Genomic DNA, 247947 nt, shown 5'->3' with positions numbered 1-247947 from the left:
CGAGTTTAGTATTAGATTCGAAAAAAAAATAGTCAGAGATTGCTTGGAAACTCCTTTTTTGCTAATAGATTCGAAAAAACATCGTTGGAGATTGCTTGGGTTGCTTGGGGAATGTTTTCAATCGAGTTTAGTATTAGATTCGAAAAAAAAATAGTCAGAGATTGCTTGGAAACTCCTTTTTTGCTAATAGATTCGAAAAAACATCGTTGGAGATTGCTTGGGTTGCTTGGGGAATGTTTTCAATCTATTTTAGTATTAGATTCGAAAAAAAATAGTCAGAGATTGCTTGGAAAATCCTTTTTTGCTAATAGATTCGAGAAAACAACGTTGGAGATTGCTTGGGTTGCTTGGGGAATGTTTTCAATCGATTTTAGTATTAGATTCGAAAAAAAAATAGTCAGAGATTGCTTGGAAAGTCCTTTTTTGCTAATAGATTCGAAAAAACATCGTTGGAGATTGCTTGGGTTGCTTGGGGAATGTTTTCAATCGATTTTAGTATTAGATTCGAAAAATAAATAGTCAGAGATTGCTTGGAAAGTCCTTTTTTGCTAATAGATTCGAAAAAACATCGTTGGAGATTGCTTGGGTTGCTTGGGGAATGTTTTCAATCTATTTTAGTAGTAGATTCGAAAAAAAAATAGTCAGAGATTGCTTGGAAAGTCCTTTTTTGCTAATAGATTCGAAAAAACATCGTTGGAGATTGCTTGGGTTGCTTGGGGAATGTTTTCAATCGAGTTTAGTAGTAGATTCGAAAAAAAAATAGTCAGAGATTGCTTGAAAAGTCCTTTTTTGCTAATAGATTCGAAAAAACATCGTTGGAGATTGCTTGGGTTGCTTGGGGAATGTTTTCAATCGAGTTTAGTAGTAGATTCGAAAAAAAAATAGTCAGAGATTGCTTGGAAAGTCCTTTTTTGCTAATAGATTCGGAAAAACATCGTTGGAGATTGCTTGGGTTGCTTGGGGAATGTTTTCAATCGAGTTTAGTAGTAGATTCGAAAAAAAAAATAGTCAGAGATTGCTTGGAAAGTCCTTTTTTGCTAATAGATTCGAAAAAACATCGTTGGAGATTGCTTGGGTTGCTTGGGGAATGTTTTCAATCGAGTTTAGTATTAGATTCGGAAAAAAAATAGTCAGAGATTGCTTGGAAAGTCCTTTTTTGCTAATAGATTCGAAAAAACATCATTGGAGATTGGTTGGGTTGCTTGGGGAATGTTTTAAATCGAATTTAGTATTAGATTCGGAAAAAAAATAGTCAGAGATTGCTTGGAAACTCCTTTTTTGCTAATAGATTCGAAAAAACATCGTTGGAGATTGCTTGGGTTGCTTGGGGAATGTTTTCAATCGAGTTTAGTATTAGATTCGAAAAAAAAATAGTCAGAGATTGCTTGGAAAGTCCTTTTTTGCTAATAGATTCGAAAAAACATCGTTGGAGATTGCTTGGGTTGCTTGGGGAATATTTTGAATCGAGTTTAGTATTAGATTCGAAAAAAAAATAGTCAGAGATTGCTTGGAAAATCCTTTTTTGCTAATAGATTCGAAAAAACATCGTTGGAGATTGCTTGGGTTGCTTGGGGAATGTTTTCAATCGAGTTTAGTAGTAGATTCGAAAAAAAAATAGTCAGAGATTGCTTGGAAAGTCCTTTTTTGCTAATAGATTCGAAAAAACATCGTTGGAGATTGCTTGGGTCGCTTGGGGAATGTTTTCAATCGAATTTAGTATTAGATTCGAAAAAAAAATAGTCAGAGATTGCTTGGAAAGTCCTTTTTTGCTAATAGATTCGAAAAAACATCGTTGGAGATTGCTTGGGTTGCTTGGGGAATGTTTTGAATCGAGTTTAGTAGTAGATTCGAAAAAAAAATAGTCAGAGATTGCTTGGAAAGTCTTTTTTGGTAATAGATTCGAAAAAACATCGTTGGAGATTGCTTGGGTTGCTTGGGGAATGTTTTCAATCGAGTTTAGTATTAGATTCGAAAAAAAAATAGTCAGAGATTGCTTGGAAAATCCTTTTTTGCTAATAGATTCGAGAAAACATCGTTGGAGATTGCTTGGGTTGCTTGGGGAATGTTTTCAATCGATTTTAGTATTAGATTCGAAAAAAAAATAGTCAGAGATTGCTTGGAAAGTCCTTTTTTGCTAATAGATTCGAAAAAACATCGTTGGAGATTGCTTGGGTTGCTTGGGGAATGTTTTCAATCGATTTTAGTATTAGATTCGAAAAAAAAATAGTCAGAGATTGCTTGGAAAGTCCTTTTTTGCTAATAGATTCGAAAAAACATCGTTGGAGATTGCTTGGGTTGCTTGGGGAATGTTTTCAATCTATTTTAGTAGTAGATTCGAAAAAAAAATAGTCAGAGATTGCTTGGAAAGTCCTTTTTTGCTAATAGATTCGAAAAAACATCGTTGGAGATTGCTTGGGTTGCTTGGGGAATGTTTTCAATCGAGTTTAGTAGTAGATTCGAAAAAAAAATAGTCAGAGATTGCTTGGAAAGTCCTTTTTTGCTAATAGATTCGGAAAAACATCGTTGGAGATTGCTTGGGTTGCTTGGGGAATGTTTTCAATCGAGTTTAGTAGTAGATTCGAAAAGAAAAATAGTCAGAGATTGCTTGGAAAGTCCTTCTTTGCTAATAGATTCGAAAAAACATCGTTGGAGATTGCTTGGGTTGCTTGGGGAATGTTTTCAATCGAGTTTAGTATTAGATTCGGAAAAAAAATAGTCAGAGATTGCTTGGAAAGTCCTTTTTTGCTAATAGATTCGAAAAAACATCATTGGAGATTGGTTGGGTTGCTTGGGGAATGTTTTAAATCGAATTTAGTATTAGATTCGGAAAAAAAATAGTCAGAGATTGCTTGGAAACTCCTTTTTTGCTAATAGATTCGAAAAAACATCGTTGGAGATTGCTTGGGTTGCTTGGGGAATGTTTTCAATCGAGTTTAGTAGTAGATTCGAAAAAAAAATAGTCAGAGATTGCTTGGAAAGTCCTTTTTTGCTAATAGATTCGAAAAAACATCGTTGGAGATTGCTTGGGTTGCTTGGGGAATATTTTGAATCGAGTTTAGTATTAGATTCGAAAAAAAAATAGTCAGAGATTGCTTGGAAAATCCTTTTTTGCTAATAGATTCGAAAAAACATCGTTGGAGATTGCTTGGGTTGCTTGGGGAATGTTTTCAATCGAGTTTAGTAGTAGATTCGAAAAAAAAATAGTCAGAGATTGCTTGGAAAGTCCTTTTTTGCTAATAGATTCGAAAAAACATCGTTGGAGATTGCTTGGGTCGCTTGGGGAATGTTTTCAATCGAATTTAGTATTAGATTCGAAAAAAAATAGTCAGAGATTGCTTGGAAAGTCCTTTTTTGCTAATAGATTCGAAAAAACATCGTTGGAGATTGCTTGGGTTGCTTGGGGAATGTTTTGAATCGAGTTTAGTAGTAGATTCGAAAAAAAAATAGTCAGAGATTGCTTGGAAAGTCTTTTTTGGTAATAGATTCGAAAAAACATCGTTGGAGATTGCTTGGGTTGCTTGGGGAATGTTTTCAATCGAGTTTAGTAGTAGATTCGAAAAAAAAATAGTCAGAGATTGCTTGGAAAGTCCTTTTTTGCTAATAGATTCGAAAAAACATCGTTGGAGATTGCTTGGGTTGCTTGGGGAATGTTTTGAATCGAGTTTAGTAGTAGATTCGAAAAAAAAAATAGTCAGAGATTGCTTGGAAAGTCTTTTTTGGTAATAGATTCGAAAAAACATCGTTGGAGATTGCTTGGGTTGCTTGGGGAATGTTTTGAATCGAGTTTAGTAGTAGATTCGAAAAAAAAATAGTCAGAGATTGCTTGGAAAGTCCTTTTTTGCTAATAGATTCGAAAAAACATCGTTGGAGATTGCTTGGGTTGCTTGGGGAATGTTTTGAAACGAGTTTAGTAGTAGATTCGAAAAAAAAATAGTCAGAGATTGCTTGGAAAGTCTTTTTTGGTAATAGATTCGAAAAAACATCGTTGGAGATTGCTTGGGTTGCTTGGGGAATGTTTTGAATCGAGTTTAGTAGTAGATTCGAAAAAAAAATAGTCAGAGATTGCTTGGAAAGTCCTTTTTTGCTAATAGATTCGAAAAAACATCGTTGGAGATTGCTTGGGTTGCTTGGGGAATGTTTTGAATCGAGTTTAGTAGTAGATTCGAAAAAAAAATAGTCAGAGATTGCTTGGAAAGTCCTTTTTTGCTAATAGATTCGAAAAAACATCGTTGGAGATTGCTTGGGTTGCTTGGGGAATGTTTTGAATCGAGTTTAGTAGTAGATTCGAAAAAAAAAATAGTCAGAGATTGCTTGGAAAATCCTTTTTTGCTAATAGATTCGAGAAAACATCGTTGGAGATTGCTTGGGTTGCTTGGGGAATGTTTTCAATCGAGTTTAGTAGTAGATTCGAAAAAAAAATAGTCAGAGATTGCTTGGAAAGTCCTTTTTTGCTAATAGATTCGAAAAAACATCGTTGGAGATTGCTTGGGTTGCTTGGGGAATGTTTTCAATCGAGTTTAGTAGTAGATTCGAAAAAAAAAATAGTCAGAGATTGCTTGGAAAGTCCTTTTTTGCTAATAGATTCGAAAAAACATCGTTGGAGATTGCTTGGGTTGCTTGGGGAATGTTTTCAATCGAGTTTAGTAGTAGATTCGAAAAAAAAAATAGTCAGAGATTGCTTGGAAAATCCTTTTTTGCTAATAGATTCGAGAAAACATCGTTGGAGATTGCTTGGGTTGCTTGGGGAATGTTTTCAATCGAGTTTAGTAGTAGATTCGAAAAAAAAATAGTCAGAGATTGCTTGGAAAGTCCTTTTTTGCTAATAGATTCGAAAAAACATCGTTGGAGATTGCTTGGGTTGCTTGGGGAATGTTTTCAATCGAGTTTAGTAGTAGATTCGAAAAAAAAAATAGTCAGAGATTGCTTGGAAAGTCCTTTTTTGCTAATAGATTCGAAAAAACATCGTTGGAGATTGCTTGGGTTGCTTGGGGAATGTTTTCAATCGAGTTTAGTAGTAGATTCGAAAAAAAAAATAGTCAGAGATTGCTTGGAAAGTCCTTTTTTGCTAATAGATTCGAAAAAACATCGTTGGAGATTGCTTGGGTTGCTTGGGGAATGTTTTCAATCGAGTTTAGTAGTAGATTCGAAAAAAAAAATAGTCAGAGATTGCTTGGAAAATCCTTTTTTGCTAATAGATTCGAGAAAACATCGTTGGAGATTGCTTGGGTTGCTTGGGGAATGTTTTCAATCGAGTTTAGTAGTAGATTCGAAAAAAAAATAGTCAGAGATTGCTTGGAAAGTCCTTTTTTGCTAATAGATTCGAAAAAACATCGTTGGAGATTGCTTGGGTTGCTTGGGGAATGTTTTCAATCGAGTTTAGTAGTAGATTCGAAAAAAAAATAGTCAGAGATTGCTTGGAAAGTCCTTTTTTGCTAATAGATTCGAAAAAACATCGTTGGAGATTGCTTGGGTCGCTTGGGGAATGTTTTCAATCGAATTTAGTATTAGATTCGAAAAAAAATAGTCAGAGATTGCTTGGAAAGTCCTTTTTTGCTAATAGATTCGAAAAAACATCGTTGGAGATTGCTTGGGTTGCTTGGGGAATGTTTTGAATCGAGTTTAGTAGTAGATTCGAAAAAAAAATAGTCAGAGATTGCTTGGAAAGTCTTTTTTGGTAATAGATTCGAAAAAACATCGTTGGAGATTGCTTGGGTTGCTTGGGGAATGTTTTCAATCGAGTTTAGTAGTAGATTCGAAAAAAAAATAGTCAGAGATTGCTTGGAAAGTCCTTTTTTGCTAATAGATTCGAAAAAACATCGTTGGAGATTGCTTGGGTTGCTTGGGGAATGTTTTGAATCGAGTTTAGTAGTAGATTCGAAAAAAAAAATAGTCAGAGATTGCTTGGAAAGTCTTTTTTGGTAATAGATTCGAAAAAACATCGTTGGAGATTGCTTGGGTTGCTTGGGGAATGTTTTGAATCGAGTTTAGTAGTAGATTCGAAAAAAAAATAGTCAGAGATTGCTTGGAAAGTCCTTTTTTGCTAATAGATTCGAAAAAACATCGTTGGAGATTGCTTGGGTTGCTTGGGGAATGTTTTGAAACGAGTTTAGTAGTAGATTCGAAAAAAAAATAGTCAGAGATTGCTTGGAAAGTCTTTTTTGGTAATAGATTCGAAAAAACATCGTTGGAGATTGCTTGGGTTGCTTGGGGAATGTTTTGAATCGAGTTTAGTAGTAGATTCGAAAAAAAAATAGTCAGAGATTGCTTGGAAAGTCCTTTTTTGCTAATAGATTCGAAAAAACATCGTTGGAGATTGCTTGGGTTGCTTGGGGAATGTTTTGAATCGAGTTTAGTAGTAGATTCGAAAAAAAAATAGTCAGAGATTGCTTGGAAAGTCCTTTTTTGCTAATAGATTCGAAAAAACATCGTTGGAGATTGCTTGGGTTGCTTGGGGAATGTTTTGAATCGAGTTTAGTAGTAGATTCGAAAAAAAAAATAGTCAGAGATTGCTTGGAAAATCCTTTTTTGCTAATAGATTCGAGAAAACATCGTTGGAGATTGCTTGGGTTGCTTGGGGAATGTTTTCAATCGAGTTTAGTAGTAGATTCGAAAAAAAAATAGTCAGAGATTGCTTGGAAAGTCCTTTTTTGCTAATAGATTCGAAAAAACATCGTTGGAGATTGCTTGGGTTGCTTGGGGAATGTTTTCAATCGAGTTTAGTAGTAGATTCGAAAAAAAAAATAGTCAGAGATTGCTTGGAAAGTCCTTTTTTGCTAATAGATTCGAAAAAACATCGTTGGAGATTGCTTGGGGAATCACTCGGTTTTCTCCAACCATTATATATCCCAGACCTCGTCCCAATAGGTTTTTTTCTGTTCTCCCGTATCAAGAGATAATTGAAATAACAATATTCCTGACACGTGGTTCAAAACCAGACGTTGCCACATGCCACACGGCCAAATTAACAGTGAACTTCATCTCACGATTTGGGCCACCTAGATCGTTCGATTTAACACCTTTGGATTATTTTTTTCAAGGTTATGTTAAGACTAATGTCTACAGGGATAAACCATCACCGATTGACGGTTTGGAAACTAATATTGAAGCATTTAATCGTGAAATATTGGCCGATATGTTAAAAAAAATTGTGCTAAAATTAGGGGCGTTTTAAGCCGATCCGCGGTCAATATTTGCATGAAATAATCTTCAAAAATTAAATTATACTGTTTATACTATCGATTCTAATAAAAATTTCGTCAATTTTTTTCAAAATAAAATCACGTCAATTGTAAGAATTGACATATTACTTTTCACGTACACCCTGTATTACTAGATTATAAACAAACAAAAAATTGAACTGAATATTAATTTTAATTTAACCTAAATACAAATTAACGTTATTGATACTAAAAATATGATGATAAAATGAAACTAAAAGAAAAAATTATAATTAAATAATTTTTGTTTTCGAAATGATTAAAATTTGTTGATTTAATTTACGGGAAAAATAGTTTATAGGTCATAGTATTATCACTAATGGCCTAGAGGAATTTTTAACTAGAGGGAGGTTATTTCTGAAGGTTATTAAAATGATATAAAATCGAGTGGTAAATATAAATGATATCAAGTTGTAACTGATTCATCATGAAGACGATTTTGGTATTGACTGTGTTGATAGCCGTTGCTCTGGTGAGTTTCCATTTAATTAATCAAACAATATGCGTTTTATTTCAGAAATATTTCAAAATAAGTGTTAAATTTTTGTTATTTCATGAAGTTTTTAATTAATTCGATCGTTTTCTTGTATTTTATAATCAACAAAATCGTTGTACGGAGGGTCAATAGAAGCTTAACCTCAAATTTGTGTCCCGTGTCAACCGGCCGCCATCTTAGAAAAAGGGGTACAAACAACTTTTTGCGACATCTCGAAAACTATACGTTTTACAAAAAATTCGTTGAAACATAATTTGTTGGAAATTATTTTTTCTACAAATATGTTCATATAAGTTTTTGCTCTAAATTTACTAATAAAGAAGTTATAAGTAGAAAAGTGAAAAAATTTTTATAAAAATTTTCTTTTTTGCTCCATAACTTTTTTTATATGCATTGTACAAAAAAATCATACAGACATAATTTGTTGAAAATCATTTTTTCTACAAGTTTGTTTATATAACTTTTTGCTCTAAATTCACAAATAAAGAAGTTATAAGTAAAAAAGTGAAAAAATTTTTATTAAAATTTTCTTTTTTGCTCCATAACTTTTTTTATATGCATTGTACAAAAAAATCGTAGAGACATAATTTGTTGAAAATCATTTTTTCTACAAATTTGTTTATATAACTTTTTGCTCTAAATTCACAAATAAAGAAGTTATAAGTAAAAAAGTGAAAAAATTTTTATAAAAATTTTCTTTTTTGCTTTATAACTTTTTTTTAATGCATTTTATAAAAAAATTACCTCAGACCAATCTTGTAGATGATCTTTTGAGGAAAATTTTTCTCTATAATTTTTTTAATTTCATTAATTTAAAACGCTGATACAGCGCTCTAAAGTTAACCGGATTCGTCAACGCTCATGAAAATCCGGTCAAAAAACGAAATTTAAACCTTATTTTCGATTTTTTTATCGTAAATAAATTTTTATAAAAAATTTTGTTAAATTCGTATAATGCAGAAAATTAATTTCACGAGATCGGGAGATAAAAACGAGCTGTATCTCGTGCTAGAGACAGCGATGATAAATTAAATTACTTATAACTTCTTTATTTTCAAATTTAGAGCAAAAAGTCATATAAACATATTTATAGAAAAAATAATTTGCAACAAATTATGTCTCTACGAATTTTTCGTAAAACGCATAGTTTTCGAGATATCGCGAAAAAGTTGTTTGTACCCCTTTTTCTAAGATGGCGGCCGGTTGACACGGGACACAAATTTGAGGTTAAGCTTCTATTGACCCTCCACACTTGTTGGGTATCATGTGAAATTTCAATGGATTAAAAACAATGATTTTATTAATAATAAAATACAAGAAAACGAGTGAAATTAAGTAACCTAGTTAACTTTGGAACGCCGTAACAGCGTTTCAAATGAATAAAATCGAAAAAGTTATAGAGAAAAATTTTCCTCAAAAGATCATCTACAAGATTGGTCTGAGGTAATTTTTTTATAAAATGCATTAAAAAAAAGTTATAAAGCAAAAAAGAAAATTTTTATAAAAATTTTTTCACTTTTCTACTTATAACTTCTTTATTTGTAAATTTAGAGCAAAAAGTTATATAAACAAATTTGTAGAAAAAATAATTTCCAACAAATTATGTTTTAACGAATTTTTCGTAAAATGCATAGTTTCCGAGATATCGCGAAAAAATAGTTTTTCCAAGATGGCGGTCGGGGGAGACGGTTGGCAACTCGAGTTTAGGTTAGGTTATGTTAAAAATTTCGTGGTTTTTCGATTACCAAAACTAAAGGAATGGTGCAAACTCGAATTAAACGCATGTATGATCAAATTTGTGCTTTTAAACAACGTCCAGATTGAAACTGGAACCGTTGGTGATTTTTATATTGAATACACTATACCAACGCCCAAAATCACACTATTTGACGCACGTTTCGTTTACCAAATTATCGTCTTCAGAGACTGAAAGTAAACTGAGTCTCTGAAGACGATAATTCGGTAAATAAGCGTCTTACAATGTAATTTTTGAGTGCTGGTGTATAACAGTGTGTTCATCAAGCTATTATGGTCCAATTTTTTCAGGCTGGTCCGCGCTTGGACGAAATTAGAGCAGCTGTGAAGGCTTGCGGCGCCGAATACGAAGGACCAAACAATTTGAGAACTTTAATTATGAAAGAAGACGCCGACAAAGTGAAATTGGGCGAAAAAATATTTTGCATCAACAAAAAAATCGGCATCCAAAAGGAAAACGGCGATATCGATGAAGAGGTGTTCCTGAGAGACTCGCAGTCCATCGAAGATGAAAATAAAAGGAATAAATTGAAGGAGTGCATGAAAAGAAACGGCGCTACGCCAGAAGAAGCCGCTTTTAATTATTTGAAATGTTGCGAAACTACTTTAGAATCACTCAAACATTAAATGTTCAATAAAAGAAAGCGAGAATGATAATGAGTGTTTATTAGTCCACCCTGTATATAATAGAGATGAATTAATGATTGTAAATTTGACATTTATGACATAAAAATTGAATATAATTAATCGTTTTTGTTTAGCATCGACTAATAATGAAAAGATTTCACCCTTAAAGTCTTGAATTTAAAAGACGTAGAGAACTTTTCGAGGTTCACCGTATATGATTTACCACGTGAAAAGATCGTTACTTCAGTTTTGACATATGACAATACTAATGTCAATATGTCAAAACTGACATTGACGTCTTGAAGTTTGACATTTTTAATTGTATTGATTGTTTACATATTTTCGAAATCCAAAACCAGAATTAAATTTTTAGATTTTTATAATAATTATTGTAAAAAAAGGTTCGAATGTTTTTTCACACAACTTTTATCTATTCGTTTTGTAAAATTTGAATATATTATATACGAGGGTGCTTCAAATATATACAGGAGTATTGCTATGAAAAATTTTATTATAAACTTACATGTTTAAAAATTCACAGCGGCTAAAATAATTGAGGCATTGAGTTGATATTATGGAATATTGTTTTTAAAGGCTATTTGTATGTAAAAAAAAATTAGGACGTGAATAACTTGCATAGTATTGGAAATACGGGGCTTCAAATTTGTTCAATTATTTACGAAAAACATGTACGTGTTTAAAAATTCATTTACGCTAAAATAATTGAGGCATTGAGTTGATGTTATGGAATATTGTTTTTAAAGGCTAGTTGTATGTAAAAAAAAATTAGGACGTGAATAACTTGCATAGTATTGGAAATACGGGGCTTCAAATTTGTTCAATTATTTACGAAAAACATATACATGTTTAAAAATTCATTCACGCTAAAATAATTGAGGCATTGAGTTGATATTATGGAATATTATTTTTAAAGGCTAGTTGTATGTAAAAAAAAATTAAGACACGAATAACTCGCATAATATTGGGAATACGGAGCTTCAAATTTGTTCAATTATTTACGAAAAACATGTACGTGTTTAAAAATTCAATCACGTTAAAATAATTGAGGCATTGAGTTGAAATTATAGAATATTGTTTTTAAAGGCTAGTTGTATGTAAAAAAAAATTAGGACACGAATAACTCGCATAGTATTGGAAATACGGGGCTTCAAATTTGTTCAATTATTTACGAAAAACATGTACGTGTTTAAAAATTCAATCACGTTAAAATAATTGAGGCATTGAGTTGAAATTATAGAATATTGTTTTTAAAGGCTAGTTGTATGTAAAAAAAAATTAGGACACGAATAACTCGCATAGTATTGGAAATACGGGGCTTCAAATTTGTTCAATTATTTACGAAAAACATGTACGTGTTTAAAAATTCAATCACGTTAAAATAATTGAGGCATTGAGTTGATATTATGGAATATTGTTTTTAAAGGCTATTTGTATGTAAAAAAAAATTAGGACACGAATAACTTGCATAGTATTGGAAATACGGGGCTTCAAATTTGTTCAATTATTTACGAAAAACATGTACGTGTTTAAAAATTCATTTACGCTAAAATAATTGAGGCATTGAGTTGATATTATAGAATATTGTTTTTAAAGGCTAGTTGTATGTAAAAAAAAATTAAGACACGAATAACTCGCATAATATTGGGAATACGGAGCTTCAAATTTGTTCAATTATTTACGAAAAACATGTACGTGTTTAAAAATTCAATCACGTTAAAATAATTGAGGCATTGAGTTGAAATTATAGAATATTGTTTTTAAAGGCTAGTTGTATGTAAAAAAAAATTAGGACACGAATAACTCGCATAGTATTGGGAATACGGAGCTTCAAATTTGTTCAATTATTTACGAAAAACATGTACGTGTTTAAAAATTCATTTACGCTAAAATAATTGAGGCATTGAGTTGATATTATGGAATATTGTTTTTAAAGGCTAGTTGTATGTAAAAAAAAATTAGGACTCGAATAACTTGCATAGTATTGGAAATACGGGGCTTCAAATTTGTTCAATTATTTACGAAAAACATGTACGTGTTTAAAAATTCATTTACGCTAAAATAATTGAGGCATTGAGTTGATATTATAGAATATTGTTTTTAAAGGCTAGTTGTATGTAAAAAAAAATTAAGACACGAATAACTCGCATAATATTGGGAATACGGAGCTTCAAATTTGTTCAATTATTTACGAAAAACATGTACGTGTTTAAAAATTCAATCACGTTAAAATAATTGAGGCATTGAGTTGAAATTATAGAATATTGTTTTTAAAGGCTAGTTGTATGTAAAAAAAAATTAGGACACGAATAACTCGCATAGTATTGGGAATACGGAGCTTCAAATTTGTTCAATTATTTACGAAAAACATGTACGTGTTTAAAAATTCATTTACGCTAAAATAATTGAGGCATTGAGTTGATATTATGGAATATTGTTTTTAAAGGCTAGTTGTATGTAAAAAAAAATTAGGACACGAATAACTTGCATAGTATTGGAAATACGGGGCTTCAAATTTGTTCAATTATTTACGAAAAACATGTACGTGTTTAAAAATTCATTTACGCTAAAATAATTGAGGCATTGAGTTGATATTATAGAATATTGTTTTTAAAGGCTAGTTGTATGTAAAAAAAAATTAAGACACGAATAACTCGCATAATATTGGGAATACGGAGCTTCAAATTTGTTCAATTATTTACGAAAAACATGTACGTGTTTAAAAATTCAATCACGTTAAAATAATTGAGGCATTGAGTTGAAATTATAGAATATTGTTTTTAAAGGCTAGTTGTATGTAAAAAAAAATTAGGACACGAATAACTCGCATAGTATTGGGAATACGGAGCTTCAAATTTGTTCAATTATTTACGAAAAACATGTACGTGTTTAAAAATTCATTTACGCTAAAATAATTGAGGCATTGAGTTGATATTATGGAATATTGTTTTTAAAGGCTAGTTGTATGTAAAAAAAAATTAGGACTCGAATAACTTGCATAGTATTGGAAATACGGGGCTTCAAATTTGTTCAATTATTTACGAAAAACATGTACGTGTTTAAAAATTCAATCACGTTAAAATAATTGAGGCATTGAGTTGAAATTATAGAATATTGTTTTTAAAGGCTAGTTGTATGTAAAAAAAATTAGGATACGAATAATTTGTATAGTATTGGAAATACGGAGCCTCAAATTTGTTCAATTATTTACGAAAAACATGTACGTGTTTAAAAATTCAATCACGTTAAAATAATTGAGGCATTGAGTTGATATTATAGAATATTGTTTTTAAAGGCTAGTTGTATGTAAACAAAAATTAGGACACGAATAACTCGCATAGTATTGGAAATACGGGGCTTCAAATTTGTTCAATTATTTACGAAAAACATGTACGTGTTTAAAAATTCAATCACGTTAAAATAATTGAGGCATTGAGTTGATATTATGGAATATTGTTTTTAAAGGCTATTTGTATGTAAAAAAAAATTAGGACACGAATAACTTGCATAGTATTGGAAATACGGGGCTTCAAATTTGTTAAATTATTTACGAAAAACATGTACGTGTTTAAAAATTCAATCACGTTAAAATAATTGAGGCATTGAGTTGATATTATAGAATATTGTTTTTAAAGGCTAGTTGTATGTAAACAAAATTAGGACGTAAATAACTTGCATAGTATTGGAAATACGGGGCTTCAAATTTGTTCAATTATTTACGAAAAACATGTACATGTTTAAAAATTCAATCACGCTAAAATAATTGAGGCATTGAGTTGATATTATGGAATATTGTTTTTAAAGGCTAGTTGTATGTAAAAAAAAATTAGGATACGAATAATTTGTATAGTATTGGAAATACGGAGCTTCAAATTTGTTCAATTATTTACGAAAAACATGTACGTGTTTAAAAATTCAATCACGTTAAAATAATTGAGGCATTGAGTTGATATTATGGAATTTTGTTTTTAAAGGCTATTTGTATGTAAAAAAAAATTAGGATACGAATAATTTGTATAGTATTGGAAATACGGAGCTTCAAATTTGTTAAATTATTTACGAAAAACATGTACGTGTTTAAAAATTCAATCACGTTAAAATAATTGAGGCATTGAGTTGATATTATGGAATATTGTTTTTAAAGGCTATTTGTATGTAAAAAAAAATTAGAACACGAATAACTCGCATAGTATTGGAAATACGGGGCTTCAAATTTGTTCAATTATTTACGAAAAACATGTACGTGTTTAAAAATTCAATCACGTTAAAATAATTGAGGCATTGAGTTGATATTATGGAATATTGTTTTTAAAGGCTATTTGTATGTAAAAAAAAATTAGAACACGAATAACTCGCATAGTATTGGAAATACGGGGCTTCAAATTTGTTCAATTATTTACGAAAAACATGTACGTGTTTAAAAATTCAATCACGTTAAAATAATTGAGGCATTGAGTTGATATTATGGAATATTGTTTTTAAAGGCTATTTGTATGTAAAAAAAAATTAGAACACGAATAACTCGCATAGTATTGGAAATACGGAGCTTCAAATTTGTTAAATTATTTACGAAAAACATGTACATGTTTAAAAATTCAATCACGCTAAAATAATTGAGGCATTGAGTTGATATTATGGAATATTGTTTTTAAAGGCTAGTTGTATGTAAAAAAAAATTAGGACGTGAATAACTCGCATAGTATTGGAAATACGAAGCTTCAAACTTGTTGATTTATTAACGAGAAATATATTAACCAAATACGAATGGAAGGATGAATATTTTAGGGGTTTTAAGTAAATTAACCCCCTCTATTACTATTACAAACTCCGTTTCGACGTTTCGACCATCTTCCGACCATAAACAAAATGCGGAAATGAAAATATTCATCCTTTATATCCTTTATTATTACTCTGCACTGCTTGGAGTTTCCCCAACCCCAGGATTTTATCTACCGACTCACCCTTTTCGAGCCTTTTAAGGTTATTGCCCCCATACGTGTATATATACCCCAATAATATTATTGATTTCACTTTTTTAACGACGTTGAACAAATTATGTTAATCGAACTTTCGATACGTTCATATATTTCGCTATTAAAACCGCCCCTTTTTGATAATAATGAAAATTTCGATTACTTTATGGTTTTCCCCGTATACGAAATTTGATAAACAAATTCCCAGGTGAATTGTACAAAAAATACCGAAACAAACTTCGAAATATGTCAGCGGTAGTCTTATAACGTAGAGGCGTTTTGTCCTTAATCCTTTTCTCGTTCCGATAGGATCCTTTAAGTCCCTTGCAATTACAAAGGATTAATTAGAGATCTCTCGAAATAAGCTAGACGCTAATCTCGGTCGTTGTCTTTTAGTTGCTGCGATTTTTTTCAAAACAACAAACTAAAATATGATTTCGACTCCATATTAAAAATCCTGTATAGAAAATAAACAATTTAAAATGAATTTCGTAGAAAAAACAGTGTACGTAACTCGATAGAAAGTAACTTTCTCCAATTTTTATCCCGTAAACGTCACTAATTAATGTTATATATACAATTCTCTTTTATGAGACATCCTGTATATAGAATCGTTAAAAAAAAAGAAGCCTCGCAATTTGAAAGGTGAAGGTCATGATAAAATTCAAGTGGTTTCGGAATATATAACGAATTAAATGTGTACGAGGTTTGTTCATTTGAAAATTGTGAATTTTTTGAATGGTGCCCCAAGGAACGCATTATATTTATCGGATTAGTCTGAATATTGATTTTAATCAATTTACTGACCTAAGACGTTCGAAATAGATACTAAAACTCAATTTAAGTACGTATTGAACACGGAAATTGTATTATATTAGGTTGAAATGTAAATTCAATGTTTTTTATGTGTTCACTGTAAACATGTTTTATTTCCGGGAAAATGAACGTCCTGATTTTCCTGGTGTTTTCACGAAAAGTTGTCTTTTATTGGGGAAAATGATACTTTAAGAGTGTTTTTACCGGCGAGGTTTCGTTCGCATTCCAGCCCCCTTCAAAGTTTTAACTATTTTATTAAATATCTACGAAAATATCGATTTTAGAGCAAAAATTTTCAAACAAAAAATAAAGTTCTTGGAAAACTCTATAAAAAAGGTTATATACGTTTTTTACGTAAATACGTTATTTTGGTTGTTATGAATCAAAATATGTCGACGGGAGTCATATTGAGAAACCTAACCTTAAAAAAAATCGATTTTGCTGAATTTTTTTCCAAAGCTTATCGTTGATTAGAGGAAAAAATTTCTAAAAGAATTTTCACCAACGAAGCTTCTTTTGTCCCCCCTTCCAGTCCCCTTCAAAGTTTCAACAACTTTTCTCAATATCTCCGAAAATATTGATATTAGAAAAAAAAGTTTCAAATAAAAAATGAAGTCCATAAAAAACTCTATAAAAAAGGTTATATACGTTTTTCACGTAAATCCGTTATTTTGGTCGTTATGAATCAAAATATGTCGACAAAAGTCATATTGAGAAACCTAACCTAAAAATAAAGCGATTTTGCTGAATTTTTTTGCCAAAGCTTGTCGTTGATTAGAGGAAATAATTTCTAAAATAATTTTCACCAACCAAGCTTCTTTTGTCCCCCTCCCAGTTCCCTTCAAAGTTTCAACAATTTTTCTCAATATCTCCGAAAATATTGATATTAGAAAAAAAAGTTTCAAACAAAAAATGAAGTTCATGAAAAACTCTATAAAAAAGGTTATATACGTTTTTCACGTAAATCCGTTATTTTGGTTGTTATGAATCAAAATGTGTCGACAAAAGTCATATTGAGAAACCTAACCTAAAAATAAAGCGATTTTGCTGAATTTTTTTGCCAAAGCTTGTCGTTGATTAGAGGAAAAAATTTCTAAAAGAATTTTCACCAACGAAGCTTCTTTTGTCCCCCCTCCCAGTCCCCTTCAAAGTTTCAACAATTTTTCTCAATATCTCCGAAAATATTGATATTAGAAAAAAAAGTTTCAAACAAAAAATGAAGTTCATTAAAAACTCTATAAAAAAGATTATATACGTTTTTTACGTAAATCCGTTATTTTGGTTGTTATGAATCAAAATATCTCGGAAGCACGTTTAGAGGTTAAGTCAGTCAAATCTTATCGTTATTTCTCCTTTTATAATATTTTTTGTTCCTTCAAGTAAAAATACAACCAATAATGTTTAATATTTATAATTTACAGCTTTCAAAGATAATTATTATATATATGGTAAATCAAAAATTGTTTATATCTCCAAAAGTTTCTTATTCAAAGTATTACATCATTCAATAAATCGTACGACTGACACACAGATGGCGCTGCCATTGTCAAATTCATATGACATTGTGGTAACTGCCTTGAAACAACAATTTAAATGGAACTCGAACATTCTTACCAGACGGCGAGACATTTAGTGTACAATACACAATATAATGCTTCATATCAACCCGGTTTTTTTTGTACATACCCATTATTATTTATCCCTTTTATATATCACGAGTTTCAAGGGCGTTCTCATACTGTTGTCGCGAATTTGATTCTTCCTTATGCTCTGAGTGTGTGTTTGTATGTCTTGAAAAGGGAACAGGATGAAATAAAAGGAACTAAGGGCATTGCTATGTCAGACCAAGGTCAAAGCTTGTCTGGTTTCGATTTTCCATACCGTCCAATATACAAGGACCTGTCTGAAGTACCACTTCAAATTCTATTGGTAACGAACAACACGGATTATTAGACAGAAAGGAAATTATTGATATTTCTGTTAGAAAAACCATCATTTTCATTTATTTTTTTATATATAATTAATAGGAGACCAAAGAATGGGAATAGGTAATAAGTTTCCCACTCTCCCCTACCGTAATGCGTAAAATTCGTTAAAGTTGCCCACCCTGTACATCAATTCACGTCCTTCTCCACCTATTTGAAATGTATGAATCAATTCCGAGAGTGGGAAAATGAACACGTGATTTTTAAAAGAGGATTTACGTCATTCGTTTTTTATTTACTAAAATTCTTGCGTTACTTATACACTAAATTACAATCTACAAAGTTAATAAATCGTTTAATAAAACGAATGTATGCAGATATTTTTTTGAAGAAATTATTCCAGGAAATTTCATATTTCACATTAAAGGTATAAACCACTATGAAATTTGTACAAAGAACTTTGCCTTTTAAGTTTATTAATTCTATGAAATAACTTTCAATAAAAGGTAGCTCCAAGTAATTAAAAATTTTTACTCAAACTATTAACTTTTAGTAGCAATAATATAAAAAATAGTGAATAGTATCCACTTAACAGAAGATTAAAGTTATTAAAAATGCCAATAAATATAATATAATCACTTATAAATCACCTCGTATATCTGAAGGTTATAGTTCTATGATGAAATCATACGACGTACACACTTAAGTCAGTTAATAAAACAGACTCCTATACTTAGTGTTTATTACATTTAGTAGATGGCGAAAGTAAATTTATTTCTAATATAAATGAAAATAAACTTTTTATTTTCAAATGTCACGTTTGTTTTAGTACATATAGAATCAATTAAAAATGTTTTTTCTGCATTGCAAATTTATTATAATTTTTGTATCAGTTGTTGTAAAATTGGTTGCCTACTTTAATGAAGAAGAAAATTTTGACAATTAGAATAAATTAATGATAAAATCATTGTTAATATAATAAAGAATTTTTTGTAAGAATAAAAAATGGATTGTATTATGTATTTCTGCATGAACTATATAAACAAAATAAGTCAATTAATATACGTGTTGCAATTTAAGTGTGTTAGTCTGGTTGCCTACGCTACGCCACGAGTTACTTACTTGAAGATTTGCGCGCGATATAGTAGAGTTAAAAGATTAAATACAGTCGAAAAACGAAAAAAAAAAATTAAGGGAACTAGTGACAATTATTTACCACTACAGTATGTAGTAAATATTTGATGTTTGAAAATTTGACAGTACTCCCCTTAAAAAAAATAATAGACTCGACCAACCTCATACTCAGTTCGTGATAATTCCAAGAATCTTTTCCGTTAAGAAGCCAATGACGTCATAAAATAAAAGATTACAATGTTGTCATGTCGTATTTTTCTCTTTCGCATAAATATAAAAAGTTCTGTGCATGGAAACTGTTCTTTAACTTAACTAACCAATTCGAATGTACATAATAAGGTCAGGTAGTAGGACGTAATTTCACAAAGAATACGGAGCAAAACAGAATCTTAACTTCGTGCTCGGTTGCCAGAACAAATTAAACTCATTTATTTCACAGGGATTTTGCAAAATTTGTGCTAACCTGGGAACGTTCCGTTCTTGAACCGCAGATATAGACTTTTCTGCAGGTTATTGATGAACGAGGGGCTATTATATTCTCGTATCTTTTATATTATCGAATTGTCGTTTCCTTTAGGTAAAAATATAAATATATATATCCTGTTTAGTCACTTTCTATAAACTATATATTGTTGAAACAGCTGCGAGCAGGTATACGTTTAAATAGGTGAATATACAGGGTGGTTCGGGATTGTGATAAATTCGTGTTAAAATATCGATTAAAAAATAATTTTTTTCTATCTCTAGATTGTACAGGTTGTACACTTATTTTCATTACGCCAATCTATATATAAAACCAAATTGAACTATAATGCGTATTCCATGTTTGATTTTCAATTTCTCGCTAGTTTATATTCAAACTTGAGTACATTAGATATTTATAGGCCAGGTACTGGTCCATTTCCCGTGCAATTTTAAAAATAAACTTCGATTTTTTTAAAAATTGGTATGAAGGTAGTATTTATAACCTTCTTCAAAATCTACCTTGTACCGATGGGTGGTATTGCTCTGGGGGTGAAAACTACCCTTTTTTAGAAATGAAAACTTATTTCATCAAAATGATCTTGTGAATCGATAGATTAACTAATTTTAAACAACTTTTATTCTATAAAGTTTTTTTTTTAAGTTAGTATTTTTCGAGTTATTAACGATTTTCATTGGAAAAACGTACATTTTTTACGGTTTTTCTTGAATAACTTGGAAAGTTTTCATTTTATCACTAAAATCATGATAAACAAAAATGTAGCTAATAAAAAAATACAGAGATTCGTTTTTTAAGATTTTCTGTAAATTTAATAATAACCGAGTTATTGCTCGTTGAAGGTTGCCTATTTTCGGGGAAAACATTTAATTTCAAATAACTTGAAATTGGTTAAATTTTTGGAAAAAACTCAAGAGATCTTTTTTACAGCACATAAAAAAACCTTTAAAATGAGCATGCTAAAAAGTTTTTAGCATGAGAGTTGACTGATTTATAACAAAAATAAGATTTCTAATTTTTTCTTTTTTGAACAAATGTAATAATTATACCCTCGCCAATACCACCCTAATTGAAATTAATCGTAATCCACTCGTAATTAACTTCATTAATGTTTTATTGATATGATACAAGTGATTAGACCGGTTTTGAAAGGTTATTTTAGAAAAAATAATTGATTAAATCGAACAGTGCATTTTCGTAATTTTAAAACCAAAATTAGTTTTTTTTAAATAAACCAAAAACTATTCAAGTTACGAAAAAATGTTTCAAATATAATTTGTAGGGTTTTTCTTGATAAACATTTTGAGCTTTTGCAAATCTACATATCATAAAAATTTAACGGAGATATATTAGTGCAAAGTTTGTATCAGCGTACTAAATATGCAACCGCTTTGAGCCGTACCCTTTACTAAACCGGGGATTTGATTGATATAACGTTGAAGTACTTTAAATCCTTTACAAAATGCTTTTTCAAAAAAGTTTCTACCTTGAAAATTGAACGAGTTATTGTCGAAAAACCAACTCCAACTTTTTTTTTCAAAATTTCTTAGTTTTCCATATGATTAAGGGATGATTTGAAGGGGTTGCATGAATCTGATTGATCATAAACGTGTTTCGAGATTGTCAACACATTTAAAATTAATACATTTCAATTGTAGTTCACTCAAATACACGATAAAATCGAATATTTGTAATTTTTTTACGATAAGGGGTAGTTTTTATCACTAGGGTACATTTCGACATAGGGTTTATTTCTAATAAAGGAATTTAAATATAAATTTTCGTGACAATCGACGTCGATTTATAAAATCCCTCAGTCGTACGTTTTTTAACGCTAGCTCCTGGACTATTAAGACAATCTGTATAAACCCAATTGATTTTTTCCAAGTTTAGTGTTGATATATTGCGATTGTCGGGAAATAATGTTAAAAAAAATTAGTTTTTCGTGGTTTAATGCGGGACAAACGAAATAAAAGTTTCGATTTGAATACAAATACATTTTATTATAATAATTATATATTTCCTAGATATAATAATATCCCTATTTATGTTTAATAATTACTGGTGTATGATAAAATAAATTGTAATAATGGTATAGCAACATTCATTATAATATTATTCACCTTTTATAGTATATAGAAAGATTAGAGAATATATAATATTTTCCGAAAAAACGTGTACTCGTACAAAATACTGATTGCATTACAAATTTATATAATACACTGTGAAAAAAACGAATGGAATAAAATCAAAATTAACCATAACCTCAAAAACAACAACAACGAAACGTCACAAAATGGTGGTTAAATCATTAATCGCATACAGGACCGGATTAAGACTTGTAAGGCCCGGGGTCCCCTTAAGATATTCGGAAAATTAGAAAAATAACGTCGTAAATGACGAAGCGCGGGGTTATAACCCCCCAGTTTAATCCACCCCTGTTTCATATAGAGTGATTCTAAAAACTAAAATTATTATTCCAAATAAAACACTCTATATATAAAGTAATTTCGATAATACTCTTCGGGATTATATTAATATCGTATAATTATATATATAGGGTGGTTAAAAAATATAATAATGAATAGAAAATACTCATATTTATATATATAGTGTTATTTAGAATGAAATAATTTGTGTTTCACCCTATATAACATGTTGTTTGCTACGTATATATTTATTATTATTAAAATATAATATATATGGGGATGGGGGAGGGGATAAACATGATACATTCACTTTTAATTCTTATTATACATCCTCACAATAACAATCATTAAACATTTAATGATTACATTAATGAAAAAATTGAATAAAATTAAAATCGAAAACACCCAAAAGCAATTAAATAATTTTCGAAATTTTTTAACATCGGACAGACATCTCGGTATTTGGAAAAATAGATTAAAAGTTCATCAATACGTTTTTTTATATAAATAAATTTTAATAAAACGAATAATTCGATTAAATCGATAAAATTAAATCGTATTTTAATAAAAATTGCAATATAATCGATTTTATTTCAATTTGATTTTATATAGTTAGTAAAAAAATTATTTTTTTTCCATTGAAATTTATCAATATTTATTCATAAAAATCGATATAATGCAATTTATATGAGTGTCGTAATTATATCATATATAGTGTGTCCCAAAAATATTTTATATAATTTTTTTTTTTATTAAAACGTCACCAAGATATAAATTTTCGATATATATATTATTTAATATATCGAAATTTTGTTTATTTTAATTAATTTATTTTTTCTGAATTTAATATTAAATTTATTCATTTTATAGGACACACTGTATATTATATATGTGGTTAAAAACAAAACTGTATCGATGTATTTAATTTTTAGTTTATTTTTTTCGAAAATAAATAACATAACCGTATAAAATTAAATTATTTATTATTTCTAACGATATATTTTGGTTTTTTTTTTTGAAAATTATTTTTGGACATTTAAAAACATGTTACAACATCTACCCGAGGATTCGAGGATATACATGACATCGAGAACACGTTCAGTGGAACTTCTGTAATAAATAATTTAAATTATAAAAATTACAGGGTAGCCCAACATCATAGAAATATCCAAAATTGTCTTTAAATAATTTTATTGGTGGAATTTATATTTTTTTTTTCGTTTAAATTAATGGAAAACTTCATTTTATAAATTCTAATATTATTTACGACAATTTTAGAGATTTTTCGATTTTTTATTATTTTTTTTTATTTTAGGTTATTTAAGTTTGGGTCACCTTGATTGACAATATTAAAGATAAATATTTTTGTTTTTGTTAGATTATCTTTTCGCACATCGAAAAATATTTCTATTAAGAAAATAGACAAATTTTTTGATCGGTAAATAAAAAAAAATGAGGTGGGGAAAAAATGTATTTTTGTAATTTTGTAAAATGTATATCCAAAAATGATAAAAAATCAATTTTAATAATCATTTACGATTATTGGATTGAAAAAAAAAATCTCTCGATATATATTGCAAATATATATATACAGGGTGTATCATTGAAGATTAGAAATTCAAATTTGTCTCGGGACGTCAATACGGAAAAATTTGGATTGTATAAACCTTCATTTTGTAGTTGTAAACAAAAATTCCAAATTTCAAATCAATAATCTAGAAATTTCGTAACCTAAAAGTATGATATCAGTTTTTAAATCAAATATTCTCGAAAATTGTTAGTTTTACGAAAAAAAGTGATTCCATATTTTTTGTTCCAAATTTTTCAAGCTACAATTTTTATATACAGTACGTTTTCGATAAAACTAACCGTTAAAGAAATATTTGCAAAAAAGTGATAAAAATTTTTGGTTAGTTTAGTTTGAAAAGGTTAATCTCGGAAACTATTGGGACTACAAATACAGATCTGATATCATATTGTAGCAAATTTAGTCTAATTTGAAAATATCAGAAAAAAGTTTTTCAAAAAATAGTCCTATACGGTTATAATCGCCTAAATTTGAAAAAATAACTATGTGCTGGTAAAATTTTTATTAGTTTTTTGAAAATATTTCATTAACGGTTAGTTTTATCGAAAACGTACTGTATATAGAATTTGTAGCTTGAAAAATTCTTTACAAAAAAATATCCTAGGTATTTTTTCCTAACCTCAAAATTTTTATTATAAATTGGGTTTTAACGCTCGAAGATATTTTGCAACGCGAATAACTCGAAAACTATGAGGAATTCGAAAAAAACTGTCTCAACTAAAAATGTAGAGTACAAAATTCTCTACAAAAAAGTATCCCAGGTATTTTTTCCTAACCTCAAAATTTTCATTATAAAATGGGTTTGAACGCTCGAAAATATTTTGAAACGCGAATAACTCGAAAACTATGAGAATTTCGAAAAAAACTGTCTCGACTAAAAATGTAGAGTACAAAATTCTCTACAAAAAAGTATCCAGGGTATTTTTTCCTAACCTCAAAATTTTCATTATAAAATGGGTTTGAACGCTCGAAAATATTTTGAAACGCGAATAACTCGAAAACTATGAGAATTTCGAAAAAAACTGTCTCGACTAAAAATGTAGAGTACAAAATTCTCTACAAAAAAGTATCCAGGGTATTTTTTCCTAACCTCAAAATTTTCATTATAAAATGGGTTTGAACGCTCGAAAATATTTTGAAACGCGAATAACTCGAAAACTATGAGAATTTCGAAAAAAATGTCTCAACTAAAAATGTAGAGTACAAAATTCTCTACAAAAAAGTATCCCAGGTATTTTTTCCTAACCTCAAAATTTCCTTAAAAATTGGGTTTGAACGCTCAAAAATATTTTGAAACGCGAATAACTCGAAAACTATGAGAATTTCGAAAATAAATGTCTGAACATAAAATGTAGAGTGGAAAATTCTCTATAAAAAAGTATTTAATGTATTTTTTCCTAACCTCAAAATTTTCATTATAAAATAGGTTTGAAAGCTAAAAAATATTTTAAAACGCTAATAACTCGAAAACTATGAAGAATTCGAAAAAAACTGTCTCGACAAAAAATGTAGAATAAAAAATTTTGTACAAAAAAAGTTTTTTGAAAATCAAGTAGAGATAGAGCAGTTCCCATATGCGTCTGGAACGTAAATTGGCATGAATTAGCACTGGCGGAAATTCGCGGAAGATTTACTCAGAAATCATGGCTCTAACGAAAAAATGACTAGATACCTTTTTTGTAGAAAATTTTATTCTCTACATTTTTCGTTCGAACACTTTTTTCCGAATTCCTGTTAGTTTTCGAGTTATTCGCGTTACAAAATTTTTTTGAGTCACAACTTCCAAAATTTCGAAAATCCGTGCATGTAATTTTATTAATAGGCTGATTCAGTAATCGAAAACCTCTGAGAATCTAGAAAATCAATTTAATTTCAAATTTAATCCTATTTTATCTGTTTCTAATCGTTTTTAAATTTTTTATTTTAATTTTTTGGATACCCTGTATATATAAATACAAAATTTCACATTAAAATTGATGTTTAAAAACCTTCAATAATATAAACTCGAATCAGTTTTTCATTTTTTTTATAAATATTATCGCTTTTCTTTAATAAAACAAAATATTACAAAATTATGAATATTTCAAACTTTTTTAAAAAACTATTTTACGTACAGGATTTCGTCCTTTCAATAAATTCATTTCGGATATACGAATTACTCTGAAGATGAGCTACGACGAAACGTATATTTTTCTAATATGCATGCACTTTTAATAAGTTAAAAAAAAAGAAGAAATATTCGATACAAAACTGTCAAAAATTGTTGATTGGTCAATATCTATTACCGAGACCTCCATAAACCACCTTCCCGGGGTTTAGTTTCAGTCATAAGCGGGGTTCACACTATCCGGTTTCGCCGCGGCTTCCGGACCGGTTAATTAAACTGTATGGTTGAAAGTAGCCAATTTTTGTGGGGCGGTGTTGGAAATTTTGAAACTTTTTGACAATTTCGATCGTTAAAATTATAGAGGATGGTCGATTTTTAATAAGAAATAAAAGTTTAATACTTTAATTGCTATGCAGTATAAATTCAAAAGTTTGAGGTTAATTTTCTTCGAGGATCTTAAATTTTATTGCTTGTTTAATAAATATAGATATAAAATTATAGCTGCATAACATTAATTTTAGTAACTTTTTCATTTTGGCACCAGATTTTATTCTAAACACACAAATTTTTATAATTTTTAGAATCAACTACACGTCGATGTTCAAAATGTTCCCCATTATATAATAATTATTGTTTCGTCCGTTTTACTAAAGTGCGAAGCAAATATTTCAACAAAAATATTTCGTTGTATCCAAAAAAACGATGATCGAATAAATTTACCCACAAAAACAACGATGTCAAGATGTTTTTGGTAATGTTTCACAGAAATAAAGACGTTTTAAAAACGTGGATGAAACCTGGGTTCATTATTTCACTCTAAAAACAAAAGAAGAATCAAAACAATGTGCTGATGAGGGAAAACCGGGTCTAAACAAGGCAAATACCGTTCTATCTGCAAGTGTCGGTTTTTTGAGATGCCCGTGGGATATTTCTCATTGACTATGTTAAAAAAGGAAAAAACTATCAAAATTTTCATTATAAATTGGGCTTTAACTATCGAAGATATTTTGAAACACGAATTACTCGAAAACTATGAGGAATTCAAAAAAAAGTGTCTCAACAAAAAATGTAGAATACAAAATTTTCTACAAAAAAGTATTGAGGTTATTTTTTCCTAACCTCAAAATTTCCATTATAAAATGGGTTTTAACGCTCGAAAATATTTTGAAACGCGAATAACTCGAAAAATATGAGGATTCCGAAAAAACTGTTAGGACAAAAAATGTAGAGTACAAAATTGTCTACAAAAAAGTTTTCAGGTTATTTTTTCCTAACCTCAAAATTTACATTACAAAATGGGTTTTAAGGCTCGAAAATATTTTGAAACGAAGATAACTTGAAAACTATGGGGAATTCGAAAAAAAGTGTCTCGACTAAAAATGTAGAGTACAAAATTCTCTTCAAAAAAGTATTCTAGGTATTTTTTCCTAACCTTAAAATTTTTATTATAAATTGGGTTTGAACGCTAAAAAATATTTTGAAACGCCAATAACTGGAAAACTATGAGGAATTCGGAAAAAAGTGTCTCGACTAAAAATGTAGAGTACAAAATTCTCCACAAAAAAGTATCCAGGGTATTTTTTCCTAACCTTAAAATTTTTATTATAAATTGGGTTGGAACGCTCAAAAATATTTTGAAACGCCAATAACTGGAAAACTATGAGGAATTCGGAAAAAAGTGTCTCGACTAAAAATGTAGACTACAAAATTCTCTACAAAAAAGTATTCCAGGTATTTTTTCCTAACCCCAAAATTTCCATTATAAAATGGGTTTTAAGTCTCAAAAATATTTTAAAACGCAAATAACTCGAAAACTATGAAGAATTCCAAAAAAACTGTCTGAACTAAAAATATAGAGTACAAAATTCTCTACAAAAAAGTATCCCAGGTATTTTTTCCTAACCTCAAAATTTCCATTTTAAATTGGGTTTTAAGGCTCAAAAATATTTTAAAACGCAAATAACTCGAAAACTATGAAGAATTCGAAAAAAACTGTCTGAACTAAAAATGTAGAGTACAAAATTCTCTACAAAAAAGTATCCCAGGTATTTTTTCCTAACCTCAAAATTTCCATTTTAAATTGGGTTTGAACGCTCAAAACACCCTATATATGAAATATTTAATATTAATTTGGAATGTTTATTAATGAAGAATAAAATATTTTTGTTAAAATATTAGTTTTTGTTTGTATTAATTAAATAAAACAAGCAACAGCGATGATGAAACTGACACAAGCGATAATTTTTGCTAATTTTTTTTTTCAAAATTCCAATTTTTATTTTTTATACGTAATAACATATCTTGATGATAGAAACTCATCTGAATATTTTACCTATAACCGAAAAAAGTTACTCACACGTACATCCACGCTAAAATATTTTTTTTCCAATTTTTTTGGGGCTTTATTGCTGTTGGTCTGCACATTTTGGGGTAAAGAAAAAAAATTTTCGAATGACTCATCGACGTACCTCTTAATTAATATACCAAGAGCCAGGTACGACTCTGTCGCGAAATCACGAAAAAATAATAAAAAAGTAGAAAAAAATCAAAATTAATTATAAAAAAATTAATAACTCGAAAAGTATGCATTTTACGAAAAAAGTTTTTAGATAAAAGTTTATTAAAATTTTACGTAGATTTCAAAAATGTATTAATATATATGGTGTTCTATTTAAAATAACAAAGTTATAGTCGACTTCCGGTAGAACCGGAAGTCGGCCATCTTCGAAAATATTTTAGTTAAAAAGATCGTATTCGAAAACCTAAACGTACAAATTTTCATGATTCTGCTATGAGTATTTTGACGTTTATACATAAAGTTATAACTCGTCGTGGGACATCCTGTATAGAATATACATATAATACGCCTTTTTTTGTTTCCCATTTCTTTTCGGAGGTTCAAAAACGTTTTTTAATACGACTGAACAAAAAAAAGGGCTTGGAACGAGTTCAAAGTTATAACGACTGATTTGAAAAAATCTTCATAAAAACGAAGCTACAAAACCAGCAGGTAAAACGTGGATTCTTGATAAAAAAGAAGAAGAGAAGTTAAATATATGGAAGAAGAAGATAGAAAGGAGGGAAAATCTCGGCTGAGAATACTAGATTTCAAAGCAACAAGTGAAGGAAAAGATGTTTGAAAACCCGATAGAAAAAATAGGAAATATTTGAAATGGAAAATTTTATAAGTACCGGCTCTTAGTATATATAAAAAAATTAAAAATAAATCTTATAGTTTAGATGAGATTTTATTTAATTTCTAGTCCGAAATAACATTTAAGTCAGTCTTTCGAATCACAGTGAAGCTTTGATATGATGAAATTATTGTGCTCTGGTTACTTACAGGGTGTGACAAATAAAAATTCGAAATACTTTTATTTTTCTTATATCCTTTTCTAAAAAACATCTCGTAATATATATTCTCATTTAATATATTTAAATAGTATTTATCATAAAATATATAATCACTGTGGAAGTATATAAATATTTATTTTATGTTTTTTTTTTCATTTTTCAAAAGACTAATCACTTCATATAGAAAGGTATTTTTTAGAATCTAGAATCTTCGAAACAAAAACCAAATCAATTCAATACTATAAAACCGCAAATAAATAAACTATCCATTCAAAATATTCACGAATGATTTTCGTTACGGCGTTTACATTTAGCGGACACAAGATGAGTAATGACATAAGTGACAGATGACACTGTGTCAAATTCAATCATATTGACATTAAATCGAAACGAAAGTCATTTGTGAAATAAATCGTTTATTTATAAACGGTAATTTCGTCGAGGTTATTAACTAAATATTTGAAATACATTTATCGATTATCTGTTTTTATTTTTTCCTTCTTACAACCAACAGCAATAAAGAATAAATCGTAATTATTTATATAACGTAAATAATATGGAATTGTACGTTCATAAATACGTCACACATACGCATACACTCACACGCATGCGCTCTGAATATTTATTTTGGTATATAACTTTATATATATATATATATAATAAATGCTGAGCGGTTTTTTTTTGACAGCTAGGGTCGTAAGATCTTCTGTTTACTTTCGAAAAAATTGTATTATAACCTTAATCTTATTTTAATATACTAGTTATTTCGATAAGTTATTGCTTTGAGTTACATTAGAAGATGAAATCTTAGGGCTCGAACGAAAAATTTACTATATACACGGTGTTTATAGCTAATTGAAACTCCATATTGATTTTTTGAGTCGTACAGCATTTTAACCACCCCGTATATATCTAATATATCGAAATATATGACATTCCTGACGAAAAAAGTATTTAAAGAGAAACCAACTACCAGGAGAACAGAAAACAGTAGACGGCGACAACCCAAGAACGAGACCGAAACCACTGCAAAATACAGAGACGGCTCTTGGAAAAATAGAAGTAAATATAAAATTATTTGATCGATTTGGATCTTTTTGCTATTAAAGTTTGTCTTAAATGTTCGTCTATTGAAAAAAAAAACTTTATGAAGGTTTTCTAGATCAAGTACATCATTTTTTCAATTTTTGCTTGGTAAATTTAAGACATTCGGATGATTCAAAACAATTAGCTATAGTCCTTGTACGGTTTAAAGTGTTTTATATTGCATTTACTCACCTTTAAAGAAAGAAAAAATGATTCGATTACTTTATTTAATTTCCAAACGACGTAGAATTTAACCCGAATGACTTTAGTGTTAATCGCATAGTTGGGTGGATGCAATTGATAATTTTGAAAACAATAAACTAAAATTTGCCCACTGAAAATGTGTATCTTCTTTTTTTTTCGTATACTGTGACCCCGTGTTCGTGGAACTACTTGAAAAAGTTGAAAATAATCTCGATGTAATTGTATTTTTTTTTATAATCCGCCCCTGTCTAATTAAAACATTGTTGTATCTCATGAAATGTCGTAAGATTATGATTGGTCGGACGGTATACGCCCCGCGCCGCCATATTTGTTTATCGCCGAATGTAAACAAACAATGTTTTAGATTAGATTAGGTTAAACCGTAGAAAGTATGTAATTTCGACTATTTTAGGTGATTGACACTGAATTTCTTTGGTAATCAATTTCGTTAGTTATTTTCAACACTAAATCAAATTACAATCACCAAAATATCGTTTGATTTCGACAACGAGGAAATTAAAGGCGTGGCGCATATGTCGTTCGACCAATGAGCGCGCGAGGTGCGTTCCGTTTCGCAATTTGACGGTTTCGCGTTATATAGATAGATTATAACCTAAGTTTATTCACAAGTTTAGGGAGATTTGACTTTTGTCAAGCTGTTAACTATTCGGGGACACATTGTATATATTTTTTTATATAATCTTACAACGCTATGAAGAATTTCGTAACAGAGAGAACCTGCGACCCTTAGCAAATGTCACTTATAAGATGCTACAAAAAGATATATCTTAATTACTATATAAATATTTTTTCTTTACTTAATAATAAATATGGTATTTTATAATTTTTTTTTTCTAAAAAAAAAGAACATCTATTTCATGTATTTCACTTATTCTATTTCAAAAACTTTCATTAATATGAAATATAGATATTATTACTTAATTATTGTAGTTAGGCCTGTATATTAAGTATTAAAAATATACAGTGTGATTAACTCGCAGTCGATTTGTGATAGATGAAGCTACCCCGCGAAGCAGCATTGATGAAATACGAAACGTAACACCAGTGGCGGAGGTTACAGTTGCTTATAAATTATTCATAAAAAAAAATATGTAAACAACACTGTATTTAACAAACGACAATAACGGCTTTCACACAAATTATGAAAAACCCTGTACGATCGTATTTATTCCGTTAGATTGTAGGAACAAACTATTTTTACACCGATACGAAACAAAATGAAATTGTGATACGATATGTTTATAAATCGCTATCATTTGAAATCGGCCTTATTATATAAATACATTTTTTGGCCTCTTTAATATGTTGGCTATAATATTAATACACGTACATTTTGAGATGTTGATCGATACTAATTTAACCCGAAACCGTCCCTGACGCGCAACTTAACCTCACTTTCCACCACCTTTATCAGCAAATAATTCGAGCTTGAAAAGCACAGTTCCTATTCTTATTTAGCAAACAATTTAGCGATTCAGTCAATATCTCGAACTGGCTAATCAACCTGCAATTCGTGATTTTTATTTATGTGTAAATTTCAACTATCTAAATTTCAAATTAGTTGTTCCACGTACTACACATAATTATATAATTAAAACGATCGCGTTTGAAAGCTAATTTCATTTCATTGCTTTTAAATAGGATATCGGTACTCTTCTGCTAGACATTTCATTTATTTATAACAATGAAATGAATTTTTTTTTGTTTGTTTGGCGTACTGTTTGTTATTAAAATCTAATTTATAATAGTTATTTCTTGGCACTACATTATCATCTATTTTTACTTGTAGTGACTAAATAGAATATTTCTTCGTTGCTTTGACGAAATATTTGTTATAAATTTAGAATAATACTTCCTGTAGGTATATAATGATCAAACCGTTTAATGTATAAATAGTTGCCTATATGCAAAACATCATACTTAATTGTATTGTTTGTTGCATACTTTTAGGCGTTACGTATATTTTGTTGTGACTAGCAAAAGAGACCGTTTCTTTTTATTAATATTAGCTAGAATAATAATTTGGGAACATTTAACGATTATTAATGAAAATGAGGATGATTTCCAAAATGGTTTTTAGGTGATTTCGGGCGGGAAGACTTTTATTTAAAACCGACGGTTGCTGCAGCATCCTTAAAAGTCGTGCCCACGAGAACGGCGCGTCCAACACTTCTTTACCTATTAATGTTTTATTACCTAACCTAGAAAAAAATCCAACTACAATAGCGCCGTTCTACGACCCGAAAAAACTCGACGTGATCTTTTAGAAAAAAGGTTCGTTTTGAAAACGAACCTTTTGTCTAAAAGATTCCTTACCCCACTCGCATTCAACCTTATTGAGCATTATACGTTATATGTATTTATTATAACATATATTATATATGTATATAATGAAAAAATGTCATTTAAAGTTGCTACATCTAAATTTCATACGCGTACTAAAATATTTTCTTATGGGATTATTAAAATATAAAACGCGATTTTCTTTTCATTTTTTTTTGCTTATATATAGTTTTTTTTTTCTAGAAATGTTTATTATAAATTGTGCTTTGTGAGCTATCTCTAGAAACTACATACAGTACTCACTAACATGCAATGAATGAAGAAGAACACCAAACGTCTAATTTGATCATGCGGGACGGGAACACAACAAAGCGGTGGTCTCAAAAAAATTAAAAAAAAAAAAACAAATACCCCAAACAAAAATTTTAATCCGTAAATATAAAATTGGTAAAATAAAAATTTTCGTAATTGTAGGTTATGTTTGCGTTGTGACTTATGGAATCCTGTTCTATTTACGTCAAAACTATTTGCACGATTGTGATTGTTTTCGTCGACTACAAAATAACGGAATAGTGTCTTTATATTTTCCAAATTTAATTATTTACGAAAATTGATAATAAATTCAAATGTTTCAAGAGTTTGTTTTTATTGTTTTGAATTGCAACTTTTATTTTTCCATGTAACCTTGAAACTATTCACATATAACTGTATGTAACTAATATACGAGGTGTGGTTAATAGTAAGATGAAGAATTGTCGATATAATTAAGAACTTCAAAACTCGTGAAAGGATAAAAACTAGGTCCCAAAAAACAGTTTGAAAGTGTGTTTAATAAAAAGAGACAAATTTTCGTGGCGTCACCTCTGAGTCAACATTTGTTTTAAAAAAAATTAACAAAATCAACTTCAAAAGACAATTTCGAAGTACAAATTTGGTTATTTACAAAAAAAATAGTCTCTAAACACAAAAGACATTCTCTAAAGACGAAAGACAATCTCTAAAGACAGATATCACTTTATTTTTGAAAAAGACAGTCCCAAAGGACAATAATGACAGTTTGCTATTTCAAGACAATCCCTTAACACAAATGACAATTTAGTTTCGGAAAAGTCTGTCTCCGAAGACAAAAAATCAATCTCTAAACACAAAAGACGATCTCTAAAGATAAACGACAGACTTTAAAGATAAAACAGTGTCTTTAAAAACAGAAAGACAGTCTTAAAAGACAAAAGACAGTCCCTAAAGGAAGAAAATCATCTCTAGAGATAAAAGACAATCTTTAAAGACAAAGGAGAGTCTCTAAAAGCCAAAGACAGCCTCTAAAAACAATCTCTAAAGATAAAAGACAATCTCTAAAGACAAAAGACAGTCCCTAAAGCAAGAAAATCATCTCTAAAGATAAAAGACAATCTTTAAAGACAAAGGAGAGTCTCTAAAAGCCAAAGACAGCCTCTAAAAACAATCTCTAAATATAAAAGACAATCTCTAAAGACAAAAGACAGTCCCTAAAGCAAGAAAATCATCTCTAGAGATAAAAGACAATCTTTAAAGACAAAGGAGAGTCTCTAAAAGCCAAAGACAGCCTCTAAAAACAATCTCTAAATATAAAAGACAATCTCTAAAGACAAAAGACAGTCCCTAAAGCAAGGAAATCATCTCTAAAGATAAAAGACAATCTTTAAAGACAAAAGACAGTCCCTAAAAGCCAAAGACAGCCTCTAGAAACAATCTCTAAAGATAAAAGACAATCTTTAAAGATAAAAGACAGTCCCTAAAGCAAGAAAATCATCTCTAAAGATAAAAGACAATCTTTAAAGACAAAAGACATTCCCTAAAAGCCAAAGACAGCTTCTAAAAACAATCTCTAAAGATAAAAGACAATCTTTAAAGATAAAAGACAGTCCCTAAAGCAAGAAAATCATCTCTAAAGATAAAAGACAATCTTTAAAGACAAAAGACATTCCCTAAAAGCCAAAGACAGCCTCTAAAAACAATCTCTAAAGATAAAAGACAATCTTTAAAGATAAAAGACAGTCCCTAAAGCAAGAAAATCATCTCTAAAGATAAAAGACAATCTTTAAAGACAAAGGAGAGTCTCTAAAAGCCAAAGACAGCCTCTAAAAACAATCTCTAAATATAAAAGACAATTTCTAAAGACAAAAGACAGTCCCTAAAGCAAGAAAATCATCTCTAAAGATAAAAGACAATCTTTAAAGACAAAGGAGAGTCTCTAAAAGCCAAAGACAGCCTCTAAAAACAATCTCTAAATATAAAAGACAATTTCTAAAGACAAAAGACAGACCCTAAAGCAAGAAAATCATCTCTAAAGATAAAAGACAATCTTTAAAGACAAAGGAGAGTCTCTAAAAGCCAAAGACAGCCTCTAAAAACAATCTCTAAATATAAAAGACAATTTCTAAAGACAAAAGACAGTCCCTAAAGCAAGAAAATCATCTCTAAAGATAAAAGACAATCTTTAAAGACAAAGGAGAGTCTCTAAAAGCCAAAGACAGCCTCTAAAAACAATCTCTAAAGATAAAAGACAATCTTTAAAGATAAAAGACAATCTTTAAAGATAGAAGACAGTCCCTAAAGCAAAGAAATCATCTCTAAAGATAAAAGACAATCTTTAAAGACAAAGGAGAGTCTCTAAAAGCCAAAGACAGCCTCTAAAAACAATCTCTAAATATAAAAGACAATTTCTAAAGACAAAAGACAGACCCTAAAGCAAGAAAATCATCTCTAAAGATAAAAGACAATCTTTAAAGACAAAGGAGAGTCTCTAAAAGCCAAAGACAGCCTCTAAAAACAATCTCTAAATATAAAAGACAATTTCTAAAGACAAAAGACAGTCCCTAAAGCAAGAAAATCATCTCTAAAGATAAAAGACAATCTTTAAAGACAAAGGAGAGTCTCTAAAAGCCAAAGACAGCCTCTAAAAACAATCTCTAAAGATAAAAGACAATTTCTAAAGACAAAAGACAGACCCTAAAGCAAGAAAATCATCTCTAAAGATAAAAGACAATCTTTAAAGACAAAGGAGAGTCTCTAAAAGCCAAAGACAGCCTCTAAAAACAATCTCTAAATATAAAAGACAATTTCTAAAGACAAAAGACAGTCCCTAAAGCAAGAAAATCATCTCTAAAGATAAAAGACAATCTTTAAAGACAAAGGAGAGTCTCTAAAAGCCAAAGACAGCCTCTAAAAACAATCTCTAAAGATAAAAGACAATCTTTAAAGATAAAAGACAATCTTTAAAGATAGAAGACAGTCCCTAAAGCAAAGAAATCATCTCTAAAGATAAAAGACAATCTTTAAAGACAAAGGAGAGTCTCTAAAAGCCAAAGACAGCCTCTAAAAACAATCTCTAAATATAAAAGACAATTTCTAAAGACAAAAGACAGACCCTAAAGCAAGAAAATCATCTCTAAAGATAAAAGACAATCTTTAAAGACAAAGGAGAGTCTCTAAAAGCCAAAGACAGCCTCTAAAAACAATCTCTAAATATAAAAGACAATTTCTAAAGACAAAAGACAGTCCCTAAAGCAAGAAAATCATCTCTAAAGATAAAAGACAATCTTTAAAGACAAAGGAGAGTCTCTAAAAGCCAAAGACAGCCTCTAAAAACAATCTCTAAAGATAAAAGACAATCTTTAAAGATAAAAGACAATCTTTAAAGATAGAAGACAGTCCCTAAAGCAAAGAAATCATCTCTAAAGATAAAAGACAATCTTTAAAGACAAAAGACAGTCCCTAAAAGCCAAAGACAGCCTCTAGAAACAATCTCTAAAGATAAAAGACAATCTTTAAAGATAAAAGACAGTCCCTAAAGCAAGAAAATCATCTCTAAAGATAAAAGACAATCTTTAAAGACAAAGGAAAGTCTCTAAAAGCCAAAGACAGCCTCTAAAAATAATCTCTAACGATAAAAGACAATATTTAAAGATAAAAGACAATCTTTAAAGACAAAAGACAGTCCCTAGAGCAAGAAAATCCTCTCTAAAGATAAAAGGCAATCTTTAAAGACAAAGGAGAGTCTCTAAAAGCCAAAGACAGCCTCTAAAAACAATCTCTAAAGATAAAGGACAATCTTTAAAGATAAAAGACAATATTTAAAGATAAAAGACAATCTCTAAAGACAAAAGACAGTCCCTAAAGCAAGAAAATCATCTCTAAAGATAAAAGACAATCTTTAAAGATAAAAGATAGTCTCTAAAGACAAAGGACAGTCTCTAAAAACAATCTCTAACGATAAAAGATAATCTTTAAAGACAAAAGACACTCTTTAAAGATAAAAGATAGTCTCTAAAAGCAAAAAACAATCTCCAAAAACAAAAGACAGTCTTAAAAGATAAAATGACAATTAGATGACGTCCACGACGGTCTAAATCCATTGAAATTGACTTTTTTTGGATATAATTACCTATAGGAAGGAGTAGTTAGTTTCAAGGTACTCGGAATTGTATATTGCAACAAATAAAGTACGTAAATCGCCCTTAGTTTTTGTAAAATCTCATAGATTAAGTAAATTGAAAAAAAAAAAAAATATTAATTATTTTACCAATTTCATATCGATTGGGGCGGCGAAAGGAAAATAAAATAAAAAACAAAAAAAAATATAAATCACGAAAATTTATTTGGTAGCAATTAAATTTATAAAAAAGTCAAAAACCTTAATTATATTATTTTGCTAGCGTTCTCAAGTTCAGTCAAAGGTGCGGAGGCGGTTTAGTCTTCGGAGAATCTAAATATTAGAAAAAAAAAAATAATAATAATAATAATAATAATAATAATACTGCCTCGCGCCCTTTCAACTGCCCTTTAGAAGGGGACCGCTTAAGCGTAAGGTCAGTCGCTAAGTAAAAAAAAATCGATCAATTTATAAATTTTCAAATAGAAAACACACTTATACATTCAATATTCAAAAATTAATAAAATACTACAAAAAAATGAAATCACTTCGAGGATACTTTCATCTAATTAAAATATCAATATAACTAATTATACTATGCACATTGCCCCTTAACACTTTCGAGATTCCTACGAAATTAAAAAAAAATCCATCTAATATAGATAAAAAGTTATACGGGGGAGTTTCGAAAAATAGTCATTCCGATATCAACTATTAACGAAAAGATTTTATCCAAAATGAATTATTTTAGTAACAAAACAACGATTACAAAATTTTTTATGGAAAATAATCGTAGAATACTTATTTTAGTGCCTTTTTTTGTCGATAAGTTTCGAAAGCTATCGATATTAAAGTTTTTTTAGCCAAAAACAAAAGTTTTATTCAACACTCTGTATCTGGTGGAACGCTCAAGATGGAAAGGTGAAAATTTGAGAGATTGTAAAAAAAACGTTTCTGATTCTATTGATTTTTTTTTCAAAGTTATTCATCTAGTAGAACTGAAGATATTTAAAAATTAACAGAAGCATGTCACATTTAGTGTCTAAAACAAATGTGTACTTTAACACCCTGTATCTAGTGAATTAATCAAGATGGAAAGTTGAAAATTTGGGAGCTCGTAGAAAAAACGTTTCTGATTCTAATGAATCGTTTTCCGAAGTTGTATAATGAAAAAAGCTGGAGATATTTGAAAATTTAGAAAACCATGACACATTTTATGTCAAAAAAAATGTGTACTTTAACACCCTGTATCTAGTGAATTAATCAAGATGGAAAGTTGAAAATTTGGGAGCTCGTAGAAAAAACGTTTCTGTTTCTAATGAATCGTTTTGCGAAGTTGTATAATGAAAAAAGCTGGAGATATTTGAAAATTTAGAAAACCATGACACATTTTATGTCAAAAAAAAATGTGTACTTTAACACCCTGTATCTAGTGAATTAATCAAGATGGAAAGTTGAAAATTTGGGAGCTCGTAGAAAAAACGTTTCTGTTTCTAATGAATCGTTTTGCGAAGTTGTATGTTCAAAAAAGCTGAAGATATTTGAAAATTTAGGGAACCATGTCACATTTTGTGTCTAAAACAAATGTGTACTTTAACACCCTGTATCTAGTGAATTAATCAAGATGGAAAGTTGAAAATTTGGGTGTTTGTAGAAAAAACGTTTGTGATTCCAATGAATCTTTTTCTGAAGTTGTATAATAAAAAAAACTGGAGATATTTGAAAATTTAGAAAACCATGACACTTTTTGTGTCAAAATCAAATGTTTTTTTAACACCCTGTATCTAGTAAATCAATCAAGAAGGAAAGTTGAAAATTTGGGAGCTCGTAGAAAAAACGTTTCTGTTTCTAATGAATCGTTTTGCGAAGTTGTATAATGAAAAAAACTGGAGATATTTGAAAATTTAGGGAACCATGTCACATTTTGTGTCTAAAACAAATGTGTACTTTAACACCCTGTATCTAGTGAATTAATCAAGATGGAAAGTTGAAAATTTGGGAGCTCGTAGAAAAAACGTTTCTGTTTCTAATGAATCGTTTTGCGAAGTTGTATGTTCAAAAAAGCTGAAGATATTTGAAAATTTAGGGAACCATGTCACATTTTGTGTCAAAAACAAATGTGTACTTTAACACCCTGTATCTAGTGAATTAATCAAGATGGAAAGTTGAAAATTTGGGTGTTTGTAGAAAAAACGTTTCTGATTCCAATGAATCTTTTTCCGAAGTTGTATAATCAAAAAAGCTGGAGATATTTGAAAATTTAGAAAACCATGACACTTTTTGTGTCAAAATCAAATGTTTTTTTTAACACCCTGTATCTAGTGAATCAATCAAGATGGAAAGTTGAAAATTTGGGAGCTCGTAGAAAAAACGTTTCTGATTCTAATAAATCGTTTTCCAACTTTTTCTAAATTAACTTTTCTGAAAATTTCTAAAAAATAAAAATTATTCTACCTATTTTTTGTTTCTCCCCTGTATATAATTAAAAAAAATTGCAAATTCGATTCGAAAATTGATCGTAAAGGTATTGAAGGGCATTGTGATATTTTGAACAGTCATTCTGCACTCAACGATAGACTTGTACTAACATTCATAGTTAAATATGTAAAAAAATAAAATAATAATTGTAATATGGTATTTATTAATAGCTATAAAACAACAAATTATTTACAACGTACGTACATAAACAAAGTCTCCTGGCTATACCGGACCTAATCAATTCGGACTGACGCAGACTGGCCAAGCAATAATAATAATAAAATATATATAAATTTATCTAATAACATTAATTTCCAATACTACAATAAAAAAATAAATAAAAACAAAATATAGTTTCTTAATATATATATTTAATAATAAGTAATATATAAGCGCATCAGGGCCAGTATGGGCCAGTCGGATTTACTAGACCTTTTCCTTCAAAGCGATCGTGACAACTGATTAATATATTTCCAAAATAAAAAAACATTTCCAGTATCCTGTAAATTATTTCTTAAGCGCGAGTACGGTCCTGTTACATATAAGACTTTGATCACGTGATCTACGCGTGAATATGTTTCGGATTTACTATTTTCCTTCGATAGAATTTACAAGAACGCGTTAAAAATATAAATTCGACGTGAAATCAACAACAATCTAATGGATATATTACACAGAATCATGGAAAAGTTAAACTAAAAATTACAACGATGGACGCCATTTTATAAACGTGTATATATAATATGCAACGATTGGATTGTAAACTAATAAATTATAGACTACAATATGTGAATATTTGGTAAAGAAAACCAGATTAGCAAACTCTTAAGAAGATTAGGAGAGATTTTGGAATTATTTAAGATGCATTAAAAAAATTTCAACACGATAAACAAAGTAGGTGTTGGATACGTGGCGGAATTTGATTCGTTGACATAAGAAATACAATGGAAGTTTACAGAAACGATGTTACGATGTTGTATATATAGGATGTCTCAAAAAAACTTCACTTTTTAATTTATTTATACTTTAAACGTTGTTTTTCGAAGAGGACACGCGTCTGTCACGTGAAAATTGATTTCCACGCAATCTAATTCAACGCCCATGGACTTTTTGGGGTTATGTCAAATGTAAACATAGAGGATTCGATAATTTTTGATATATTAATCAGTATGTTACGATTTGATTGGTGATAAAATCAGCTTAAGGAATTGGTCTAAATTGTCTACGAAAAAGTGCAGGCAAGGGGGAGAAATGCATTTAAAAAAATTGTAGCCCGGATAATATACCGGGTGAAACGTGAATACTGAAGGAACCGAAGCAAGTGGTGCAGGACTGGGGGGGCCGCGTTTTATTTTTTTTTTATTTTCGATTATATATTACAAGACACTAAAGAAAAATGAAATTTTATATTGAAATATATAAATAAAAATTTAATAATAACGATTTTTAGTGTCGTGTTGTATATGTACCTATCGAAATACATTGTTGTCGGTTCGTAATTAATTAATTTTTAGTGAGTAACAAATTTTTGATTGATTACAAGTAATACTCGAAAATTGTAATACTGAAAATAATTTTTTTTTAATCAAATACTGATAATTTAATAAATTCAATTTGAGATTAGTGGATTAGTCATATTTAATTCCTTGTATCTCGAAAATGAATGCCGATAGAAATGTGAAAATTTGGGGAATCGTAGACGAAACATTTCTGATTCTACTGAACTTTTTTAAAAAGTTCTATATCAAATAGAACTAAAATTATTTGAGATTTAAGAAAGTCATGTTACTTTTTGTGTCAAAAACAGATGTTTTCTTTGACACACTGTATTTAAAGAACCACTCATGATGGAAATATGAGAATTTGGGGGCTTGTAGAAAAAACGTTTCTGATTCTAATGAATTTTTTTAAAAAGTTCTATATCAAGTAGAACTGAAGTTATTTGAAAATTAATGGAATCATGTCACTTTTTGTGTCAAAACCAGTTGTTTTTTTTTTAACACACTGTATCTAGAGAATCACTCATGATAGAAATATGAAAATTTGAGAGCTCGTAGAGAAAACGTTTCTGATTCTAATGAATCTTTTTCCGAAATTGCATAATCAAAAAAGCTGGAGATATTTGGAAATTTACGAAACCATGTCACATTTTGTGTCAAAAATAAATGTTTTCTTTGACACCCTGTATCTAGTGAATCAATCAAGATGGAAAGTTGAAAATTTGAGAGTTCGTAGAGAAAACGTTTCTGATTCTAATGAATCTTTTTCTGAAGTTGTATGTTTAAAAAAGCTGGAGATATTTGAAAATTTAGGGAACCATGTAACATTTTGTGTTAAAAACAAATGATTTCTTTAACACCCTGTATCTAGTGAATCAATCAAGATGGAAATATGAAAATTTGGGGGTTTGTAGAAAAAACGTTTCTGATTCTAATGAATTTTTTTAAAAAGTTCTATACCAAATAGAACTGAAGTTATTTAAGATTTAAGGAAGTCATGTTACTTTTTGTGTCAAAAACAGATCTTTTCTTTGACACTCTGTATCTCGTGAATTACACATGATGGAAATATGAAAATTTGGGAACTTGTAGAAGAAGCATTTCTGATTCTAATGAATTTCTTTTAAAAGTTCTATATCAAGTAGAACTGAAGTTATTTGAAAATTAATGGAATCATGTCACTTTTTGTGTCAAAAACAGATGTTTTCTTTGACACCTTGTATCTTCTAAACCACTCATGATAAAGACATGAGAATTTGGGGGTTCGTGAATGAAACATTTCTGATTCTAATGAACTTTTTTTAAAAGTTCTATATCAAATAGAACTGAAGTTATTTGAGAATTAAGAAAATCATGTCACATTTTGTGTCAAAAACAGATGTTTTCTTTAACACCCTGTATCTAGAGAACCAATCAAGATAGAAATAAGAAAATTGGGGAGTTGGTAGAAAAAACGTTTCTGGTTCAACTGATTTCTTTCTCACAATTCTATATTTAATAAAATTGGAGATATTGAAAAATTTAGGGAATCGTGTTACTTTTCGAGATAAAAACAAATTTTTTTTCAACACCCTATATCCAGTGAACCTATCACGATAAAAACATGATTAATAGACAGATCATAAAATAAACGTTTCTGAATCTACTAGACTTTATTTGAAATTCCTAAATCAAATAGAACTGAAGATAATCAAAAAAAGTAACTCGACCATGTTTTTTTTTTGAGTTAAAAACAAGTTTTCTTAAACACCTCGTATGTAATGAAAATGAAAATTTGAAAATTCGTAGAAAGAACGTTTACGAATCTGTTTTAATATTATCGAATCAATTTAGTTACAAAAAGGTAACGAAGTTGAATTTTTTTTCGTTATCTTCGATCGATGTAATTCTAAAAAAAAAAAAAACCAAATCAAAAATCAAATTTTCCCCATAATTATTTACTTACGAACCGAACGAATGTGGATAAGAAAAATTTAGCTGTGTCGAACCCAAACTTTCCGGGATTTTTCCGATTTAAGGCCCAGTCGCACACCGGCCGGCTATACCGGGTACACACGATAAATAATTTATATTATATAATCTCTCACAACTTATACGCTATAAGAAATATAGAAATATATGTATCACATCAAATAACAGAACAATAGCAACAATTACTGATCAACTAACAATAAGGGATATGTATTTCGTTATTAGGGGCGGTGTACCCGGACCGGTGGCGTGCGCGCGGCGATTTTACCGGACGGCCCCCTGCAAGTTTTCGTAATGGTTAAAAATTTTAAATTCTTCGAAAAAATACAGATCAGTTGAGGGTGTACGGCCCTGTATAGTTTGTCGATGACCGATGTGATTACGAAAAACGGGAATTTGATTTTTTTTTTGTGAATTTTTTCAAATAGAATCGATTTTATAACGGAAAATAGTTTTTTTATATATAATTTTTATAAAAAGCATTTAAATAAGTGAAAAAATTGATATCCTGTTGGAAAATGATGAAAATTTTCGTAATTTTCCGAGTGGTTTCGAAGCAATGATTTTTTTCTTAACATATTTTAAGTTAAAATCACCCTGTATCTAATGAAATTCTGCCAGGGAAAATAAATACACCGAAAGGATTATAAAAAAAAAGTGTTTCTTTATTAAAAAAGTTCTATATTTCATTATACGGGGGATATTAAAAAAGTAAGACTTGAGACAAAAATAGAAGTTTTTTAAACGCCTTGTATCTAACGAACAAATTTTAATGGAAACATGAAAATTTGGAAATTGGTAGGAAAAATGTATTTCATTCTATGTATATTCTTTTCAAAATGCTGTATTTAATATTACGAGGGTTATTAAAAAAATAAGATGATCATGTCATTTCTAAAGACAAAAATAGAAGTTTTCTTAAGCGCCTTGTATCTAACGAACTACTTAAGATGGAAACTTGAAAATTTGCAAGCTCGTAGAGAAAATTTCCCTCATTCTATGATTTTTTTTTCGGAAATCTGTATTTAATAACAAGGGAGATAATGAGACAGTAAAAGGGTTGTATCATTTTTTGCGTCAAAAACAAAACTTATCTTTACGACCCTATATCTCATAAACTAATTAAGATGGAAATGTGAAAATTTGGTGATTTATAGAGAAAATGTTTCTTATCCTAGGAATATATTGTTCAAAACTCTATATTAAATTTTACGAGGGTTATTAAAAAAATTAGACAATCATGTCATTTTTAAAGACAAAAGTAGAAGTTTTCTTAATCTCCTTGTATCTAACGAACTACTTAAGATGGAAACTTGAAAATTTGCAAGCTCGTAGAGAAAATTTCCCTCATTCTATGATTTTTTTTTCGAAAATCTGTATTTAATAACAAGGGAGATAATGAGACAGTAAAAGGGTTGTATCATTTTTTGCGTCAAAAACAAAACTTATCTTTACGACCCTATATCTCATAAACTAATTAAGATGGAAATGTGAAAATTTGGTGATTTATAGAGAAAATGTTTCTAATTTCACTAATATATTTTTCAAAACTATGTATTAAATTTTACGAGGGTTATTATAAAAATAAGACGATCATGTCATTTTTAAAGACAAAAGTAGAAGTTTTCTTAATCTCCTTGTATCTAACGAACTACTCAAGATGGAAATTTGAAAATTTGCAAACTCGTAGAGAAAATTTCCCTCATTCTATGATTTTTTTTTCGAAAATCTGTATTTAATAACAAGGGAGATAATAAGACAGTAAAATGGTTGTATCATTTTTTGAATCAAAAACAAAATTTATCTTTACGACCCTGTATCTCATAAACTAATTAAGATGGAAATGTGAAAATTTGGTGATTTATAGAGAAAATGTTTCTAATTTCACTAATATATTTTTCAAAACTATGTATTAAATTTTACGAGGGTTATTATAAAAATAAGACGATCATGTCATTTTTAAAGACAAAAATATAAGTTTTCTTAAACTCCTTGTATCTAACGAACTACTTAAGATGAAAACTTGAAAATTTGCAAGCTCGTAGAGAAAATTTCCCTCATTCTATGATTTTTTTTTCGAAAATCTGTATTTAATAACAAGGGAGATAATGAGACAGTAAAAGGGTTGTATCATTTTTTGAGTCAAAAACAAAACTTATCTTTACGACCCTGTATCTCATGAACTAAATAAGATGGAAACGTAAAAATTTGGTGATTTGTAGAGAAAATGTTTCTTATCCTAGGAATATATTTTTCAAAACTCTATATTTAATTTTACGAGGGTTATTAAAAAAATTAGACAATCATGTCATTTTTAAAGACAAAAGTAGAAGTTTTCTTAATCTCCTTGTATCTAACGAACTACTCAAGATGGAAATTTGAAAATTTGCAAACTCGTAGAGAAAATTTCCCTCATTCTATGATTTTTTTTATAAAAATCTGTATTTAATAACAAAGGAGATAATGAGACAGTAAAAGGGTTGTATCATTTTTTGAGTCAAAAACAAAATTTATCTTTACGACCCTGTATCTCATGAACTAAATAAGATGGAAACGTAAAAATTTGGTGATTTATAGAGAAAATGTTTCTTATTCTAGGAATATATTTTTCAAAACTCTGTATTAAATATAACGAGGGTTATTAAAAAAATTAGACAATCATGTCACTTTTAAAGACAAAAGTAGAAGTTTTCTTAATCTCCTTGTATCTAACGAACTACTAAAGATGGAAATTTGAAAATTTGCAAACTCGTAGAGAAAATTTCCCTCATTCTATGATTTTTTTTTCGAAAATTTGTATTTAATACCAAGGGAGATAATGAAACAGTAAAAGGGTTATATCATTTTTTGAGTCAAAAACAAAAGTTATCTTTACGACCCTGTATCTCATAAACTAATTAAGATGCAAATGTAAAAATTTGGAAATTTATAGAAAAAATGTTTCTTATTCTAGGAATATATTTTTCAAAACTCTGTATTAAATATAACGAGGGTTATTAAAAAAATAAGACAATCAGGTCATTTTTAAAGACAAAAATAGAAGTTTTCTTAAGCGCCTTGTATCTAACGAACTATTTAAGATGGAACCTTGAAAATTTGCAAGCTCGTAGAGAAAATTTCCCTCATTCTATGATTTTTTTTATAAAAATCTGTATTTAATAACAAAGGAGATAATGAGACAGTAAAAGGGTTGTATCATTTTTTGAGTCAGAAACAAAATTTATCTTTACGACCCTATATCTCATAAACTAATTAAGATGGAAATGTGAAAATTTGGAAATTTATAGAAAAAATGTTTCTTATTCTAGGAATATATTTTTCAAAACTCTGTATTAAATATAACGAGGGTTATTAAAAAAATAAGACAATCAGGTCATTTTTAAAGACAAAAATAGAAGTTTTCTTAAGCGCCTTGTATCTAACGAACTATTTAAGATGGAACCTTGAAAATTTGCAAATTCGTAGAGAAAATGTATCTGATTTTATGATTTTTTTTTTGAAAATCTGTCCTTAATAACAAGGGAGATAATAAGACAGTAAACGGGTTGTATTATTTTTGAGTCAAAAACAAAAGTTATATTTACGACCCTGTATCTCATGAACTAAATAAGATGCAAATGTAAAAATTTGGAAATTTATAGAAAAAATGTTTCTTATTCTAGGAATATATTTTTCAAAACTCTGTATTAAATATAACGAGGGTTATTAAAAAAATAAGACAATCAGGTCATTTTTAAAGACAAAAATAGAAGTTTTCTTAAGCGCCTTGTATCTAACGAACTATTTAAGATGGAACCTTGAAAATTTGCAAGCTCGTAGAGAAAATTTCCCTCATTCTATGATTTTTTTTATAAAAATCTGTATTTAATAACAAAGGAGATAATGAGACAGTAAAAGGGTTGTATCATTTTTTGAGTCAGAAACAAAATTTATCTTTACGACCCTATATCTCATAAACTAATTAAGATGGAAATGTGAAAATTTGGAAATTTATAGAAAAAATGTTTCTTATTCTAGGAATATATTTTTCAAAACTCTGTATTAAATATAACGAGGGTTATTAAAAAAATAAGACAATCAGGTCATTTTTAAAGACAAAAATAGAAGTTTTCTTAAGCGCCTTGTATCTAACGAACTATTTAAGATGGAACCTTGAAAATTTGCAAATTCGTAGAGAAAATGTATCTGATTTTATGATTTTTTTTTTGAAAATCTGTCCTTAATAACAAGGGAGATAATAAGACAGTAAACGGGTTGTATTATTTTTGAGTCAAAAACAAAAGTTATATTTACGACCCTGTATCTCATGAACTAAATAAGATGCAAATGTAAAAATTTGGAAATTTATAGAAAAAATGTTTCTTATTCTAGGAATATATTTTTCAAAACTCTGTATTAAATATAACGAGGGTTATTAAAAAAATAAGACAATCAGGTCATTTTTAAAGACAAAAATAGAAGTTTTCTTAAGCGCCTTGTATCTAACGAACTATTTAAGATGGAACCTTGAAAATTTGCAAGCTCGTAGAGAAAATTTCCCTCATTCTATGATTTTTTTTATAAAAATCTGTATTTAATAACAAAGGAGATAATGAGACAGTAAAAGGGTTGTATTATTTTTGAGTCAAAAACAAAAGTTATATTTACGACCCTGTATCTCATGAACTAAACATGATAAATATAAAAAAATTTGGTAATTTATAAAAAAAATATTCCTTTATTTAGAAATTTCCTAACCGAAGTTTTATTTTTAAAAACATGGAAGATACAGCAAAAAAAGTAGATAGTAGTCGAATTTTTCTCCATCCCCTCGTATTGAACGAATTAATAAAGACGAAAATGTGAAAATTGGAAATTTTTCAGTAAAAACGTTACCGAATATACGAACACCACTTTCACGATTCAAATATGAAAAAATTCACAATTATCATCGAATTTTTATATTCGTTTCCAAAATATCTCGATAAATTTTCAATTTTTCCCGATATCTCCTATAAATTTTCGAAAGAATCCGAAATTTTTCCGCACCCCGCTTCCGAACCGCACACCTCGCGCCGCACAACCAAACTAATTCTCACTTCATCGTAATATAATACATTTTTTTTTTTTTCATTATATTTTCGCTTTATTCCTATTTTATCCATATATTATTTTAAAAATTTTATCCCTTAAACAATATTTTGAGAATTGCTGTTTTCAGACTTCAATAACGTGAGAGCGACGTTTCCCACACGGCGAAACTTAAAAAAATATATTCCAAAAAAAAAAAAAAAACGACGCGACGCACTTTACGCGCGAAGCGCGGCGTCGCGCGTCTTTTTCCCTTTTCCATTTCTACGTGTTCAGAACGATAAAAAATATCCGAAATACTCAAAATATAACTCTAAATACTATCGAAAAAAAAAATTAATTAAAAAATAAAAAAAAAAGGATGTTTCACTGGCTTTAAACGATGACTACACGCTTCAACTTCGTCGAACCCCCAACCGCACACGAAAAATTGAAAAAAAGAATAAAAAATAGAGAAAAAAAAAAACTCCACGTTAAAAATTTTCCGATTCGTTGTATGCGAAGAGCGTTAACCGAAGGTGAAGTCGAACGCGGGACGCGCGTCCGCGGAATCGCGCGTCCGCGGAATCGCGCGTCCACGGAATGCGATTCGAGCGCGATCGATCGGGGGCGTCGTCGCCTTAAGGATTCGGGGAGTAGATGCGGATCGCTTGTATGGCGGGTAGCGAACAGACGGGGCATTGAGCGTCGCCGGCTTCGCACACTCTGGTGGCGCATTCCATGCAGAAGAAATTGTGGCCGCACGGCACCAGAGCGTGCGTAACTTTCGCCTCGGTGCACACTAAACATTTGGTGGCGGAGCTGAGTAGGGAGTCGGCGGGGCTGGTGCTGTTCGCCGGCGACGGTCTCGACGGAGCCGCGGCGCTCGGATACGACCAAATGCTCGATAGGGCGGCGGACGTATCGAAGCTGGGGGAATCGCCCAAACCTTCGTCTCTATCGTTCGAGCTCCATATGGCTCCCAGATCTCTGCCGCCGCCGCTGCTCGACGAGCTGCTGGAGCAGGAGCCCGAGCTGGAGAAGGCGCCGCTGCTGCCCGTCGAAGAGGTCATCGTCGGGAACGTGTCCGTCGGTTGTTCCATGTAGTTGAGTATCGAGTTCAATCCGGATTTGTACAACGAGGCGAATAGTTCGCTTTCGTCTAGTAAGCCGTTGATGGAGGCGCCGTTTCCGGTGCGCATCGCGATGTGGGCCTCGATTTCTCGGCGGGCGGATTCGACGCTCTCCGGTAGGCCGGTCACCTCGAAGACGGGTTCTTTGTCGCGACTCGGCGTTACGATGTAGGTGTGGGTCTGATGTTGGATCCTTTTGATGGTGGCGCCTTTGGGGCCGACTACCAGGCCGACGACGCGGTACGGCACCCGCACTTGGATTGTGACGTGACCGGGAATATTCGCCGGAGGACCGGGCGGCGTGCTGGCGCCGGATCCTAATCCCGCCAAATTGTTTTTGCGGGAAGCTCTGATTTGGGAGAAATGCTCCGCCGCCGAGAGGATTTCTCTTTTGGCTTTGGCGACGTCTTCTTTGCGACCGGTTACCACGAAGACGGGTTCTTCGCCTCTGACGGGCGTTTTGATGTAGGTGTTGGTCTTGGCGCGGAGGGCTTTGATTTTGCAACCTGCAACAAAAACGATATCGACGTCAATTTTTTTTTTTTTTTTTTTGTATATCTGTTAGAAAAAAAATTACGGACGTGTTATTTTTAAAGACAAAAATAGAAGTTTTCTTAAGCGCCTTGTATCTAACGAACTATTTGGGATAGACACTTGAAAATTTGCAAGCTCGTAGAAAAAATTTCCCTTATTCTATGATTTTTTTTTCGAAAATCTATACTTAATAACAAGGGAGATAATGAGACAGTAAAAGGATTGTATCATTTTTTGAGTCAAAAACAAAATTTATCTTTACGACCCTATATCTCATAAACTAATTAAGATGCAAATGTGAAAATTTGGTAATTTATAGAGAAAATGTTTCTTATTTTGAAAATATATTTTTCAAAACTCATAGTGTTGAATTTTACGAGGGTTATTAAAAAAATAAGACAATCATGTCACTTTTAAACACAAAAATAGAAGTTTTCTTATACTCCTTGTATCTAACGAACTATTTAAGTTGGAAACTTGAAAATTTGCAAGCTCGTAAAGAAAATTTCCCTCATTCTATGATTTTTCTTTCAAAAATCTGTACTTGATAAGAAGGGAGATAAAGATACAGTAAAGGGGTTGTGTCACTTTTTGAGTCAAAAACAAAATTTATATTTACGACCCTGTATCTCATAAACTAATTAAGATGCAAATGTAAAAATTTGGTAATTTATCGAGAAAATGTTTCTGATTCTAGGAATATATTATTCAAAACTCTGTGTTAAATTTTACGAGGGTTATTAAAAAAATTAGACAATCATGTCATTTTTAAAGACAAAAGTAGAAGTTTTCTTAAGCGCCTTGTATCTAATGAATTACTTAAGATGGAAACTTGAAAATTTGCAAACTTGTAGAGAAAATTTCCCTCATTCTATGATTTTTCTTTCAAAAATCTGTACTTGATAAGAAGGGAGATAAAGATACAGTAAAGGGGTTGTGTCACTTTTTGAGTCAAAAACAAAATTTATATTTACGACCCTGTATCTCATAAACTAATTAAGATGCAAATGTAAAAATTTGGTAATTTATCGAGAAAATGTTTCTGATTCTAGGAATATATTATTCAAAACTCTGTGTTAAATTTTACGAGGGTTATTAAAAAAATTAAACAATCATGTCAGTTTTAAACACAAAAATAGAAGTTTTCTTATACTCCTTGTATCTAACGAACTATTTAAGTTGGAAACTTGAAAATTTGCAAGCTCGTAGAGAAAATTTCCCTCATTCTATGATTTTTCTTTCAAAAATCTGTACTTGATAAGAAGGGAGATAAAGATACAGTAAAGGGGTTGTGTCACTTTTTGAGTCAAAAACAAAATTTATATTTACGACCCTGTATCTCATAAACTAATTAAGATGCAAATGTAAAAATTTGGTAATTTATCGAGAAAATGTTTCTGATTCTAGGAATATATTATTCAAAACTCTGTGTTAAATTTTACGAGGGTTATTAAAAAAATTAGACAATCATGTCATTTTTAAAGACAAAAGTAGAAGTTTTCTTAAGCGCCTTGTATCTAATGAATTACTTAAGATGGAAACTTGAAAATTTGCAAACTTGTAGAGAAAATTTCCCTCATTCTATGATTTTTTTTTCGAAAATTTGTATTTAATAACAAGAGAGATAATGAAACAGTAAAAGGGTTATATCATTTTTTGAGTCAAAAACAAAACTTATCTTTACGACCCTGTATCTCATAAACTAATTAAGATGGAAATGTGAAAATTTGGTGATTTATAGAGAAAATGTTTCTTATTCTGGAAATATATTTTTCAAAATTCTGTGTTAAATTTTACGAGGGTTATTAAAAAAATAAGACAATCATGTCACTTTTAAACACAAAAATAGAAGTTTTCTTAAGCGCCTTGTATCTAATGAATTACTTAAGATGGAAACTTGAAAATTTGCAAACTTGTAGAGAAAATTTCCCTCATTCTATGATTTTTTTTTCGAAAATTTGTATTTAATAACAAGAGAGATAATGAAACAGTAAAAGGGTTATATCATTTTTTGAGTCAAAAACAAAACTTATCTTTACGACCCTGTATCTCATAAACTAATTAAGATGGAAATGTGAAAATTTGGTGATTTATAGAGAAAATGTTTCTTATTCTGGAAATATATTTTTCAAAATTCTGTGTTAAATTTTACGAGGGTTATTAAAAAAATAAGACAATCATGTCACTTTTAAACACAAAAATAGAAGTTTTCTTAAGCGCCTTGTATCTAATGAATTACTTAAGATGGAAACTTGAAAATTTGCAAACTTGTAGAGAAAATTTCCCTCATTCTATGATTTTTTTTTCGAAAATTTGTATTTAATAACAAGAGAGATAATGAAACAGTAAAAGGGTTATATCATTTTTTGAGTCAAAAACAAAACTTATCTTTACGACCCTGTATCTCATAAACCAATTAAGATGGAAATGTGAAAATTTGGTGATTTATAGAGAAAATGTTTCTTATTCTGGAAATATATTTTTCAAAACTCTGTGTTAAATTTTACGAGGGTTATTAAAAAAATAAGACAATCATGTCACTTTTAAACACAAAAATAGAAGTTTTCTTAAGCGCCTTGTATCTAATGAATTACTTAAGATGGAAACTTGAAAATTTGCAAACTTGTAGAGAAAATTTCCCTCATTCTATGATTTTTTTTTCGAAAATTTGTATTTAATAACAAGAGAGATAATGAAACAGTAAAAGGGTTATATCATTTTTTGAGTCAAAAACAAAACTTATCTTTACGACCCTGTATCTCATAAACCAATTAAGATGGAAATGTGAAAATTTGGTGATTTATAGAGAAAATGTTTCTTATTCTGGAAATATATTTTTCAAAACTCTGTGTTAAATTTTACGAGGGTTATTAAAAAAATAAGACAATCATGTCACTTTTAAACACAAAAATAGAAGTTTTCTTAAGCGCCTTGTATCTAATGAATTACTTAAGATGGAAACTTGAAAATTTGCAAACTTGTAGAGAAAATTTCCCTCATTCTATGATTTTTTTTTCGAAAATTTGTATTTAATAACAAGAGAGATAATGAAACAGTAAAAGGGTTATATCATTTTTTGAGTCAAAAACAAAAGTTATCTTTACGACCCTGTATCTCATAAACTAATTAAGATGGAAATGTGAAAATTTGGTGATTTATAGAGAAAATGTTTCTTATTCTGGAAATATATTTTTCAAAACTCTGTGTTAAATTTTACGAGGGTTATTAAAAAAATAAGACAATCATGTCACTTTTAAACACAAAAATAGAAGTTTTCTTAAGCGCCTTGTATCTAATGAATTACTTAAGATGGAAACTTGAAAATTTGCAAACTTGTAAAAAAAATTTCCCTCATTCTATGATTTTGTTTTCGAAAATCTATACTTAATAACAAGGGAGATAATGAGACAGTAAAAGGGTTATATCACTTTTTCAGTCAAAAACAAAACTTATCTTTACGACCCTGTATCTCATAAACTAATTAAGATGGAAACGTAAAAATTTTGTAATTTATAAAGAAAATGTTTCTTATTCTAGGAATATATTTTTCAAAACTCTGTATTAAATATAACGAGGGTTATTAAAAAAATAAGATGACCATGTCACTTACAAATTTATTATTTATTTAATAATTACTAAACAGAATTATGTACCAAAATGTACAACAAAAAACAGTCTAAAGAAGCCAAATTAGTGCTATCTGGTGGATGTTCAATCTTCGTAAAACCAATTATGTGTACGGTACCCTTAGAAAACTAAATAGTAAAGAATGCACCGGACTTCTAACCGGATATTACCATCTAAGACGTGTACCTTCACACCATGGGCATCATTGATGATCCGGAACGCTGCTGGTGCATGGAAATTGCACCACGTTATCTGTGAGTGCCCCAGACGTGGTTTAAACACCTGGCCAAACCCCACAACCACCCTAATCGTCAAAAGGTTCGAACCAAAGGCTTCTGAAAAGACTTTGAACTTTGGAAACGTCCAGTGGGACACGACGGGCCTATCTGTGGTCAAACCATCACTTTTTTGGTCATTTCCGATACTAGTCCTTTGGTTTTTATATTGGTTGAGTTAATGACCAAATTTTCCCGTACTATAAACAACGTGACGTCTTCGAATTCGGTATGTATGGATTTCTAGGTTATGTACTTTCGGTACCGTCCTGGTATATATGTAAAATTCCAATTTTCATTTAAATATATGTCGTTTGTGATTTATTTTATTGGTCAATCAAAAAAAAAACAATCTTCGGGCTCCGAGCTGAGGTTTAATTGAAAATTCATACGATCGAAATATTAGGCGAGCAGAAGTTGTCGATGGAAATTTGTTTTCGTGTTTTACGAGACTAACGGAACCGCGTACCGTACACCATAATTGGATTTACACTTTTTCAATTTTGAAGTAACGTTTTCATTATTATAACATAACTTGGTTATATTTGTAGTTTTTTAATTGATTTTTTTGCGGGTCGATCACCCCGATTATTTTTTCTTTGTTTTCTATCAGAATTCCGCGACGTTTGTATAGCAAATATCACGAAATGGGTGAAGGAATTTCTCAAGTGAAAACCAGTCTTGGGAATATAAAAAAGAATGAAGAGCTGTTTATAATAAATCCCGACCTTACCTGTAGAACCATCCGTTCTTGTGATGGTTCCAAGGTTATCTTTGTGTATAGGTGCCTGTGGCCAACGTACCCGACATTTTATAACAACACCACAACTCGCGTGATTTCGAACAGGAATGGACTAGACCGAAATGCCCAGGCGCAAATTTCAATATTACACTATTAATACGGTCAATTTGGATATTCGGAGTTACATAAATTCCCATCGAGCTGAAAATCAGTGGAATTGTTTGAAATACTAGTGAACATAGAATTTGAATGTTCCTGTGTATCGAGAAAATTTTATTCAAGGTCAAAAGTAATAAAAATTAGTTTTTCTCAATTTTCAGGAAAACGGTGAGTTTTATCATAAAAATACCTCAGACGAAAATTGTAGATCATGAAATTATCTACAAAAAACGTATCAATACTTTTTTTCCTACGAGTGACCGTTTATGAGATATAACGATAAATGTCAAATGTCAAAAAAAAATGAGTTTTTCGCAATTTTCAGCAAAATGGTAAGTTTTATCGAAAAAATAACTCAGACGAAAATTGTAGATCGTAAAATTATCTACAAAAAACGTATCGATACTTTTTTTCCTACGAGTTACCGTTTCTGAGATATAACGATCAATGTCAAATGTCAAAAAAAAATGAGTTTTTCGCAATTTTCAGCAAAATGGTAAGTTTTATCGAAAAAATACATCAGACGAAAATTGTAGATCATGAAATTATCTACAAAAAACGTATCAATACTTTTTTTCGTACGAATCACCGTTTCTGAGATATAAAGATCAAGGTTAAAGGTAAAAAAAATGAGTTTTCCGCAATTTTCAGCAAAACGGTGAATTTTATCATAAAAATACTTCAGACGAATATTGTAGATCGTAAAATTATCTACAAAAAACGTATCGATACTTTTTTTCCTACGAGTTACCGTTTCTGAGATATAACGATAAATGTCAAATGTCAAAAAAAATTTGTTTTTCGCAATTTTCAGCAAAATGGTAAGTTTTATCGAAAAAATAACTCAGACGAAAATTGTAGATCGTAAAATTATCTACAAAAAACGTATCGATACTTTTTTTCCTACGAGTTACCGTTTCTGAGATATAACGATAAATGTCAAATGTCAAAAAAAATTTGTTTTTCGCAATTTTCAGCAAAATGGTAAGTTTTATCGAAAAAATAACTCAGACGAAAATTGTAGATCGTAAAATTATCTACAAAAAACGTATCGATACTTTTTTTCCTACGAGTTACCGTTTCTGAGATATAACGATCAATGTCAAATGTCAAAAAAAAATGAGTTTTTCGCAATTTTCAGCAAAATGGTAAGTTTTATCGAAAAAATACATCAGACGAAAATTGTAGATCATGAAATTATCTACAAAAAACGTATCAATACTTTTTTTCGTACGAATCACCGTTTCTGAGATATAAAGATCAAGGTTAAAGGTAAAAAAAATGAGTTTTCCGCAATTTTCAGCAAAACGGTGAATTTTATCATAAAAATACTTCAGACGAATATTGTAGATCGTAAAATTATCTACAAAAAACGTATCGATACTTTTTTTCCTACGAGTTACCGTTTCTGAGATATAACGATCAATGTCAAATGTCAAAAAAAAATTAGTTTCTCGCAATTTACAACAAAACTGAGTTTTATCGAAAAAATACCTCAGATGAAAATTGTAGATCATGAAATTATCTACAAAAAACGTATCAATACTTTTTTTCGTACGAATCACTGTTTCTGAGATATAACGATAAATGTTAAATGTCAAAAAAAATGAGTTTTTTGCGATTATCAGCAAAACGGTGAGTTTTATCAAAAAAATACCTCAGACGAAAATTATACATCGTAAAATTATCTACAAAAAATGTATCAATACTTTTTTTCGTACGAGTTACCGTTTCTGAGATATAATGAATCAAAACTTTTTTTACATTTCTTAAAATTTTTCATCTTTTCCATACACGGAAATGATGGGGAACATTCAAATTTTATTTTCGATCCTATTTTAAACAATTTTACTAATTTTCAGCCCGATCGGAATTTATTTAATTTCACTCTTATTTTTAATCTAATTTGACCGGACTATAAAATGAAATATAAAATAAGAATAATGCACAAAAAGTTTCAAGTACATAACATAACCTAACATAATTAACAACGATAATCAATTGGTTTTTACAAGTGACTGTGAACCGTGAAAAATCACAGATACGTCAAATCCCAATTATAGTCAATAAAACGTAACTGTTTACGTCACCAACATTATTTTTTGTTTTACTAGATATTCTATCATTCATTATTTCGTGTATATCAATCTCGATAATCAGAAAAATGTTACGTTAAATATTTTTTCCGCAATCACTTGTCGTAGGTCCGGCCCTGTGCTATAACACAATTTCTGCAAGTCGTACAAAAACAAAAGGAACTTCTCGTTTTTCAGCTGGTTCTGTATTAATTATTTAACAGAGGGCATTTATAAATTTAATGGCGTCGATCGGTTCTTTATCATTCAAATTTATAACACTGATTTAAAAGAAATATAAACAATGTTTAATTTGATGAAATGATAATACAGGTGTTTGTATCCGAAGATATTTACTACGTATTTTATATCAAGTATTTCGAAATTCGTCTACTGAATATTTAGATGAATTTTTCGTGTCGATTTTTTATTCTCGATAACTTGGAAACGTCAAAATATTGATCGATATAAAATTGACGTATACATCTGAGAGTAAAATCGACAGGGCAGGCTTCTAAAATTTACATTTCCGATATGTGTTTTTATTCTAAGGATAAATGCGAAAATAACTGGAAAACTACCAGGTACATAATCGGAATATATACGAGGATTGTTCTAGAAGTACCTGGTCCGATAAAAAAAAAATTGAAATTGAAAAAATAACAGGGTTGTACTACAAAATGATAAACAGTGAAACTAAACGAGGTATACCATATTATTTATAAGAAATACTGTGAATAAACCGGCTGCTACTAAAAAGTGATAGAAAAAGCTTCGAGCTAATAGTAATTTGGACAGGACCGGCATAGGATACAATCGATTTTAATTTTCTCGTAAGTTAATTTTGTTTTGGTTAAAAAAGCATTTTTTTTTCGACGAATAACATTGAATCAGTCGATTTATGTATTTTTTTTTTAAATTCATTTATAAATTGAGATTTCTCTATTTGAATTAATTAAAAACGCGACGTGCACGTACATATTCGAGTAAATCGTTTCTTAATTTAGCCTGGTGACCTCCGCATTGGTATCCTCGGATGCGGTATCCCCCGCCGAGAAGTTTCATTAACAACTTTTAAATCAGTGGCGTATCCCCTTTGAATAATCGTCAATAGTTTGATATTCCGGGACTTATTTATTGAAAAAATTCGTTGTCGATTTGAGATTGGGCTTGAAATTACGAAGCGGTTGGCCAACCTGCTTGTGACATTCAGTACTGTCACTGTGTAAACTGCGATGTTTCGTTCTGAGTGGTTGGCGGCCCTGTTTATGACATTTAGTACTGTCATTTTGACTTTTGTTGTTTTATTTCACGTATTTTGATTAGTTTGAATGGAAAACTAGAGCGAATTCTTCTTCTGACGTGAAAAATAAACGAAAATTAATTTTTTTTTTTTCATATTGCTGAAGTACGCTTATGAATTAACCAAGTTTGAGTAACTTGTTTATGTTTTTTAAACGAATCGACCTTATAGATTTTTAAACGACAAAAAAAATACCCAGACGTACAAAAATAAATAAGTACGGATACGTGTTTTACAAATTATAAAAAGTGTTGATGATCTTTAGACCGGGAATGTTGTAAAATCAATTAATTCGTCATTATACCTGGACGATGACAAAAAAAAAATGTAGTTTATACTTATAAGGTTAAGAATTTATGATATTCGTAATGACGAAGTTTGTTGCTTCGTACCTACGGTACCATAAAAAGATTTAACACTTCATTGACAGGATTATCCTTGTTAACATGTAATATACAAGGTTTGGTTAAATTTTAATCGGATTGGAGCGTAAATGGTATTAAATTTTTGATATTTCTGAAATTAATGTCAAATGTCGAAAAAATGAGTTTTTCGCCATTTTCAACAAAATAGTGAGTTTTATCGAAAAAATACCTCAGAAGAAAATTGTAGATCGTAAAATTATCTACAAAAATCGTATCAATACTTTTTTACGTACGAGTTACCGTTTCTGAGATATAACGATAAATGTCAAATGTCAAAAAAAATGAGTTTTCCGCGATTATCAGCAAAACGGTGAGTTTTATCAAAAAAATACCCCAGACGAAAATTGTATATCGTAAAATTATCTACAAAAAACGTATCAATACTTTTTTTCGTACGAGTTACCGTTTCTGAGATATAACGATCAATGTCAAATGTCAAAAAAAATGAGTTTTCCGCGATTATCAGCAAAACGGTGAGTTTTATCAAAAAAATACCCCAGACGAAAATTGTATATCGTAAAATTATCTACAAAAAACGTATCAATACTTTTTTTCGTACGAGTTACCGTTTTTGAGATATAACGATCAATGTCAAATGTCAAAAAAAATGAGTTTTCCGCGATTATCAGCAAAACGGTGAGTTTTATCAAAAAAATACCCCAGACGAAAATTGTATATCGTAAAATTATCTACAAAAAACGTATCAATACTTTTTTTCGTACGAGTTACCGTTTCTGAGATATAACGATAAATGTCAAATGTCAAAAAAAATGAGTTTTTTGCGATTATCAGCAAAACGGTGAGTTTCATCAAAAAAATACCTCGGACGAAAATTGTAGATCGTAAAAATATCTACAAAAAACGTATGAATACTTTTTTTCTACGAGTTACCGTTTTTGAGATATAACGATCAATGTCAAATGTCAAAAAAAATGAGTTTTCCGCGATTATCAGCAAAACGGTGAGTTTTATCAAAAAAATACCCCAGACGAAAATTGTATATCGTAAAATTATCTACAAAAAACGTATCAATACTTTTTTTCGTACGAGTTACCGTTTTTGAGATATAACGATCAATGTCAAATGTCAAAAAAAATGAGTTTTTTGCGATTATCAGCAAAACGGTGAGTTTTATCAAAAAAATACCTCAGACGAAAATTGTAGATCGTAAAAATATCTACAAAAAAAGTATCAATACTTTTTTACGTACGAGTTACCGTTTCTGAGATATAACGATCAATGTCAAATGTCAAAAAAAAATTGAGTTTTTTGCGATTATCAGCAAAACGGTGAGTTTTATCAAAAAAATACCTCAGAAGAAAATTGTAGATCATAAAATTATCTACAAAAAAAGTATCAATACTTTTTTACGTACGAGTTACCGTTTCTGAGATATAACGATCAATGTCAAATTTCAATCGGATTCGAATATAAATTTTTTATATTTATAACGCCATATCTCAATCAAAACATTATTTTCGTCGTGAAAACTTTGTCTGAGGATTTTCACAAAGACATAGATATACTAGAGGCTCCTAACATATCTGACGATCGTAAATTAATACAGTGGTTTCCGAAGTTATTTTGCGACACCCAGTATACATAAAAACCGTTTTTTTTTTTTCATAAGCTCTCGTTAATATCGTGAATTCCGAGTGGCGATATCAATATTTTCTATTGGAGTCTGCAATACGACGTAGCCTTGTTGTCGCCAGGAAAAATGTCACTGATCTGGCCAGTATCCAAAAAAACGTATTGCACTCCGTATAATATATCTTTTTGTTCGTGTGTAAAATCGGTCTAGCTAACGTGTCTAGAAATATCTTAGGGTAAATGCCACTTGACAATAATAGATTAAACGTAGAGAAGCTGCTCGAGATGCTTCGAAATTTCAAACGGCGACGTCGTCGTCGAAACGTGAAAAAAATTTGACGAAACACAACTTCGATATTCATACTTCATTTATTACAGTTTTGGTAGTATTCTAATTTACATATTCGTCCTAAATCGTCAATTGTTATCAGTATTAAATGAAATATTTCGATTTTTTCGACATAACCTACAATATTTTGGAAGTGAGAATGTATCACGTTAAACGTGACATAAATTTTTGTTTCGGACACGTTTTTTCATAATTATCGTTAAATTTTTGGTTTCCGATGGTAAATTACTTATAACACAATGTATAATCAACTTTTTGATTGATTTGACGTTTGACAATGACAGGAAAATACAAGATGTCAATGTCAACTAAATATCGATTTTATTGAGATTCTTTATGAAAAAAAAAACATGAAATAACGTATCTAAATCACATGGTGTATTGTCCGACAAATAAAACTAACGGTCCGACATTGAAAATAATGATAAAAAGTATATAATTTGAAGGTTAGAATTGTAGGAACTAAATTTTCTTTAAAAAAAATCATATGACAGTTAAATATAGTTTTAACGTGTAAATTATAGCAAAAATTATAAAATGACATCTTAAAATCACGTGATGTATCGTCCGACAAATTAAACAAAAGTTTCGACATTGAAAATGCAATAAAAAGTTTAATATTTCAAATTTTGTATAAGAAAAATGTTAAAATGAAGTTCCCAAATCACGAGATATATTGTCCGACAAATTAAACAAACGGTCGGACACTGAAAATGTAATAAAAAGTTTAATATTTCAAATTTTGAATTTTAAATAATCGTAGAAACAAAATTTACGTCAAAAAAATAATATTTCAACTGAATACAGTTTTTATTAAAATTTTGTATAAGCAAAATGTTAAAATGAAGTTCCCAAATCACGTGATATATTGTCCGACAAAATAAACAAACGGTCGGACACTGAAAATGTAATAAAAAGTTTAATATTTCAAATTTTGAATAAGAAAAATGTTAAAATGAAGTTCCCGAATCACGTGATATATTGTCCGACAAATTAAACAAATAGTCGGACACTGAAAATGTGATAAAAAGTTTAATATTTCAAATTTTGGATAAGAAAAATGTTAAAATGAAGTTCCTAAATCACGTGATATATTGTCCGACAAATTAAACAAACGGTCGGACACTGAAAATGCAATAAAAAGTTTAATATTTCAAATTTTGAATAAGAAAAATGTTAAAATGAAGTTCCCAAATCACGTGATATATTGTCCGACAAATTAAACAAACGGTCGGACACTGAAAATGTAATAAAAAGTTTAATATTTCAAATTTTGAATTTTAAATAATCGTAGAATCAAAAATTTACGTCAAAAAAATAATATTTCAACTGAATACAGTTTTTATTAAAATTTTGTATAAGAAAAATGTTAAAATGAAGTTCCCAAATCACGTGATATATTGTCCGACAAATTAAACAAATAGTCGGACACTGAAAATGTGATAAAAGTTTAATATTTCAAATTTTGGATAAGAAAAATGTTAAAATGAAGTTCCCAAATCACGTGATATATTGTCCGACAAATTAAACAAACGGTCGGACACTGAAAATGTAATAAAAAGTTTAATATTTCAAATTTTGAATTTTAAATAATCGTAGAAACAAAAATTTACGTCAAAAAAAATAATATTTCAACTGAATACAGTTTTTATTAAAATTTTGTATAAGAAAAATGTTAAAATGAAGTTCCCAAATCACGTGATATATTGTCCGACAAATTAAACAAATGATCGGACACTGGAAATGTAATAAAAAGTTTAATATTTCAAATTTTGGATAAGAAAAATGTTAAAATGAAGTTCCCAAATCACGTGATATATTGTCCGACAAATTAAACAAACGGTCGGACACTGAAAATGTAATAAAAAGTTTAATAATTCAAATTTTGTATTAGAAAAATGTTAAAATGAAGTTCCCAAATCACGTGATGTATCGTCCGACAAATTAAACAAAAGTTTCGACATTGAAAATGTAATAAAAAGTTTTATATTTGAAATTTTGAGTTGTAGGAACAAAATGCTTTTCATAATTCCACTAAATTTATATTTTTCTCTCTCTTAAACACTAACCAGAGAATTTGGAAGCCATTTAAGTGAGCAGATGTCAAAGCACTAAACCATTTGTCGTTTTACGATTTTGATGTTTATTTTGTATCTCGAGTTCATGCTACTACGATTGCCCTTAAAACTATCTATTAATAAAAACTAGACCGATTGCCAACAACACTCGATCTACAATACCGAAAACACGAAAAACAAATAAACTGTATAATATACACTGTTAAAAATTAGTGTAATATAATTATATTTGAAAAAATGGTGACTGCGCAGGTTTTGCCACATAAGCGCTCGTACTAAATTAATAATAAAAAAGAAGTAGAAACATCAAATATAGTAGACAGTTACTGATGGATATTAAAATAGAAGAAGAGTTGACAGATGAAAATGAAAAAGAAGAACCACAATAAACATTTTTAACGAAAGAAAATATTATACAGAAGCTTTTTAATGATTAGATCATCAAGTGTATCCCGTCCTTTATATATTTGTTTACATTTAAAAAAAAATTAGTTGTTTATACGCACCTAAATGATAAGCATTTCAATAAACCTTATTAAAGTATATAAGATGTCTGGTTAACATCGTCGAGGCTCATTCCGAACATGTCACAGCAAATAGGGGCTACGAACAGTGACGTACTCACAAAATTTTCATTCGATAATCAAAATTTTAATAAATCGTTATTATTTCCCACGTGTTTTTGGGGGTAAATACGTGAGTTTTGATATATGGCAACACTGATATGAAAATGTCAAATCTGATATAAAATTTGACAGAAAACATCGTCACGTGACATACCGCGAACAGGATTCCCAACTTAGTGGTATTTTCCCCCAAATTTAGGGGTATAAAATGGTTTTTAGGGGTATATACATACACGTTTCTAGTCGACTTGCCCACCCGGTACGTCACTGTTCGTTTCTGCGACGAAATTTCCGAGGTTGTCTACCTCTGAAGTCTTGCGTGGTCTTCCTTGATCTATTTTTAATTTATATCTCAGGTTAAGTGTCTATTTTGGTTATTTAAAGGACCCACTCTCTTTATGTTCACGTTTCAATTGGGAATATGATAATTTCGAGACAGTGTACGAAAACGGGATTGGGCAGTCAGTGAAAAAGTTCGAAATAAAGTTTTTAAAATCATGTCTGTTTAACTGGAAGTCTTATTTGACTGAAATTGTAATAAGAGTACACCGACGTTACAAAAACAACAGCCTTGAATGAATCAATATAATATAAAACCGAATCTGCAATAATAAAACTACTCGTAATCGATGTCAAGATTAATCTCATTATAAAAGCCATGTGAAAATTTTTTTAACGAACCTACCTGCACGAACGCTCTGTATAGTACGTAGGCTTGACGTTAATATAAAGCGGGCAACTAAGAACCGTTTCTTGGAAACGAATTATAACAAAAAAAAAACCATAAACAACACGTGAAAATTTATTCTAAGGAAATTAATTTGAAACGTGAATGCTAGAGGGCGTTGAATCTGATATTTTTAATATCGTGATTAAAAGTAAACTAAACAAAATAACAAATGAAAATAATTCATATTTAATAGAGATTAATATAATAAATTATATTATAAAATAGTAATGTTACTTACTAGATACATTTAAAACTATAAAATCTATTTAAAAATAATAAAACAAAACAGAAACGTCATTTAGAACCACTCTAATGCAGATTACTATTGATTTCTGTCAACTGTCTTAATAAATTTTACTACCGCGTTCCGTACGTTAGATAGGCAACAAACAACGCAACCACGTATCACATCAAAACATGATTTTCTTCAATTTCATCTAGTACTCCTGGACTATATAATAAAATATGTAAATACATACTCAAAAATAAGGTAACTAGGTTCGTTTACGCATAATTTCGAATCAATTGATAATTGTTTTCCATATTATGATGAAACTATACATTTATGCGTAATACCAATCAAAATCCATTATTAAATGATGTCCTATTCTATAGAAATCACATTTCAAAGCGTGAATGTTACAAAAAAAAAGTTGTAAGAAAAAGAACGAAGCAAATGTGTCGCCATGTGGTATCGAAACTTGTGTTCTTTTTATGAAAAGAAACTCGTGTTATTTTTACGCGCAATACTAAAAAAAAATCAACACTAGACTAGAATCCAACTATTTTAAGATTTAGTTATCTAGTAAGGTTCGAATTAAAATTAAAGTTTTGGAAAATATATTTTTTTTAACGAAATAAAAACAAAATAATGTTTTACAGTACACGTCGACATGCCAACTGTCATAAGAAAGCATATGCCAACCGACTAGGTAGGCAACAAACAATACAGCCGTGTATTATATTAACATATGTACTTCAACGGAAGTTTTATATTATTAAATATCCAATTTTTCGTTTTATGGAACGACATAATTTGTGTTGAAACAGCGAAATATCGTCGGCTTATTCACCAAATCTAAATCCAATTGAAAATACGTTACGTATTGAAGTAATTTTCAAAAGAAAATGAAGAAGTTGATGTAACAAATTTTTATTTTGACTGATTGTATCATTGCGTAAGCTTTTTATGAATAACAAATTCAGAAGGGTGGCGGTTGAAAGTGTACGGGCTTTTAGATTAAGGGTTGATCTCGCCTAATAATTGGGAGGGGTCCAAAAACCGCAATATAGCGCAGGGGAAATAGAAGTCGACAAAACGGTATTGAATTTTCTAGGGTGAACTGGCTACTACTACAAACAAACGTGAATATTGTTAATAACCAAATTACGATAATATGTTTAATAGGAAATGATATATAATTCGAATATAATAATGTTATTTTATATTTAAATAAACGTTAATTTACGTATCTTTGTGTATACTAAATTTTAGCTTAGTTTGGTAAACAGTTGTCGTAATAGTAGTCACTACCTTTTTTTTATTTTATATGCTTATCTATTTAAGGCACACTGAACTTATTTAACATTGTACAATATACCAATGTCAACGGATCCGATATTTTTACGTAGCATTCATTTCTTGGAAACCAAAGAAATACAACAAAGCGGGAGATATATGTATACAACCGATGTTTTTGTTCAAATCAGCACAAAAACCACTGCGGAAAAAAGTTTAGTTTTCAAGGTTGAGAGGACGATATTAGTTAAAAGAAATATGAAATATTAGGTTTGTTTTTAATTGACTGAAGAGTTGAAAGCGAAATATTTATATTTTTTTATATAATAGTTTTCATTTTATGGTACGATTCTTTTAACCAATTAGATTGTTATGTTTTTATGAAACAAATATATTTTTGTATTTAAAATATGGAGAAAAAGAAGTAATATTGTATTACATTTTAGAAATAAAATCCTCTGAGTACGTTATTATATTTACGAGGAAGGTCAACGGATTGTATACTGCACATCCAGTTTTTTATTGGTTCATTTGTTAATTTTTTGTGGTTATAAAATATTATTTATTCATTTAGGTCCTGGATTTATCAACCTTGGTTGTAGGGCTTGTTAGAGTTGGTGTACATTAATATTTTTTCGATATTTTCATAATTTGTATTACGAATCAAAATGGCCGCCTATTCTACGACTGGTAACATTGAAGCAGGTACCAGGAGCGCAGAATGCATAAAATTGTGTTTTATGGTATTGACATTGACAGCAAGACGATGTTTTTAGTATAATTAAGATATTACGTATTTTTCATTTAATTTAATACCGTAGAGAAGTTGGAATTAAGTGTTTACAAATTTAATTTTGAATTTCATGTTTACAAAAACAGTTATCAAGAAGTTGAAAGAGACCCTTTTCACAATATATCATCGCTATTAGATGATAAACCGGTAATAGTAGAAAAACAACGTCTAAATGACAATTTGCCACACCCTTTACAATCCCTATGTGAGTATTTTGCCTAGTTTCAGAAGCCCTTTTCGTAACACGTCGGAAACTAGTTCGAAATGGCAATGACTCTTATTGAACGTGAACCGCCACGACCCCGGCTGCGGAAAACCGCGTAGTTGCCACGACATTAATAATGGAAAATTTTCAAATTTATATATTTTCATTTTTATATTTGAAATTTGACAATAAAGTTTCATTATGTAATTATTAATTATTAATAAAATATAAAGCGTTATTATTCGGAAAAGATACAGTGTAAACATGAAATAATTTACAATACGGCAACATCGCTTTATTTCCCTAGAAGTTTTGGCGGTCATAGGGAAAGGGGACGGATTGGAGCGCTGCAACGGATCACGTGACGTCTGCAACCCCTATCGCGCATTGCAGCAGTTACTATGACTACGATTCTTCCGTCTTCGATACATGGTTTTCATTGATTGAAAATACTACGAGGGGGAAACGAAAAATTCATACGACTTTTATATCGAATACGAAATATTTTCAAATTAATTTCCTAAACCAGATTATTTTGAGGTTAATGTTCATTTTTTGGTCTTTATCTATAATTTTCGACATACGTGTTTAAACCGTGCGTTTATACGAGGTGAAACGAAAGCGAAACTATTAAGAATAATTTTGTGCAAATTGCTACTTTGTGAAAAACTTTTCGTATCCTTCGACGCGTATCTTGAGAGACTATATACAAAGATAGACAATTATAGGGAACATAATTAGCAGACATTTGAATTGAAAATAAGTAAACGGCGAGGTTCTGCTTTGGTAAGTAGTTCAGAGACCTTTTCGTTTCGGTATTACGAACACGGCAGATGTATCATATATTAGAGAAGGGGATAGTTTTTAGAAAAATATATAAAAAGGGGTTTTCGCGTCCAGAAAATCAAATTCGCATGATTCTTGATTGTATTTAATCGTACAATCTACGAAAACAGCTGATATACGTCAAAATGGCGGCCGTGGGGTAAGCAATCGACTCTCGTATGTACCTGTTGGGTTTTTTCGATAGTGCGAAAGTTGTTTTTTAATTTTTTTTAATAAAGCGACATAAAACAATATTTTTATCGAATTTATATCGTTAGGTTTATTTTTTTACGAGCTTTAGCAGGAATTTTCTTTTATTCCAATGATGGGTTAGTTTTGAAATGGAAAAATAATCAACAGAACGTGATTTTCGTTTTCGAGAGACAGAAAATTGATAAAAAAAAACTATTTTCCCATAATATCACTTATGGTTTATGCGGTTGCAATATTATTACAATTAATTTGAGATAATAAACGGAAACCACAAAAAAAATGAAATTATCTTACATGTTATATACATAGAAAAAAAAGGGTTCCGCAATTCTGAACAGAAACATTTTGTACAGTTACGTAACCACAACGAAATTCGGGTCAAATGGGCAATTCTCTTAAATATAATAACAATATATTATTAATAACTTATTCTGATAATACAATCCCGTTATTAAAGATCTAGAAGAGGAAATGTCATTCACTAAAAGAATAAATAAAATAAAAACGAGCTAAAAATCAATTTTTGTGTTTTTTTTGGGCCAAGTACTTTTTGGACCATCCTCGTAAATACTTGTAAGAGTTTTTACATTAATCTTGGTATTTGCCAACCACGTTCTAGTTTTAAGCCATAGAGAATCGATCGTTTAAGCCCTTTTGTAGTTTACGAAACCATGTAGCGAGAAAAATTATAGCGGAAAAAAAATTTATTTGACATGAATATTATTAATTATCGTACGAAGATTGAAATTTGAACATAGCATTTTCAGAACTGCTTAGAATTTAATATAGTTCTAAAAAGATCAACATTTATTTTTATATTCACCCACCATATATATGTATATCGATATTTTTATCAAAAAAGTTTTTTTAATTAACCATTCGTAAAAGGCCGACCTTTGGAATATTAGTCATAACAATTATTTCTATTCATATGAACATTAACGTATCAGTCACGTGATATACGACACTCCTCCCAACTTTACCTATCATCAAAAATTCTTCTAAATTGGCAAGTAAGAAAATTTCGCCAATCAAAAACGTAAAAATAAAGAATATTGAAAAAAATATATAAAAACTAATATTTAATCTTTTATAAGAATCGTTTTACGTATCCAAAAACACATTGTACAATTAAAGATCGTGATTTTTCTGTCTAGTAATTGACTTGACATAATTGACAATTGACACATTACAAACAATCGTTTGTCGATGATATCGATACTTTTTTAAACAAAATCTAAAGAATGATAAAAATATGAATGTCGTTCTCTATTAGACAGATGCTTTATATCACCTACAATTAAAAAAAAAATAATTTTCCGTAGCCAACATTTATTAATGACCCTGAAATAAAATCATCGAGGTGTAACGTTAAGCCTGATCGGATTTTTTTTTGTGTGTGTGTTTGTGTCTAGTTTATTAAACTCTAGACTTCGTCCAAATATTTGAGAAACAGGATGTAGTATGAGTAAGTCTATAGAAGTCACGTTAATTGATTAATGTGAACGAACTAACCGATGACATTAAACCCGTAAAATAATTTGTTTCCAAAAGAGTTTTTTTACGTCGATCACTCGTCATCTCCTCAGTGAAATTTACTAGAGTTATCCATTCGTTCCTATAAAATAAACATATAAACTATGAAGAAACCACGATTATGTTATATATTTGATTTACGCGCCAAAAACTTCCCTCATATGTCAGTCAGTAATGGCCGTGGCTACAACGTGATCCGCGCGTGTTGCGCGCGAAATTAGATCGAGAATCAGCAAGGTGTCATGGCTGCCTGTATGTATGTTGTAGAGGTTTTTAAAATATTAACGATATTTAATCTCGTGTTGGTTATTCAATTGATTGAAATAAAAACATTTTATACGGGTAATTAAAAAAAATAATGTAGCTTGATCTACGAGGAGCATTAAATAAGTTACAGTAGTAAAAATTTGAAACATATTAAGAGAGTGGATGAAACTAAAATACGTCAATCCTAAATTTGACTGTACTGTTAAAATGTGGGTTTTACGATGTTTTGAGATACAAACCCGGAACAAAAAAAGAATCTTTCATGGATATTTAACGATAGGATAACTGAATTACTAGCAAATGTTGGTATTAACCTCAGTTTTTTCAAATACTTTATCGTTTTTATATAACGCACCTGGTATTTATCATACAAATGATTTGATTTTGATCAAAATTACAAATTAATTGTATATTTATTTCATTAAGAGTCTCTATAAAAATAAACATTCCAATAAAAAAGACAGACCACGTGACGTGGCGATGTTGCCTGGTGAAAAAACATTTTTCTCGCTAGTAACTTTTTGGAAATATATCCGGTAACAAAAGTAATTTGAAAATAATGAATAACTCAATATAAAATTTAATATTTACAGTAAAATTGTGATGAAATTATTTCGTTAATAGACGGATGGACCAATACCCAAAAATCGTTTTCCCATGACAATAATCTCGGACCTCCCATCGCAAAGGCCAAGCCCTCGACGAAAAAATCATCAGAGCGTAAAACCGACTAAAAAATTTCATTTCACAATAATAAATTTTTCCAATCTATTTTTAACCGTAGATTTTTCCCACACCGTAACGTTTACAATGACTTATAGTAATTTCGTTAGTTCTTTATAAACAAATAAAAATAACGTGGGTGCGTCATAATAGTCATTGAACAGTGGCCTAGGTCATGGCTGGCCATGACGGTCAACACGTTATATTATCAACGACTAACGTTCCGTCGTTTTCGACGTAAGTTAGAAAGAAAAAGCGATATTTATTGTTATTACGCTTGTAATTCATATTGAGTCAACGAGTGCGATTTGAACCGATCGCGGCCGGTAAGACAAAGAAAACACTATACTAAAGTTGAAGGTGAAAGGAGGAGGAGTAAAAACGACGAGGTATTCTGAATGCGTTGTTGCCCGATCTGATAAATGAATAAATAAAATGTTAAAAATCAAATTATTTTTATGTACTAGACAGAGATGTAAAATAACTTGACAGTTAATGATGTTTTCGCTTTTATATGTGACATTTGAAGTATGATATTTAAATATGTACATATATATATATATATATATATATGTAACTTAAGCAGCCAGTTCGTTAGGTGTAATTCCGCGAAGGTCACATTTCAATCAAGTTCAATACTCTTGAGATAATTACCAATTACTATTAATCGTCCCATTAGTTTGCTAAACAACATTTTCGAAGTCAATGTCAATATAAATATATCGGTTTTTATGGTCGATTTTTTTTTATAATTAAAACAATAAACGAAGCAAAATCCCATAGATAAATAGGTCTAATATTCTTGTGCGTGTGGCCGATTTTATGATTTACATTGTTGTCGGTTGTTTCGTTTTTATCGAAATATACAAAATACTTTGTAAGCGAGTTAATTATATCTAAAAAACTATTTGTTTTAATCGGTATTTTTATTTGGATCGTTTATTGCGAGCAGGTATATACTAAAAGAGGTCGAACCCATCCGAAAACGAGATAAAAAAAAAACAGAGGGAACCAAAAATAAAACGAACAAAAAATTAAATTGTAGAGAATTCTGTTTGTTGGCCTGCCGACCGCTTATAACCGCCGGCATTGTAGACGGCCAACTTAAAATTTACTATTTTTTGTAGGTCTGTGGGATATTTTTTTAAGATCATCGTCTACAATGCTAAAATCAGAATTGCAAATGGGACAAAAATGGCACGAAATTGATGCCACGTTTTTTTTTATATATATATATTAACTTTTAATGGGCCTAATGAGATGTTTGAACATAATTGGGTATTTTTCCGTGGCATTTTCGTGCAAAAATGTTTATAACATCGATTTTATACAGGGGGATTCAAACATTACACAATGATATCGAATAAATTCATTATAAAAGTTTTTTCTATAGAAATTTTCGATTTAAACAATAAACAAGACATTTTTTATCATACTAATTCTCATTTCTCATACTTTTTATCATTTATTGGTAATTTTTAATTAGCTTCGACCCCTTACCCCACATGGTTCATATTCTAGAACAGTTAAAGAAGTTTTTAGTCCACCCTGTATTAATTAATACTCAATTCCTCACTATAAATCGATCGGTATCGATATTTCAAGATTTTCATACTAATCGATTCTAATAGAGTATTTAAAATGTATTTTTATAATCGTTTATCGATTTTTCGCTGGATATGGTAAAATCTAAACTCCGATGTGGCCCTCAAATGACAAATAATAATCAAAAATCCTAAAAACTCAAGTGGAATGACTTCTTAGTACGGTAACAACAACTATTGTCCATCAAGAGACGACATTGAATCGAGAGGTGCTATATTGCCAAACTTCAAATAGTTTTTTATGATACAAATAAAACTATCAATATTAATATATTCTAATTTATAAATTCGTTATATTTTTATTGTATTTCAACAATTAATTATATTTTCGTCTACGTTTTGTTTCGTAATTAAACTATGACTCAACTGTGTGACCACCACAAACAAAGACATTCTTCAAATTTTACTAGTATATCGTCGCGTTCGCAGGAGATATGGCAACGTTGCCGTTGAGACGCTACGTCATAATACCGCTGAAGATGTTGTTAACCATCCAGTTTTCACTCATTTCACTTTCATTAAATCGCCTCCAACGAATTTATTTACTAGTAATTGATGAAAAGCATCTTCGTGAGATACAAAATGACGATAATTTCTATAACTGGTTTTAATTTTATAAAGCTAATTTATAATTAAATGTTATATGTCGATTATTATTTCGAATTGAATAATTTTACGTCGTAAAATTTGACATTTTGATGGTTTCTATTGACGAGTATCGAATATACGAGGTGTTATAAAAAAAATGGAAGCGGTGTGGTTTAATTAAATAGAAGGTCATCGATGTTATGGTTGTCCTGACGAGAAAAAAATAAACGGCGATAATCGGTGATCGTTCTTCGCTGCAGTTCTTTGTTCTTGCATTCCAATCGCAGGCAACTAGGCAGTCGATGTCAAGGTCGTACCAATAAATAGTTTAAATAGGGGTGAATGGACTATTCTGATAATAGGCAACAAAAATGTATATTAATGACGTTACTACGAAACACGTCGCCATATTGGGCAGTGGCTACTGTTACTTAGGTAGGTATATTTTTAGTTCTATATATTTAAAGTGTTGCCAGATTTAATTTTTAGTAGTAACAAAATGGATGACGAGACATCTACACGTTATTTAAGGTTATGTTTTTTTTTTTATATTTTAAATATTGTGGTTTTACTGTTTATATATTAAAAATGTTCGAATCGTCTCCTTTCAAAATTTGATATAGTACGTATGTGACGGTTGTCTTCGTCATACTTCCTGCCTTCTTCACCACTACATTTTCTCTTCTTTCTTCGGTTTTGGTCGAGAGTCTCGCGCCTTCCGAAGACCTTGAGACGGACCTAGTTCATCATCCGCACATTCGATTCGACACTGGAGAGTGCATCGCTTGAACGGCATCGAATCGTTCGTAGATGCAACTCTTAATTCATGGTGCCGAAGCTGAAATACCTCGCGGGGCAAATTCGTTTTATATAAAATGGATATTCGATACATTTTTTTGAACGAATCGAGTTGTGTAAATCGATTTGGGGTAATTTTTCGTTTGTTCTTTTGGTATACCATCTGAGAGTTGAGGAAGGTCGAGCAAAAGTTGTAGAAAGAATGCATTGGAGGCACTGGACCTAACCTAAAAGTTTTATGGAAAAATTGGTATCCGGAAAAGGGGTTGTTACATGTCACCCTTATTAAAAATGCGTTCACTATGGATTTTTATAGGGAAAAAGGTTTATTTTTTTTATTATTTATATACAGGGTGGTATTTCTAATGTGGTTTTGGAAAAGTTTCAGTGGATTTGGGATATAATCGTATAATTTGATTAGAAATACGAAATTTTTGACCGAATTATTTTAGAAAATGTATTTTTTGATAAAAGTGAACTAATTTTTTTACAAATATAGTATACAAAAACCATTTTTTTGTATAATTTAGTAGGGTAATTACTTTTTGTTATTTAAAATTGGGAAAATAAATTTTTCGATAATTTGAGACCCAGAAAAGGCAATTGTTGTTAAAAACAAATGAGAGAAATCATTATTAGAACATAATTTAATTAGAAATAGCCAATTTTTTATCAATTTAAATTCAGAAATGAAAATTTCCGACTGAATTTACTCATTTTTTGGAAAAATTACACTTGAAAAGGTCAATTTTTGATTAAACTATATTGTAAAAATATTTTTTTCATCTAAACAAACATAAAAAGGCCAATTTTCGACTAAATCAACTCAAGAAATTGATTTTTTTGGAAAATTTAAACTCCGAAAAGTGAATTTTGAACAGACTTAAACGTGAAAATGTCAATTTTTGACTAAATTTTACCATAAAAATCTTTCTTTTGATGGAAAGAGACCCAGAAAGGCCAATTTTCGACTAAGTCAACTCTTGAAACTGATTTTTTGCGAAAATTACACGCAGAAAAGTGAATTTTTAACCGAATTGAACACGAAAACGTGAAAATGTCAAATTTTGACTAAATTTCACCATAAAAATCATTCTTTTGATGAAATAGAATCAAAAAGGCCAATTATCGACTAAATCCACTGATAAAAATGAGCTTTTGGGAGAATTACACTCAGAAAAATGAATTTTTAACAAAATTAAACTTTAAAATTCAATTTGTGACTAAATTTTACCATAAAAATCATTCTTTTGATGAAATAGAATCAAAAAGGCCAATTATCGACTGAATCCACTGATAAAAATGAGCTTTTGGGAGAATTACACTCAGAAAAATGAATTTTTAACCAAATTAAACTTTAAAATTTAATTTTTGACTAAATTTCACCATAAAATCATTCTTTTGATGAAATAGTATCAAAAAGGCCAATTATCGACTGAATCCACTGATAAAAATGAGCTTTTGGGAGAATTACACTCAGAAAAATGAATTTTTAACAAAATTAAACTTTAAAATTGAATTTTTGACTAAATTTCACAATAAAAATCTTTCTTTTGATGAAATAGTATCAAAAAGGCCAATTATCGACTAAATCCACTGATAAAAATGAGCTTTTGGGAGAATTACACTCAGAAAAATGAATTTTTAACCAAATTAAACTTTAAAATTTAATTTTTGACTAAATTTCACCATAAAAATCTTTCTTTTGATGAAATAGTATCAAAAAGGCCAATTATCGACTAAATCCACTGATAAAAATGAGCTTTTGGGAGAATTACACTCAGAAAAATGAATTTTTAACAAAATTAAACTTTAAAATTCAATTTGTGACTAAATTTTACCATAAAAATCATTCTTTTGATGAAATAGAATCAAAAAGGCCAATTATCGACTGAATCCACTGATAAAAATGAGCTTTTGGGAGAATTACACTCAGAAAAATGAATTTTTAACCAAATTAAACTTAAAAATTTAATTTTTGACTAAATTTCACCATAAAAATCTTTCTTTTGATGAAATAGTATCAAAAAGGCCAATTATCGACTAAATCCACTGATAAAAATGAGCTTTTGGGAGAATTACACTCAGAAAAATGAATTTTTAACCAAATTAAACTTTAAAATTTAATTTTTGACTAAATTTCACAATAAAAATCTTTCTTTTGATGAAATAGTATCAAAAAGGCCAATTATCGACTAAATCCACTGATAAAAATGAGCTTTTGGGAGAATTACACTCAGAAAAATGAATTTTTAACCAAATTAAACTTAAAAATTTAATTTTTGACTAAATTTCACCATAAAAATCTTTCTTTTGATGAAATAGTATCAAAAAGGCCAATTATCGACTAAATCCACTGATAAAAATGAGCTTTTGGGAGAATTACACTCAGAAAAATCAATTTTTGACCGCATTGAACATGAAAACCCCAATTTTTGACTAAATTTTACCATAAAAATCATTCTTTTGATGAAATAGTATCAAAAAGGCCAATTATCGACTAAATCCACTGATAAAAATGAGCTTTTGGGAGAATTACACTCAGAAAAATGAATTTTTAACCAAATTAAACTTAAAAATTTAATTTTTGACTAAATTTCACCATAAAAATCTTTCTTTTGATGAAATAGTATCAAAAAGGCCAATTATCGACTAAATCCACTGATAAAAATGAGCTTTTGGGAGAATTACACTCAGAAAAATGAATTTTTAACCAAATTAAACTTAAAAATTTAATTTTTGACTAAATTTCACCATAAAAATCTTTCTTTTGATGAAATAGTATCAAAAAGGCCAATTATCGACTAAATCCACTGATAAAAATGAGCTTTTGGGAGAATTACACTCAGAAAAATGAATTTTTAACCAAATTAAACTTAAAAATTTAATTTTTGACTAAATTTCACCATAAAAATCTTTCTTTTGATGAAATAGTATCAAAAAGGCCAATTATCGACTAAATCCACTGATAAAAATGAGCTTTTGGGAGAATTACACTCAGAAAAATGAATTTTTAACCAAATTAAACTTTAAAATTTAATTTTTGACTAAATTTCACCATAAAAATCTTTCTTTTGATGAAATAGTATCAAAAAGGCCAATTATCGACTAAATCCACTGATAAAAATGAGCTTTTGGGAGAATTACACTCAGAAAAATCAATTTTTGACCGCATTGAACATGAAAACCCCAATTTTTGACTAAATTTTACCATAAAAATCATTCTTTTGATGAAATAGTATCAAAAAGGCCAATTATCGACTAAATCCACTGATAAAAATGAGCTTTTGGGAGAATTACACTCAGAAAAATGAATTTTTAACCAAATTAAACTTTAAAATTTAATTTTTGACTAAATTTCACCATAAAATCATTCTTTTGATGAAATAGAATCAAAAAGGCCAATTATCGACTAAATCCACTGATAAAAATGAGCTTTTGGGAGAATTACACTCAGAAAAATGAATTTTTAACCAAATTAAACTTAAAAATTTAATTTTTGACTAAATTTCACCATAAAAATCTTTCTTGTGATGAAATAGTATCAAAAAGGCCAATTATCGACTAAATCCACTGATAAAAATGAGCTTTTGGGAGAATTACACTCAGAAAAATGAATTTTTAACCAAATTAAACTTTAAAATTTAATTTTTGACTAAATTTCACCATAAAAATCTTTCTTGTGATGAAATAGTATCAAAAAGGCCAATTATCGACTAAATCCACTGATAAAAATGAGCTTTTGGGAGAATTACACTCAGAAAAATGAATTTTTAACAAAATTAAACTTTAAAATTCAATTTTTGACTAAATTTTACCATAAAAATCTTTCTTTTGATGAAATAGTATCAAAAAGGCCAATTATCGACTGAATCCACTGATAAAAATGAGCTTTTGGGAGAATTACACTCAGAAAAATGAATTTTTAACAAAATTAAACTTTAAAATTCAATTTTTGACTAAATTTTACCATAAAAATCATTCTTTTGATGAAATAGAATCAAAAAGGCCAATTATCGACTAAATCCACTGATAAAAATGAGCTTTTGGGAGAATTACACTCAGAAAAATCAATTTTTGACCGCATTGAACATGAAAACCCCAATTTTTGACTAAATTTCACCATAAAAATCTTTCTTTTGATGAAATAGTATCAAAAAGGCCAATTATCGACTAAATCAACTCATAAAAACGAGCTTTTGGAAAAATTACACTCAGAAAAGTGAATAATTAACCAACTAAGGACTAAATTAGACCATAACAATCATTCTTTTGATAAAAATAGACTTACAAAGGCCAATTTTCGACTAAAATAACTAATGACGCCGATTTTTTGAAAAAATTTTACTCAGAAACGTCAATTTTGAAATAAATTGACTTACAAAAAGCTTTTGTTCAACCGAAAAATAATTTTTAGCTCGGAAATTGTGAAAAAAGGAAAAATTGTGACACAATTGAAGTCTAAATGAACAAAAAAAATCGAACATACAAATAATATCAAGAGCCGGAGCTCAAAATCTCAAATAGAGCTCCGAAAAAAAGACACCGAACAATTTACACCATTAAATTTTTATTTTATCAAAAGCAATAAAAAAAATGTCGATAAACTGTTTCAAATATTTTGTTTACCTTACATACGATAAGAGAAAAATATAGGTCAGGGGTTTTAATTATTTTACACTCCTTAAATAAAACGATTTAGGCCAGGTTCTGAACCAAAATAAATTCTTATCGTCACAATGAAATAACTAACAAAAAAAAAGCCGTAAACGTGCCTAATTTCATCTCATTCATATCTTAATCAAATATACATCAGTATACACACAAAAATAAATCCGCTTTTTATGTATCTCGGTTGAAAATTGTTAAAATTGTTCGGATCTACTTTTCGTAGACGGAAAAAAAACACATGATTTTATATCTAGCGTCATCGCGTCGAAATAAATCTACTTTGTTAGAGATAAGGCCCGTTATCTGTTATTTCTTGTTTATTATTGGTATAACACAATTTAAGGGGACAAATTTGTTGATAAAGTAAATAAATACGGGCCTGTAACAAATCATTACGTCTTAAATTTATGAGAAAAAGTGACTCGACTTTTTTACTGTGTACTTTGATTTAGTTTAAAAATGGTACAGCCACAAAACAATTCTAATGTTAACGTTAATTTTTTTGATCATATTGAAGGTTTGAATTATAGCTTATACGAGGGTTGTAACAAAGTATTTAACTATTACTATAAACTTAAGTTTTGTACATCGTTCGTTTTGAAATGGAAACCGCGAAATTTTTTCGAATTTTCTTAAATTACTGCGAAGGACACTCAATAAGGATCCTTTTTACGGAAAAATTTCACGTAATTACTTTTTTGGAAACGTCAAAAAAAATTACATCCCCCCGATGACAAACATCGTTCGTTTTGAAATGGAAGCATCGAAATTTTTTCGAATTTTCTTAAATTACTGCGAAGGACACTCAATAAGGATCCTATTTACGAAAAAATTTCACGTAATTACTTTTTTGGAAACGTCAAAAAAAATTACATCCCCCCGATGACAAACATCGTTCGTTTTGAAATGGAAACCGCGAAATTTTTTCGAATTTTCTTAAATTACTGCGAAGGACACTCAATAAGGATCCTATTTACGAAAAAATTTCACGTAATTACTTTTTTGGAAACGTCAAAAAAAATTACATCCCCCCGATGACAAACATCGTTCGTTTTGAAATGGAAACCGCGAAATTTTTTCAAATTTTCTTAAATTACTGCGAAGGACACTCAATAAGGATCCTATTTACGAAAAAATTTCACGTAATTACTTTTTTGGAAACGTCAAAAAAAATTACATCCCCCCGATGACAAACATCGTTCGTTTTGAAATGGAAGCATCGAAATTTTTTCGAATTTTCTTAAATTACTGCGAAGGACACTCAATAAGGATCCTATTTACGAAAAAATTTCACGTAATTACTTTTTTGGAAACGTCAAAAAAAATTACATCCCCCCGATGACAAACATCGTTCGTTTTGAAATGGAAACCGCGAAATTTTTTCGAATTTTCTTAAATTACTGCGAAGGACACTCAATAAGGATCCTATTTACGAAAAAATTTCACGTAATTACTTTTTTGGAAACGTCAAAAAAAATTACATCCCCCCGATGACAAACATCGTTCGTTTTGAAATGGAAACCGCGAAATTTTTTCGAATTTTCTTAAATTACTGCGAAGGACACTCAATAAGGATCCTATTTACGAAAAAATTTCACGTAATTACTTTTTTGGAAACGTCAAAAAAAATTACATCCCCCCGATGACAAACATCGTTCGTTTTGAAATGGAAACCGCGAAATTTTTTCAAATTTTCTTAAATTACTGCGAAGGACACTCAATAAGGATCCTATTTACGAAAAAATTTCACGTAATTACTTTTTTGGAAACGTCAAAAAAAATTACATCCCCCCGATGACAAACATCGTTCGTTTTGAAATGGAAGCATCGAAATTTTTTCGAATTTTCTTAAATTACTGCGAAGGACACTCAATAAGGATCCTATTTACGAAAAAATTTCACGTAATTACTTTTTTGGAAACGTCAAAAAAAATTACATCCCCCCGATGACAAACATCGTTCGTTTTGAAATGGAAACCGCGAAATTTTTTCGAATTTTCTTAAATTACTGCGAAGGACACTCAATAAGGATCCTATTTACGAAAAAATTTCACGTAATTACTTTTTTGGAAACGTCAAAAAAAATTACATCCCCCCGATGACAAACATCGTTCGTTTTGAAATGGAAACCGCGAAATTTTTTCGAATTTTCTTAAATTACTGCGAAGGACACTCAATAAGGATCCTATTTACGAAAAAATTTCACGTAATTACTTTTTTGGAAACGTCAAAAAAAATTACATCCCCCCGATGACAAACATCGTTCGTTTTGAAATGGAAACCGCGAAATTTTTTCAAATTTTCTTAAATTACTGCGAAGGACACTCAATAAGGATCCTTTTTACGGAAAAATTTCACGTAATTACTTTTTTGGAAACGTCAAAAAAAATTACATCCCCCCGATGACAAACATCGTTCGTTTTGAAATGGAAGCATCGAAATTTTTTCGAATTTTCTTAAATTACTGCGAAGGACACTCAATAAGGATCCTATTTACGAAAAAATTTCACGTAATTACTTTTTTGGAAACGTCAAAAAAAATTACATCCCCCCGATGACAAACATCGTTCGTTTTGAAATGGAAACCGCGAAATTTTTTCGAATTTTCTTAAATTACTGCGAAGGACACTCAATAAGGATCCTATTTACGAAAAAATTTCACGTAATTACTTTTTTGGAAACGTCAAAAAAAATTACATCCCCGCGATGACAAACATCGTTCGTTTTGAAATGGAAGCATCGAAACTTTTTCAAATTATCTTAAATTACTGCGAAGGACACTCAATAAGGATCCTATTTACGAAAAAATTTCATGTAATTACTTTTTTGGAAACGTCAAAAAAAATTACATCCCCGCGATGACAAACATCGATCGTTTTGAAATGGAAGCCCCAAAATTTTTTCGAATTTTCTTAAATTACTGCGAAGGACACTCAATAAGGATCCTATTTACGAAAAAATTTCACGTAATTACTTTTTTGGAAACGTCAAAAAAAATTACATCCCCCCGATGACAAACATCGTTCGTTTTGAAATGGAAACCGCGAAATTTTTTCGAATTTTCTTAAATTACTGCGAAGGACACTCAATAAGGATCCTATTTACGAAAAAATTTCACGTAATTACTTTTTTGGAAACGTCAAAAAAAATTACATCCCCCCGATGACAAACATCGTTCGTTTTGAAATGGAAACCGCGAAATTTTTTCGAATTTTCTTAAATTACTGCGAAGGACACTCAATAAGGATCCTATTTACGAAAAAATTTCACGTAATTACTTTTTTGGAAACGTCAAAAAAAATTACATCCCCGCGATGACAAACATCGTTCGTTTTGAAATGGAAACCGCGAAATTTTTTCGAATTTTCTTAAATTACTGCGAAGGACACTCAATAAGGATCCTATTTACGAAAAAATTTCACGTAATTACTTTTTTGGAAACGTCAAAAAAAATTACATCCCCCCGATGACAAACATCGTTCGTTTTGAAATGGAAACCGCGAAATTTTTTCGAATTTTCTTAAATTACTGCGAAGGACACTCAATAAGGATCCTATTTACGAAAAAATTTCACGTAATTACTTTTTTGGAAACGTCAAAAAAAATTACATCCCCGCGATGACAAACATCGTTCGTTTTGAAATGGAAACCGCGAAATTTTTTCGAATTTTCTTAAATTACTGCGAAGGACACTCAATAAGGATCCTATTTACGAAAAAATTTCACGTAATTACTTTTTTGGAAACGTCAAAAAAAATTACATCCCCGCGATGACAAACATCGTTCGTTTTGAAATGGAAGCATCGAAATTTTTTCGAATTTTCTTAAATTACTGCGAAGGACACTCAATAAGGATCCTATTTACGAAAAAATTTCACGTAATTACTTTTTTGGAAACGTCAAAAAAAATTACATCCCCCCGATGACAAACATCGTTCGTTTTGAAATGGAAGCATCGAAATTTTTTCGAATTTTCTTAAATTACTGCGAAGGACACTCAATAAGGATCCTATTTACGAAAAAATTTCACGTAATTACTTTTTTGGAAACGTCAAAAAAAATTACATCCCCGCGATGACAAACATCGTTCGTTTTGAAATGGAAGCATCGAAATTTTTTCGAATTTTCTTAAATTACTGCGAAGGACACTCAATAAGGATCCTATTTACGAAAAAATTTCACGTAATTACTTTTTTGGAAACGTCAAAAAAAATTACATCCCCGCGATGACAAACATCGTTCGTTTTGAAATGGAAACCGCGGAATTTTTTCGAATTTTCTTAAATTACTGCGAAGGACACTCAATAAGGATCGTATTTACGAAAAAATTTCACGTAATTACTTTTTTGGAAACGTCAAAAAAAATTACATCCCCCCGATGACAAACATCGTTCGTTTTGAAATGGAAACCGCGAAATTTTTTCGAATTTTCTTAAATTACTGCGAAGGACACTCAATAAGGATCCTATTCACGAAAAAATTTCATGTAAATTACTTTTTTGGAAACGTCAAAAAAAATTACATCCCCCCGATGACAAACATCGATCGTTTTGAAATGGAAGCATCGAAATTTTTTCGAATTTTCTTAAATTACTGCGAAGGACACTCAATAAGGATCCTATTTACGAAAAAATTTCACGTAATTACTTTTTTGGAAACGTCAAAAAAAATTACATCCCCCCGATGACAAACATCGATCGTTTTGAAATGGAAGCATCGAAATTTTTTCGAATTTTCTTAAATTACTGCGAAGGACACTCAATAAGGATCCTATTTACGAAAAAATTTCACGTAATTACTTTTTTGGAAACGTCAAAAAAAATTACATCCCCCCGATGACAAACATCGATCGTTTTGAAATGGAAGCATCGAAATTTTTTCGAATTTTCTTAAATTACTGCGAAGGACACTCAATAAGGATCCTATTTACGAAAAAATTTCACGTAATTACTTTTTTGGAAACGTCAAAAAAAATTACATCCCCCCGATGACAAACATCGATCGTTTTGAAATGGAAGCATCGAAATTTTTTCGAATTTTCTTAAATTACTGCGAAGGACACTCAATAAGGATCCTATTTACGAAAAAATTTCACGTAATTACTTTTTTGGAAACGTCAAAAAAAATTACATCCCCCCGATGACAAACATCGATCGTTTTGAAATGGAAGCATCGAAATTTTTTCAAATTTTCTTAAATTACTGCGAAGGACACTCAATAAGGATCGTATTTACGGAAAAATTTCACGTAATTACTTTTTTGGAAACGTCAAAAAAAATTACATCCCCCCGATGACAAACATCGTTCGTTTTGAAATGGAAACCGCGAAATTTTTTCGAATTTTCTTAAATTACTGCGAAGGACACTCAATAAGGATCCTTTTTACGAAAAAATTTCACGTAATTACTTTTTTGGAAACGTCAAAAAAAATTACATCCCCGCGATGACAAACATCGTTCGTTTTGAAATGGAAGCATCGAAATTTTTTCAAATTTTCTTAAATTACTGCGAAGGACACTCAATAAGGATCGTATTTACGAAAAAATTTCACGTAATTACTTTTTTGGAAACGTCAAAAAAAATTACATCCCCGCGATGACAAACATCGATCGTTTTGAAATGGAAGCCCCAAAATTTTTTCGAATTTTCTTAAATTACTGCGAAGGACACTCAATAAGGATCCTATTTACGAAAAAATTTCATGTAATTACTTTTTTGGAAACGTCAAAAAAAATTACATCCCCGCGATGACAAACATCGATCGTTTTGAAATGGAAGCCCCAAAATTTTTTCGAATTTTCTTAAATTACTGCGAAATACACTCAATAAGGATCCTATTTACGAAAAAATTTCATGTAATTACTTTTTTGGAAACGTCAAAAAAAATTACATCCCCGCGATGACAAACATCGATCGTTTTGAAATGGAAGCGCCAAAATTTTTTCGAATTTTCTTAAATTACTGCGAAGGACACTCAATAAGGATCCTATTTACGAAAAAATTTCATGTAATTACTTTTTTGGAAACGTCAAAAAAAATTACATCCCCGCGATGACAAACATCGATCGTTTTGAAATGGAAGCCCCAAAATTTTTTCGAATTTTCTTAAATTACTGCGAAATACACTCAATAAGGATCCTATTTACGAAAAAATTTCATGTAATTACTTTTTTGGAAACGTCAAAAAAAATTACATCCCCGCGATGACAAACATCGATCGTTTTGAAATGGAAGCGCCAAAATTTTTTCGAATTTTCTTAAATTACTGCGAAGGACACTCAATAAGGATCCTATTTACGAAAAAATTTCATGTAATTACTTTTTTGGAAACGTCAAAAAAAATTACATCCCCGCGATGACAAACATCGATCGTTTTGAAATGGAAGCCCCAAAATTTTTTCGAATTTTCTTAAATTACTGCGAAATACACTCAATAAGGATCCTATTTACGAAAAAATTTCATGTAATTACTTTTTTGGAAACGTCAAAAAAAATTACATCCCCGCGATGACAAACATCGTTCGTTTTGAAATGGAAGCCCCAAAATTTTTTCGAATTTTCTTAAATTACTGCGAAATACACTCAATAAGGATCCTATTTACGAAAAAATTTCATGTAATTACTTTTTTGGAAACGTCAAAAAAAATTACATCCCCGCGATGACAAACATCGATCGTTTTGAAATGGAAGCGCCAAAATTTTTTCGAATTTTCTTAAATTACTGCGAAATACACTCAATAAGGATCCTATTTACGAAAAAATTTCATGTAATTACTTTTTTGGAAACGTCAAAAAAAATTACATCCCCGCGATGACAAACATCGATCGTTTTGAAATGGAAGCCCCAAAATTTTTTCGAATTTTCTTAAATTACTGCGAAATACACTCAATAAGGATCCTATTTACGAAAAAATTTCATGTAATTACTTTTTTGGAAACGTCAAAAAAAATTACATCCCCGCGATGACAAACATCGATCGTTTTGAAATGGAAGCGCCAAAATTTTTTCGAATTTTCTTAAATTACTGCGAAGGACACTCAATAAGGATCCTATTTACGAAAAAATTTCATGTAATTACTTTTTTGGAAACGTCAAAAAAAATTACATCCCCGCGATGACAAACATCGATCGTTTTGAAATGGAAGCGCCAAAATTTTTTCGAATTTTCTTAAATTACTGCGAAGGACACTCAATAAGGATCCTATTTACGAAAAAATTTCACGTAATTACTTTTTTGGAAACGTCAAAAAAAATTACATCCCCCCGATGACAAACATCGATCGTTTTGAAATGGAAGCATCGAAATTTTTTCAAATTTTCTTAAATTACTGCGAAGGACACTCAATAAGGATCGTATTTACGGAAAAATTTCACGTAATTACTTTTTTGGAAACGTCAAAAAAAATTACATCCCCCCGATGACAAACATCGTTCGTTTTGAAATGGAAACCGCGAAATTTTTTCGAATTTTCTTAAATTACTGCGAAGGACACTCAATAAGGATCCTTTTTACGAAAAAATTTCACGTAATTACTTTTTTGGAAACGTCAAAAAAAATTACATCCCCGCGATGACAAACATCGTTCGTTTTGAAATGGAAGCATCGAAATTTTTTCAAATTTTCTTAAATTACTGCGAAGGACACTCAATAAGGATCGTATTTACGAAAAAATTTCACGTAATTACTTTTTTGGAAACGTCAAAAAAAATTACATCCCCGCGATGACAAACATCGATCGTTTTGAAATGGAAGCCCCAAAATTTTTTCGAATTTTCTTAAATTACTGCGAAGGACACTCAATAAGGATCCTATTTACGAAAAAATTTCATGTAATTACTTTTTTGGAAACGTCAAAAAAAATTACATCCCCGCGATGACAAACATCGATCGTTTTGAAATGGAAGCCCCAAAATTTTTTCGAATTTTCTTAAATTACTGCGAAATACACTCAATAAGGATCCTATTTACGAAAAAATTTCATGTAATTACTTTTTTGGAAACGTCAAAAAAAATTACATCCCCGCGATGACAAACATCGATCGTTTTGAAATGGAAGCGCCAAAATTTTTTCGAATTTTCTTAAATTACTGCGAAGGACACTCAATAAGGATCCTATTTACGAAAAAATTTCATGTAATTACTTTTTTGGAAACGTCAAAAAAAATTACATCCCCGCGATGACAAACATCGATCGTTTTGAAATGGAAGCCCCAAAATTTTTTCGAATTTTCTTAAATTACTGCGAAATACACTCAATAAGGATCCTATTTACGAAAAAATTTCATGTAATTACTTTTTTGGAAACGTCAAAAAAAATTACATCCCCGCGATGACAAACATCGATCGTTTTGAAATGGAAGCGCCAAAATTTTTTCGAATTTTCTTAAATTACTGCGAAGGACACTCAATAAGGATCCTATTTACGAAAAAATTTCATGTAATTACTTTTTTGGAAACGTCAAAAAAAATTACATCCCCGCGATGACAAACATCGATCGTTTTGAAATGGAAGCCCCAAAATTTTTTCGAATTTTCTTAAATTACTGCGAAATACACTCAATAAGGATCCTATTTACGAAAAAATTTCATGTAATTACTTTTTTGGAAACGTCAAAAAAAATTACATCCCCGCGATGACAAACATCGATCGTTTTGAAATGGAAGCCCCAAAATTTTTTCGAATTTTCTTAAATTACTGCGAAGGACACTCAATAAGGATCCTATTTACGAAAAAATTTCATGTAATTACTTTTTTGGAAACGTCAAAAAAAATTACATCCCCGCGATGACAAACATCGATCGTTTTGAAATGGAAGCCCCAAAATTTTTTCGAATTTTCTTAAATTACTGCGAAATACACTCAATAAGGATCCTATTTACGAAAAAATTTCACGTAATTACTTTTTTGGAAACGTCAAAAAAAATTACATCCCCGCGATGACAAACATCGTTCGTTTTGAAATGGAAGCATCGAAATTTTTTCAAATTTTCTTAAATTACTGCGAAGGACACTCAATAAGGATCCTATTTACGAAAAAATTTCACGTAATTACTTTTTTGGAAACGTCAAAAAAAATTACATCCCCCCGATGACAAACATTTTCCCAGAAAATTCCCAAATTTTCATGAATTTTGAATTTTTCTAAAGAAAACTGTGTCTTTTTTGGAATCCTCACATCAAAAAACACCTTTGTGTGAAATTTGATCGAAATCATTTTCTTTTATACCAAGAAAAGGAAAAAATCGTTTTCATAAATTGAAATTTAATATTTTCTAATTCGCCCTGTATAATAATACTTTTTTTCTATCATAAATATAATGTTACTTTTTCGATTTTATACATATAATACATAATTCCATTTCGAGAATTATAGATACTATGAATTTTTTTTTCCGTAAGAATGTATACTTCAATTGCACCCTGTATAATTCCTACAAATGAGGTATCGAAAGAACCCAATGTACGTAATTTTCTAATTTGTGGATATATTTGGTAAAATTATAATGAATTTTAACGAAATTCAAATAAAATATTCTTTTTTACAATTTGACATGTTATTGACATTAAAGTTAAAATAAATGCGAAATTTTGTACTAATACACATAAAATTAAAATTAAAAAATATCGATTTTATCAATATTTCATATGTCATATGTCAAAATATTGACATTTGACAGTTTCAATACTCATTTAAATGTCTAAGTTGTCGTTTATTAAATGACGTGTAGACTCAATGTTGTAAAATGAAATATTCGTAGTTAAAAAACTATCGATATCGAATTACTAGCCCTCGTATATAAGTCCGTGAAACATCCCTGCCCTGACCGAGTTTCCACAGACAAAAGAGTGGGCACATACAGTTTATGTTACTACGAAACTTTCTATCGAATCACCTTATTTTGAATACCAGGCGACTTTATTGACAATTACAGAGCATTTCTTATTTATAAATAATTTACGATCCGTTGTCATTTTGTATCCATCGGGGTCAGTTATGAAACTGCAAGAAGAAAGCTCAAGGATATTCCTACCACGGGTTAATGTTATTTCAATAAAAATAGAGATGTACACTACAAACGGTTCCAAAATAACTATTTTTACTCGATACGTAAATTGAAATATATCAATATATATATATTTTGAAATTGTTACTTTTTTAGTAACCCTCGTAACTTTTAAATAGGTGTATATTTCATCTATATACTAAAATGTTGCTCTTCGAGCGACCTGTGATAAATATTTAAGGTCATTGGCAGGTAAATAATATGAGAGAGGTAGAAAAAGTCATATTAATAATAACGCCTAGTATATCTACATCTCTCGAGCAGGTTTTTATCTTGTACCTCATAAACATCACAAATAATATAATTTGAAGTTGAAATGGCGCATTATATGCATACGGTTATGTCTTACATCCTCGTAACTAATAAATAAAAGTAAAAAAAATCATCCAAAGCCGAGACCGCATACTCAAGTTGTTAGTCACGTCTTGGAAACGTTTCTCTCATTTTTTTTTTCATATTACAATATATTTCAACACTAAATTATTGAGAATGCTTATATTTAATTAACATAACCTAACTTTCGAAAGCGTCTGTTGATACGAATTGACGTTCCCGCTTCGAAGTCATAGCCTACTGTGTATTTTTGTAGTAGACTGTTTTTTTATGTATATGCCACCTACGATGGATCTCACACGAAAGTTTAAACGATAACAATGGATAGAATGTCACTGAAAGTCGATGTAACGCCCGATTTTTTTTTTCGAATTGCGTTTTTCAAGATCATTGAGCAAAAGTAATTGGAAACGTGTTTAATCGTCAACGTACATGGATCATTATCTCACTATTATTTTCTGTAATATACAAGGAGTATTCAATAAACTAAAATTATACGAGGTGTGATTGGAAAATTCATATTTATTTATTTATAGTCAAACGAAAAGTAGCATCGTTAGTTTTTTTCTTTTTTTATGTATAAGGGGAGTTGTTACAAACTTGAGTTCAAGTTTGTGGGGTTGTTAACTGTAGAAAAATTCCGCCATCTTGAAACAAATCGTTTTCGCGGGATAACTATTGAACTATCTATTGTATGAAAAAATTGTAAATTTGTTTTTTGTAGGAAATTAAATTCTCTACAAATTTGCTCGGTTGTCTTTTTTACGTAAAATTAAAAATAACTAAGTTATCGACGAAAAACTACTAAAATTGAAGTGGCAAATTTCTTCAAGTCGTTGTAACATTTTTTCTTTACATTTTTTTTCGAAAAATATGTCCAGATCAATTCGATAATTTCAAAACGAACAAATTTCACCCTTTATTTTTTGAATTTCGTTTTTTTTTTGAGAATTTTACACTAAAAGTTTTTTTTTTTAGGTTAGGTTTCTAATAAAATTATTTGGGTTTTGTGGGTTTTTATTAAAACCCACGATGGTATATAAGATTTTAAATCGACTTTTTGAGTTATAAAGTGCGTAGTTATACCAAAAACCGATAAAACCAAACTGTTAAACATACTTTTCGACTATTTAATTTTTACGGTTCCACAAACAAAAAAATGTACCTGGGAAAAGATAAATACCTAGCACTTGAAATGTGAAATTTTTTCGACACAAAAGGCCTTTTATTCTTTCGGTTAACAATGTTAAGATTCTAGATAATTTTTAGGTAACAGGAATCCAGGACCTGACTGGCACATCAAACTATCGATAATCAATTATTTTTTTCGTATTTAAAATAATTATAACGCAAGTTTAAGTAAATTATTTGTTTATAGTAACGAGCCTGACACGAAAAGAAGAAGAAAACCATGAAAAAAAAATACACCAATTGTGTAATCAGACTAAAAGTTCTAGTCGTACAAGGTAGATACTAAATTTTGAGGTTATGTCAGAAAAATGTGGAGTTTTTTTTACTAGGCCTCGTAGTTTCACCACAAATATAGTTTTTACCCTTTAAAAACCTCCCCCTTCAATTTCACGACCACAGATCAACTGAAAAAGCAAAAATCGTTAAATCTGCAGGTACCACGGTTTTTTTTCGGATAATTTCCATTGATTATCTTGATAAAGGAAAAAATATCAACTTATTATGACGTTTTAGTGAAAAAATCACGCAAAAACTACCGAATTTGATGCATCAAAACATTACAACTCATATTTATGACCAAAATTAACGAACTAAAGTTTGAATTGCTACCTCATTCGCCAGATTTAGCCCCCTCGGATTATTTTTAAAACTCGGTTTGTGAAGAAGTGACGTCAGTTCTATAATTTTTGTGTTGTTGTATCTGGTACTTTTAGGACAACCCTCGTATATAAATTTCACACTTTTCATCATTATAAAAATACATTATTCACCCCAAGGTTCCCAACCCAAAGATCAGGTAATAAAAATATGACCTTGAAAACGAATTTCAAAAACGTTTGTATCTAGGGATTTATGAGGAGGGATTTTCGAAAAGATTTAAGGAATTTTCAAGAACCCCATCACGGATTTTGACGTGAAAATTACTTAAATTGTATTTTTAGAAAAAAAAATTACCCAAAATTAGTTATTTTCATAACCACGACGTCAGTTACTCGATTAACTAACAATGAAAAAATTAAAGATACATCCATACGGTCTATTAGACACTGCAGAATATAAAATCAGTTTTTTAACATTATTTACGATAGAAACTATCAATTAAAAACCTATGTGACGTATACTTATGCTTTATCGATTTCTCCAAGGCTTTCGATAAGGTAAAACACTAAAAACGTATCTCGAGGTTGTTAAAAACAGTTAAAAACTGCATCTGGAGTATTTTAATCACATATTAAGTCGTGGGAGAACCGGAAAAAATTTTTTTTCTAAAATTTGTAAGGAATTTATTTTTGCTACGCCACTGTTGTTTATCAACTTAACCTTCGCGCCATATACACACACACACACACACACATCAATTACTTACTTCCATACCGAAGCAAGGTTTTAAAAATATTTTTAATTTCTTGAACGAACTCAACCGACTTTATTGCGAGGAATGAAACAAGCAAAAAGATTCAAAGGCCTTTCAATGTAACGCAAATATATAAAAATCTTGACCTTTCCCAAGCGACTCGTTCTAAAAATAATAATATAAAATACGCGGCTATCGAATATACTTAACATCGATACCATTCAGCCGCAAATTTATTCAATAATTATCAAGTTTAATTAGAGATTAAATCGTTCGTTGTTCAATTTTTTTTTAAATTTCGTCTGCTGTCAAGGTTACTGTCAGATATGTCAAATGTGAACTGTCAGTTCCTTGCCTTGCTTTTTTGTCCTTGTATGTCCAAAATTGATACTTATTGTCCGTCAAAAGTGACTAAATCCTTAAAATGTCCAAGTTTGAATAAATATTGTACAGTTATACAACCTCACATCCAAACTAAACATATAATAATCTAAAATTCATTCCCTTTTTACTAATAAAATAGTCGTATCAAATTGGCAACGTTGTAATGACTAAACAGTCTTCATTAACATGCTTGAAACGTTTTTCCGCGATAGGTCTCATTGTTTTTAATTGTTAGAATCTTTATTATATAAACGGCTATAGTATTATTTAACGTTTACGATATTCAAATATTTGTTTCATTTATTTTTTTTGAAATATTTTTATTAGTTTCATCCATAGACATAGTAATTGTAGGTTGCTGAAAATATTCAATTTCTATATAATGTGTAATGTAATTTTAAAAAGAAACAGCCTCTGATCTCTATCTTTCTTCCACTGCGCGGTGATTGGTGAAACGAGATAAGGGAGTAAGTAAATATAACGGTGGAAGGAGTAAGATACAGGAAACATATCTTTGTCTATTTCATTTAAACAAAAAAATTTTAATAGAAATTAGTTATTTTTGGTAACATCGACAACGCTGTTAAGGAGTGTAACGACTACTTATGCATATTATGTCCGGTGGTCAATGGCTGAAACAATCAAACAGGAAGAACTGATAATAATACGATGGAAACTTTTATGTACAAGAGGTTATCACCTTTTAGGTCCAGACAAAAAGTGAATTTCCTCTATTCTCCGAAAATGGTATCGAAAGAATGAGAGATTTAATGATAATTTTCGCGCCATGTTTTTATAACAAAAACAAAAAAAAATTACTCGGATAATTGATCAAATAAGAGTGTGTAAATAGCGTGAATAAATATTAGAGGTACTGGAATATGGATTTTCGTCTGTTGACATCATAAATACGGATTTAATAATCCAGACACGGGCTTCCCGCCAAACTTCACCAAGGTTATGCTGCGAGGTTGCCACACACGATTTCCGCTCAATCAGGTTCCCATAAGTGAAATTCAAACATAGATTGGGACCGGAAACGAATCCATATGATTATGATGAGAAAATATTTGAACCAAAATTCGTTAATACTGGAAAGACGTTTTCTATAAAAATTTGATCACACCCTTAAAATTTTTTTTATACAAAAATTGTACAGAACCGGCTTTTTATATTTAGTTATAGAAATATATACAGGGTGAAAGCTTTTAAAAATGATAAAAAGTGAACAAAAATAGATAGTAGGATGAAACAAATAAGAAGGAAAATGATGTACGGGCGATTAGAGGTTAGGATATGGAAAAGGGTGAGTTTTGGGGGGCAAAAAAGGTTTATCTCGATTTCCGGCAAAACTAGCAATCCTATGGGAAAAAGTTGAATAGCAAAGTTGTAGGAAATGAAAAGATCTACAACTTTTGTTCATAAATTTTTTTCATATAACCTCGAAATTTACGTCAAAAATTCAAAAAATTTTGATATATCAAAATAAATATTTCGAATCAAATAAATTACAATGTACATGAGACATAAAAAGGTGAGGTTATCACCAAAATTCGTTAAAAAAAATTATTTCAGTAAAAAATACGAACAAAATACAAAAGATTTGATTTTTTGAAGTTTCTACATTAATTTTGAGGTTATGTGAAAAAATTGTGATTACAAAAATTTTAGATCTTTCCATTACCTACAACTTTGCCATTCGACATTTTTCCATAGGACTTGTAGTTTCACCAGAAATCGACATAAACCGTTTTCTACCCTTAAAAACACACCCTCCCCCTATTATAATATAAAATTAAAACAATTTATCGAAAAAAATATTATATCTATAGTTCATCACAAGTTTCGCTTTTATTTATAACACAATATTATTAAATATATTTCAATTCCAAAATGTATACGCATCCTTAATATACAAAGTATTACGTTTTCAAATTAACACGCCCCGTATATTATCCGTACGTATATATATTATGAATGATTCTCTTTGAAATATATTAAAAAAAAATCCACATTTTTTCATAATAAAATCCGTGTCACAACAAAAAAAACATAATTCTCTCATTTTTTAAATTCTGTCATATTTCAATATCACCATGGCAACGAGCCACGTGTTCAAGCTTAGTTTGAGGTTATGACTATATTCGATTTTATACGTTTTCAATACGATTATCAATATTCTTCTTTTTTATAGATGTCGTACGTTAAATTAGAGACAGATATGTTATATTTAGTCTACAAAGGGAAAGAATCTAGGCAAATATATTTTGTGTGTATATGAACGGCAGCTGCACAACAGACTTTGTCCGTTCTGCTGTTGCCTTCAACGTCGTCGTTGGGCCTCCACATGTCGACCACTTTCCGGCCAGCTGTTCCTTCGCCACACTACAGCCCGGACACAGGGACGGATCCAAAACAAATAGTACCACACATAGACACAACTATTTATATATTGAGGTGGAAATACGTATAGAAATAGTTATAGTGGGAAAATAAAATAAAAAAGGTCTGTTAAATATTATACGAGGATTGTCAGAAAACGTTGTCTACAATGCAGAGGCCCTGAATACTATCGACGTTAATATTTCGAGAGATTATACAGGGTGATTCAATTATACTCTGTCTAGATTAAATGATAAATTACAACAAAAAATAATAGGTATTGAATAAAATTTGAAAATAAAATGAATTTTTTTCCAAAAAGTCCTTTACGGTTTTAATCGACAAATTTGAAAAAAAAAATCCATTTTTTTCACGGATTTTTCGAGTTGTGTACGGAACTCGAGGTCACAAACTTAATTATTTATTTGGGCCAACATCACGAGAAAAAACTACTAAATTTGACGCATGCCGTAACGTATAAACTGTACTATAAAGTAAGGTTTGAAAATCCATTATTCGTCTATACCTAAGCCGGTTCTGTACAACGTAATGGAAATAACTCTTAATCGGTTTAGAGATAAGGTCGAAAACGTATTAATTTTTTTTTCTATAACATTTATGAATGGTATACATCGTTTGAGTACATGAAAACAATGATCGTACAATAAAAAAAAAATGTTAATTTTTACATTAATATTGTATAGTATCGTTAATGTAATTTCAATGAATAGAAAACTATGACAATATCGATTTTTTGACAAATGACAGCTGTCATTAGGAATTTAAATGATTATTATGAACAGAATTTCAATTAATCTAGTGTGTCTGTTTCGTGACGTCACCTCGATTTGTTTGATGGTAAAATCAACCAATGAATAATATCTGTTGATATATAGTCCAGTAAACAACGTTAAAAATATGGTAAAAATAAGGATGTAAGAAAATTAAAAATGTAAAATGAGAAATGAGGAGGAAATTAAGGGAAAGAAATATTTGATACGAAAAAGCTTGAAGAAAAGATAAGAGAAAATGGAAAAAGGTGGAAAACGGAAGTATATACGTGGAAAAGTTGAGAAAAACAGTGGAAAATAATTTTTTTTGAAATAAATGTCATATTAAAAAGATACTGTAAAGAAAATACGAAGAAGAAAGGGAAAATAAAGATAAACTGGAAGAAACTGAATCGGATGGCGGTTAAAAAAAATGGAGGATGGTGGAAAATTGAGAGAAAATACTTGATGAAGAGAATTTATGGAAAAAAAGTGAAAGAGAAAATGTTGGAAATCAAAAAAGGTAGAAAGTAAAGCAAAAATGGAAAAGAGTAGGAAAATAAACAAAAAAATTGAAAAAAAAAACCGAAAAGAAGACGATATGGGAGAATATATATGAAGAAATTAGGAAAAAATAGAATAAAAAGACAAAAATTGAATAAAATAAAAGTATTAATGAAAACAACAAAGAAAAATCAATGTAAAAATGACTGGGGGCGTTAAAAAGTTGGATATGATTAAAATTTAATAAGCAAAAAAATATCAGTTTCGATTTTAGGTATTTTTTCTGACAAGATAAAAATTTACGTTTTGAGCTACTCCGGTCCTTATCAAAACAAGAAACGTCAATTTTTACATATTAAAAACTGATTTATCATTCGAAAACGTCAATTTTTTGGGGTGGCAAAGAAACAATACGAGAATCTAACGGACCGTAACAGAATTTTCATTTAAATTTACATATATGTGACTAGAAATAAACAAGACGTTTAATTTAATGGAAATTCAGTAAAATTTAAGAAAATTATTGATCGAAATCTGGTTATAAACCATCAAAATTCGTACCACAACAATTTAATTACCCCAAAAATATTCCAAGAGGTATGAAATTAAGATGGATCAAAACTTCCTCAGTCCACCCCTAAAAAAGTGACGAATAAAACTGAATCTACATTTTTTCAACATTATACGGGGGGTGAAATAAGCGATACTGAAATTTTAGTCAAAAAAAAAATAATAAAAACCCAATTATTGTCAAACGAATTAAAAAAAACACCCTGTATATTGATAATTACATTATTTCAAAAACCCGATTTGTTTATCAATAAAAGTTACACGTAGATAACTCGCTTCTGGTTGACGGAAAGTCGTAAAACACGTTTTTTTTCAATACGTGTAATTACGCTCCATTTATTTTCATACACACCCTAATATAAGTTCAAATACAATTTCTATTCTAGATATTTAGATATATATATATATCACTATTCCCACACGTGCGAGATTAGACTATTATATTAGATAATACTAATTGAAATGTTTCACTTCAAATTAGGTTTGAACGAAACATTCTAAACACAATTTAATTTTTTAAATTTGTAGGTTAGAATGACGAAATCGGTTGCTATATGGAACGTACTTTTTTATTCTTAGGCGAGGCGCCAGCACTTCATTTTACAAAAGAGAAATACCAAACCGATTTTTCAATAAATTTATCGCAATATGAGTAATCGACATCGACTTTTATTATTTCGATTTTAGAGTACTAACTAACCTATAAATTGGGGTTAGAAATATTGGGAAACAAAAGACAGCTGAATCGTGGATAGCGAAGATTTTGTTTCTCAATCTGCTCAAAAGATAGAGCTGTCATATAAGCCGTAATGGCTAAATACGTGAGAGTGCAAGAAACCTGATGAGTGATGGCTGCACGAAGAGGCGTGGCTAACATCGTCGCTATGGCAACTGTCTACTCGCAAGACGAGTTCGACAGAGATGTATAGAAACATTTAACATGAGACAATCGAAGGCATATTTGGAAATGTACTTGAAGTAATTATTTGGCCATACTTCAAATTATGAGACAAATTGGATATAAAAAAAAACATACTACAATGTCCTATGTCCTTTCGACATCTTTGGAATATCCTAAAAATCGAATCACCCGCCGAAATTGTGGCAGGGAATGCCAAACATAACGCAAAGTATAGGGCGGGCAAAAAATGAACCGAAATTATTCATTTAAAATTTCGCACACTGTATATTGCTCAAAACGTATTACATAAAATTTTGTATAGAACGACATATTAATCATTAAATAATTATTCAAAAGTAAAGTCCATGGTTACGTTCATAAATTTATATTATGAAACAATATACAAAGTCGAAACTACTCTCACGTATATAAATACAGGGTGTGTCAATTAAAAGTATACATCTCGTATGTGAGTTATAGACCTTCCAAGTTGACTTATATTTTATAAATTAACGATTGTAACTACATGAATTTTTAATAATTACGCATTGAAAAATAATTCTACGCTACTGAAGGTCAGGCACGGCTCATACCCATTGGTAAATAATCCGCAACTTTTGCATCAATTTCGGAAACGCCCTATAAATTCGATTAAATGATTGTGATTTTTTTCTATCAAAAATAATTGTTACACAACAACTGGCAGTACTGAATAACTTCGTATTAGACACGTGATGGAATACCTCCATTTTATAAAATGAAATAAATCGCGTTCTTAAGAACTACACAACGATAAAGTTCAATAAAACGTTTTTCTTTACTCCGATAGAAATTATTGAGATGATATTTCATATTGAAAACATCAGTGAATTGATTATATAACTTAATAAGGATTTAAAAAAAAATTATATCGACATTTCTTTTATTTTCAAATCGATAATTCCTGATATCATTTGTTCTACATTTCACAGTATCTTCGGGTTTAAACTAATTTCATCGGACCATTTTCTTCTTTCTAGTGAATAAACTCGTGGCCTTGGTTTGATAAGGTCAAGGCGATTGTTACACTAGATTTACTTGGATGGGTTTAAATCCTCTCATTAATAGAAAGAAAAAAAAAAAAAAGGAATGATAATAATAATAAAAACTGGTCGGATTTAATGATGTTTGAGCTGGGTTGACGGCTTTCCGACAATTGGGCCGGAAATGAACAGAGTTTTTCGAGAATGTTTTGGTCGGTAAGCAAACTAAACTGAAGAAAAAAATGTAATGAAAAGGGGGAACGTCTTCTGCGGTTAACAATCATCTACGAGATGTCAAATTTGTTATATCTAGGTTGCCAAATGTATTTTTATATCCGCAATTGATGAGAAATTCTCACAAGGACTTTCAAATGTTGCCAAACATCATCTTTACCCAAATTCGGTAAACGGCGCGGTGTTGCCAAACGCGGTTTTTCCCTAAATATAAATAAATTTCAAAGAATACTTAGATTTAAGTAGATTTGATACAAAGAATACGTGAATAGTGCGAGGTTGCCAAAAAGTAGTTTCTCCTTACAATATTTGACTAATCCAGAGTTGCCACACGCAGTATTTCCCTAAATACGGGAAAATTTCAACTAATGCGGAGTTGTTTGACTAGGTTTCGATATAAATAACACTTGGATAATACAGGGTTGCCAATTGTAGTATTTCCCTAGATTACAGTAAACTGACTAACAGAATAGAGAGTTGCCAAGTATAATATTTCCCTAGATCTAAGTAAATTTAATGAAAAGAACGAAAAAAGCGATATTGCACGGCAGTTTTCGAGAATTTATTTATTCACGAGCTAATTTGGCAGATCTGTATTCAATGAAAAATAAAATTTCGAAATACAAATTTTCAAATTGTCCACACGAATAAATCGTTTTATTTTCTGCAGCTGTTGTTTATAAAACCGACTTGTGAGAAACCTAGAACCTTCAACAGGTAAAAAAAAAAATAAAATAATGTATTATCTACCTGGAAACTAGTTTCGGTAACTGAAAGACTTACTTATAGATAAACATACCTAGTTTGTTAGTTTTAAAACGTGTTAAAAACAAATAAAATTATAAAATAGTCTCTCTTTCAACTAACATAAGAAAATATTTTTCTATACGGGGATAGTACGAGAAGTAATTCGTAAAAAAATATATTTATCATCCATTATGATCTCTTTTTAGCTCCAAACAACTTGTAGTGTCTTCAAACTTGAAACATATACTGTATAGATTGTGTACAATGGTATTTTTAAGCAACTACCGCCATCTCTAGGTCAGGCAAGGTACTTATGGGGCTAACCTCGTATAAAAAAGTGATAAGTCTATGAATGACGCCATTTTTATATCAGGCAACGTACTTATGGTACTAACCTCGTATAAAGTCTATGAATTACACCAATATTAAGTCAGGCAAGGTACTTATGGGGCTAACCTCGTATAAAAAAGTGATAAGTCTATGAATGACGACATTTTTAGATCAGGCAACGTACTTATGGTACTAACCTCGTATAAAGAAGTGACACGTCTATGAATTACGAATTTTATAACTCTCCTATTCATAAGAATAGTCTGTACAACATTTTAATTTAATTAGACACACAAAAGATAAAAAATTTCATGTTACACATTTTTTTTTTCTATGTAAACATCCTGCTTAATGTTGACATCGTTTTCCCTTATCGTTTTCAAGGTGCTTCACTACAATAATACCAACTGTTTAGTTATAAATAAATATTGATTTTAATAACTACCGAGGAAACATATTTCGTAATGGGATTTCAAAGTTTAGACATATAAAAATCGAAAATTAACAATAGAACCAATTCCGAATCGTTCCTAACACAAAATGGCGGAAGAATAGTTAAAACGTCATTGGTACTCGAGTGAACGACCCTGTAATTTGAAACTATTTTCAATTACCACATGTCATGTCTCGATGTTTCGCTTTACGAAATTTAATTGCAACCCGAAAACGAAACTAGACGTACAATTTGCCCCGGCCCACTACCTACAGCTGGGTCGGATACCCAATCCCGAAACGCCCATATTTCGGTGCTTTTGTGCCGAAGTTTTTGGAAGAGCCGAAGGCTAGGAACTGAATCTCTTTTTTATTATACGTCTGGGTACATTTGGACCATCGGAAGAAATCATAAAAGGATGCGTCGTACAGGGACGTAACAAATATAGTTAAGTTAGGTTATGTATAACAATTAACTTTATAAATACCAAACGAATTTATTTATCGCACACTTCAAAGTTTGTAAAATGCTTTTCAACGAATAGATTATAATATTTAAACGTCTAATATGTTGTAAAAGATAGTTTTTTTTTCTCAAAAATCATGAATGGAAGTTCTAAATTAGTCTAGAATACTACAAAACCATACAACTCAATTTAAGTTTATTCGATTAATTTAGAATGAATTCAGAATGATCCAAAAGTGTTCTGAAACACTCTCAATCGACATAGAAGCATCCAAGACGATCTAAAATGTTTATTAATCAACTTAGAACGATCCAGATTGGTCAAAAATTATCCAGATGGATCCAAAAGCATTCTGAAACAACCTACAATGTTTTACAACTATTAAAATTGATCCAAAAGCGTTCTGAAACGAAATAGAAGCGTCCAAGACGATCTAGAATGTTTATTAATTAAATTAGATTGATCCAAATCGGTCAAAAATTATCCAGATGGATCCAAAAGCATTCTGAAACAACCTACAATGTTTTACAACTATTTAGATTGACCGAAAAGCGTTCTGAAACGAAATAGAAGCGTCCAAGACGATCTAGAATGTTTATTAATCAACTTAGAATGATCCAGGTTGGTCAAAAATTATCTAGATGGGTCCAAAAGCATTTTGAAACAACTTAGAATGTTTTACAACTATTAAAATTGATCCAAAAGCGTTCTGAAACGAAATAGAAGCGTCCAAGACGATCTAGAATGTTTATTAATCAACTTAGAATGATCCAGGTTGGTCAAAAATTATCTAGATGGGTCCAAAAGCATTTTGAAACAACTTAGAATGTTTTACAACTATTAAAATTGATCCAAAAGCGTTCTGAAACGAAATAGAAGCGTCCAAGACGATCTAGAATGTTTATTAATCAACTTGAATGATCCAGGTTGGTCAAAAATTATCCAGATGGATCCAAAAGCATTCTGAAGCAACCTACAATGTTTTACAACTATTAAAATTGATCCAAAAGCGTTCTGAAACGAAATAGAAGCGTCCAAGACGATCTAGAATGTTTATTAATTAAATTAGATTGATCCAAATCGGTCAAAAATTATCTAGATGGATCCAAAATCATTCTGAAATAATCTAGAATGTTTTGCATTTGTCTAGTTTGATCCAAAAACGCTCTAAATAGACGCAGACGATCTAGAAAATCCCTTAATCAACTTAGAACGATCCAACTGCCCTATTTACAATGTAGGTACCATTTAGAATAATCTTGAATGAGTCTGGATTCATCCAAAAGCAATGTAAAGTGATGTAAAAGATTCCAGAACCATCCATAATGTCTCTAAACCAATCTAGAGCTATTCCAAGCCACAAAAAACCATGTTTGATTCATTAAAACTCGATGTAAGGTCTCAAAACAATCTAGAAGGTTCTAAATTGTTCTAGAATTTTCCAAAACCGACCAATTCAACCGAAAGTAATTCAAAACAACATAGAATCGATCTAGGATGAACTTTCTTAACAACAAATCGACATTTTCCTTCAGGAACTGTCTTTTCAAAAGCAAAATGTCAAGTGTCAATTACGAAGTAAAATAAAAAACGATTAGTCACCGAATGACAATTTTCCAACACTCTTTCATATATAAAATAGATGATTGGAAAGTAGTGTCCTATTTTATGTACACTCACCCTTAATCTACACGGTACAAAGTTGCCGTATCTATCTAATCAGTATATAAGACTTTTATGGATTAGTCGCGGCAACGTCGCATATATGCGTCATACCTCACATTCGAGTATTGGTCAAAATAAATCAATAGGGATATACACTCAGTTTTTTCTTTTTTTTTTTTAATTTAGTTTAGCTGTTTTATCTACACAGACGTTTAACAACCCTTTATTTAGAATTGCAAAACTGAAAATAACAAATTGATAGTTGTTCGGACGCAGGATCGGCTTCAGTATTTCAAATAATATTTTAATATAGATTAACGGAAAATTCCGACTTTAAAAATGATACGAATATCGTTTTCATTATTGGTTAAACAAGTATATATATACAAGGGGCGGTGAAAAAATAAGCAGTTTCCGTTTTCTTCTTCTTTTATCTATCTATAAACATCCATTCAATATTTTCGTAAACAATACACGACTTATTTCAATATATTTCAATCACTCGCTTACTATGTCTGAATACTAATATATTTTATAGAAAATTTAATGGTTTTTTTTTTTAAATAAAAACATTCGTTGGTTGTATAAAAACAAATACGGCAATTACGATCGTACCAACGTATAAAATAGTCAATGAGAATGAGTGAAGTGCCTGCTTAGAGTAATTCATAACTTCCTGTCAATGTTTTTCGTTCTGGAGGACTGACTCATGTTAAGTTTATACGTTGAATATAAAAATTTCAGTACCGACATACAGTGGCGTCAGAAACTGCTTTATAAACAGTGTATCGCATTAAAAACGGAAGAGGTATTAAATTTTTTCGTTATTTCTATGTATTTACGACGATTTAATATATAAATCGACACAGAAACATCCAAGACCATCTTAGAATGATCCAAAATGGCCAAAAATCATCTAGACGAATCCAATAGCACTTTGAATCGATATAAACTGATCCAAAACGCTCTACATCTACATAGAAGCATCCCAGACGATCTACAACATCTCCTTAATCAATTTAGAATGATCCAGAATGTCCAAAGATCATCTAGATTGATCCAACAGCGCTCTAAATCGATACAAAAGCATCCAAGACGTCCAAGAAACATCTAGATGGATCCAAAAGCGCTCTGAAACTGTCTAGATATCTCCAAAACGCTCTACATCTACATAGAAGCATCCCAGACGATCTAGAACATGTCCTTAATCATCTTAGAATGATCCAAAATGGCCAAAAATCATCTAGACGAATCCAATAGCACTTTGAATCGATATAAATTGATCCAAAATGCTCTAAATCAACACAGAAACATCCAGGACCTTCTAGAATATTCCTTAATCAACTTAGAATGATCCAGAATGTCCAAAAAACATCTATATGGATCCAAAAGCGCTCTGAAACTATCTAGAATGATCCAAAACGCTCTAAATGTACACAGAAGCATCCCAGTCGATCTAGAACATATCCTTAATCAATTTAGAATGATCCAGAATGTCCAAAGATCATCTAGATTGATCCAACAGCGCTCTAAATCGATACAAAAGCATCCAAGACGTCCAAGAAACATCTAGATGGATCCAAAAGCGCTCTGAAACTGTCTAGATATCTCCAAAACGCTCTACATCTACATAGAAGCATCCCAGACGATCTAGAACATATCCTTAATCATCTTAGAATGATCCAAAATGGCCAAAAATCATCTAGACGAATCCAATAGCACTTTGAATCGATATAAATTGATCCAAAATGCTCTAAATCAACACAGAAACATCCAGGACCTTCTAGAATATTCCTTAATCAACTTAGAATGATCCAGAATGTCCAAAAAACATCTATATGGATCCAAAAGCGCTCTGAAACTATCTAGAATGATCCAAAACGCTCTAAATGTACACAGAAGCATCCCAGTCGATCTAGAACATATCCTTAATCAATTTAGAATGATCCAGAATGTCCAAAGATCATCTAGATGGATCCAAAAGCGCTCCGAGACGACATAGAAGCACCCCAGGAAGATTTAGAATATCTCTTAATCAACTTATATTTCCAAATCAATTTAGAACGATTCAAAACGATGAAAAACCATCTAGATTCATTCAAAAGCGCTCTAAAATGATACAGGGGGATCCAAAACCATATAGAATCAATCTAGATTCATACAAACAGGTTCACAGCAATATTGAATAGTCCCGAATCAGTCTAGAATGTTCTAAAATGATTAAAAACTATAGAAATTCATCCAGATGAGATTTAAAACGATCCAGAAGATTGGATCAATCTAGAATCTACAAAAAATCCTCTAGATTCATCCAAAAGTGCTGTACAACGATATATAATGATCCGAACCTATCAATAATGTTTCTAAATCGATACAGAAGTATCCAAAACGATGTAGATTGATTCAAAAATGTTCTGAGACGATTTAGAGGTATCCAAAACGACTAAAATAAATTTTTCGTCGATTTAAACAAATTAAATTCGATTACGTGATAGTTTTTTCGAAGGTTATTATTTTGAAAATTCTTTCAGCCACACCACTGATAGAAATAAACGTCTGTCGTCGTACGAACATCCTGTGATCGATTATATCGAATTTCAATTGATTTTTCGCATGACAAAGTATCAAATTACGTATATAAGGGAAGTTTACACAGAGATTGTCTCATTGTTCGATACCTCTATGAAACTAAATATCGGGAAAAAGCATCTTTTTTTTATGAAATATAAGGACTACGTCCGGTTTTTTTTTATGTGTTTATAGACAAAGATTATCAATGGGGTTACGTGGGGGGTCTAATATAGACAATTTTATGTGTAATATGTAGTAAACGATTCAGTCCTACTTCTCCGGGTATGTCAAAATTTATATTCATTTAATTAATTTTACATTATTTTGTTCCTAAATCAACTTAAAACGAAACCGTGAAAGTTCAAAATACATATATGTAATAATAATAATTAAATTTCGTCATTGTACTACGTTGAGTACGGTCCTGTCCTTAATATTAGTTTTCACTATCATCATGCAGTTTAAGGACCATAATAAAGACAATTTTTAATAAAAATCGTGCAAATAACAATAAAAACAGTTCAAGATAAAAAAATTTCTTTTTAATATATCAAATTATCAATTAGAAATTCCTGATATATATTTAGGCGGGAATAAATTAAAATCGATTTCATTTCTCTCGATAATTATTTTATATCCCCTCTCAAGTGGTTAATACTGTACGAAATAAATGGTTCACATGAATTATAAACAAGGAACTTCCTATACAAACGTGTAACGGCTTACCGCAGAGATAAAGTAAATATGGCCTAGTTTCAAACCGATTGATAAAAATGTAAACTGTAATAAAAATGTACCTTGTCTGCCTACGATTTCAGCCACATGCTCCGAGCTGGGTACGGGAACACATTCTGTCATATTTTGTGACTTCTTGGATCGAACTTCTTCTAAACCAACGTTCGCGAGAGGGTTAACGAAAGAATTAAGATCTCCAGGACTATCTGGTTCAGAAACCGAAGTTAAAGGTTCATTAAAACCGAGCATTGATAATTCGAGAGCCAATTGTAGGGCCCTTTCGTCCCCAATTCCACTGCCGCGATCCATTTCAGCGAAAAGATTAGACGCCGGCATTTTCACACCAAGAGAAAACACAGTTTTTTCGTAACAACCAATTTGATTGTCGCTGATTTAAGCACTAGACCTTCGATTATAGATTATTAATCATAAAAACGACGCTATTTATTATTAAAAACGTGTTCACTTGTACAAAAATATATAATATCTACTTTCTAATATTGTATTAATGTTCTACGAGTCAAGCAGATATTAACCGCTTGCCTGCTTGATACTGACTGAATTTTCGTTGATTCGTTACCCGGCGTGTTCGGTCTTTACCATGTGCGCAATATTCTGTAGAGGGCATGCGCAGTAAAAAGCCGGGCCGCGAAATTTGAAGCCCAAGGCAGTATTGGCAGTTTAGTTCTGTTGTTCGATTTTGAGCTTTGGTTGTGTTCGGAATCGAGGGGTCGCTGTTACTCGCTACACCGACGAGACTAACCGAAATAAATTGTTTATTACAAACAAAGAATAAACACGTGTTTACTACACTAAACGTTCCACCGGCAATTTTATACCATTACTTAATATAATTATCGTTTTTATAACTTATATTTTAAAATTAAATACATTATATTATTATAATGGTTCTAACGAACTATTTTAGCGGGTTGCCTAATACTAAAAAAATAGTCGATTTCGATGGTTTTCGTTGGGTTATGAAAGTAGATATTTTTTTATCGATATATCTTAAATTTTTTAAAGCCACAATGGGAAGGGAACGCAGGTATATATTTATCATTTAAATATAATTTAGGCCTGACACATAATCAATGCAAACCAGTTTTAGATTAGTCCGGTAAATGGTATATACTTGTATATATTAAATTAGGTATTTAATACGAATAATTGGGAGCCCCTTGATGATTCTCGTGGTAGAAAATAGGAAGGAGGGTAATAGAGAAAGATAAAATGAGACATGGGAAAGAGAAAAAGTCTATAAACCGAAGTAATACTGAATCAGGTTCTTAATGAATAAATGAGGTTATGTTTACTTACATAAAGTTGTTTCTAATGTACCTACATCAAAATTTATTTATGTGTGAACTTGTAATGATAAAAATATTTATTGGAAATGATTTATTTCAACGTTTTGTGTTAGTGAAATTGTATAAGTGGCAACCCTCAAAAGGGAACAGCTTCTATACAATATTCGAAGGTCGCACTTCTTATAATGCCAGGTAACTAGGTGCCTAACGGTTTTTTTTTCGATTTTAACAAAAGATATTTTCGGTTTAACTACGTTAAGAGAGAATATCTTTTAACATCGGCGTCCCTTTTATTACAAAGTAAAATATTTCACAAGAACTTAACACCAAGTAGATATTACCGTGGTAGTTTTTACTTCGAAGGTTATTTATCTTTTGAAACGTCGACGAGTTGGATAGATTTCGAATTTTAACAAATTTTGAAACAACGGACAAGCCTAATTCCGAGAACTATAATAATAACGTATCGACGCAGGGCCGGTGGGTTATTATATCGATGATTTTATTCGGCTTGCAATTCATTCGATGATTTCATTTATAGCGGGTTTATTTTTAAACAAAAGAAAAAGTAATAATCGTAAACGCACACCTATTTTTTCGTATTGAATACTGTAAGTTTCGAGTTATATATATAATAACCTAACCTAACCTCAAAAACATGAACTAACGTCAAATAATTTATATTTCAAGATATGCATTCGTTAATATATTGAATTTCGGTAAAGATAAAACGAAACCGTCGATTTTTCTACCTGAAATATATGAAGGTCTACTTCTAACAAATAAATTTTTTAATTGCCGCCGTTCCGGATAACTTCTTTGAAATCGACCGTCCGCGTATGAAATTTTAGGAAATAAATTTCGTAAATTAGTGTTATTCATAACTGTTTCTTTATTGTCTGCGAATTTATAATGTATTTTCGATGATTCGATGTGTAATTTATGTGAAACTGAATCAGAATATAAAAAAAAATTGCTTCTAAATGTCATATTTCTAGATTTACTTTATCGAATCACCCTATAAGGTCATCAACAATTTCCCAACGTTCATTTTTTTTTATTTAAATTGGGACATATGTTAATGACTACATTTATTAGTTAATATATTATTAAGGAAGTTACTTTATGGCGAAATTAGTTCTTGACCTTCGGTTATATATAAAAACATACATTTGCGTAACTATTACTACATAAAATTAATTCTTCGATAGGTAGTTAACAATATAATAAAGGTATTTATAATTTATACACCGTCACGTTAAATTATAAAGTAATTGTTAAGCAACTTTGGGTTTTCGTAAACACAAAAGCTCGTCTCTAACCGTTATCATATTTTTCCAATAAATAATTATTTTGTATTAAGTATATGGGATAAACTATTAATATAACAGTCGATTAATTCCCATTTTGTCATTATTTAACATTAGAGTTGTACCCGACATCTAGTAGAATTAATAGATATCAATTTGAGTAATACTTCAAAACTGAAGAAAATATTCAAACCACCATTTCCATTCTAACCAAATATGATTTACTGTAAATAAATAACCATTTTTATTTATTAGTTTCAGTGTAATTGAATATCAACAAATACAGATGATTTTCATTTTAATCATTATATAATAAAAATGCTATAGATTCCTTCTTATTATAAATAGTATTAGTATTTGGAAACTATAAGCCAGATGGCAGCACTAAACGGAAGTATTATTATTATTAATTTATTGTAATACCATGTGTTTACTAAACAATAAGAAATTGCTTTTTTATATCAACAACATGGTTTGATAACTGATATACTGATTGACAATACTATAAAATGTTAAAATCATAAGAAAATGACAGCGTCTGACGGATATGACCGCCATTTTCAGTTCATTGTTCAATTCTAATACTTCAAAGCTGATAGGATAGATGGGAGCACCTAAAGAAAATATTCAAACCATCCTTTCCATTCTAACCAAATATGATTTACTGTAAATAAATCACCATTTTTATTTATTAGTTTCAGTGTAATTGAATATCAACAAATACAGATGATTTTCATTTTAATCATTATATAATAAAAATGCTATAGATTCCTTCTTATTATAAATAGTATTAGTATTTGGAAACTATAAGCCAGATGGCAGCACTAAACGGAAGTATTATTATTATTAATTTATTGTAATACCATGTGTTTACTAAACAATAAGAAATTGCTTTTTTATATCAACAACATGGTTTGATAACTGATATACTGATTGACAATACTATAAAATGTTAAAATCATAAGAAAATGACAGTGTCTTACGGATACGACCGCCATTTTCAGTTCATTGTTCAATTCTAATACTTCAAAACTGATAGGATAGATGGGAGCACCTAAAGAAAATATTCAAACCATCCTTTCCATTCTAACCAAATATGATTTACTGTAAATAAATCACCATTTTTATTTATTAGTTTCAGTGTAATTGAATATCAACAAATACAGATGATTTTCATTTTAATCATTATATAATAAAAATGCTATAGATTCCTTCTTATTATAAATAGTATTAGTATTTGGAAACTATAAGCCAGATGGCAGCACTAAACGGAAGTATTATTATTATTAATTTATTTTAATACCATGTGTTTAATAAACAATATGAAATTGCTTTTTTATATCAAGAAATTGGATGGATAACTACCGAAGCGATTGATTTTACTATGAAATGTTAAAATCATAAGAAAATGACAGTGTCTTACGGATATGACCGCCATTTTCAATTCATTGTTCAATTCTAATGATTAATTATCGTAATAACGTAGTAAATAATTCAATATGTCTTTAAAAAGGTTATATTCTTCTATTTAAAGAAGATTTCAATTTATTATATGAAAATATCTTGATTTGATTAAAAATTTTATTATTAAAGCTACTACTGCCATCTAGTAAAGAAGTGCCGAACTTTTATACATAGATTAATGGAATATACGTTAAATGTCATAATTCTTTTAATTAATATATTATTTAGTGAAGATTACTACTTTTTATTTTCAAATACGTTTATAAAACTTTAGATACCAGTCGCTAGATGGCAGCCTTGACGTAAATAGAGGAATCTATCTTAATGAACAGGAGAAACTGTATTTGTTTTTGCGTTGTATATATTAGACAGCTAACCTATAAACTGGAACTACCATATTTTTAATGGTAATTATTATGGAATTTGAGGAAGAGGAAAATAAATAAAAGTCATAGGTATTTAAAAATAAAAACAATGATATATTTTTCGAATATCTACAAATCTATAACATAAACAAATGCTATCTAATTAATGAAATGAAAAACACTGATTTTACACAATGGGGTGCCACCAGTTTCACTGACGTATACAGGGAAAGTCTAAAAAGTGTTAAAATCCAAATTCGATACTATTCGAAATGATTTTGATCATTTCGTGTAACAGAAAATCGTAAACATAAAATAAATATTCGAAAATATTGATTTTCAACGTCAATTATTTTTTCGATTGTATCATGTATTATTGTAACGCCCTTTAGACATAAGTAGCTGGTTACGTCATTGAATTAGTTAGCACGCGCAAAATTTGAGCGAAATTCGTAAGTATGTTCATAGGCAACACCGCGATAATTCATTTCAAAGTTATTTTCATTTTTCATACTAATTTTAATTACAAATATATAGACAATATACATTTTTCTTGTTTTTAGCTTGATTTATAAACGTTTCCGTTAATTGTACAACAAACAGTGGGAATTTTTAATATTGTGCAACATATATTTCAATTTTTAGATAAAAAACTTCGTAGAACCCTGTATAAAATATTCAATCAGTAAACTGATCGAAAGTAAATTATCTCTTTGTATCATTTTGAATAAATTTCCTACTCACTCGAACTTTATTAAAGTTACCACTAAAAATTTATAGTCGGCGCCATTTTGATGCTTATTAATACAAGACAATAGTCTACGTAAAAACATACGAAAATTGTCTGTAATTCTGACACGTTTTACGTCGAAAAACTTAAAATAACTTTTGATAAAGACTCCACCGATGACATCTATTAGACAATAGCCGAACTATATAAGTAGTCATCTATTATATTTGAAAAACTTATTAGGGTCGTTGTATGATATGGCGCCGTTTCCGGCATCTATCAGATAATAACCAAAGAATTTAAAACATGGTATTTCATATTTTAATAAAAAAAATGTGTGTTTTTGTTGTGTCGAATTAATTGAATCCATATATTTATTTATAAATAAAGAAATTTTCAACTTGTATGTATATTATTTCGAACTAATAACGATTGTAAAACTATAACAGCGACATCTATTCGCGGGTAGCCAAACTAGTAACTTTATAAATATTTTTACCATTGGAGAAAATCCTTGCTAAGCTTTTCAGGTTACGTTTAAGTAGATTTCTGTTTTTGGAATGACTTTTGTGTGGTACTATGAAATGAATTTTACGATGACGTATACTTCCATTAACAAAAAAATTTATTTAAAAATGTTCCACTGTCGTTTACATATTTCAACTGACAAAAGTCGATAAAAGAAATTCAAGTTAACAAAATAATAGAAAAAGAAAACAATGCGTCTAAATATTATATAATTATATATGTATATATGTACATTAGGCTATACATCCATATCTACCCGGGCCCGAACACATTCAATTAGCGTTTTCGATATCATAGAATCCATTTATCGAATTAAAAGATGTCGGAAATTATTAATAGTTGCGTTAATTGATTTTCGGTTCGACTTTTTAAACTGAATTTACTAATTAAATGAAAAATTTTATTCGGGGGCTACTTTTTGGAAATGGGGGTCAAATTAATCGATGTTCTCGTCCTTTTGTATTAAACTTATCATCAAATCCAAAACTGTCTTTTGAAGTTACGAAAAAGGTTAGGTTAGGTAAGGTTATGTTAGGTTAGGTAAGGTTATGTTAGGTTAGGTAAGGTTAGGTTAGGTTAGGTTAGGTTATGTTAGGTTAGGTAAAATTATGTTAGGTTAGGTTAGACACTGGGAATTTCGATAAAAGGATTCTACAACTTCGAAAACGCTCAACTAACGAGTTTTCATCATGATTTTGATTCGGGTAGATACGAAATCACTTTCGTACGTTAATATAGAAAAAACTGAGGATTTTAATAATAAAAAAAATTAAGTATTTCACGTAGTTGTCACAATTTTATAATCAGCGTCAATTTTTTTTTTTAACTATTTACATAAAATTAAATAAGAAAAAAAAACGTGTATTTGTATAATTGTCATGAGAGATCACTCTTCTTAAAAATCTAGTATCTCACATCAGATCACTAATATTCTTAAAAACGTGTGATTATTTTCATTTCGATACGATAAGTCATTGTTCATTATTACACATAATTATCACAATTTCATTAATTTTATAACTACACTTGGTCCGTTTTTTTTTTACAACTCTCAGTATATTACTTCGTAGACCGTCGCCTTTTTGTCTCCCGACCCTGTAACTATATACTTGTCGTCGGCTGATATATCGCAACTTAGAACGCTTGAAGATTCCTTCGACTGAAATACGAATAAATTTGTCATAAATTGACCAATAATTTTTTTTCTTGTTTCACTAATTCATTACAAGAAACAAAAAATAATCGAAAATTGAATAAAAATAAACGTAAATATAGTAATAAAAATATAAACTTTTCGTGCTACACTCGTATAATACAATAAACGTCATACTACTAGAATGTTGGTAGAATGAGAAGTTTATATAAAACCGTTGCCAAATTATAAAAAAAACATCGCGTTTCGTGTGAATCTTAATCATAAAAGTAAACATAATTAATTAAAAAATATATTCTAGAAGATAATCTATGTGAAAAATATATTTTTTAAATATCGTTTAAGTATATTGCTGAAAAACTTAATTGAATATGTTTTAATTAATTAAATTTTCTGATCTATATTATATAATATTATGCACGTTGTACCGGACAAGCGGCAACACTGCTACGCCATTGTGTTTCTAGAAAGGCTTCGTTTAGTTGTTGTGATTTAAATTTCGGTTTTTTTATTGTGTTATATTTGTTCTATTAGTGATAGTTGTGAAAAATTAAATTGTGTTTTTTATGTGATTAAAAATGTGATACAAATAATAGTTCATAATATGATTCAAAGGTAAATTTAATCATAAACGATCATTCTTTTATTTGAGGTAGCCATTTTCTTCCTAATACACGTAGTAAATTTATGAGTTTATATGTTGAAGCCGCCAGTTTTAATAAGTTGAAAAGTTTTTTGTTTAATACTTAGTGTTGATGTCTACTTTTTTACGTGAAAAGTTTCGTTTATACATTCTTATTTACTAACTTTCTAGTAGTATTATTTTTATAGATAAAATTGGTAATATTAAAACAAAAACGATTTATAAAATTCGTAAAGTTGGATATGAGAAAATTTCGTTGAAACTTGACTTTTATATGCTAAAGTGGATTGAGGTTTTTATGTAGTTAGTTATAAAACGACGAAAAAAAAAATCATGAAATCTATGGAAACAGCTAAAAGAGAAGTTACAAAGGTTTGATAGTGTGGTCACATGATAGTGGCCGCCATGTTTGACCCAAAATACAATTTTTTTTTAAAAAAGATACTATTGAGTCCTTGACAAGATTTGAAGTTTTTGAAAAAAAAATAATGCAATTATTTTAGTAAATTTCAGGATTGGCATGTTTTAATTTATGTTCTTTTTGTTATGACTGTTTCTAACTGTTTTTTCTTCCTCAAATGTTACATTGGGCAGGACTGATTTTATATAGTAAAGTAGAGATGGGATGTTAAGTGTTAGATATTAGAGATGGACGTGAAACTAGTTATTAATGGGTAGCATTTTGGTAAAAAATAAATTATGATTATTAATTTTTCTGCTTGACTGATTTAAACATGTTTTTTGAAAATAAAAGAGTTTTTTTCATTGGAAGCATTTTTTTTGTTAAAAAATTCTCGATTTCTCTTGTTAAAATTTTGTTTTTTTTTTAAATATGTTTGTATTGTCGAAATGACATTTTTTTTATTAAATGCTCTAGCTCTTCAAATTCGGTTTCGAATATAAATTAGAAAAAAAATAAATCGAATATTAAATTGGAAGTTACCTGGAATATGCTGGCCCCGTACGGCGTCCTCCACGCGTTCAAAAGATTATCTTTTCCCGTCGAAACGAACCATTTACCGCAGGCGGCGAATCTCAAACTTAATACGCAACTTTCGTGTAAATGCAGTTGGTATTTATCGGGTTTATTGGCGTGCAATACTTCGACGTTGGAATTTTCCATACCGACAGCTAACCATTCGCCCATCGGACAATAGCCCAATGAAAATATTTGCGAACTGGAAAAAAAATTTTATCCTCCTGTCAAATTTGACAATTTCCGATATCGAAACTTATGGATTTTCATTTAAATATGTGCTTCCCGTCGAAATATCAAATTTTCTACGTCAAAGTTGTTAATTATGTAAAAAAATGTGTTGTCAACATTTAGAAAATGTTTTGTCAAAATTTACGTTAATTTTACTTCGTTTTTTCTGTCAAAATATGTCGAAATAACAATTTTTTATCAAATCCTATAGTTCCTGTCAAAATTTACAATATTCCCGCTGTCAAAATTAAAAATCTCTGTCAAAGAATGCTTCCAATGACAATTAAACGGAATTTTGTGTCGAATTTCAGGAAATTTGTAATAAATTCATAATTTTTCTTGTCAAAATTCATAATACGTGCCAAATTTCATAGATCCTGTCAAAATTCGTAGTTTCTGTCAAAGTGTCTTGTTATTTCTGTCAAAATTTGCAACGTAAATGCAACAAATTTCATCCAACTGAAAGATTTTGTCGAAATTTTTATGCGAATCTTGTCAAAATTCATAGTACGTGTCAAATCTAATAGATCCTGTCAAAATTCGTAGTTTCTGTCAAAGTTTCTTGTCAAATTTCACGAAATTTTTTTTAAACGTCTCCGAAGTAGTTTTCGATAACGCTTCTTATAATTTTTCCTGTCATAATTTACAGTTCCTCTTGTCAAAGTGTCAATGTCAAAAAACAATTTTTTTCCCGTAAACTTCAACGATATATTTTAAATAAATATGATAAAAAATCAACGATAATTTCGATGTTTCCTGTATAGTTTATTAAGGTAAATAAAATGAAAAAAAAAGTGTTTTAATTACCTAAAATCGTGTTGTTGCAATTGTCTACCTTCCCGCAAATCCCAACTCCTCACAGTATTATCCAATCCGCCGGTCCAAAGTTTATTTCCTTCCGACGAAATATCTATACAAGAAGCACCGTCCGTATGTCCTTGAAACTGTCTCACCAACGTTTGATTATGTAAATCCCAAACGGCGATGTTCCCTATAATAATTCAAAAACGTTTATCCATCGAAAAAAATGTATAAAAAAAATATTCAACTCACCGTCCGAACAACAACTAAAACAAACTTTGGAATCCGGACTGATGGCTAAAGCGTAACACGCCGGCGCACTAGACGTTAATTCAGCCTTAATTCGAGGTGTCGGACTCGCCAAATCCCATATGGATAAATTACTCGCTTCCCCGCCCACTATGAGCGTTCTACCGTCAGGCAAAAGTTTCACAGATCTTATGTAATTATCCCGTTGCTGTAACAAACCAATCCGATAATAACAGTTAGAAAAGTAACAGTGATTTCGTAGCGTCACTATTTTTGGATTTCAACGAAACTTATTGCGTTTTCTAAGTTGGCAAAACTTTTTGGGTCGCCGTCGTTAGACGACGGCGATTCGAATTAGCTACGAGGGTGAATTACTAAGTACGGACATTACTTGGAATTATTTTGATATTGTAAAATAATTATTATTTGAATTTGTTGATTGCTGTGTGTGACAATGATTTATACTGTCGGCGTCATCCTAATTAAATATACAGGTTGTCATTTTCGTTATAGTTATGTATTTTTAATAAACGGCGTTACCTTTTTTTTTTGGTTTTATTCAAAACTTTAGGATACATTTTTTTTCAACTAAATATTTGGGATTTTTGAGAAAATTTGAAAAATAATGAACGATCAAAATTTTCGTTAAAATTATTTACAAATAAACTGCGTTACCTTTTTATGGATTCATTTAAAAATTTAGTTATTTTTTCAAGAAAACTTTTATGTGAGCACTTTTTAACTGAATATTTGAAAATTTTTAATAAATTTGAAAAAACTGAACCGTCCACAATAAAATTAGTCACATTCGTCACAATTAGGTATTTTAAATAAACGGCGTTACCTTTTTTATAGTTTCATTTCGAAGTAGGCGTTTTTATGTATTACAATTTGTATAAACGCTTTTCAATTGAATGTATACAAATTTCGAGCAAGTATTTTGAAAAAAAATCAATTAATACGAAAATTCGACATAATTTGTTTTCGTTTAATAAAATGCGCTACCTTTTTTTTTTAATAATCAACTTGAAATTTCATTTATTGTTAAAAAACGAAGTTCAAGCGTATGATCGTAACAAATAACGAATTGCGTTACCTTTTTTAAAAAAGGTAGCGCAATTTATGATATATTCAATATGAAATTCCCCCTATTTTCGGAAAACAAAGTTTACGTTGATATTTTTTTTGCAAATTTTAATAAACGGCGTTACCTTTTTTTTTGGTTTTATTCAAAAGTTTAGGATGAAATTTTTTTTCAACTAAATATTTGGGATATTTGAGAAAATTTGAAAAATAATGAACAATCAGAATTTTCGTTAAAATTATTTACAAATAAACTGCGTTACCTTTTTATGGATTTATTTAAAAATTTAGTTATTTTTTCAAGAAAATTTTTATGTGAGCCCTTTTTAACTGCATATTAGAAAATTTTGAATAAATATGAAAAAACTGAACCGATCACAATAAAATTAGTCACAATTATGTATTTTTAATAAACGGCGTTACCTTTTTTTTGGTTTTATTCAAATGTTTAGGATTAAATTTCTTTTTTCAACTAAATATTTGAGATTTTTGAGAAAATTTGAAAAATAATGAACGATCAGAATTTTCGTTAAAATTATTTACAAATAAACTGCGTTACCTTTTTATGGATTTATTTAAAAATTAAGTTATTTTTTCAAGAAAATTTTTATGTGAGCCCTTTTTAATTGAATATTTGAAAATTTTGAATAAATTTGAAAAAACTGAACCGTCCACAATAAAATTAGTCACATTCGTCACAATTAGGTATTTTAAATAAACGGCGTTACCTTTTTTATAGTTTCATTTCGAAGTAGGCGTTTTTATGTATTACAATTTGTATAAACGCTTTTCAATTGAATGTATACAAATTTCGAGCAAGTATTTTGAAAAAAAATCAATTAATACGAAAATTCGACATAATTTGTTTTCGTTTAATAAAATGCGCTACCTTTTTTTTTAATAATCAACTTGAAATTTCATTTATTGTTAAAAAACGAAGTTCAAGCGTATGATCGTAACAAATAACGAATTGCGTTACCTTTTTTAAAAAAGGTAGCGCAATTTATGATATATTCAATATGAAATTCCCCCTATTTTCGGAAAACAAAGTTTACGATGATATTTTTTTTGCAAATTTTAATAAACGGCGTTACCTTTTTTTTTGGTTTTATTCAAAAGTTTAGGATGAAATTTTTTTTCAACTAAATATTTGGGATATTTGAGAAAATTTGAAAAATAATGAACGATCAGAATTTTCGTTAAAATTATTTAGAAATAAACTGCGTTACCTTTTTATGGATTTATTTAAAAATTTAGTTATTTTTTCAAGAAAATTTTTATGTGAGCCCTTTTTAACTGCATATTAGAAAATTTTGAATAAATATGAAAAAACTGAACCGATCACAATAAAATTAGTCACAATTATGTATTTTTAATAAACGGCGTTACCTTTTTTTTGGTTTTATTCAAATGTTTAGGATTAAATTTCTTTTTTCAACTAAATATTTGAGATTTTTGAGAAAATTTGAAAAATAATGAACGACCAGAATTTTCGTTAAAATTATTTACAAATAAACTGCGTTACCTTTTTATGGATTTATTTAAAAATTTAGTTATTTTTTCAAGAAAACTTTTATGTGAGCACTTTTTAACTGAATATTTGAAAATTTTGAATAAATTTGAAAAAACTGAACCGTCCACAATAAAATTAGTCACATTCGTCACAATTAGGTATTTTAAATAAACGGCGTTACCTTTTTTATAGTTTCATTTCGAATTAGGCGTTTTTATGTATTACAATTTGTATAAACGCTTTTCAATTGAATGTATACAAATTTCGAGCAAGTATTTTGAAAAAATATCAATTAATACGAAAATTCGACATAATTTGTTTTCGTTTAATAAAATGCGCTACCTTTTTTTTTAAATAATCAACTTGAAATTTCATTTATTGTTAAAAAACGAAGTTCAAGCGTATGATCGTAACAAATAACGAATTGCGTTACCTTTTTTAAAAAAGGTAGCGCAATTTATGATATATTCAATATGAAATTCCCCCTATTTTCGGAAAACAAAGTTTACGTTGATATTTTTTTTTGCAAATTTTAATAAACGGCGTTACCTTTTTTTTGGTTTTATTCAAAAGTTTAGGATGAAATTTTTTTTCAACTAAATATTTGGGATATTTGAGAAAATTTGAAAAATAATGAACGATCAGAATTTTCGTTAAAATTATTTAGAAATAAACTGCGTTACCTTTTTATGGATTTATTTAAAAATTTAGTTATTTTTTCAAGAAAATTTTTATGTGAGCCCTTTTTAACTGCATATTAGAAAATTTTGAATAAATATGAAAAAACTGAACCGATCACAATAAAATTAGTCACAATTATGTATTTTTAATAAACGGCGTTACCTTTTTTTTGGTTTTATTCAAATGTTTAGGATTAAATTTCTTTTTTCAACTAAATATTTGAGATTTTTGAGAAAATTTGAAAAATAATGAACGATCAGAATTTTCGTTAAAATTATTTACAAATAAACTGCGTTACCTTTTTATGGATTTATTTAAAAATTAAGTTATTTTTTCAAGAAAATTTTCATGTGAGCCCTTTTTAATTGAATAAATTTGAAAAAACTGAACCGATCACAATAAAATTAGTCACATTCGTCACAATTAGGTGTTTTAAATAAACGGCGTTACCTTTTTTATAGTTTCATTTCGAAGTAGGCGTTTTTATGTATTACAATTTGTATAAACGCTTTTCAATTGAATGTATACAAATTTCGAGCAAGTATTTTGAAAAAAAATCAATTAATACGAAAATTCGACATAATTTGTTTTCGTTTAATAAAATGCGCTACCTTTTTTTTTAAATAATCAACTTGAAATTTCATTTATTGTTAAAAAACGAATAAAAAATAACTTTCAAAATACCATTCAAGGAAAAGTTATTTTTTGAGAAAAAGATGATTTTGACCTTGACCACTTATCAACTTACCAAACAGTCCAATTGGGATACGGGACTTTTCGAACCGGGTTGACTTATATCCCAAACTTTAACACAGCCTTTCCCTCCTGTATATACATATTTGGTGGGATTGGATATAGTAACAGCACAAACAACTTCCCCGTGACTTAAAGTATTGATTTGACGAGCGTGTCTGGGTATCCCCGGTCCTACCAGGGCGTCCGGCGGAAAGGGCACCGGCTGCATTTGACCGTCGGCGCTCACGTGAAACGAATAAGCACTAAAACATCATTAATCCCCAAAAAAAATCCCTTTTTTTCTTTCTTTTTGATTATAATTAATACTTACGGTTTGCCCCCCGGTATTCCCCCGAGACCTGGTACTACGGGAGCTCGCATTTGGGAATGCGGATCGTATCCGACTTGCAACGGAGGCCTGGGGTAGTTATTAAGCGCCGGCGGTATGTTGTTATGTAGACCCGCGTACGAACTGGCTGCTTGTAAATCGTGGGGGGCCGCGCCGTTCGGTATGGCTAAATAGGGCGGATATTGGCCTAAACCTTGTTGTTTGATAGGTTTCAATCCGCCAGAAGCGCTTCCCGAAGACGATCCCGCAGCGGATGTCGGCGTAACGGGTTTCGATATAGGCGTCGTCGGTTTTTCTTCGATTTTTTTCGTCGATGGCGTCGAAGCGTTACTAGACGTACCCGATCTCGGACTGTGCGGTCCGGGATGTTCTTTTTTAGGTAATTTATCGATGCCGTTTTCTCTAGGGGATGAGGTGCCGTTCGGGGGTGATACTGGGTCTTCGGACGCGTCGTCTACAACGAGGTCTTGATCGCTTTTTTCCCCATCGCTATGCTGTTAAATAACAAAAAAAAATCGTTGTTACAGAAATAACTTGAATTTCGTAAATAAAAATTGATTTGGCAACATTGCGGTACTAATATTTGAATTATACGTTTCCAAAGAACGTTATGTACTAAACGGCGTTACCTTTTTTTTTTGTTTTTGGTTTTATTCAAAAATTTAGGATGAAACTTTTTTTTCAACTAAATATTTGGGATTTTTTAGAAAATTGGAAAAATAATGAACGATCAGAATGAAATTACTCATTTTCCTTAAAATTATTTATAAATAAACTGCGTTACCTTTTTTGGTTTTATTCAAAAATTCAGTTATTTTCTTAAAAAAAAGGTTTAAGTAAACACTTTTTATTTAAATATTTGGAAATTTTGCGAAAATTTGGAAAATAATGAACGAGCAGAATGAAACTAGTCATTTTCCTTAAAATTATTTATAAATAAACTGCGTTACCTTTTTTGGTTTTATTCAAAAATTCAGTTATTTTCTTAAAAAAAAGTTTAAGTAAACACTTTTTATTTAAATATTTGGAAATTTTGCGAAAATTTGGAAAATAATGAACGATCAGAATGAAATTAGTCATTTTCCTTAAAATTATTTATAAATAAACTGCGTTACCTTTTTTGGTTTTATTCAAAAATTCAGTTATTTTCTTAAAAAAAAGTTTAAGTAAACACTTTTTATTTAAATATTTGGAAATTTTGCGAAAATTTGGAAAATAATGAACGAGCAGAATGAAACTAATCATTTTCCTTAAAATTATTTATAAATAAACTGCGTTACCTTTTTTGGTTTTATTCAAAAATTCAGTTATTTTCTTAAAAAAAAGTTTAAGTAAACACTTTTTATTTAAATATTTGGAAATTTTGCGAAAATTTGGAAAATAATGAACGATCAGAATGAAATTAGTCATTTTCCTTAAAATTATTTATAAATAAACTGCGTTACCTTTTTTGGTTTTATTCAAAAATTCAGTTATTTTCTTAAAAAAAAGGTTTAAGTAAACACTTTTTATTTAAATATTTGGAAATTTTGCGAAAATTTGGAAAATAATGAACGATCAGAATGAAATTAGTCATTTTCCTTAAAATTATTTACAAATAAACTGCGTTACCTTTTTTGATTTTATTCAAAAATTTAGTTATTTTCTTAAAAAAAAGGTTTAAGTAAACACTTTTTATTTAAATATTTGGAAATTTTGCGAAAATTTGGAAAATAATGAACGATCAGTATGAAATTAGTCATTTTCCTTAAAATTATTTATAAATAAACTGCGTTACCTTTTTTGGTTTTATTCAAAAATTCAGTAATTTTCTTAAAAAAAAGTTTAAGTAAACACTTTTTATTTAAATATTTGGAAATTTTGCGAAAATTTGGAAAATAATGAACGATCAGAATGAAATTAGTCATTTTCCTTAAAATTATTTATAAATAAACTGCGTTACCTTTTTTGGTTTTATTCAAAAATTCAGTTATTTTCTTAAAAAAAAGTTTAAGTAAACACTTTTTATTTAAATATTTGGAAATTTTGCGAAAATTTGGAAAATAATGAACGATCAGAATGAAATTAGTCATTTTCCTTAAAATTATTTATAAATAAACTGCGTTACCTTTTTTGGTTTTATTCAAAAATTCAGTTATTTTCTTAAAAAAAAGTTTAAGTAAACACTTTTTATTTAAATATTTGGAAATTTTGCGAAAATTTGGAAAATAATGAACGATCAGAATGAAATTAGTCATTTTCCTTAAAATTATTTATAAATAAACTGCGTTACCTTTTTTGGTTTTATTCAAAAATTCAGTTATTTTCTTAAAAAAAAGGTTTAAGTAAACACTTTTTATTTAAATATTTGGAAATTTTGGGAACATTTGGAAAATAATGAACGATCAGAATGAAATTAGTCATTTTCCTTAAAATTATTTACAAATAAACTGCGTTACCTTTTTTGATTTTATTCAAAAATTTAGTTATTTTCTTAAAAAAAAGGTTTAAGTAAACACTTTTTATTTAAATATTTGGAAATTTTGGGAACATTTGGAAAATAATGAACGATCAGAATGAAATTAGTCATTTTCCTTAAAATTATTTATAAATAAACTGCGTTACCTTTTTTGGTTTTATTCAAAAATTCAGTTATTTTCTTAAAAAAAAGTTTAAGTAAACACTTTTTATTTAAATATTTGGAAATTTTGCGAAAATTTGGAAAATAATGAACGATCAGAATGAAATTAGTCATTTTCCTTAAAATTATTTATAAATAAACTGCGTTACCTTTTTTGGTTTTATTCAAAAATTCAGTTATTTTCTTAAAAAAAAGGTTTAAGTAAACACTTTTTATTTAAATATTTGGAAATTTTGCGAAAATTTGGAAAATAATGAACGATCAGAATGAAATTAGTCATTTTCCTTAAAATTATTTACAAATAAACTGCGTTACCTTTTTTGATTTTATTCAAAAATTTAGTTATTTTCTTAAAAAAAAGGTTTAAGTAAACACTTTTTATTTAAATATTTGGAAATTTTGCGAAAATTTGGAAAATAATGAACGATCAGTATGAAATTACTCATTTTCCTTAAAATTATTTATAAATAAACTGCGTTACCTTTTTTGGTTTTATTCAAAAATTTAGTTATTTTCTTAAAAAAAAGGTTTAAGTAAACACTTTTTATTTAAATATTTGGAAATTTTGCGAAAATTTGGAAAATAATGAACGATCAGTATGAAATTCCTTAAAATTATTTATAAATAAACTGCGTTACCTTTTTTGGTTTTATTCAAAAATTCAGTTATTTTCTTAAAAAAAAAGGTTTAAGTAAACACTTTTTATTTAAATATTTGGAAATTTTGCGAAAATTTGGAAAATAATGAACGATCAGAATGAAATTAGTCATTTTCCTTAAAATTATTTATAAATAAACTGCGTTACCTTTTTTGGTTTTATTCAAAAATTTAGTTATTTTCTTAAAAAAAAGGTTTAAGTAAACACTTTTTATTTAAATATTTGGAAATTTTGCGAAAATTTGGAAAATAATGAACGATCAGTATGAAATTCCTTAAAATTATTTATAAATAAACTGCGTTACCTTTTTTGGTTTTATTCAAAAATTCAGTTATTTTCTTAAAAAAAAAGGTTTAAGTAAACACTTTTTATTTAAATATTTGGAAATTTTGCGAAAATTTGGAAAATAATGAACGATCAGAATGAAATTAGTCATTTTCCTTAAAATTATTTATAAATAAACTGCGTTACCTTTTTTGGTTTTATTCAAAAATTCAGTTATTTTCTTAAAAAAAAGGTTTAAGTAAACACTTTTTATTTAAATATTTGGAAATTTTGGGAACATTTGGAAAATAATGAACGATCAGAATGAAATTAGTCATTTTCCTTAAAATTATTTACAAATAAACTGCGTTACCTTTTTTGATTTTATTCAAAAATTTAGTTATTTTCTTAAAAAAAAGGTTTAAGTAAACACTTTTTATTTAAATATTTGGAAATTTTGGGAACATTTGGAAAATAATGAACGATCAGAATGAAATTAGTCATTTTCCTTAAAATTATTTATAAATAAACTGCGTTACCTTTTTTGGTTTTATTCAAAAATTCAGTTATTTTCTTAAAAAAAAGTTTAAGTAAACACTTTTTATTTAAATATTTGGAAATTTTGCGAAAATTTGGAAAATAATGAACGATCAGAATGAAATTAGTCATTTTCCTTAAAATTATTTATAAATAAACTGCGTTACCTTTTTTGGTTTTATTCAAAAATTCAGTTATTTTCTTAAAAAAAAGGTTTAAGTAAACACTTTTTATTTAAATATTTGGAAATTTTGCGAAAATTTGGAAAATAATGAACGATCAGAATGAAATTAGTCATTTTCCTTAAAATTATTTACAAATAAACTGCGTTACCTTTTTTGATTTTATTCAAAAATTTAGTTATTTTCTTAAAAAAAAGGTTTAAGTAAACACTTTTTATTTAAATATTTGGAAATTTTGCGAAAATTTGGAAAATAATGAACGATCAGTATGAAATTACTCATTTTCCTTAAAATTATTTATAAATAAACTGCGTTACCTTTTTTGGTTTTATTCAAAAATTCAGTAATTTTCTTAAAAAAAAGTTTAAGTAAACACTTTTTATTTAAATATTTGGAAATTTTGCGAAAATTTGGAAAATAATGAACGATCAGAATGAAATTAGTCATTTTCCTTAAAATTATTTATAAATAAACTGCGTTACCTTTTTTGGTTTTATTCAAAAATTCAGTTATTTTCTTAAAAAAAAGGTTTAAGTAAACACTTTTTATTTAAATATTTGGAAATTTTGGGAACATTTGGAAAATAATGAACGATCAGAATGAAATTAGTCATTTTCCTTAAAATTATTTACAAATAAACTGCGTTACCTTTTTTGATTTTATTCAAAAATTTAGTTATTTTCTTAAAAAAAAGGTTTAAGTAAACACTTTTTATTTAAATATTTGGAAATTTTGGGAACATTTGGAAAATAATGAACGATCAGAATGAAATTAGTCATTTTCCTTAAAATTATTTATAAATAAACTGCGTTACCTTTTTTGGTTTTATTCAAAAATTCAGTTATTTTCTTAAAAAAAAGTTTAAGTAAACACTTTTTATTTAAATATTTGGAAATTTTGCGAAAATTTGGAAAATAATGAACGATCAGAATGAAATTAGTCATTTTCCTTAAAATTATTTATAAATAAACTGCGTTACCTTTTTTGGTTTTATTCAAAAATTCAGTTATTTTCTTAAAAAAAAGGTTTAAGTAAACACTTTTTATTTAAATATTTGGAAATTTTGCGAAAATTTGGAAAATAATGAACGATCAGAATGAAATTAGTCATTTTCCTTAAAATTATTTACAAATAAACTGCGTTACCTTTTTTGATTTTATTCAAAAATTTAGTTATTTTCTTAAAAAAAAGGTTTAAGTAAACACTTTTTATTTAAATATTTGGAAATTTTGCGAAAATTTGGAAAATAATGAACGATCAGTATGAAATTACTCATTTTCCTTAAAATTATTTATAAATAAACTGCGTTACCTTTTTTGGTTTTATTCAAAAATTTAGTTATTTTCTTAAAAAAAAGGTTTAAGTAAACACTTTTTATTTAAATATTTGGAAATTTTGCGAAAATTTGGAAAATAATGAACGATCAGTATGAAATTCCTTAAAATTATTTATAAATAAACTGCGTTACCTTTTTTGGTTTTATTCAAAAATTCAGTTATTTTCTTAAAAAAAAAGGTTTAAGTAAACACTTTTTATTTAAATATTTGGAAATTTTGCGAAAATTTGGAAAATAATGAACGATCAGAATGAAATTAGTCATTTTCCTTAAAATTATTTATAAATAAACTGCGTTACCTTTTTTTTCTTATTCAAAAATTTAGTTATTTTGTTAAAAAAACTTTTATGTAAACACTAAACTAAAATTTCGTAAATAAAAATTGATATGGCAACATTGCGGTACTAATATTTAAATTATACGTTTCCAAAGGACATTATGTACTAAAAAAGTATAAATTACCGTTGATGTCTTGTAAAATTAAAAGACATGCTACTGTTGAAGCGAATAATAATAATTTTCAAAGTTATCAATTCCTGAAATCGGCTCTGACTCGATTTCTCATAACGACGGGGGCCCCTACAGACAAGTAGCGTAGGTTTACCATATAATGGGCCGTTTACAGTGTCGCTTGATATCATCCCATGATCATAAATTGTATTATGGAGATTCTTGTCTACGTTTCACGTAAAAACGATAAGAATTATAGACGTGAACGTTGTACGATTATTTTTACATTACATTTTACGTATTTAACCTCGTTTCAGACTAAATTATTAAATATTTTCATCAAAAACAAACTAATATGGAAAAAATAAGGCAAATTGAGGTTATTTTCGACCAATTTCTCGGTATTGCTGACGTGCCTAAATGCACGTTTTCAAATAGACATCCTGTATATATATTATTGAAATGAGAATCAATAATTTCTAGGTTATAATCGTAAAGGTTTCCAATTGCTTATTGGTAAGAAAGCGTAAATTATAAGTTTTTCGTGGTTGGCAGTCAACGTGTTAATTAAACAAAACATAACCTCAAAACGCACATTTACTTATTTCTTATAATTTCTTAATAAAAAACGATGGAAGGAAACTTTCAAGGTTAAACTATTAGGACGCCATCTATTGTACTAGTAACATAACGTATTAATATTTACGTACTTAAATACTTACGTGACCAAGATCTTTTTCTTCTTTTTTGGGTTTTTTTAATTCTGGTTCTTGAGGTGTGCGCGGTCTGTATTTTTCTGCGGGCGATATTGAATTCCTCTGTAACGAAATTATAAAATTCCTACTAAAGAACCCTGTAAATCGATTTACAATATACTAACACCGCCACCGTTCAATAGATGGCGATACTTGTTCATTATAATAATTGAAATTGCATTTCTATATACAATACAAATGATATCATGGGAAAGATATTTTTTAAATATTTAATTGTAGATGTTAATTGGATCGGAAGGTGAAAATCGATCGGTTCGAATGAAATTCACCTTTATAGCATTGATATCATTTAATAGATGGCGCTCTACGTATAATAATTCAAAACTACTAAAATACGAAATTTATAACGAGGGATGTCCGATATTTTATTCCTCTCAATGGATGTAAATAATTACAGTGGTGGAGTAATTATTTTATTTATAGGGGGTCCATAATTAAATAATTCTAAGTACAATTGTATATTTTTTAATTTACAGTGACCAGTCGATGATTATTTCATAATGTAATAGCTTTTTATAAAGTAATAACTTATACAGGGTGTCCCAACGAAGGTCAACGTTAATTTGATACACCAAACCAAGGGGTGGAATTAATTTGAAAAAAATTGGTGGTTTTGGATAATACTGACGGATACATATATACAAGGGAAATTTAAAATTTTAAAATTTAAAAACCCAGTTTTCTCCAAAGTTTTAACAATTTTTATTAATATCTCCGAAAATATTGATATTAGAAAAAAAAGTTTTAAACAAAAAATGAAGTTCTTGAGAAACTCTATAAAAAATGTTTTATACGTTTTTTACGTAAATTCGTTATTTTGGCTGTTATGAATCAAAATATGTCGACAAAAGTCATATTGAGAAACATAACCTAAAAATGAAGTGATTTTGTTGAAATTTTTTCCAAAGTTCGTCGTTGATTAGAGGAAATAATTTCTAAGAGAATTTTTACCAACCAAGTTTCTTTGGCCCCCCTCCCAGTCCCCTTCAAAGTTTTAAAAATTTTTCGAAATATCTCCGAAAATATTGATATTAGAAAAAAAAGTTTCAAACATAAAATGAAGTTCTTGAAAAACTCTATCAAAAAGGTTATATACTTTTTTTACGTAAACTCATTATTTTGGCTGTTATGAATTAAAATATATCGACAAAAGTCATATTGGGAAACCTAACCTAAAAAATGGGCGTAGACGTGTACCTAAACGTTTTTACCTCTGGCATTTTGACTCAATTAAATGTAATTTCGTATTGAAAAACTAAATATAAACAAAAATTACATTTTTTACGTAAAACGTACGAGGGTTATCCAAAAAGTTTTCCACTAAAAATGTCAAACTTTATAATGACAATGTCAAATTTGACGTAATCACGTCGGTGTTGCCATATCTCAAAACTCAAGTAATGCAACCCTCGTAATGTTTAAATTTAGTACTGTCTGCATACTTAAAACGTTAATCATCGCGTTTTCAGGATTTGGAAGGTGTTGTGGATAGTTGCAGTGGGGTGTAGAATGTATAATTAAAAGTAAAAGTTTGAGATTTGACATTGACAAGTTGGATTTTTATGTAAATAATAATTCGCGCGGCGCCTTTTATCTGTTTTTTTTATAAATAGTGAACGCGCTTTTGATATAATTTTTTTAGTAGCTAGATATTTATTTCTAAAAAAGTCTATTCATTTTTTTTTCTAGAACTTTTTAGAATTTTATTAAGGTATATAAATTTTATGATATCGAATTTTAAATCCGCATCTGTAGTGGAAAAAGCCGGAAAATATAAAATGGAAAATCTTGGTAGTTTTACAATTCGTCTCGACATGTTCCGAGTAATTTCTCCGAGTCGAGTCGATTCGATGAAGCTTTTATTTCCTCCGGGGAATTTGTCCGAGTCGAGAAATGAAACTATACGGAACCGAAACACGTATTTTGTCACCAGAATGTCGGAATCTGGCGGAAGAAAAAAAAAAAGAGCAATTTCCTTCTATTGCTGTTCCAACTACTGCGGAATACTTTTCATTGCCACATGTTACTGTCGACTTCGATCTCCCATTTGTAAACATAGGCGTACCGCCACAACATAAACCCGGAAAACCGTTTTTCAATTTAAAAGAGTGAAAAACAGTCATTATCTATCTACATTTCAACCATAGATAAAAATATATTTTTGCGTCTGAACAAGCACTTATTTATACAAGAAAGAAATTTCTAGAATATTCTAGAAAGTAATGAAATGTATAAAAACAACTTCACGGTCCGTGTCGTGGACGAGTAACAATAAATTTTGCACCAACAAATGTTTCTTCCAATGCAATGGGATAGTATTTTCCATTATTTATCAATTCCTATACGAGGTGTGATTAATAAGTAACGATGTCTACCGCGTCTGCAGACAAATCAGTACAGCCGTTGTAGGAAACCGATGGGATCTATACCAAGACTAATAATCTCTTACCATAAGTTAACCATACTCCAGGCCTCTCTGTACGGTTCGAGTGTTTGTTACCACCCATAGTGGTGAATTATACGTCTATTTGACATTTTTATGTAAAATTTTCATCTGAAAGTACCAAATCGTCTTTGTGAATAAGTGAATCGAATGAAAAACAATTTTTGAAAACTGGATCATTCCGGAACCCTACGGATGCTACGTACATGTTCTTTCTTTTCCGAGTTGTCACATTGTTAGGCGGAAATAAATGGGTTTTATTGTGTGGAAATTCCCGCGACATCTGGTTCTGAGTTTCAGTTTAACTTTTTCTTTATTTTCAATACGACAAAGATTAAAAGGATTGGTTTATGTCTTTCCAAATAATTAAAAAGTTATTTATATAAAAACAAACTATATGTCACTGAAGACGATAATTTGGTGATCGAAACCTGTCTGTAATTGCCATCTATTATCAATACCAATATGGAGGTGTACTGACGTCACAATATAGTAAACAATTAACGAAAGTTCCCGCTAAAACTTTCAATACCAATATGGAGGTGTACTGACGTCACAATATAGTAAACAATTAACGAAAGTTCCCGCTAAAACTTTCAATACCAATATGGAGGTGCACTGACGTCACAATATAGTAAACAATTAACGAAAGTTCCCGCTAAAACTTTCAATACCAATATGGAGGTGCACCGACGTCACAATATAGTAAACAATCAACGAAAGTTCCCGCTAAAACTTTCAATACCAATATGGAGGTGCACTGACGTCACAATATAGTAAACAATTAACGAAAGTTCCCGCTAAAACTTTCAATACCGATATGGAGGTGCACTGACGTCACAATATAGTAAACAATCAACGAAATTTCCCGCTAAAACTTTCATTACCGATATGGAGGTGCACTGACGTCACAATATAGTAAACAATCAACGAAAGTTCCCGCTAAAACTTTCAATACCGATATGGAGGTGCACTGACGTCACAATATAGTAAACAATCAACGAAAGTTCCCGCTAAAACTTTCAATACCAATATGGAGGTGCACTGACGTCACAATATAGTAAACAATTAACGAAAGTTCCCGCTAAAACTTTCAATACCGATATGGAGGTGCACTGACGTCACAATATAGTAAACAATCAACGAAATTTCCCGCTAAAACTTTCATTACCGATATGGAGGTGCACTGACGTCACAATATAGTAAACACACAACGAAATTTCCCGCTAAAACTTTCATTACCGATATGGAGGTGCACTGACGTCACAATATAGTAAACAATCAACGAAATTTCCCGCTAAAACTTTCATTACCGATATGGAGGTGCACTGACGTCACAATATAGTAAACAATTAACGAAAGTTCCCGCTAAAACTTTCAATACCAATATGGAGGTGCACTGACGTCACAATATAGTAAACAATCAACGAAAGTTCCCGCTAAAACTTTCAATACCGATATGGAGGTGCACTGACGTCACAATATAGTAAACAATCAACGAAAGTTCCCGCTAAAACTTTCAATACCAATATGGAGGTGCACTGACGTCACAATATAGTAAACAATCAACGAAAGTTCCCGCTAAAACTTTCAATACCGATATGGAGGTGCACTGACGTCACAATATAGTAAACAATCAACGAAAGTTCCCGCTAAAACTTTCAATACCAATATGGAGGTGCACTGACGTCACAATATAGTAAACAATCAACGAAATTTCCCGCTAAAACTTTCATTACCGATATGGAGGTGCACTGACGTCACAATATAGTAAACAATCAACGAAAGTTCCCGCTAAAACTTTCAATACCGATATGGAGGTGCACTGACGTCACAATATAGTAAACAATCAACGAAAGTTCCCGCTAAAACTTTCATTACCGATATGGAGGTGCACTGACGTCACAATATAGTAAACAATCAACGAAAGTTCCCGCTAAAACTTTCATTACCGATATGGAGGTGCACTGACGTCACAATATAGTAAACAATCAACGAAAGTTCCCGCTAAAACTTTCATTACCGATATGGAGGTGCACTGACGTCACAATATAGTAAACAATCAACGAAAGTTCCCGCTAAAACTTTCAATACCGATATGGAGGTGCACTGACGTCACAATATAGTAAACAATCAACGAAAGTTCCCGCTAAAACTTTCAATACCAATATGGAGGTGCACTGACGTCACAATATAGTAAACAATTAACGAAAGTTCCCGCTAAAACTTTCAATACCGATATGGAGGTGCACTGACGTCACAATATAGTAAACAATCAACGAAATTTCCCGCTAAAACTTTCATTACCGATATGGAGGTGCACTGACGTCACAATATAGTAAACAATCAACGAAAGTTCCCGCTAAAACTTTCAATACCGATATGGAGGTGCACTGACGTCACAATATAGTAAACAATCAACGAAATTTCCCGCTAAAACTTTCATTACCGATATGGAGGTGCACTGACGTCACAATATAGTAAACACACAACGAAATTTCCCGCTAAAACTTTCATTACCGATATGGAGGTGCACTGACGTCACAATATAGTAAACAATCAACGAAATTTCCCGCTAAAACTTTCATTACCGATATGGAGGTGCACTGACGTCACAATATAGTAAACAATTAACGAAAGTTCCCGCTAAAACTTTCATTACCGATATGGAGGTGCACTGACGTCACAATATAGTAAACAATCAACGAAAGTTCCCGCTAAAACTTTCAATACCGATATGGAGGTGCACTGACGTCACAATATAGTAAACAATCAACGAAAGTTCCCGCTAAAACTTTCAATACCAATATGGAGGTGCACTGACGTCACAATATAGTAAACAATCAACGAAATTTCCCGCTAAAACTTTCAATACCGATATGGAGGTGCACTGACGTCACAATATAGTAAACAATCAACGAAATTTCCCGCTAAAACTTTCATTACCGATATGGAGGTGCACTGACGTCACAATATAGTAAACAATCAACGAAATTTCCCGCTAAAACTTTCAATACCGATATGGAGGTGCACTGACGTCACAATATAGTAAACAATCAACGAAATTTCCCGCTAAAACTTTCATTACCGATATGGAGGTGCACTGACGTCACAATATAGTAAACAATCAACGAAATTTCCCGCTAAAACTTTCATTACCGATATGGAGGTGCACTGACGTCACAATATAGTAAACAATCAACGAAATTTCCCGCTAAAACTTTCATTACCGATATGGAGGTGCACTGACGTCACAATATAGTAAACAATCAACGAAATTTCCCGCTAAAACTTTCATTACCGATATGGAGGTGCACTGACGTCACAATATAGTAAACAATCAACGACTTTCTTAATTTATTTTATTGGTTTTAATTAAAAATATTTATTGGCATTGAATAATACATGGAGATTTAGACTTTGTTATATTTCGACATAATCATTGGCTGCAAATTAACTTTAATTGTTGGAAAATTTACAATGATAATGGAAATACAGGGGAAAAAAATAGATTTAGATATAAATCTGTAAATTCGTATATAATAAAATTACCGGCAGTCAAAACAAATTGATTTAAATGGCGGATTGTATCGGATGTTTACTATTTAATGACGTCACTCGTAGCTGATTTCTGCCCCGTCTTTATCTAATCATATTAACGAAATGTTCCCCAAAATCCTCCCTTGTAATAAAACATTTTCCATTTTAAATGAATACTAAAATGAACTTCCTCCCTCGAAGAGATCGGTAAATGGGGCACAAATGCTTCGGAAATCGCTTAAGACGCATGATAAAGTGTATTAATCGTTTGGGAAACAATAAAACCCGTATCTATGTCGTGTCTATCTCGAAACTTATATAAAAGACAGATTTTAGTGTTTTTGAACCACATCAGCATAAGATATATCTCGTAGAACTGTTGAAATTTGAATTATTCGATACAGTCCTGCGTTCTTTTTTTTTTGGAAACAAAGTACATAGCAGCTTTATTGTGTGTAGAGCCATCGAGGCCCAAGACAAAATAAAACTGCCACAAATCCCTCTCTCTTTTTCTCTCTCTCTCCTTTTTTTTTCTTTGGGATGAAAAGGGACCGCGTTTCCTTTTTCCGCTATATCCGCATTATCACTGTGTATAACGAGTGAAACAACTGCTGTTTTATTTACGTAAAAGTTTTAAGGGCCACTCTTTCGCATGAAGGGTTTACCGGGGGTCTAAAGGGCGTTAGGTCGGTGCCACGTGTCTGTTTCAACTTGTTTAATTACCAAAATGAAATAAAAAATAAGTGAACAATAATATTTGACGTGTAAAAAAAAAATCGATAAGAAACCGAAGAAAAGTTACGTAAATATTTACAATTTTCCAATTTATTAATTAATAATAGAAATTTCGTTTTTATTTTTCGTGCGATCCTCCTTCGGTTCCGTTCGTTTGTATATTTTGACCATTTAATTGAGAATAGCTAACATAGCGTGCGGCGGGAGAGGCGGCGACGGGCGTCTTCCTCAATTAAAACTTAGTTGAAACATTTACACTTGGGTCTGTTTTATTTGCGCAGCTCGAAAACTGAGACCGCTCAATTCGTCGGCGAATTTAGGAGCGACTCGAAATGGAGTGTTAAATAATAGAGACTAGGATAAAACGTTCGCAGGCGGCGTTCATTGCCGTGAATGGAAACTCGGCAAACACTAATTACAAAATAAATTTTGATATACCGCAATTTCCGTATGATTTGACATTGCGCGATCGCTACACGTTTATTTTCCCCAAAAAAGTACAGTCTCTATACATATTGTAGGCGCGTCGACAACAGAGCCCGTTTTCAAGAATTTCTTGTACGTCTTCTGCACCAAGCTCCATCCTGCGTGATACGACGGATGTTAGCGAGTGTTGGATCGTTTTGCCGACGCAAAACTTCGAGTTAACTTTGGTTTGTAACATGACCTTCAAAAAAGTACAGTTACTCATTGATACCTGCCCACGAACATATCCAAGAAAGGTTTAAATCTTTTCTAATAAAGATTTGAGGATTCTGGTTGTTTCTGTATCCATATTTCGTTAGTTATTACAGATATAGGTCGTCGAGATCGCGGCGCGTCGACAACAGAGCCCGTTTTCAAGAATTTCTTGTACGTCTTCTGCACCAAGCTCCATCCTGCGTGATACGAGGGATATTATCGAGTGTTGGATCGTTTTGCCGACGTAAATCTTCGAGATAACTTTGGTTTTTTTCCGTGACCCTCAAAAAAGTACAGTCCTAACCCCACTATACCTCAGAGAGGTTTAATTCTTCTTTAATAAAGATTTGAGGATTCTAGTCGTTTCTGTATCCATATTTCGTTAGTTATTACAGATATAGGTCGTCGAGATCGCGGCGCGTCGACAACAGAGCCCGTTTTTAAGAATTTCTTGTACGTCTTCTACACCAAGCTCCATCCTGCATGATACGACGGATGTTAGCGAGTGTTGGATCGTTTTGCCGACGCAAAACTTCGAGTTAACTTTGGTTTGTAACATGACCTTCAAAAAAGTACAGTTACTCATTGATACCTGCCCACGAACATATCCAAGAAAGGTTTAAATCTTTTCTAATAAAGATTTGAGGATTCTGGTTGTTTCTGTATCCATATTTCGTTAGTTATTACAGATATAGGTCGTCGAGATCGCGGCGCGTCGACAACAGAGCCCGTTTTCAAGAATTTCTTGTACGTCTTCTGCACCAAGCTCCATCCTGCGTGATACGAGGGATATTATCGAGTGTTGGATCGTTTTGCCGACGTAAATCTTCGAGATAACTTTGGTTTTTTTCCGTGACCCTCAAAAAAGTACAGTCCTAACCCCACTATACCTCAGAGAGGTTTAATTCTTCTTTAATAAAGATTTGAGGATTCTAGTCGTTTCTGTATCCATATTTCGTTAGTTATTACAGATATAGGTCGTCGAGATCGCGGCGCGTCGACAACAGAGCCCGTTTTTAAGAATTTCTTGTACGTCTTCTACACCAAGCTCCATCCTGCATGATACGACGGATGTTAGCGAGTGTTGGATCGTTTTGCCGACGCAAAACTTCGAGTTAACTTTGGTTTGTAACATGACCTTCAAAAAAGTACAGTTACTCATTGATACCTGCCCACGAACATATCCAAGAAAGGTTTAAATCTTTTCTAATAAAGATTTGAGGATTCTGGTTGTTTCTGTATCCATATTTCGTTAGTTATTACAGATATAGGTCGTCGAGATCGCGGCGCGTCGACAACAGAGCCCGTTTTCAAGAATTTCTTGTACGTCTTCTGCACCAAGCTCCATCCTGCGTGATACGAGGGATATTATCGAGTGTTGGATCGTTTTGCCGACGTAAATCTTCGAGATAACTTTGGTTTTTTTCCGTGACCCTCAAAAAAGTACAGTCCTAACCCCACTATACCTCAGAGAGGTTTAATTCTTCTTTAATAAAGATTTGAGGATTCTAGTCGTTTCTGTATCCATATTTCGTTAGTTATTACAGATATAGGTCGTCGAGATCGCGGCGCGTCGACAACAGAGCCCATTTTTAAGAATTTCTCGTACGTTTTGAACGATTTGGTAGCGGAGAGTTCGGAAATTGTTTTGAAATTCGATAGTTTCGTAAACTGTATGAAGCACGAACAAAATTATTTAACGTATCCAATATTTCTACAAAATTTAAATCTAGAAATATCCGCATTTCTTTTATACGTAAAAGCACTTGAGACGAATGGATACGCCTTTGTTGTATTTTCGGTGAAAGCAACCACTGCGGCCCTTCCGTCTTATAAATTGATTATCTCTTAAAAGCCTCCGCGATTTTTCAAAAATTACTTTCAGACGCTCCCCGAATAGGCCGCCATCCATTCTAATTTGGCTCGAGAGGGTTTTTAAAATAATATCCGAGATGAATTAGATTCGGCTGGCGACCTTACGAAAAGTAAGAGTAGAAAAGAAAAAAAAACCCGGTACACTGATAAAAATACTCCGTCTCGAATATATTAAATCGAAACGAGAACTTGAATATTGGGATAGTTAATTGCGAGACGCCCCCTCGATTCGACCCTGGTTTCACGTAACGGCCATCAACAACAGTATAATTAAGAGCGGGTTCAACAAGTGCTCAAAGTTGGTGGCGTCGAGCGAGCGGAATTAGGAAGTTCGCCACGCCACTGTAAGGATAATTACTACAATAATTAGTCCAATTAACCGAACTTGCGCTGTTACAATCTCGAGGCTCTCCTGACGACTTGCCACTTGGCTCGTTCCACTGATATTGCGGGTGTTAATAGAGGTGGGCGGTTACGTTACAACGTATCGATAACGTTAAATAATAACCAAATTAATTACATAGATCGATTTTTGAAATATGCTACAAGTAACTCGTTAAAATTATTAAATTAATCACTTGTAGACGAAGATGAGGACACCAGGTGACAAAAAAATAGTTTTACTGCTCGAAATAAACTAGATTTAAAAAAAAACGAAAATTTAAAAAGGTTACAACCCTTAGATTTTCGATCGAAAATGATGAATATGTGTTTTAACGCTTAATGTCTTCTGTAGTGTTGCTTACGAGACGAGACAGGAGAATGGAATGTCTCGTCTCGAGTTTTGTCTCGTATCTCGCGCGAGATTCATTTACGACTGAAACACATTCATAAATTTAGGGCAATTAATTTGTGTGGGGTTTCGAGTATCGGGGAAACGATTTCTTTTAGTTTAGTGTACGAAACGAGTATTTAAAATCTCGTCTTGTTTTGCAAAAAAGTGGAATATCTCGTCTCGAGCTTTGCCTCATCTCGTATCAACAATTTTTTTAGTATATTCTACGAAACGAGTATAAAAAATCTCGTCTTGTTTCGCGAAAAAGTGGAATATCTCGTCTCGACCTTTGCCTCATCTCGTATCAACAATTTCTTTTAGTGTAGTCTACGTAACGAGTATGAAAAATCTCGTCTTGTTTCGCGAAAAAGTGGAATATCTCGTCTCGACCTTTGCCTCATCTCGTATCAACAATTTTTTTAGTTTATTCTACGAAAGAAGTATGAAAAATCTCGTCTTGTTTCGCGAAAAAGTGGAATATCTCGTCTCGACCTTTGCCTCATCTCGTATCAACAATTTCTTTTAGTGTAGTCTACGTAACGAGTATGAAAAATCTCGTCTTGTTTCGCGAAAAAGTGGAATATCTCGTCTCGACCTTTGCCTCATCTCGTATCAACAATTAATTTAGTTTATTCTACGAAACGAGTATGAAAAATCTCGTCTTGTTTCGCGAAAAAGTGGAATATCTCGTCTCGACCTTTGCCTCATCTCGTATCAACAATTTTTTTAGTATATTCTACGAAACGAGTATGAAAAATCTCGTCTTGTTTCGCGAAAAAGTGGAATATCTCGTCTCGACCTTTGCCTCATCTCGTATCAACAATTTTTTTAGTTTATTCTACGAAACGAGTATGAAAAATCTCGTCTTGTTTCGCGAAAAAGTGGAATATCTCGTCTCGACCTTTGCCTCATCTCGTATCAACAATTTTTTTAGTTTATTCTACGAAACGAGTATGAAAAATCTCGTCTTGTTTCGCGAAAAAGTGGAATATCTCGTCTCGACCTTTGCCTCATCTCGTATCAACAATTTTTTTAGTTTATTCTACGAAACGAGTATGAAAAATCTCGTCTTGTTTCGCGAAAAAGTGGAATATCTCGTCTCGACATTTGCCTCATCTCATATCAACAATTTTTTTAGTTTATTCTACGAAACGAGTATGAAAAATCTCGTCTTGTTTCGCGAAAAAGTGGAATATCTCGTCTCGACCTTTGCCTCATCTCGTATCAACAATTTTTTTAGTATATTCTACGAAACGAGTATGAAAAATCTCGTCTTGTTTCGCGAAAAAGTGGAATATCTCGTCTCGACCTTTGCCTCATCTCGTATCAACAATTTTTTTAGTATATTCTACGAAACGAGTATGAAAAATCTCGTCTTGTTTCGCGAAAAAGTGGAATATCTCGTCTCGACATTTGCCTCATCTCATATCAACAATTTTTTTAGTTTATTCTACGAAACGAGTATGAAAAATCTCGTCTTGTTTCGCGAAAAAGTGGAATATCTCGTCTCGACATTTGCCTCATCTCGTATCAACAATTTTTTTAGTATATTCTACGAAACGAGTATGAAAAATCTCGTCTTGTTTCGCGAAAAAGTGGAATATCTCGTCTCGACCTTTGCCTCATCTCGTATCAACAATTTCTTTTAGTGTAGTCTACGTAACGAGTATGAAAAATCTCGTCTTGTTTCGCGAAAAAGTGGAATATCTCGTCTCGACATTTGCCTCAACTCGTATCAACAATTTTTTTAGTATATTCTACGAAACGAGTATGAAAAATCTCGTCTTGTTTCGCGAAAAAGTGTAATATCTCGTCTCGACTTTTGCCTCATCTCGTATCAACAATTTTTTTAGTTTATTCTACGAAACGAGTATGAAAAATCTCGTCTTGTTTCGCGAAAAAGTGGAATATCTCGTCTCGACCTTTGCCTCATCTCGTATCAACAATTTTTTTAGTTTATTCTACGAAACGAGTATGAAAAATCTCGTCTTGTTTCGCGAAAAAGTGGAATATCTCGTCTCGACCTTTGCCTCATCTCGTATCAACAATTTCTTTTAGTTTATTCTACGAAACGAGTATGAAAAATCTCGTCTTGTTTCGCGAAAAAGTGGAATATCTCGTCTCGACATTTGCCTCATCTCGTATTAACAATTTTTTTAGTTTATTCTACGAAACGAGTATGAAAAATCTCGTCTTGTTTCGCGAAAAAGTGGAATATCTCGTCTCGACCTTTGCCTCATCTCGTATCAACAATTTTTTTAGTTTATTCTACGAAACGAGTATGAAAAATCTCGTCTTGTTTCGCGAAAAAGTGGAATATCTCGTCTCGACCTTTGCCTCATCTCGTATCAACAATTTTTTTAGTTTATTCTACGAAACGAGTATGAAAAATCTCGTCTTGTTTCGCGAAAAAGTGGAATATCTCGTCTCGACCTTTGCCTCATCTCGTATCAACAATTTCTTTTAGTTTATTCTACGAAACGAGTATGAAAAATCTCGTCTTGTTTCGCGAAAAAGTGGAATATCTCGTCTCGACATTTGCCTCATCTCGTATTAACAATTTTTTTAGTTTATTCTACGAAACGAGTATGAAAAATCTCGTCTTGTTTCGCGAAAAAGTGGAATATCTCGTCTCGACCTTTGCCTCATCTCATATCAACAATTTTTTTAGTTTATTCTACGAAACGAGTATGAAAAATCTCGTCTTGTTTCGCGAAAAAGTGGAATATCTCGTCTCGACCTTTGCCTCATCTCGTATCAACAATTTCTTTTAGTTTATTCTACGAAACGAGTATGAAAAATCTCGTCTTGTTTCGCGAAAAAGTGGAATATCTCGTCTCGACCTTTGCCTCATCTCGTATCAACAATTTCTTTTAGTGTAGTCTACGTAACGAGTATGAAAAATCTCGTCTTGTTTCGCGAAAAAGTGGAATATCTCGTCTCGACATTTGCCTCAACTCGTATCAACAATTTTTTTAGTATATTCTACGAAACGAGTATGAAAAATCTCGTCTTGTTTCGCGAAAAAGTGTAATATCTCGTCTCGACCTTTGCCTCATCTCGTATCAACAATTTTTTTAGTTTATTCTACGAAACGAGTATGAAAAATCTCGTCTTGTTTCGCGAAAAAGTGGAATATCTCGTCTCGACCTTTGCCTCATCTCGTATCAACAATTTTTTTAGTTTATTCTACGAAACGAGTATGAAAAATCTCGTCTTGTTTCGCGAAAAAGTGGAATATCTCGTCTCGACCTTTGCCTCATCTCGTATCAACAATTTCTTTTAGTTTATTCTACGAAACGAGTATGAAAAATCTCGTCTTGTTTCGCGAAAAAGTGGAATATCTCGTCTCGACATTTGCCTCATCTCGTATTAACAATTTTTTTAGTTTATTCTACGAAACGAGTATGAAAAATCTCGTCTTGTTTCGCGAAAAAGTGGAATATCTCGTCTCGACCTTTGCCTCATCTCGTATCAACAATTTTTTTAGTTTATTCTACGAAACGAGTATGAAAAATCTCGTCTTGTTTCGCGAAAAAGTGGAATATCTCGTCTCGACCTTTGCCTCATCTCGTATCAACAATTTTTTTAGTTTATTCTACGAAACGAGTATGAAAAATCTCGTCTTGTTTCGCAAAAAAGTGGAATATCTCGTCTCGACCTTTGCCTCATCTCGTATCAACAATTTCTTTTAGTTTATTCTACGAAACGAGTATGAAAAATCTCGTCTTGTTTCGCGAAAAAGTGGAATATCTCGTCTCGACATTTGCCTCATCTCGTATCAACAATTTTTTTAGTTTATTCTACGAAACGAGTATGAAAAATCTCGTCTTGTTTCGCGAAAAAGTGGAATATCTCGTCTCGACCTTTGCCTCATCTCGTATCAACAATTTTTTTAGTTTATTCTACGAAACGAGTATGAAAAATCTCGTCTTGTTTCGCGAAAAAGTGGAATATCTCGTCTCGACATTTGCCTCATCTCGTATCAACAATTTCTTTTAGTTTATTCTACGAAACGAGTATGAAAAATCTCGTCTTGTTTCGCGAAAAAGTGGAATATCTCGTCTCGACCTTTGCCTCATCTCGTATCAACAATTTTTTTAGTTTATTCTACGAAACGAGTATGAAAAATCTCGTCTTGTTTCGCGAAAAAGTGGAATATCTCGTCTCGACATTTGCCTCATCTCGTATTAACAATTTTTTTTAGTGTAACTTACGAAACGAGACGGAACTTTGTAAAATCTCGTCTTGTTTCGCAAAAAAGTGGCAACTCTTGTTCCGTCTCGAGTTTCGTCTCGTATCTCGCGCGAGATTCATTCATGACTCGAGTACTTTTGGGCAATTAATTTGTGGGGGTTTCGAGTATCAGGAAAACAGTTTTTTCAGTGTAGTTTACGAAACGAGACTAAACTTTGAAAAATCTCGTCATGTTTCGCAAAAAAAGTGGAAAGTCTCGTCTCGAATTTCGTGAAAAAAATAAGGAAACAATTTCGAACAATCGAAGAAATGTTAATTACAGTACGTAGATTTATTTGCGATAATGTACGAGGGTGGAGTTTGTACGGAGTTTCAATTTTTCTCAGTTCTTTTATATATAAAGCCGTCACACCTTTTTGTGCCGCACTCAATTTCAACTTTAAAAGCTACTACATTCGACATTCGTTGATCAAAGGCGTTTTGCGAAAGAGCAATCCCCTTGTTGTGTGTTCTCCCCCTCTTTGACTCACCAACCACCTCCGGAAACAGCCGACAAAAGGAACAAAAAAAAAAAAATAAAAATTCGATACTCGTCGGAGAAAGCCGAGACGCGTCAAATCATTTAATTATCATTTAAAGGGGTAGTTTGACGTTTAATTTTATATATACGAAATTTATAGTATAATTTATTTCGTACGAGGGTTGTTTGACATTCGAATACGTCAAATCTGACATCTGACATTTGACAAGTACGTTCGACAACTACTTTAGTCACTTTCGCCCCTATCTTATCACTATCTACCCTCAAATTCGATCCGTAATAGTTCCTCATCCACCGTATAATCCAGATTTAGTCCCCACATCACTTTATACCGCCCAGAACGTAGTAGAACCTTCTAAATTTTCACCTCCGGAACCATTTAGAACGTAGTTCAGTAGTTGCCCGATAGATGTCCGCTATGTCGAAGAGATAACGTCATCGAACGGACGTTGGAGTTAGTGACTAATCTGGTGAGATGACTACGGACGTTAACTCACTAAACCGATTCGTGATTTGTCACCCCTTATTACGGTTTACCCTTTTTATTACTATCTAGACAAGGGTCGATCCTCCCCGTTCGAATGGAGTCGTGACAGGAGATAAGGGAAATTCGTATTGAAATGTACTTATGGTTTCGAGATTTAATACTTGTACACCATAAGCGTCACCAGTTTAAATTCGAGGGGTAACTACGGGATGAATCTTTCGGTTGAATTGTCAAAATTCCCAATATTCCGAAATCCCAAAGTCTTACGGAGTTTAGGAGGTGTCTTCGTTATATTTTTTATCGGGAGAACAGAAAAGAAATATCAGGAGTAGATTTCCTCGTTATTCTACTATCCTGGTAGGAAACGGAAATAAAAATCGGTAAAATTACTTTCTAGATATACCTCGTATAAATAATCGTTTTTAATTTAACTTTTTCTTTTCAAATTATGTTTTTTTTAATAAAAAATCACTTTTAGGTTAATTACACGTATAAATTTTCGAATGTTTAAAAACAAAATAAATTATGACTGTGCCTCGTATATGCTTTTCATCTTTTTTGAATATCCAACTGTTTCTCGACTGTACCTTGTACCCTTATAAAGTATTTTCAACACATAATGTTTTATTTGATATCGATTTTAGCCCTCGTAAAAGTACACCCCCATTTCGACATTCGTTTACGACCCTCTTATGTCCGATTCTCACTCCCGCCCCAGAATATTGTTAATCTAGTGTTGTAGCGCCCTTATCTTGCCACTTGCCAATTATACGGGATTAACTGTCTAAATTCAAGTGGTTACGCAAACGGTGTAACTAGCGACATCTAATGGTAGAGACGTGATTTTAATATTTAAGTTGTTTCAAAAGGTTTACTTTGTGAATTAATTTCGAAAAAAAAATTTGAGAAACAAAATATTATTGAGAAAAAAAAAACTGTTTTTAAAAGAAATTTTTCATTAATCAGTCCCTGTACAATACGATATCTCAAAAAGCAAAAGATGGTTTATTATTGGAAAAAAAACGTTTTCAAAAGTTATTTTTTCATTTTTAATCGTGAAAGTGAAAAAAATAAATTCGGGAAAAAAAACAATATTAAAAAATATGTAACAAAGATTTAATGACCAATCCCTGTACAACACGGTTTCTCAAAAACGAAAAATAGTTTATTATAGTAAAAAAACCGTTTTCAAAAGGTATTTTTTTATTTTGAAAAAGTCAAAAAATTCGAATTCGATACAAAAACTCCATTAAAAAAAATTTGCAAAAAATTTAATTTGCTTAATGACCAGTCCCTGTACAATACGGTTCCTCAAAAACAAAAGATGGTTCATTATAGGAAAAAAACGTTTCCAAAAAGATATTTTTCCATTTTGAAAAAGTCAAAAAATTAAAATTCGAAACAAAAACTCCATTAAAAAAAATTTCCAACAAAATTAATTTATTTAATGACCAGTCCTTGTACAATACGTTATCCCCACCCCAATAAACACAAAGCACACGTGCAATTTTGATTATTAAGTATAGAAAGATAGTAAAAGGGCCGAAGGGCGAATTTATATACACGTCGAGAATCGTCGGCCGATGCCTTATTTCTCCGAGGGTCGACCTCAACACTGTGCATGTTTACATAGAAACCGCAGCTGAGTGGCACTCAAGCTGTGGTTGCACTGATACAGAAGCGACGTTGTCACGTATTTTACCACTTCATAATAAGTCGAGACAACGATTTATTTGCGAAATGTTTCACCGAGAATGAATTTTCTCAATTATTCTCGATATTAATAGTCCAGTCGATATTTCCAAAGCCTTGATCGACGTTAATAGTCCAGTCAAATTATTTTAATAATAATAATAGTGGAAAATCACCGATTGTGTATATTAATAGTCCAGTCGATATTTCCAAAGCCTTGAACGACGTTTATAGTCCAGTCAAATTATTTTAATAATAATAATAGTGGAAAATCACCGATTGTGGATATTAATAGTCCAGTCGATATTTCCAAAGCCTTGATCGACGTTTATAGTCCAGTCAAATTATTTTAATAATAATAATAGTGGAAAATCACCGATTGTGGATATTAATAGTCCAGTCGATATTTCCAAAGCCTTGATCGACGTTTATAGTCCAGTCAAATTATTTTAATAATAATAATAGTGGAAAATCACCGATTGTGGATATTAATAGTCCAGTCGATATTTCTAAAGCCTTGATCGACGTTTATAGTCCAGTCAAATTATTTTAATAATAATAATAGTGGAAAATCACCGATTGTGTATATTAATAGTCCAGTCGATATTTCCAAAGCCTTGATCGACGTTTATAGTCCAGTCAAATTATTTTAATAATAATAATAGTGGAAAATCACCGATTGTGGATATTAATAGTCCAGTCGATATTTCCAAAGCCTTGATCGACGTTAATAGTCCAGTCAAATTATTTTAATAATAATAATAGTGGAAAATCACCGATTGTGTATATTAATAGTCCAGTCGATATTTCCAAAGCCTTGATCGACGTTTATAGTCCAGTCAAATTATTTTAATAATAATAATAGTGGAAAATCACCGATTGTGGATATTAATAGTCTAGTCGATATTTCCAAAGCCTTGAACGGCGTTTATAGTCCAGTCAAATTATTTTAATAATAATAATAGTGGAAAATCACCGATTGTGGATATTAATAGTCTAGTCGATATTTCCAAAGCCTTGAACGACGTTTATAGTCCAGTCAAATTATTTTAATAATAATAATAGTGGAAAATCACCGATTGCGTATATTAATAGTCCAGTCGATATTTCCAAAGCCTTGATCGACGTTTATAGTCCAGTCAAATTATTTTAATAATAATAATAGTGGAAAATCACCGATTGTGGATATTAATAGTCCAGTCGATATTTCCAAAGCCTTGAACGACGTTTATAGTCCAGTCAAATTATTTTAATAATAATAATAGTGGAAAATCACCGATTGTGGATATTAATAGTCCAGTCGATATTTCCAAAGCCTTGAACGACGTTTATAGTCCAGTCAAATTATTTTAATAATAATAATAGTGGAAAATCACCGATTGTGTATATTAATAGTCCAGTCGATATTTCTAAAGCCTTGATCGACGTTTATAGTCCAGTCAAATTATTTTAATAATAATAATAGTGGAAAATCACCGATTGTGGATATTAATAGTCCAGTCGATATTTCCAAAGCCTTGATCGACGTTTATAGTCCAGTCAAATTATTTTAATAATAATAATAGTGGAAAATCACCGATTGTGGATATTAATAGTCCAGTCGATATTTCCAAAGCCTTGATCGACGTTTATAGTCCAGTCAAATTATTTTAATAATAATAATAGTGGAAAATCACCGATTGTGTATATTAATAGTCCAGTCGATATTTCTAAAGCCTTGATCGACGTTTATAGTCCAGTCAAATTATTTTAATAATAATAATAGTGGAAAATCACCGATTGTGGATATTAATAGTCCAGTCGATATTTCCAAAGCCTTGATCGACGTTAATAGTCCAGTCAAATTATTTTAATAATAATAATAGTGGAAAATCACCGATTGTGGATATTAATAGTCCAGTCGATATTTCCAAAGCCTTGATCGACGTTTATAGTCCAGTCAAATTATTTTAATAATAATAATAGTGGAAAATCACCGATTGTGGATATTAATAGTCCAGTCGATATTTCCAAAGCCTTGATCGACGTTTATAGTCCAGTCAAATTATTTTAATGATAATAATAGTGGAAAATCACCGATTGTGAGGTCGCGGGGGGTTTTTTCGGGATGATTGGGGCAGTTTTGGACAACTGGGAATTTGATTTAGGACATGAAAATTGACGCCCTTGGTGCCGGCTGTATAAAATAAAAAATTTAATGCGATTTCTGATCGACTGAAAATAACTGAAAACAACTCATGATTTAGGACATTGTAAAGCGGCGAAATAAACGAATAAAGCAGAAAAAAAGAAAGAGACCGAACCACCGCCCTCATCCGGAATTAATAGCCATAACTCGACTTTCATTCGGGCCGTAAATTTCGAAGCATAAAAATCTCCTCGGGACATAAAAGCTCCGACGAAGCATAAATATTTGATGTAACAACACAAAGTTGAAGTAAAGTGCATTCGCGTGATACATTCACGGAAGCCTCTTCGACTCTTTTCACTTTAAACTCAATGTTGGCGTTTCCAACTTTCTAAAGCCATTTCGAAATCCGTATAAAATTTAACGTTCAATCGACCGTACATTAGAGCTTGGTTTCAAAAAAGTATTGCCCAACTATCGATTTTCGTTATAATGCATATAAACATTTTTTCACCGGTCTTTCTATGAAAATAACTCTTCCTTAAGTGTTTTCTATACTTATTTTGAGAAAAACCAACATTAACTATCTCGGAAAAGCTTTTTTTAGTTTCAGTTTTGAACCTGGAACTTCCTAACCTAACCTAACCTAACCAGGCGAAACCGATTCCAAAATATTAAATCAGGAACATTCCGACACAACACCATATTGGTGTTGTCTCTTAAAAGAAGTAGTTTTCTATAAAAAATAATGTACCAGGGTTCAAGAGGTCTATTTGATCCCAGTTTTGAACCTGGAACTTGAAATTCCTCTTCCGATAGGTTCAAATCCTCAACCAAATTATGATGGGATGATAAGAGGGGTTGGTGGAGAATTTTTGTTAATCGACGCTTCTGAAAATGTCGACTTCTCGACGAAACCAAACTAAATGGGATGGAGTTATTAGTTCTATAAGTGTGTCACACTGTATATTTTGATATTAAACGAATTATTATACTGTATAATTCGATAAATGGACACTAAAGGGATGATTAGAAGGGTTGGTGGAGAATTTTTGTTAACGACGCTTCTGAAAATGTCGACTTCTCGACGAAACCAAACTTAATATTTTAATTTTTTTTTCAAAGAAGTAGTTTTCTATAGAAAATAATGTACAAGTGACTAAGAGGTCTTTTCGATCCCAGTTTTGAGCCTGGAACTTCCGATTCCTCTTCCGATAGGTTCAAATCCCAAACCAAATTATTAATAAATGACCCAAAATGGATCCTCACCATAGGAATGATCGATTTGTCAGTTAACCAGACGTCAAAAACTGTTTAAACCAAGATCTATTTCAATTTTTGATACAGGATGGAGTTATTAGTTCTATAAGTGTGTCACACCGTATATTTTGATATTAAACGAATTATTATACTCTATAATTCGATAAATGGACACTAAAGGGACGATTAGAAGGGTTGGTGGAGAATTTTTGTTAACGACGCTTCTGAAAATGTCGACTTCTCGACGAAACCAAACTTAATATTTTAATTTTTTTTTCAAAGAAGTAGTTTTCTATAGAAAATAATGTACAAGTGACTAAGAGGTCTTTTCGATCCCAGTTTTGAGCCTGGAACTTCCGATTCCCCTTCAGATAGGTTCAAATCCCAAACCAAATTATTAATAAGTGACCCAAAATGGATCCTCACCATAGGAATGATCGATTTGACAGTTAACCAGACGTCAAAAACTGTTTAAACCAAGATCTATTTCAATTTTTGATACAGGATGGAGTTATTAGTTCTATAAGTGTGTCACACTGTATATTTTGATATTAAACGAATTATTATACTCTATAATTCGATAAATGGACACTAAAGGGACGATAAGAGGGGTTGGTGGAGAATTTTTGATAATGTAGTAGATCGACACTTCTGAAAATGTCAACTTCTCGTCGAAACCAAACTAAATATTTTATTTAATTGAAATAATTTCGCTGAAATGTTTTTTTTTTCAAATCTTTTTATCAATTGTTAAAATATTATGTTAAAAATCGATATTTTTCACATTTTAACTGTTGAAATAATTCTAAATTACTTACAGACTTCGTATTATTGAATAAAAAATATCACCCTCGATTCTTTTCTTCGTTTATTACTTTGTTAAAGTCTTCGGAGGGTAAAGTTGATAATTTACATCGCATCTCGAACTTTTCAAATTCATTATTCATTTTATGGAAAGGCTTTCATTTGCATAAACGCGTTTGTTAACCCCCATCCCTGCCACCCGTATACTTTCCATGTTAATCACGCCATCCATAAATTTGTTTCGCCGCCCTCGTTTTCAACTTTTTACAACCCGCCACTTTCGAAATACTACAACAAACTAAGTCGAATATTTATTTCAACTATACGTAAATTTTCAAAAAAAAACTATTAATTACGAATTATTTTCGAAATCCGGCAACTACGCACGTTTATTTATATATATATGTACCTACGAAGGTTGATATACGTCAAATTTGACATTGTCATTATAAAATTTGACATTTCCGTCGACTAAAATCGGTTGTTGTATCTAACAACCCTCGTATAACCGAAAATCAGTGTTGATGATGAAAGGTTAATCAAAATTTTTTTTAATTCAAAATGCCGCAACCCACAAAACTAATAGTACGTCAACTGTCATATTTATACACCCACCACTCGATTCCACTCCTTATTACGGTTCTGCTTCCTATTCAGTACTCTAGCGAGATAAAAAGAGATAGATATAATTTATCAACATTACTAGTATCGCCATCTATGCGTCGGCGTACTAATTTCAATGATTTTTATTCGTATTAAAAAGTGTTTTCTGATAAAAATTTTCGTATAAAAACGTAACGGAATTATAAATTTGTACTTACGTGTCTTTCCTCGGCAGATGTGATACCTGCCAGCGCCATATCCATGGAAACGGCGGAAATAATGAAGAGCGTAATGGGAGGAGGGGCGGAAGTGACGACGGCGTCAACAGACACATGAAACAATTGAGATAAAAGTGTTACAAAATCGTTTTTTTTTTTTCATAACCGAAAACTTACACTAAGAAAAACGATACGTAAAACTACGTATAAATAATTATTTAAAACGTTAATATAGTTGAAAAAATCTTTAATCGGAATAACAGGATCGTAGAAATTAACGAATGTTTTATATTTACGAGGGTTGTACGAAAAAACGACGATTTTAAACTTGGGAAAGCGTTTTTTGTACTAAATATTGATACCAGTGTGATATTTCCGATTTATTTGACTTCTATGGTATCTTGTACTTTATAGAAATGAGAAAACTTGTTAAATTTTTTACATGTAAAGTGTCAAATTGGCAAAAAATCGTGCGACACGCCGTTTGGAACAATTGAATCGAAGTTACAACTTTGAAATGCTAGAATTGTCAAAAGATGTCGTTGCAACTGGAAATATTGTCAAAAATCGTTGATGGACACGATATTTTGAGCGATTTGGTAAAGAGAAATTATCATTGGACACCGACACTTGAAGATTTCTTTATATTTACGAGGGTGGTACGAAAAAACGACGATTTTCAACTTAGAAAGCTTTTTTTTGTACTAAATATTGACACCACTGTGATATTTCCGATTTATTTGACTTCTATAGTGTCTTGTACTTTATAGAAATGAGAAAACTTGTTAAATTTTTTACATGTAAAGTGTCAAATTGGCAAAAAATCGTGCGACACGCCGTTTGCAACAATTGGATCGAAGTTGGCACTTTGAAGTGCTAGAATTGTCAAAAGATGTCGTTGCAACTGGAAATATGGTCAAAAATCGTTAATGGACACGATATTTTGAGCGATTTGGTAAAGAGAAATTATCATTGGACACCGACACTTGAAGATTTCTTTATATTTACGAGGGTGGTACGAAAAAACGACGATTTTCAACTTAGAAAGCTTTTTTTTGTACTAAATATTGACACCACTGTGATATTTCCGATTTATTTGACTTCTATAGTGTCTTGTACTTTATAGAAATGAGAAAACTTGTTAAATTTTTTACATGTAAAGTGTCAAATTGGCAAAAAATCGTGCGACACGCCGTTTGCAACAATTGGATCGAAGTTACAACTTTGAAATGCTAGAATTGTCAAAAGATGTCGTTGCAACTGGAAATATTGTCAAAAATCGTTGATGGACACGATATTTTGAGCGATTTGGTAAAGAGAAATTATCATTGGACACCGACACTTGAAGATTTCTTTATATTTACGAGGGTGGTACGAAAAAACGACGATTTTCAACTTAGAAAGCTTTTTTTTGTACTAAATATTGACACCACTGTGATATTTCCGATTTATTTGACTTCTATAGCGTCTTGTCTTTTATATAAATGAGGAAATTTGTTAAATTTTTGACACGTAAAGTGTCAAATTGGTAAAAAATCGTTCGACACGCCGTTTGGAACAATTGGATCGAAGTTACAACTTTGAAATGCTAGAATTGTCAAAAGATGTCGTTGCAACTGGAAATATTGTCAAAAATCGTTGATGGACACGATATTTTGAGCGATTTGGTAAAGAGAAATTATCATTGGACACCGACACTTGAAGATTTCTTTATATTTACGAGGGTGGTACGAAAAAACGACGATTTTCAACTTAGAAAGCTTTTTTTGTACTAAATATTGACACCACTGTGATATTTCCGATTTATTTGACTTCTATAGCGTCTTGTCTTTTATATAAATGAGGAAATTTGTTAAATTTTTGACACGTAAAGTGTCAAATTGGTAAAAAATCGTGCGACACGCCGTTTGGAACAATTGGATCGAAGTTGGCACTTTGAAGTGCTAGAATTGTCAAAAGATGTCGTTGCAACTGGAAATATTGTCAAAAATCGTTAATGGACACGATATTTTGAGCGATTTGGTAAAGAGAAATCATCATTGGACACCGACACTTGAAGATTTCTTTATATTTACGAGGGTGGTACGAAAAAACGACGATTTTCAACTTAGAAAGCTTTTTTTGTACTAAATATTGACACCACTGTGATATTTCCGATTTATTTGACTTCTATAGCGTCTTGTCTTTTATATAAATGAGGAAATTTGTTAAATTTTTGACACGTAAAGTGTCAAATTGGTAAAAAATCGTTCGACACGCCGTTTGGAACAATTGGATCGAAGTTACAAATTTGAAATGCTAGAATTGTCAAAAGATGTCGTTGCAACTGGAAATATTGTCAAAAATCGTTGATGGACACGATATTTTGAGAGATTTTCGGTTTTTTTACAAAACACTAACCCAAAAATTAATGAAAATCCCTAATCGAAAAGAAACAACCAAGAAATGAGATCCAGGATCGTTAAACTGATTTCGAGATACATTATTGATACAAAAAAACTCCAAATGAAATAAAATAATAAAATAGAGTCGATTCTTCAACGCTCTAAGCTTCTAGTCAACTCGGAATCGTTTTTGAGTCGAATTCCTCTCTTGGAAACCGTGCTCCAAATCTCAATCTCGTAGAGTGCGAATCGTAAAGATATTTCATAGTATTTGGTCACGTGATCGTACCAGGATTCGTTGCTCGTAGCCTCGATACTCAACGAGCAGTTAAAAATGATAAAACATGCTCAGAAAGGATCGAATCCTGAACCTCAACGCGAGTTTTCTTTCTAAACTAACTTAACCGTTTGCAAAAACTGTGTCATGGTTTTAAATTTGTCGACGCGACCATTTTGTTTGATTTATCCCCGCCGTCGTTGCGAATCCCCCCAATTTATTCCGAGAGAAAGGGAAAGGGCGAAAGTGTAAATTACTTCTGAACGTCGTCGCGTCCTTTGACTTTCCAGCTCGCGACTTATAAAGTTAATTAAGTTTAATTTATATTTAATTATTTTTTATAGAACGGTGAATTTCGAGTTTAAAATTTTCTTTTTTTTTGTTTTTTTTGGATGATTTCTATCTCTAAATCGGGTCTTTAAACTCGATTCGACAACCGACGTTTTATTTCGGGAATTTTCATCATTTCGTCATTATTAAAGGGGTAACGTAAAATCCTCGGGCACCTTCTTAGGTAGTGCGAGTTAAATTTTGACTCAATTATTGAGTTCTCAGCATGAGAATCAGGTCTACCAACATTTTTTTGAATCAAAACGAGAGTCTGACAACTGGTATGAACTGGAAACAACTGCTCCAAAGTGAGTTAGAGTCCGAAAATTGGATATGTCAGTTTTTAGATATTTTTCGACTGTATCTCGTCCGCCATTTTGTTTTTTGAAATTTTGATCGTTAATTTTGGATCAATAGTCTCAAAAACTTATGTACATATCATATTTTACAATTTATCTGGTTTTTGTTTGGAATTATGTCATTTTTTAGATAGTTTTTAATTGAATCTCGTCCGCCATTTTGTTTTTCGAAATTTTGATTGTTGATTCGGATTCGGTAGCCTCGAAAACCCATGTATATCACATATTTTTCAATTTATTTGATTTATGTTTAGAATTATATCCATTTTTAGATATTTCTTGTTGATATCTCGTTCGCCATTTTGTTTTTTGAAATTTTGATCGTTAATTTTGGATCAATAGTCTCAAAAACTTATGTACATATCATATTTTACAATTTATCTGGTTTTTGTTTGGAATTATGTCATTTTTTAGATAGTTTTTAATTGAATCTCGTCCGCCATTTTGTTTTTCGAAATTTTGATTGTTGATTCGGATTCGGTAGCCTCGAAAACCCATGTATATCACATATTTTTCAATTTATTTGATTTATGTTTAGAATTATATCCATTTTTAGATATTTCTTGTTGATATCTCGTTCGCCATTTTGTTTTTTGAAATTTTCATCATTAATTCGGATTCAGCAGCCTTGAAAAATAATGTACATCTCAAATTTTCCAATTTATATGATTTATGATTAAAATTATGTCCAATTTTATATATATTTTGACTGAATCTCGTCCGCCATTTTATTTTTTGGAATTTTGATCGTTGATTCGGCTTCGGCTGACTTAAAAACCCATGTGCATTTGAAATTACCCAATTTATATGATCTTTTTCATAATTATGTTGATTTTTAGATATTTTTCGACTGTATCTCGTTCGCCATTTTGTTTTTTCGAAATTTTGATCGTTGATTCGGATTCTACTAGCTTTAAAAAATCATGTACATCTCAAATTACTCCAATTTATACGATTTATGTTTATAATTATGTCCATTTTTAGATATTTCTTGTTGGTATCTCGTCCGCCATTTTATTTTTCGCCATTTTGATAATTAATTCGGATTATTTAACCTCAAAAACCCACGTAGATCTCATAAAATTCAATTCTAGAATTATCTACGCCTAATAAGTTGGATATTTCGTCCAGTTTTGTAAACTTATCATGAGATTCAGGTCTACCAACATTATTTCGAATCAAAACAAAAACCTGACAACTGGTATGAACTGAAAACAACTGCTCCAAAATGAGTTAGAGCCCGAAAATTGGATACGAAAGTTTTTTGAGTTCCGAATCGAAAATTTTTCCCAATACCAGTAAATCAATAAACACAAAGTTTTTTCGTGATATTTTGGATGTAAAATTTCGTGATTTACACAAAAAATAAAAATCACGACATCTTGTTATATATTTTACGTTGTTTTTGGTAGCACGTTAAATACAAAATTTCAAAATTTTACCACTTTATTTTATCGAAAATTAAATTCCCTTTTCCCAAGTACTTTTCCACATTTCCCCGGTTGAAATTTCGTGAATTTACTACCCAATTTTTTTTTCCTCTAATCTCTAAAAACTATCAAAAATAAAAATTTTTTCAAACCCTTATTTTGCACTTTTTCGACGCCCTCGTAGCTCGAAAATTCCCGAGTACGGACCTGTTGTTTTTCTCACAAGTATTTCGGAGGTAACTCGGAAATTTTTCGAGTTTTGGCAACGTCGGTTCATTAGAAAATTTTCAAAACTGATGCGACGGACCTAATTGCGAGCGTCGTCGATTTAAATCGGGGTGTGTGTATCTAATAAAAAGACAATTCCGGGAAGCCGTTGGAAACGATCGTAAATTTGATTTTATAACCGACATTATCTTTAAAATTCATTTAATTTCGCACGAAAATTTCGAGTTTCCATAAAGTCGCTTTAAAATTTGATTAGGAAGTTTCGTTTATGGACTAACATCAATTTCGACGACACATTTTGGGTTTTTTTCTTTGATTTATTTTCAATCAGAATTTCTTTCAAGATCCTCCCGATTTTCCACTCGTTTTTTTGTTTGTAGATTTTTCGAATTTTTCGTTAGTTCGACTTTGTCGAAAGCTTTCTTCGTGTCTACGAACGCAGCGTTCGTTTTACGATGGACAAATACGAAAAACTGAATTTTGTATATGAAAATGAATCAAGTTACGATTCTGTACAAGTATCCCTTCGGCGTTCACCCTTATATATTCGCCCGTATTTTTTTTTTCGTTATCCTTTCATCCCTAACGTTGCTGGATGAAAAATTCTCATCCTATCCTCTGGAATTCATTTCAGATAGTTGATTTCAATAATACTTACCTTGTTCGCGATCCGGGATTGTTTTTAAATCGATTCAGGGGCGACGTAATTTTATATTTTATATTTTTTAAATTGATAAATAAAAGGAAAACGCTCAAAATGTGAAACAATCCTTTTAATATGTGAATGTTTTATTGAATATCCTGTTTTACATTTATTTAATCTCTTGGAATAGCTAATTGACTGTGGCTCTTGAGTAATAACTCGTCCTCCATTTTGTTTTTTGAAATTTTGATCGTCGATTCGGCTTCAGCTGATTCAAAAACCCGTGCAGAACTTATATTTTTCAATTTTCTTCTTATTTTTTTAGAATAATGTCCATTTTTGGATATTTTTTGACTGTATCTCGTCGGCCATTTTGTTTTTTTGAAATTTTGATCATTAATTCGGATTCAACAGCCTTAAAAACTATTGTACATCTTAAATTTTCCAATTTATAAGATTTATAATTAAAATTATGCCCATTTTTATATATATTTTGACTGTATCTCGTCGGCCATTTTGTTTTTTTGAAATTTTGATCATTAATTCGGATTCAACAGCCTTAAAAACTATTGTACATCTTAAATTTTCCAATTTATATGATTTATAATTAAAATTATGCCCATTTTTATATATATTTTGACTGTATCTCGTCGGCCATTTTGTTTTTTTGAAATTTTGATCATTAATTCGGATTCAACAGCCTTAAAAACTATTGTACATCTTAAATTTTCCAATTTATATGATTTATGATTGAAATTATGTCCAATTTTATATATATTTTGACTGTATCTCGTCCGCCATTTTGTTTTTCGAAATTTTGATCGTTAATTCGGATTCAGATACCTCAAAAACCCATGTACATGTCAAATTTTCCAATTTATATCATTTATGATTAAAATTATGTCCATTTTTGGATATTTTTGACCGTATCTTGTCCGCCATTTTGTTTTTTGAAATTTTCATCATTAATTCGGATTCAGCAGCCTTGAAAACTAATGTACATCTCAAATTTCCCAATTTATATGGTTTCTGTTTAGAATTATGTCCATTTTAATATAAATTTCAATTGTATCTCGTCCGCCATTATATTTTTTTGAATATTAATCATTAATTTTGATTCTGTAGTTTCAAAACCCCATTAGTTCTCATAATAATCAATTTATTCCATTTCTCTCTAGGTTTATATGGATTTTTAGATATATTTTGATCGTATCTCGTCCGCCATTTTGTTTTTTGAAATTTTGATCATTATTTCGGATTCAGCAGCCAGTCAAAAACCTATATACATCCGAAATATCCCAATTTACATGATTTCTGTTTAGAATTATGTCCATTTTCAGATATTTCTTATCTGTATCTCGTCCGCCATTTTAATTTTCGCCATTTTAACTTTTGATTCGAATCCAGCAATCTCTGTATACCTAATATCTCGCAAATCGAGAATATTTCTTACCAAATACGCCCTTGTTATCGATTTTATCCCAAAAAGATCTTTAAAAAGCCATTTCGTCCGGAATTTTTTTTGGGGGGGGTCAAATTAAAAAAAAAATCAAAACTTACCGCTATTCGATTTGACATCGTCCGGCCTGTGCAGATCCGGTTTCGAAGCCAACATAGAAAGAGGATGTTGAGCAGGTAAACCGCCGGATAGACCCAAGAGACTAGCCGCCGTACTAGGCGGAGCACCGCCTAAACTAGGGTGAGGAATCATCGGTATAGGGGGCGCCGCGTGCGTGGGAAGTTGTTGCGCGTGCATTTGCTGCAACAATCTCGGTAAATCGGGCCTTTGTTGCTGAAACAAAACGAAAAAAAATCGGTACATTCTGAAAACGAAACCCTTTACGCCGTAGGGGTCGAAATCCGCGATAATTACACAATAAAACTGTAAATAACATCCGAAAGGGCCAACTCGAAAAGAACAAAAAAAAAAACGGCTCAATTTTTAATCTTTTTTGTCTATCTCTCTCTCTCTTTGGGAGTGCGTGTTGTTTCGAAAGAGGACAAAGGGCCTGCCAGATGATGCCGCCGTAAAAAGCTACTACCGACCAGCGGGACTATCATAATCCAATTAGCATTCGATGTGGATGACGCAAGAGGGCGCTGATGTCGACTGCGAACTTTTTAAATTAAAAGTCCGGGGAGTCTACAGGGGCGGCACGACAACTTTATATAATCTTCACGCTAGATATTTAATATCAGATCGAGTCTGATCTTTCTTTGGTCTATCGAATCACCCAAACGCAAATTAAAAAGTTAATCTAGAGGAAAAGTCCGAGTTTGGTGTCTAAATTGTCGTTTTTCGAATCACCAGCCTCATTAAACTTAATATTCTGATCACTATCATCATTAAAAAGTTAATCTAGAGGAAAAGTCCGAGTTTGGTGCCTAAATTGTGGTTTTTCGAATCACCAGCCTCATTAAACTTAATATTCTGATCACTATCATCATTAAAAAGTTAATCTAGAGGAAAAGTCCGAGTTTGGTGTCTAAATTGTGGTTTTTCGAATCACCAGCCTCATTAAACTTAATATTCTGATCACTATCATCATTAAAAAGTTAATCTAGAGGAAAAGTCCGAGTTTGGTGCCTAAATTGTAGTTTTTCGAATCACCAGCCTCATTAAACTTAATATTCTGATCACTATCATCATTAAAAAGTTAATCTAGAGGAAAAGTCCGAGTTTGGTGTCTAAATTGTGGTTTTTCGAATCACCAGCCTCATTAAACTTAATATTCTGATCACTATCATCATTAAAAAGTTAATCTAGAGGAAAAGTCCGAGTTTGGTGCCTAAATTGTAGTTTTTCGAATCACCAGCCTCATTAAACTTAATATTCTGATCACTATCATCATTAAAAAGTTAATCCAAAGGAAAAGTCCGAGTTTGGTGTCTAAATTGTGGTTTTTCGAATCACCAGCCTCATTAAACTTAATATTCTGATCACTATCATCATTAAAAAGTTAATCTAGAGGAAAAGTCCGAGTTTGGTGTCTAAATTGTCGTTTTTCGAATCACCAGCCTCATTAAACTTAATATTCTGATCACTATCATCATTAAAAAGTTAATCTAGAGGAAAAGTCCGAGTTTGGTGTCTAAATTGTGGTTTTTCGAATCACCAGCCTCATTAAACTTAATATTCTGATCACTATCATCATTAAAAAGTTAATCTAGAGGAAAAGTCCGAGTTTGGTGTCTAAATTGTGGTTTTCCGAATCACCAGCCTCATTAAACTTAATATTCTGATCACTATCATCATTAAAAAGTTAATCTAGAGGAAAAGTCCGAGTTTGGTGTCTAAATTGTCGTTTTTCGAATCACCAGCCTCATTAAACTTAATATTCTGATCACTATCATCATTAAAAAGTTAATCTAGAGGAAAAGTCCGAGTTTGGTGTCTAAATTGTCGTTTTTCGAATCACCAGCCTCATTAAACTTAATATTCTGATCACTATCATCATTAAAAAGTTAATCTAGAGGAAAAGTCCGAGTTTGGTGTCTAAATTGTCGTTTTTCGAATCACCAGCCTCATTAAACTTAATATTCTGATCACTATCATCATTAAAAAGTTAATCTAGAGGAAAAGTCCGAGTTTGGTGTCTAAATTGTGGTTTTCCGAATCACCAGCCTCATTAAACTTAATATTCTGATCACTATCATCATTAAAAAGTTAATCTAGAGGAAAAGTCCGAGTTTGGTGTCTAAATTGTCGTTTTTCGAATCACCAGCCTCATTAAACTTAATATTCTGATCACTATCATCATTAAAAAGTTAATCTAGAGGAAAAGTCCGAGTTTGGTGTCTAAATTGTGGTTTTTCGAATCACCAGCCTCATTAAACTTAATATTCTGATCACTATCATCATTAAAAAGTTAATCTAGAGGAAAAGTCCGAGTTTGGTGTCTAAATTGTGGTTTTCCGAATCACCAGCCTCATTAAACTTAATATTCTGATCACTATCATCATTAAAAAGTTAATCTAGAGGAAAAGTCCGAGTTTGGTGTCTAAATTGTCGTTTTTCGAATCACCAGCCTCATTAAACTTAATATTCTGATCACTATCATCATTAAAAAGTTAATCTAGAGGAAAAGTCCGAGTTTGGTGTCTAAATTGTCGTTTTTCGAATCACCAGCCTCATTAAACTTAATATTCTGATCACTATCATCATTAAAAAGTTAATCTAGAGGAAAAGTCCGAGTTTGGTGTCTAAATTGTCGTTTTTCGAATCACCAGCCTCATTAAACTTAATATTCTGATCACTATCATCAATAACGATCTCGAAAACAGTTTAGGACTTTCCGAAACCCAAGTCAGTACAACAGATCGAGTCTGATCTTTCCTACGATCTTTCCTGCTCGGTGTTGGCTTCCAAAGGAAAATTAAAAAGTTAATCCACATGGAAATCATTCAATAAACCATGTAACAAATCTAGTAATCAACAACTGGGTGGTTAAGACAGCAATTTCAATGTTTGCCTGTCGTATTCTTTCTTGTTGTAAACGAGATCCTCAGTGTTAGGTCTGGAGATCTGGGTGGCCGGATTAATAAACTTCCACATCCTATAAGTGTTTGTTTGATCTAAAAAAATGACCAATGACGCTTTCAGTCCTCTACTGGTAGACATAAAGTTCTGAAAATAGTTTTTCGTGACGTTTTTCGTTATAATTTGTCTGCTAGATTACCAGATTTGGATCCTTTTACTTTTCGCCCCTAATAGAAGTTTTCAGTAAATCTTTCGTCCCATTTTGATATAAAAAATAAAAAAAGTTACCTTTTTGTTGAGATCGATAATGTAGGAACCGTCCGGTTTTATTTTCAATTATTGTTTCGGCGTTTGAACCCTTATTAATTGATGCTTCATACCAGATTTTTATCGTTTTACATTTTACGCTTTTCGTCCGATATTTTCGATGCAAGAATTTTAATTAAAATTGACGTTTTTCGTTTCGATAATTTCATCGGAAAATAAACAACGCGACAAAAACTTTCCACTGATACAGGATTTGAGGTTATAATTTCGGATTATGTCGTTTAAAACGTCAAATTTCATTATGTCAATGTCAAATTTGATATATTCGAAGCGGTATTGCCATATCTCAAAAATTTAAGTAGCGACCGATATTTGGGGTACATCGTGGTCCTCCAACCAATCTCCGGTTATTATCTGGACCTTGTGGAGGATTAGAAACTGTAGATTTTTGATCTTGAAGTTTTTGTGAAGCTGCCAGGACGTATTTCGTCCGACCTCAACACCCACCAAGCCAATTTGCGTCCAAACAAAACCAAATCCTGTAGTACAGTCTTTGCTTGGATCTTTGCTACATTAAACTTGATCTGACAGCTTCCAATCCATTCCAGACAGTTGTTGATGGTGTTGGGAGTTTATTCGATCGATCTTTTGGGGTCGAAATCCACAAAGACCAATTATTGGTATGGCTATTACATCAACGAGAAATCTACTCGCAAAAACATAAACACTCCGATCAAAATGTCGAAAATGTCGTCTCGTATATATTTTCCGAGAGGAAAAACATATTTTTCAAATAGGGTAAAGCGGAAAGAACTTCTCGAGGGACTATACGAACCTTATCGTCCTTTCTCTACTTCCCTAATCAACATTCCGATCACCTTTGGACTTTATCAAGCGAAGGCTCCCCCAATTCCCGACAGGAAAATTAAGTGGATTCAACATACCGTTTACAACAAGGGTTGATTTTCCTTCTAAAATTTCTCGCTAAATATATTAATTGAAGTTTTTGTTGTAACGATGATTCTTTAATCTTTTCTGTTTATATTGCGATGTTTGTCCTACGATTTATAATTCCGTCGGTTTTTTCATTGAGAAATGATTGCGGAATCGATGGGGATGTTTTACGTCATTGGGGATGAAAAAGATATCGAGAAATAAGAATCCGTCTCCACCGAGACCATTGGTGAACGTACGAGGGTTGTTTGAAACATCCATCTTGGTTAAAAAATGAAAAAAAGTTTTCGAAGTCAAAACATCGAATTTTTGATTCATCCACCGTACAATCCTTATTTAGCACTTGGTGATTTCTATTTTTTCCTCTCTCTCTCTCTCTTTGATCGAATTTTTTTTTTTTTTTTTTGGTGAAAATGACAAATAAGCCTCCGTACTATTGGATTTAATATTTAACGGCGTTCATAAGTTTGTACTAAAAGCTTTATAAAAACTAAAATATAATAAAGTTGGGGAAATGTGCTTGGGAAAGATCGTAAATTTCGACGTATTTTTATTATAGCCCCTTTCACACGTTGCGGTTTCAACAAGATTTTTTTTTTAATAAAAATTCGAGTAGTACGAATAATATATATATAAAAACATGGCAATTTCTTTTTATATATTGTGTAAGTATTATAAAACTCGAGTAAAGTAAGTCCTTTATTAAAATTAATATCCCTTAAGTTCTTTAAAAGTCTGATTCACACCCGACGAGTTTCGTATTTCGCGTAGAATTTAAATTATAACCCAATTAGAAAATTTGAAAACAATTTTATTTAAAATTCACTCGGTCGTGTTTCCGTATAACAACCACGACACAGTTAAATATTGAAACAAACGTTGGAATATTCCGTAGACTTCTTAAATGGAAACCGTATAAAAAAACGGGAATGTCTACTGCGCCGATGACAAGTAACTTATAATTATTATATTTACTTTAAATTAATTTATTAGTAATTTCTTGGTGTTATATATAATATCACAATTTTATATACAGAGTGTTACAGGAAAATTAAATTACTCAGTTTCCGAATTATAGATATAGATTATATATGAAAACAAAAAAATACCAAACGTAAATTAAGTTGAAATAAATAAAATTATTAATTATGAGTTACTTGTCATCGGTGCAGTAGACATTCCCGTTTTTCTATACATTGTTCGATGTCAGGTGTTAGAATGTATAATTTAGAAAATACAAATTCCGATTTCGTAATTTTAAATTTCAAATTTCAGAAATTAGAAGTCGTATGACAAATGTATTTTCCGGAAACACCCTGTATATAAAATTTTGATATTTTTGAACAAAAAATTATATATAAAACCAAGAAAATACTAATAAATTAAGTTGAAATAAAAAAAATTATTAATTATAAGTTACTTGTCATCGGCGCAGTAGACATTCCCGTTTTTTATACATTTCTCGATGTCAGATGTTAGAATGTATTTTCTTGGTTTTGTATATAATTTTTTTTTTCAAATTTTATATACAGTGTGTTCCGAGAACATAAATTTCTCTTAAAATTTCTAGTTTCCGAATTACAGGTACTTAAAATCACGAAAATTTCCAAATTATACATTCTAACATCTGATATCGAGCAATGTATAAAAAACGGGAATGTCTACTGCGCCGATGACAAGTAACTTATAATTAATAATTTTATTTATTTCAACTTAATTTATTAGTATTTTCTTGGTTTTATATATAATTTTTTTTTTCAAAAATATCACAATTTTATATACAGGGTGTTATTGGAAAATACATTTGTCATACGACTTCTAATTTTTGAAATTTGAAATTTAAAATTACGAAATCAAAACTTATATTTTCTAAATTATACATTCGAACATTTACGTTGCAGCTTTTCAGAATATATACAGAATGTCCAAAAAACATTCTCGCATTCGAAATATCCATTCAGGAAGCTCTGAGTTTATAGAGACTAAAATTCGACACAAGGTGACCCCGAACCGTGATAATATGGACTACGTAGAAAGAAGGAATTGAACAGACCACGGAAGACAACAAAGCTGTAGAACCTCCGCTATATAGAGTTAAATTCACTTATACAAAAGTGTCAATCAAAAGCTTCCGTTTCGTTTGACGACTAGTCACTCCGAGAAAAAAAAAAGTAGAACGAGTTTTAGTATATTCTAGGTTTTCCAGCGATCAATCTTGAAAAGGTAAAAAGTTCAACACGAGAATTACTATAGTGGAAGTAGCATCGTTCTGGCGGCTCGTAAAAATGCGACGACAAAAAAGAAAAAAAAAAAAAAGAAAGTTTCTCGGTTTACGAGGGAATGTATATTTGGATCCGTTCGTTGGATTCCGACCAATCGTTTGTGACTAGGGGAAATAATTATTTCAACACTCGACTTAAATTACAATGTAATGTAATTTATACAGAATGGATCGCGAAAAATATTTAATAATATTGCGTCATTCATTGTACTTTTTCATTTTGTGTAAATACAATTATCAAAATCAGATCAGATCCGATCAAGATCAGGATTGAAATGGACCTCGAAAGCTCGAATGATCAAAAAACTTGAGGCATTTGAGATGTGGCTCTACAGATTCATCTTGGAGATACTTTGTACCAACAGAATCAACAATAAGCGTCCTGGGAGATATTTTGGACTAACAGAATCAAAAATAAACGTCCTGAGGATATTCTGGACTAACAGAATCAACAATAAGCGTCTTGGAGATATCTTGGACTAACAGAATCAACAATAAACGTCTTGGGAGATATTTTGTACCAACAGAATCAACAATAAACGTCTTGGGAGATATCTTGTACCAACAGAATCAACAATAAACGTCTTGGGAGATATCTTGGACTAACAGAATCAACAATAAGCGTCTTGGGAGATATTTTGTACCAACAGAATCAACAATAAACGTCTTGGGAGATATCTTGTACCAACAGAATCAACAATAAACGTCTTGGGAGATATCTTGGACTAACAGAATCAACAATAAGCGTCTTGGGAGATATCTTGGACTAACAGAATCAACAATAAGCGTCTTGGAGATGTCTTGGACTAACAGAATCAACAATAAGCGTCTTGGGAGATATCTTGGACTAACAGAATCAACAATAAGCGTCTTGGGAGATATCTTGGACTAACAGAATCAACAATAAGCGTCTTGGAGATATCTTGGACTAACAGAATCAACAATAAGCGTCTTGGGAGATATTTTGTACCAACAGAATCAACAATAAGCGTCTTGGAGATATCTTGGACTAACAGAATCAACAATAAGCGTCTTGGGAGATATTTTGTACCAACAGAATCAACAATAAGCGTCTTGGAGATATCTTGGACTAACAGAATCAACAATAAACGTCTTGGGAGATATTTTGTACCAACAGAATCAACAATAAACGTCTTGGGAGATATCTTGTACCAACAGAATCAACAATAAACGTCTTGGGAGATATCTTGGACTAACAGAATCAACAATAAGCGTCTTGGGAGATATTTTGTACCAACAGAATCAACAATAAACGTCTTGGGAGATATCTTGTACCAACAGAATCAACAATAAACGTCTTGGGAGATATCTTGGACTAACAGAATCAACAATAAGCGTCTTGGGAGATATCTTGGACTAACAGAATCAACAATAAGCGTCTTGGAGATGTCTTGGACTAACAGAATCAACAATAAGCGTCTTGGGAGATATCTTGGACTAACAGAATCAACAATAAGCGTCTTGGGAGATATCTTGGACTAACAGAATCAACAATAAGCGTCTTGGAGATATCTTGGACTAACAGAATCAACAATAAGCGTCTTGGGAGATATTTTGTACCAACAGAATCAACAATAAGCGTCTTGGAGATATCTTGGACTAACAGAATCAACAATAAGCGTCTTGGGAGATATCTTGGACTAACAGAATCAACAATAAGCGTCTTGGGAGATATCTTGGACTAACAGAATCAACAATAAGCGTCTTGGGAGATATCTTGGACTAACAGAATCAACAATAAGCGTCTTGGAGATATCTTGGACTAACAGAATCAACAATAAGCGTCTTGGGAGATATTTTGTACCAACAGAATCAACAATAAGCGTCTTGGGAGATATTTTGTACCAACAGAATCAACAATAAGCGTCTTGGAGATATCTTGGACTAACAGAATCAACAATAAGCGTCTTGGAGATATCTTGGACTAACAGAATCAACAATAAGCGTCTTGGGAGATATCTTGGACTAACAGAATCAACAATAAGCGTCTTGGAGATATCTTGGACTAACAGAATCAACAATAAGCGTCTTGGGAGATATCTTGGACTAACAGAATCAACAATAAGCGTCTTGGGAGATATCTTGGACTAACAGAATCAACAATAAGCGTCTTGGGAGATATCTTGGACTAACAGAATCAACAATAAGCGTCTTGGGAGATATTTTGTACCAACAGAATCAACAATAAACGTCTTGGGAGATATTTTGTACCAACAGAATCAACAATAAGCGTCCTGGGAGATATTTTGGACTAACAGAATCAACAATATGCCTCCTGAAGACATCTTGGACTAACAGAATCAACAATAAACGTCTTGGGAGATATTTTGTACCAACAGATTCAACAATAAGCGTCCTGGAAATATTTAGGACTAACAGAATCAACAATAAACGTCCTTAAGATACTCCGGACTAACAGAATCAACAATAAGCGTCTTGGGAGATATTTTGTACCAACAGAATCAACAATAAACGTCTTGGGAGATATTTTGTACCAACAGAATCAACAATAAGCGTCCTGGGAGATATTTTGGACTAACAGAATCAACAATATGCCTCCTGAAGACATCTTGGACTAACAGAATCAACAATAAACGTCTTGGGAGATATTTTGTACCAACAGAATCAACAATAAGCGTCTTGGAGATATCTTGGACTAACAGAATCAACAATAAGCGTCTTGGAGATATCTTGGACTAACAGAATCAACAATAAGCGTCTTGGGAGATATCTTGGACTAACAGAATCAACAATAAGCGTCTTGGAGATATCTTGGACTAACAGAATCAACAATAAGCGTCTTGGGAGATATCTTGGACTAACAGAATCAACAATAAGCGTCTTGGGAGATATCTTGGACTAACAGAATCAACAATAAGCGTCTTGGGAGATATCTTGGACTAACAGAATCAACAATAAGCGTCTTGGGAGATATTTTGTACCAACAGAATCAACAATAAACGTCTTGGGAGATATTTTGTACCAACAGAATCAACAATAAGCGTCCTGGGAGATATTTTGGACTAACAGAATCAACAATATGCCTCCTGAAGACATCTTGGACTAACAGAATCAACAATAAACGTCTTGGGAGATATTTTGTACCAACAGATTCAACAATAAGCGTCCTGGAAATATTTAGGACTAACAGAATCAACAATAAACGTCCTTAAGATACTCCGGACTAACAGAATCAACAATAAGCGTCTTGGGAGATATTTTGTACCAACAGAATCAACAATAAACGTCTTGGGAGATATTTTGTACCAACAGAATCAACAATAAGCGTCCTGGGAGATATTTTGGACTAACAGAATCAACAATATGCCTCCTGAAGACATCTTGGACTAACAGAATCAACAATAAACGTCTTGGGAGATATTTTGTACCAACAGAATCAACAATAAGCGTCTTGGAGATATCTTGGACTAACAGAATCAACAATAAGCGTCTTGGAGATATCTTGGACTAACAGAATCAACAATAAGCGTCTTGGGAGATATCTTGGACTAACAGAATCAACAATAAGCGTCTTGGAGATATCTTGGACTAACAGAATCAACAATAAGCGTCTTGGGAGATATCTTGGACTAACAGAATCAACAATAAGCGTCTTGGGAGATATCTTGGACTAACAGAATCAACAATAAGCGTCTTGGGAGATATCTTGGACTAACAGAATCAACAATAAGCGTCTTGGGAGATATTTTGTACCAACAGAATCAACAATAAACGTCTTGGGAGATATTTTGTACCAACAGAATCAACAATAAGCGTCCTGGGAGATATTTTGGACTAACAGAATCAACAATATGCCTCCTGAAGACATCTTGGACTAACAGAATCAACAATAAGCGTCTTGGGAGATATTTTGTACCAACAGAATCAACAATAAGCGTCTTGGAGATATCTTGGACTAACAGAATCAACAATAAGCGTCTTGGGAGATATTTTGTACCAACAGAATCAACAATAAGCGTCTTGGAGATATCTTGGACTAACAGAATCAACAATAAACGTCTTGGGAGATATTTTGTACCAACAGAATCAACAATAAACGTCTTGGGAGATATCTTGTACCAACAGAATCAACAATAAACGTCTTGGGAGATATCTTGGACTAACAGAATCAACAATAAGCGTCTTGGGAGATATTTTGTACCAACAGAATCAACAATAAACGTCTTGGGAGATATCTTGTACCAACAGAATCAACAATAAACGTCTTGGGAGATATCTTGGACTAACAGAATCAACAATAAGCGTCTTGGGAGATATCTTGGACTAACAGAATCAACAATAAGCGTCTTGGAGATGTCTTGGACTAACAGAATCAACAATAAGCGTCTTGGGAGATATCTTGGACTAACAGAATCAACAATAAGCGTCTTGGGAGATATCTTGGACTAACAGAATCAACAATAAGCGTCTTGGAGATATCTTGGACTAACAGAATCAACAATAAGCGTCTTGGGAGATATTTTGTACCAACAGAATCAACAATAAGCGTCTTGGAGATATCTTGGACTAACAGAATCAACAATAAGCGTCTTGGGAAATATCTTGGACTAACAGAATCAACAATAAGCGTCTTGGGAGATATCTTGGACTAACAGAATCAACAATAAGCGTCTTGGGAGATATCTTGGACTAACAGAATCAACAATAAGCGTCTTGGAGATATCTTGGACTAACAGAATCAACAATAAGCGTCTTGGGAGATATTTTGTACCAACAGAATCAACAATAAGCGTCTTGGGAGATATTTTGTACCAACAGAATCAACAATAAGCGTCTTGGAGATATCTTGGACTAACAGAATCAACAATAAGCGTCTTGGAGATATCTTGGACTAACAGAATCAACAATAAGCGTCTTGGGAGATATCTTGGACTAACAGAATCAACAATAAGCGTCTTGGAGATATCTTGGACTAACAGAATCAACAATAAGCGTCTTGGGAGATATCTTGGACTAACAGAATCAACAATAAGCGTCTTGGGAGATATCTTGGACTAACAGAATCAACAATAAGCGTCTTGGGAGATATCTTGGACTAACAGAATCAACAATAAGCGTCTTGGGAGATATTTTGTACCAACAGAATCAACAATAAACGTCTTGGGAGATATTTTGTACCAACAGAATCAACAATAAGCGTCCTGGGAGATATTTTGGACTAACAGAATCAACAATATGCCTCCTGAAGACATCTTGGACTAACAGAATCAACAATAAACGTCTTGGGAGATATTTTGTACCAACAGATTCAACAATAAGCGTCCTGGAAATATTTAGGACTAACAGAATCAACAATAAACGTCCTTAAGATACTCCGGACTAACAGAATCAACAATAAGCGTCTTGGGAGATATTTTGTACCAACAGAATCAACAATAAACGTCTTGGGAGATATTTTGTACCAACAGAATCAACAATAAGCGTCCTGGGAGATATTTTGGACTAACAGAATCAACAATATGCCTCCTGAAGACATCTTGGACTAACAGAATCAACAATAAACGTCTTGGGAGATATTTTGTACCAACAGAATCAACAATAAGCGTCTTGGAGATATCTTGGACTAACAGAATCAACAATAAGCGTCTTGGAGATATCTTGGACTAACAGAATCAACAATAAGCGTCTTGGGAGATATCTTGGACTAACAGAATCAACAATAAGCGTCTTGGAGATATCTTGGACTAACAGAATCAACAATAAGCGTCTTGGGAGATATCTTGGACTAACAGAATCAACAATAAGCGTCTTGGGAGATATCTTGGACTAACAGAATCAACAATAAGCGTCTTGGGAGATATCTTGGACTAACAGAATCAACAATAAGCGTCTTGGGAGATATTTTGTACCAACAGAATCAACAATAAACGTCTTGGGAGATATTTTGTACCAACAGAATCAACAATAAGCGTCCTGGGAGATATTTTGGACTAACAGAATCAACAATATGCCTCCTGAAGACATCTTGGACTAACAGAATCAACAATAAACGTCTTGGGAGATATTTTGTACCAACAGATTCAACAATAAGCGTCCTGGAAATATTTAGGACTAACAGAATCAACAATAAACGTCCTTAAGATACTCCGGACTAACAGAATCAACAATAAGCGTCTTGGGAGATATTTTGTACCAACAGAATCAACAATAAACGTCTTGGGAGATATTTTGTACCAACAGAATCAACAATAAGCGTCCTGGGAGATATTTTGGACTAACAGAATCAACAATATGCCTCCTGAAGACATCTTGGACTAACAGAATCAACAATAAACGTCTTGGGAGATATTTTGTACCAACAGAATCAACAATAAGCGTCTTGGAGATATCTTGGACTAACAGAATCAACAATAAGCGTCTTGGAGATATCTTGGACTAACAGAATCAACAATAAGCGTCTTGGGAGATATCTTGGACTAACAGAATCAACAATAAGCGTCTTGGAGATATCTTGGACTAACAGAATCAACAATAAGCGTCTTGGGAGATATCTTGGACTAACAGAATCAACAATAAGCGTCTTGGGAGATATCTTGGACTAACAGAATCAACAATAAGCGTCTTGGGAGATATCTTGGACTAACAGAATCAACAATAAGCGTCTTGGGAGATATTTTGTACCAACAGAATCAACAATAAACGTCTTGGGAGATATTTTGTACCAACAGAATCAACAATAAGCGTCCTGGGAGATATTTTGGACTAACAGAATCAACAATATGCCTCCTGAAGACATCTTGGACTAACAGAATCAACAATAAACGTCTTGGGAGATATTTTGTACCAACAGATTCAACAATAAGCGTCCTGGAAATATTTAGGACTAACAGAATCAACAATAAACGTCCTTAAGATACTCCGGACTAACAGAATCAACAATAAGCGTCCTGGAGATAACCTGGACTGGAAGAATCACCAACGACGAAGTACTACAGAGTATCGGGATCGGCAGGAAAAAGAGCTCCTGGTTCCGAAGGACACGTTTCAAGAAAGAACATCCTGAAACCAGTACGGATCTAGAGGATTCAACTATGGAATAGTTGCCGAGCAAATAATGTAGAAATCCCAAAATGAAGCGCTGAGTTGACGCACCCCGTTGCTTTCGAAATATCGACCTGGAGGTAACCAGCTCGGAACCTGGATAGAGGACGAACCCTTTTGAATTAGTCGTTATGTTTGGAAGTGTCCGTCGATTGAAAACCCCGATGATCGGGTTATAATATTAAGAGAAACCTTGAAGGTTCCCATTGGAAAATCTTCGTTGTGCGCTTATGACGACGCCCATTAATAGCGACCCAACAGCTCCGCCGGAACAGGAAACAGGAATTCTCAAAGAGAAGGAATTCGAACACGGTCCTTTAAGCCCGTTTCTCGCCCTCCAGGGAGAATCTTTCTTTTTCTACGGACCCCGTTGAAGAAATCCTTTTACGTTGATTCGTTTCTCGACGGGAAATTTTTATAATAATTAGAATGAAAAATCCTGAAGGCGAAACTCAATTTCGAAGAAACGTTTATTGAATTAGAGGAAATACTGTCGATGTAAATATATCGATTGACATTGAAGACAAAGTTTCTTTAGAAAAAGTTAATGAAGCGGAGAATTTTCTCGAGATAAAGAACTGGGGGGAAAAGCAAAAATCTATTTTCAATGCGAAGACCTCCGTGGATGGTCCCCGAGGTATCTGGTCTGACCTAAACAACGATCTATACAAAATATGTTTCAAATTTGAAGACTCCACGTTATTTAACTCTGAACTAGATTCTACCTGGGTTTAAACGTGAAAATTTTGACACTAGAAAGCTGTGTACAAGATGGGTGTTCAAATGGAACAAAAACAACGATGTGGAGATGTTTCCATCGAATTTTTTCGTCGTTTCATGACCACGGATGAACCGTCCATCATTTCACAATCGAAAACAATCAAAATAATGTGCTGAAGAGGTAAAACCGGTTCAAAACAAGGCAAAGATCGTTTTATCTACAGACGAGTGTCGTGGCGTCGGTTTTTCGAGAAAATTTCCATCGACTATCATCGAAAAAAGGAAAAACCATCAACGACGAGTTTTATTACAACGTTTGAGCGATGAAATCAAGCAAAAATTGTTGAATTTGTCCAAGAAAAAACATGGGTGTTCAAATGGAACAAAAACAACGATGTGGAGATGTTTCCATCGAATTTTTTCGTCGTTTCATAACCACGGATGAACCGTCCATCATTTCACAATCGAAAACAATCAAAATAATGTGCTGAAGAGGTAAAACCGGTTCAAAACAAGGCAAAGATCGTTTTATCTACAGACGAGTGTCGTGGCGTCGGTTTTTCGAGAAAATTTCCATCGACTAACATCGAAAAAAGGAAAAACCATCAACGACGAGTTTTATTACAACGTTTGAGCGATGAAATCAAGCAAAAATTGTTGAATTTGTCCAAGAAAAAACATGGGTGTTCAAATGGAACAAAAACAACGATGTGGAGATGTTTCCATCGAATTTTTTCGTCGTTTCATGACCACGGATGAACCGTCCATCATTTCACAATCGAAAACAATCAAAATAATGTGCTGAAGAGGTAAAACCGGTTCAAAACAAGGCAAAGATCGTTTTATCTACAGACGAGTGTCGTGGCGTCGGTTTTTCGAGAAAATTTCCATCGACTAACATCGAAAAAAGGAGAAACCATCAACGACGAGTTTTATTACAACGTTTGAGCGATGAAATCAAGCAAAAATTGTTGAATTTGTCCAAGAAAAAACATGGGTGTTCAAATGGAACAAAAACAACGATGTGGAGATGTTTCCATGGAATTTTTTCGTCGTTTCATGACCACGGATGAACCGTCCATCATTTCACAATCGAAAACAATCAAAATAATGTGCTGAAGAGGTAAAACCGGTTCAAAACAAGGCAAAGATCGTTTTATCTACAGACGAGTGTCGTGGCGTCGGTTTTTCGAGAAAATTTCCATCGACTAACATCGAAAAAAGGAGAAACCATCAACGACGAGTTTTATTACAACGTTTGAGCGATGAAATCAAGCAAAAATTGTTGAATTTGTCCAAGAAAAAACATGGGTGTTCAAATGGAACAAAAACAACGATGTGGAGATGTTTCCATCGAATTTTTTCGTCGTTTCATAACCACGGATGAACCGTCCATCATTTCACAATCGAAAACAATCAAAATAATGTGCTGAAGAGGTAAAACCGGTTCAAAACAAGGCAAAGATCGTTTTATCTACAGACGAGTGTCGTGGCGTCGGTTTTTCGAGAAAATTTCCATCGACTAACATCGAAAAAAGGAAAAACCATCAACGACGAGTTTTATTACAACGTTTGAGCGATGAAATCAAGCAAAAATTGTTGAATTTGTCCAAGAAAAAACATGGGTGTTCAAATGGAACAAAAACAACGATGTGGAGATGTTTCCATCGAATTTTTTCGTCGTTTCATGACCACGGATGAACCGTCCATCATTTCACAATCGAAAACAATCAAAATAATGTGCTGAAGAGGTAAAACCGGTTCAAAACAAGGCAAAGATCGTTTTATCTACAGACGAGTGTCGTGGCGTCGGTTTTTCGAGAAAATTTCCATCGACTAACATCGAAAAAAGGAGAAACCATCAACGACGAGTTTTATTACAACGTTTGAGCGATGAAATCAAGCAAAAATTGTTGAATTTGTCCAAGAAAAAACATGGGTGTTCAAATGGAACAAAAACAACGATGTGGAGATGTTTCCATGGAATTTTTTCGTCGTTTCATGACCACGGATGAACCGTCCATCATTTCACAATCGAAAACAATCAAAATAATGTGCTGAAGAGGTAAAACCGGTTCAAAACAAGGCAAAGATCGTTTTATCTACAGACGAGTGTCGTGGCGTCGGTTTTTCGAGAAAATTTCCATCGACTAACATCGAAAAAAGGAGAAACCATCAACGACGAGTTTTATTACAACGTTTGAGCGATGAAATCAAGCAAAAATTGTTGAATTTGTCCAAGAAAAAACATGGGTGTTCAAATGGAACAAAAACAACGATGTGGAGATGTTTCCATGGAATTTTTTCGTCGTTTCATGACCACGGATGAACCGTCCATCATTTCACAATCGAAAACAATCAAAATAATGTGCTGAAGAGGTAAAACCGGTTCAAAACAAGGCAAAGATCGTTTTATCTACAGACGAGTGTCGTGGCGTCGGTTTTTCGAGAAAATTTCCATCGACTAACATCGAAAAAAGGAGAAACCATCAACGACGAGTTTTATTACAACGTTTGAGCGATGAAATCAAGCAAAAATTGTTGAATTTGTCCAAGAAAAAACATGGGTGTTCAAATGGAACAAAAACAACGATGTGGAGATGTTTCCATGGAATTTTTTCGTCGTTTCATGACCACGGATGAACCGTCCATCATTTCACAATCGAAAACAATCAAAATAATGTGCTGAAGAGGTAAAACCGGTTCAAAACAAGGCAAAGATCGTTTTATCTACAGACGAGTGTCGTGGCGTCGGTTTTTCGAGAAAATTTCCATCGACTAACATCGAAAAAAGGAGAAACCATCAACGACGAGTTTTATTACAACGTTTGAGCGATGAAATCAAGCAAAAATTGTTGAATTTGTCCAAGAAAAAACATGGGTGTTCAAATGGAACAAAAACAACGATGTGGAGATGTTTCCATGGAATTTTTTCGTCGTTTCATGACCACGGATGAACCGTCCATCATTTCACAATCGAAAACAATCAAAATAATGTGCTGAAGAGGTAAAACCGGTTCAAAACAAGACAAAGATCGTTTTATCTACAGACGAGTGTCGTGGCGTCGGTTTTTCGTGAAAACTTCCATCGACTATCATCGAAAAAAGGAAAAACCGTCAACGACGAGTTTTAACCCCGTCGGATTACGGGGCTGAAAGGAGATAACGTCGAAAAATAATTTGTAGGGTGAGGTAGTTTTTGGATAGTCCTCGTATCAACAAAGTTGTACAGTTGGAAATGTATGTGAGAGGAAAGCGAACGAATTAAAGCAATTAGCGGTATAACTTTGAAACCATCCGCTAACAATAGTCGAGTTAAAGTGTACGCTAACTAACATTATCACTGTTATTTGTATTTGTTCGAGTTATTAAAATAAGTATCAGTCACTTTGCATAAAGTCGCTAATTGAAATCAACAAATTAGCTTAAGTTGCCGTTTTCTCGTCAAATGAAAACCTATTGTTGTTTAATTAGCGCTCGGATGTTACATGAAATTACGAAATGTGATTGGTACGAACATAATTTGTCGATTTGACGAAATTTCTATTCTGGAATACCGAGAAATTAATAAGAAATTTTTATAATTACGGCTACTAGGCCGAGTAGACAGTTCCTTAATAATTAACGCGAGACGGAGATCTAATAACAAGGATAGAGATGGAAGAATAGTCCGGTCAAATTAGATCGAAAAATAAGGGGTCATATGCGCAATTTACTTTGTTGAAGAAGGTCGAGAAGAAGAATTTAACTATTTTTTTTTAACTATATAGCATTTATCTTTATGGTTTTTGCTAATTTCCGTTATTTTACAAGAATTTCTAATCGGTTAATGATCCACAACTTTTTGACTCCTTATATCTCGGAAACGGTAAATCGTAGGAAAAAAAGTATCGATACATTTTTTGTAGATAATTTCATGATCTACAATTTTCGTCTGAGGTATTTTTTTGATAAAATTCACCGTTTTGCTGATATTCGCGAAAAACTCGTTTTTTTGACATTTGACATTGATCGTTATATCTCAGAAACGGTAACTCGTAGGGAAAAAAAGTATTAATAAGTTTTTTGTAGATAATTTTACGATCTACTATTTTTGTCTGAGGTATTTTTCTGATAAAACTTACCATTTTGTTAAAAATTGCGAAAAACTCATTTTTTTTTACTTTTGACCTTGATCGTTATATCTCAGAAACGGTAAGTCGTACGAAAAAAAGTATTGATACGTTTTTTGTAGATAATTTGGTGATCTACAATTTTCGTTTGAGGTATTTTTTTGATAAAACTTACCATTTTGTTAAAAATTGCGAAAAACTCATTTTTTTTGACATTTGACATTGATTGTTATATCTCAGAAACGGTAACTCGTACGAAAAAAAGTATTGATACGTTTTTTGTGGATAATTTAATTATCTACAATTTTCGTCTGAGGTATTTTTTTGATAAAATTCACCGTTTTGCTGATATTCGCGAAAAACTCGTTTTTTTTACATTTGACATTGATCGTTATATCTCAGAAACGGTAAGTCGTACGAAAAAAAGTATTGATACGTTTTTTGTAGATAATTTGGTGATCTACAATTTTTGTCTGAGGTATTTTTTGAAAACACTTACCATTTTGTTAAAAATTGCGAAAAACTCATTTTTTTTTGACATTTGACATTGATCGTTATTTCTCAGAAACGGTAACTCGTACGAAAAAAAGTATTGATACGTTTTTTGTGGATAATTTAATTATCTACAATTTTCGTCTGAGGTATTTTTTTGATAAAATTCACCGTTTTGCTGATATTCGCGAAAAACTCGTTTTTTTTACATTTGACATTGATCGTTATATCTCAGAAACGGTAAGTCGTACGAAAAAAAGTATTGATACGTTTTTTGTAGATAATTTGGTGATCTACAATTTTCGTTTGAGGTATTTTTTTGATAAAACTTACCATTTTGTTAAAAATTGCGAAAAACTCATTTTTTTTGACATTTGATCTCGACCGTTATATCTCAGAAACGGTAACTCGTACGAAAAAAAGTATTAATACGTTTTTTGTAGATAATTTTGTGATCTACAATTTTTGTCTGAGGTATTTTTTGAAAACACTTACCATTTTGTTAAAAATTGCGAAAAACTCATTTTTTTTTGACATTTGACATTGATCGTTATTTCTCAGAAACGGTAACTCGTACGAAAAAAAGTATTGATACGTTTTTTGTGGATAATTTAATTATCTACAATTTTCGTCTGAGGTATTTTTTTGATAAAATTCACCGTTTTGCTGATATTCGCGAAAAACTCGTTTTTTTTACATTTGACATTGATCGTTATATCTCAGAAACGGTAAGTCGTACGAAAAAAAGTATTGATACGTTTTTTGTAGATAATTTGGTGATCTACAATTTTCGTTTGAGGTATTTTTTTGATAAAACTTACCATTTTGTTAAAAATTGCGAAAAACTCATTTTTTTTGACATTTGATCTCGACCGTTATATCTCAGAAACGGTAACTCGTACGAAAAAAAGTATTAATACGTTTTTTGTAGATAATTTTGTGATCTACAATTTTTGTCTGAGGTATTTTTTGAAAACACTTACCATTTTGTTAAAAATTGCGAAAAACTCATTTTTTTTTGACATTTGACATTGATCGTTATTTCTCAGAAACGGTAACTCGTACGAAAAAAAGTATTGATACGTTTTTTGTGGATAATTTTACGATCTACAATTTTCGTCTGAGGTATTTTTTTGATAAAATTCACCGTTTTGCTGATATTCGCGAAAAACTCGTTTTTTTGACATTTGACATTGATCGTTATATCTCAGAAACGGTAACTCGTAGGAAAAAAAGTATTAATAAGTTTTTTGTAGATAATTTTACGATCTACAATTTTCGTCTGAGGTATTTTTTTGATAAAACTTATCATTCTGCCGAAAATTGCGAATCCACAATTTTTTTTGTTTATTTCATTATATCGATTAAAAAAACCTGTACACTCACCCCGATAATTTGATTTAGTTCCGTCATCGTAACCTGTTTCGCCCTTTCAACAGCAGATGCTACTTGCTGTTGATGTTCTTGTGAAAGAAAAGGCATTATCTGTGCAATAATTGCGTTCAGTCTCTTCGCTATTTCAGTCTGAAAACAAACAAACACCCAATCAATTATTACCATAAAAATAATATCAAAATCAAATTCTATTCCATCATTATCATCGTTATAAATATGAACGTTTTACATTTAGAGGATTCGAGCCGAGGAGCTCCTGGTCGTACAAAGACGTTTTTGATCGATACCAATTCGAAATTCATCGCGCGAAAACCGTCGTGTGAATAAAAACGTTTCGTTTTATGAAAAACACCGAAAGGCAACATCGAAATTGAAGGATTAACATAAGTAAAATGTCAACAAGGTTTTATATCAACCGTGCCCGCCGGGCGAATTGTACGAAAAGAAAATACCGTCTGGCATCGTAACTTTTTTATATATAGAGAGAGGAATTTTTCCCGTGCTCCTACCGACGAATGTTTATTCAGCCTACAGCAAACACTCTAACTCTGTCCGGGTGTTTATTTTCACGGTCCGATAGAATTTGATTTTGTGTTCTGTCGCTTCCCATACTCTAATTGACGATCGAAACGTTGTCAGATTTATTATCATAAATAAAAAGTCGCTTGCATCAATTTCTAACCATCTAAGACACCACGGGCCTCGCGGATGATCTGGAGTGCAGCTGGTGCATGGAAACTGCTGATCACGTTATCCACGAGTGTCTTTAACACCTGGACAAACCCCAAAACTTAAAGACATCGAAGAACATCGGAATTCGAAATTTGAGATAGTTCTAGGTGCCAAATATCTTCGTCTTCTATTTCCGGTACGTGGCTCTGGATTTCCGTCTTCTACGTAGCAAAATCTGCACGTGGCTGTTAATTTAGGCCTCGATCCTGGTCCCTTTAGAATTGATTTAGAGAAATCGACAGCCGTGGTTTGGATTATAAATTATTGTAGTACGAGATCAATTAGCAGTTTGAAATAATTTATTTGATTGACCGTTTCCATTAGGAAGCTTTCGGAGGCTTAAAATAATTTAAAATTTTCTCCTTTTGAATAATCGATAGACGTATGAGTGTACTGAGTCGAAAATTTTGAATGACAATCGATGGAAATTATCCCACGTCGTAGCAAAAAATCTTTCCTGTACGTAGAACGATTTTTGTCTTCTTTGAACCCGGCGCTTCCTTTGCAGTTCATTGTTTTGGTTTTTGGTGTGAATTGATGGTTATAAAACGTTTTTTTTTTCCAATCCACTCGATGGAAACATCTTCATGACGGTGTTTTTGTTCCATGAGCGTGTCCGGACTAGCAATCTAGCCATCTAAGGAGAAGAATCATAAAATCTGTTGACATTGATCGTTATATCTCAGAAACGGTAACTCGTACAAAAAAAAGTATTGATACGTTTTTTGTAGATAATTTTACGATCTACAATATTCGTCTGAAATATTTTTATGATAAAATTCACCGTTTTGCTGAAAATTGCGGAAAACTCATTTTTTTTACCTTTAACCTTGATCTTTATATCTCAGAAACGGTGATTCGTAGGAAAAAAAGTATTGATACGTTTTTTGTAGATAATTTAATGATCTACAATTTTCGTCTGAGGTATTTTTCTTATAAAACTTACCATTTTGTTGAAAATGGCGAAAAACTCATTTTCTTGACATTTGACATTGATCGTTATATCTCAGAAACGGTAACTCGTACGAAAAAAAGTATTAATACGTTTTTTGTAGATAATTTTACGATCTACAATTTTCGTCTGAAGTATTTTTATGATAAAATTCACCGTTTTGCTGAAAATTGCGAAAAACTCATTTTTTTTTGACATTTGACATTGATCGTTATATCTCAGAAACGGTAACGCGTAGGAAAAAAAGTATTGATACGTTTTTTGTAGATAATTTTACGATCTACAATTTTCGTCTGAAGTATTTTTATGATAAAACTTACCATTTTGCTGAAAATTGCGAAAAACTCATTTTTTTTTGACATTTGACATTGATCGTTATATCTCAGAAACGGTAACGCGTAGGAAAAAAAGTATTGATACGTTTTTTGTAGATAATTTTACGATCTACAATATTCGTCTGAAGTATTTTTATGATAAAATTCACCGTTTTGCTGAAAATTGCGAAAAACTCATTTTTTTTTGACATTTGACATTGATCGTTATATCTCAGAAACGGTAACGCGTACGAAAAAAAGTATTGATACGTTTTTTGTAGATAATTTTACGATCTACAATATTCGTCTGAAGTATTTTTATGATAAAATTCACCGTTTTGCTGAAAATTGCGAAAAACTCATTTTTTTTTGACATTTGACATTGATCGTTATATCTCAGAAACGGTAACGCGTAGGAAAAAAAGTATTGATACGTTTTTTGTAGATAATTTTACGATCTACAATTTTCGTCTGAAGTATTTTTATGATAAAACTTACCATTTTGCTGAAAATTGCGAAAAACTCATTTTTTTTTGACATTTGACATTGATCGTTATATCTCAGAAACGGTAACGCGTAGGAAAAAAAGTATTGATACGTTTTTTGTAGATAATTTTACGATCTACAATATTCGTCTGAAGTATTTTTATGATAAAATTCACCGTTTTGCTGAAAATTGCGAAAAACTCATTTTTTTTTGACATTTGACATTGATCGTTATATCTCAGAAACGGTAACGCGTACGAAAAAAAGTATTGATACGTTTTTTGTAGATAATTTTACGATCTACAATATTCGTCTGAAGTATTTTTATGATAAAATTCACCGTTTTGCTGAAAATTGCGAAAAACTCATTTTTTTTTGACATTTGACATTGATCGTTATATCTCAGAAACGGTAACGCGTAGGAAAAAAAGTATTGATACGTTTTTTGTAGATAATTTTACGATCTACAATTTTCGTCTGAAGTATTTTTATGATAAAACTTACCATTTTGTTGAAAATTGCGAAAAACTCATTTTTTTTTGACATTTGACATTGATCGTTATATCTCAGAAACGGTAACGCGTACGAAAAAAAGTATTGATACGTTTTTTGTAGATAATTTTACGATCTACAATATTCGTCTGAAGTATTTTTATGATAAAATTCACCGTTTTGCTGAAAATTGCGGAAAACTTATTTTTTTTACCTTTAACCTTGATCTTTATATCTCAGAAACGGTGATTCGTAGGAAAAAAAGTATTGATACGTTTTTTGTAGATAATTTTACGATCTACAATTTTCGTCTGAAGTATTTTTATGATAAAATTCACCGTTTTGCTGAAAATTGCGAAAAACTCATTTTTTTTTGACATTTGACATTGATCGTTATATCTCAGAAACGGTAACGCGTAGGAAAAAAAGTATTGATACGTTTTTTGTAGATAATTTTACGATCTACAATTTTCGTCTGAAGTATTTTTATGATAAAACTTACCATTTTGTTGAAAATTGCGAAAAACTCATTTTTTTTTGACATTTGACATTGATCGTTATATCTCAGAAACGGTAACGCGTAGGAAAAAAAGTATTGATACGTTTTTTGTAGATAATTTTACGATCTACAATATTCGTCTGAAATATTTTTATGATAAAATTCACCGTTTTGCTGAAAATTGCGGAAAACTTATTTTTTTTACCTTTAACCTTGATCTTTATATCTCAGAAACGGTGATTCGTAGGAAAAAAAGTATTGATACGTTTTTTGTAGATAATTTTACGATCTACAATTTTCGTCTGAAGTATTTTTATGATAAAACTTACCATTTTGTTGAAAATTGCGAAAAACTCATTTTTTTTGACATTTGACATTGATCGTTATATCTCAGAAACGGTAACGCGTAGGAAAAAAAGTATTGATACGTTTTTTGTAGATAATTTTACGATCTACAATATTCGTCTGAAATATTTTTATGATAAAATTCACCGTTTTGCTGAAAATTGCGGAAAACTCATTTTTTTTACCTTTAACCTTGATCTTTATATCTCAGAAACGGTGATTCGTAGGAAAAAAAGTATTCATACGTTTTTTGTAGATAATTTTACGATCTACAATATTCGTCTGAAATATTTTTATGATAAAATTCACCGTTTTGTTGAAAATTGCGAAAAACTCATTTTTTTTTTGACATTTGACATTGATCGTTATATCTCAGAAACGGTAACGCGTAGGAAAAAAAGTATTGATACGTTTTTTGTAGATAATTTTACGATCTACAATTTTCGTCTGAAGTATTTTTATGATAAAATTCACCGTTTTGCTGAAAATTGCGAAAAACTCATTTTTTTTTGACATTTGACATTGATCGTTATATCTCAGAAACGGTAACGCGTAGGAAAAAAAGTATTGATACGTTTTTTGTAGATAATTTTACGATCTACAATTTTCGTCTGAAGTATTTTTATGATAAAATTCACCGTTTTGTTGAAAATTGCGAAAAACTCATTTTTTTTTTGACATTTGACATTGATCGTTATATCTCAGAAACGGTAACGCGTAGGAAAAAAAGTATTGATACGTTTTTTGTAGATAATTTTACGATCTACAATATTCGTCTGAAATATTTTTATGATAAAATTCACCGTTTTGCTGAAAATTGCGGAAAACTCATTTTTTTTACCTTTAACCTTGATCTTTATATCTCAGAAACGGTGATTCGTAGGAAAAAAAGTATTCATACGTTTTTTGTAGATAATTTAATGATCTACAATTTTCGTCTGAGGTATTTTTCTTATAAAACTTACCATTTTGTTGAAAATGGCGAAAAACTCATTTTCTTGACATTTGACATTGATCGTTATATCTCAGAAACGGTAACTCGTACGAAAAAAAGTATCAATACGTGTTTTGTAGATAATTTTACGATCTACAATTTTCGTCTAAGGTATTTTCATGATAAAACTCATCGTTTCGCTGAAAATTGCGGAAAACTCATTCTCGATCAATATACTGCGTTTAACTACATTTTTAAACGTTCCAATTGGTTCTACACCAAAGATCATACTTAAATTTACGAAAAAAAAAAAATATAAATGAAAAATTTGTAGACACATACTCGTATCGTATCAACCGAAAAGTATTTCCGTCACGTCCCAACAGCCAATCCGTTTGATGAATATTCAATTACCAACGAACGAAAATCTTTTGTTGGGTTAATGATTAGGCTTCAACGTGCCATTAAATATTATCAACTATGCATGAAATAATATGATAATAACGACGACCGCGCAGGTAATCATTATGCAAGTTAATTATTTATCATTCACACTATGAATAATTCCAAGATAAACAATGGAGCGTCACGTAATTTTCGAAAAAATCATAATGATTGATAAAGAAACGTTGAACCTCGATTTCAAATCGAATGGAATCGACATCGACATCAAATTCTAAACAGTCAGTTATTTAATTCCACGATCCCACAGCTTCATCGACGATCCCAAATTTTTAACTCGATGTTTTGTTTACGCCCATCATTTTTTGTAAGTTTCGACGTGCATTCGACACTAATGAACCGATCGACTCGCCGGGTTTTATAAATTCGATCCTGGTCGTCTAAAATCCAGTTTTTTCCGGAAAATATCGATACTATTCGAACAACGTGCAAAGGAATGTTGAAATTCCGAATTGTATTATCAGTTTTTGCTTATTATGAGATAATTAGATGAAATTCCGTATGCTGTGGTCGAGTTAATCCGTGTTAAATTATGTACGAGCGAACCGACTAGTTTCGACGCCGAATAATAGACGTCCGGCGTCGTTTGCGACCTATACCGTCGTAGTCGTAGTCGTCGTTAATAATTAATTCGGAAACTTCGCATTCGCGCCAAGGCGTATCGTGAATGTTGATTTGGCGTTTAGTCGATTCCACGGTTTGAATAGATTATGAAGAAGACGCGATGGGAATTGTTTGGTATATCCATCCGATTGAGAAGCGCGTGTCATTGTATAGAAATTGATCCTCATTATTTCAGTAACTGAGTTGACGTTTGGAAACGACGTTTTTCAATGGTGTAGAGCTGAAACGTTCGAAATCATCTTGCAAAATCTCTGTATATATGCAATCGGTCATAAGAGGGTTCTTAGTCAAGTTTTGGGATAGACCACGTGATAAATTCGATGTTTTGACTGTTCCAAAACGTTTTTGTTGATTGGGGGTACCTCCTAAACAATTCTATTGGTTGTAGACACTCAAATTCGATGTTTTTACTGTTCCAAAACGTTTTTAGGTACCTCCAAACTAATTTATTGGTTGTAGACACCCCAATTCGATGTTTTGACTGTTTCAAAACGTTTTTGTTGATTGAGGGTACCTCCAAAACAATCTGTTGGTTGTAGACACTCAAATTCAATGTTTTGACTGTTCCAAAACGTTTTTTAGGTACCTCCAAAACAATCTGTTGGTTGTAGACACCCCAATTCGATGTTTTGACTGTTCCAAAACGTTTTTGTTGATTGGGGGTACCTCCTAAACAATTCTATTGGTTGTAGACACTCAAATTCGATGTTTTTACTGTTCCAAAACGTTTTTAGGTACCTCCAAACTAATTTATTGGTTGTAGACACCCCAATTCGATGTTTTGACTGTTTCAAAACGTTTTTGTTGATTGAGGGTACCTCCAAACTAATTTATTGGTTGTAGACACCCCAATTCGATGTTTTGACTGTTTCAAAACGTTTTTGTTGATTGAGGGTACCTCCAAAACAATCTGTTGGTTGTAGACACTCAAATTCGATGTTTTGACTGTTCCAAAACGTTTTTTAGGTACCTCCAAAACAATCTGTTGGTTGTAGACACCCCAATTCGATGTTTTGACTGTTCCAAAACGTTTTTGTTGATTGAGGGTACCTCCAAAACAATCTGTTGGTTGTAGACACTCAAATTCGATGTTTTGACTGTTCCAAAACGTTTTTTAGGTACCTCCAAAACAATCTGTTGGTTGTAGACACCCCAATTCGATGTTTTGACTGTTCCAAAACGTTTTTGTTGATTGAGGGTACCTCCAAAACAATCTGTTGGTTGTAGACACTCAAATTCAATGTTTTGACTGTTCCAAAACGTTTTTTAGGTACCTCCAAAACAATCTGTTGGTTGTAGACACCCCAATTCGATGTTTTGACTGTTCCAAAACGTTTTTGTTGATTGGGGGTACCTCCAAAACAATCTGTTGGTTGTAGACACTCAAATTCAATGTTTTGACTGTTCCAAAACGTTTTTTAGGTACCTCCAAAACAATCTGTTGGTTGTAGACATCCCAATTCGATGTTTTGACTGTTCCAAAAAGTTTTTGTTGATTGGGGGTACCTCCTAAACAATTCTATTGGTTGTAGACACTCAAATTCGATGTTTTGACTGTTCCAAAACGTTTTTTAGGTACCTCCAAACTAATCTATTGGTTGTAGACACTCCAATTCGATGTTTTGACTGTTCCAAAACGTTTTTGTTGATTGAGGGTACCTCCAAAACAATCTGTTGGTTGTAGACATCCCAATTCGATATTTTGACTGTTCCAAAACGATTTTTAGGTACCTCCAAAACAATCTGTTGGTTGTAGACATCCCAATTCGATGTTTTGACTGTTCCAAAACGTTTTTGTTGATTGGGGGTACCTCCAAAACAATCTGTTGGTTGTAGACACTCAAATTCGATGTTTTTACTGTTCCAAAACGTTTTTTAGGTACCTCCAAACTAATCTATTGGTTGTAGACACCCCAATTCGATGTTTTGACTGTTCCAAAACGTTTTTGTTGATTGGGGGTACCTCCAAACTAATCTATTGGTTGTAGACACTCCAATTCGATGTTTTGACTGTTCCAAAACGTTTTTGTTGATTGGGGGTACCTCCAAACTAATCTATTGGTTGTAGACACTCCAATTCGATGTTTTGACTGTTCCAAAACGTTTTTGTTGATTGGGGGTACCTCCTAAACAATTCTATTGGTTGTAGACACTCAAATTCGATGTTTTGACTGTTCCAAAACGTTTTTTAGGTACCTCCAAAACAATCTGTTGGTTGTAGACATCCCAATTCGATGTTTTGACTGTTCCAAAACGTTTTTGTTGATTGGGGGTACCTCCAAAACAATCTGTTGGTTGTAGACACTCAAATTCGATGTTTTTACTGTTCCAAAACGTTTTTTAGGTACCTCCAAACTAATCTATTGGTTGTAGACACCCCAATTCGATGTTTTGACTGTTCCAAAACGTTTTTGTTGATTGGGGGTACCTCCAAACTAATCTATTGGTTGTAGACACTCCAATTCGATGTTTTGACTGTTCCAAAACGTTTTTGTTGATTGGGGGTACCTCCAAACTAATCTATTGGTTGTAGACACTCCAATTCGATGTTTTGACTGTTCCAAAACGTTTTTGTTGATTGGGGGTACCTCCTAAACAATTCTATTGGTTGTAGACACTCAAATTCGATGTTTTGACTGTTCCAAAACGTTTTTTAGGTACCTCCAAAACAATCTGTTGGTTGTAGACATCCCAATTCGATGTTTTGACTGTTCCAAAACGTTTTTGTTGATTGGGGGTACCTCCAAAACAATCTGTTGGTTGTAGACACTCAAATTCGATGTTTTTACTGTTCCAAAACGTTTTTTAGGTACCTCCAAACTAATCTATTGGTTGTAGACACCCCAATTCGATGTTTTGACTGTTCCAAAACGTTTTTGTTGATTGGGGGTACCTCCAAACTAATCTATTGGTTGTAGACACTCCAATTCGATGTTTTGACTGTTCCAAAACGTTTTTGTTGATTGAGGTCCCAAAAAAAATAATTCCCCGCCTATGTCTAACGACAACTGTCCCGTTTGTTTTTATACCGTCGTAGCTAATGTTGATTTCGCCAGCAACTCTTGTAATCGCCTTTTTTTTTTGTCGTACTTCGGAATCCACGGCAGCTGTTGAATAATATACGAGGAAGGTTCCAAAATAACGACCAGACGATTAACTTCCTCGTGTGAACTTAGTTTTAGATCGTTTTTCAATTTTTGGTATCGTCCTGGTATATTTAATCGAATTAAACACGTTTCTCAGTGTAAATTAAATCGTTAAATAGAAAAATATGAGGAAGAGCGAATTTAGTGGGGCCCTTAATTCAAATTGCGCGTTAAAATAATTACACGTTCCAAGAGGCTAATAAAGCCTTAAAATTCTCCACTCCGGCGTCGTTTCCGTCACGACGCCGAGACGCCGACGTCTATTCGGTAATGAAGTTTCGGTGGTAATTAGTAATTTTCCGTGTTTGCGTCCCTCCTGAAACTTATATCATCGGGGAACGTCGTCGAAAATTTTTATTATCGAAAATATATTAATTCGGGATCTTTAGTTTTACGTCTTCATTAAAATCTAATTTATTTACCTGGCGGTTGTAAAAAGTGAAAAAATAAAAGTTTAATTAACGTAAATACGGTAAATAAATTGAATTTCAATTACCCAGGTTCGTTAGGGCGTTTATAGACGTCCGGTTTTTTCGCCGCACAACGCACAACGGTAATAAACGACTATCCCCGTATATTTTTTACCCGAAACATGCGCTAATTAATAGTTTCGAACTTGTTTTGAAATAAATAATAAGAAAAAAACGCGTATCGACCTAGTATTCGTATTCTAAGGGTGTTTTTACACGTCCGTTTTTTTCACCGGACAACGAACCGTGTTTTTTACCGGATACGCGATGGTGTACGATTTATAATGGATGTGTGTACATGCAACGGACATATACCATCGCGAATCCGGTTTAAAATACGGTTCGTTGTCCGGTAAAAATACAGGAACGTGTAAAAACACCCTTAGAATACGAATACGAGTTTTTTTTTCTTATAAATTATTTCACACGTGCTTAATCTCTGAATACAAGTTCGAAACTATTAATTAGCGCATGTTTCAGGTAAAAAATATACGGGGATAGTCGTTTATTACCGTTGTGCGTTGTGCGGTGAAAAAACCGGACGTCTACAAACCTTATTATTATTAATAATGGAAAAATTGTTCTAAATGAGGAAAACTCGTGCCAAAAAAAAGCGAAGGACTTAAGGATCGACCCTACAGAGCATAATTCGTTAATTATCACGCCGCAGTAGTCACTTCCGTTTTACAGCCACTCCCAAATATAAAAACGAATCAATTTGTTTATTTATTTACCAAATCTAGCTACAAACATTTTTATAATTATTTTACGTAAAAAAAAGTATAAAAAACTCCGAATTCTAAATTAAACGAAATATTTTCGTCGTCCCTCGTAATACTATTTTCGCGTTTCGTTTATCGTCGACTCGTTTCGGTCTGGGACGAGTCACGGCACCGGCTGGACGTTACCAGGACGCGGTGTACGCGGTAACACGCGGCGGTAAACCGCGACAACAACACACGGCGTGACGTCATGCAGCTCGGTAAACCGCGCTCCGAATGCGGTTTGCGGTCGTATTAACATTAACATATGTAGTTTCGGTGAACAATTCGACGTAATGTATTTGTAAACTGACCGGAGGATCGCGTTGATGTATCGTTCGATGTTTAACGTCGTCCGGATTAACATTTTTTACGTCTTCGGTACGATCGATTAATCGATTTGATTTATCGATTTATTGTTGAAGAGAATCGAATTTACATCAATGGTATAATTGATGGAATTTGGAATCAATTTTTAATACCATTTATATATATAAACATTCGTGAGGAAAAAAATCGATTCGAAAAAAATCGATTCAAACGACAAGTTAACCCATCGAAGACGCGGTTCCGGAAGAGAAAAATGCAGCTCAGAGGAAAACTGGGAGTTGCTGGGGGTAGATGGACAGTCGGAGGAACTAACTAGGTTCCAAAAAACCTCTAACCAGAGAGCAATACACCTGGAGCAACTTGAAATAGAAGACAGACACCTGGTTGTGTTGCCCAAAGGAAAACGTGACTTCTGGAGGAAATTCCTGAATGGTTTGGACGGAAATCTGATCGGAAACAAAAACCGAGTTGGTTTCTATTGAATCTGGCGGTTTTTCGAAACAGTAATAAACATAATTAAACATCTTCATCGCGATTCAGACGACAATAAACTCAATCCATCGAAGACTCGGTTCCGGAAGAGAAAAATGCAGCTCAGAGGAAAACTGGGAGTTGCTGGGGGTAGATGGACAGTCGGAGGAACTAACTAGGTTCCAAAAAACCTCTAACCAGAGAGCAATACACCTGGAGCAGCTTGAAATAGAAGACAGACACCTGGTTGTGTTGTACAAAGGAAAACGTGACTTCTGGAGGAAATTCCTGAATGGTTTGGACGGAAATCTGATCGGAAACAAAAACCGAGTTGGTTTTTATTGAATCTGGCGGTTTTTCGAAACAGTAATAAACATAATTAAACTTATTCATCGCGATTCAGACGACAATAAACTCAATCCATCGAAGACTCGGTTCCGGAAGAGAAAAATGCAGCTCAGAGGAAAACTGGGAGTTGCTGGGGGTAGATGGACAGTCGAAGGAACTAACTAGGTTCCAAAAAACCTCTAACCAGAGAGCAATACACCTGGAGCAACTTGAAATAGAAGACAGACACCTGGTTGTGTTGCCCAAAGGAAAACGTGACTTCTGGAGGAAATTCCTGAATGGTTTGGACGGAAATCTGATCGGAAACAAAAACCGAGTTGGTTTCTATTGAATCTGGCGGTTTTTCGAAACAGTAATAAACATAATTAAACATCTTCATCGCGATTCAGACGACAATAAACTCAATCCATCGAAGACTCGGTTCCGGAAGAGAAAAATGCAGCTCAGAGGAAAACTGGGAGTTGCTGGGGGTAGATGGACAGTCGGAGGAACTAACTAGGTTCCAAAAAACCTCTAACCAGAGAGCAATACACCTGGAGCAGCTTGAAATAGAAGACAGACACCTGGTTGTGTTGTACAAAGGAAAACGTGACTTCTGGAGGAAATTCCTGAATGGTTTGGACGGAAATCTGATCGGAAACAAAAACCGAGTTGGTTTTTATTGAATCTGGCGGTTTTTCGAAACAGTAATAAACATAATTAAACTTATTCATCGCGATTCAGACGACAATAAACTCAATCCATCGAAGACTCGGTTCCGGAAGAGAAAAATGCAGCTCAGAGGAAAACTGGGAGTTGCTGGGGGTAGATGGACAGTCGAAGGAACTAACTAGGTTCCAAAAAACCTCTAACCAGAGAGCAATACACCTGGAGCAGCTTGAAATAGAAGACAGACACCTGGTTGTGTTGTACAAAGGAAAACGTGACTTCTGGAGGAAATTCCTGAATGGTTTGGACGGAAATCTGATCGGAAACAAAAACCGAGTTGGTTTTTATTGAATCTGGCGGTTTTTCGAAACAGTAATAAACATAATTAAACTTATTCATCGCGATTCAGACGACAATAAACTCAATCCATCGAAGACTCGGTTCCGGAAGAGAAAAATGCAGCTCAGAGGAAAACTGGGAGTTGCTGGGGGTAGATGGACAGTCGGAGGAACTAACTAGGTTCCAAAAAACCTCTAACCAGAGAGCAATACACCTGGAGCAACTTGAAATAGAAGACAGACACCTGGTTGTGTTGTACAAAGGAAAACGTGACTTCTGGAGGAAATTCCTGAATGGTTTGGACGGAAATCTGATCGGAAACAAAAACCGAGTTGGTTTCTATTGAATCTGGCGGTTTTTCGAAACATTAATAAACATAATTAAACATCTTAATCGCGATTCAGACGACAATCCATCGAAGACGCGGTTCCGGAAGAGAAAAATGCAGCTCAGAGGAAAACTGGGAGTTGCTGGGGGTAGATGGACAGTCGAAGGAACTAACTAGGTTCCAAAAAACCTCTAACCAGAGAGCAATACACCTGGAGCAACTTGAAATAGAAGACAGACACCTGGTTGTGTTGTACAAAGGAAAACGTGACTTCTGGAGGAGGTTCCTGAATGGTTTGGATGGGATCTATTGAATCTGGAGGTTTTTCGAAACATTAATAAACATCTTCATCATAAACATCTTCTTTCCTTATATGTTTGATACATTTTAGACAGAATTTTGAGGTTAACGTCCGTTTTCTACAACCTCTAAGATAAATCAGCGGAAAATTTTCATAATTTAGGGGTCGAGGCTGGTAAAATAGAAAATTCAATTCAAAATTACGTGATTATACTGATTTTTTTAGACTGCACATTAAATATCGATGAAACAACAACTGGTGAATAATCTTCGGAAGAGTACAGTTGGTTCGAGTGACTCACCAGCTAAATTGGACCCGGCAGCATCAAAATCGATTCATCTACTTGTAAATCAGACTTTTCGGAGATGCGAGACAAACAATTTACCAAAAAAACAACCACGAAATTCGATTAGACAAAAGAAGAAGAACCAGCAGGACCAATGAGTATCAAAGATGCTTCGAAATGAAAACCGAACGAATCTGGAACATCTGTAAGATATCGTAAGATGGGGAAGACAAAGCGAAAGATAAGAAAAAGACTGCTACGCATCGTACTCGTAGGGAAACGATAACCACCAAAGAGATGGACGGACATCTGGTAGTCCACCTCCCAGGAACTGATACAGACCAAACTGCAAAACCAACAGATCGTTAGAAGATGTCGAAGGATTGAAACCCGATAAGTTTTACGAAGGACGCTCGATATTTACGTAGTCGTCGACGTCGTGGATATTAACCCCCCTCGTCTACGATTGGAGCATCGCGTAAGTTGAGTTGTTTGTAGATAAACGGGTCGCATTTTCATCACAGATAATACCGAGAGTAAACATCGGCCCGTTAGTTGTGTTAGTTCAGTAACTCGAATAATTTACCCGCGATAGAACTGCAGCGAGCGGTAAGTTTGTCGAGAGGGAAAAGACGCCGGGGAAAAGCGTCGCGTAACGATGACGAGACAAGCTGTTTGTACCCGGACCGCGGAATGTCAATATTTGGTCGTATAGAAAGAGATATTGCCGGAAGTGTCGGAATTCGAATGAGGAATCGCAAGATATCTTCGATGGATAGAAGTTTCTTCTGCAGAAGATTCGGAGTAACGTGGAACGGTCGATTCCGAATGGTGCGCCAGCATATCTTCGCTAGAAGTGTTTTGAACAATCGGAGAAACCAATCGCGGAAGTCGAACCGAGATTAGTTCAATCAAAAAACGTTTTGGAACAGTCCAAACATCGAATTGGAGTGTCTACAACCAACAGATTGTTTCGGAGGTACCTCAATCAACAAAAACGTTTTTGGAACAGTCGAAACATCGATTTGAAGTACCATCAACCAGAAGATTGGTTTGGAGGTACCTAAAAAACGTTTTGGAACAGTCAAAACATCGAATTGGAGTGTCTGCAACCAACAGATTGTTTCGGAGGTACCTCAATCAACAAAAACGTTTTTGGAACAGTCGAAACATCGATTTGAAGTACCATCAACCAGAAGATTGGTTTGGAGGTACCTAAAAAACGTTTTGGAACAGTCAAAACATCGAATTGGAGTGTCTGCAACCAACAGATTGTTTCGGAGGTACCTCAATCAACAAAAACGTTTTTGGAACAGTCAAAACATCGATTCGAAGTGACATCAATGAACAGATTGTTTTGGGGATGTCTCGATCAACATATAAACGTCCCCTCGTATAAATAGGGAGCGTCGAAACGTGACCTATCATTATGTAGCTCTACCACGTTGAATAACTGTCAGTTTAATTATTAATTCGCTGTTCGGTTTTTGATTGCCCGGTCGGAATGGAACTGGAATATTTTGGAACGGGGGTTAATTCCACGTATAGTTTTGTTTTATCGTATCCGAACATCGAATCAAGTTATATTTTTATTTCGCGAGTACGGTTAAAGGGTTGTTTCAACTGTGATTGATAAAATCGATTCATTGATTACTATAAAGCAATCGACAACGACAAGTTAAAATTCGTACTATGATCTATTGATCTAGATAATCGTCTACTAGATTGAGAAATTAACGTTATTTTTAATATGAAAATAATTTTTTTCTCGGATAAAACTTCGTCTCTAATGAAAATTAAAGTTTGAACGAATCTCAATATTTCGAAAACTCATTCAAATAAGGTAATACGTAAAAAAACTCCTATAGAATGTGTTCGATCATCCATTTTATAATACAGACTTTGTTGTTTATCTCTTTTTAAACATAAAATCGTTAATTAGTAGTTTCAACATTTCAACGATAATAACGAATTAATTTAATTTAATTTAACTTTGTGAATGTACCTCGTATTATTTTAAAACTGTTTTTTTTTGAATAGTTATTTATCCAAAATGTGATTTCTTTTGTAATTGGATATCTCTATCGGTTTAAATAATCTTTTTTTGATTATTAATTTCAATATTTTGATGTTTTTTTTTCTATTTTGTATAAAAATATATAAAAAAACAATTTAAACTAATGTACTAAATAATAATTGTTTGGATTTCGTCATTAATCTCCCGTACTATATTTTCGTCGAATTTTGACGAATAAATGACAAAAAATTTTTTGTATTATCACTAAATCGCAAATTTCGATTATTAATTTCAATATTTTGATGTTTTTTTTTCTATTTTGTATAAAAATATATAAAAAAACAATTTAAACTAATGTACTAAATAAAAATTGTTTGGATTTCGTCATTAATCTCCCGTACTATATTTTCGTCGAATTTTGACGAATAAATGACAAAAAATTTTTTGTATTATCACTAAATCGCAAATTTCGATTATTAATTTCAATATTTTGATGTTTTTTTTTCTATTTTGTATAAAAATATATAAAAAAAACAATTTAAACTAATTTACTAAATAAAAATTGTTTAGATTTCGTCATTAATCTCCCGTACTATATTTTCGTCGAATTTTGACGAATAAATGACAAAAAATTTTTTGTATTATCACTAAATCGCAAATTTCGATTATTAATTTCAATATTTTGATGTTTTTTTTTCTATTTTGTATAAAAATATATAAAAAAAACAATTTAAACTAATGTACTAAATAAAAATTGTTTGGATTTCGTCATTAATCTCCCGTACTATATTTTCGTCGAATTTTGACGAATAAGTGACAAAAAATTTTTTGTATTATCACTAAATCGCAAATTTCGATTATTAATTTCAATATTTTGATGTTTTTTTTTCTATTTTGTATAAAAATATATAAAAAAACAATTTAAACTAATGTACTAAATAAAAATTGTTTGGATTTCGTCATTAATCTCCCGTACTATATTTTCGTCGAATTTTGACGAATAAGTGACAAAAAATTTTTTGTATTATCACTAAATCGCAAATTTCGATTATTAATTTCAATATTTTGATGGTTTTTTTTCTATTTTGTATAAAAATATATAAAAAAACAATTTAAACTAATGTACTAAATAAAAATTGTTTGGATTTCGTCATTAATCTCCCGTACTATATTTTCGTCGAATTTTGACGAATAAGTGACAAAAAATATTTTGTATTATCACTAAATCGCAAATTTCGATTATTAATTTCAATATTTTGATGGTTTTTTTTCTATTTTGTATAAAAATATATAAAAAAACAATTTAAACTAATGTACTAAATAAAAATTGTTTGGATTTCGTCATTAATCTCCCGTACTATATTTTCGTCGAATTTTGACGAATAAGTGACAAAAAATTTTTTGTATTATCACTAAATCGCAAATTTCGATTATTAATTTCAATATTTTGATGGTTTTTTTTCTATTTTGTATAAAAATATATAAAAAAAACAATTTAAACTAATGTACTAAATAATAATTGTTTGGATTTCGTCATTAATCTCCCGTACTATATTTTCGTCGAATTTTGACGAATAAGTGACAAAAAATTTTTTGTATTATCACTAAATCGCAAATTTCGATTATTAATTTCAATATTTTGATGGTTTTTTTTCTATTTTGTATAAAAATATATAAAAAAAACAATTTAAACTAATGTACTAAATAATAATTGTTTGGATTTCGTCATTAATCTCCCGTACTATATTTTCGTCGAATTTTGACGAATAAGTGACAAAAAATTTTTTGTATTATCACTAAATCGCAAATTTCGATTATTAATTTCAATATTTTGATGTTTTTTTTTCTATTTTGTATAAAAATATATAAAAAAACAATTTAAACTAATGTACTAAATAATAATTGTTTGGATTTCGTCATTAATCTCCCGTACTATATTTTCGTCGAATTTTGACGAATAAATGACAAAAAATTTTTTGTATTATCACTAAATCGCAAATTTCGATTATTAATTTCAATATTTTGATGTTTTTTTTTCTATTTTGTATAAAAATATATAAAAAAACAATTTAAACTAATGTACTAAATAAAAATTGTTTGGATTTCGTCATTAATCTCCCGTACTATATTTTCGTCGAATTTTGACGAATAAGTGACAAAAAATTTTTTGTATTATCACTAAATCTCAAATTTCGATTATTAATTTCAATATTTTGATGTTTTTTTTTCTATTTTGTATAAAAATATATAAAAAAACAATTTAAACTAATGTACTAAATAAAAATTGTTTGGATTTCGTCATTAATCTCCCGTACTATATTTTCGTCGAATTTTGACGAATAAGTGACAAAAAATTTTTTGTATTATCACTAAATCGCAAATTTCGATTATTAATTTCAATATTTTGATGTTTTTTTTTCTATTTTGTATAAAAATATATAAAAAAACAATTTAAACTAATGTACTAAATAATAATTGTTTGGATTTCGTCATTAATCTCCCGTACTATATTTTCGTCGAATTTTGACGAATAAATGACAAAAAATTTTTTGTATTATCACTAAATCGCAAATTTCGATTATTAATTTCAATATTTTGATGGTTTTTTTTCTATTTTGTATAAAAATATATAAAAAAAACAATTTAAACTAATGTACTAAATAATAATTGTTTGGATTTCGTCATTAATCTCCCGTACTATATTTTCGTCGAATTTTGACGAATAAGTGACAAAAAATTTTTTGTATTATCACTAAATCGCAAATTTCGATTATTAATTTCAATATTTTGATGGTTTTTTTTCTATTTTGTATAAAAATATATAAAAAAAACAATTTAAACTAATGTACTAAATAATAATTGTTTGGATTTCGTCATTAATCTCCCGTACTATATTTTCGTCGAATTTTGACGAATAAGTGACAAAAAATTTTTTGTATTATCACTAAATCGCAAATTTCGATTATTAATTTCAATATTTTGATGTTTTTTTTTCTATTTTGTATAAAAATATATAAAAAAAACAATTTAAACTAATGTACTAAATAATAATTGTTTGGATTTCGTCATTAATCTCCCGTACTATATTTTCGTCGAATTTTGACGAATAAGTGACAAAAAATTTTTTGTATTATCACTAAATCGCAAATTTCGATTATTAATTTCAATATTTTGATGGTTTTTTTTCTATTTTGTATAAAAATATATAAAAAAAACAATTTAAACTAATGTACTAAATAATAATTGTTTGGATTTCGTCATTAATCTCCCGTACTATATTTTCGTCGAATTTTGACGAATAAATGACAAAAAATTTTTTGTATTATCACTAAATCGCAAATTTCGATTATTAATTTCAATATTTTGATGTTTTTTTTTCTATTTTGTATAAAAATATATAAAAAAACAATTTAAACTAATGTACTAAATAAAAATTGTTTGGATTTCGTCATTAATCTCCCGTACTATATTTTCGTCGAATTTTGACGAATAAGTGACAAAAAATTTTTTGTATTATCACTAAATCGCAAATTTCGATTATTAATTTCAATATTTTGATGTTTTTTTTTCTATTTTGTATAAAAATATATAAAAAAACAATTTAAACTAATGTACTAAATAATAATTGTTTGGATTTCGTCATTAATCTCCCGTACTATATTTTCGTCGAATTTTGACGAATAAGTGACAAAAAATTTTTTGTATTATCACTAAATCGCAAATTTCGATTATTAATTTCAATATTTTGATGGTTTTTTTTCTATTTTGTATAAAAATATATAAAAAAAACAATTTAAACTAATGTACTAAATAATAATTGTTTGGATTTCGTCATTAATCTCCCGTACTATATTTTCGTCGAATTTTGACGAATAAGTGACAAAAAATTTTTTGTATTATCACTAAATCGCAAATTTCGATTATTAATTTCAATATTTTGATGTTTTTTTTTCTATTTTGTATAAAAATATATAAAAAAACAATTTAAACTAATGTACTAAATAATAATTGTTTGGATTTCGTCATTAATCTCCCGTACTATATTTTCGTCGAATTTTGACGAATAAGTGACAAAAAATTTTTTGTATTATCACTAAATCGCAAATTTCGATTATTAATTTCAATATTTTGATGTTTTTTTTTCTATTTTGTATAAAAATATATAAAAAAACAATTTAAACTAATGTACTAAATAAAAATTGTTTGGATTTCGTCATTAATCTCCCGTACTATATTTTCGTCGAATTTTGACGAATAAATGACAAAAAATTTTTTGTATTATCACTAAATCGCAAATTTCGATTATTAATTTCAATATTTTGATGTTTTTTTTTCTATTTTGTATAAAAATATATAAAAAAACAATTTAAACTAATGTACTAAATAAAAATTGTTTGGATTTCGTCATTAATCTCCCGTACTATATTTTCGTCGAATTTTGACGAATAAGTGACAAAAAATTTTTTGTATTATCACTAAATCGCAAATTTCGATTATTAATTTCAATATTTTGATGTTTTTTTTTCTATTTTGTATAAAAATATATAAAAAAACAATTTAAACTAATGTACTAAATAATAATTGTTTGGATTTCGTCATTAATCTCCCGTACTATATTTTCGTCGAATTTTGACGAATAAGTGACAAAAAATTTTTTGTATTATCACTAAATCGCAAATTTCGATTATTAATTTCAATATTTTGATGGTTTTTTTTCTATTTTGTATAAAAATATATAAAAAAAACAATTTAAACTAATGTACTAAATAATAATTGTTTGGATTTCGTCATTAATCTCCCGTACTATATTTTCGTCGAATTTTGACGAATAAGTGACAAAAAATTTTTTGTATTATCACTAAATCGCAAATTTCGATTATTAATTTCAATATTTTGATGTTTTTTTTTCTATTTTGTATAAAAATATATAAAAAAACAATTTAAACTAATGTACTAAATAATAATTGTTTGGATTTCGTCATTAATCTCCCGTACTATATTTTCGTCGAATTTTGACGAATAAATGACAAAAAATTTTTTGTATTATCACTAAATCGCAAATTTCGATTATTAATTTCAATATTTTGATGTTTTTTTTTCTATTTTGTATAAAAATATATAAAAAAACAATTTAAACTAATGTACTAAATAAAAATTGTTTGGATTTCGTCATTAATCTCCCGTACTATATTTTCGTCGAATTTTGACGAATAAGTGACAAAAAATTTTTTGTATTATCACTAAATCTCAAATTTCGATTATTAATTTCAATATTTTGATGTTTTTTTTTCTATTTTGTATAAAAATATATAAAAAAACAATTTAAACTAATGTACTAAATAAAAATTGTTTGGATTTCGTCATTAATCTCCCGTACTATATTTTCGTCGAATTTTGACGAATAAGTGACAAAAAATTTTTTGTATTATCACTAAATCTCAAATTTCGATTATTAATTTCAATATTTTGATGTTTTTTTTTCTATTTTGTATAAAAATATATAAAAAAACAATTTAAACTAATGTACTAAATAAAAATTGTTTGGATTTCGTCATTAATCTCCCGTACTATATTTTCGTCGAATTTTGACGAATAAGTGACAAAAAATTTTTTGTATTATCACTAAATCTCAAATTTCGATTATTAATTTCAATATTTTGATGTTTTTTTTTCTATTTTGTATAAAAATATATAAAAAAACAATTTAAACTAATGTACTAAATAAAAATTGTTTGGATTTCGCGATTAAGCTCCTGTACTATAATTTCGTCGACTGATTCTTTCATTTTCAATTCTCCCCAATTCTTTCATCCCTTATAAAGTAAGTATCCCCTTAATGCTCCCATTGTGTCCCGGTCATATCTTTTAATCTTCTTTTTGTCCTATTCAAAAATGTATATGGCGTCGACCAGTGGCGTACGGTTTATATAATAATAATAATTATTTGTAAATTTTATTCGCCACCAGTATTATTTTTTTCTATTAGAATTTATTGAAGAAGATTCGCGTCATAAACTAATTCGAAAATTAAAAAAAAAACGTAGTAAAAAAATCATTTTTCACTTCGTAAAACTTTTTTTAACTATCAAATCGTCAAAAATAATACAAAATAATATAAAATAGACTAAAAAACTAATTTCAACGATTCTAAATCCCCCTAATTTATTATTTATACCGAGAAACCATCAACATAAAATCTGGCTATTCATATTCGACACACCCCATACACACACACACACACACACACACACACACGCACGCACGCACAGCCCCTTCTAAATTATAAATGGAAAATTAAATTATATCCGAATACTTCCCATCAGCATAAATTATATAACGCCAACTCCCCTACGTGTTACATACACCCTTACGGAACTCGTAACTCACCCTACGAAAAGGGGAGAACCGCCACCTGGTCAGATTTAGTTGAATTTGCAAATAGATCAAAGTCAGGTTGATTTTTATTCATTTTTTTTTTTCAAATAAGGATCCTTAAGGGGTTGAATTAAATGGAAATTGATGTTAAGGGATGACGAATCGATTATAAAGAAAAACACCCCCTGCGATTACAAACATTTAATTTTTTTTTTATATAAAAAGCCAAAAAAAAAATCGCTAAAGACTAAATCTGGATAACTTTTGGACAATCACAATTTTCGATTTGGAGGGTGATTTAATCGAACGAGATTTTCCCCCCCTTTTTCGGAAAAATCGCCTGGTATTTGGATTCGGATGTGGCTCCGTTTCGAAACGAAAAATATTAAAACGAAAGCCGTTTGTCATTCGAGGAAAATCGTTTCTGAAGTGAGCTCGATTATCCGGGAAAATATTTACCCGAAATGAAAGGGATTTTCGACCCCGTCTATTAACGGTTAAAACGAACATCGATTTCCACGGCTCGTGATCACGTCAGTGGCCACTTTCCCGAGGCCGCAGCGGGCTTCGATGTTACACGAAATCTCTTACCGCATCATTCCCGATTCTCCCCTTTTCGTCCGCTCCCACTCCCTTTCTCGCACTTTCCGACGCTTTTGTTGGGATTTTCACGCTTCATTGACACATTCTAAATTGGAACTTGGCAATATGATCCCTTCTATCAATTCGGAATCGGATATTTAACACCGAAATGTCGTAAATAAATTAGTGTATTAGTGTAGTGTAGTGTAGTGTTTTTTTTTAATTAAATTAACGGTTTTTCCAAGGAAAATAGTCGTTTACCGGGAAATCTTGAGTCTGATAACACACTGGACGTGTCGAAAGCCTTTGACAGCGTTCGGCATGTCAACCTTCTAAATATCGTCCTCTCTTATCGATTGGTTAGTAGTTTTCTTAATGGCCGATCCATCCAGTTCGCTATCGTTGGAAACTAATACGATTTATGGATTTTCCGGACAAAAACACGTGACATTCCATGATTTTTGGCATAATTTCTTTACAAGAAAATCATGACATAAAGTAAAAAGTTATGAAACAAAAATACACGTTCCAAAAGGGACCTTTTTGCACTCAAAATGAAAAATAAAAATGTTTCAAATACCAAATATTACAGGTGGTAAAAAAAGGTGCAAGGAAAGTAGGCTGATACAAATACTTAAGTTACGAACTTATCGCCACGTCTAACCGCAGCATCCAAATATCGAAAATCAGAATTTTTCGATTATACTATGGGCGAATTCAAGGGAATATGGAAATTTTGGGTTTTTCATAAGAAAATTCAGCTTTTCGCAATGGAATTGAGTGCGTGGGGAAAAATCCATTTTGGAAAATGCGGTTTTTATAGGAAAAACGTTAAGAAAATGTTGGTTTTTCATAAAAAAATCACTTTTTCTTGAAACATTATTTCTTTACAAGAAAATCATGACATAAAGTAAAAAGTTATGAAACAAAATTACACGTTTCAAAAGGGACCTTTTTGTACTCAAAATGAAAAATAAAAATGTTTCAAATACCAAATATTACAGGTGGTAAAAAAAGGTGCAAGGAAAGTAGGCTGATACAAATACTTAAGTTACGAACTTATCGCCACGTCTAACCGCAGCATCCAAATATCGAAAATCAGAATTTTTCGATTATATTATGGGCGAATTCAAGGGAATATGGAAATTTTGGGTTTTTCATAAGAAAATTCAGCTTTTTGCAATGGAATTGAGTGCGTGGGAAAAAATCCATTTTGGAAAATGCGGTTTTTATAGGAAAAACGTTAAGAAAATGTTGGTTTTTCATAAAAAAATCACTTTTTCTTGAAACATTATTTCTTTACAAGAAAATCATGACATAAAGTAAAAAGTTATGAAACAAAATTACACGTTTCAAAAGGGACCTTTTTGCACTCAAAATGAAAAATAAAAATGTTTCAAATACCAAATATTACAGGTGGTAAAAAAAGGTGCAAGGAAAGTAGGCTGATACAAATACTTAAGTTACGAACTTATCGCCACGTCTAACCGCAGCATCCAAATATCGAAAATCAGAATTTTTCGATTATACTATGGGCGAATTCAAGGGAATATGGAAATTTTGGGTTTTTCATAAGAAAATTCACCTTTTTGCAATGGAATTGAGTGCGTGGGAAAAATCCATTTTGGAAAATGCGGTTTTTATAGGAAAAACTTTTTCTTGAAACATTTTTTTGTTCTATAAAGGAACTCGCTTTTCTACACCGAGAAAATTAATTTTCATAAAGATATTTTGATTTTTTATACGAAAATTTCCAATATTTTCGTATTTTTCACAAAAATAATCGATTTATCACACGAAAAATTAGTAATTTCCATTTGAAAATCGATTAAAAAACGAAAGAAATCTTTTCCCGTAAACTGTAAATATTTTCCTCGACTATCAGAAATAAGATCAGAGTCAAGTTTCTCGTTCCTTTGGGAATAAGGGAACTCACCCTAGTTTTCGGAATAGCAACCCCCCAGACGCCGGCGGTCAAATAAACTTCCCTCGCTTTTTGTATCGCGTTCGGGAAAACGTTAACCTCCACCCTCTTATCCATCATTAATTAATTTAAGTGAAGATCGAATCAACTCCGTTTTCCGACGAGTTTCACAAAATAGAAATAATAATTAACGAATCTGCCGTTTTCTTATAAATGAAGATGATTCCAGACGCACCTGGACCGACCTAGGCCACCAAGAGCTCCAAAAAGTACCATGGATGAAACGTCCATCACTTCGCAATCGAAGAACAATCAAAACGATGTGCTGAAGAGGTAAAACCGGTTCAAAACAAGGCAAAGATCGTTTTATCTACAGACGAGTGTCGTGGCGTCGGTTTTTCGTGAAAATTTCCATCGATTATCATCGAAAAAAGGAAAAACTATCAACGACGAGTTTTATTACAAAGTTTGAACGATGAAATCAAGCAAAAACGGCCGCAAATCAAGCAATCATCGAATTAAAGTTTGCATATACTGATTCGGATTATTTTCTGGTCCCAGGTTTGAAAAAAAATAATAAAGAAGTTATTGAATAAAACTGAGATCTAAAAGAAGATTTCTTTGTCGGTCCAGGTACTTTTGGGACTATCCTCGTACCTCGAGACCCAATTTGAGGGTGAAATAATTGAATTTCCTCTTAAATAATTTTGATTTACCATGGGATAATGTCTTTTGATCGTCGTTGAAAACCACCAGGTTCCATTAAACACTGAATCATCATCTCTAGGGAAGCATTTAGTAGTTGAAACATCAGTCCCGATACTGATCGTGGTTCGACTGTTTTTTCGACTTTTGATGCATGTTTTAATCTACCAGCTTCCTTAATCTTCAGCTCTACGCGTATCTGACGTTCGGGCCTCTAAATTTGGTGATCTGGAGGTGGCGCGACTGTAATTGCGTGGATCTGGTCTTTGCGAATTGGAGTTTCGGAAAATGAGACTTTCGATATCAAAATATGGTTCAATTGAGGGATATACACGCACCACGACGTCCACCCTCTTCAACCGCACAATTTTTGTTATACTACTATCGAAATAACTACGTTTGGTGGTTGAAATACTCGATAATACGATAATCCGGCAACCCTTGGTATATATACACACACACACACCGAATTAATGGGTAGCGAACGTGGTTTGTTTAATAATTCTCGTAATTTCTTTGGAGACGAATTCCGGTCACGAAACGCTACACCAACAACCTGTCCAGAATTCGTATCCGCGGAATAGCGAAGGCGTCTTGCATTTATATGCGATTTAATTCGAAAAGATGTAATAGAAGTTAATAATATGGAAGAAAAAATTACGAAAACCATCTGAAATCCGATTAACAGACGTTTACAAAACTAAATTAGACGTTTCCGTCGATATAAACTCGTAAATACCGAAAACGGATCCAACGAAAACTAATACAGAATATAAACAACCGAAAAACATCGTTTTCAAAAAAAGATTGTACGTTTTCTTTTATTAAACATCACGAATTAACGAGATGATCTTTTAAACTATTTTCTAAATACCGAGACGTCTGTCCAATGTAAACAACTTAAATTCCTTCCCTTTTCCGTTAGGACAACTTCCAATTGCTTTTTCATGATATAAGTGTCATTTTGAAGATTTTTAACTACTTGATGTTCGATAGGATTTAAATCCAGGCTACGAGTTGGTCAATATATATATAGAGTCGATTAATTCGGAACTGCCTGACTTTCGAACTACTCACAACCATTCCCGGCATTATCTGCCATTTTCTTTAATCAATCTGTCGTTTGAAACGACGGATTTGCGTCCAAACGCCTCGCCTGGGTTCTTCGATAACGGCGGAGGTTGTAGCACAACGCCGACTGACGCTTGAATGGCGGAATTTGTAGTGTATTACGTATGTCGTTGAAGAATGCTTCAGGGAATGGTTTAAAGCATCAACTTCATCGAACACCGTCCAAGGAGAAAGGGAAAATGAAAAATTTACTGATTTAAACTACGTCGCGCGAGCTAAGTCTCTAGAAACGGCGTAGTTTCGACGAAATCTGATCGCTTCGTGGTCTCGAGACAGAACGAATTTCTTCACGATTCCAAACGCCTCGCCTGGGTTCTTCGATAACGGCGGAGGTTGTAGCATAACGCCGACTGACGCTTGAATGGCGGAATTTGTAGTGTATTACGTATGTCGTTGAAGAATGCTTGTGGGAGTGGTTTGAAGCATCAATTTCATCGAACACCGTCCAAGGAGAAAGGGAAAATGAAAAATTTACTGATTTAAACTACGTCGCGCGAGCTAAGTCTCTAGAAACGGCGTAGTTTCGACGAAATCTGATCGCTTCGTGGTCTCGAGACAGAACGAATTTCTTCACGATTCCAAATGCCTCGCCTGGGTTCTTCGATAATGGCGGAGGTTGTAGCACAACGCCGACTGACGCCTGAATGTTAACAATGGCGGAAATTGTAGTGCGAGAGTTCTTGTATTACGTATGTCGTTGAAGAATGCTTCTGGGTGTGGTTTGAAGCATCAATTTCATCGAAAACTGTCACGCGAGCTAAATCGCTGAGATTTCGGCGTTCGAAATCTGATCTCGAGACGAATTTCTTCACGTTTCCAAACGCCTCGCCTGGATTCTCGTAAATATGCAATAAATAGCAGGTAGAAGGTTTTGGTTTTTTCCAAAACAAGGTATATCACATGGCGCGGTCGCTATTTATCCTATATATATTTTTGAAGAATAATGAAGTTTCGTTATTTACTGTACTAAAATGTTACGCGTCAAGGGTTTATACACGACGCGCTTATCCTTTTATTAGCTGTTTAAAATGTTTACTCGCCACAGGTCACTGCGTACCTCCCTCTCTCTCTTTCTATCTCTCGTTTTTTAAAACTCAGTTTACGCGTCGTTGAAAAACGAGTCGGGGTTATATCAAAAATGGACGGGGGTGGTTTACAATTCGGATGGGGAAGCTTCTGTATGCTTTGATTTAATTTGTAGGCAGTCGGTCATTAATTCGATCGCTTTTGTTGGCGATGGAAGTGTTTTATCGGTGATACAATCGGAATATTTAATGGGATCGATGTTTATAGCGATACGGAAAACGGTTTTAATGCGATTCGATATTTTCAACGGTGATTTTAGGGATGATACAACATTTGCGAGGATGTACGCGCGGCGGTTTCGCGCGTAGACTCGACATCTATGAAAGAAGACATCGGATTGGAGCTGGTGCAGGCGCGCACAGATGGAAACATCCGGTAGATGAATGGATTAGCGGAAAAAAGTGGAAAGATTGTTTGAAAGAAGATTTGTCCGTATAATTTGGAAGTCGAAAGGTCATAATGAGTTGTAGAAATGAAGAATATGATTTGAATTATAGTAATGACGGTATAAAACGTGCGTTGCGTGATTTAATTGAAGATTTTCGTTGTGGTCAGTCCAACGTAAAGTTTAGTAAAGTCGTTAGATGCCGAGTATTTACGTTGTTTTTCTTTTTGGCGAGTTTTCCAAATTTTTTAGATCTTTAGGAGTATTTGAAGTAAATGATAATAAATTACAGGATTTTTTTTAATCTAGTACGCGATTCGTTTTGTCAGGATGTTTTTTTAGCTTTCCAATAACTTTCAGTGTATAATAATCTTTTATAAAACGTATAACGACATTTTTCTGACTGTACGTTCAGATTTTTGATATTTGTCAGTTTTTTTTCTTAATTATTGACATTTTTTATTAATTTCGATATTTTTTATTGATTTTAAACGATTTTCGACACTTTCTGTCAATATTTCCTAAATTTGGATACTTTGAATCATTTAAATCAAAATCATATTTATGTCATTTTGGATATTTCGGTCTGTTCTATTTGAATTTTTTTATTTTTTAACACCTGTTTATTTTTACAGATTTTTTTCAACTTTTTTCTTTGTCTGTTGAAATTTTCGACATTTTCCGATTTTCTATACTTTTTTCTAGTTTTTGGTTGTTTTTTTAACAATTTTCGTAACTCTTATTCAGTTTTTTTCTAATTTTCGATATTTTCTTTCCACATTCTCTAATTTTTGTCATTTTTTCCATTCTTCTTTAATTATTGACATTTTTTTACCAATTTTCGATATTTTCTTTCGACATTCTCTAATTTTTGCCATTTTTTCCGTTCTTCTTTAATTATTGACTTTTTTTTACCAATTTTCGATATTTTCTTTCGACATTCTCTAATTTTTGTCATTTTTTCCGTTCTTCTTTAATTATTGACATTTTTTTTACCAATTTTCGATATTTTCTTTCGAAATTCTCTAATTTTTGTCATTTTTTCCGTTTTTCTTTAATTATTGACTTTTTTTTACCAATTTTCGATATTTTCTTTCGACATTCTCTAATTTTTGCCATTTTTTCCATTCTTCTTTAATTATTGACATTTTTTTTACCAATTTTCGATATTTTCTTTCGACATTCTCTAATTTTTGCCATTTTTTCCATTCTTCTTTAATTATTGACATTTTTTTTACCAATTTTCGATATTTTCTTTCGACATTCTCTAATTTTTGTCATTTTTTCCATTCTTCTTTGATTATTGACATTTTTTTTACCAATTTTCGATATTTTCTTTCGAAATTCTCTAATTTTTGTCATTTTTTTCCGTTTTTCTTTAATTATTGACTTTTTTTTACCAATTTTCGATATTTTCTTTCGACATTCTCTAATTTTTGTCATTTTTTCCGTTCTTCTTTAATTATTGACATTTTTTTTACCAATTTTCGATATTTTCTTTCGAAATTCTCTAATTTTTGTCATTTTTTCCGTTTTTCTTTAATTATTGACTTTTTTTTACCAATTTTCGATATTTTCTTTCGACATTCTCTAATTTTTGCCATTTTTTCCATTCTTCTTTAATTATTGACATTTTTTTTACCAATTTTCGATATTTTCTTTCGACATTCTCTAATTTTTGCCATTTTTTCCATTCTTCTTTAATTATTGACATTTTTTTTACCAATTTTCGATATTTTCCTTCGACATTCTCTAATTTTTGTCATTTTTTCCATTCTTCTTTGATTATTGACATTTTTTTTACCAATTTTCGATATTTTCTTTCGAAATTCTCTAATTTTTGTCATTTTTTTCCGTTTTTCTTTAATTATTGACTTTTTTTTACCAATTTTCGATATTTTCTTTCGACATTCTCTAATTTTTGTCATTTTTTCCGTTCTTCTTTAATTATTGACATTTTTTTACCAATTTTCGATATTTTCTTTCGACATTCTCTAATTTTTGTCATTTTTTCCGTTCTTCTTTAATTATTGACATTTTTTTTACCAATTTTCGATATTTTCTTTCGACATTCTCTAATTTTTGCCATTTTTTCCATTCTTCTTTAATTATTGACATTTTTTTTACCAATTTTCGATATTTTCTTTCGACATTCTCTAATTTTTGTCATTTTTTCCGTTCTTCTTTAATTATTGACATTTTTTTTACCAATTTTCGATATTTTCCTTCGACATTCTCTAATTTTTGTCATTTTTTTCCATTCTTCTTTAATTATTGACATTTTTTTTACCAATTTTCGATATTTTCTTTCGACATTCTCTAATTTTTGTCATTTTTTCCATTCTTCTTTGATTATTGACATTTTTTTTACCAATTTTCGATATTTTCTTTCGACATTCTCTAATTTTTGTCATTTTTTCCATTCTTCTTTAATTATTGACATTTTTTTTACCAATTTTCGATATTTTCTTTCGACATTCTCTAATTTTTGTCATTTTTTCCGTTTTTCTTTAATTATTGACATTTTTTTTACCAATTTTCGATATTTTCTTTCGACATTCTCTAATTTTTTTCATTTTTTCCGTTCTTCTTTAATTATTGACATTTTTTTTACCAATTTTCGATATTTTCTTTCGACATTCTCTAATTTTTGTCATTTTTTTCCGTTCTTCTTTAATTATTGACATTTTTTTTACCAATTTTCGATATTTTCTTTCGACATTCTCTAATTTTTGTCATTTTTTTCATTCTTCTTTAATTATTGACATTTTTTTTTACCAATTTTCGCAAATCTCATTCAGTTTTTTTCAAATTTTCGATATTTTCTTTCGTCATTCTCTAACTCTGAATTTAGTTCCGTCAGAATCTTCTTTAAGCTTCCCAATAACTGTCGGTGTTTGGGGTTGATTTTTCTACTATTAATTTTTCACGTGACTAATTTTCTTTTAACAGAAAAATGACAAAAATCTTTTTTCAAACTAAAAACTATTTTTAATAATTTCTTATAAAACGATTAAAACGTAGTATCAACTTAAAATTGTACTACGGCGCAAGATTCCCATTTCCAAATCGATTCTTTCCGTCATCTCTTTTTTCTCATTGCTCTTCTTCTTCTTTTTTTTATTGGCAATAAAGGTCCAACTTCACTGCACGTCACGATAAGGGCCGTTTTATCACGCTCCAGGGAATCGATTTCTCGTAATAAAATACAGAAAGGAAAACGTCTTGTTTGTAGATACGACGAAATATTTTTCAAAACGACGATATACATACCGTCGTTTAACAAAAATAAAAAAAAAAAGAAACTTTCGTTTGACGTACGGATTATCTATATATATATATATACAGTGTGGACAACATATGTTAACGAATTAAACGTTTGAAAAATCTTATAGTTGCTTGAAATATTTTCAAAATTTTGAATATTTTTTATCAAAATATTCTTCTTCTTTCATTATCTTATACGTTCCGAACGATATAAATCACAATCACATACATATATACGAGGTCCGGCTATTAAATAACGAAACTGCATACTTAGAGGACGTTTTAGACGTTCAGTACACGTTTCCTTCACTATTATAGTATTTGGGCGTGTTTTTGATGGTGATCATTATCCAGGTCGTCATGTAACTGTTTAAACTAAGGAAACAATGACCAAAATCAACTAAATTGTGCGTGCAGATCGTCGAATTATTGCCGAGGCTGTAAACGCCGATAAAGAAACGGTTAGAAAAAAGTTGGTGCCGAAAAAATTGACAATGTATGTGTCAAAAGCCTTCGTTGGCTCAACAAATGATCATAGTTTACGATTTTATTACGGAAATACAGACAAACATTGTTTTTTTATGATATTACGTTTATATATTAAGCTGAAGACTATGCCAGATAGATTATGAGAGTTTTCGTAGTGGGATTGTGGCGTAATTAAACACCAAAGTGTACTAACTTTAATATATTTCGCGTTTTCGAATAATAAGTATAATTTTTAGTAAAAATAACCGAAATTTTGATACTTTTTTTTGGGATTTTGATAAACTTTGGTAACTAAATTAATTTGTTTTGAAATTTATTTAGATTTTTCGACTTTTCTTAGGACATAATTATCCGATTGAGACGTTCGACGTCTCATTTTAAAAATAACGTTTTTTTATTTATTTGTCGCAAATATTAAAATGTCAGTGATGGTGAATTTTTCCATTCTAATTGTCGTTTTGGAATTTTAGATAAATAAATAAATAATTTCGAATGACTTACCTGTTTATGCATTTCGACGTTGAGCCCATACGACATTTCGTAATACTGAAACAGACCAAAAATAATTTTGTTTGAATGTTTGAATTTCAAAAATTGCATTTCAATAAATGCACACATAAATCGATACTGTTAATTTGGTTTTTTTTTTTAATGTTGGAAAATAATTGGAAAATTTTTTCTCTACAAATTCGAAATTTTCAAGTCGTTTGTTATAAATTTTGACATTTCTAACGGTTTTAACATATTAACTGTCTAACTTTTTAATTTTCTGTTTTCTTTTTCAACTTTTCTAACAGTTTGTTGATTTTTTTGGCACTTTCCGTCATTTTTTTTTTCAATTTTTATAAACTTTCTGTTAATTTATGTCAGTTTCCTTGGAGTTTGGCAGTTGTTTTTTCAAATCTCTGTTGGTTTTTACTGCTTTGTGACATTTTTCTGGCAGTACGTTCAGATTTTTGATATTTGTCAGTTTATTTTCTAAATTTTCTAGCAATTTTACACGATTTTCTGTCGATATTTCCCAGATTATGACACTTTCAATCAATTTCTACTGATTTGTAAACTTTTTTGGTTTGTTTCAATTTTCGGCATCTTTTATTTTCTCCGATTTTTCACATTATTTGATTTTTTCCAATTTTCGACGATTTTTATCGTTTTTTTTTTCTTATTTCGATTACTTTTTTCGGCTTTTTCTAATTTCTGACTTTATCTTTCGATTTTTTCTTAATTATTGACATTTTTTTCTTAATTTCGATAATTTTTATTGATTTTAAACGATTTTCGACACTTTCTGTCAATATTTCCTAAATTTTAAGACTTTCAGTAAATTTCTACTGTTTTTCGATGTTTATGACATTTTTTAAACATTTCTTGGATATTTCGATTTTTGGCACTTCATGTCATTTAAATCAAAATTCAATTTTTTTCGTTTTAAGGACGTTTTTTTAACCCCTGTAGTTTTTATAGACTTTTTGTTTGTGTGTTCAAATTTTTGACACTTTCCACCAGTTTTCTCCGATTTTCGACGTTTTCTTATAGTTTTTTTATTTTCTTTCGTATTTTTCTTAATTATCGACATTTTTTTATTATTTTTCGACAATTTCTTTCAGTTTTTCCCAATTTTTGAGATTTCCTTTCGTATTTTTCTTAATTATCGACATTTTTTTATTATTTTTCGACAATTTCTTTCAGTTTTTCCCAATTTTTGAGATTTCCTTTCGGGTTTTTCTTAATTATTGACATTTTTTTATTATTTTTCGACAATTTCTTTCAGTTTTTCCCAATTTTGGAGATTTTTTCTCGGGTTTTTCTTAATTATTGACATTTTTTTATTATTTTTCGACAATTTCTTTCAGTTTTTCCCAATTTTTGAGATTTCCTTTCGGGTTTTTCTTAATTATTGACATTTTTTTATTATTTTTCGACAATTTCTTTCAGTTTTTCCCAATTTTTGAGATTTCCTTTCGGGTTTTTCTTAATTATTGACATTTTTTTATTATTTTTCGACAATTTCTTTCAGTTTTTCCCAATTTTTGAGATTTCCTTTCGGGTTTTTCTTAATTATTGACATTTTTTTATTATTTTTCGACAATTTCTTTCAGTTTTTCCCAATTTTGGAGATTTTTTCTCGGGTTTTTCTTAATTATTGACATTTTTTTATTATTTTTCGACAATTTCTTTCAGTTTTTCCCAATTTTTGAGATTTCCTTTCGGGTTTTTCTTAATTATTGACATTTTTTTATTATTTTTCGACAATTTCTTTCAGTTTTTCCCAATTTTTGAGATTTCCTTTCAGGTTTTTCTTAATTATTGACATTTTTTTATTATTTTTCGACAATTTCTTTCAGTTTTTCCCAATTTTTGAGATTTCCTTTCGGGTTTTTCTTAATTATTGACATTTTTTTATTATTTTTTGACACTTTCTTTCAGTTTTTCCCAATTTTTGACATTTCCTTTCGGGTTTTTCTTAATTATCGACATTTTTTTATTATTTTTTGACACTTTCTTTCGGTTTTTCCCAATTTTTGACATTTCCTTTCGGATTTTTCTTAATTATCGACATTTTTTTATTATTTTTTGACACTTTCTTTCAGTTTTTCCCAATTTTTGAGATTTCCTTTCGGGTTTTTCTTAATTATCGACATTTTTTATTATTTTTTGACACTTTCTTTCACTTTTCTTATCAATTTTTTACACTTTCTATGAGTTTTTCGTTTCCAGAACGGTTTTTATAACCTTATTAGTTTTTTATAATTTTCAAAATTAAATATTTCAAAATAAATTTTCTCAATTTTGACGTTTATCTTTCGTTCCACATTAATTTTATTGTTTCCTATCCGTTTTTTGTCAAATTCTTTATTCATCTTTATCACTTTTTCTGTCCGTTGGTTCAAACTTTTCACACTTTCTGCTAATTTTTTCCAAATTTTGACATTTCTGCAAGTTGCATCTGAATTTAATCGTTTCCCGCCCGTTTTTCATTCCCCTGTTCATCTTTACTAACGTTGTCTGTCCATGAGTCAATGTTTTTGACAGTTCCTGTCAATGTTTTTCTAATTTTTGACAGTCTCTTTCGGTTTTTCCCAATGTTTGTGAATATTAACAAATTTTTGACATTTACGTCAATATTTTCGTTTCCGGTGCGTTTTCTTCTGACCTCGTATGTTTTTTTTTAACCCCAGGTCGATTAAATCGCATTCATTTTTCTATAAATTTCAAAATTTATAATTTTCTGTTTGTTCTTTCGAAATTTAAAAATTCGTTTTTAGTAATTTCTTCCGGTTTTTTCTGACATTTGACACATCACGTCAAATGCCACAAATTTCCAAACCCGCGCTACAAATCGACTCTGCACATACAAATTAAGCCCAAGCTAATAAAATTTTGGAAATTCGCGAGATTTGGTAAGTGAAAGACACGCCATATACAAACCGCAATAAGCAACACGATAAAAAAATTGAACTCGATCAAAATCAACCTGAATTATTCTCTTCGCTGGAGGTTATTAAAGTTTTTTTTTATTTATCGTTTTAAGCCCATTCCGTTTCGTCACGCGATTTAGCAGTTACTCTTTATCACAATCGCAATAACTATAAATATGTTTCGAAGAATTTTATTCAAAGAATTTTGATGCTACAACAACAACAACGACGACGACATGCAAGAAAATCTGGCAACAGCGTGAACCATCTAAAATGTCTACTTTACAATTTAACGATAAAATCAGATTTTTTGTCAAAAATGATGTCAGATGAAGGCCTATAGTCGAAAGACACATTTTGACCCGAAATATTTTTCGCAAACCCATAACACTAATAGATTTTTTCGAAAAAAAACAATCGTCAACAGTAGTTCTTAGTGAAACGACATATTTTAACTCAAAAAAATTACAGATTTGTGACAAAAAATGGCAAATAGTCAAAAGACACTTTTTAACCGAAAATATTTCCCAAAAAATCCAAAGAAATCAAAGATTTTTCGCTAAAAATGTCGTCAGAAGTAGTCCACAGTCAAAAAACACTTTTTAACGCAAAATATTTCCCAAAAAAACCAAAGAAATCAAAGATTTTCCGCCAAAAATGTCGTCAGAAGTAGTCCACAGTCAAAAAACACTTTTTAACCCAAAATATTTTCCAAAAAACCGAAGAAATCAAAGATTTTTCGCCAAAAATATCGTCAGAAGTAGTCCGTAGTCAAAAGACACTTTTTAACCCAAAAAAAACCAAAGAAATTAAAGATTTTTCGCCAAAAATGTCGTCAGAAGTAGTCCACAGTCACAAGACACTTTTTAACCCAAAAAAAACCAAAGAAATCAAAGATTTTTCGCCAAAAATGTCGTCAGAAGTAGTCCACGGTCAAAAGACACTTTTCAACCCAAAAAAAACCCAAAGAAATCAAAGATTTTTCCCCAAAAATGTCGTCAGAAGTAGTCCACAGTCAAAAGACACTTTTTAACCCAAAAAAAACCAAAGAAATTAAAGATTTTTCGCCAAAAATGTCGTCAGAAGTAGTCCACAGTCAAAAAACACTTTTTAACCCAAAATATTTCCCAGAAAAAACCAAAGAAATCAAAGATTTTCCGCCAAAAATATCGTCAGAAGTAGTCCACAGTCAAAAGACACTTTTTAACCCAAAAAAAAACCAAAGAAATTAAAGATTTTTCGCCAAAAATGTCGTCAGAAGTAGTCCACAGTCACAAGACACTTTTTAACCCAAAAAAAACCAAAGAAATCAAAGATTTTTCGCCAAAAATGTCGTCAGAAGTAGTCCACAGTCAAAAGACACTTTTCAACCCAAAAAAAACCCAAAGAAATCAAAGATTTTTCCCCAAAAATGTCGTCAGAAGTAGTCCACAGTCAAAAGACACTTTTTAACCCAAAAAAAACCAAAGAAATTAAAGATTTTTCGCCAAAAATGTCGTCAGAAGTAGTCCACAGTCAAAAAACACTTTTTAACCCAAAATATTTCCCAAAAAAACCAAAGAAATCAAAGATTTTCCGCCAAAAATATCGTCAGAAGTAGTCCACAGTCAAAAGACACTTTTTAACCCAAAAAAAACCAAAGAAATTAAAGATTTTTCGCCAAAAATGTCGTCAGAAGTAGTCCACAGTCACAAGACACTTTTTAACCCAAAAAAAACCAAAGAAATCAAAGATTTTTCGCAAAAAATGTCGTCAGAAGTAGTCCACAGTCAAAAGACACTTTTTAACCGAAAATATTTTGCAAAAAATCAAAGAAATCAAAGATTTTTCGCCAAAAATATCGTCAGAAGTAGTCCGTAGTCAAAAGATACTTTTTAACCCAAAATATTTTCCAAAAAAACCAAAGAAATCGAAGATTTTTCGCCAAAAATGTCGTCAGAAGTAGTCCACAGTCAAAAGACACTTTTTAACCCAAAAAAAACCAAAGAAATCAAAGATTTTTCGCCAAAAATATCGTCAGAAGTAGTCCACAGTCAAAAGACACTTTTTAACCCAAAAAAAACCAAAGAAATTAAAGATTTTCCGCCAAAAATATCGTCAGAAGTAGTCCACAGTCACAAGACACTTTTTAACCCAAAAAAAACCAAAGAAATCAAAGATTTTTCGCCAAAAATGTCGTCAGAAGTAGTCCACAGTCAAAAAACACTTTTTAACCCAAAATATTTCCCAAAAAAACCAAAGAAATCAAAGATTTTCCGCCAAAAATATCGTCAGAAGTAGTCCACAGTCAAAAGACACTTTATAACCCAAAAAAAACCAAAGAAATTAAAGATTTTTCGCCAAAAATGTCGTCAGAAGTAGTCCACAGTCACAAGACACTTTTTAACCCAAAAAAAACCAAAGAAATCAAAGATTTTTCGCCAAAAATGTCGTCAGAAGTAGTCCACAGTCAAAAGACACTTTTTAACCGAAAATATTTTGCAAAAAATCAAAGAAATCAAAGATTTTTCGCCAAAAATATCGTCAGAAGTAGTCCGTAGTCAAAAGATACTTTTTAACCCAAAATATTTTCCAAAAAAACCAAAGAAATCGAAGATTTTTCGCCAAAAATGTCGTCAGAAGTAGTCCACAGTCAAAAGACACTTTTTAACCCAAAAAAAACCAAAGAAATCAAAGATTTTTCGCCAAAAATATCGTCAGAAGTAGTCCACAGTCAAAAGACACTTTTTAACCCAAAAAAAACCAAAGAAATTAAAGATTTTTCGCCAAAAATGTCGTCAGAAGTAGTCCACAGTCAAAAGACACTTTTTAACCGAAAATATTTTGCAAAAAATCAAAGAAATCAAAGATTTTTCGCCAAAAATATCGTCAGAAGTAGTCCACAGTCAAAAGACACTTTTTAACCCAAAAAAAAAACAAAGAAATCAAAGATTTTTCGTCAAAAATGTAGTCAGAAGTAGTCCACAGTCAAAAGACACTTTTTAACCGAAAATATTTTGCAAAAAATCAAAGAAATCAAAGATTTTTCACCAAAAATATCGTCAGAACTAGTCTACAGTAAAAAGACACTTTTTAACCCAAAATATTTTCCAAAAAAACCAAAGAAATCGAAGATTTTTCGCCAAAAATGTCGTCAGAAGTAATCCACAGTCAAAAGACACTTTTTAATGCAAAATATTTCCCAAAAAAACCAAACAAATCAAAGATTTTTCGCCAAAAATGTCGTCAAAAGTAGTCCACAGTCAAAAGACACTTTTTAACCGAAAATATTTTGCAAAAAATCAAAGAAATCGAAGATTTTTCGCCAAAAATATCGTCAGAAGTAGTCCACAGTCAAAAGACACTTTTTAACCCAAAAAAAACCAAAGAAATCAAAGATTTTTCGCCAAAAATATCGTCAGAAGTAGTCCACAGTCAAAAGACACTTTTTAACCCAAAAAAAACCAAAGAAATTAAAGATTTTTCGCCAAAAATATCGTCAGAAGTAGTCCACAGTCAAAAGACACTTTTTAACCCAAAAAAAACCAAAGAAATTAAAGATTTTTCGCCAAAAATGTCGTCAGAAGTAGTCCACAGTCAAAAGACACTTTTTAACCGAAAATATTTTGCAAAAAATCAAAGAAATCAAAGATTTTTCGCCAAAAATATCGTCAGAAGTAGTCCACAGTCAAAAGACACTTTTTAACCCAAAAAAAAAACCAAAGAAATCAAAGATTTTTCGTCAAAAATGTAGTCAGAAGTAGTCCACAGTCAAAAGACACTTTTTAACCGAAAATATTTTGCAAAAAATCAAAGAAATCAAAGATTTTTCACCAAAAATATCGTCAGAACTAGTCTACAGTAAAAAGACACTTTTTAACCCAAAATATTTTCCAAAAAAACCAAAGAAATCGAAGATTTTTCGCCAAAAATGTCGTCAGAAGTAATCCACAGTCAAAAGACACTTTTTAATGCAAAATATTTCCCAAAAAAACCAAACAAATCAAAGATTTTTCGCCAAAAATGTCGTCAAAAGTAGTCCACAGTCAAAAGACACTTTTTAACCGAAAATATTTTGCAAAAAATCAAAGAAATCAAAGATTTTTCGCCAAAAATATCGTCAGAAGTAGTCCACAGTCAAAAGACACTTTTTAACCCAAAAAAAACCAAAGAAATCAAAGATTTTTCGCCAAAAATATCGTCAGAAGTAGTCCACAGTCAAAAGACACTTTTTAACCCAAAAAAAACCAAAGAAATTAAAGATTTTTCGCCAAAAATGTCGTCAGAAGTAGTCCACAGTCAAAAGACACTTTTTAACCGAAAATATTTTGCAAAAAATCAAAGAAATCAAGGATTTTTCGCCAAAAATATCGTCAGAACTAGTCTACAGTAAAAAGACACTTTTTAACCCAAAATATTTTCCAAAAAAACCAAAGAAATCGAAGATTTTTCGCCAAAAATGTCGTCAGAAGTAGTCCACAGTCAAAAGATACTTTTTAACCGAAAATATTTTGCAAAAAATCAAAGAAATCAAAGATTTTTCGCCAAAAATATCGTCAGAAGTAGTCCACAGTCAAAAGACACTTTTTAACCCAAAAAAAAAACCAAAGAAATCAAAGATTTTTCGTCAAAAATATAGTCAGAAGTAGTCCACAGTCAAAAGACACTTTTTAACCGAAAATATTTTGCAAAAAATCAAAGAAATCAAGGATTTTTCGCCAAAAATATCATCAGAACTAGTCTACAGTAAAAAGACACTTTTTAACCCAAAATATTTTCCAAAAAAACCAAAGAAATCGAAGATTTTTCGCCAAAAATGTCGTCAGAAGTAATCCACAGTCAAAAGACACTTTTTAATGCAAAATATTTCCCAAAAAAACCAAACAAATCAAAGATTTTTCGCCAAAAATGTCGTCAAAAGTAGTCCACAGTCAAAAGACACTTTTTAACCGAAAATATTTCTCGAAAAACCATGGCAAAAACAGATTTTTTCGAAAAAAACAATCGTCAACAGTAGTTCTTAGTGAAATGACTACTCAAACTCAAAAAAATCAAAGATTTGTGACGAAAAATTGACAAATAGTCAAAAGACACTTTCTAAACCAAAATATTTTTCAAAAAAACCATAAGAGAAAAGCTAAAAAGAAATTACGTCGATAAATAAATAATTTTTTTTTTTCAAAATTCGTGTGTTTTCTAATAACAATTAAAATCTACCTGGTCGATTGAATTTGTACGTGTCTCTTCCTTAAACCGTTTAAAAAGTCTCCGCGTACCTCCTCATCGGTACGGCATTTCGGACCACACCAGATTCGGAACGAATTAAACCAATCGCTTTTTATTTTTCATTTTTTTTTTTTATTTACTTGTCTTGGAATGCGAAGCTCGAATACCGTCGACTTCGTCGGAATCAATTAGCTCCTATTTTTTGATTAATTAAAATAATCTAAAACGTCAGGTACAGCTCCCAAGCCGTATCGTTGAAACCGACAACTTCTAATCGAAGTCATTATTTCGTGCTATTGCAAATAACCAGCTGTTACTAAATATCATCGGCCATATTTGTTTTTAAATGACACCTACTCAAACAAATCTATGTTACAAAACACTAAAATGTTTTGTGTTTGGTTTGACATTAAATAGAAAATTATTCCTTTGAGGTTATTTAATTCAAATATATTTTTATTCAATTAAACACACCCTGTATATATTAGATTTTTCATCGGTACTCAACACCCGACATACATATAAAAACATTCCTAGCCAGACAGACTTTTTATTTGTGTCATTTAAATACGTTCGGAATTCGATGGAAGCAGCGCCAAGTGGTGGGGATATTTATGACTTCACGTCGAAAGAAAAGTAGTAAATGGCTGTTTATGTAACTCTAAATGGCGAAACCCGTGATTTCAGTTTTCGGATTGAGGTAAAAGCATAACGTAGAATACTGATCAGATGTTAGATGCGTATTGGATACAGATAGACACAAATTTTTAACCGACGTTGCCAATTCAAACAAATAAAAACGAAACTTTTATATACATATATAAATATACGCAATATATCAATACAATCATCATTTATTTAAATAAAAATTTTAGTAGTACGCCATTTTTAATCCATCGAACTATCTTTCTATTATTTCGATTTTAATAAAAATATTATTGTGTTAAAACCGACAACGTTTCATCGAATTTGTGACTATAGTTACGTAACCTATAGTGACATTAAGTGTTTGGTATTATTCTTCTTTGGATACTTCGACATTGTAAAAACCTGTTGCGATTTCTTTACAAACATCACGATATATAAAAAAAGTAGATACATCTCGAAAGGAATGTCATGACATGGGGTATCAGGTAACTTGATTTAAACAATGTATATGATTCGCCGAATTCGACAGAAATGACAAGTGACGAATTGATGACTTTTTTTTTCATACGCTTAAAAGTATTAAAAATTGTACTATAACATTATTGTAATAATAAAAAAATTACACTTTTTTTTCTCAAATAATATAGATAGTTATATTAACATAATTTTTTTTCAAGTAGGTATCTGTAATTTAAACTATTACTATATTACTTTGGTCAGTAGATGGCGCTAACAATCATCAATCAGTTTACATGATTCAATAATTTAAGTATAAGAATTGAAGAGAGAGAGGAGATAAAAAATGAATCTAATAGAAAAAGATAAAATATGTAATTAAATACCGATGCTTGGTGTGAGATAAGTGGGCGTTTTATATTTCCGTCTATTTTATAAACCGTCTACCTCGTGGCTGGTCATAAATAATTAATGTATACAGGTGTGTCGTAGAAAATTAATTGAAAAAAATTTGTTCAATTCAATTTGTACTCATTTTGACGGTTAAATTGGTCATTAGATTACGACACGTGTTCTTTTCTAGCGAATTCATTTCAGAATATAACTGATTTTAATTTATATTCGTAACGAAGCTTAATTTGATGGATTGAAGTATTTAGAAAATTTTTACGTATTGAAAGCTATTTACAACGTTGATTTCGTACATTGAACAAAAACTGAAATTGTTAAAAATCGAATATGAAATGTGTATCTATACGTTTGTCGGTATAGTAGCCACTCCCTATTAATTGTTTAGAAAAATTTCATGCAACTACAATACTGATTTTACTTCACCGTGGGTGTATGAAACTGATATTATTATTTTAATATTAATCGGGAAAATATTTCATACTATAATTAATAAACGTTTAATTAACATTAATTCTATTTGGAAAATATAGAGAACAAAACATAATCGACAATAATTGCAAATATGCGGTCGAATGCCTCCTACATTATTTACAGTAGTTTTAGTATCGATTTTCAACGGTTTCGTTTTATTTACAATCCAACGTTTACGTGCGTTATTTAAATTATTATTATTAATTATACTTTAATTACAAATAATCGATTGACGTATCATTTAACTATATATATATATATGTTAATCAACCATTTCGAACGTAGCTATTCCTTGTTAACAAGTTCTATATCTATCTCTGTCTATCGCCTCTAGTAAAACAATGACAGTTTATGTGATAATCAATCACTTAGATACACTTCGTAACAAGTGATCAGAAAACAGAGTCGTATTCAGGATATTTGGACACATTTTATTTTCGATATTTAATACGTAAATTACTATGTATATACAGGGCTGATAATTATTGTGGATGATATGAATTTTAGTAGAAAAATATTTTAAATGTATACAGGATATTTGGACATATTTTATTTTCGATATTTAATACGTAAACTACGTATGTATGTATACAGGGTTAATAATTTTTATATATTTGATGAAAGTATTGAAACTGGTAAATTTTGTGTGGATTGTCTCATTAAGTGGTAAGAAAACAGAGTCGTATTCAAGAAATTACGTATGTATGTATACAGGGTTAATAATTATTATATATTTGATGAAAATATTGAAACTGGTAAATTTTGTGTGGATTGTCTCATCAAGTGTTAAGAAAACAGAGTCGTATTCAAGAAATTACGTATGTATGTATACAGGGTTAATAATTATTGTGGATGATATGAATTTTAAAAGAAAATTGTTTTAAATTTATGAAAATATTTGATAATGAAATTTAAACTGGTGAATTTAGTGATGATTGTCAATAAGCGGTCAAAACACAGAGTTGTATTTAGGAAATTTAGATACATTTAAATTTCGTGATACGTAAATTACGTATATATGTATACAGGGTTAATAACTAATGTGGATGATCAACATTTTGGTTAAAAAGTATTCTGAATCGATCCATTTATTGTGTAAATCCGAAACGTCGACACTCATCGAATCAATTTTCCGAAATTCGGCATTAACGAATATCGAGCCGGGGTGTAATTGAAAAGGATTAAATCGTTTCAAATTTTAATGTACGATGCAGTAAATGCCGCGTTTCGAAAAACCGCTTCTCTTTTTATTAACTCAAAACATAATGTTTATTCGACAGCGCCAATCAGGATTTCGTAGTTGATTCTGCCGTAAAATTTTTCCGCTACGTCAATTAGGAACATAATTGGCGCAATCGAGTAGGATTAGCTTACTACGTACATACAAACTACCGAATAATGGAGATGGAATTAATGTTGTTCGGAAATATGTGATTTTTTTTTATATTTGTGTTATAAAATTGTTGAAATTCAATATTTATCGATATAAATAGGAAAAAATGTTGTAAAAACTGTGTGATATTGATAAAAAGATATTATATTAGATTTAGAAGGAAGTATTTATGAAAAATGGCGTTTTTTTCGAAATATTTGGTGAGATATAAAGCGTTAAAGTTGTAAAAAATTTTGATCACGTGATTATTAGAGTCATACAAATTATAATAATTGAAAATATTACTTACCATTACGTAATGTCTTTGGATCTCTATTTTTTCGCTGGCTAATTTTTCACATTCTAATTTCAAACTGGAACAAAAAAAATAATATTATCCGTGATATATTTTTCAAAATTACTTAACGTATATTTATAATTGGAAATTTTGAAAAAAATCATTCACTTCATTACATAAATATTGAGGTGGGAACTACTTTCTTCTCATACCAGTTCCAAAATAACAGTTACATACTTTTTCATTGTTAACGGTGTTTTTCACGTAAGAATTTTTCAGTTTTTCATTATTTTCGCTATCGTACAATTAAAACACTTTATTTTTATAAAAAAAACCATCGAATAATTTCAAAAAAAATAGCATTAAATTAAATTAATTTTTAAAAAAATTTTTTTTGCTAATTTTTTTCTCCATAATTATAAAAGATAAAAAAACCAAATAAACAGTCAAATTAAAGCATTTTTTATAACGTTTATTTTGCTTTTTTTATTTTTTTTGTACCATAAAAATTAACGGAGTTATAACCAAATTAATCTGTCACCATATCCACAGCCCTTTGACCCTTTATTAATAAAATATGAAAAGTCTCAAGCCCTTTTAACATACATAGTCTTGTAGCCGTGAAAATTACCTTTAAAATGGTTTTTTGTAGGATGTGATAACTTCAAAATTAACGGAGTTACATAAAAAATAAAAATTTGAATTTTTTTTTGTTAATTATAGAATAAAAAAAAAGTTTCAAATTTTTTTTGTTGACCCTATGCTGCCTTTAAGTACATTTAGATCACCAAGACATGAAATTTCGAAAAAAATCATTCACTTCATTACATAAGTATTGAGGTGGGAACTACTTTCTTCTCATACCAGTTCCAAAATAACAGTTACATACTTTTTCATTGTTAACGGTGTTTTTCACGTAAGAATTTTTCAGTTTTTCATTATTTTCCTTTTCGTACAATTGAAACACTTTATTTTTATAAAAAAAACCATCGAATAATTTCGAAAAAAAATAGCATTAAATTAAATTAATTTTTAAAAAAATTTTTTTTGCTAATTTTTTTCTCCATAGTCATAAAAGATAAAAAAAACAAATAAAAGTCAAATTAAAGCATTTTTTATAACGTTTATTTTGCTTTTTTTATTTTTTTTTGTACCATAAAAATTAACGGAGTTATAACCAAATTAATCTGTCACCATATCCACAGCCCTTTGACCCTTTATTAATAAAATATGAAAAGTCTCAAGCCCTTTTAACATACATAGTCTTGTAGCCTTGAAAATTACCTTTAAAATGGTTTTTTGTAGGATGTGATAACTTCAAAATTAACGGAGTTACATAAAAAATAAAAATTTGAATTTTTTTTTGTTAATTATAGAATAAAAAAAAGTTTCAAATTTTTTTTGTTGACCCTATGCTGCCTTTAAGTACATTTAGATCACCAAGACATGAAATTTCGAAAAAAATCATTCACTTCATTACATAAGTATTGAGGTGGGAACTACTTTCTTCTCATACCAGTTCCAAAATAACAGTTACATACTTTTTCATTGTTAACGGTGTTTTTCACGTAAGAATTTTTCAGTTTTTCATTATTTTCCATTTCGTACAATTGAAACACTTTATTTTTATAAAAAAAACCATCGAATAATTTCGAAAAAAAATAGCATTAAATTAAATTAATTTTTAAAAAAATTTTTTTTGCTAATTTTTTTCTCCATAATCATAAAAGATAAAAAAACCAAATAAACAGTCAAATTAAAGCATTTTTTATAACGTTTATTTTGCTTTTTTTATTTTTTTTGTACCATAAAAATTAACGGAGTTATAACCAAATTAATCTGTCACCATATCCACAGCCCTTTGACCCTTTATTAATAAAATATGAAAAGTCTCAAGCCCTTTTAACATACATAGTCTTGTAGCCTTGAAAATTACCTTTAAAATGGTTTTTTGTAGGATGTGATATCTTCAAAATTAATGGAGTTACATAAAAAATAAAAATTTGAATTTTTTTTTGTTAATTATAGAATAAAAAAAAGTTTCAAATTTTTTTTGTTGACCCTATGCTGCCTTTAAGTACATTTAGATCACCAAGACATGAAATTTCGAAAAAAATCATTCACTTCATTACATAAGTATTGAGGTGGGAACTACTTTCTTCTCATACCAGTTCCAAAATAACAGTTACATACTTTTTCATTGTTAACGGTGTTTTTCACGTAAGAATTTTTCAGTTTTTCATTATTTTCGATATCGTACAATTAAAACACTTTATTTTTATAAAAAAAACCATCGAATAATTTCGAAAAAAAATAGCATTAAATTAAATTAATTTTTAAAAAAATTTTTTTTGCTAATTTTTTTCTCCATAATCATAAAAGATGAAAAAACCAAATAAACAGTCAAATTAAAGCATTTTTTATAACGATTATTTTGCTTTTTTTATTTTTTTTGTAACATAAAAATTAACGGAGTTATAACCAAATTAATCTGTCACCATATCCACAGCCCTTTGACCCTTTATTAATAAAATATGAAAAGTCTCAAGCCCTTTTAACATACATAGTCTTGTAGCCTTGAAAATTACCTTTAAAATGGTTTTTTGTAGGATGTGATAACTTCAAAATTAACGGAGTTACATAAAAAATAAAAATTTGAATTTTTTTTTGTTAATTATTGGAAATAAAAAAAGTTTCAAATTTTTTTTGTTGACGCTAAGTTGCCTTTAAGTACATTTAGATCACCAAGACATGAAATTTCGAAAAAAATCATTCACTTCATTACATAAGTATTGAAGTGGGAACTACTTTCTTCTCATACTAGTTCCAAAATAACAGTTACATACTTTTTCATTGTTAACGGTGTTTTTCACGTAAGAATTTTTCAGTTTTTCATTATTTTCCATTTCGTACAATTGAAACACTTTATTTTTATAAAAAAAACCTTCGAATAATTTCGAAAAAAACTCATTCAAACGAAGACGTTCAGAAATTTTGAAAATACGTCAACTTACTTGTGGTATTGGGCTTGAAGAAAACTGAATTCTTCTTTTATTCTATCACACGATTCCCCGACAGTAAATTTGAACGGTTGACCGGGTTGCGGTGGTCCCTGAAAATAAAATAAAACCGAGACATCAAATAGATCGAAACTATCAAAAAGCAGAATATCTCAACTTCACGCGCATTGTCTTCGGTCTCGTCGAAACGAATTCGTTGTTACAAATCAGTCGAATAATCGATATATAATTCGTTTTTAGGGTTCTGAACCCATTGGCGGGTTCGTACATTAACCTAATGGTTATGCCACCATCTATACGTCTAATTTTCCATGCACCCCCTTGTAACTATCACTTTTTCAACCAAATAAACGATTTAATCGCTTTATTTATTGTATCGTAATCAATTTATGTCAGAATTAAACAAAGTTAACAACGAAAAACGTTGTTTATATACGAGGAAAGTACCAACTTACATAAAAACTAATATTTACTTGAGGTGATGTTTGAGAATTGATTAAGGTACGAGATTTACTATTTGTCGTGTCAATATAAAGCGTCCGGCGTGCTAAGAATACTCGGTATATTTACTTTGGACTCGGTTTGTTTTTGTAATGTATATGTACGTAGAATGGCGGCCATTGTAGTTTTTTTTTTTTTGAATAACAGCTGCTATCCCGGAAATACTTCGAGATAAAACGCGAGAAATCGGCGGCGTTGCCATATTTAGTAAATATTAATCTCGGATGGGATGAACCGCCGAATTCATAACGAATAACGGTATAAAATCGGTCGGGTAGGAAACTGTATACGACTAAAAGTATTTTTTATCGTTTATCTAAACCAGAGATCGATCGGTCGGCGTTTGGTTCTCAAGATGTTTTACAAGATACCGAAGTAGACGTGTACGTCGAGACTAAAAGCTTCCGTTCGATCACGTTTTCGTTGTTTGATGCGTTTTATGATTTTATATATTATAAACGTCGTTTTGCATCTTGAAAATATACTTTTTACAACCCTCAAACCGAACATTTACTATATTTATTTATATTTACAGAAAAAATAAAAATCTGACAACAATGTAAACGTCATCGTAACATAAAATATAATTGTGTATAGTATAAATAATATATCAATAAGCAATTAATACATTTATATATAAAAAACATTTTTTTTATGTTTAGGTTATTTATCTTGATGACCCTCGTATAAATATTTGCAGAGGTCGTGGAAAAATAGCTGCCGGATATTACGTCACCGATGTGTTTATTTGGTCTAAGCAAATATTATTTCTCGGCCATTCCGAAATGTAAACACAAGACAAGCTGCATCATATCGTTTTCCTAACCAATAAATATTCTTCGGATTCGATATCGATTTCAAAAGTACCTAGTTTACGATCGAAATTTAATGTTTACCGATAAAGAAACATTTGTTTCTCTTTATTTATATCGTATCGATATAACGTGTGATAATTTTGATTAAAATAAAAATTTACCAACTGTCAACAATAGAACGCATAAATACAATTAAAATATCATGGAACTATCAACAAAATGACGTATATTAAACAACAACGGTCATAATTTGATAACACTGACAATGTTGCCAAGCTGACTTCAAAAAAGGAAGATTTTTTTTTTATTCTAAACAAAACTTTGTGATTCGTTTGTTTTTAATTTATTAACGGTAAAAAGAGTTTTTACAATACAACAACAATAAAATAAATCTTTTGGATCACAGTGTGCATGATAGTTCGAACACCCTTCACTACCTACGTTGATAATTCGTACAATTTTATTTAAGGGAATTTGGCAACGTTGCGTTCACTTCCATCTTGATTCAAATTTCGTGACCGTGGTTATTTAAAGTCTTGTGTCAAATTTAAACGGCGATGCCAGACTTATACGAAACAGTTTGTGTTAGTAAATAAATCAAATTTTCTAGTAGATTAGATTCGTTTAGAACGAAAAAAAAAAAAAATAAAATTAAAATCGAAAATCACAAGTGCAAAATTTAATTCGATACGTTTTAATTCGAATCTTAACAAATGATCCGTCCGCTATGAAAGTTATCTGGCTTCGGTAATGACAAAATGAAGTGAACGATGGGATTACATGCTAGTAGGGTCGTGGAAGTTTAACTGGAGGTGATTAGAGCTGCTGCGGTTAGTACGGTCCGGTGGTTTTGCGGTTATCATTAATTCTAATTCAAAACGTAGCGTGGTTACGTCGCCATAATGTCACTTTTTCTTAAATTTATTTCGATATATATACAGGGAGGCGCGAAAAAGTATTTCATCGTAACATAACCTCAAATTTATCAAGTAAACAGGAATTTTTTTTATTTATTTAAAAATTTAGAGGTGAGGTGAGTTTTTTTTTTGTCAATTTACAATTTGCTTGTTTTTTTTCGATATTTCAACCGGTGGAAGTTGATTTCGAGAAAAAAAAACGAAGGAAGTTTGGAAAAAATTCTCATTAGGATGTCCCACCTCTATATTCATTATTTATCATCTTGTATCATTATATAATCGATAATATAATTGAAAATGAATAGATAATTTATTATTTCAATTATTTACATCACGTATTTTTAATTGAATGTCTCGATTGTTATTTAAATGAATATTTCGAGTTAAAAATATCCGCGGTTCATTAACCCAAGTCAATAACTAGAAATAAATTTTTTTCTACGAAGTTTTTTTGTATATAGGCGACCAAAAAAAAAACTAATTCGCTGCGAACACAACGAGCTTGTTTTTCGCTCGTTTCGGTTTGCTCGAAACAAGTCAGTCGAAAATCACTTTTCGATACAGTCTCCATTTTTAGTAATATACGAGGGTCGTACCAAAGTACCTTTTATAAAAAAGAAAACACGAAAATTTTGGGAAAAATTTAATACAATGAAGTTGCTAGTCTTCGTAGGACGTGCAGTCTCGTCTAAACTTTGCTACCCAATATTTCACTGTTTATTTGACGTAGTATAACATCGAAATTTACAATATAAAATTATGATACGGTCAATTTTGAAACTAGATTTCTATTTAGAAAAAATTTTTCATCAGTTTATTATGTCAAATTTTGACAGATCTAATCAGAAATGTGGCTTAAACTGAAAATGGCCGTCGAATAATTAGAATCGTACGAAATGTTATTGGATGAAAGATAGTACGTTGTTCTGATGAGGTCCATCAAGCTAGAAACCTGTGTACATTCGAACAGTTGTCAGAGATACAAAAATTAATGTGCAACGATACAATAATTATTTAATAATAGAGTTTTAATGGTAATATACGTCGAATAATAATTAAATATCATTAAACCGTCGAAAAACAATTACACCTCGATATAAATTAATCGATTGTTTACATAGTTGTTAATGTGTTTTCGGTCTAATTGCATCGAATTCACTCCGGTCTAATTAAAGATTAATGGTAATTGCAAATTATATATTTATGATACGCTTTAATGGACAAATTAATTTTTAATACAGAAACTATCAATAGAAAAATATTTTCCATTATTTTAGTATAGAATTTTCTTAGTTAGAAAGTATTTGTAAGGATGTTCCGCCATAAAATTTCTGTTACCACGTGCTAGCGATTGTCTTGAATATTAGACAACTCGTAAATTTTTGTTTTTTCAACATTTTAATTCTGTTTGTATTTTCCAACTTTACAAAGTACATTAAATACTAAATAGCAGGTTGTATTATGTACTCGGTCTACCTTTTCGTTTACCTGAAATATCCTCGACGCGAATTGGCTCATTTTTATAACGGATTATAAATCGTCAAGATTTGTAACGCATTTTTCATAAAAATAGTAAAAGTATGTTTACATTCCGATTTAAATTGTATAACGTTTTAGGAAAAACCGATATACCTACATCCTTCTACCTCCCACAGGGTTTTATGTTATTTTCCAAGAGGTGCGTTGTTGTATTATATAATCGGACTACCTTTTCGTTTACCTGAAATATCCCCGACTCGAATTGGCGCATTTTTATAACTAACGGATTATAAATCGTCAAGATTTGTAACGCATTTTTCATAAAAATAGTAAAAATATGTTTAAATTCCTATTGTATTTCTATTAAAACTTCAATTGCCCCAATCCATTTCGACTTAAATTGTATAACGTTTTAGGAAAAACCAATAAAACTACATCCTTCTACCTCCCACAAAGTTTTATGACATTTTCCAAGAGGTGCGTTGTTGTATTATGTACTCGGATTACCTTTTCGTTTACCTGAAATATCCCCGACTCGAATTGGCGCATTTTTATAACTAACGGATTATAAATCGTCAAGATTTGTAACGCATTTTTCATAAAAATAGTAAAAATATGTTTAAATTCCTATTGTATTTCTATTAAAACTTCAATTACTCCAATCCATTTCGACTTAAATTGTATAACGTTTTAGGAAAAACCAATAAAACTACATCCTTCTACCTCCCACAAAGTTTTATGACATTTTCCAAGAGGTGCGTTGTTGTATTATGTACTCGGATTACCTTTTCGTTTACCTGAAATATCCCCGACTCGAATTGGCGCATTCTTATAACAACGGATTATAAATCGTCAAGATTTGTGAAGCATTTTTCATAATAATAGTAAAAATATGTTTAAATTCCTATTGTATTTCTATTAAAACTTCAATTGCCCCAATCCATTTCGACTTAAATTGTATAACGTTTTAGGAAAAACCAATAAAACTACATCCTTCTACCTCCCACAAAGTTTTATGACATTTTCCAAGAGGTGCGTTGTTGTATTATGTACTCGGATTACCTTTTCGTTTACCTGAAATATCCCCGACTCGAATTGGCGCATTCTTATAACAACGGATTATAAATCGTCAAGATTTGTGAAGCATTTTTCATAATAATAGTAAAAATATGTTTAAATTCCTATTGTATTTCTATTAAAACTTCAATTGCCCCAATCCATTTCGACTTAAATTGTATAACGTTTTAGGAAAAACCAATAAAACTACATCCTTCTACCTCCCACAAAGTTTTATGACATTTTCCAAGAGGTGCGTTATTGTATTATGTACTCGGATTACCTTTTCGTTTACCTGAAATATCCCCGACTCGAATTGGCGCATTCTTATAACTAACGGATTATAAATCGTCAAGATTTGTAACGCATTTTTCATAAAAATAGTAAAAGTATGTTTAAATTCCTATTGTATTTCTATTAAAACTTGAATTACCCCAATCCATTTCGACTTAAATTGTATAACGTTTTAGGAAAAACCAATAAAACTACATCCTTCTACCTCCCACAAAGTTTTATGACATTTTCCAAGAGGTGCGTTGTTGTATTATGTACTCGGATTACCTTTTCGTTTACCTGAAATATCCCCGACTCGAATTGGCGCATACTTATAACAACGGATTATAAATCGTCAAGATTTGTGAAGCATTTTTCATAAAAATAGTAAAAATATGTTTAAATTCCTATTGTATTTCTATTAAAACTTCAATTGCCCCAATCCATTTCGACTTAAATTGTATAACGTTTTAGGAAAAACCAATAAAACTACATCCTTCTACCTCCCACAAAGTTTTATGACATTTTCCAAGAGGTGCGTTGTTGTATTATGTACTCGGATTACCTTTTCGTTTACCTGAAATATCCCCGACTCGAATTGGCGCATACTTATAACAACGGATTATAAATCGTCAAGATTTGTGAAGCATTTTTCATAAAAATAGTAAAAATATGTTTAAATTCCTATTGTATTTCTATTAAAACTTCAATTGCCCCAATCCATTTCGACTTAAATTGTATAACGTTTTAGGAAAAACCAATAAAACTACATCCTTCTACCTCCCACAAAGTTTTATGACATTTTCCAAGAGGTGCGTTGTTGTATTATGTACTCGGATTACCTTTTCGTTTAACTGAAATATCCTCGACGCGAATTGGCGCATTTTTATAACAACGGATCATAAATCGTCAAGATTTGTAACGCATTTTTCATAAAAATAGTAAAAGTATGTTTAAATTCCTATTGTATTTCTATTAAAACTTGAATTACCCCAATCCATTTCGACTTAAATTGTATAACGTTTTAGGAAAAACCAATAAAACTACATCCTTCTACCTCCCACAGGGTTTTATGTTATTTTCCAAGAGGTGCGTTGTTGTATTATATAATCGGACTACCTTTTCGTTTACCTGAAATATCCCCGACTCGAATTGGCGCATTTTTATAACTAACGGATTATAAATCGTCAAGATTTGTAACGCATTTTTCATAAAAATAGTAAAAATATGTTTAAATTCCTATTGTATTTCTATTAAAACTTCAATTGCCCCAATCCATTTCGACTTAAATTGTATAACGTTTTAGGAAAAACCAATAAAACTACATCCTTCTACCTCCCACAAAGTTTTATGACATTTTCCAAGAGGTGCGTTGTTGTATTATGTACTCGGATTACCTTTTCGTTTAACTGAAATATCCCCGACTCGAATTGGCGCATTTTTATAACTAACGGATTATAAATCGTCAAGATTTGTAACGCATTTTTCATAAAAATAGTAAAAATATGTTTAAATTCCTATTGTATTTCTATTAAAACTTGAATTACCCCAATCCATTTCGACTTAAATTGTATAACGTTTTAGGAAAAACCAATAAAACTACATCCTTCTACCTCCCACAAAGTTTTATGACATTTCCCAAGAGGTGCGTTGTTGTATTATATACTCGGACTACCTTTTCGTTTACCTGAAATATCCCCGACTCGAATTGGCGCATTTTTATAAATAACGGATTATAAATCGTCAAGATTTGTAAAGCATTTTTTATAAAATTAGTAAAAGTATGTTTACATTCCTATTGTATTTCTATTAAAACTTGAATTACCCCAATCCATTCCGACTTAAATTGTATAACGTTTTAGGAAAAACCGATATACCTACATCCTTCTACCTCCCACAGGGTTTTATGACATTTTTTCTAAATTGTTATTTACAAGAACCCGAGAGGTGCGTTTTTCAATAAGAGTATTGACTAAATCGTTCGTTCAAAACGAACGCATCTCGATCATAGATCTATTGACGGGAAAACGTTTAGTTCGATGATACAAAGTGCAGTTTGGAGGCGTGCAATTATACGGTGTAAGTTTTTGGATAATAGAAATCGTGTTTGTTTTTTGATTAGTTCGAATTTACGTCTTATATTAAAATATGGGTTTATGACGATTTATTTTTTTACTGTCAATCCTTTAGATTCGCTGCGTATCTTTGTATACATAAAGTAAACATATCAAAGAGTAATAAACTCGACAAATATTTAATATAAATATTAACCCGTAGCTAACACGGAATATATAAATATTTGCGTCTCCGTGAAGCAATATTTGAAAAAAAAAAAAAAAATAAAAAAACTCGTCAATTGTGATAAAAAATTTATAAGACCGTAAATTTTTCAGATTACATCAATCAAAATACCAACGAAAATATTTGGATAGATATCAAATTATCGAACAGCCCTCGTATCGGGATTTATTTCGAATACATGCAAACAACTGCGAATAAAAGTGGATATGGCATTGAATCGGGTTAAAAAAAAAGGTGTACACCGACGTTATTATGAATACGTCGACTTTCCGTTTAAATATTATCGTTAGCGTGCGTCAAAAATGGAGTCGTCATTCTAAATTACGAACTTATCAGTAAGTAGGTGATAATGTACAATTGCGTGTCAAACAATAATATAAAATAAATTTATGCGTGTCCCGTTTCCCTTGTTAGTAATTTAGGTTTCGTGCCTGTATAATATTGTCGATTCGAACGATCTCGAAATGAAATATAATTCCATATACGAGGTTAACCAATAATACGTACGCACGATAAATCCTTAGGCCGGCCCTGTTGGACCACAATGGAATTTTAAAATTCGGCGAATTCGCGCGGCGCCTTTCATCTGTTTATAAATACCGAACGCGCCTTAAATAAACTTTTTATTATAAAACGCGGTATATTATTGACATTCATGAATAAATTAATAGAAATTAAGTGGAAATAAATTAAGAACGTAAGAGACAGAATATCATTACACGTAAATAGTTTCGAAATAAAAAACATTGAAATATAATGAAAATCGCCTCATTAGAATGAATAAATTACTTAAAAAAGTCGTTATTTTTTTTATTTTATCTTAATAACCCTACTTATATGTTTTAAAAATATAATTATCTTTAAAATTACTTTTTTAGTAGACGTATAAACTTTCAAAAGCGTTACGATAACCGGTAATATCACGCAACTAGGAAAATTGGATCTGGCAACGTGGCGTTTTTAAATATTGTTTAAACTACGTTAAAAAACCGACTATTTCATTCTAAATAATATCTTAGAAACACACAAACTAAATTAGAATTAGTGATAACATTGATACCACACCCTGTATACCATAAAATGCTCTGTGTGAAAAATACAATTTTCTATGATGTAAACTTTTTCTAAATTATTAACGAATTGGACATGTGTAGTTATACGTTACGGCAGAACGTTTGCCAATTAAAACTAAAATGAAAATAAAAAAACACGACAAAAAACAGTAGTGTGAAGCAAGGTTGAATAAAGAGGTGTGGCCGACACAATCTTTGTTGCTCTCACATTGGGAGTACATAAAAACAAAAACTAGTCGTTTGGCGTGAAATCGAATAGCGACGTTTTTATTTTTATTCTTTCGTTTGATGCGAAATTAATTGGACGACAGAATCCGGTAGATAAACCAGTCAGATATCAATTATTTTATAAATAAATTAGTAGAAAAAGTATATTATAGAAAAAAAAAGACGAGCTATTATGTTAGAGAGACATCAAACACATAAAATAAAAGACAACGCCGTTGCCATAATGTATATTTTTCAATAAACACGACAGCTGTTGTTTGGAGTTTTTACCTAAATTATTAGATAAGTAAATATGAATAAAGAATACTTACGAAAGCAATAGCTATTCGTTTTCACTTTATGGTTAATTTTAACGTTCATCGTACCCACAAATCTAACGAATAGTTAAAAAACAACCAATTTCATATAAATTAAATAAAACTAGAACGAAAAGCGAACAATGACAAATGACAACATCGTGAAGTGTTACCAACTTTCTAGACTTAATTTTACTGTGTATTAAGTATTAATTGTATTTACGCTTAATTGCTAATTCTTTATCTTATTGACTATAAAATTAATGCAAATATCTTCGTCTTAACTGAAAAATGTTTTAAAAATACATTAGTTTTAAGTTACGCTATATCTATAAGATAACTCAAACAAATGTCCCGCCATTTTGTATACTATAATCTACTGCAAGTTTTAATTTTATTCATTTAAAACTTGTCTCAATATTGAATTGGTGCATAAAGGAATTTTTTATTATTTATTGAATACATTTCAGATTATACATAGCTATTAACAAACAATGATTTTTACGTAGTAAAAAAAAATATATTCAAGACATACGTGTATGTAACCTATCGGAGACGTTGCCAAATGTGAATAAAGCTAAATATTTAATTGAAGAGGAACAATAAAATAAGTTTTATTGTATATTAATATACAATAAAGTATATTATTTATACAGTAAAAAATAAAAATAGAGACGATGAAACGGTATAAGAAAATATTCTTACAAAATTAAAAATGGACGTCCCTAAGATCTCGTGTTCTAAGTCACCGAGAGCTTCAGTAATAAAAAGTTAGATGGCGAAACGTCAAAAATGTATAAATGGTTGCCGGTACTTGTAAAATTAATTTTTTATTCCTTAAATATTATTAAATTTACTACACAATGATGTATTATAATAACGTTAATTTTCTAAAACTGAAATATACGATCACAAAAGAATTATTGGTACAAAGACAGTTAAAACTCTCTGTAATTCTTACAAAGTGATATAACGACGCCTCCCAGGGGTGATGACTGATGATATTGCGTGGTGTGACTACGCGCCCAAGCCGTGAATGTATAATAACAATTTTTTTTTTATTCTTTTCCACTGCTGCTCCGTGTGGACTGAAATATCATCTTTTGAAATGGTTAATTCGACCTTTTCGGTTTTATTCAAGCGGTAAAAAGCGCTGTTGCCAGTTTTAAAAATATTTTTTTACCAACATTCCGTGCAGAAATTCGTCAGCTGTTTATAAACAATAAATTACAGAGTTGAACTACAAACGTAGAGGGTATCTCATTTTATCTTACGTGTTTAAAAAGTGATGGATACGTCATAGTTGAGAATATCGATTTATCGATTATTTATATCGAGATATAAATAATCGATGTCATTTAACAGTAGTAAAATCAGATATAAAACGTCGTTTAGTAGATTTGCGATTTATTCGAAGGCATTCATTGTATTCTTTTCGAAAACACATCTTGGGCTATCTACGATCTGATGTATGGTCTTTACAGTACGAAAAGCCGCAGCTGCGTTTCGATTTAATTGAATAAAACATTCCGAGAATATTCTAAAAGATTTTTTTTTTCAGTTTGTAGTAGTTATTGCCCTTATTTAATCACTTTTATAGTAAGTACGTCCCTGTGGAAGAGTCACAAATCTTTATATTCGTCAATATAATACCCACATCTTGGGTGATACAAAAGAAAGGTTTTTGTTAAAGTATATGACCGATTTCGAGGAACCTTTTTTCGGAAAAAGTTATTCGGTACAAACTCTTGGGGTCTTTACAATACAAATTTTTTTCGCCGAAGTAAAATTATACGTTCAGTCCCTTTTTATACGAGGCTTTTTTAAATATTCCTTATAAACATATACGAGGATGAATCAAAAAGTACCAGGGCCATCAGACCGGGTACTTATTGGATCATCCTCGTATATACGTACGTACGAGACAAGTTCTATCAACTAAATTTATTATTCGAAGACATTTAACCATCAAATTGTGTCAATGCCCTAAGTGAACCTCGAAAAGTGTTAAAAGTATCATTAAACAATTTTCGAACGGTTTTTTTTTGCTTTCAGTCTAACTAATTACGGTAACAGCTATTTAAAGCTAATTTCTTTTACGTGCGAGTGCACTCGACCGTGAATACCATTGTTTTATTGATACAAGTTCGATTATACGAGGTCCGGCTAATAAATAACGAGACTGGTTACGAAAAAAATTATTCTACGTTTTTTTTTCCAAATTATTCTTTTTTTTTTTGGATTACAGAAGTTTTTTTACGTTTTAGAAATGGAAAGTGTGAATACGAAAAAAAAAACCTCGACGAGAAATAATTGAAGTCAAAGTTGAATGATTATCGTTACGGTTTGAAACACCGCGTAAACAATATCAGTTCGAAAAAAAAAAAAAAAAAGTAACTATCGAATTAGTTGCGGTTCTATGGAGCGAAGAAATACAACCTCGTTTCGCACTATCGCCTCCCTCTACCGACCGAACGATACAGAAACCGTTTTATTAAAAACATCCTTTTAATTAATTCATTTAAAAATCTTAAATAAAACAACACGTTATAGGACTAACCAACATACCTACATCCCTCTACCTTTCACAACGTTCTAATGACTGGTGACTGAATTTTGTTAGTAGTTATCAAATTTTGATTATTGAAATAAGAACCTTTACCGAATTAATAAAATACGTAATTAACTTAATCCATTTTTGAAATTACTCTCAAATTCTAGTCAAAACTAATAATAATTATTTAGTTCGTAGACGTATTAATGTATTAGTAGGCAACCAACATTACAATTATACAGCTCTGTGTTTTATGGTCGGATATCTATGATCTGATTTATTCCGTGAAACATTAGTGACAATTTCAAATTCCAGTAATTATTTAGTTCGTAGAAGTATTAATGTATTAGAAGGCAACCAACATTACAATTAGACAGTTCTGTGTTTTATGGTCGGATATCTATGATCTGATTTATTCCGTGAAACATTAGTGACAAGTGACAATTGACATCAAAGAAATTAAAGTTGTAATAATAATCATTCTAATAGTTACGATATTTTACTTTTCAACGGCGTCAAAGTCGTATCAAATAGGGTGTTGGTGTGAAAAATAATATAATAAAAGTTTCGTGTTAATCTAAGTTAATAGTCTATTGAACCACCATATTGCGATAAGGAAAAAACGTCAAATATTTGTTGTGTTCCGACATTATTTGATCTTATCATTTTATTAAAGTGTTTATGAGATTTATATGGGTTCCACATTAAAGAAAACACAAATACCAGTGTCGTTACGAAAACACGTGAAACAATTCCATAGAAATACAGTGAAACGGATACTTCAAACTTAAACGTAACGTAGAATACAATTTTACTTTAATATTTTATTGAATTTGTTTGTTTTTTTATCACTGTGTTTATAAAGAACTCAAAATTTAGTAATTTAAATGAAAATCTTCGACGTACCGTCTTATTTAACAAAAAAAATATCTATGGCAGCATCGAAATTAAAATGTTTCTGGGTACAACTAGATTTTCGATTGTTGATGACCACACCTCGTATGTAGTTTATAATGAACGCATTATATAATCAATATACGTAATCCGTATCAATTCATGATGTAATTACTAATCACGTATACTATTACTAAGTAAATAACATTTAATTCTCATAATCAAACCATAACAGATACACCCCGATTTAATCAGCATGTCTCCGACACTGGTAGACGGTTCAGTTACTAACGAAAACAATTACTGCGACATTTAAGCAAACGATGTAAAACAATGATTTTCCCCATTATCTGTATAATATTAATATTTACCGAATTGGTAGAATGAATACTTTCGAATGTTGAACGGTTTTTGTTGTTTGAATGGAAAATTAAGTAGGTTGGCATCTAAATGAAAAAACAACCAACAATTTTGATTAATTATACGAAAATTTTTGTTCCGAAACACTGAGTTTGATGGTAGAAAAATTATAAGGAAAGTTGTGGGATCGAGTCATTTCTGAAACAGCAAATAAGAAAACTCAACTTTGTGGGCTTGTATCTCGAAAACCAGTTGAAATAAAAGTTCGAAATTATCACTATTTGTGAAGCAATTCTTCCTTTTTGGATAGAGCCTCAATATAAAACTCTAAGTTTGATGGTAGGAAAGTTATAAGCAAAGTTATGGGTTCATGTCATTTCTGAAACAAACTCAACTTTGTGGGCTTGTATCTAGAAAACCAGTTGGAATAAAATTTCGAAATTATCACTATTTGTGAAGCAATTCTTCCTTTTTGGATGGAGCCTCAATATAAAACTCTAAGTTTGATGGTAGAAAAGTTATAAGCAAAGTTATGGGTTCATGTCATTTCTGAAATATCAAATAAGAAAACTCAACTTTGTGGGCTTGTATCTCGAAAGCCAGTTGAAATAAAAGTTCGAAATTATCACTATTTGTGAAGCAATTCTTCCTTTTTGGATAAAGCCTCAATATAAAACTCTAAGTTTGATGGTAGGAAAGTTATAAGCAAAGTTATGGGTTCATGTCATTTCTGAAATATCAAATAAGAAAACTCAACTTTGTGGGCTTGTATCTCGAAAACCAGTTGAAATAAAAGTTCGAAATTATCACTATTTGTGAAGCAATTCTTCCTTTTTGGATAGAGCCTCAATATAAAACTCTAAGTTTGATGGTAGGAAAGTTATAAGCAAAGTTATGGGTTCATGTCATTTCTGAAATATCAAATAAGAAAACTCAACTTTGTGGGCTTGTATCTCGAAAACCAGTTGAAATAAAAGTTCGAAATTATCACTATTTGTGAAGCAATTCTTCCTTTTTGAATAGAGCATCAATATAAAACTCTAAGTTTGATGGTAGGAAAGTTATAAGCAAAGTTATGGGTTCATGTCATTTCTGAAACAAACTCAACTTTGTGGGCTTGTATCTCGAAAACCAGTTGAAATAAAATCTCGAAATTATTAATATTTATGAAGGCATTTTTCCTATCCCAATCAAATTATTTTAGAACTTATTAAAAGCAAAAAAAATATTTATATATAATTGAAGAATTGTATTTTCAGATTTTTTTGTTATTAAAATCGAAAATTTATTATTTACGATAAAAATTACGCATCCCAGACAATTCCAATGGTACGATTTACACGATTAGTGAATGTGTCTCGGTTTAAAAATTTCTCGGAACCAAACCCAGTGGCTGCCAGACCCAACGGTTTTTATTTTCTTATTTTCGACTGTTTATTTTAACGACCCGGTTCCGATCTGTCTTTGAGATAACTACAAGGATGAAATATTACTTCTAACGTAAAGAATGTTGTTTCTTGTCGACATTTCTTTTTTCACCTTGCAAATATTCAGTGTCGCCCAAAAACATAAAAATAACCTTCCCGAGAATCTCATAATGAATCTTTTCAAGAATACCCTTGAATAAATACGTTAACGTCGAGTGTGAACCCACCGATTGGCTTCAAATTTCAAATTATTTCGACGAGGTTGATTTGGAAATATATTTAGACGAAAATATTACAAGTAACGGTTACGTAAATCTATAACGTATCCACCTCTAAAGTCACAAAAACAGGTAGACCGGTCTGGAAGTGTTGAAGTTGTGTCTTAAACGTCATACAAGAAGTTAATTGATTTTCTCGGTAAACTTATTTCGTATGGTCAGATTAATGGTTCGAAATCGATGTTATTTATTAATAAAATTATAGCGATCACCGTCGAATACGGGGTTTTACGATTCGAGAAAGGCATTATAATTTACGAGTGGGTTGTGTTAAATAAAAAAAAAATCCGTGCTCATAGAATGCGAGTTAGGGTTTGCGACAGACATTACGTGGTTAATACGTATCTCTATGGTTTGCTTATTCCAACATGGCGACTCTGCTGTCAAATCAAACAATATTATTAGCAAAAATTAACATCCTCCAGTACTTCTAACGATAAAAGATCTGATGAAGAAAATACTCTACAACTAATATTAATACTAGTCGGAATTTAAATATTTTCGAGTTTATTCTTGGACCACAAACGAGGTTACGTCAAAAAACTCGTCGTCCGCCATATTTAACGATCTGGAACGTTCGTTAAGTATGTGGATGTGTCATTTGTCGATCTATTTAGGAACGCAGTAAACAAAATAATGCGAATAAGGCAAAAAAAGAAGAAGAAAGTTGTAGTATGGCACTGCGGTATTTATTGACAAGCCGTCACTGATTCCGACTAATGTACGTATTAGTTTTAACCAGTTTAAATTACAAACAATTATAACAAAAGGAAGCTGTTAAATACATATGATGTTTACCATGATAATTTCGGCAAATACAACATTTTTATGAGTAAATATTAATTTTTAAGATGATTCAAGGAGAAATGTTGATACATACTATTCTGTTCAAACCTATAAAATAATAAAGATAATGGGATTTGCACATTTAACATAATTTATTTGCTTATTAGCAGCATTTAGATATTTGAAAAAATATATTGTCGACAATCACATGTTCCAAATATTCTCGGTATACAGATAACCAACTTATACAAGTAATATCCTTTCTGCGCATGTCAAGCAACAAACAAAAACGTATCGGTAAACAGTTTGATTATTATCTATTACTTATTATTATACAATTTATTTATTTACTACACTTTTTCAACTTTCATCGACCGTCGTCGTCGCTTTCTACTTTTTCTTTCATTTCGATTGAATTTGTAACAAAAAATAGGTCAACCCGAAAGTAACAGCTGACACAAGCCCGCCATATTTGTCGGACGTTCGCCAACTACGCTGATTCTCTAAAACATTGTTTATCGTAACAAGCGGCGTTGCCAGTATTCCGAAACAACTAGAGAATCACAAAAACAAATATTTTCGCGTTTCCATCTTTGTGTATTTTCATTTTAACTTCTATTTGAGTCAAATATTCATCCTCCCCGGTTATCGAATCGATATAATTGTCGTTTATTATTTTCCCACCCTGGTTATTTTCAACATATTGACATCAATCACAAATATACCATTAACAACGTACCATAAAAAGATAACAACAAGCTCGAATTCACTGTAAACGAAATACTATTAAGGCTTCAACGTTCCCGTGTATCTCATAACACGAAAACACCCCCAAGGTTTTAGATGTGTGGGGTGTCTAATTGTACGGAGCTCAGCACGTTAGACACCCCTTAATTAAGCCGAAGCAGCGGGGTTCTTACATCGAGAAGGGCGAACAACCCGTATGGTCCCCAGAGGCGTCCTTTCGTTATCTTTATATGGAAATTTAGGTAATAATCTTTTTGTTAGGGTGAAATTGATGACATAATATATCGTTTTTTAATTTAATAGTTTATAAATAAATTTTCAGATAATTATTTTTCGTTTCTTTATACGTAGTTTTGTACCAAATCGGTCTGATAACACATACAGGTACCATTGATGATGTATACAGCAAAAACTCGAAGATTAGAGGTGAAAAAAACCTTGAAATCACCCTTGGAATGCAACCCTTATAATTTATTTCGAAAAAAAATAGATAAAGACCGTGTATCAGTCTGAAATTCTCAGGAATCACCGAGGATACCATACAAAAGGCGGAAAAAAAATATTAAGACCATACCACCTCCGGAACATCCCCTAATCATCCCCCCATTCGCGCAACTGTTAGCAAATTATTAAAAGCAAATTAATAAGGACGAGGATCAATCTGAAATTTTCAGGTTTTATTAACAGGGCCATAAGAAACGTAGAAAAAAAATTTCGAAACCATACCACCCCTAAAACATCCCCTAATCATTGCTTAACTCTCGCAATGGTTGGGGAATGAAAAAAAAAATAACCACGACCGAGGATCAGTCTGAAATTTTTAGGAATCTTCAATGAGGTCATAAGAAAGGTAGAAAAAAAAAAATTCGAGACCATACCACCCCCGGAACATCCCCCAATTTGCGCAGCTGTTAGCAAATAATTAAAAGCAAATTAATAAGGACGAGGATCAATCTGAAATTTTCAGGTTTCATTAACAGGGCCATAAGAAACGTAGAAAAAAAAATTCGAAACCATACCACCCCTAAAACATCCCCTAATAATTGCTTAACTCTCGCAATTGCTGGGGAATGAAAAAAAAAAGTAACCACGACCGAGGATCAGTCTGAAATTTTTAGGAATCTTCAATGAGGTCATAAGAAATGTAGAAAAAAAATTTCGAGACCATACCACCCCTAAAACATCCCCTAATAATTGCTTAACTCTCGCAGTTGCTGGGGAACGAAAAAAAAAATAACCACGACCGAGGATCAGTCTGAAATTTTTAGGAATCTTCAATGAGGTCATAACAAAGGTAGAAAAAAAAAATTCCAGACCATACCACCCCCGGAACATCCCCCAATTTGCGCAGCTGTTAGCAAATAATTAAAAGCAAATTAATAAGGACGAGGATCAATCTGAAATTTTCAGGTTTTATTAACAGGGCCATAAGAAACGTAGAAAAAAAATTTCGAAACCATACCACCCCTAAAACATCCCCTAATAATTGCTTAACTCTCGCAATGGTTGGGGAATGAAAAAAAAAAATAACCACGACCGAGGATCAGTCTGAAATTTTTAGTAATCTTCAATGAGGTCATAAGAAAGGTAGAAAAAAAAAATTCGAGACCATACCACCCCCGGAACATCCCCCAATTTGCGCAGCTGTTAGCAAATAATTAAAAGCAAATTAATAAGGACGAGGATCAATCTGAAATTTTCAGGTTTTATTAACAGGGCCATAAGAAACGTAGAAAAAAAATTTCGAAACCATACCACCCCTAAAACATCCCCTAATAATTGCTTAACTCTCGCAGTTGCTGGGGAATGAAAAAAAAAGTAACCACGACCGAGGATCAGTCTGAAATTTTTAGGAATCTTCAATGAGGTCATAAGAAATGTAGAAAAAAAATTTCGAGACCATACCACCCCTAAAACATCCCCTAATAATTGCTTAACTCTCGCAGTTGCTGGGGAACGAAAAAAAAAATAACCACGTCCTAGGATCAGTCTGAAATACTCAGAAATCATCGATGAGGTCACAAAATGGAAAAAATTATAGAGAAAATGCAGGTTCGTATTTATTTTTATTATTTTCATAACAAAATTCCCGCTTTTCCCTATAGACCATTTATTGGGACAACCGGTACATAACAAATGATATAAGACATCAATTTATCTAATTACTTCTGAAAGGTTGCAGATCTATTTTTATTGTTAATGACGCATTGATATTTAAATCATTACGAACCCTTCAAATGAAGTTCCGTCCATGAGGCCCATTTAATTTGGAATTTTAATTTGATACTACTTCAAAAACAGATAAATGTATCATCGGTTAGAAACATTAATCACTAATAGATTGATACTTGTTTGTTTATTTAAAATAAAACTCGGTAATAGGGGTTATCAATAGATATATATATATATATATATATTTATATTATTGTCTTGATATTTAAGTGTGTGATAAAAAAAGTTTTATGCAAATGTCGAGTGATTCGTTAACGTCTGACTCATAAATAATTTAAAATGATTAGGTCAAGAGTGTGAAATATTATGTTTATCGTACGCGACATTATGAATGTCCCTCGTAGTATGATAAAATTTAGTTTGCATACTTTTCACTGTACATCCCATTAGGGTAAAGGCCACTCACGGAGAAAAAGACTATTTATATCAATGACTTGTATACACTGTTGCCGAAATTAATAGATTTCTTTCAACGTCAACGATTTTTATATAAAGGAATTATGAACTCGAATAATAAAAGATAGGAATAGGAAAACAGTATGATGAATATACAAAGTAAGATGGAAATCTATGACTTATTTTTACGTAGCAACAGAAACAAGAGTCGAAACATGAACAAAAAGATTGTAGAATACGAAATTGAAGCAGAGCCGGCAACGCGGCTTGCATTTTCGCTATTATGAGTACACTTTTGTTTACTGTACATTCTATTAGGGTAGAGGCAACTTACGAATCAAAAAGAATAAGTATTTTAATAACCTGGATACATTATCGAATATATTTATTAAATAATTGATTTACGTTGAATTTATGAAAGTTTTAACTACTAACATATGGCTGATGTATTCATTATACATGGAAATTTTAAACAACTCGATCCGATTTCGTTCTGGGTATCAAGTTTAACAAAAAAATCTGCTTACAATTTTTTTTCATTCTGTCTACTTTCGAAGCAGCTGTTGCATTTTTTTTATTGCGTGAATCAAACAAAGAGCCCTCATTATTATAACTTACGCCTTTAATATCTCGTACGATTAATTGGGCCGGCGTCAGCAACTTTGTATATATAATATATGAAGTAATTCATTCAAAATATAATCGTTGCATAAAAAACTGAGAATAAATTTTTAAAACTCGGTTATATTACGTTGAGTACGTCATTTTTGATACGTAATCTTTTAACCAACACATATTTTTGTAAATATTTTGCACAAAATAAGCGATATTTAAATCAACACCTAATTTCATCAAAACATTCAAAATTAGTTCACACATTTTCGTTTTTATTTCACTCGCGACTCCAAATTAGTGTTAACTAATCGTGTGTAATCGACTAGTTTCGGATTTAGTCGTATAAAAAAGTTTAACATTAAAAAAATCACAATACGGTCCTGATACGCTTTTATTTCTTATGTAAGTTAAGTTTTTCGTTATTATGGAAGGTAAATACAGTAATATAAGTATAATATTTCGCGTTATTGCCATTATTTGATTATCATCAGTATTATCAATCGTTGCATTTTGCGATTGCCTCGGGAGATTCCATAATGAGAAATTGAAAGTATAAAATATTTCAAGCGAACAATTTCACGGATAGTGAACATCAATATTACAAGTTGGTTAATTTAAATTACAAACATACCTTCATTATTAATTAAACATTAACCATGTTATTGGAATAAGTCATATTTTTTTGGCTGGCAAATATACTCGATAAAGGCCAGAACATAAAAAGAAGAGAAGAAGTATTTTGACATAAAGTACAATACAATACAAAATATTTGTTTGTTTGTACGGTTTATGGTAATATATTTGCACCAAATACTACAGGGATTAATAAAAATACTAATTATTCATATTCCAGTGAAACAAATTGTTTGATTATATCAAAATTCAAGAGGGTACGTATTATTTGTGCATTTTTTTCGAACTGGTATAGGCAAGCCTATATTTCGTTGAATTATAGGTTATATACATATTAATTATGAGTAAAATTAATCAAATATTAAGATAATTTAATAAATATAGATTTAATTATTGTCTTTTCGTTATTTTATTTATAATTTAAATGAAATTCTACGGTTTTATACGTAAAAAATTGAGAATATCAAAGCAAATCCCCGCAGAAAATCGAAATGATTACACATGGTGTAGGTAATCGCTGACGCTACAAAACACACTTAAGAGAGACAATATATAATTCTATCACTCTTTCTCTACGCTACTCGACTGGAGAAATAAATTTACAGCGAAACATGTTATAGCTACATGATAAACACAAATCTGCTTAATTATTAACATACCTACACTGACATGGAGTTTGTAGCGAAACGAGTATGATTATGTTTATATTGGCAATGGTAATTTAAACATACTTCCATTCAAAAAAACTTATATAGAATTGATTAATTGTGATACTAAATTTCATGTTCTATAAACGATTTTACGTGAAAAATTTCTGTAAATAAAAAAAATTGATGGTAATGGTGAAATTTTCGATATGAAGGGCTAATTGTTTTGAAGGGTGTAGTTCCGTTAAATGGATTACTCTTTTCGTGTAGATCGGCGCACGCATGTTACATGGGGGACGGCTAACGTCGCTTACATACTCGGAAATTAGGTTAGGTTAGTCACTTTGACTTCCGTCGAAATATTTTTCATCATAACAACCAAAGTAATACGTTTACGTAAAAAACGTATATAACGTTTTTTATAGAGATTTTTATGGACTTCATTTTTTGTTTGAAACTTTTTTTTCTAATATCATTATTTTCGGAGATATTTTGAAAAATTGTTAAAACTTTGAAAGGGGGTGGGGGGCAAACGAAGCTTGGTTGGTAAAAATCCTTTTAGGGATTATTTCATCTAATCAAGGACAAGTTTTGGAAAACATTTCAACAAAATTGTTCATTTTTTAGGTTAGGTTTGTCGGTATGACTCTTACCGACATATTTAGATTTATAACATCAAAAATAATGGATTTATGTGAAAAACGTATATAACCTTTTTTATAGAGCTTTACATGAACTACATTTTTTGTTTGAAACTTTTTTTTCTAATATTATTATTTTCGGAGATATTTTGAAAAATTGTTAAATCTTTGAAGGGGACTGGGAGGGGGACAAGAAAAGCTTGGTTGGTGAAAATTCTTTTAGAAATTATTTCCTCTAATCAACGACAAGCTTTGGAAAGCATTTCAACAAAATCGTTCATTTTTTAGGTTAGGTTTGTCGGTATGACTCTTACCGACATATTTTGATTTATAACCGCAAAAATAAAGGATTTACGTGAAAAACGTATATAACCTTTTTTATAGAGCTTTACATGAACTACATTTTTTGTTTAAAACTTTTTTTTCTAATATTATTATTTTCGGAGATATTTTGAAAAATTGTTAAATCTTTGAAGGGGACTGGGAGGGAGCCCAAAGAAGCTTGGTTGGTGAAAATTCGTTCAGAAATTTTTTCCTCTAATCAACGACAAGCTTTGGAAAGAATTTCAGCAAAATCGCTTTATTTTTAGGTTAGGTTTGTCGGTAAGGCGCTTACCGACATATTTTGATTCATAACAGCCAAAATAATAAGTTTACGTAAAAAACGTATATAATCTTTTTTATAGAACTTCACATGAACTACATTTTTTGTTTAAAACTTTTTTTTCTAATATCATTATTTTCGGAGATATTTTGAAAAATTGTTAAATCTTTGAAATGTGCTGGGGGGCAAACGAAGCTTTTAGCAAAAATTTCATAATAATCTATTTTGCGTTTGACAGAGATAAGGTTAATATTAGTCCTAACATATATTTTATCACTTTCCTTTTACTGGTTGAAAAATATTGGTAATCCTCGTAACAATTCACTTTAAGTGCTTTAGTAAGATTTATAAGCGATTTGATATTCGAAAAGAGTCAGGTTAGGATGATACCGTAGAGGTTATGTTTACATATTTGCCTGCGCAGCTCAACCGGAAGTCGATAGCGTACATTTCCTCTGACGTTGCGGTAAATCGTATCGTGTGTGATAACCATTATTTATCAAACTAGATTTAAAAAGATATCAAATGAGGAATATTTTGTGATAACTAGGCAAATTTACTTCATGCATTGATCGTCGATTAAATTCTTTCGAATGGTAAAATTTTTTTAATTCGATATCTCCTATAATCGTTCTAAAAACGTCGGTAACCGATTTGTACAAGTATAGAATGAAAATTAACGTCTATTCAATGTGTTTTTGACTTAAACGTATATTTAGTATCATTTTTATAAATTACGAACGTCCCTCGTATAATTTAAGTATCAATTTACGTTATGCTTTATTAAAATATCAACGGGGCAATTTACTAACGTCCCAAAATACCTACGAGCAGTTTATTTGTCGTTTTCTATATAAATAAAAACTTCACACAAGTAATTACCGCGTCTAGCAGCCAAAACAAACAGCAGTCACTTTAGATAGAAACATTCGAGTGAATTATGCACGAACGCACATAAACGGAGCGCACTATATCAACACTAAAAGGAAATAATACGCCAACAAACTAATACGTACGATGTAATTGCGCGAACAATCTAAAGAAAAGTTTTAAACAAATTTCATATTTGCTGTTAATATAATTTCCGTTAAAAATTTGCGGTATTTCGATACAAAACGATTTTATTAACAATTATTTTATCGTAAACGTGTTAAATGGAGGGAAATATGACGTCGATGACGTTTTATACGATCTAAAAGCTTCGCAGAATGGAAAGTTTTTTATACTTCGCCAAAAAGTATATTTCCGTATAAATATGTTAATAAAAAAGATATTTACGACTCACAATGTATAATTAACAGTTCGCAAACTTGAATAATAGCGAAATGACGCTGAATAAAGAGGAACTACTTTCTAATAATGGTTATTTATATTTCTAAGGTAAGTTACCGAGTATTATAAGTCGGGCGAGTCTCACGACTAGAGAAACGTGTAAATTGTGGTGTAAATATTATAATACGAATATCCGGTTTAAAACTTACCGGATGGCGGGCTGCCGCTACAGCTGCTGCGGCCGCTGCGTTCATTCCAGCACTAGGATACATTTTACGTCAACAAAACATGATTTACTAGAAACACACTGTATGTATACCGAAATCGAAACACTCTATCCACACAACAATATCACAACACACACACTGTAAAAACCAAAACACTAAAAAAAATAACGCACTGTTAGTTAATCCACAAAAAGCAGGTTGGAAAGTTGAAGCGATGTCCGCAAAACTTGAAACCAACGTCCTCCCTCTACCGCGTATCGTTTGAGACTGACTCCCCCTCCTACTTCGCGCCGAGTCGCTCCCTCTACGTCCCCGTAACCGCTAAAACACACATTCCGCACTCTATACAAAAAAGCCTTCTACCCCTCAATCTCACAAAACACCAGTAGCGCTATTATACCATACACCACACAAACAAAAATAAAAAAAAACGTTCATACCTACAATACGATAATTAAATTAATTTATCAATAAATAATCACGAAAATTCGATATATATATTCCCATCTGATATAGATGTATATATTTACGATAAATACTTTTATATACCGTATCACTTTCTTTCATTCTGTTCCTGAATTTGATCGAATCTCGCCCCTAAAATGATCCGTACATGCTCACTATAAAAAGTAAAAAAAAAAAAACAAGTAAAAAACTACCCTCAAAATGGCTGCCTAGCAGAAAGCATCTCATTTTAGCTGAAACAGAGGTGGAATCTGTCCTTGTTCCACTCGCCTGATTTTACTTCAACCCCTTTCACCCTTATAAATATGGCGCCCTGATTGCCAGTATACCAAGCTGGTATCGAAGTCCACGTGGACTCGAATCCAACAAACACGTAAACTCCAATCAAATCGTTCTACGTTCGCTTCTCATCGATTCACGAACCTTAAACCGATCTCTCCTCCTTTATTAAACGAACACGTTAGTTTTCGTCGGTGTACGCCAATCGTATTCGAGTAACGTCCAATGAAATCGCTATGTTGTATGTTCGTTGCCTAGTAACAGCGCGATGCTCGAAAGTCGAGTCCATGTGGACTAAAACACAGAGGTGCTGGTATACACGGCTTGCTGGATCTCGTAGCGGGCAAAACCGGCAAAACTGAGAGTCGACAAAAAAAAAACTAATGATAAAATCTTGTGGGTTGAGGTGCGGGCTGAATCCTAACAGAACAAAAGCTCTGTCCGGCCTACTAGTTATTATTAGAGATCTTGTGAAAGGTTAAACTTTATAGGTAAATTACAATGGAAGTATTTTTTTTGTTCGAGTTAAGCAAATGAGATTAGCGAATGCTCGATTACGCGTACTTTTCAGCAATTGTTCTCACCTACATTATCTAGTGTCACGTTACGAGTCACTTAATTGTACAGACAGTATCGAAAATATCGAATGTATATGAACAAATTTAATTTTTTTTTTTTAATTATAAACGAAAGTATTAATACAAGACCGAGCATCGAGTCGAATGATTCCGAGCTTGTACGAAAGGCATGCGTGTTAATTTAGAAGATTGGCTTAATAATAAGAACTGAATTTATTATATTAATTTTTAAATGAACTTAGTACTTTTGTAGAATTAATGTTTTTTTTATTGAAATACAAAATTAAATAATATCTTAAAACAAATCGCTGTTAAGTTCGTAGTTTTAGAGGTTATAAATTATCTTCTTTCTGTGTTATTATTAATGAAAAGACAGACCAATATGGATAACTACAGCGTTGCCAGATGTTGTAAGCCCATTAAAGTGAATATTTTAACCACTTATTTTACATAGAATAATAAGATAAATTTATATTTGTACAACTTTTTAAAAAAGTATTTTTTGAACATATAACTAGTTTTTTTTTTCGATTGAAATGAAAAATGTATTTTCTAAAAATATTCTTGGCAAGTAGGTACGAACAGATAAGCATATGTGTTAACAACTAAATCATGGGTAAATGGAAATATTTTGACAATTCGAAAATTGTATGTAGCCAATTTGAAAATTTCGTAATAACTGTACCGTTGTGCTTTCTATGTTATCTTCATTATATTATAAATGTTTACAAGAAGCTATGATACGTTTACACGCAATTTTTATATACTAACTAACTAAATTAAATATAGGAAAATTCCATTACCGATAGATAGAAATGTTGTGAAGAGAAATAAGTAAAAACGAATGTTTGTAAACGGACAACCTGTATATATATATATATATATATATTTTTTTTTTTTGTTTACAAAAGTTGAATTTCCGATTGGAAAAACAAGCTCTAGAAAGAACGCTTAACTAACGCATCGTTTTTCTAGTTAAGTCTGAAACCATTTGAGTAAAATAAATATGGAACACGGTAAAACAGCGAAGCGGTGGCTCGCTCCTTATATAACCCGAGGCAAACTTTAAAATTACAAAATAAAAAGAAGAAAAGAATAAGGAGCTTCCAGCAGCCTGAAACTGCTAAATATTTAACATCGACTTTATTATAGCATCGAGACCAACATCAGAGTCGTGGTAATAAATATTTTATCTTCTATTTATTATTATTATTAAATATATAAAACACAATGTCAATTTTCAAAGTTAAATACATCGCATCGATTTAAAAGTATCTGGTTTGTTATTCGTATGAATTGCGTTCGTTTCGTTATGACGTGTTACGTCTACTTTGACGTATCGGGTGCGTTCTTTTGTGTCAATTTTATTACGTACCTATATATACTTACGTATGTTATCAAATGAATATTTATTATACCGCACGATTAGATTAACAAAAGACAAAATATTTTAGTTATAATTTTCCATTTGAATTTTTGTAAACGAGCTTCTAGAGTATTTAAACATTTGAACCGGTATTACTTCATTCCAATCACCATTTCATCACGGAAATTTCTTGAAAGAGCCCTTTACAATGCTCCTCACTGACAGCTCTACATTTATGTAGAAAAAAACGAGATGGAGAAGTAAAATATAAATTCTTGAATTTCTTATCTTTCCGAACGTATCTAGTGCGTTCGTTTGCGTATATTATCTTCAATCAATGTAGTCTGTTTATATCTCCCGAACGTATCTAGTGCTTTCTTTTGAATATTGTGCAAACAACTGTTCTACTCCTATAAATTCTTAAATTATTATCCATTCGAACGTATCTAGTGCGTTCGTTTGTATATATCGTCTCCAATCAATGTAGTGTGTTATTTATTTGTATCTCCCGAACGTTTCTGGTGCGTTCTTTCTACAAACGTTAAGTCCAATGCTTTATTTATATCTCCTGAACGTTTCTGGTGCGTTCTTTCTACAAACGTTATGTCTATTGCTTTATTTGTATCTCCCGAACGTATCTAGTGCGTTCTTTTGTATATTGTGTAAACAACTGTTCTATTCCTATAAATTCTTAAATTACTTATCCATTCAAGCGTATCTAGCGCGTTCATTTGTATATATCATCTCCAATCAATGTAGTGTGTTATTTATTTATATCTTTCGAACGTATCTGGTGCGTTATTTCTACAAAAGTTATTTCCAATGTTTTATTTTTACTTCCCGAACGTATTTGAAGCGTTCTCTTGTATATTGTGCAAACAACTGTTTTATTGCTATAAATTCTTAAATTACTTATCCATTCGAACGTATCTAGTGCGTTCGTTTGTATATATCGTCTCCAATCAATGTAGTGTGTTATTTATTTATATCTTTCGAACGTATCCGATGCGTTCTTTTCAAATACGTTATGTCCAATGTATTATTTGTATCTCCCGAACGTATCTAGTGCGTTCTTTTGTATATTGTGCAACCAACTGTTTTATTGCTATAAATTCTTAAATTACTTATCCATTCGAACGTATCTA

General features: G+C 31.1%; 3 protein-coding genes across 3 annotated transcripts; 1 reads left to right on the top strand and 2 right to left on the bottom strand.

Annotated features, from left to right (window-relative positions):
- The first annotated feature begins 7505 nt into the window (after positions 1–7505).
- On the top strand, positions 7506–10211 carry LOC130900031 (uncharacterized). Its single transcript, XM_057810335.1, has 2 exons — positions 7506–7689; positions 9760–10211. The coding sequence occupies exons 1-2, from the start codon at positions 7645–7647 to the stop codon at positions 10093–10095; spliced, it is 381 nt and encodes a 126-aa protein (XP_057666318.1). The 5' UTR covers positions 7506–7644; the 3' UTR covers positions 10096–10211.
- Positions 10212–47970: 37759 nt separating this feature from the next.
- Positions 47971–104732, bottom strand: LOC130900019 (RNA-binding protein MEX3B). Its single transcript, XM_057810325.1, has 2 exons — positions 104035–104732; positions 47971–49561 (listed from the first exon to the last, which is right to left on the bottom strand). The coding sequence occupies exons 1-2, from the start codon at positions 104306–104308 to the stop codon at positions 48564–48566; spliced, it is 1272 nt and encodes a 423-aa protein (XP_057666308.1). The 5' UTR covers positions 104309–104732; the 3' UTR covers positions 47971–48563.
- Positions 104733–108514: 3782 nt separating this feature from the next.
- Positions 108515–245098, bottom strand: LOC130900010 (transducin-like enhancer protein 4). Its single transcript, XM_057810313.1, has 14 exons — positions 244097–245098; positions 220857–220954; positions 217855–217918; positions 206061–206105; positions 174322–174459; positions 154107–154338; positions 146896–146921; positions 124863–124958; positions 118076–118587; positions 117758–118007; positions 113736–113940; positions 113490–113673; positions 112419–112653; positions 108515–110838 (listed from the first exon to the last, which is right to left on the bottom strand). The coding sequence occupies exons 1-14, from the start codon at positions 244157–244159 to the stop codon at positions 110731–110733; spliced, it is 2256 nt and encodes a 751-aa protein (XP_057666296.1). The 5' UTR covers positions 244160–245098; the 3' UTR covers positions 108515–110730.
- Positions 245099–247947: the final 2849 nt, after the last annotated feature.

Source organism: Diorhabda carinulata, chromosome 12, assembly GCF_026250575.1.
Source record: "Diorhabda carinulata isolate Delta chromosome 12, icDioCari1.1, whole genome shotgun sequence".
Taxonomy (NCBI): domain Eukaryota; kingdom Metazoa; phylum Arthropoda; class Insecta; order Coleoptera; family Chrysomelidae; genus Diorhabda; species Diorhabda carinulata.
This window is presented reverse-complemented; position numbering and strand designations above follow the sequence as displayed.

Coding starts and splice junctions, on each gene's coding strand:
- LOC130900031 (XM_057810335.1), top strand. CDS start 7,645: ATGAAGACGATTTTGGTATTGACTGTGTTGATAGCCGTTGCTCTG. Junction 7,690..9,759: donor TGTTGATAGCCGTTGCTCTG/GTGAGTTTCCAT, acceptor CAATTTTTTCAG/GCTGGTCCGCGCTTGGACGA.
- LOC130900019 (XM_057810325.1), bottom strand. CDS start 104,308: ATGCCGGCGTCTAATCTTTTCGCTGAAATGGATCGCGGCAGTGGAATT. Junction 49,562..104,034: donor TGAAATCGTAGGCAGACAAG/GTACATTTTTAT, acceptor TTTTTGTTGCAG/GTTGCAAAATCAAAGCCCTC.
- LOC130900010 (XM_057810313.1), bottom strand. CDS start 244,159: ATGTATCCTAGTGCTGGAATGAACGCAGCGGCCGCAGCAGCTGTAGCG. Junction 206,106..217,854: donor TCCAAAGACATTACGTAATG/GTAAGTAATATT, acceptor GGTCTGTTTCAG/TATTACGAAATGTCGTATGG. Junction 174,460..206,060: donor ACGTCGAAATGCATAAACAG/GTAAGTCATTCG, acceptor GTTTGTTTTCAG/ACTGAAATAGCGAAGAGACT.